Here is a 288358-nt window from a genome sequence, read left to right as displayed (position 1 = left end):
GGGGACCGCCTGTAGTGGTGAATCACAGTGTGGAATTTAAGGGGCCTGGAACCACGACGGTAGCTGTAGAGGCCCTGCAAGAACCCTGAAAAGCGGTGGTACAAGGGCCTCTGGTTAAGACGCAGCAGGTCATAATGATTGTTAGGTACCAAAATGGGTTAAACAATGCAATGTAAATTTTAATCTTACAGCAGTTGTATAGTATTATTTGAGGAAATTCCACATACTGTATATGAGTTGATTATCTTGTAAGTACAGAATACCGTCGCTGTCGGGACAAAACCTATGTGAAATATTTTAGCTTAGAACTTTGGCCGGTAAGATTCTGTCATCTAAGGTGCAATATTGTGTGACAGTTGTCAAGGCATTCTCGCTCTTCATGTATGTGCTGCGGGTCAGTATATCTCCAAAAATATTAACGCACAGGAGGTTTCGTCCCGGCAACGACGATATATTATGAGTAGAGTTTTGTATATAATATAAATTCATTAAGAATGAGCTGTGTTTTTAAAATTGTTAGTGTAAATTGTATAATACTCTATTGTAGGAAAATATATTCTTCTTTTGTCAATTCGAACACGTTCGGCCCCTCGAATCACCATCTTGGAACAACCGATGGTAGCATTAATCTCTGAATATTGGAGTTGGTCATGGTTCGCCTATGCTTTCTAGTTCTGGTTCATTTCTAATAGGGTGCACTGTGCTACGAAAAGGCAGGCGGGGAAGTTCAATATTTCCAACAATTGTAGAAAACTGAGTCGAGTCATGAAATTTAAATAAAATACAGTTATCTGTTACACTATAGAGACCGCAGGGTTTAAATGGGTCAAATATAGTCGGTAATGTACTGTGATAATAATCTTGTTGGCAAACATAGTAAGCACCTCGAAGGAATGGTTCAAAGTAAATGCGTCTTGGTGCGCTTTCATGAAATCAATGAGTGTGTTAAATAATTTGTTACAATACTCTATAACGTCTAGCATGATCGCTAGATTTCCTTACTGGTGTTACCACTATTATATATAATGTAAATTTATTCAGAGAATAAAGAGTTCCCCCATGAGGACAAAGGGAATATTGTAGACATGGTAGTTAGACTATGTTTACGGTTAAACAATGTCTAAGTATGCCTGTCACACGGCAAGGACATTATTTATTACTTAGACGCTGTCTGCAGACGATGTTCAACGGACCATGTTTAAACACTGCCCAGGATATTGTTTAACCTCAAATTTTAGGAGTGAATCACAATTAGAAGTTATGTACTATGAAACATATAATTTGTATTATCATGTTTGGGAGATTCTGGGAAGAGCCTCCTGTGTGTCGTCTGCTACGAAATCGCAGCGATTCATTTGATATGTACGCGGGGGTGCAGTTAAAAATACGATTTCGCTGTTCAAGAAATAATATAAGGACCTTGTTTCATGAGCCTGATACAGGGAACAGTCTGGTAACTGTCAACTTGACTACAATTCATGGCAATCGGTATTTTTTATTCTTACTGGGATAATTCCCTGGAATAATAGATCACATCGACTACATCCATATCAGAATATTTTTTCCGAACGTGAGAGGGCTGTCACAAACAAATGTACATCAACTATTCCATTCTATTATATACATAGGCCTAGTAAGCACACATAATAGTGACACTACCAAGTTTGTTGGATGTGTGGACTTTTTCCTGATACTCTTCTTTCCAATTCAGAAAATATTTCGGCAAATATTATATCGGAAAGAAAAGGACAGGGAAGGAAGAGCCCCGGCTTTAATAACAGCCCCAGTATTTGCCAACTGTAAAAAAGGGAACAATACGAGAAAACCATATTCGGGCCTGCCGATGGTGCGTTTCTAACCAATGATCTCCAGAATGCAAGCTACAACTCATTCTGTTACACAATATTCACCGATGCTATTTAGATTACACTCACCGTAACAACACTACAATCAAAGCTACACTTGCTCGTACGATGGAGTGTCGTTTTACTCGAATATGAGATTTCATTTCAACCGAAAGCGATATTCTTATCTGTGGGGAAAGTCATGCTAATTTTTAGCCATTTTTATGCACTTTGTAGGAAGGCGAAAGCTACTTATGTTTGACGTGCGCGCCGACGAATTTCATTGGTTACGGCAAGCAAAGAGCAAAGGTACTTTTATTTCCATTTTCGAACCAATATTGAAACTTAAGCGACGTCTATCTAATCACTGGATGAACATTGTTTATGCAATGGAACATTATGCATAACTTAGACGTTGTTTAGGCAGACGTTGTCTAAGGTTTAAAATTTGTCATCGTTTCTACAATCGGCCCAGTATACCTACTGATTATATTAAAAACTTCCTAATTAATGTCAGCGAACCTTTCAATGCTTTCGTAACCATATTCATGGTCTACAGTACTGTTAGTTTGAATACTAAGCGGAATTATTTAGAAACCTCGGTTATTGTTCCTCTTGAAACGATCACGAGGCCTATCACATCAATATTACCCGATCTATATTCACATCGTCAGAAGGGGTTAGTTGGCTTGTAAATTCCATTTTTCTACTCGTGTAGTTGACTGTGCTGGTTTCCGTGTGATTCAAACTGAACCATAGGATGAATAATTCCATTGCACCGATGATATTCTTGAAGGCTATCACATCAGTCCTACGGGTACTGCCGTACTCTGACCTTGGACCTACTCGCACACTGTGCAGCCATCAATGGAGCTTGTAAGTCGAAAGGTTTCACCATAGTGACAGTATCCCACAACATGAGAGAGTGTTTCTATCTTGTTGAGGCTATGCCAACAATGGATTTTGGCCTGAGACATACCTGGCACATCTCAACCGGCTGTGATATTAGCGGTAATCTTACAGCATCTCGTCAGTCACTGCAAGTTAGACAATCTTGGTATGATGACCAACTGTTCGCTGAATGTTGTTCTTTAAATAGGATAACACATTTTACCTTTTGAGAAGGCTGGCGCCAGTAAATATCCGTATTTTCTTAGAATCCAAAAGACCTTTCTTAAAATTTAATATTTCACAGGTTGACGTGCAGTTTTCTTTGCAGTTGTTACTCTTGACTGAGAGGTACCTGATTTCCAAAATGTAGGAATTTCTATTTATTCATAAGATACCACTGTCATAAATTTGTTACAGGACAACTTTCCCACTGTGTTAGGAAAAGTTCTGGACTTTCTAACTTCCGGTGTGTGTATATCATACCTTCAGGTGTGTCCGCAGGAAGCTGGAGGAGTCCTTTCAGTGTGAACTTTATCATTTGGTCGCTGTCTTCGATAAATTGTACTGTAATACAGTTTAGTGCCACTATCTGAAATGGAAAAGCTAATGCCGGGAACACGGAAGAATTTATGATGGTGATCTATTGGTCTGCCAAAAGGGGAGGAGATGACAGCGACTCCAGTTTGAGACGTAGATCCTGCATAGTAATGTGTGTGTCAAAGGTCATTTAATTTCCGAAGCTCACTCCAATATATATGATGGTCTCGTCATGCAATACCACTTTTATATCTCCACCGAGACAGAAATTAAGCCAACAGTTAGGTATGTTGATGGACTTGAATGGTGAAGTATTCTCCTATAATTGTATGTGTGCTGTAGAGAGCCATTTCAACTGTTCTTTAAGAGCATTTAGGCCTATATGTAATCAGAAAGTTAATATTATTTCGAATTACAGAGGAGAGAAATTGTTTTCAATGTCACAGATATGAATTGTGCAATTTTTGCCATTGTTTGCTCGCACACAGGGGACTGATTTTGTTCTCTGATTATAATATTGAAATTGTGCCCGCTGATTGGCATATTTTACTTGCATTTTTGCCCTATCTCTTAAGACTTTCTTTTCGAATTTGATAATTTTTCATAATTTCTCTGGATGTATTTAAGCTGTTCTTAATTTTCCTCAAGGCATAAAACTTCCTGGCAGGGTGTTTGGGCACAGAGAAGACATCAGTTGCTTTGTCAAGATTCGGAGAAATCATTTGCTGAATTCGAATTTCATGAACATCAGTCTTGAATGTGTCCAAGTCCATGTCATTTGACATACAGATAGCAGATGGTACATCGTTCAACATATCGCTTGAGGGATAAATGTTATTGAGAGGAATGTTATCCTTCGTCTGCCGATCGACAATCATTTGTCTCTGGAAATCCGGACGCACTTAGGCGCTTTGCTGATCTGTACACCCACATCCCTGGCACTTTTAAAAATGTCCATAATACTTTGATTTCATCTCGATTACTTGGTAGTTTTGTATACGATTCACTGCGGGAATTGTCTTCCGTAGTTGTGCCTTTTTATGAATTGCAGTATTTGGTTCACTCTTAAGTAATAACACCAAAAGGTATGTGTGGAATGTCTGACAGCCGACAAAGGGAGGGAAGGTAACTGTACGTCTCTCAGACACAGTAGATCGTATTACTAGCACATTATGGAGTTGGATAAGATCCTCATTACTCGTCTTCATGAGTCATCATGCAATCGTCAAGTATTCAGGACATTAAGATGTGTGTGGTCTGATGCTGGAATCAGTGGGTACAAAAGGGCACCCACTGGTAATCTTCCAGGAATATTGATGTAGGGAACCATAGGCTACGACTTTTGTTACTTCTGGCTGTGTACTAAGGGACCCTGGTGACTTAGCCGTAACTCAGCGATATCCTGGATCTTCATATGAGATAACATCCTAGTACAGTATTTCAACAAACCCTCGCTCCCCCACACGCGATACATCATGTCGACTTATTCCTGTTGCCAGCAAGCTCTTCAGATCCACCCATGGGCTGGCATGTGTGAGATATGCTCGTTTTCAACTCCAACCGGTCTGAAGATAGCCAGTTACAGCAGTTGCGAGCCGACTAACCTCAGGGAATGATACCACTACTATAAGATTATCTTCCGAACCGAATCGTGACATGAACCCTGACCCGAGTGAGAACTGCATCCTACTGAAATGGAAAAGGACGAATTCTCGCTCTGCCAACCTAATTGTCCATTCGATCTGATATTTGAATCATTGCGAATCAGTCATGAGATCTGTCGACTTGACTGTGTAGGTTTGCAACAACCCCGTTAGTTCTTCAAGGAACTTCATTTCTTTGCCAGTAAGTGTCAGGTGAGGTGATTAAGAACGGTGAATCGCTCGGGAACTTAAGGAAATGGATATGGCAATTTACTTAACAATAGTACGTTTGTACACTCTTGATATTATAAGAGAAGGAAATACTGTTTCATTGCATTTCATTGTGGAATCTAAAGTAGTTGGAAGTGTACGGTGCTTGATATCGTATGAAGTGGCTACAACTTACGCGGTCTAGCGCTCTAGGGCACACTGAGGTCAGAACGTTGTAATTAACTGGGGAACGAAAAACCATGGGGAGCTTTATGGTCGGGTGCGCTGTGGCCATTACAGACGATGTGTATACAGACCTCTAACTGGGGAATAGTTATGACAAATAACATCGGTCTCCTGTACATATCACGCAACTAGTAATTTCAAACGCAATTTAATTCTCGTTTGCGGTCGTGGTTTTAATTACTCTGTTTGTATGCGGAAACTCATTTAGTATACAATGTCAACAAATGTATTGCACATTTGAACTCGTTAAAATTACCTGATTTATAAACTTCCGATAGAACAACTAATACTAGATATTTAACTAAGTTGTTCCTTGAAACGGGAATTCTTAATGCTGAGATTTCATCGCCCACCATCGACCTGCGAAGGTAAGGACAATAATAATTGCACTTCCTAGATTTTAAAACGCTGTCTTTTGATGCTCTTACATAAATTGTTATTTTAGTGTACCTCTGAAGAATAATTCGTAGTCTAAATGGGAAATCCGTAGAATTAAAACTTTAGGATTATTTCTCCATCCCAATGATTTGACATGTGAAACCTTACTCTGATGATTATTGCTAATCGTTTACGAATTTTGTCACATGGGCCATAAAATCTAGCACAGAATATCGTTTAGCAGTGGTAGTAGCAGAAGAAGAAGATGATCTACTTAGACGGCCTCATTTGACGCCAAGAGGCCTAAATTGCGCCTCGTTGGGGTTAGTTTGCTTCTTGATAAATATAACGATACCTCCTACCCTCAAATAACTCAGGACTGAGCACGCACGGAACCAGTAAACCGGTTCTCAAAAAGGCCAGCACTCTAAGTCTGGGTCACTCAGTCCGGTTTGAAGAAATAAGGTTATTTAGAAATGATGGGAGAGCCGAACTCAAGAAAGAATTTCAAATTATGTTGATGCGTAGCGAAGTCACAGTAGGTAAATTTCTCTCTCTCTCTCTCTCTCTCTCTCTCTCTCTCTCTCTCTGACCCGCACACAAAATAGTAGTATATTTTACGAAATGTTGAAAAAAAAATTAATTCTAGTTGCTACCGAGCTCGATAGCTGCAGTCACTTAAGTGCGGCCAGTATCCAGTATTCGGGAGATAGTAGGTTCGAACCCCACTGTCGACAGCCCTGAAAATGGTTTTCCGTGGTTTCCCATTTTCACACCAGGCAAATGCTGGGGCTGTACCTTAATTAAGGCCACGGCCGCTTCCTTCCAACTCCTAACCCTTCCTTGCCCCATCGTCGCCATAAGACCTATCTGTGTCGGTGCGATGTAAAGCAACTAGCAAAAAAAATATATATATATTCTAGTTGCTTACATTTGGTTACTTCAGTTGTTCGATTACTGAATGCTGCTCTTTCTTAGATATTCCCTCATCTTGTTTCAGGAAAATATTGAGATATTATACTAATCGTATATTTCTATAAGTTTCTTCCGTGTACCACAGACTATAATTATTTGTAAAATAACCGTTCTTTATATACCGTATTCACCTCAAAGATGGTTGGGGACCAAAGCTAGAAGAAGACACTCGCCGCAGTATTCGAGCAAGATTCTGCAAATAACCAAATACAAATGAGACCTTAACGTTATCTTAATAGAATGTGTCATTCTTTCTGTTCACTGTCAGTTATTCCTCCTTTATATATCCAGGTGAAATTTCTCTGAAGGCTCTTAAAACTACCTAAATTGAGCATTCAACTATCTGAAGTAACTCATAGCGTAAATATCCTTGAAATTGCATGAAATGTAAGTATAACATTATTCGCATAAATAGTTCTCAAATCACGCTTGAATAGTTTATTTATACCCGGTGTATGCATAAGTACTTTCCGGTTTCACTAAGGGATGGCGCCAGCGAACAGTACGCAGCGTATGAATTTAACACATACGTTAGTTTGTTCGTCTGCCATTTACCTACCGACAAATAAAAGTCGCGTCCGCCAAACACTAGCGTCTGTGTTGTACCGTTCAATAATCATGTCGACGTCTGTGCCTGAAAACAACATTTTCGGTGTGCATTGCCTTTCTTATTTAATCAAAAGGAAAAAGCTGTGATAAGTCATCGTTTGCCGGTAGAAACATACGGTGAACACGCTCCATCGATTAAAGCAAGTGAGACATGCTAGACCACAAAAGTGCGAAGACGAACAATTGCAGGCTTTACTGGATGATGGCCCAACTCAAACACAACAGCATTTGGCACAAGAAACAATCAGCAGACGTTTACGTTTACGAGCAGTGGGGAGGATCAGTAAATGGTAAATGGGTCTCACACGATTTGAATGAGCGCCAAATGGAAATTTTCAAAGTCTCCTGTGAAATGCTGGTTCAATGCCACGAAAGAAAATCATTTCTGAACCAAGTTGTGACGGGGGGACGAAAAACGGATTTATTTTGAAAACCAAAGCGGAGAAAATCGCGGCTGTCACCTGGCGAAGCCGGTACTTCAACACCAAGGCCAAATCGCTTCGACAAGAATGCCATGCTTTGTGTCTGATGAGACCAGAGCGGTATTGTGTATTATGAACTCTTGAAGCCCGGCGAAACCGTTAATGCACAACGCTATCATCAACAAATGATTAATTTAAATCACGCATTGACCGAAATACGACCGGAATGGGCCAGAAGACATGGCAAAATTATTTTCTTACACGACAACTCGCCGTCTCACACAGCAAAACCAGTGAAAGACACCTTGAAATCGCTTGGATGGGACATCCTTCCGCAACCGCCGTACTGCCCCGAACTGGAGCCATCTCACTATCACCTCTTCGTATCAGTGGGGCACGCGCTCGCAGAGCAGCATTTCAGCGATTTCGAGGAAGTTGGAAAATGGCTCGACGAATGGTTTGCTGAAAAATACAAGCAGTTTTACAGCCATTTACCCGAAAGATGAGCGAAGTGTGTAGAACCGGATGGCCAATATTCTGAATAAGCATAAAATAAATTTTCCTAGAAAATTGCGTGTTTTCTTTACCACAAAAACGGCAAAAACTTACACATACATCTGGTAAACGGCATTTTTCCATTTATACTTCTGATATGTTTTAATCGTCTTAGCATGGTTATTTCCCTTGGTACACATCAGGAGCAACTAATGCCAAAAAAGTAGTATTTTTCACGTTTGTAATACAATACACCTTCACCGATTCTTCCATTTGGAGGTGGATTTTACAGGGAGACGGAGTAAACTCACACCGTGCTTACTTATTGTGATGGTGATATTTCTTTGAAGTTTAACCTTCCTTAACATGAATTTAATTGGAATGTGTAGAAGTTCTGAACCCTGAAACAGTACGGGTTTGCTCGGGATAAAGGGCTGTGTTTATGAATTACTTTGAATGAAAGACAATTCAGGCATCAGAAATCGAGTTCAGTCATATTGTAAACTATAAATAATTCAAATAATTGTGAAACAAAGGGGGACCGAAAATGTAAGTAGAAGCATTTCTCGATTCATATTGGCCAAGCCACGTTACATAAAGTACAGTATGGAATCTTTTTAGAACGTACTTCTTGCCGTAGAAACATCTATTTTAAGAACTCTCTGCATTAAAAATGTATGCACTTTCAAAGCAAGAAAAGTATTTTGAATGCTGATATTGACTAGCGTAACTGTGCGAGAACTTTCGCATGTTGAAACCCGACGCCCTCCCCGTTCCCCTTCAACCATATGAAGAGCAAATATATTATTAAAACGGGTCTGTTTAATTATTAATACAAACCTTACTTTCAATTTACTTATAGAATATTAAATAAAAATAAAATTCAATATAATTTGGATATGTACAAAGAAATTTACAGAAAATTAGATGATAAATTATTTATTTTTAACAAACGTTTATTCATTGCTATTTACGAAAGTTCTTGTAGATAACAGTTTAAAACACTTCCTTAAAAATCACTTGGAGTAATGGTAGTGTTCCTTGACAGTTCGTTTTTCGCTTTACGTGACAGATACAAAAATAGGAAACATTTTACTCAAGAGAACGCGGGAACAGGTACTGGACAAGTAGGGCCCTGCTCTTTGCAATGTTTGACGTTTTGATTTATTAACTGCCATAGCATAGGGAATTTTAATGGGAAGAGGAACATATCAATGATGAATAAAATCTGGCAAATTGAGTACAAAAAATGCCTAGAAACTTTCATTGCGACAAATCAACGATAAGTTAGAAATAGTCCCATGGCAAGCGGTGGATGCACAAGTACCTTATCTCCCGGCAAAGATGAAACTAACTTTAGCGAAAATGATATGCGTTTTTCAACAAATCTTTAATACTTATAAAGTGAAAATGCAGTTCGTCACTGCCCCAGAAAATTATATTTTTTGACACCTCATTCGTTAAGATTGCTCGGTTGTGAGAGGTGCAAAAGAGGTCTATAATATATATGAAACATAGCGATACTAGTTTGCAGCGTTGCAAGACAGGTTTCTTGATGTAAAAACTTACCTTCTAATTTACAGACTTTAGTTAATGATAGTACACTGACCTTATTACCAGCAATTCAACAACTGGGCCACACCACAAATAAGTAGAGACTTATGCTGAAAATTAAGTGTTTGAGATGTTTACAACTTAGTACATGTTGACGAACTTGACCATTCGAGGCTGAGTTTTACAGTCAGGCAGAGTGGACTATCAGCGGAACTATTCTTACGGTGATGTTATTTGTCTCGAGGAACAAGTATACAGGCTTATCAACCTTTCTCAGCATTAATTTGAGTGGAAAACACCTTGGAAGGACCAATGTTATTGCCTAAGAGTATAATATTTTTTTCTTAAATTATTTCATGTATGGTGAACATTTACGGGATGTCCTGAGAAACTCGCGACATCCAACGAATTTTTATAGAAACCTCTGTACACAATGCAAACAAAGATTTTACACGACTAATTCTACCGCATACCAGTGTTTTCGTGTGCATTTACCTTGACTTTATTGAGATGCGTTCATAACTAAAGTAAGATGATTAGCGTTTTAATGGCAGAAAACCCTTGAATTACAGTGGGGCACTATAACACATCCACTTTACACAACCCTAACCCATAACTCTTTACAGTGAAATAAGTACCACAATCATCAGCTGATGATGATGATGCTTGTTGTTTTAAGGGTCCTAACATCGCAGGTCATCGGCCCATTCACAATCATCAGCCTTCAACCACAATGGATTTTTTTTATAAAGTTGAGGTCTGGTTTGCAGTATCTTATGATCATCTTCGTTTAATTTCAAAATTCCACGGCTGATTGAACACCCACATAATATGTCTTGGTTTTTTACTCACCAAATTTTAGTCCACCAGATACCTTTCTGCCACAGTCATTGTTTCCAATAATTATGAAAGAAAATATATTTTTCCTTTACGCAGATGGACTAGAAGGAGATAGATGAGCTCTCGTCTCTCGACCGACCAGCAGTGAGAAATGAAGAGCTGGAATATTACGTAGAACCTGCAGAGAAAAGCGGATTATTGAATGGTGTATAGATTATTGAAACCGTCAGAGCGTGACCGTCAGTTAATTAAATAAACTGGACTTACTGATACAAAGACGCGTTAACTGGTTTATATGAACTATTGATCTTCGTCTGCCAGCTGATATCTCCAAATGAGCACGTAGAATGGCAGAACTGTGAAATGACAAACGTTCTCTTCAGGAGAGACTTGATAAAAATTAATTGTTTTGGCGCAGATGTTTTGCATATCGTCTTTGCCGGGACAAAACCTCCTATGTGATAATATTTTTGGAGATATACTGACCCGCAGCACATACATTATGAAGAGCGAGAATGCCTTGATAATATTCACACAATATTGCACCTTAGATGACAGAACGTTAGCAGCCAAAGTTCTAAGCTAAAATATTTCACATAGGAGATTTTGTCCCAGGGGCGATATGATGTTACAAATATGATAGATAATGTGTCTAAAGGAAGGGATAGTTATGATAAGAATGTGATGGGCCCTAAAGATGTATGAAAGAGTGCTACCGGTTGAATAATGTGACGTCATAATTACGAAAGATGGTACTATAGGCTTGCGTGGAAAATTAGAGGCCATGTCCTTTACCGCTGATTTATACACCGAACCGTACTATTAAAATCAGCCTATCTAACCTATTAACATATATGCATGAACTAGTATTCAAAGCTATGCTTTCACACTATCTAGCACAAGGAATTCCTGCATTAGTAATAGTGTCATTAGCACTTCACTTTCTTGTTATCAAAGGCATCGATGAGTCTGAGACAGTTCGTTGAAAGTAAGAAGGTTGTTCTAGCTTATATTAGAGGGTATAGGGCACTTATAAACACAATATTCCACCAGAGATGTGTCCAACGTCTCCATTAATAAATATATTTTCGTATTTCTTCTTTTTTTAAATCGCAGGAAAAAACTGACTTACCACGTTCCAAACTGTATAAACCAACCAAACGAAACATCATCCAATGCCTCAACATTATGACGGTCACTTAAACGTATAATAATTAATTGGCTGAAATTTAACGGTACGATTCGGTAGGACGTTCTCATTAAAAACAATTCCACTACCTTGTAAAATGGGACTAATTGGGACGTATCCATATCTTCAGTAATAATAGTTCCTTCCTTACGGATGCATACTCAATGCTATTACAACGGACAACAAGTTTTCTGTAACTGATTTTCTCCTCATAATAAAAGTGAAATTAAAAGACTCCTCCTCAACCGATAGCCCGTGATGGGGTATGGACGCTTCTCATAGGTCTATACTTTTTAATTGGTCATACCAGTTCCTCGGCAATTAGCAACATCTGGGTAGCCTCATTGGGAGAAATACTTAAATGCGAATTTTTCTGACTACATGCATCGTACATTTTATTTTTCGTAAACTGTAACCTTTCTACTGCAACAGTTATTCAGTAAATAAATACTATTCCCGGACGGGAACTTGAAAACACGTGTTACCCGAAGAATTGCTTGTTTAAATGTATTTCGGTGACGAGACAAAACAGTTTTCTTTACGCTTTTACATCCCACAACAATAAACCTAATAGTTCCTTTGTTCCTTTTAATTATCCTTGCTTAACAAGACATAAACACAAACGCCTAATAAACAATGTATTCTTAGCAGAATTTTCAGGGTTCGTTGATAAATATAATCTAAGAAACACCAGGGTGATAGTGATAATGATAGAGAATCATTTTTCATGTAGAGTATTAAGAAAGTTTGCCTTTATACCTACCTAGGACTTTTCGCACATCTCAACATGCTGTATGTATTGCTGTCTTCTTTTCAGTGAAACCTAGTCCAGATAGTCTCTCGAATTTCAAACACTAGTGACCTACTAAAGATAAAAATATGTTCTGCTGTAATATAGCATTACTGTAAAAGTAAAGGCGAACCTTAAGACATAAATAGTATACTAATCATTTTAAAGATAGCCTTTGCCATAATTTTGTGTTTACATTTTATCCGCTTCCTAAGAATGAGTTAAAAATGAACACTGCACGAGAAAAAACCCGTGATTGACAAGAGAAACACTATAATAATCTAGTGTGGCTATTTCTAGCGGGTGCAGGCCTTGTAAGGCAACCCTCCGATGAGGGTGGGTGGCATCTGCCATGTGTAGGTAACTGCATGTTATTGTGGTGGAGGATAGTGTTGTGTGTGGTGTGTGAGTTGCAGGGATGTTGGGGACAGCACAAACACCCAGCCCCCGAGCCATTGGAATTAACCAATGAGACCTTCTGAGCCGAAGGCCAGTACGCTGACCATTCAGCCACCGAATCGGAAGAGAGCCACTTATGTCACTAAGTATACAACAATACAAATACAAGTACAAAAATACAATAAATTGTATTGGATAGTGGGGTAATGAAATATTCCTTTTTTATACTTAGTGACATAGCTGTTTTCAATACGGAACAAGGATGAGAGTAATGGTTTGTAATAAAGAGAGACACTTGTCAACTATTTCGTCACAGAAAAATCAAAACAGTGTTAAGAGAGTACAAACAGACAATAATACTGCTTCACTAAAAATAGCATTTTATGAGACAATACCACTTATTCCATTCCTCAATGCAGATTGTGTATTTGAAGTAGTTTGTTATATTTACAAAACGAATCTTTGAGATACACGCACTACCCAACAAATTTTCAGAATAAAACTTACTGAAATTATACATAAATACGTATAAGTATCCTCAATTGCTGGCTAGTATCTAATTCAATAAGGATATTAAAATTTTCTGCACGGTCTCAAGGCTAAGATTTTCTCAATTCTACTTGCTAAATTCTGATGACGTTAGATATTTCTTCTTCCATAAAATTTATGTTTTATGTTTGCCCTTTAAAAACGTTAACTTCTTTTTGTCATCTTTATAATTAGTTTTCACTGTTAACGGCTTGTATGCACGATGTTGCCGCTTTGGGGGAAGCATTTTTATCTTCCGTATTCATGACTCTTTGCATATTAAAAGAGCATAGAGAGCGATAAATCTAGAGAATGAGTTGTATACAGAACTAGAGACAACACGTGTAATTTAAAATTAATGTCTTCAGACTGCTACAGGGTTGAGATATAAATATTTTATTCTCCTTTCTCCTACTGCATGCTTCCTACTTGCGCGGTGTGATTTAAAATTTTAATTTCTATCCACTTTCATTTAAAAACATTTTGTTCTCTAAGAGTTCCCCAAACCAGGCATAGGAAGATACTATAGTTCTAAATTAAAGGAATAGTATCATTTGGATTGTTGAATCGAATGCGATCGATAAATGTCGATGACTACCCAGTACAAAATTTTAAGAAAAGAAATCTGAAAAATTTTGATAGAAAAGTTGAATATTAGGAGCCCAGTACAACATCCTAGTGAGACTCCGCTTTGATACCATACTAATCACCACTTGCTTCCAAACTGAGAGCTTCTGAGTGACTGTGAGTGGTCCATGGGTGGGTGGTTGATGGACCATGGATAGTAGGCAGACTATCCTACCCCAGGAGATCTGCGGTACAGACTGAGGTATGTATGGTCCTCTGGTTTAGCTGAGAGCATTGACTGAGGCACTAACGTTCAGGACTGGAGATGCTTTTAAAAGATGATATGGAAATACCCGTAGTGTACTTGTTGGGTATTGTACCTGCATTCATCTGCAGTTAGTGGAGTTAAGAGTGGTCGGGACAGAGTTTTAAACTCACTTGTTTTCTCAGTTGTTTTAGTTGTATCCGAGGATGCTCGATATTCATCTGGGGACAATTCGAAAACCGAACCACCTCTCTACAAGGGAGGATAGTCACCATGCAAACTCCCAGACGACAGCAGCAAACATACTAACTGTACCTCAGCTATGCAGAACAACATGTAAACAATGTATGTATGTTCGATGTTCGGTTTCTTGGCTCAATGACTAACGGAGTAGCCTTCGCTTTAGAGGCACCAAGGTTCGATTCCTGTTTACGCTGGGGATTTCACCCACGTCTGGTAAATTCCTTGACCCTTGGGGACTGCGTGTTCTTCTTTATACACAGGTGTTCATTCATGTACAGTTTCATAATAAACTGTTATGCCTTTTAGCGTTCAGTCTACAATGAGAAGTAACTAAGCGCCTCCACAATCCATTATTGGCAACGAGCTCGGTGGCCTAATTTATTTCCATACCACATACCATTAGAAACCGAGACTTCGACCGTCACCATGGTCTACCCCTACATCTCCTCCCCTCCATGACGGAGACCATTACAGTATCCTCCTGCATTCACCTGAAATAGACCAAGTACGATGCCGGTTCATGTGCACACCTTCATTCATCAAGTATATTTCTTTATACAGTGTGGTCGAGAATAACGTGAACCGACTATACGAGCGTTAGAGGGTTGGTTATACAGTTAAATAATTGGAAAAAAATAATTAGATATCTCGCTCCGTTGTCATTTTATCAGCTGCTGAAGTTAATCAATCAAATCGCTTCGTGGGCGACTTCAGATGGGTTTTACGAGGCGGTGTTGCTAAATTTGCACGTGGCGTAATACCGGTTTGAGAGCACCATTAGAAGAAATAAATTTCCCCAGGAAAGGGACATGAACAAGGACCTCCCTGCTGTTAGGCTCACCGCATAGCAAGCACGCCACGGTGACATTGGCTGAAACCCACGGTGTGTTAGTGTTTGATGTTCACGGCTCTCAAGCCCGACCAAGCCAAGTGCAGATTTAGCAACACCGCCTCATACAGTCCATTTGAATTGGCCCGAGTAGCGATCTGATTGGCTAACTTCAGCAGCTGATAAAATTACAACGGAGCGAGATACCGACGTATTTTTCCAAAATATCAGTACTACCAACCACCTTGCTTCCGACCACCCAGTACACCTTTAACTTCTTGCCCCGTGTATTACTCTGCCATTCATTCACCTGTTTGTACCAGCAATCATTCTCAGCATTTATATATCTGTCACGTCTTACCTATGGATAAGATATCCTCAGTATTGCGAGATTTCACTCATGTACAGCAAGATAGGTCTGAAATTAAAAAAGAACGTTGTGTTGGCAGTTTCGTCCAAGAACTCGCTTTTTTCCTACAAAACATCGCTGATCGCAAGTGATTTAGGTTTGTTGCATATGGCTTCAGTTTCACTCGGCATTATACCACCCGACATTCATGAAAAGATTAATCTGTTCTAGTTCCGTATAGGCGACATGGAATTTAATTCCCTTACATTCCTTTCCTTTAGACATCATTATAGAATTAGAAATGCTAATTTTAAATCATACCCCGTGTGCTACTTTTCCTGCTCGAATGTATTGTTTTACAAGGTTTTTAGCCCAGTCTGCTATTGAGACAATATTTTCGGCATAGACAAAACATTTTACTACATATCCATCCAACGAATCCCTCCCTACCATTTTATACCACTCAGTAAGTAATCCATGTATACTTTAAACAAAAAATTGAAAATCCTTGTAACTACTTTGAACCAAGAACGTATTCTATCCTCATTTCTCACTGCGGCCCAATTGTCAGGCTAAGCAAATAATTGTTACGGAATCTGCCCTTGAGAGACAGCCATAAATGCAGATCACTGATGATATATTTATTGATTGCTTGCTTCCTTGCTTGCTCGCTTGATTGACTGATTTATTTATTTATTTAATTAATTAATTAATTAATTAATTTATTTATTTATTTATTTATTTATTTATTGTTTGATCCCTCCGCATTAGGTTGACGAAAGGAAGGGTATCCGATCGCAAAATTGGATCTAATTCACAACTATGCCACAAGTCACCCCTGAGATCCCACCAGTACACAAGCAAAAGTACACGAGGGTAGAAAACATGTATGTCTGTGTGCATGCTGAGAACTAAACCCAGTGGCCGACTGGGTTCCAATGAATCCCACCATCTGCTATCGTAAAAACCCGAGTGTAACTGAAGTGGTGAACTTAGGAAAGGAAGGGTTAGATAATTTCCGGTAATTTTCCTCAATTTGCCAGTAATAAATAGCATGTTAGTCTGCCAATGTGTCATATCCCTCACCATTCCCATGGAGGACATGGTCGCACCATTCATTCATGAGAGGAGCAATGACGTTACTAGAACAGCGCGTACCAGAGCCATGTTTCAGAATGAGTAATATATTTATTGAAACCAACACCTGAAGATAAAGTGCATTGTAAACACTATATCTCATTCGTAGTGGATGTTATGTTCCGTGATAAAAAGATAAAGAACTCGTAGAAATCACAAAACTTATATCCAGCGTCGTCATGGGTCAGAATTTAGTGGAAGTAGGTATGCTCTTAGAACTGAATACGTGTAATAAGCTAGTAATTATAATGCTAATAATTGTCTTCGCATACTAAGAGGAGTTCATATCTCAAAAACTGAATTCAGAAGGTCAGTAAAGTTGAATCATGGCTGATAAATGATATAATGGATGCAGAAATTTTCTCAAGGAACTGGATTGTGTATCGTAGAGATATGATAGGATTGGTAGGAGGGGAGTATTCATTCTGGTGAAAGAAAAATTTGTAAGCTACGAAAAATTTAAAGATGACAAACATGAAATTCTAGGTGTAAGGCTCATCTCCAAAAATAATAGGCAACTTGATGTCTTTGTAGTGTACAGACCGGGCAAGGGTAGCGCTGACATTGATTCAGAATTATTTGTTAAGATAATCAGCTATGTGGGAAACGATATGGAAAGGAATGTGATTGTAGCGGGTGATCTTAATTTACCAAATGTCAACAGGGAAGGCAATGCGAAGGACAGGAATCATGGAAAACAAATGGTAAATAAGTTAATATGGGGAGGACAGCTGATTCAGAAAGTAATGGAACCAACTAGACGGAAGATTATTCTGGGTGTGGTGCTGGTAAAACCAGATGAGCTCGATACAGTTATATACATAATTAGTGATCACGAAGCTGTTATTTTTTTCGTAGTTAAAATGCATGTGATATAAAGTAAGGTCTTGAAAGTAGAGCTTTAGGCAGTACCGTATGGCTGATAAAGCAGGCATGAGGGACCTTTTAAAAAGAACTATGATTGGTGGAAAACGATAAATGAAAATGTAAAAATCTGGGATGGGTTTAAAGCAACTGTTGAGGAATTTGGAAACAGGTTTCTACCTTTAATTGTGGTAAGGAATGGTAAATATTCACTATATTAAACAGAGAAGTAAAGAGATTAAGAAAGAAGTGCAGGTTGGAAGGAAATAGAGTTAGAAATGTCTGTGGAAGTACGGAGAAACTGAAGGAACTTATTAAGAAATTGAATCTAGCAAAGAAGTCAGCTAAGGATGACATAATGGCAAGCATAATTGGCAGCCATACAAATTTTAATGAACGATGGAAGGGTAACTATAGGTACTTTGAGGCAGAATAAGGTTTCAAGAAAGACATTCCAGGAATCATTAATGAACAAGGGGAGTGTGTATGCGAGGATCTTCAAAAAGCAAGTATTCAATCAGGAGTATGTAAAGATTGTTTTTATAAGGATAATGCCAGAATAGAGGAGGGGAATAATCATAAGGAAGTAATAATATTTACTTATGATAACAACGACATTTACAATAAGATACAAAGTTTGAATAGTAGAAAAGCAGCTGGAATTGATAAGATTTCTGGGGATATAATAAAGACAATGGCTTCGGATACAGTAGCATGTCTGAAGTACATATTTGATTATTGTTTGCATGAAGGAGCTATACCAAATGAATGGTGAGTTGTTATAGTAGCCTCTGTGTGTGAAGGAAAGGGTGATAGACGTAAAGCTGAAAACTACAGGTCAGTCAGTTTTAAATGCATTGCATTTAAGGTTTGGGGAAGCCTTCTCTCTGATTATATTAGACATGTTTGCGAAATTAATAACTGGTTCGATAAAAGAATAATAAATATTACAAGCTTGTGAACAACTGTAAAATGACCTCGATAATATTGTGAAATGGACAGCAGGTAATGGTATAATGATAAACGGGGTTTAAAGTCACGTTGTGCGGTTCACCAATAGGAAAAGTCATCTCAGTTTTAATTAATGCATTGAAGGGGATGGAAGTTCCTTGTGGGTATCAATGTAAGTAACTAGGTGTTAATATAAGGGAAGACCTTCACGGGGGTAATCACATAAATGAGATTGTACATAAAGGGTGCAAATCCCTACACATGGTTATGGGGGTATTTAGGGTTTGTAGTAAGGATGTAAATGAGAGGGCATATAAATCTCTGGTAAGACCCCAACTAGAGTATGGTTCCAGTTTATGGAACCCTCACCAGAATTACTTTATTCAAGAACTGAAACAAATCCAAAGAAAAGCAGCTCGATTTGTTCTGAGTGATTTCCGACAAAAGAGTAGCGTTACGAAAATGTTGCACAATTTGGACTGGGAAGACTTTGGAGAAAGGAGACTAGCCGCTCAACTAGGTGGTATGTTCCGAGCTGTCACCGGACAGATGGCATGGAATGTCATTAGTAGGCTAATAAGTTTAAGTGGTGTCTTTAAAAGTACGAAAGATCACAATATGAAGATAAAGTTGGAATTAAAGGGGGAAAATAGGGGCAAATATTTGTTTATAGGAAGGGAAGTTAATGATTGGAATAACTTACCAAGGGAGATGTTCAATAAATCTCCAATTCCTTTGCAATCATTTAAGAGAAGGCTAGGAGAGCAACAGATAGGGAATCTGCCACCTGGGCGACTGCCCTAAATGCAGATCAGTAGTGATTGATTAAAATTGCTTGTTGCAATCTGTACGTTTCGTTACATTGGAGTTATTAACTATGGAACACCGAAATTCTTTCTGTGCAGACTGTTCAAGTCTATATAAATAAAGTTGTAGGGGCTTCGATGTCGGTAATTTCGTTTGATATGCCAATTTTTCCGATATGTATCCGTTTTAGGTTAACTCGAGACCATATTGGGGTTTTTTATTTTTCGAGTCTCTTTGTTTGTTCCACCATCACGGCAAAACGGCTGGATACATGTCGAGCAAATGCTCATCCCGGGGAAGGTTTTGATATGCAAATGATTTAAATCGATGAATGGATGGGGGTGTATAGGAAAACCAGAACAGTCTTCCTCCATTTTCTCTTATACTATTGATTTTCTGTAAAATCCGTGGACTGTACGTGAAACACCTCTTCATTACAAACAACTTTCCTTATGTTCATAATTTATTGTAGCTTACTCTTCAAATGACGGAGAAAATTACTATTTTCTGCGGGTATCATGCTCTGCATTGAGCGAGCGACACACCGACAACGAACCTACAGTTTACGATGGCAACGTCTCTGACTGCTTGCCAGCCGGGGAGTAAAGTATTGCCATTTTCCTCATCATTCCTGTGAACTCGTGGTTGTTCCTTGGGTAGAAAACAAGAAAGGCGTCAATCAGCCATTCTGCGGGATATCGGCGGAATATCGTTGGAGGTTATAACCGCCCTTGAATAGCTTAAGTAATAACACTCAAAGTCACCTTCTTATCTGTTTACCTAAGAATCCCTGCGCGTAAATTTCTCCCCTGTTACCGCTTTTTTACATTCGCACATCATACCGTCACAATGTATTGAGGTACATTTGATTTCCCAATACATCCACTTGGTATTTACATATTTTTTGTATCCGAATGTCCTCAGTTACAATAAAATTTTCTGTTAATTTCAACGTTCTTAACTGTATTACTTTCTTCCTTAATGGCTCCCTATGTATGCGAGTGCTAATTCCGGACCGTAGACACTCTTTTCTTTGAGAAAAAATTCCAAGCTGTTCAAATGTTCGAATTTTGGCCCCGGAAAATATAATTGGTGGCTAAACGGTAAGTCGAATGACAAAACAGATAGCACATTCACCGTTCTATTTGCACAGATTGTCGTGTCTCGATTGTTGATACGTTAGATAGCGATATTCTCGATCATAGTAAAATCTTTCTAACTTGGTTGTTACTTGCATTAGGAAAAAGGGCCTGTCTGTATAATGAAATTTCTTCATCTCTATTATGATGGCAGTTGCCAAGTGATCTTGCCGTTATAGTAGAAACTCGCGAACTCAATTGTGATTGGCAGTAGTAAATTTGGCCTTCCATTATCCACAAAACATTCCCAATGCCTTCCTTACATCGGAAACAACGTCCTCCCTGTTTTGTTTATAGGATAGCATTAAGGGGCATGCAATTTAATACAATCTTACTGACTGCCTTTGCAGTAATTTACGAAAAAATCCGTATACAATGTAGAATACCGTAGCGAAGCACAGGTACATTTGCTGGTGAGCAATTAAGTGCTCATAAAAGACTACTTGAGGCACATGGGGCCAAACCAACTGGATAAGCCTATCTCAGTACGCGCGTACCGTAATTTCTCACACCGTCATTAACAGTGATCGAGAAATGAAACACCAATATTATTATGCGTATTTTGAAGAAGATTGGTGAGAGACTGAATCATGGAAATAACCCAAGGTCCTAACGATGTTGTAACCGAGATGGTTTCGGTCTGACCTTCTTCGTAAGCAGAACCAGAACCAGATTCTGCTTGTTCCACGAAAAGTCAAGTACTGTAGGTCCGTCGAGAGATAGTTCTCAGCCGAGCTGAGTACCTCAGGTGGTAGAGAGCTAGCCTCCGGAGTCAGGTTTGTAGGTTCGATCCCATCAGTCCAGTGATATCTGAAGGTGTTCAAGTACGTCAACCTTGCCTCAGTAGATTTACTGGCAGGTAAAAGACCATCTGTGGGGCAAAATTCTGGCACTTCGGTGTGTCTGAAAATTGGGTCGTAAAACAAATATTATTATTATTATTATTATTATTATTATTATTATTATTATTATTATTATTATTATTATTATTATTATTATTATTATTATTATTATTATTAGATAGTTATCAGTCTAATGGTATAAAATAGAATAACTCTCCTCTTCCATTCCGTCACTTCTTCACTAGCCCAGAGATTTAATGCTGGATTTAAAACCTGAATGACGATGAACTGAATATTGGGAATCCCCTCGTGGATATCCAGAGTATTTTTAACGTGACAGAACAAGTTTGTAGTTTTTCATGAATGTTGCTATTGTGATCATAGCCAAGAGTTTTATGCGGAATCCAAACCGCGACATAAGCCTTCATTTAAAATGTTCCTCATGGATTGACATTAATTTGACTTTCTTTAGGAAGACTTTAAATCTGCGAACCAGTATACCTGTGTAAGAACCATCTCGGCGCAGTAGTCCAGTCACTTCTGACATAAACCTGATGACCTTGGTTGTATTCTGTTAAATTCTAGCGGTATTACTTACTGACATTTTCACGTGGTAGCAAAAAGTGTCCTTTTAGTTAAATTCGTAAGCTTAGCCTGAGATGTACGCCGGCTCCGCTGAATGTTGGGAACACGACAGATGCCAGATTAATACAGGTATTTTTGAACAAAGCTGTTTATTACGGTGGTTCTACAACAACCCTCTTTTCCGTCTCTAAAGAAAGCCCTACTTTATTGATATCGACATGGGGTGTAAAGTGTTAAAGTTGCGACTAACAGTCTAACCACAGCTTTAAGTAGAAGAATAGTGCCACGAAACTCATTTAAGAAATTTTCTTCTCTCCTTCATTTTCGGAGATTGTGCGTTGAATCCAGGTGGAGCTGCCTTGTATCTAAGGGCGTTTATAATATGACTACTCCGTGGTGTTGATTTAAGTCACGAGAACATTGATGTCTTTTTAAATGTGTAGCATTTGGAAGGATGTTAAACGGATAACAGTATTTCATTAGAATAATATCTTAGGGGAAAGTATACTATAATGCGAGTGGTGGTGGAGGTGATTATTTTTATTTTAAGATGAAGTACAACTAGCAACCATCCTATTCTATAGTGAGAGGCTTCATAATTTACTAATATGATGTAGATGGTACAGGACAATAAATAACAATATAAGGTAGCACATTATTCTTTCACAGGATAACGGTCGAAAAATTAAACAGGATTTTATTTTTCACTTCATCTGTGAAGAGTTTCTCTCATGCATCACTACTTAAACTTGTGATATATCTCGGGATGCTACTTAACTTAGAGGTCACGGTATCTTCTTTGAGAATCCTTGTCCCTATGCATGACCACAGAAATAGCTCAGTTAAATTGCAGAAAGTGTACGTATAAGTAATTATGTAAGTAAATAAATAAAAATTACAACCTGTTACTGAACAAAACCGGCCAAGAAATCTATGCATCATAAACCACAACAGCATGATAGGTTCTAAAAGAGCAATTCACTGATCGATTATTAAATTTTCATATGTAAGAAGGATTTTCAAACTAGACAATCCTTCAGGCAATCTTTGTGAGGTTGAACTGAGTGGTACATTACTTGCAATTTGTCGCTCAAGATTCCTCCCTCCTATTCAATCTTCATTGGTTTACTGTTGTTTTCTTCTAAATCTGGTGGTTTATGTGTTCTAATGAACGTAATTTTACCGCCTTCTAAGAAATTTTCCTTTATTAAATAAATAAAGAATAGGGCAACAGTAGTATAATAGGACAGTTCGGCGGCCTCCTCCTCCTCCCGCGGCGCGGGAAATTTGAATTCTGGCGGGAAATTTGAATTTTGGCGGGAGATTTGAATTTTGGCGGGAGATTTAAATTTGTAAACAAAGCCACGTGCTTTTTCACAGCTGTCATCGACAACAACGCATCGCTAACCTCACTGCTGCCATCTTGACGGGCCTAAACCTCAGTAGTGCCAACTTAACCTAACTAGCGTGAGGTAAACAAAACCACGTGTTTTTTGACAGCCACGTGCTTTTTGACAGACAACAACGCATCGCTAACCTCAGTACTGCCATCTTGACGGGCCTAAATCTCAGTAGTGCCAACTTAACCTAACTAGCGCGAGGTAAACAAAGCCACGTGCTTTTTGACAGCCACGTGCTTTTTTGACAGCTATCACTTAACCTAACTAGTGCGAGGTAAACAAAGCCACGTGTTTTTTGACAGCCACGTGCTTTTTGACAGACAACAACGCATCCCTAACCTCAGTACTGCCATCTTGACGGGCCTAAACCTTAGTGGTACCAACTTAACCTAACTAGCGCGTGGTAAACAAAGCCACGTGCTATTTGACAGCCACGTGCTTTATTGACAGCTGTCAACCGCCATCTTTAAACCACAGAGCACTGTGTTGCCCTCTTTAGATGTAAAATTCGTCACCTGTCATCGGCAGTGCTGCCTTCTTGGCGGGCCTAAACCTTAGTGCTACCAACTTAACCTCACTAGCGTGAGATAAACAAATCCACGTGCAGCTGTCATCCGCCATCTTTAATCACAGTGCTGCCCTCTTTGTGGTGGCGGATAATTTGAAAAATGATTTTTGATAGCAGCCATCTTTGAGCACCGTGCTGCCCTCTATGTGGTGGCGGTAAATTCCACGTGCTTTACAAACCTATATGCTTTTCTGACAGCTGTCATCCGCCATCTTTAATCACAGTGCTGCCCGGTGGCGGCAAGTTCCCCGTGCTCTTGTTTGGAAACAAAGCCATGTGCAGCTGTCATCCGCCATCTTTATTCACCGTGCTGCCCTCTTTAGCTACTTACCTTTGACAGCTGTCATCCGCCACCAGAGAGAACAGTGCTGCCCGGTGGCGGCAAATTCCACGTGCTTTACAAACCTATATGCTTTTCTGACAGCTGTCATCCGCCATCTTTAATCACCGTGCTGCCCTCTTTAGCTACTTACCTTTGACAGCTGTCATCCGCCATCTTTAATCCAGAGAGAACAGTGCTGCCCGGTGGCGGCAAATTCCACGTGCTTTACAAACCTATATGCTTTTTTGACAGCTGTCATCCGCCATATTTAATCACCGTGCTGCCCTCTATGTGGTGGCGGTAAATTCCACGTGCTTTACAAACCCATGCGATTTTCTGACAGCTGTCATCCGCCATCTTTAATCCAGAGAGAACAGTGCTGCCCGGTAGCGGCAAATTCCACGTGCTCTTGTTTGGAAACAAATCAACATGCTTTTTTTTTGACAGCTGTCATCCGCCATCTTTAATCACCGTGCTGCCCTCTATGTGGTGGCGGCAAATTCTACGTGCTCTTGTTTGGAAACAAATCAACATACTTTTTTTGACAGCTGTCAACCGCCATCTTTAATCACCGTGCTGCCCTCTATGTGGTGGCGGTAAATTCTACGTGCTTTACAAACCTATATGCTTTTCTGACAGCTGTCATCCGCCATCTTTAAGCTGTAAATCCCCGATTCTCAAGTTGTAAAAGAGATTCTTAATCCAAGTTCTTTGACGTCAGGAAGGGCAACCGGTCGAAAACAATAGCGTATGATGTAAGAGGCTAGGTAGTGCCAGTTTTGCGTCAGGAACGGCAACTCAACAAATTCTTGCGATTTAAAATCTTAGTTTTGCGTCAGGAAGGGCATCCGGCTGTAAAACAATAGTTCGTGATACAGCGATTTAAAATCTAAGATGGGCATCTAGCTGTAAATCCCCGATTCTCAAGTTGTAAAACAGATTCTTAATCCGAGTTCTTTGACGTCAGGAAGGGCAACCGGTCGAAAACAATAGTGTATGATGTAAGAGGCTAGATACTGCGAGTTTTGCGTCAGGAAGGGCAACTAGTCTTAAAACAAAACAGATTCTTAATCCGAGTTCTTTGACGTCAGGAAGGGCAACCGGTCGAAAACAATAGCGTATGATGTAAGAGGTTAGATACTGCTAGTTTTGCGTCAGGAAGGGTAACTCAACAAATTCTTGCGATTTAAAATCTGTAAAACACATTTTTATTCCCAAGAGAATCGAACCCGAGACTACCGGGTGAGAGGCATGCATACTAAACTAAACTGTAGGCTAAGGGTTTGTTCTACAGTCTTTGAAGTTGTATCGACGCAGTCATTCTGAGCGAGCCGCGGAATGCATGTGTTAGCTGAAATTGTACACGTATCTTCCGGCTGTAGTAGTAACCTTGAACGAAGACACGGTGTGCTGATAAGCGACTTGTAACTCACGAACGTCTTCTTAGCTGAGTAGCATTCAGCCCATGTAAGCTCTTAACATATTATGATTGTACGGAGAGGTTAAAACACAGTACCAATTAAGGTTGTAAAATATTCTGTTCTGTAAAACTGAAATAGTCCTCCTCTGTGGTGTAGTAGTTAGTGTGATTAGCTGCTACCCCCCCGGAGGTCCGAGTTCGATTCCCGGCTCTGCCACGGAATGTGTAGCATTTAGCCTATGTATGACGTCAGGAAGGGCAACCGGTCGAAAACAATAGTGTATGATGTAAGAGGCTAGATACTGCCAGTTTTGCGTCAGGAAGGGCAACTCAACAAATTCTTGCGATTTAAAATCTTAGTTTTGCGTCAGGAAGGGCATCCGGCTGTAAACCAATAGTTCGTGATACGGCGATTTAAAATCTAAGAAGAGCATCTTGCTGTAAACCCCCGATTCTCAAGTTGTCAAACAGATTCTTAATCCGAGTTATTTGACGTCAGGAAGGGCAACCGGTCGAAAACAATAGTGTATGATGTAAGAGCTTAGATACTATCAGTTTTGCGTCAGGAAGGGCAACTCAACAAATTCTTGCGATTTAAAATCTTAGTTTTGCCTCAGGAAGGGCATCCGGCTGTAAAACAATAGTTCGTGATACAGCGAGAAATCGCAGTATACGCGATAAATTTGTTGTAGCGGGTTTTATAACTAGATGTACCGGTACCGGCACATAGCCTACTCCTACCAAAGAAGCCTGCACAAGGCTTATTGCCTCCATCCGACGGATGAATCACCCTCAACGTCTTGTACTCAAAATCATTTTCGAAGGAGTCTGCACAAGGTTTAACGTCCCCATCAACAGCCCTTACTCAATGCTAGCTGTTTTTGCACACCCTGCCTCTTAGATCATACACCATAGTTTTACGACCGGTTACCCTTCCTGACTAGGATTTTAAATCGATAACTTGATGTCCCGGTACCGGCACATAGCCTACTCCTACCGGAGAAGCCTGCACATAGCTTAACGCCTCCATCCGACAAATGAATCACACTCAACACTCTTCAATCATTCTCGCTACTTCGGAAGATAGCGGGTTCGAACTAGAAGCCGTAAAAAATAGCAAATGCTAGGCGAGGAGCCTGCGCGATCGTCATAACGTGATCTAGCTATAGTTTTAGCTCAATACCTTTAAGTGCCTACAGGTAAAGAATACCGCGGATGTAGCTTAGTACCCTCCCGTTTAAGTCGAGAAGTCGAGGATCGCGCGCTAACTTTCCAAGGCTCGATCCGCTGCAGAACTCTTAAATTCTGACACCTCGGCATCAACAGGAGGTTCGATTCCGGCTTAAATACATCAGCCTGCGGGACTTCAGGAGAGCTCTTGTTGCATAAACACTTTGTTCCGACTGTACTGCAGTTGTCAGCGATTTTCACATCCGCTTGGTAACAAGCAGCATATTTACTCGCTGCAGTCTGCGTGAAGTGCTCACAGTTCTCTGTATGCGTTTATCACGCACACATCTCCCGTCTAAGTACTGTCTGCTGTGAATATTATTCTTCAGCCTTTATCTTAAGGTAAGGTAGAACTGTTAGTTACTTTTTGCAAAGCAACTTCTACGCTAGACATCTACATTCATATATGTTTGTTCTTTTTAGGTACCGTTCGAAAGTACGCATTTTATTCATCCGAGTAACAGTCTGTAGCACGTGCATTTTTTTAAAGGTATGTTTTCGAACTTTGAGTTGTAAAGATAACTAGGCTAGCTGATACACCCTACACCACATTCATATATGTTTGTTCTTTTCTTTTTAGATTCGATCAGAATATTATCATTCGAGTTTCAGGCTTGAACGTACGCATTTTATTTATCCGAGTAACAGTCTGCAGCACATTCATTTTTAAAGTATGTTTTCGAACTTTGAGTTGTAAAGATAACTAGGCTAGCTGATACACCCTACACTACATTCATATATGTTTGTTCTTTTCTTTTAGGTACGACCAGAATATTATCATTCGAGTTTCAGGCTTGAACGCACGCATTTTATTCACCCGAGTTACAGTTTGCAGCGCGAAGATTTTAAGGTATGTCTGACCTCTATTCGTTGAAACTTGGTTTCTTCTAAAACATCGTAACTTTAGTCTATTGATAAATAGTCATTTTCTTTAATCCTCATGCTATAGACGAGGTTAAATTTATAATTTCAAACACGCACATAGCTATGTCTGACCTCAGCAGGCTGAAACTTGGTTTCTTCTAAAACATCGTAACTTTAGTCGTTCTCTTCAATCCTCATGCTATAGAGAGGTTAATTTTATAATTTCAAACACACACATAGCTATGTCTGACCTCAGCAGGCTGAAACTTGGTTTCTTCTAAAACATCGTAACTTTAGTCTATTGACAAATAGTTATTTTCTATAATCTGCATGTCATAGAAGAGGTTAATATTATAATTTCAAACTCACAGCAATGTCCGACCTCAGTAGGTTGAAACTTGGTTTCTTCCGAACATTGCAACTTTAGTCTATTGATAAATGGTTATTCTCTTCAATCCTCATGCTATAGAAGAGGTTAAATTTATAATTTCAAACACGCACATAGCTATGTCTGACCTCAGCAGGCTGAAACTTGGTTTCTTCTAAAACATCGTAACTTTAGTCTATTGATAAATAGTCGTTCTCTTCAATCCTCATGCTATAGACGAGGTTAATTTTATAATTTCAAACACACACATAGCTATGTCTGACCTCAGCAGGCTGAAACTTGGTTTCTTCTAAAACATCGTAACTTTAGTCTATTGACAATTAGTTATTTTCTTTAATCTGCATGTCATAGAAGAGGTTAATCTTATAATTTCAAACTCACAGCAATGTCTGACCTCAGCAGGCTGAAACTTGATTTCTTTTAAAACATCGTAACTTATAATTTCAAACTCACAGCAATGTCCGACCTCTATTCGTTGAAACTTGGTTTCTTCCGAACATCGTAACTTTAGTCTATTGATAAATAGTCATTTTATTTAATCCTCATGCTATAGACGAAGTTAAATTTATAATTTCAAACACGCACATAGCTATGTCTGATCTCAACAGGCTGAAACTTGGTTTCTTCTAAAACATCGTAACATTAGTCTATTCATAAATAGTCGTTCTCTTCAATCCTCATGCTATAGACGAGGTTAATTTTATAATTTCAAACACACACATAGCTATGTCTGTCCTCAACAGGCCGAAACTTGGTTTCTTCCAAACATCGTAACTTTAGGCTAATCATCAATAGTTGTTCTCTTCAATTCTCATACTATAGACGAGGTTAATTTTATGTCTGACCTCAACAGGTTGGTTTCTTCTAAAACATCGTAACTTTAGTCTATTGACAAATAGTTATTTTCTTTAATCTGCATGTCATAGAAGAGGTTAATCTTATAATTTCAAACTCACAGCAATGTCCGACCTCTATTCGTTGAAACTTGGTTTCTTCCGAACATCGTAACTTTAGTCTATTGATAAATAGTCATTTTCTTTAATCCTCATGCTATAGACGAGTTTAAATTTATAATTTCAAACACGCACATAGCTATGTCTGACCTCAACAGGCTGAAACTTGGTTTCTTCTAAAACATCGTAACATTAGTCTATTCATAAATAGTCGTTCTCTTCAATCCTCATGCTATAGAAGAGGTTAATCTTATAATTTCAAACTCACAGCCATGTCCGACCTCTATACGTTGAAACTTGGTTTCTTCCGTAACTTTCGCCTAATCTCTATCGGTCGTTCTCTTTTCAGATGTTCCCCCTGATGCGAGGAATGTAATGTAACGTTTACAAGGCGAGATAACTTCATGCGCTATATGAAATCAAAACACCCTAGCATAACATCTGCTTTATGTAAAGTTTGTAGTGTGTATTTCGCTAACGTAGAGCGATACGAGGCTCACTTAGCAGAGGTACATCAAATATCTACTTGCCCTCAGGTAGTAGTAGGGAAAAAGCGTGCAGCTACTGATGTAGCTGTAGAAAGTACTAGTAGTAAAAACCTAGAAAAAATGATGAACTTCAAACTATTCACTGCGAGCACTGTAACACTGATGTACCATCTTCGCATTTTCAGGGACACCTACGGAGTAATACACATAAAAATAATGCGTGTAGAAGTGGTAGTAACGCAAACATCGAGGAAATTAATACAGCATTTAAAAGTAGGATTGCTAGTTACAGAATTCGCACCAGTCAAAAGTTTCAGAGCACTTCAAACTTTTTAAATTGCGTTCAACCGGATGTACAACAGCTTGTTGCTAAATCTTTGTCCAATCATAATTTATTTAAAGTTAATTTTGAACTTTTCACCTTGTACATTAAAAGCACGGATGAATCCGAAATAACGGACATTAAATCATTTAATACGAAGAATTTTGTCATAAGTGAGTCGACTTATTTTGGTGATGTACTTAGGGATGTCTCTAACATTATTTCAACTAAGAGCGAGGAATTTCAGGAAAAGGAATCAGGGTGGGCTTTAGTTGAAATAATGTATCTAGAAGTTAACATCAATAAGTACAATCCTATGCGAGGTTCATCGTACATCGAGCTGCCGACATGGATTCAGCGAAAAGAAGCTGTTGTAAACATCCAAAACAATGACGAAGCATGTTTTGCATGGGCGGTGATGTCGGCTTTAAATCCTGCGAAATCAGACGTAGCTAAGAGAATATCATCCTCCACACTATTCAACGCAGCTAAATTTCGATAGTATAGAATTTCCTGTGCAGATAAAGGATATTAAGCGCTTTGAGGAATTAAATAACATTAGCATTAATGTGTATGGTGTAGAGAAAAAGTCTGTAGTAGGTCCTCTGTATTATACATGTCATAAGAAGAGTACTCATGTTAATTTACTCTATACTGAAAACAGTGAGAATAGCCACTTTTGCTGGATTAAAAATCTGAGTAGACTTGTTGGCAATCAGTTGTCAAAACATGATGGTAAAAAGTGGCTATGTGATGGATGCTTGCAGTATTTTAGAACTGAAGATCAGTTAACGGAGCATTCCAAGAATGACTGCAATCATGTACGTACAGAGATACCTACTCCAGGCAATAATGTTTTAAAATTTACAAATTTTCCCAAGCAGATGTGGGTACCGTTCGTGATTTATGCAGACTTTGAAGCCATCCTCACGCCATGCAACACATGCTCACCTAATCCTGACAACTCTTTCACTAATACTACGCACATGCATGTCCCGTATAGCTTCGCGTATTACATCAAGTGTAGTTACGATAGTACGCTTAACAAGTTAGAGCTGTATCGAGGACATGATGCTGCTAAAGTATTTTTAGAAAGACTTGAAAGTGATGCAGTTCGTCTCGGTCGTATTCTGAATAGTAATATTCCTATGAAGCCACTCACCGAAATTCAGTTAAATGATCATGAACGTGCTACAAAGTGTAGCATTTGTGATGGGGAATTTTCCGAAAATGACCCTAAAGTTTTTGATCATGATCATTTAACTGGTTTCTACAGATGTGCCGCTCATTATAGCTGTAATCTTAAGTATAGAGTTCCTAAATTTATCCCTGTAATTTTTCATAACTTATCTGGTTACGACTCTCATTTCATCATTTCACAATTTGGAGCTTCAGATGAAAAAGTAGATATAATCCCTCAGAATAAAGAGCGGTACATTGCGTTTGCAAAGTCTGTAAAAGTAGATGCTGAGCATTCTATAAAACTGAGATTCCTTGACTCGTTTCGCTTTATGGCGAGTAGTCTCGATAAACTTTCTAGTCATTTACAACCTGAACAATTTACGGAAATTCGACGCGTTTTTCCCGAAGAAGCGCAGTTTAATTTACTTCGGCGTAAGGGTGTTTTTTGTTATGAATATCTCGACTGCTTAGAACGCCTCGAAGAACGTGCCTTACCATCGAAACAATCCTTTTACATCTCGCTGAATTCAGCAGATATTAGTGATGATGACTATTTACATGCACAACATATCTGGGAGCAGTTCCACATTCAAACGCTGGGTGAATACTCCGATTTATATTTAAAGACAGATGTACTTTTGTTAGCTGATGTTTTTGAAAATTTTCGCTGTGTTTGCATGAAAACCTACAGCCTTGACCCATGTCAGTATTTTACTGCGCCTGGGTTAAGTTGGGACGCGATGTTAAAACACACCCAGGTGAATTTGGAACTGCTAACTGATATTGATATGGTGCACTTTATAAAATCATCTATTCGAGGTGGTCTAAGTCAGTGCAGCGGGCGGTATTCGAAGGCGAATAATAAGTACATGCCGAGTTTCGATTCTAGTCAGGAATCTCAGTATATCGTTTACCTCGATGCTAATAATCAGTATGGGTGGGCGATGAGTCAGCATCTACCGGTGAGCGGTTTCCGCTGGCTGACGCAGTGCGAAATTGATGCTTTACAGCTACACGCCCTAGGTGATGAAGCTGATAAAGGTTATTTCCTCGAAGTTGACTTACAGTATCCTAAAGAGTTACACACTTCTCATAATGACCTACTGTTCTGCCCTGAAAATATGAAGCCCCCGTACATCGCATCAACGACGAAAATGCTCATTGCTAATTTGTGCGATAAATCTAAGTATATCATTCATTACCGAAATTTAAAACAGTGTTTGCAGGATGGTTTGAAGTTATCCAAAATTCATCGCGTACTAGAATTTAATGAGTCACCGTGGCTAAAGCCATATATCGATCTGAACAATAATTTAAGAACGAATGCGGTTAACGAGTTTGAAAAAGATTTCTACAAGCTCATGAATAACACTGTGTTTGGTAAGACTATGGAAAATGTTGACAAACGCGTTGATGTAAAATTGATTACAAACTGGGAATATATTAAGAAAAGGTATGGTGCTAACTATTTAATAAGTAAACCAAATTTCCACAGCTGCACCATCATACATGAGAATTTAGTTATTATACAGATGAATCGTGTTAAGGTTAAGTATGACAAACCTACCTACGTCGGCTTTGCAGTACTTGAATTAGCTAAAACACTCATGTATGAATTCCATTACGATTATATGATGAAGAAGTACGCGCATAATGCGCAATTGCTCTAAACAGATACCGATTCGTTTATTTATCAAATCAAAACTGATGACTATTACAATGATATAAATCCGGACTTGGGTAGGTTTGATACAAGTAACTATCCTGCAAATAATCAATATCATCTACCGCTAGTGAACAAAAAGGTTCTAGGTAAAATGAAAGATGAATGTGCTGGGAATATTATCGATTCATTTGTAGGTACTAAATCCAAGTATTATTGCATAAAACTCTTAAACGAATTACAAATAAAGAGATTGAAGGGGGTTAAAAAGAATGTCGTTCAGAATCAGCTAAGTTTTAAAAACTATAACAATTGCATTAAAAGTAATCCATCTGTTTTGCATAAGCAAATGTCTGTCATTAGAAGCAAGAAGCACCAGTTGTACACTCATTTAATTAGTAAGGTAGCCCTTAATAGAGATGATTGTAAACGGTTTGTCATTCCAAATTCTACCAACACGCTAGCCTGGGGGCATAGTAGTATTGATAGGTACTACTTTACATAAAGCAGATGTAAACATTATGCTAGAGGTGTGTACTTACGTTACGCTGTCTTACATCTCAATTCACTGTACATATTGTAGGGAGAGGTACGCTGAGAGAGTAGTACGGCAAGTTTAAACTTGTACATTCAAGAATTGCATCGAGAAGTACGATAACACCACTAGGGTAAAACGATTCGAGATAAAACTTGTACATACAAGATGTAAATAAATAATGTAGAATTGGCATATTCTTTTATTTTAGGTTAGGTATTACCTTCCTCCCGCTCCTTATTTGCAAGATAGAGTTTTTGTTTATTACTCAAAGAAGAAAAGCAAGAAAGAAGGTGTTGAGCAGATTCGTAAGTATGTTATTGTCTAGCTCATGTTCAGAAGAGATTTTTTTTTAAACAGTGCTTGATTGCAATGCAGTGCTAAACAAGAGCACGTGGAATTTGCCGCCACCGGGCAGCACTGTTCTCTCTGGATTAATGATGGCGGATGACAGCTGTCAAAGGTAAGTAGCTAAAGAGGGCAGCACGGTGATTAAAGATGGCGGATGACAGCTGTCAGAAAAGCATATAGGTTTGTAAAGCACGTGGAATTTGCCGCCACCGGGCAGCACTGTTCTCTCTGGTGGCGGATGACAGCTGTCAAAGGTAAGTAGCTAAAGAGGGCAGCACGGTGAATAAAGATGGCGGATGACAGCTGCACATGGCTTTGTTTCCAAACAAGAGCACGTGGAATTTGCCGCCACCGGGCAGCACTGTGATTAAAGATGGCGGATGACAGCTGTCAGAAAAGCATATAGGTTTGTAAAGCACGTGGAATTTACCGCCACCACATAGAGGGCAGCACGGTGCTCAAAGATGGCTGCTATCAAAAAGCATTTTTCAAATTATCCGCCACCACAAAGAGGGCAGCACTGTGATTAAAGATGGCGGATGACAGCTGCACGTGGATTTGTTTATCTCACGCTAGTGAGGTTAAGTTGGTAGCACTAAGGTTTAGGCCCGCCAAGAAGGCAGCACTGCCGATGACAGGTGACGAATTTTACATCTAAAGAGGGCAGCACAGTGCTCTGTGGTTTAAGGATGGCGGATGACAGCTGTCAAAAAAGCATGTGGCTGTCAAAAAGCACGTGGCATTGTTTACCACGCGCTAGTTAGGTTAAGTTGGTACCACTAAGGTTTAGGCCCGTCAAGATGGCAGTACTGAGGTTAGCGATGCGTTGTTGTCTGTCAAAAAGCACGTGGCTGTCAAAAAACACATGGCTTTGTTTACCTCGCACTAGTTAGGTTAAGTGATAGCTGTCAAAAAAGCACGTGGCTGTCAAAAAGCACGTGGCTTTGTTTACCTCGCGCTAGTTAGGTTAAGTTGGCACTACTGAGGTTTAGGCCCGTCAAGATGGCAGTACTGAGGTTAGCGATGCGTTGTTGTCTGTCAAAAAGCACGTGGCTGTCAAAAAACACGTGGCTTTGTTTACCTCACGCTAGTTAGGTTAAGTTGGCACTACTGAGGTTTAGGCCCATCAAGATGGCAGCAGTGAGTTTAGCGATGCGTTGTTGTCGATGACAGCTGTCAAGAAGCACGTGGCTTTGTTTACAAATTTAAATCTCCCGCCAAAATTCAAATCTCCCGTCAAAATTCAAATTTCCCGCCAGAATTCAAATTTCCCGCGCCGCGGGAGGAGGAGGAGGCCGCCGAACTGTCCTATTATACTACTGGCAACACCGGGTGAGGAGCCGCATGTTTTTATTAAGTGCATGCATTTTCTTAGTGAGGGTTTGCGATTGACAACTTCTTGCAGAAAGGAAAGAACAAATTTGAGATTGATTATTTAACGCCTAGTTTGCTATATAAAACTCATATAGGCCCAATATGAACCAAATAATAGAAGGGTGCATAACGGGAGAGTTGCTGCAAGGACGGCTGATATGCCGCACACCCGGGAGAGATGTCCCAATGAGGTAGAAGTTATAAACTATTCATATAAATACGTACCTTTATAACATGTAGTGTGTACAAAACATATCTAAATATCTTACGTACTATTATAGAATGATTAAATATAAATGAAGCATATAATTTAAATTCTAATCGAACTTAATGATTGTACTCAACAACATTGCCCAGTGGACGGAGGCTGTTCAGATGTGAGCACTATAAAATGCAGGAATCTTTTTAATAAATCACTCATACAATAGTTTAGCTCAGGTTATTTTCAAACGTTTAGAGTAGAGACTTGAAATAATGTAGTTTACATTCATTGACTTTATATTTGCCGTGTAGTCTACTAGTGGAAAAGAGACCTTTTGCATTTTATACGGAATGAAAGTGACGTTGTTGTATTTGCATAGGTTGTTTCACGATGCCACAAAAACTAGGATAATCGTTGACTCGGAAACATTGAGCGGGAGAACCTGGAACAATAGTTCAGTGACTCATTTAGCACAACTCCCAGATTAATGGGACGATTAGTTCATGAGAAAGAGGGCGTGTACTCCGGTGGGTTTTTTCGTTCGTTAGTTGCTCCGTGCACCATGCACTTCCATTCATAACGTTATGCGTCCTCTATCACTTCGCTCAGTTCAGTCTGGTTATTATTATTATTATTATTATGATTATTATTATTATTATTATTATTATTATTATTATTATTATTATTATTATTAGATACTTATCAGTCTAATGGTATAAAATAGAATAACTCTCCTCTTCCATCCCGTCACTTCTTCACTAGCCCAGGGATTTAATGCTGGATTTAAAACCTGAATGACGATGAACTGAATATTGGGAATCCCCTCGTGGATATCCAGAGTATTTTTAACGTGACAGAACAAGTTTGTAGTTTTTCATGAATGTTGATATTGTGATCATAGCCAAGAGTTTTATGCGGAATCCAAACCGGGACATGAGCCTTCATTTATTGATTAATTGAAACTTAATTACTTCTCTTTCATTCAAACTGCACCGTGCCATACTTCTGCGCCACGGAATATTGTATTTCAAAATGACAGCTAGTCAAGTAATTAAGAGGCGTTGAAAATATTATAGGAATCTTCACTAGATGATGCCAACATGCATATCAGTGAAAAGATGGTGATTTATATTATTAATAACCTCAAATAAAGGTCGTATACTGAGACATACATCCGATAGAATTCAGAAGAAATTTAAGTCTATATGCCCTCAAGAGGAAAGAGCTCAGACTATTTCAAACTCTTTAGAAACAATAAAGAAACCTCCACGGTGTCAGATAAAATAATAATAAAAATATTATTTTAATTGGCCACGTGGATTTTCCGTTTCCCTTTTGTATATTCAATTGGCATTGTTGAAGTTATAAGTGAAAAATAAAGGAAAATCTACTTCGTACCTTGCGTGACACCCGTGAGAGCACTGCGTCACGTGTCCCAAACCTACGGGACAGATGCCGCACCCTGTTCTCAAGGCTATATTGAAGCAGTAATGGCGAGCTCCCGTGCAGAGCCATCACAATATCCAGTACTGTCTATTAAAACTACTAAATGCAAAATAATTGAGAAAATAAAACAATAATTTAAAGGGTCGCTAAAACTTTGGCAAGAAAAATATTTTACTTCCATGTTCAAAACCAGCAACACATTCAAACTGTACAAGAAATCGTCCATTCAAGTGATAGAAGACTTTGGTACTGACATGACGAATAGAATACCTGGTGTGATCACTCCGCTCTTTTAACATTGTCGTTAGTGGCCGCCGCCAGAGTGTCGCGCTGCAGTCGCAACGAACCAGTTGCAACAACACTTGCGCCAAATTGTCGACGAAGGTAATAGCGTGCGTGAGTGAAGTCATGGTTACAACTTTAACGCCTATCGAGGGAATTTGTTTATTTTGATATTTTCCGAAATTCTGTATTATTATCTATGCAGTACTGTTTGTGTGCAATCAACTAGTTTTCTATTATTTCGAAGAAATGTCGTACTGTTTCGTTCCTGGTTGTAAATCGGGTTACAGAAGGAAGCCTTATGGTAACGACTGTTTTTACCGCCAATACAAAATAATTTGTTTGCGAAGTGGGCAAGAGTTGTTCCGTGGAAAGATAAGCAATTTGCCAGCCAAAAGCAGAATATGTGACCTGCATTTTTCGACAGTTGTAATTATCACATACAGGCGGATTGTTTCGTGCGAACGGTAAAAACGTTCGAGTTCTTCGTGTGAGGTGAAAATTAAAATCAGAAGCGGTGCCTAACATTTTTTTTTCAAATTTACGGAAATACCTATCCACTGAGGTAAATCGCGGAAGGCACCCAGTAGGAAATGGAATGAAGACAGTATCAGGAGTATAAGGAACAAGAATCACGATGCGAGTGAAGCAGTGATATCAACAGTGAGTGGTAAAGTTCCTGGTTAGCCTAGTTGTAGTCAAATTCACGGCCAGTCTAGTTCCCCTACCGATGCCCAATAGTGTCTCTCAAAAGGCGACTAAAGAACGGAACTCGTAATTTAATATGAGCTAAATGTGTCTTTTCTCAGTCAAAATTAGGATAAATTTCCTACCGGGACATATTAAGAAAACAGAATGTTTAGTGTTTTATGTGCTCCTTTTGAAAAGCCCGGTTTTTAAAGTATGTAAAACACAATATTACTTTCGCTTTTCGTAATGTTCCATTTTATCTCGTGTGTTCTCTTATTAAAGTCCAAAGTTATTTCTTCGTGGGGACTGAGGACATTATTTACAACTCTCTGACAGTATTATTTATAACTCTAAACAATTATTGGGTGTTTTATTTGGTTATTTGCGTGTCACTGCGACGTCCACTAAAACAGCTGGCCATGTAGCTTTGGTGATTGGCTCCACTAGCGCCGCTCTGCAGGAGTGCGCTTGAACTCGGTGAGTGATTCGTCATGGTACTGAGCTAACTCTACTACTTTCAGCGCATGTAGTGACATTCAGCACCAAACTTTCAAATTGAAGAGGGTATGGAAAGTATACCGGTGCAGCGCGTTACCCGGTCTTGGCCTACTCATACTACTCCATAGTTCGTACCTCATCCTTCTCCTCGTATTATTGTTGTTAAGAGGGAACGAAAAGCTCACTGTTTTATCCATTAAAACTAAAGAGGTAACGAATCAAACCCATGATAGTACAGTCGCGATGGGCGTTGGCCTACCAAGTGATCGATGCCCAGCACAAAGGCCTGCAGAATACAATATTACGCGTGGTCAGCGTAACGAATCCTCTCTGTCATAGGCATAGCTGTCACCTGGCGTAGGCTGAGTGTTCCCGGAACAAGTCCTCAGAAATCCTTCTCCTGGCCACGAATCGAACTCGGGCCCTCCGAGTAAAAGGCATGCTGGCTACCCTGGGACCAAGTAGCCAGTTCCACAGATTATAGCACCACATATTATTAGACAGGCGTGTAAGTACTTCAGGCCGTTGATCAAGGTATATTTTACCTGTCATTTGAAAGAACAACAATAGAGGCCTACTTCGATAGTGAAATTATTATAATATGCACTGAATTTATTTCAGCGCATTATCATGAAAAACTTAAAGCCTCCTTGGCTCAGGTGGCAGCGCGCCGGCCTCTCACCGCTGGATACCGTGGTTCAAATCTCGGTCACTCTATGTGAGATTTGTGCTGGACAAAGTGGAGGCGGGACAGCTTTTTCTCCGGGTACTCCGGTTTTCCCTGTCACCTTTCATTCCAGCAACACTCTCAATTAACATCTGTCAGTCATTTATCATTGCCCCAGAGGAGTGCGACAGGCTTCGGCAGCGAATCAATACACTTACTACCTTCCGTGCGGAGCATTTCGACAGTCTACAAGGAAAAAGAGGAAGAAGAGACTCTTACAAGTGTGAAGTACTTTCTTTTCTCCTATCCCTCGTTCTGAACTGGGCTCACAATTGATCCTTCAGGAACGTCCGGATTATGACGTGCTTCGCCTCCCTATAAAAGAAGCATTAACCTTCTTTTATGGGCAAGAACTGAACGCGGGGAAGGCATTAAATCTCTACACAGCACAACTGCAAAATCTATAAACTTTTCTCTCCATTCTGCTTCACGATCACGCAGTAGGAAGCACTCAGATTTATTTTTGTTTTGACAAGGAGAATTTCTCTTAACCCAAATGAAAGAGTTTATTTAAAAATTTTGGAGTTATTTCTAGTTATAATTCATGCTTAAATATGTTAAGCCTTATCTGAGCAGATACTTATTCGGTTAGGGACTTACACCCGTCTGATTTCGATCCCGACGAAAATGATCGACCTTTAGCAAAACAGCTTAGACTTTCAGGTCCAGCATCTTAATGGATGTAAGTCCATTTGGGCTCCTAGGTCATAACGCTTCACTCGGAACTGCAGGATGCTCGCTACTGAATTTAGGGGAGGACTGTCCCTTGAAAATTCCGGTTAAAATTTTAAGAAAACTTTCTGGGCTGACAATCTGATTGGACGATGGACTACAAGCCCGGAAAGTTTATTCTGCTTTGAAAATGCTGGCACATTATTAACGAAACCTTTATTGCTTTTATTAGGTGCTGTCTGGCTCCGTAGCTGATAAGGCATTCTCGTGAGTGTGAGGTCGCTAACAGCCATGCGTAGAATTGACTGCTGTTGGTAAGAAAGTTCGAAACTGTAGGTTTCCAACGAGGCTGTGAGACGTAGTTAAACGACACAGTAGATACGTACCTTACAAGAGTACTTGATACTAGCGGACATTGACATTCCATAAGAAAGGAACGCAACACATTTTGCAGAGTGAGAAGTGACACATGACATATTAGCGTGTTTGCAAAATGGGTCAGTGGAATGTGTACTGCCGAATACCCTCGACTACGTGCACACTGCACATTCGAAGTGCATCATGACGATACGGATGAAAGTGATATAGAAATATATATCCAGATATGTAGTTCATCATCCGTACAGGCTCCAGTGAAGCTTAGTAAAAAGAAAAAACTATCTTTACGCAGCAAGCTGGTACAAGGCATAATTACGTATATGAAAGACCATCCACAACCTAGTAAAAAAATTACTAACAGATTTCGAAAATGTCCGCAGCAGTATGGCCGTGTGACGCGTATGAAGATCTTGATTTGTTCAAGGGAGAACAAGATGAACCAGTTAAAATTATTGTTGTTTGCGCGATTCAAGGACGCTTGAGACAAGTTACACGATGTGCATGAAAATTACCTACCACGTTATGGGTATTATATTGTGGAGGACATTAGTTACGGTGATTTCAAGTGGTGTAGTGGATGGTTGTCAGGCTCCATAGCTAAATGGTTAGTGTGCTGGCCTTTGGCCACAGGGGTCCTGGGTTCGATTCCCGGCATGGTCGGGAAATTTAACCATAATTAGTTAATTTCGCTGACACGGGGGCTGGGTGTATGTGTCGTCTTCATCATCATTTCATCCTCTTCATGACGCTCAGGTCGTCTACGGGAGTCAAATCGAAAGACCTGCATCTGGTGAGCCGAACTTGTCCTCGGACACTCCCGGCACTAAAAGCCATACGCTATTTCATTTCATTTTTTCAGTGGATGGTTGCTCAACTTGAAAGGGAGGTACAGCAAACTAAAAGATCGGAGAGAGCATTCGTAGATGAGGTAAAGAAACTTACCCCCATCGTTCAGTAAGGAATTCGTTTTCAACACTGACCAATCGTGATTTGAAGAGGAAATCCTTATGAAAGACACCCTGGCAGTTAGCGGTACCAAGTGAGTTATAACTTGAGCTACGAATATCAAGGCCCTAAGGTATTCGCATACAATTATTCCTGCTGTTATTCTGGATAGTAAACTTGCTGGGAATTTATTCATTCTCCTGCGAGATGTTGGAGGTTTTCTGCCTGCAACGATTCTGTCGGGGACCTAGTAAGGGCAGTAGAGAATGTTCACGTCTCAGAAAGCAAGAGTGGGTAAATGGAATTACCAGAATTGCAACTATTGTATAAACATTGGTTTCGGCCGATATCTGATAAAAAAGAGTCGCTGTTGCTTGACTCGTAGTCCGAATATAAAACTTAAACTGTGTTAGAGAAAACTATCCCTCCCTGATTGCGATTCATAACACCTGGAAATCACAGGACATATTCAACCTTCGGATGTCTGTTTTTCTTGCTTGCTAAACATATTATCGCACCATCTGGAGCTAGGTCATAAAGGGTAGCCAGTTTCACAATAAACTACACGGCAGACTGGTTCGGGTTCGGTTGCATGCCATTACTTGCCATAAGCCTTGTCACCACGTTATATCAACATGATTAATTATGCATTCTTTAAGAGACGATGTCTAGCTGAACGTTCCTAAAGCGTTCGTTCGCCTTTGACCTTCCTGGCGCTAACATTCTTTTACCACTATGTTGGACCGTTTATTTCGGTGCACATGATGCAAGTTAAAAGTTTGATTTGATCATTTCGTATGCGTTGATGAATCCATAGTGTGGAATGTAACACATTCATTCAATAGAAGGTTGATCTCTGCTCCTCTCGGACACTCATCTGTTTGTTACTTGTTGCTTAAAGGGGCCTAACATCTCTTTCATCCGCCCACTTTCATTTATTGTCGCCTACCTATGCACATGGTGACTCATTAGCAGCTAAAATTGTTCCCCGTCCCAATTGTTACTACAGCACTTACAAATGTCCCTTACTAGACATTGCACTTGTGACCTCGCACTCCTGAGGGTCTCTTGTGAGTGGTAGGGTACTAGCATTTCATCCAAATAGTCCTAGTTCCGATCCCGTCATGGTTGGCTCATTCCTATGGAATAGTAAATGGGTATTTGTGCTGTTTCCACTTTGTAATTTCCATAGCTCACAGAAAGTACCTTGAACACATATACAAGTAGTGTCAGTTGCTGCTTTCTACAGCCTTGCTAGGAGGGTCATATAACCCACGCGGGGAGAGAGCAGTCCACCTGCCAGCGTCAGTGTGTCTTCGCTCAGTGCGGAACACATCGTGCTGGAGTGTTGTCGGAATTACAGTTTGTTGCCTGTAAATACTCAGACAATGTTTACCATTTGATCAGTACTACGTATTTTCTAATTTTTCTACCACTTTTCCCACACCCGTGAGGTAGCTGGTGCGAACTCTGTCGCACATGTGGATTTGGTCCTGTTTTACGGCCGGATGTCCTTCCTGCCACCAACTCTATATGGAGGGTTGTAATCACTATTGCGTGTTTCTGTGGCGGTTGGTAGTGTAGTGTATTGTGTGAATATGAAAAGGGAAGTGTTGAGACAAACACAAATACCCAGCCCAAGAGCCAGGAGGATTAACCCGGGACCCTCTGAACTGAAGGCCTCAACGCTGACCATTCAGCCAATGAGTCGAACACTCGCCCTATACCTCTTATATAAAAAAGGAGTTTTGTCTGTACATAGCTCAGAATTAAAAAGAAGGGTACTTTTGTATCGGCATGTTCAAAGTAAGGAGGAAAAGCACTTTTTATTTTTCCGTCATGTCTGTCTGTCTGTCTGTCTGTCTGTCTGTCTGTCTGTCTGTCTGTCTGTCTGTCTGTCTGTCTGTCTGTCTGTCTGTCTGTCTATATGCATGTACGCGTATCACGAATAAATGGCTGAAGAGAATTTGATGAAAATCAGTGTGTAAAGTCGAGGAATAAGTCACTACAATCTAGCCTACAAATAATTTGCTTCACGCTGAGTAAAATGGTAGTTTAGAGGAAGGCTTAAAAATCATTTCTCAAAAATCTATGTTATTAGTGGTCCTATCGAATAATACTATGTAGAATTACATTTCCAATCATTTATGTCTGATGCGTTTTTAATGTACCGGCTAAGTTAACAGATTTATGAATTTCGATTTTTGTTGCTAAGTCCATATCAATGCAGAACCACGAGAAAATCGGTGAACAGAATTTAAAAAATTGGTATGAGAAGTCAGGAAATATGGCACTACAGTTTAGGCTATAAATAACTTGATTCACACTGGATGAAACGGTAGTTTACGGGAAAACTCCTAAAATTTGATTTTTAAATACCCATATACAATTTAATACAATCTTATTCACAACGTCCGCATGATTTCACCTAGATTGTAGAATTCCATAGCAAAGAGCGGGTATACCAGGTAGTATTCCAAACCTTTCGAGAACTAAACGTCTAAAATTCAAGTGGAATATTAGCTCTGACGGTTAATAACCGGAATCTACGTATAGTTAATGTATGTACCTAGGACTTACTAATTCACAATATTCTGTATATATCCTCATTTATGTATAAAAGCAATAATTCCCTAACTCAAGTCCGTTAGATCAAAAACACGGCTGCTGTCCACCCAACTTTCACTCCCGTGAAAAGATCTTCTGGATAACTCTTGTTGTCGTTATAGATCAATTTTGAACCTTTTTTCTCGGCCACGCGGTGTAGGGGTAGCGTGCTTGCCGCTTACCCAGAGGCCTCGGGTTCGATTATCGGCCAGGTTAGGAATTTATCTGGATCTGAGAGCAGGTCTGAGGTCCACTCAGCCTGCGTGAATGCAATTGAGGAGCTATCTGACTGTGAGATTGCGGCCGCGGTCTAGAAATCCAGGAATAACGGCCGAGAGGATTCGTCGTGCTGACCATATGACACCTCATAATCTGCAGGCCTTCGGGCTGAGCAGCGGTCGCTTGGTAGGCTATGGCCCTTCGGGACTCTTGCTCCATGTGCTTTGTTTTGGTTCGGAAATATGTTTGCGCAACATACAGTACACCTAAAGACTTACTGTTGCTTACAATGTTAATTGTCATACATTTAGGATCAACTTGGTCTCTAACTTATGCTATCACCGTAAATAATTCACACCCTACTTAATGAATGATCTTTCTGCATCAACAAATTATTCACTACCTTGCATTCCATCTTCATCAGTCCGTTTTCCATACATTGCAATATTTCTGTCGTTGAAATGAGATTTCTTCCAATAACCTTAGGAATATTATAGTGACAATCTTTCCTACAACTAAATTGAATTGGACAACCGATAGATAAATCAATCCGGATAACACGGACAAATTGGTTTTGCAAGTAGATCACACGAGTCTTCTCCTATTTAACATAGCTGCAATTAATGTTGTGCATTTAGTTGCTAAAAAAAGACGTTAGTTTATATGCATATGCCGATGATATGATAATGGTCTCCACATCATGTGAACAGCTGCATCTAGCTTCCATCGTCTTTAAGATGCTGGTCTCTTTCTTTCTCGGGCATAGCATTCATTAGAATTGGAGAACTTATACAAATATCGTATTTTTTCTTATCATATGTGTAATTTCTTTCCTTGATAATACATTTAATTCCTTCAAAGACGATGATAAATTGAATAGGAAGAACTTTCTGGACTGTAATATTTTCACATATATTGTGACCAACAAGTTTCATGTAGATTTTTCATGTTTCAGAACCTAACGTGAATAAAGCTTGCCCAATTTGGACTGAAGTAAGTCTTCTCCTATGGGACGTTGAATAATGTTAAGCCTTCACCTTCTGGGTAGTCGATGACTTAAAATGTCTTCTGACGTGGCTGATCCAGTCTGTAGTTCAGGTCACCCGCTAATAAGACTGGTCCAGACGTTGATATGTTTCTAAGTACAAAGCTGAATGTGTCTGAAAATTTCGGCAGCTGTGGATTCAGGTTGCAAATATATGATACTGCAAGGTCTAGTCCTGAGGGATGGTATCCTGTCAGATTTGCATGTCGCAGTGAAGGACGATAGTTTGTAACTTGAAACGCATTACATTTTCCCTTTTGGTGTACCCATGGCAGTTCGGGACGCAAAATTCTGAAATTCTTAACACAGAATGTTTAAATTTTATTTACAGCTTTAAAAATGAACATGCACGTATGGTGTACACTATGTAACTACTTATATTCACGGAGAGTGGACATGATTTAATTTACCACCTTTTAAGTGCTATATTATATTTGCGTTATCTTTGTTCCATTTGGCACAATACTCCTTAGCACCCTCGACTATATATTTAATACTAGCTGACGTACCCATGCTTTACAGCAGAAGTCTACGTTGTGTACAGTATTGTACATTGATGTAAGATTTAATCAAAACGGATATATCTTTGCCTTACCTAAGAAACACTCTGAATTTCCAGGCTTATACGTAGCCTAAGTTACGCGTAATGACGTTATCTTACAAATGGTGAAAGGAATTTTAAAATCAGGTCGGCACTTTCTGAGAATACCCGTTACATATAAACAAACTCACAGTCTTTCTTGATATATTAGAATATAATTATAGATAGATACGTAGATATCGTACAGATTTTATTAGAGTTACGAAGAGAATTCATATTTTAAAAATTCTGGTAAATCGAATTTTAAGTACACCTGTTTTACTTCCATGTTTAATAGGACTGACAGTTCAGGCCTCTTAGACACTTTCAGAGGTCCAAGGAGTACGTTTGCCTCTGACTTACTTCACATTTTCTTCCGCTAGGTACTTGGCCATTTTAAGAGACAGTGCGACAGTAAAACACATAAGGGCATCTTTCTCTGGAATACTATTAGAATTACGAAGGAAATGCTTACAAATATTTTTCTAGTAAATGAAATTTTAGGCATACCTGCTGACTCCATTATTTAACAGGACTAATCCTATACAGAGGGTAATCACTTTTAAGGGTCCCAAGCGTACAATTTACAATAACTTCCTTCATATTTTATATATCTGCAGCACCCCCCCTTAGAATCACTCTAATAGCAATTAGTGTACGTATTAACCAAAGGTGTATGCTTGCGAAATATGAGCATGGTACGTCAAGTATATTTTATATGAAAGAAATGAAGACAAAGAGAGAAAGCATGCGCCAAAACACAACAAACCATTCTTTCTCCAAATCTATTACAGATACGATGTCCGGCTCCATGGCTAAATGGTTAGCGTGCTGGCCTTTAATCCAGAGGTCCCGGGTTCGATTCTCGGCCGGGTCTGTAATTTTAACCTTAATTAGCTAATTCCAATGGCTCGGGAGCTGGGTGTGTGTGTGTGTGTGGCGTATTCAGCATTAAAATCATCCTTGGTAGGGCCTTCATCTTCACAGACATGCAGGTCGCCTAATAGACCGTCTAGGAGAAAAAGTCCCCCACCAGGCCTCTCCGGAGGCCATACGCCATTATTATTATTACAGATACGAAGAAAATTTCTATAAATTTTCTCTTAAAAGATATCGTGGTAGTACGTAGCCTGTGTGTTAACCAAATGTATCAGTTATAAGCTCCCCAAGTTCCATCAGTCAAGTACATTTTACGTAAAAACAAAAAACAAAAAAAGCACGGACAGGCAAACACACGAACTTATTGCTGCCATTATTTCCTTAAAACGCGGTTCTCGCGGGAGCTCGTTGATATTCCTGGAGGATAAATAGCCTACTGTATGTTACTTGGAATAGCATTTTCTTGCAAACGATGAAAGGAAATATCAAAATCGGTCCAGCAGTTTCTGAGATTACCCGTTACATAGCCTCAAACTCACAGTCTCTTTTTATATACTGTATTAGATTAGATATCCTTAGAATGTATGTTTCAATGCAGTACCTACCGATAGGATTTTGAACACATATCTCAGACGTTTCTCGTCTTTTGCGCAATACGATATGAGTTTCCTAACTCCGACACCATATAACATAGAATTAGATTATGGTAACAGAGCTATGAAGTGCAGGCTGCGATTATTGTAAGATTGTTTGTGATAACTTCCATAGTTGATGCTGAATAAGGACTGTAAATAGAAACTAAAAATCTCTGGTGATTTCACAGTTATTACGGTTTCCACTATGAAAAATAATTATTACTTAAGTTCAAAAATAAAACAAAATATTCATGTTCGATCACTTTCTACCGGGAAAACTTTCATCTTCAGCAATTGAATTTCGATGTACAGACATTGTAAATGCGATATCAATTATGAGCATTGTGGTTTGAAAGGCAATGGACATCAATGCTAATTAAATGACGAAAACAATAATTTTAAGCACGTGAATCTTTGGATTCATCAGAGAAATGGTCTATGAATCCATTCACATTTAAAATTAAAATGATTATTGCATAACATTTCGAAACTCTGAAATTAATCAATCGTAGTTCTAACCATGTTTACAAAAGGGGAAATCCAGTGACATTAACTGTAAGAAGTTAAATGGAAGGAGAACCTTTGAGGAGGGGCGGGGGGTGTTGAACCTCACTGCATTGTTGGTAGGATTCTCGTGAATATAACGTTACATTCTCCCTGTTTAAGTTCTTCTTCTTGAACTTGGTCTACTGATACTTCCTTTATAATTATGTTTATTTCGTTCAGCTAATCATGTACCCCACAAATTCAAGTAGCTAGTTAGCTGAGTTACGTAATCCACTGCATCTGCCTGTATATCACATGAAAATACTCATTCGTTATACAGAAATTAACTTTTATTTGATGAATACAAGGTAACACTTGAACTCATAACAAGTACATGTTAATAACACGACGTTACAAATCACCATTAAAATCAATCTCTGGTATTTTAGTGTACAGACTGCTTGAACGGTGTTCGGATATTAATACATGCACTTAACCTTCATAATGTACACAACACTTTTGATACATCTTGTCCATCTGACACTCACTAAAACCACTCGCAATGATTAAATTTGAAGTTTCACTTATGTTTATCTCCACGTCAGAGCACGGTAAATCACAACGAATGGGAAGAGAATGAGTATTCGGAAACGCTTGGACGAAGCTTGTGACATTGATGACGATGCACTTTTCATCCTGTTGTTAGCACTGTCATCCGCCATGACACTACTCACCACCGGCACCACTATACCATCACTAGCGGACGCTCCACTGCTACATTCTTGGTGTGTGTCCACCACACCTCCAACCATCATGGTCCTGTTTTCACACCTTGAAGTGTACTCTCCTAGACAGGCGATGTATGCGATGGCGTGAGGGATGTAGCTCTGATCCACAGAGCCTGAGAACAATTTGGTTGCCAGGGGACCTTGCGCGAAGATAGGAACGTCCTCTCCACCATGAGTAGCCCACTGCCGTGGTACAGCGGAAGCGTGGACTGTATTCCTCTGCTCCGTGGTGCTCAGGTTGCTGGGGATCGGACGTGGTTGTGCGTGTCCTGGACCATTGCCGTAGAGCAGCGTGTTATAGGGAAAGCCGTCCACATCAGATACCTTACTGTCAACACCTGAAAATAAGAAACCAATAACATTAGGCCCTTCCATTTGTAAAAACAGATCGTATACGCGGGATGACTTACTCCCCAAAACCGTACACAATAATATATTCATTGTAAGAGGTTGTTTACAGTTTGCACCAATAAATATTGTAAAGAGTTTTATGTTACCCTTTCTCAGTGCAATGTATTTTGAATGATAATAAAGGTATTTTTTTCATGAACAAATATTGGAGTTTTCATTTTGAACTTCATGCTACAAATATTTCATACTTTCCCACTTCATTACGAGTAAATAATAGTACACTATATGAAATCATAAGTTATGTGTATTGGCTCAAACATGAATGAGAGCAAATTATTGTATGTTCCTCGCATCTGTCATATAGTTTCAATAACTATCAAAATAAAATTCATGTTCCATATAGATACAACCCCGTGCACAACCCCAACGAACTTTACAACTATAGGTTCAATTGTTTCTGAAGAAGTTGTACCTGCATGGAAATTACAAAATGTCATGCACTCATTCTTTTCCTTCTTTTTCTTTTGAGCGACTGTACGTTGAGCTTAAACTTTTCTGCAAGTAATTCAATTCTGTGAAACAGGAATATTATACTAAATAATAATTGAAATGTGTTAGGGGTAAGAGGCATTCTTGTTTATCCAACACATGTGAGTTAAGATAAATTCCTGGGATTTTAATGGAATATACGTTACGTAAACATGAGGTCGAATAGTCTAAATAAATAAGAAACGGGCGAGTTGGTTGTGCGTTTAGGGTCACGCAGCTTTGAGCTTGCACTCGGAATATAGTAGGTTCGAGACCCACTGTCGGCAGCCCTGAAGATGGTTTTCTGTGGTTTCCCATTTTCTCAACATGCAAATTCTGGGTCTGTACCTTAATTACGGCCACGGCTGGTTTCTTCCCACTCCCAGGCATTTCCTATCCCGCGTCGCCATAAGACCTATCTGTATCGGTGCGACGTACTATAAAGCAAGTTGTAAAATAATGTTAATAATAATTAACATCAAGGAACTGAAAAATGTCTTTTGATATTTCCTAGCAGTGCCGTGAAATAATTCCTACACTTAATTGGAAACGGAACATAAAGATGATTACATTTATGCATAAGTTTTCTTTTCTATTTTGACAAAACTTGAAGTGAAGGTAAATGCAATTTAAATCAATGTATCATATCGTAATAGCGCCTTCAGATACCGCTATGTGAATATTTCGGCTTAGAACTTTGCCAGGTAAGATTCAATAGTTTGCGAGTATATTCAAACAAACCTCGCTCTTCAGATGTATGTGCTGCGGGTCGGTATTTCTCCACAATATTACCACATAGCGATTTTCGCAGGCGCAACGACGATACCCAATATGAACTTCTAATATATATTCATTTAAAACGTGAATGTAATTAATGTTTATATTGATCACTTTTGAACTACTCCGATGTTCACAACTATCTTCTAAACCCAAAAGCTAAATCACCACGACTATTTAGCTCCTGCCTCCAGTGACGAATTCGGCACGTCAGGAAATTCAACCAATCAACAGCTGCTGTATACCGCTACAGAATTATTTATTTTGAATTATCGCACTTATGTGCACTTGATTTTATAAAGGATCATCAGAATAGTGCACTCAAAAATCTTTATATAAATATACAACTTCTTTGCTAAAATATGATGATTCTGTTGTATTTACAGTAATATTACATTTGCGTAACTATGTTATTCTGCCATTTTTTTCATGACAGCCTTCGCTCAATTCCTCTCCATTGATATTCTGATGATGTAAAAGTGCAAATCTATCCCCCCAGTTTATTTTCTTACACTACTTTCCACATCTACTCCTTAAACAATTTATTCTGTATCGTATTTCCTTCTTTGTTCCTCTGAAATCTCATTTAATTACTCGGATCTAAGACTCGATTCGCTTAATAAAGTATGTACAGCCTGCTACAGCATACAGTACGCTAATATGCTTACAAAGTAAGAAGACGAGTAAAGTTTCCTTGTATTTTATTTGTAAATTGTTCACTACAGTGCTCCTAATGCAATGGTAGAAACCTTCTGTTTTTAAATCAGTCTCTCTAGCAAACCTCTATCTTTAGACAATATGCTGCCTAGAAATTTAAAATATTGACCACTTCGAGAGGATCGTTCCTTACTCTCCGGTCTGCTCTGTTATATATTTACATAACGGAAGTCATGCTTCTTACAACACTTCCAGTTGTACGGCTGAGTCTCCCAGAAGGCACAGCGTTTGCCTTTTGAACCCTAGATGGCGGTTTCGACCCCAGCCCAGTCCGGTGGAATTTGGAAGTGTTAAAATAATCCAGTGCCGTGTCAGTACATAAATGACTCTTCCATGACAAAATTCCGGCTCATGACATTTACGAAAACCACGTAAATAGTTAGTCAATTTTTAACCCAACAATATTATTATTTTCAGGTTGTATTATTCTATTTGCATCTGTAAGAACATCACTCAAAATCACTGTTGTCTACACCAGAAAAGCAACGAAACCTGGTGTATCCTTTCCGCACTATGTACTATCTGAAGTGTTATTTAATACTCTGACAATAGTTTTGAAGGTGTATGCTGTAATCTCATAGAAGTACAGATGCATTATCACTATATCAATAACTCCGATAGCTGCCTCTGTGGATCAGTGGTAGTGTGTCGGCCTCCGGATCCCAAGATAGCGGGTTCAAACCCGGCGGAGGCGGTAGGATTTTTGAAGGGCGGAAGAAAGTCCATTCGACACTCCATGTCGTACGATGTCGGCATGTAAAAGATCTCTGGTGACACATTTGGTGTTTACCCTACAAAATAAATTAAATCTCAGCCATAGACGCCCAAGAGAGTTTCGGTTTACTCGGTCTGCCATCTGGAGGGCTTAGAGTAAAACGGAACGTCGAAATTGACGAGCAGACAGCCAGATGGCGTCAAATTGAAATGTCTGCACACGGTTATTATTATTATTACTATTATTATGATTATTAATAATAATAACTCCAAAAATAGCAAAGTATGTATGCCACTCTCTAACAATTTCTTAATTACGGAGTGCGTTGACAATGTGGTCAGGATCACGTAGCCATCAGCTTGTATTCGGAAAATAGTTGGTTCGAATCCCACAGTCAGCAGCCCTGAAGATGGCTTTCCGTGGTTTCCCATTTTCACACCAGGAAGTTCTGCGGTTGTACCTTAATTAAAGCCACGGACGCTACCTTCCCAATCTTAGACCTTTCCCGTCCTTCCGCCACCCAAAACTTTGCCTATGTTTGTGCGACGTAAACAAGTAGTAAAATATTGTTTACCTAGTTTCTTCTTAAATTATTTATTTCACAGAATTTTCAAAATTTATAGAATATCTCACTTGGTTTATTTATTTATTTATCGTGTGGATTTTAGTACCGGGATTGTCCGACGACTTGTTCGACTTTACTGGTGCAGGTATTCCTACTTGGGGCCCTCGGACCACCTGCAAGCCTGCATGTGGGATGATGGCAGCAATGAAGCAGGGAGAAGGTGGTACCCGGTGATGGCACACAGCTTACTCCTGTCAGATAACTACAAGGTGTCTGTACAAGGCTTATCGTGTCCATCGGACCAACGAATCACCATCAACAGCGTCATAAGCCCTTACTCTACATGAACACCGTAGAGATGTTTGGAATAAAATCCAGACATTTGGCAAGCAATCCAGTTATTATACACTGTAGCCTATATCACCACCTCTACTACTCTGCCGGCCAATATTCTGATGGTGAATGTTTTCACCGGCGGGACTCTTACCGATTAACCACGGTATCAGACCATGTAGACTTGACGCTCTAACGGTTAATGACCATGGCCATGGCCATCAGGCGGGCTATCTCCGTTTCTAAATTACTACAATCCTTAATTTGTCTACTTCCTATAAACATTACCGCAGAAAAAACACGAAGGGAAAATTAATTTTGAAGGAGAGTGTTACTGCCTTAACCTTGGATTCCCGAAAATACTGTACATAGCAACCAGCGTTACGAAGGGTGAGTTAAGAAAAGTAAACCAGCCAAATGAACCGTAGTCTAGAACGGCATTAACTAAATCTACTAATAATGAGGACCTAAAAAAATAATTGTGGAAGAAAATAATCATCAGTAACTATCAGTACTGAAGACACAACATTGTGTGTAGTGTTTTCTGATAACCCCACAAGTAAACACTTACCAAGTATTGGATTTCCTCTTGTGGTGGCAAGTCCGCCCATCGTCAGCACGTGTGAATGATCTGCGGTCAACACTAAGAGCGTCTCTGACAAGTCCACCATCTGCATTGCTGCCAACAGAGCAGCCTCTAATGACAACGTCTCGTCTAGAGCGCGATAGGCATTGTTATAGTGATGGGCGTGATCGATACGGCCACCTGCAATGTGCAACATTTTATAAAGCTAACATTACAACACTATTCATATATGAACAGATTTTTTTGTAGAATTAAATATACATTTCCACCTTTCAGTACTCTTTCATTTAAATTTATACTCTAAAAATTGAAGATTATTGTCATGATTATTTTTTGATTCTCCACGGCTTTGCTCGATTTAAAAATCCATTCTCCGTCTAAGACAATCTAGTCTATTCTACAGCATCTTTTAGCTCACTATAAAAATGATATACTCTTAACGACGAGAATTCTCGTTATTGTTAGCCTTTTAAAGTAGTTAAGAATTGTTTATGAGAACACATCTGCGGCGAAATGTGATGTGTTATTACGTTTTAAACGAAAAATAATTTTAAAATTTTTGCAGCTGAAGAAGGCTTAATAAGATTCGAAGGATTCACAGGTTTCTAATACTAACAATGACAGGTATCTTCAATATTTAAGGTATAAATTGAAAATTAACAGTACTAAAGCTGTAAAAGTCTCTATATTTTCTAAAAACTAAACCATTTACAAGTATTTGTTACTCAGTACGGGACAACCATGGGGTTCATAACTGTTCATATAATGTATGCCTTTTAGGTCATTAGTCTACAGGCTATTTGTATCCTCAAATGGCCCGACCAGAGGTTATGTGGTTACAGAAATCCATAAAAACCTATGTTGGCGCCAAAATGAGGTGAAAAACATTCATAGTATTGTTACGGGGTTACCCGTGGAGCAGAAAGAGGATAAAGAAGGTGCTGGGGTGAATGGGTCTATCTACAATAATAAAAATTAATTTAAAACTTGAACTGGAGATTTTTTTAGAAAACAACAACTTAACAATTTTTATATAGTGAACATAACAACATATCAGATACAAAAGCAATCTTGAAACAAAACTACGAAAATCCAAAATTCTGAACTTTAACAAGTTTTGGCTTCAATACCCTCGTTTACAATGTTACAAATGGAAGTGGTATTATTTATTTAAGGCGAAATCCCCTAATTCAAGAGCACTTGCTCCCAAAATCAAAATATATAGCCTTCCAGGGGCACTCGTTAATCTTACAAAACTTTGAAAGAGAGCAAAACCGGCTCTCAGTACCTTACTGCCCACTCAAGGAAACATTACCTCGAAATTTACAATCTCTGCCTTCTTAAGCCACCATTTACAAATTGAACTTGCTGTTACAGGGGTATTTAATACCCAACCTACTGGGCCTTCATGGAAAAGAATAGTTTAGATAACTGGCCCAAACACAAAATGAATGAAGGCGCACACTGCGCTCCAAAATAATGAAAACTTAAAAACCTACAGGGCTCTAGGCCGATGAAACAGGGGCTGTTTCCAAACTACTGAGATGGCTCGCATAGAAATTACTGTAATCCATTATAAAATGGTTTCAGAATCAAAGACACCTCAAACCAAGGTGAAGGGGAGCTCGAGAGGGTAACTCACTCTCTATCCCCACTTTACAATAAAGATTTTATGAAGTGTTTACACTAGCCGGAAGAGAAAAGTTACATTTTAGAAAAGTAGGTTACATAGATAAAGATTCGGACCTTCCCCTCAGAATAACTTGCGGATACAGCAAGAAAGATGGAATTATGTGGCCATTACCTTGTAGATGTTCTAGCTGCCGAGCAAAGAGGCCGCCCACCTCCTGATTAAATATACACATTCAGTAATACGACGATTGATTGGTAAGGAAACATGAAAAGCCGCAGTTTATAAACCCTGAGGGAAGGTTCGAGATCATTCAAGACTGATCAGGACACACCCACTTAATTTTTGTTGGCTAACACAAAGTGAACAAGAAATGCGGGATTGGTTGAAAATTAATCACAAAAATTCCTGATCGGCTAGATTCAAAACTGGCGGAAAAGAAGGAAGTATTGCTAACCCAAAAATAAATGAACATAGATCAGTTATGGAAAACCTAGGAATACAAAACTTCTTTAAATTATAATTTCTTACACCTTGCACCAGGGTGCATGATCATAGTTTTTTGTTAGTGTCATCTGTGGAAGAATGTCCAGACTTCTTAATGAATGGAAGAACAAAATAAGGAGAAATTCCGTCAGTTTAGGAAAATTCACAACAAAACAAGTACTTAATGTTTCAGTGGTGACATCTTCTGATTAATGTTCTAAGTTCCTGATGTAGTAGTTTCCACTTTTGTTCGATAGAGGAGTTCATTAAGGCGCTTATTTTGAATGCGTGGCGTTGATGTGTACCTCCAGGTAGAGTATAAAAAGAAGGAAGTCATTTTTAGATTGTTATTACTCAGTACCGCCCATATCTCGGCAGCTTCCATAGTTTCAAAGCCATAAATGAGACTGGGACTTTGGTGAAAACTACATTTTTTTTCTGGCGTCTACCAAGAGACGGGTGAAAAGTAACTGCATTCACTGCGTTCATCAAGAAACGGCACTCTAGTCCCGTACTTTCTATTGTGAGTGTCCCACTTGCACTAGTGATGAATGGAATGCCTAACCGCTGATTTACAAAGGAGCGCTACAACGTGCTATATTATTCTGGGATGTGAAAAAACAACAATATTTTAATACGCAGGTTCTGTAACAGGGTGTTTTTTAAATACTGTAAAGATGCAGAAAATATAAAATACCTGATTCATTTGTATACGCACGGACATCTCTATAAAAATTTTCTTTTATGTGTCTTTAGCGATCCATTAGCTCTTCATTAGAACTCAGTTCGGCGATTATGTGTATAGCAAGCAGGCGGCTATTTTAAAACTCTTGTGTATACCAGCTGCGAGGTTCGACTGCATTCCGACCAGATTCTTCATAGATTAAAATTGTGCCTGTGTATTCATCATTGCTGAACACTTCCGCCATTGTCGATATGTCGACAGCAAATTTTGTGCTACTCTACCAAATACCAGCTTACTACTATGCGTTCGAAAACGATGATTACTAATGCAAGGAAGCGCGTTGAACGGGAAGCGCTGAGGAAGATGCAGCGAGCAGCCATCTGGTGCTATCTCATCGTATTCTGACGTAACCTACCTACAGACAGCAGTACTCCTGTACAATCAGTTATTAGGCATCCCATCGAACATTAGTGAGTAAGGAACACTTACAAGTAGGACGTACGGCGCAGGTGGGCCACCTGGTATATACATGATGGCAAGTTCATAACTAAGGTTCTCTAATGTTTTTATAGAGAACTGGTAAATATACGTCAAGATAAAGGGCATTGTTTTATTTCGGCATTATTCCTGTGCTTTCTTACATAATCACCAAAATTATTCGAGCATTAATCATAGCATAAAATCTCTCCTCTCCATGATGATTTAAAGCAGTGTCCTGTTCGCTAAGAACCTAAAGGATTCGGCGTTAGAAGTCTGTTCTCCCGTTTCATTTATTAGTTGCAATAACGAATGCGTCTGACGTTGATCGACAGCTACTCCCATCATTCTAACGTCTTAAACAGTACATTATCACTTCCATACTTCTTGGGCATATGTCACCTTCTTCCGGTATACAGACGCAGTCCTCCAGTGGATAAATTTAACATACAGTATTACTATACATTATCAGTACAAACATACACAATCCCTGATCAAAAGAGAATAATAATAAAATTAACAATTAAATTTCAACCTTTTATGTTTTTAAACTCCATTGAAATTGTTACCTTGCCTGTATTCTTAATCTGAATGGTAACCCTCAATGGAGGACGGACGATTTATTTCGTTAATAAATCTCCCATCCCATCCCAGACGTAAGGTCACCTTCTTCGATGACTCCTGTTTCTACTTCATTAAGTCAGGCGAGGAGCAGCAGAGAATAACGTGGCCTTAATTAAGGTAGAGCCCCAGGATTTGCCTGGTGTGAAAATGAGAAACGATGGAAAACCATTTTCAGGGCTGCCGGCGGTGGGATTCATACCCACCATCTCCTAAATGCAAGCTGACATCTACGCTACCCTAACTGCACGGATAAATCGCTCGGTATATCCAAAAGTGTAACAGTGTGGCAGAGGATTCCAAATACTTCTTTAGTGCCTGATTCTTTGGACTTGAACCCCATTGAGCGTACGAAGGCAGTTTTGTTCATCGTGTTAGTTCGTAGGGTCCTCTGTCATGCACCCTTCCGCATGTGTGGAAAGCAGTGCAGGAACATGAAACCATGCGATAACCTTTCAGTCCCTTTCGCTGTCACCCCTGCCCGTCTAGCTGTTGTTCGTGCTGCAAACGGTGGTTACTCCAAATATTAGACAATGGTCGGAATAATGTAACTCAACTGTGAGTAACCCTATTTACATAGATTGCTTTAGTGTATTTGAACACACACCATCAATTTTCAATAGCATATACAAACAAAGGAAATATCTGTGTTTCTATTAGTAGTGCTTCGCCGGAGCACAGGTTTAAGTTGTTGCACGCATCAATTCCCCCTGAGGAGCATCTAGTCGGACACACGCTGCAAACACGGTTGGTTCTTCGCCGCCTACGTTACACGGAATGGTATTACATCTCAAATGGTGAAAGAAATGTCAAAATCGGATGGGTAGTTTTTGAGATTAATTAACAGATTCTCTTTATATATTAGTATTGATTAAAGTGTTTTAAAACCTGTGTTTACCAGTAATTCCAAGCAGATTAATAAATAAAAACGTGTAGTCACAGGTAAATTCCCACTCCTTCCAAGTTTTTCCTTGACCAACTAACTCCGGAGCGAACTCGTTGAGTTATTTGTGATGGTGTCATCTACCCTGCAAGATAATTCGACCCATATTTTCAGGATCTAAACCCGAATTTCGGCTTTTGATCCCTCATGGCTGGCTTTAACCTCTCGACGGATGCCGGGAGGCAGTAAATATTTTCAGGCCAACTGTTATGAGACTGCAGGTATCCTTTAATTTGATACTCATTTAACAGGGCATTGTCATTATTCACTTGAGTCACAAGGGACTAAAGCGGAAGTTCTTATCGTGCGAGGATATGTACTACCGGGCAAGTTGGCCGTGCGCTTAGGGGCGCGCAGCTGTGAGCTCGCATTGGGAAGATAGTGGGTTCGAATCCCACTGTCGGCAGCCTTGAATATGGTTTTCCGTCTTTTCCCACTTTCACACCAAGCAAACGCTGGGGATGTACCTTAATTAAGGCCAGGGCCGCTTCCTTCCTATTAGTTCTTTCTTGTCCTTCGTCGCCATAAAACCTATCTGTGTCGATGTTATTTGACCTATTCTCACAGTGATATTTCAACCGATTGTATTTTTACACGAGTGTACATACCTCAGAATTAGAAGCGAGTATTATAACAATTGCTAGCATGTTTATATTTAGTAACTATAATCATAAAATTTCGGAGGATTATACACATGTCCTGAAATGAGTCCGTAAGTTGTTCTCTTTCCTCCACTAACTTGTACAGAGACTGTATCGGCTCATATTTAAAGCTACACGAAGAGGATATTATTAACGCCTCTAACTACTCTTGCATGTCGCAGATAGCGGTTTGATGGCCATTAGCAATGCAGAACGGAGGCTATTATTATGGGAGCCCGGAAGCTGCCAGGTGTAAAGTGCTACGATGAGAGTAATAAAACCTCGATCATTAACCTGGTCAAAGGTGTTATCTGAAAGTTTTCTGTGTTGAGTGACGACTGTACTTTGACTGAGCTCTGTTCGCTATGAATACCGGTACATCAGAAGTTACATTCAATTAGTATCTAGTATATACTCACATTCCTCCTTTATTTATCAATCTGCTTGAAATTAGTGGTAAACACAGGTTTTCAAAACACTTCAATCTTTACTAATATATGAAAAGAAACAGTGAGTTAATCTCAGAAACTACTGGTCCGATTTTGATATTTCTTTCACAATTTGAAATATAATACGTAGGTTGAGTAATAAGTCATGGCAACAATTTTTCGTCATGAACACGAGACAACACGGAAAATCTAAGGTATACATTTGGAAACGTACGGTATGCACTTGCGTATCATGCCACTAGAGAGTGTATGTAAACAATAGTGTGGGTCTAGGAATGCCCCCCAAGTTCAGTGTGAGTGAGAGCGTCACAAAATGGAAGTCAACAAGCAGGACCAACGATCGTATATTAAAATAGCAGTTATTCGCGGCAGAAATGCACGCCAATGCCATGGAGAGATGCGGGAATCATTAGATGTGCATGCCATGCCCTATAGAACAGTAGCGAGGTGGGTGGAGACGTTTAAACGGGCTAGAGTATCAACTACCGATTTGCCTCGCCCAGTCCGTCCAGTGTCCATGGACAAAGATGTACAGATAATGGTGATCGATCAGTGTTATTTCGAAGGTCTCTAACCAGTGGAGATCTGTCCTTTGTACGTAGTCTTGTGTAATTGCTGTCTATACCATAATAAAATAATGTTTACCGATGGCCTGTGTTCTGTCACTTTCCTACAAGAATCTCCTGAAGTCAGAATTTGTCTTCAGGCACTATTCATAAGTACGTGCCCTATATTTTAAAATGCATATCTTAGATTTTCCGTGTTGTCTACTGTTCGCGAGAAAAAAATAGTTGCCATGACTTATGACTCGGCCCTCGTATCATTCCGGGTAACAGGCTATATTGTCGCTGTTCCGGCAAAAGATCGTATCTCCCAATGCTCTTCCTATCCATTATTCTTCTTAAGACTAGTCACGCCTCCCAGCCACATACGGATATTTAGTCCATCAGAAAAATATTCGTTGTGTTCATTTTTCTATGCTTACGTTTAAAGGAAAATGAACATACCGTACCGCACTCTAGGAATATATGTTTGCATGACTTATTTAATGCACTCCTACAGTATAATGTACTTGAGGTTCATTTTCCTTTATACGCTAGCGTACGAAAATGAACGCAACGAAAATTATTCAGATGGACTGCATACCCATATGTGTTTGGGAGGTGTGACCAGTCTTGAGGAAAGTAATGGATAGAAAGAGCATTGAGAGATATGACCTTTTGCCCGAAAAGCGACGATATATCATCCCGTAACATAAAAGGGTTCCTCCGAGAACGATGATTTATGGAATAAATGGCAGAAATAATAAGTCTCAAAGTTTGTATGTTTACCGGTATGTGTTTTTTCACGGAAAAAGAACTTGCCTGATGGAGTTCAAATTTCGCACCCTTTAATCTGACACATTTGGTTAACACACAGGCTACTTACTATCGCGATATCTTTTAACCGGGATATGCAGCGAAATACAAGGTGAAGTAAGTCAAAGGAAAACGCACGCTTGGGGCACTTAAAACTGATTATGCTTCTTAATGATTAGTCATATTGCACAATGGAGTGCACAAATTGAAAGTGGGGTTGTGCCGTTCTGCATGAAGCCAAAGCTTGCTCATGACATTCTCAGCGCACGTTCGTAAATACGGTTTTCAAAATCCAAGGAAGCAGCTTCATTGCAAAATATCGGGATGCCATTTACTATAGTTAGTCACCTTAAGAACATTTTATCCGTCGTAAAATATTCACAGAAAGTGAATGGTGGAATCCACAGCAAGCCTATAGTAGTGTCTCGTTCTTATTTCAAGGTTTATCTGTAGTGCAGTACTTTCTCCTATCTCCGCTTTCACCTTATTCTGCAGAATGTTTGTTTTATTTTCCCCGGGCTACGGTGGATGGCAGGAGCATTTAAATGGACAGAGAGTGAGCAGTCCCCAGCACGATGCTAAGCAGCAGGTACTAATTACCACTTAGCAAATAATTGGCAAAATAATAGTGGCTCATTATTTACCCATCTCATGTATGAATTTTGTGTATAGATTCTACAAACTCTCTTTATCCCACATCCTGTGGTTTGTGAATTATGTACTCTCAAATAGAACCATAATTCATCGCTCACAAAAGGAAAATTCGGCTCCACGATACCGTTGTGAACACTATTCATCAGCCAACTGCAAAATTTTATTCTTGGATTAAAATATGCAGATTGTATGTTATACACCGAATTAGACCAATAAGATCGACAATGTAACATTTGCGTGGCACTGCCATCTGACGAAAGTGATCTTTGCCTAATCTCCGAAGCAATTTGAGAGGGCTGAGTTGCTCTCTTGCCTCCACATCGTCTGCCCTTTCCATTGTATAAGAATCGTCCTCCTTCACTGTCTTTTCTTATTAAGCACGGAACTAGTACTACAGTACTTGTGAATAAGTTGATTCGCGAGACGTTTCGATGATACAGACGAACCAGATAAATGACGATGAAAGCTGCGAAGGAATTTTTCTAACTGGTTTATTCTTCTTTCTGAAATATCACTCGACCAAAAATACTTTCTGCTCAAGGACACTTAAATATCAGGATTATGAATCAAAAAATGCATTTTTAACGTCCAACAATTACAAGTAAATTCAACGTTTATTCACTAAAAGGTTAGAATACCGCAATATTATCTACCCATCGATAGTTTCTATTCAGGGGAGCTTATGATTCGACCGAGATGACTGCGGCTCGCATACGGAGAATCTCATGGCCACTCACTTTGTGTCAGTTTTGACAGAACCTACGTAATTTCGAAAGATCTTCGGATTTTTTAAAAGGTGGGAGTATTCCTAATTCCTATTCCTAATATGCACTTCAAGTGTGAGGCAACGGTTGGTGTCTGCAGTAATATGGTGACGTCATCAGCATAGGCTGCAACCGTGAACAGGCTATAGGGGTTGGGAGTAGTGCACATTACAAAGTGGATTGCCCGAATAAAGGGCTCAAGACTTAAACCGAAAAGAGTCTTTGATAGGGTACCGATGTTTTAATTGGAATTGGTCTAGAAAAGTGTCCATTAAGTATAGTGTAGTAAGAGTGTTGAGTTTTCCGTCTGTTACTTGCATTTTCTGCTCCATGTTTCTTAAAGAAGGTTTGAATCGCCGGTTTAACCTTATGCAACCATTTATTACAGTTAAAAGACCCTGTTTGGTTAGACGACTGAGCATATGTGACCACACTCGTTGCAAGTTCTGTTTCATTTGCTCGTCATCTAGCCACGCATTATTTAGTTTGCAATATCCCTTCCCAAATACAGGTATTCTCCTAGTGGTATGAATCTTCAGTAGGGCAGCGTAATGATCACTGAAGGGTATATTTTAACACTGATGTCATGAAAGTTGGATGCTAGGTCTCTGTCTACGTAAAATCTATGAATTCTAGATGCAGATGCCCATCGAAAAAATGTAAATTGTACGAAATTGTAGCGTTTACTTTCCCAGCTGTAAGGCCTGACACATCATTTCAAGCGCTGAAGAAGGGTTGAATTCTCCTCTCTGGTCTTTTTCGTGTAAAACACGAGATATTATAGCTTGGTAGCTGGTCACAAGAGACGACAATAGCCTTAGTGCCTATTAAAGATAGAACTAAAATTTTGGGGTTAGTGTTCACCCTTAATATAGCCCAAAATATTGACAAAAACTTGACATCAATAGTTTCAAGGGTACGCGCCACATTGTCAATCCGTTTGAGTCGACACCGGAACATCATCCAAAAGGTGTGGCATATGAACTTGTCTGCCTTATCTAAATTGTGGTATGTGGCAAAAATTCTACCCATGCCGGTAAAAATAAACCAGCGAGTTGAACTATGTATTAGTTACTATTTATTGCGGGAACATATGTTTCGTGTAGCAAGATCACAAGTGTGGAAATCAGTAGAAAAAGAAGGGATGGGTCTTATAGCAGTCGGTGAAAAAATACCAAGCGCTTTTAATGCGAGGGTTAATGATTGCAAACACGGGAGTAGGAGCTGCTCATCATACTTATTTTGGGAATACAAGTCAGCGAAATCCAAATTATTCAGTGCCGACACGATGTTTTAGGAGAGCGCTGCAAGCAATAGATAGGATACGAGTGACTGTAAACAACGTACCTCCTACATGAGCAATACAATCTACTAGAGAAGAACGAAACACAATCCCAGACCACGTAGAAGTACCCAAATAGGAAATGGAATGAAATCTTGAGAAACTTCAAGGATCCTTACATACCAACTGACTGGAAAGTAATCGCATATAAAGCTAGAAACGAAATTATTCCAACAGAAGGTAAAACATTCCATCACAACGTCAGCCAATCCCCACTCTATAAAACATGTCTGGAGGTGTACACACAGAGGCATAAAATTACTACCTGTGGAAGTGTCAAAGTTGTCTGGAAATGGTTCTGTTCTGTGCTAAGCTTACAGAGCAGCTTTAGAGCAAGATTTCGGTACGCAGCACTTGAAATTTGCGCAAACTTGGCTTGTCATGGGGTATCTCTATTATGCCCAGAAAAACGGACAGTGCTCCCTGAAGACATTCATCCAAATTATAAAAGATGCCAAACAAAAATTATTGAAACGTGTGCCACCGACAGAGAAACATCACGTTAACGAACTCAAGAGTGTTCCATTATAACAGTCGAATGGTCGTGCAGTGAATAGTGCAGTGTTTTTCACGCAATATATTTTGTGCCAATGGCTTTTTTTCTTTTCTTTTTTTCCTATGTTGAAATGACTATTTTCTTGAACAATAGGATCTGAGAGAAAATGTAATTTTTTGTCCTGATTTTCAAGGACAGAAGGACATATGACAAGTGAACATTATACTGTAATAAGAAATTGGGTGATTTGCTTGTTCAGTTACTTTTGCATGTTAATACTTTACCTTGTCATTTGTGAGAAATAAAATAATTATTTAAAACGTGTAGAGTTCCGAAATATCTTGGGGAACATACTTTAAGGCACTTCAAAACCACATTAATCAGTCATATCAAGATAGTATTGCCCTGTTTTAGAATTGCTTCTTTACCTGATTCATGAAGAAAATAACAGAGTTGAACTATAATACTCTCGATAAGATATACGATCCATACTTAGAGTGAATACAGCAGCTGCGGAAACTCTTCCGTAGAAGTGATGTTCTGGGAACTTGCAAGTGGATGTTTATACACAGTATAGCTTCCGGGCACAATGGGTAAATGAGCATTTGCGCAAACGATATGCTAGCCTGTGGCAAGATCATTACGGTAGATCGCGTTACATTGGTTTTAAGTCAGGTAAGGACGATGAGCCATATCGATTTCGGTTAGCCAAACACAGGTATACACTAATTTCGTTAAAATGAACACTTATAAATAACTATAATAATAAACAAAACCGTAAAAAGTAGTCAGTGATATATAAAACTATTATTATTATTATTACTATTGTACCGGGAGGTACACCTCAACGCCACGCATTCATAACTAGTGCCTAAATGAACTCCTCTATTAGTAAAACAGTGAAACTGATACTACACAAACTTGGAACTTTAATCAGAAGACGTCACCACTAAAATGTTGAGTAATTTTGTTATTGTGAAGTTTCCTAAACAGATTGAATTTCTTCTACTTTTGTTTGCTATACATCAAGAAGTTTGGGTACTTATCCACAGATGGCACTACCAAAAACTATGATCACGCACCCTGGTGCTAGGTGAAAGAACTTATAATTTAAAGAAGTTTTGTATTTCTAGGTTTCTGTAACTGATTGATGTTCATTTATTTCTGGGTTGGCAATATTCCTTTTCCTTGCCAGTTTTGAATCTAGCCAATCAATAATTTCTGTAATTAATTTCCAACCTATCACAGGCTTCTTGTTCAATTCTGAGTGTAACTTAGAAATTGACCAATTAAACTGAGAGGGTGCGGCTGGATTAGTCTTGAATGATCTCGAACCTTCCCTGAAGGTTTATAAACTGCGGCTTTCCGCGTTTCTTGGCCAATTGATCGTCGTCTATCTGAGTGTGTGTGTTGAGCAGGAGGCGGGCGGTCTCTTTCGTCGGCAGCAAAACATCTAGAAGGTAATGGCCACATAACTTTATTCTTTCTTGCTACCTCCGCAGTTTAACCCGAGCGAAAGGTCCGACTCTTTAGTGCATAACAACCTTTGCAAAATGTAATCTTGTTCCGGCTAATGTAAAACTTCATAACATATTTAACCTTAAATCAAGGATAGAGAGTGAATTACCCCCTCGGGGTCCCCTTCATCTTGGTTTGAGGTGCCTACGTTTTGTAACTTTTCTTCTGTAAGGTGTTAAAGCAATTCCTATACGAGTCACCTCAGTAGTTTGGGAATAGCCCCTGTTTCTTCGGCCTACAGCCCTTTAGGTTATTAACTGTTCATTATATTGGAATGCCGTGTGCCTCCATTCAACTTGTGTTTGGGTCAGTTATCTAACCTGTTCTTTTTCCATGAAGGCCCGGTAGGTTGGGTATTAAATACCCCTGTAAAAGTAAGTTCAGTTTGTAAATGGTGGTTCGAGAGACCAGAGATTGATGTAATGTTGCCTTGAGTAGGCAGTAAGAAACTGACAGCCTGTTAGCTCTTTTTCTAGTTTTGTAATTGTAACGAGTGCCTCTGGGAGGCTAGATATATTATTTTGGAGAGAAAGTGCTCTTGAATTAGGTGCTTTCTGGCCTTGAATAAATTTGTGCTCTTTTGTAAATTTGAGCTGGGAGCTCAAGAATTGAAAAGCGAGGGGCTTGAAGCCCAGGACCTGTTGAATTCACTATATATATGTATATTCCTTGACTTGTTTCAAAATTGCTAACTGTACCTGTTATATTAATTTTTTATTTGTTGATTTTTGAAATTCTAAAGAAATATAACCTTTGTTAAAGTTTCAAATTAATTTTGAGACTGTAGTTAGATCCATTCCAGGCCGCGCCCTCTTTCATCACCTTTGCGTTTCACAGATACCCCGGAACAAGTGGTAGCAGAGCGTGATTGAATGTGTCTCAAATAAACCCTTTGTCGGCTAAACGTAGAATCCGCATCGAACACTAAGAATTTTCTCGGTCGCTGCAATTTTTTTCCTAAATTTGTAAATTTTCTATCATTATGTGTGGCCCTCGCGAAGTCCTCCATCCCGGCTAATTACGCAAGGAGGAATTGATCTATGAGTTGATCATTAGGAATGTTCAGTCCGGAGACACGGTTGCGGCGGATACCACAAAATTTAAAGAGTCATTAGAATTGCCAATTTGTATTCCAACTTTGGGGGAGAAGGAAATTGATGAGGCCCTCTCCACTATCACCGACAACACCACAGAGCTAGCATCTGCAGTTAGTTTATTTCAAGTGAGTGATCCATCTCCTAATCAGCTCAAGAGAGTACAAGCCAGATTGTTCCAGTTTTATAATAGGGTTAGGGATCTATTTTCTCTCAAGTTAAAAGAAGGCCATGCTAAGGAGGCTAGTAACGTTGTTGAACACCTTTCAGAAATGTCAAATAAAGTTATTCAATTGTTGACTGGAGCAGCTACTGCCAAAACCGACCAAGCCCCTGCGATAAACATTGTAAGTGAGGAGGATCCTTTCAAGGGTGTAGAAGGTAGAAAATCTGTGGCAACTCAACAAATTCTGCCCCATTAGAAAACGAGTCTGATCGCCGTACATCGATTCTACCTTTCTTTTTAAATAATGCCGTGTCTGAAGCTTCTCAAACCCCTAGGCGGTTACCTGTTATGTCACCTGGGTTTAGTAGTTTGCCTCATCCATTGGCTATGTTGCTTAGGGGAATTTCAAAATTTTCTGTAAATTCTACTAACGAGGTCATTTCATTTTTAAGGTTTTTAGTTGAATTTCAAGATCACGCACTAGTTTTTTCCCTATCTCACTCTCAAATTCTTTATTTACCCTTACTCCATAGGTCTTCTCTCGGACAAAGTTGTTACAGCAATAGCTGAGCAAACTTCCATAGAAGACTTCCATGCCCATCTGTTGGATAACTTCATTCCGGCTCGAGCAATGTCATCATTAATCAAAAGTACTATTTCAGAGTACAGCGACTGGTTAAAAATCTTGCAGACTTCATCCAAGATATTAAGTTTTACACCAGGGTATTTGCTCTTCATTTCCCTGAAGATCAAATGGTGCAGACGATTGTTGAAGGGATTTCCCCGCCCTATAGGTCCTATTTGTGTTTCGCGTCGCGTCCTAAAACTTTTGCAGAAGTAGAGGCTATGGCGGTGTCAGCCGAAGGGGTTAGGTATGCCGACACCTTACGAGCCGCTAAGGAACCCCCTTCGTCTTCAAATAGTTTTCGGCCTTCACCTCGCCGAACTTTTACCACGTGTAAAGGCTACGCTTCTGGGTGTACGGATCATCTCCGTAACAAGTCCCTATGATCAAATCCAGTGGGACAAAGAATGGGGCAGGGTAATCTCAAGGATGTTCCAAATGTGGCTCGTTCTATCACTATCATTATCACTACTGATCTGTATTTACGGCAGTCGCCCAGGTGGCAGATTCCCTATCTGTTGTTTTCCTAGCCTTTTCTTAAATGATTGCAAAGAAATTGGAAATTTATTGAACATCTCCCTTGGCAAGTTATTCCAATCCCTAACTCTCCTTCCTATAAAGGAATATTTGCCCCAATTTGTCCTCTTGAATTCCAACTTTATCCTCATATTGTGATCTTTCCTACTTTTAAAGACACCATCCAAACTTATTCGTCTACTGATGTCCACCCACGCCATCTCTACACTGACAGCTCGGAACATACCACTTAGTCGAGCAGCTCGTCTTCTTTCTCCCAAGTCTTCCCAGCCCAAACTTTGCAACATTTTTGTAACGCTACTCTTTTGTCGGAAATCGCCCAGAACAAATCGAGCTGCTTTTCTTTGGACTTTTTTCCAGTTCCTGAATCAAGTAATCCTGGTAAGGGTCGCATACACTGGAACCATACTCAAGTTGAGGTCTCACCAGAAACAAATATGCTCTATCCTTTACATCCTTACTACAACCCCTAAATACACTTATAACCATGTGCAGAGATCTGTACCCTTTATTTACAATCATATTTATGTGATTACCCCAATGAAGATCTTTCCTTATATTTATACCTAGGTATTTACAATGATCCCCAAAGGGAACTTTCTCCCCATCAACGCAGTAATTAAAACTAATAGGACTTTTCCTATTTGTGAAACTCACAACCTGACTTTTATCCCCGTTTATCATCATACCATTGCCTACTGTCCATCTCACAACATTATCGAGGTCATTTTGCAGTTGCTCACAATCTTGTAACTTATTTATTACTCTGTACAGAATAACATCATCTGCGAAAATCCTTATCTCTGATTCCACTTCTTTACACATATCTATATATATAAAAGCAAGTCGGGCTGGAGCGATGTATATATAAATATTTAAAAATGAAAAAAGACGTGAATTAATGAGGCACTTCCATAAATCTCAGAAATTTGAAACTTGGTACGGAGGAAACTGATGACCCCAGGATCCCTAGAAAAATCGGAAATTCTCAAAATTCCGTGAAGGGGGCACGCTGGGGGGGGGCTCAAATTTTGGGCTCAGCATAAGAACACAGTCGTATAGTATATCCAAAACGATAACCTATAGGTTTCGTGGGCTAAAAAATTTTCGAGAATTTCCTCATTTTTATCCCCTATCCCCCCAAATCAAAATGGCGGCACAACCTGCCAGACGAAGTAGACAATTGAAATTTGGTGAAATTATAGCTTTTGGTCCCTAACCGACGGGAAAATTCCAAGATGTTCAAATTTTTCACTTTTTACCCCCCAAAGATATCGAAATATGGAGGCAATTATAATGACTGTGCAGACATTCCTTTTGAGCTATTTTTTGGCTAAACGGTAAGTCGTATAACAAAACGGATGGCACAATGTCCCTTCAATTCGGAGTGATCTACAACTTTGGTCCTGTGACATTTTGTCGTATCTCTCTCCCTTATACGTTAAATTTGGCCGTATTTCTGGATTGTTCGTAAATTTGGTGATTTTTACAAGTATATTTCATTGTTTGACACACTTATAAGAATGATAGGATCATCACGTTGTGTGCGCACATTGGCACGATTAAGGGACATATGTGTACCAAATTTCATGATTCTAGCTTATACATAAGTAGGCAAAAAGGAATGTAAAATGTTAAAAATGCACCCAAATTTCACCCTATTCAAAATTTGATCTCAATTTACCCCCTTAATATGGGAGATACGAGGAAATGGTTTAGAAACAAACATGTAGAGCGATAAATGAGGCGTCTGATGGCGCAAACCGTTTCTTAATATCATAAACCGTTTAGGAGATATGAATCTCGAAGTGGAAGTCTGCACTTTTCAACGTGCTCATGCTTATCTGTCATCTATATATATAAAAGCAAGTCGGGCTGGAGCGATGTATATATAAATATTTAAAAATGAAAAAAGACGTGAATTAATGAGGCACTTCCAGAAATCTCAGAAATTTGAAACTTGGTACGGAGGAAACTGATGACCCCAAGATCCCTAGAGAAATCGGAAATTCTCAAAATTCCGTGAAGGGGTAACGCTGGGGGGGCTCAAATTTTGGGCTCAGCATAAGAACACAGTCGTATAGTATATCCAAAACGATAACCTATAGGTTTCGTGGGCTTAAAAATTTTCGAGAATTCCTCATTTTTATCCCCTATCCCCCCAAATCAAAATGGCGGCACAACCTGCCAGACGAAGTAGACAATTGAAATTTGGTGAAATTATAGCTTTTGGTCCCTAACCGACGGGAAAATTCCAAGATGTTCAAATTTTTCACTTTTTACCCCCCAAAGATATCGAAATATGGAGGCAATTTTAATGACTGTGCAGACATTCCTTTTGAGCTATTTTTTGGCTAAACGGTAAGTCGTATCACAAAACGGATGGCACAATGTCCCTTCAATTCGGAGTGATCTACAACTTTGGTCCTGTGACATTTTGTCGTATCTCTCTCCCTTATACGTTAAATTTGGCCGTATTTCTGGATTGTTCGTAAATTTGGTGATTTTTACAAGTATATTTCATTGTTTGACACACTTATAAGAATGATAGGATCATCACGTTGTGTGCGCACATTGGCACGATTAAGGGACATGTGTGTACCAAATTTCATGATTTTAGCTTATATATAAGTAGGCAAAAAGTAATGTAAAATGTTAAAAATGCACCCAAATTTCACCCTATTCAAAATTTGATCTCAATTTACCCCCTTAATATTGGAGATACGAGGAAATGGTTTAGAAACAAATATGTAGAGCGATAAATGAGGCGTCTGATGGCGTAAGCCGTTTCTTAATATGATAAACCGTTTAGGAGATATGAATCTCGAAGTGGAAGTCTGCACTTTTCAACGTGCTCATGCTTATCCGTCATCTATATATATAAAAGCAAGTCGGGCTGGAGCGATGTATATATAAATATTTAAAAATGAAAAAAGACGTGAATTAATGAGGCACTTCCATAAATCTCAGAAATTTGAAACTTGGTACGGAGGAAACTGATGACCCCAGGATCCCTAGAAAAATCGGAAATTCTCAAAATTCCGTGAAGGGGGCACGCTGGGGGGGCTCAAATTTTGGGCTCAGCATAAGAACACAGTCGTATAGTATATCCAAAACGATAACCTATAGGTTTCGTGGGCTAAAAAATTTTCGAGAATTTCCTCATTTTTATCCCCTATCCACCCAAATCAAAATGGCGGCACAACCTGCCAGACGAAGTAGACAATTGAAATTTGGTGAAATTATAGCTTTTGGTCCCTAACCGACGGGAAAATTCCAAGATGTTCAAATTTTTCACTTTTTACCCCCCAAAGATATCGAAATATGGAGGCAATTATAATGACTGTGCAGACATTCCTTTTGAGCTATTTTTTGGCTAAACGGTAAGTCTTATCACAAAACGGATGGCACAACGTCCCTTCAATTCGGAGTGATCTACGACTTTGGTCCTGTGACATTTTGTCGTATCTCTCACCCTTATACGTTAAATTTGGCCGTATTTCTGGATTGTTCGTAAATTTGGTGATTTTTACAAGTATATTTCATTGTTTGACACACTTATAAGAATGATAGGATCATCACGTTGTGTGCGCACATTGGCACGATTAAGGGACATATGTGTACCAAATTTCATGATTCTAGCTTATACATAAGTAGGCAAAAAGTAATGTAAAATGTTAAAAATGCACCCAAATTTCACCCTATTCAAAATTTGATCTCAATTTAACCCCTTAATATGGGAGATACGAGGAAATGGTTTAGAAACAACCATGTAGAGCGATAAATGAGGCGTCTGATGGTGCAAACCGTTTCTTAATATCATAAACCGTTTAGGAGATATGAATCTCGAAGTGGAAGTCTGCACTTTTCAACGTGCTCATGCTTATCTGTCATCTATCTATATATATAAAATAGCTTGTCCTGACTGACTGACTGATTCATCATCGCCGAGCCAAAACTACTGGACATAATGAAATGAAATTTTGGGGATACATTCATATTAAGATGTAGGTGCTCGCTAAGAGAGCATTTTTGGATATTCCGTCGCTAAGGGGGTGAAAAGGGGGGTGAAATTTTAAAATTAGTGAATCTATATCTCAAAACTTTAAAAGTTTACAAATGTAAAAATTGGTATTTAGAATCTTCTTTAAAAATAAGGAAATACGTATTTTTTTGTTTTCAGAAAATCCCAATAGGAGGGGTGAAAAAGGGTGAAGAAGGGGTTGAATGCCTTTAATCAGGATACCGGTACTTATATCTCAGAAACTGAAGGTATTACAGACCTGAAAATTGGTACTTTTGGTCTCTTTAAAAAAAAAGAAACACGTATTTTTTTGTTTTTGGAAAATCCAATTAATGGGAGTGTGAAAAGGGGGGTGAATTTTTAAAATCAGTGTATCTATATCTCAAAACTTTGAAAGTTTACTGTTGTAAAAATTGGTATTTAGAATCTTCATTCAAAATAAAGAAACAGGTATTTTTGTGTTTTCGGAAAATCCCAATAGGAAAGGTGGAAAGGGGTGAAAAATGGGTTGAATGCATTTAATGAGGATACTTATATCTCAGAAAATGAAGATATTACAGACCTGAAAATTGGTGTTTTGGATCTCCTTTAAAAATAAAGAAACACGTATTTTTTGTTTTTGGAAAATCCAATTAATAGGGGGTGAGAGGGGGTGAATTTTTAAAATGAGTATCTATATCACAAAACTTTTAAAATTTATAGATGTAAAAAGTTAGTATTTAGAATCTCCTTTAAAAATAAAGAAACACGTATATTTTTGTTTTCGAAAAATCCTAATAGGAAGGGTGGAAAAGGGTGAAAATGTGTTGAATGCCTTTAATGAGGCTAATTATATTTCAGAACCTGAAGATATTACAGACCTGAAAATTGGTATTTGGGATCTACTTTAAAATAACAAAGAAACACGTATTTTTCGTTTTTGGAAAATCCAAATAACGGGGAGTGAAAAGGGGAGTGAATTTTTAAAATGAGTGTATCTACATCCTAAAATTTTAAACGTTTACAGATGTGAAAATTGGTATTTTGAATCTCCTCTAAAAATAAAGAAACATGTATTTTTTGTTTTCGAAAAATCCTAATAGGAGGGGTGTAAATGGGTGAATAATTGGTTGAATGCCTTTAATGAGGATACATATATCTCAGAAACTGAAGATATTACAGAACTGAAAATTTGTATACGGGATCTCCTTTAAAAATAAAGAAACACGCCTTCTTTAATTTTTTTGGGTGGGGGGTAAATATACTTAACGGCGGTGGGGTGTAAAAGGAGTTGAGACCAATTGATTTTACTGTTCATAATGTATTTATAAGGAGCCTCCGTTGCTCAGGCAGCAGCGCGGCGGCCTCTCACAGCTGGGTTCCGTGGTTCAAATCCCGGTCTCTCCATGTGACATTCGTGCTGGACAAAATGGAGGTGGGACAGGTTTTTCTCCGGATACTCCGGTTTTCCCTGTCAGCATTCATTCCAGCAACACTGTCCAATATAATTTCATTTCATTTGTCATCCATTAATCATTGCCCCAGAGGAGTGCGACAGGTTTCGGCTGCCGGCACAATTCCTATTGTCGCCGCTAGATGGGGGCTTTATTCATTCCATTCCTGACCCTGTCGAATGACTGGAAACAGGCTGTAGGCTTTCGATGTACTTATTCTGATCATAAACCGATCATTTTTAATCTTTCCTGGGTTCGTTTTCAAGAGCCATCTTTCCCTTCGGAGAACGTTCTTAGATTACAGTACCTTCTCCTGGCATATAAATAAAAATTTAAACACATTTGAAATACACGATAGGAATGAGATTGACCGTCCAGTTTTTCATCTCTATAATAAGGTCAATAATGCACGGAAGTATGTCATTCGTATGGCCAGAAATCCCCCACACGTGCCTACGCGCGACAATGGTGTTGGTCACATTCTAAACAACGACAATGGCAGCAGATGTAATTTACCGCCAAGTAGCGGTCTTGCATCTTGCTGTTGGGTCCAGAACATCTATAATAATAATAATAATAATAATAATAATAATAATAATAATAATAATAATAATAATAATAATAATAATAATAATAATAATAATAATAATAATAATAATAATAATGTTCTGGACCGTCGTCAAATGTGCGGACCGCGCTGGAAACGGGTCCTGGACGGGTAATGACTAAGAATGCAGTCCGGCTGCGGGTTCAGAACCGCCAAGGCACCCAAGACGACACCACGCCGGATCTCCTGAAGGATTTCATCCATATTAAAAATGCTTATAGGGAAAGATGGCAAAGATTTAAGGACGCAACTGACCGGGTGGAATACCTGGACCTAGCCTGGGAAGTACGAAATCGATTGCTGGAAAGAAAGATTGAAAAATGGAGGGAGACTTGCCGTAATCTATTAGAAAACGAGTCAGATCGCGAATTTTGGCGGATTCTCGCAGAAAACGAGTCAGATCGCGAATTTCGGCGGATTATATATCTATAACAATAAGCATTCAATTATAAATTTCAGTATAATACCGTAGCGAAGCACGGGTACCTTGCTAGTCATTGATATATATAAGAAAACATAAAGGTTCAATAATACTGCCTTGAGGAATTCCCCTCTTAATTTTTACAGGGACAGATAAAGCTTCACCTACTCGAATTCTCTGAGTTCTATTTCCTAGAAACAGAGCCAACCATTTAGTCACTCTTTTGTCAGGTCCAATTGCACTCATTTTTGCCAGTAGTGTCCCATTATCTACCTTATCAAATGCCTTAGGTAAGTCAATCGCAATACAGTCCAATTGACCTCCTGAATCCAGGATATCTGCTATATCTTGCTGGAATCCTACAAGTTGGGCTTCAGTGGAATAACCTTTCCTAAACCCAAACTGCCTTCTGTCAAACCATTTATTAATTTTGCAAACATGTCTTATATAATCAGAAAAAATGCTTTCCCAAAGCTTACATACAATGCATGTCAAACTGACTGGCCTGTAATTTTCAGCTTTATGCCTATCACCCTTTCCTTTATATACAGGGGCTACTATAGCAACTCTCCATTCATTTGGTAAAAGTTCCTTCATGCAAACAAATCTGGAAAGGAAAATCCGCGAGGCTATCGAAATCAAGAAACATCTGAACAACATAAATTTAGAAGAAGGATATAAAATCAGTAATTCTTGGATGCCTGTCATTCATAGTTTAAGACATACAGACCACAACATAAACACACGGGCCGCAACCCCATTACATAACAGCGCGGGCAAGCCCCCACTACCTGGCTGTGACATACACTTTCCAGAATACTCACGAGAAAGCCAGGGCTTACGTCAGCCAGAAAGGCTTGGATATAAAAGGCCAAGATCAAGGCCACTCTAGTAGTGTAATTTCTGCCTGGGAGACTGATTACCTCGGATCGAGTAGGGGTATTTCAGTCGCCTTGACAAAGAATACTGCAATGTATTCGAAACGTCGGCAAACTGTACGTGATGTGCGTACAAGTACAACACGGTTCAACCCGGTAATTAAATTAAATAATTCTTCACACCGTGGAAGCTTCACTTCTAAGATACGAAACCTTTACGGGGAGGATATTCTCAAAGCTACTAGGCAGTTCGACAACCTTCGAAAGAAAACGAGTAACTACCTGGCTCGACTCGCCTTTCTGAAACGCTGCAGGGACAACTGCATTATACCAGCATGTGTGAGACTGAAATATCACACCAAGAACCGACGGACAGATCGTATTCTTCACGAAACCTGCATAAAACTCCTCAGAGAACGGATCAGTGACACAAGACAGACTCTGGACCACCTCAACAATAAATTATTTCATCTCCACCTGCAACTTGCCAGCACTTTGTCTCTCAATGACTGGACCACGTTAGACAGCATTAGCAACATACAATCCAAGCGTACACTGGAACTAGCCACTGCCAAGCAAAACAAGAAATTCAACCCCTCTTACAAAAACAGAAACCGAAACCACCTGCTCCACTGCAGAAGAATGTAATAGTTAACCTCACAGACAAGCCACTCAGTGAACCTACTACCTCGGTCTTGAGGATTGGACTCAACTACGCGGTAGCTCCGACTAGTATACCGGTGGAAGAAATAATTAGCAAAGTTGAAATTGCTATCCGACACCTTCCTACCGAATCTGCAGAGGAGATCAGACAGGATATATCATGTCTACTGAGAACCGCAAAGCCGCCACCATCCAATTTGAATAAAGAAGAAATTCATGCCCTAAAAACACTACGTCAAGATACGGAAACAATTATCCTGCCCGCAGATAAAGGCAACGCTACAGTGATAATGACACGCACAAACTACACTCGGAAAATAGAACAATTACTCACCGATTCTACATACAGAAAAATAAGGAACCCTACCAACCGCATTAAGAACAAACTCCACACACTAGTAAAAAGTTCCAGTATCCCAGCCGAAATACAGAAGAAGCTGATATCCTCGGACCCGATACCTCCTAAATTGTATGGCCTTCCTAAAATCCATAAAGAAGGCGTACCTCTGCGACCTATCGTGAGCGCTATAGGATCTCTTACGCACGATATCGCACGTTACTTAGCTGGAATACTTCGGCAACATACAGAACACACTGAAACCTACGTGAAGGACTACCGACATTTCATCCAGCTCCTTAAGGACCAATCAATTGAAAGTACGGACCTATTAGTAAGCTTTGACGTCACGTCACTTTTCACCAAGGTGCCGCTAACAGAAGTATTTCCGCTATTAGACCAGAAACTTCCAGAAGACCTGTCAACACTAGCTAAAGAATGCCTTAGCGCCACTTATTTCTATTTCAACGGGGAGTTCTACGAACAGGCAGAAGGGGCCGCGATGGGGTCGCACTCTCCCCAATAATAGCAAACTTGTATATGGAACACTTCGAAAAGAAATCCTTAGCTACATCTGCCCTGAAACCGAAATGTTTTCTCCGTTTTGTGGACGACACATTCGTAATCTGGCCTCACGGGAGTAATAACCTACAGCTATTTCTCGACCATCTCAACTCCATACACGTAAATATTCAGTTCACCATGGAAATAGAAGTAGACGGAAAACTACCGTTCCTGAATGTGCTAATAATACGCAACTCCAATAGGACGCTGGGTCACGCAGTATACAGGAAACCCACTCACACAGACAGGTACCTATACGCCTTGTCTCATCATCACCCATCACAAAAGCGGGCTGTCCTAACATTACTGGTGAACAGGGCCATAGCGATATCTGACGCAGAGCACCTCGAGGAAGAGAAAGAACACCTCACGAGAACTCTCACCAAAAATGGCTACTCGCTCAATAACATCCGACGAGTCCTTAAAAAATCAGAAGAGAACAAAGAAAAGGCCGCCGCAGGAGAAAACAACGGGAAAGAAGATCTGACCCGCCCGAAAACAGCGATACTGCCATACATCAAAAGCACTACAGACAGGATCGGCAAGATACTGGACAAATACAACATAAGGACTATCTATAAACCTCACCGGAAGCTAGCCCGTTATCTACCACCAGTAAAAGACACAATAGATTACAGGCCCCTGGAGTATATTACATTGAATGCAGCTGTGGAGCTTGTTATGGAGGTGAGACAAAACGTGTGATCTCCACCCGCCTAAAAGAACACATCCGTCACACCAAGAACCAAAACACAGATATTTCAGCGGTAGCCAAGCATTCCTACGAAACTAGGCACGGAATAGCATTTGACAAGACCAAGATCCTAGCAGCTATCCCTTAGAATCCGGAAAGGAAAATCCGCCAGGCTATCGAAATCAAGAAACATCCGAACAACATAAATTTAGAAGAAGGATATAAAATCGGTAATTCCTGAATGCCTATCATTCAGAGTTTAAGACATACAGACCACAACATAAACACACGGGCCGCAACCCCATTACATAACAGCGCGGGCAAGCCCCCACTACCTGGCTGTGACACACACTTTCCAGAATACTCGCGAGACAGTCAGGGCTTACGTCAGCCAGAAAGCTAGGATATAAAAGGCCAAGATCAGGGCCACTCTAGTAGTGTAATTTCTGCCTGGGAGACTGATTACCTCGGATCGAGTAGGGGTATTTCAGTCGCCTTGACAAAGAATACTGCAATGTATTCGAAACGTCGGCAAACTGTACGTGATGTGCAGACAAGTACAACACGGTTCAACCCGGAAATTAAATAATTAAAGAAAAATCAAACAAGTACTTAAGATATGGTACTATATCCCAACCCATTGTCTTTAGTATATCCCCCGAAACCTTATCAATTCCAGCTGCTTTTCTAGTTTTCAACTTTTTTATCTTACTGTAAATGTCATTGCTGTCATAGGTAAATTTTAATACTTCTTTAGTATTAGTCACCTCCTCTATCTGGACATTATCCTTGTAACCAACAATTTTTACATACTGCTAACTGAATACTTATGCCTTTTGAAGATCCACGCATACACACTCCCCTTGTTCATTAATTATTCCTGGCATGTCCTTCTTGGAACCTGTTTCTGCCTTAAAGTACCTATACATACTCTTCCATTTTTCACTAAAATTAATGTGGCCACCAATTATGCTTGCCATCATGTTATCCTTAGCTGACTTCTTTGCTAGATTCAATTTCCTAGTAAGTTCCTTCAATTTCTCCTTACTTCCACAGCCATTTCTAACTATATTTCGTTCCAACCTGCACCTTCTTCTTAGTCTCTTTACTTCCCTGTTATAATATAGTGAATCTTTACCATTTCTTACCACCATTAAAGGTACAAACCTATTTTCACATCCTCAACAATTGCTTCAAACCAATCCCGGAGTTTGTTTACATTTTTATTTACCGTTTTCCACCGATCATAGTTGCTTATTAAAAACTCACTCATGCCTGTTTCATCAGCCATATGGTACTGCCTAACAGTCCTAATGTTAATCTCTTCCTTTCTTTCACATTTATTTTTAATTACCACAAAAACAGCTTCGTGATCACTAATACCATCAATTACTTCGGTTTCTCTATAGAGCTCATCTGGTTTTACCAGCACCACATCCAGAATATTCTTTCCCTCTAGTTGGTTCCATCACTTTCTGAATCAGGTGCCCTTCCCATATTAACTTATTTGTCATTTATTGGTCATGCTTCTTGTCGTTCGCATTACCTTCCCCATTGACGTTTGGTAAATTGAGAACACCCGCTACGATCACGTTCCATTCCTTATCGTTTCCCACATAGCTGATTATCTTATCAAATAAATCTGAATCAGCATCTGCGCTACCCTTTCCTGGTCTGAACACTCCAAAGACATCTAGTTTACTCACCTCGCAAAAAATTGCGCTAATGCCAATAGCACCCCCTCCTGCTCAACTTCTTCTGCAACCTCCCCGAATTCTAATAATCGAAAGTGACTAGTGTCATCGGCTGAGTCGGCAAGTTCATCTTCCCAAGGCTCAGCCCCCGTTAAACGCACCCGAAGCTCGGAACAGGGTAGAAGTTCTTCCAACCCCGCATTTGAATGCCCTAAAGAATGCCTCAGAACTGCGGTGGAGTCCCCCGCACTCGTACCATTTCTTAAGGTTGAGTTGAATAGTGAACCCGTTACCGCTCTCTTAGATTCTGGGAGTGTTTGTTCTGTTATTTCGGCCGAATGGTATTCCAAATTAAAGTCTCTCTGTAAGTTTCCTGATTATTGTTTGTCTTTGGTACAATGCGTTTAGGCTAATTCCTCTCCTTTAGAAATTTTAGGTTTCATCCTTGACAAAATTCGCATTTCTAAATTCACTTGGAAAATAAAATTGTTTGTGGCTAAGCACTTGTCTTGCCCCGTAATATTGGGAGCGGATTTCATGTCCTCTACTGGTCTAGTGCTCGACATTCAGAACAAGTCGTGCACTTTCAAATTTGCTAATAATTGTAAAATTAATTTGCTAAAATATAATTCTGTGTCATGTTCATCTGTTTCGCCTACCCAGGATGAGATGTTGTTAGACCTTAGACATCTACCTGAGGGGCAGGCTGATAGCATTCGTAAATTGTGTCAGTCGTTTCCTAATGTGTTTTCTGACACTCTTGGTGTTACTGACCTCATTGAATACAGTTAGGTTTCCACCTTATATTCTATCTCCACCTAAAATGAAGGTCATCGACCAGATGTTAAAGGGCAGTATTATTCGACCTTCTATGTCGACGTATTCATCGCCCATTTTTCTGGTGTCGAAACCCCAAGGCGGCTTCAGGTCTGTGATTGACTATAGGGCGTTAAATCGGAATGTGGTGTTACAATCTTTGCCTATTCCCGACCTTCACTCTTGTTTTTAATGGTTTCGGAAAGCTAAGTTCTTCATCATCTTAGACCTTAATCAGGGGCACAACCAGATCCCTCTAGCTGAAGAATCGAAACATCTAACTGCCTTTGCCACGGATTGGAAAGTGTATGAGTACAACCGCGTGCATTTCGTGCTCCCCGCTGGGGCGGCCGTGCTCACTAGACTGCTAGATAGGGTCTTATCCGACATCAAATTTGAATACATGTATCATTATCTTGATGATGTCGTCGTATTTTATGAGACCTTTGAAGAACACCTACATTATCTGAAGAAAGAACTCAATCGCTTTCGTAAGGCCGGGTTGAATGTGAAGTTATCTAAGGTAGCTTTTTCTAAACCACTACGGTCTGGGCATACCTTAGTTGTATGAAAGTCTCGTCTCACGCACGTTCTTAAATCTTCCTCTTTCTAAACAATCTGGTACCAAGAGCACAACGTCGACACAAAATATATCTGGAACACTCACCATGGTGTACGGTGTGTGGTCAAACGGATACAGCGATACACCGACTAACAACATGCAGAACTGCAGTCCACACATGGTGATGGTGTAAACGACAGGTGTTTCGCCTCATGAACATTGCCCTGGGAGACATCGACGACAGGAAGCGGATTCGCCTGTCCGTGACGGCCTTACCCCAGATAAAACAGCAAGCGATTGTGTGGATAATAGGACAATACATTCTTTACAAGTTGGAGAGTGTTAATGGTGTTATACTTCCGGCTCTCTTGTACCACATGAAGAAAGAGCATTGGAAAATCAGTGAAAGTGGACAGCTGGAAGATAGGTGTGGCCCCTATTTGAAATGAATTGAATTTTAACAATGTTCCTTGTGTATCCTTTTTGTTATTGTGATCCTCACAGTTCTTAGGCTCAGTTGTTTCCTTCGCAGGTGTAAGAATACATCATTTTTATTTTTATCTAATATTATGTGAGAGGATATGTGAAACTGCCTAGAACTACTTAAACTATCATATGTACTGGTTCTTTGGTTCACATTTATTACATGTGTGCAATGTAAATGTCGAAACATAGAATAAACGACTTAAAGATCGCTTAAGGGCCGGAGCACAAGGTGTGTGAATATCGGCAGCGTAGTGGTTCGAATCCAGCATAAGGGAGTTTTTTTGAACGACAGAGGTGCTCCATTTTAGCGGGGGTACAATGACAATAAGTTTTCCTATTCGTTTTAACGGTTGCGCTCTGATTTGGCGTCTTTCCCTTGAGGATGGGTGGACGAAGTATTGGGAAGGAAATCGGTGTGTTACTAAGGTGCCATCCCGTCATTTGCCTGGTGGTGAAAATGGTAAACCTAGGAAAACCATTTTCAGGACGGCCAACAAGGGATTCTAATACCAAACCTCCCGAGTTCAACACACACAAATAATAATCCACACCTACGAGGTCACATCACAGCACTTATTCATTTACTCAGGACGTATTCCTATGAAGAGTGCGTTAGTTGTTGCTAATTTATGGAGAAAGTAAGGTCGAATTAGTATGTATGTCACGACCTTCATAATGGTAAAAAGATAGATGAACACTGTAAAGCATTATTGAAGACTTTGATACGGATATTAACTTTCAGTGTAGAACGGCCATACTTAAGTAATAATCATTTAGCGAGCGTCTTGTATTTTGTATTTGTGGCTGAGTGGGTTACCGGCCGGTGACACAAGCTGTCGGAATACCGGCAATGCAGTGGTCCCATTCGAACGTCATGCAGTTTTTTTATTTTAGTCCCATTTTACGGACACACACTGTTTATGCACACTTACCAGGTCACATCACAGCACGTATCCATTCACTCACGATGTATTCTAGTAACGAGTACGTTGATATGTTGCTCATTTACGGTGAAACAAGGCAGAACGCAGTCCAGTCGCAACGTCCATATCACGAGCGTTTTCCCGAGAGAAGACTACCGACTACCAATACGTTCAGAAAACTTGAACTAAGTTGCCATCAACTGGAACGCTTAGGAGGGTAACTTCCATTAGAAATGCTCCTAATGCTCCTGTAACGTTTGATCCAAATGAAGAGGTTATTTTGGACGCTGTCCATAATAACCCTTATGTTAGTACTCGGACACTTGCACAACAGAGCCGGTCATCAGTCATGCCTACACTGCCTAACAATAAATTTCAGCCTTACTATCTGTACACCAGCAACTCCACGGATGTTATTTCGATGCTAGAGTAAATTTTTGTCAATGATCATTACGCAGGGTGACCAATAATGCAGCCATTTTTTTTGCCAAGGGCCCTGTTTTCAGAAAAATCACGATTTCACTACAATGGTGTCGTGAATCTGCACAATATTCACTATTGGAGCCCGGAGAATCCCCATTGGGTAAGACAAGGCCCATTTCAAGTGCAGTGGGGAGTAAATTTCTGGTGTGGGATCTTGGGTGCCTATCTCATCGGAGCATATTTCTTCCACGGATATCTAACGGGAGCACGCTACCTTCATTTTCTTCTAAATGAACTCTCACACTTGCTCGTGAACGTGCCACTCCGCGAGTCATTACGAACGTTGTTTCAGCAGGATCAGTAGTCATCCAGAACCACCTTTATGTTTCATATCCAAATAAATGGATAGAATGGGGCGGACCCATTCACTGGCTCGCCAGATCACCCGATCTATCGTCACTTGACTTCTTCCTGTGGAATCACAAGCTCGATAGCTGCAGTCGCTTAAGTGCGGCCAGTATCCAGTATTCGGGAGGTAGTAGGTTCGAACCCCACTGTCGGCAGCCCTGAAGATGGTTTTCCGTGGTTTCCCAATTTCACACCAGGCAAATGCTGGGGCTGTACCTTAATTAAGGCCATGGCCGCTTCCTTCTCACTCCTAGCCCATCCCTGTCCCATCATCGCCATAAGACCTGTCTGTGTCGATGCGACGTAAAGCAACCATCAAAAAATAAAAACTTCCTGTGGGATCACTTAAAGCTGGTAGTGTATGCACAGGAGGCTGAAGATCCTGGTTACCTTCGGCAACTGATCACCGAGGCCATGCTGTTACACCTGACATGTTACCACGTGCAATAATGTCTTTAAAACGTCGTGGTGAAATCTGGATAAACCAAGGTGGTCACCATTTCGAACACTAGTTACACTGAATTAGCAGTTTACCCTACTTCCTACCTACAAACCATCATGTCGTAGTCCAACTTGGCTACGTAACATCGGATAAAAATGGTCCGTTTCAGGACCAAATAAAAATTCACGCTTTAGAACAGGACGAAGTTTGGCCACATTACGATCACTGCAAACAGCGTTAATTGAAAAAATGTACACCAGCCTGGGAATCGAACCCACTACCAGAAAAACGTTGTGGTCCTTACAGACACTTCCTATCCAAACGTGAGATAGTGTTATTCGCAGCTGTGATCGTTTGGCACATCCATTAGAGTTTAAATAATGAAAAAAACACTGCCTCTAATGATTTCTACCATATTCGCGAGCATTATATAACCGGTATAGTTGCACTAAGGCCATAAATGAACAGGTACTAATGTTTTCCTACGACTATGATAAACGCGTTAGTTGGGTTACCTACGTCTGAAAAGAATAAGGGGCTGGCGAACTACCCGGTATTTCGTAAAGCTAGAGAAGGCATATAACAGGGTACCGAGGGAAAAGTTGATAGCCATACTGAGAGAGCTATGAGATTAAGGTTAGACTGTTAAAAGCGATCAAATTCATCTATGTCGACAATTGGGCTGCAGAGAAAATTGATGGTAGTGGGAATGCTTAATTTAAGGTCTCACAGGGGTTAGACTTCATCTATTTCTGCTTAATCGGTTTACCTTCCAGGGTTAGTTTTTCCCTCGGACTCCGCGAGGGCTCTACCGCCTGGAGGACACTGTCCTGCAACGTGAGACATTGGGTCGGGGATAACACTGGGGAGGATGACCAGTACCTCGCCCAGGCGACCTCACCTGCTATGCTGAACAGGGGCTTTTCGGGGGATGGGAAGATTGGAAGGTATCGGCAAGGAGGAGGGAAGGAAGCGGCCGTGGCCTTAAGTTAGGTACCATCCCGGCATTTACCTGGGGGAGAAGTGGGAAACCACGGAAAACCTCTTCCGGGTTGGCTGTGGTGGGAATCGAACCCACCTCTACTCAGTTGACCTGCCGAGTCTGAGTGGACCCCGTTCCAGACCTCATACCACTTTTAAAATTTCGTAGCAGAGCCGGGAATAGAACCCGGGCCTCCGGGATTGGCAGCTAATCACACTAACCACTACACCACAGAGGCGGACCAGGGGTTAGACAAGGCTGAAATATTTCACTTTTGTAGTTCATAATTTACATGGATCACCTACTGATGGGTACAATGCAGCAGGGAGGGATTCAGTTAGGTGGAAATATGCATTTAGCAAGCAGTTTGGCCCATGCTGACGACTTGGTCTTAATGGAAGTTTGTTCTGAAAACTTCCAATCTAATATCCTAGAACTTGAAAGTAGCTCCAATGGATACAAATTAGCCTTTCGAAGACTAAAGTGATGTCAGTAGGTAAGAAACCTAAGAGAATTGAATGTTAGGTTGGGAATACGAAACTGGAACAGTTACGTTTCTCAGGTATTTCGGATGTGTATTCTTTCCTTGAGATCGAATCTACAGTAGGAGCAGCAAAGCAAATACAGTGAGCTTGCCGTTGCAATCAACAGTATTCTGTAAGAAAGAAGTCAGCTCCTGGACGAAAGTATCTTTACACTGGCCTGTTTTCAGACCAACCTTGTTTTAGGGAAGTTAAAAAGGGGTGGACTCAGGATATCTAATTCTGAAGTCAGAAATAACGACATGAAAGCAGCGAATGATCGTTGGTACAAACCGGTAGGAATAGTGGCAGAAGGGTACCCGGAATGAGAATATGACATCTAAGTAGGAATTAACTCGATTAATGAAGCTGTACGCATTAACCACCTTCAGTGATGGGATCATGTAAGTCGAATGGAGGAGGACGTCACCTACTAGAATAACGGACTCGGTCGTGGAGGATAAGAGAATTAGAGTGAGAGCGGCAATGGTTAGACACAGTTTTTAATGATTTAAAGATAAGAGATATAGAACTAAATGAGGCCACAGAGATAGTTACGAATAGAGGATTATGAGGGCGTTTAATAAATTCTAAGAAGCTTTCAGACTGATCGCTGAAGGCCACAACACAGTTTATAATGAAGATGTATGTTTGTGTGTATGCGTGTATGTATATTTCAGGCTAAATGGATCAGGAATATTATAATCATTAACAATACATTTCACAAACTAAAAATCATCATTAAATTGCACCAGGTTTTATTTTATTTTCACACGGCTTCGGTGCGTGGTTCGCACATACTTTTAATTAGGTAGACCAGCTGTCTTGCAACTTGAAAATATCTGCAATGGGTATTATATTAAAAATAGCCTTTTCAAGACTAAAGTGATGTCAGTAAGTGAAGTAAGTAGCTTGTACCATTGAACATAAATCTAATGCCTTCCTGTAATCGATGAAGCAAAATAGTATTGGTGTGTAACGTTCAGAGGAATATCTCCAGAAATTCTCATGTAATTGATTTCTGATTTCTTGCGCTTCTCTTTTTCTCTCGTACTTGTCCTGCTCCAGGTAACTTTGCAGCTTCTTATCTAGAAATAATCAAAGACTTACTTTGTATGAATGATGTAGTGCTACACTTCTTTGTAGGACCACTGTTACTGATATGAGTGAAGAATAAATGTGTCCAGTCATCTGGTCTGTTTCCCATCTTTCAAATCTTGCTGCATTATCAACCAGTATGTCAACTTCAGAGTCAACCAATGCTTGAATCGTTTTGGCAGTAATATTAGTATAGCCGGGCACTTTGTTTGCTTTCACGTACTGCATTGAACTTTCAGTTTCAGATCTCACTCAATCTGGCTCATTCTCACGGTTTAACAAGTCTAAGGTCCATCCTGGTAAGTGCCATCATGTTTAAGCCAAGGACATTTTAGTTTCCTATGCTATGTTCCATTGATAATCTTAGATTGACTAACCCCTAGGTTAAAATGTCTGAATGCGCTAATTTCAATGAAAAAATTATAGGTTAAATGGTCATTGTGATTTATTCTATGGCTATGTAACACAGCTGTGTGTTCATTACCCATGATCAATACATTTGTAGACTTTTTCCGTAGATTCCCTTTCAAATGTTGGGAACAGTGAGGAGTTAAAATTTTGGCTGCTTCTCATTGCACTGCCATCGCAAATCTATCTTGGTCAAAGCAACGTTAAACATCGAATTAATTCAACTTTATTTTTGTCTTGAATTCTTAATTACAGTCGCACTAAATTTCAGTTTGGAAAGAATCATAACAAAACAACATTATGTTATGAAATCCACACTGAGAATCTTATTTATCAATTACTGGGCCTCATTTCACAACGTCATTTCTTATTAAATTGATAATTGACTGCAGTTATAGAAGTATCAAAAGATGGATTGCTAGAAAACACTCTTATGATTAATATAAATGAGGCCTGATACGTTCATTGGCTTAGCTGCTTGATTTCAATCTAAGGGACTGAATTTCGAATACCGTTCGATTCTGGATTGAGATTTTTATCTCAAAAATCACGTGGCATCAGGAAAGACGTCTGAACTTAAACCCGCGACTAGAACGAAAATGAGCCTGGGTTGTTCCAGCACCCATGAAATATCTGTTATAAGCTGAAGAAACTCTTTTACAGGATGTATCATAACTATACCGACAAAAAAGTAATCATGGATGATCTTCGTGTTAAGATTGGTGGAAAAAAATTTATTTTAGAGAAAATGAGGTGCGTGATTAAAGTTGACGAACCTGCCACATTTTCAATGCCAGCGAGGCAGGCACTGTCTGTTCCTGTGCATAAGAGGAAGGACGAGAAGAGAGGGGAAGTGGGAAGTGGGAGACAGAGGAAATTATCTACGAAGAGGAAGAAACTCTTTTCGTTTCGATGTAAAACTATGTGTGCAGCGAATGTCATATCAGCAAGGGATGGATCAGCAGTTGGACTGAGATCAAGTTCAGCTTCATAGTCCAGGTGAGAGTAAGCGAACCTTATAGAGTAAGGTCACTACTACACCGTTTTCACGACGCGAAGATCGCCTACAGGAGTCGAATCAAAAGACCTGCATCTGGCGAGCCGAACTTGTCCTCGAACACTTCCGTCACTAAAACACCTACGCCATTTCATTTTTGTACACCGTTGTGGACTGTGCATTGGAGTAGGAACGGGTCATATTGAACATCTACTGTAGTTAAACCATTAGGCGTATTGTCTCATTCATTCGATATTTCACTCCATTTACAATGTTGTTGTCAACTGTGTAGAGGGCAGGACGTGTCGTTCCAGGGAGGGTGGCCTCTTTCTTTCCTCACCAGGAGGGAACGGCACGGCCGGTCAGTGAGGTAGTTATAAGGGAGGCGCTCCCCTGCGGATAGGTTTCCCACCCATGTGAACGTCCACATAGTAGATTTAGTTTATTTTTACGTTTTACGGGTGGCGCATGCACGTGGTGCGGTTTTCCGCCCATGTGAGCGTCTACATAGTAGACTTAGTTCATATTTTTTATTGTTTTCTCTTTGTAACGGGAACATGTATTTGGGCCGAAATACTGTAATGTTCTTCAGTAAATATCAATATCATACCATTTACAATGTTGTGAGTGAAGGAATACACAATCGTGAGACGGCAGTGTTGCATCTTCAAGCATGTTAAATAATGCAGAACGTTACTGCGACCAACAGAAGAGAGGAGAAATGATCTGGTGTATTCCTTAACTGACGATTGTTTCTTAACTACAGTGTGTTCTTGTACTGTGTGTGCAGTTACGGCTGTTTAATGAATGAACTGTGGATATTGCCCGTAAGATACAAGAACAATCCTGTGCGAGTCGAACGAAGAAACTTGTGCTTACACACGGAGCATTATCTGTTCTTCGTCATGCGCCCCACTTCTCATCCCTCCCCTTCACTTTCCTGACGCATGGCAGCGGATTGTGCTCTGGCACAGCAAATACTTTGTTAATTTGAATCGCACGCCCGGAGATAACAAAGTGACCTCATTTCCTTCTCGGAAATAAAAACGTTCTCAGCCAATTCGATTGCACCATCCCTCTAAACATAACCCGAAGAGTATCCTTTTTTTCCTTTATCTGTATAGTTATAGTATGCCCTGTATATATGTATAAATACAGTATAAAAATGCGATTTTAGCAACAGAAAAGGAATATGATGCTTCATTTCAAATTAGGATTGAAACTGCGAAAATCAGAACTAGATACTCACCCTCTACGAAGAGGAAGAAACCCTTAGGGTTCCTAAGTAGAACTTTGAGTGCAGCGACTGTCATATTAGCAAGGGACGGATCGCCAGTTGGACTGGGATCACGATCAGCTTCGAAGTCCAGGTGAGAGTAAGCGAACAGACCTACGGGTGAAAGGAGAACATAACCACCATGGTAGCTGTAAGTACATAATCAAATTCAATCAAGTGGTTCAGGTTAGAATTCACGAACTAGCCTGTAAGTGAAAATTAAAATGACTACTATTTCAGCTCGGGGGGAAGGGGAAGTATTTAAATTCTATCGTTGAATTTAGAATTCAAGAACAGGTAGTTATTACCTGAACAAACAAAATATAACCACCAAGATATCTGTTGGTATATACGTAATTTCACTTTAGAATTCATTGAATTCAAGAACAGGTAGTTATTACTTGAACAAACAAAATATAACCACCAAGATATCTGTTGGTATATAAGTAATTTCACTTTAGAGTTCATTGAATTCAAGAACAGGTAGTTATTACCTGAACAAACAAAATATAACCACCAAGATATATGTTGGGAGGTAATCATGTTCAGTTCGTAATTTCACTTGAGAATTCATGAACGGAACTGCGAATATAATCTCGGTGTTTTGACGCCAACACGCGAACTTTCCAGACCTGAAATAAATATTAATTCCTAAGAGTTAGCGCAGAAATCCAACGTGAACTTTACACATCAATAGACACTTGAGTCCGAGATTCCGGCGCACGCAACCCGCAGAGCGCATTAAGGTTTGGACAAAGCAGCAGTAGCTCCTGGCCTCTGAGCACGTACTGCAGAAAATGTATCCCTTATCTACTTTCTGATTTCATACTGTTATTTTAAATACTCTCATTTGACGGATGTATTATTAAAACAGTTCAGTATGTTCCATCCAATCATTGTTTCTTTATTGAATGGTATTGTTATTATTATTAACATAATCATTCTTAGCATCAGCAGTAGTAACAGCGACTGCCGTGGTAGCAGCGGACGACGAACACTTGAATGCACAAGATCACCCCTCTCTCTACAGCTGTAGCCTACTTGGAGTACGAAGTTTCAACCCTGCAAAATCCCGGACTTGATTTCCGAGCTAGCACAAATTTTGACGTAGAATACTTTCCTCCCTGCAGTCACTACAGAAAAATACATGTCCCCATTTCATGAAACATTTCAAATGCTAATGACATTGCCGATATAATTTGCACACACACACCACGCACACCTTTTCTTTTACTCCAACATGCTCTTTCATTTGAGATTACTCTCACTCTCCTGTGACGTCATTCACGCTCGGTAATGTGCAATCGATGTCAAAATGGCCGTGATCCGCACCTGGAAATTATCACAACTTCGGCTCTCGTTGCACGAGGACGCTTTTCTTGGTGTAAGCCATTCAGCTGGATTAGACATGTCTTTTAAAATCAAAATCATGGAATACCGGATTTGCAAAATATCGCAACAAATTTCTTAACCATTCAAGATGAGCCACAACATGGGTAAGAAATACCTCCGAAAGGTTTAAATACAACAGCAGGAAATATATCAACTCGTAATGCATCCAAAGCGCTGTCAGTAACTGCTGCAGAGTAGAAACGAGCCTGAACGAGAATGAGTCCTAATTTGGCATTCTGAACAAGTCCCGAATATTTCTTAAGTTCACGAACTCCGCGGTGCGTAGTGAAGCGTAGAGAAGTATGTATATTGTTTGGTAATCGTAGAGAGCCGTGAGATGAAAAGTGACGTTCGCTTATAAGTTACCGTAGTTCCGAAAGAGCTGCCATCGCATGGAAAATCGAGCCGGAGTTTGATTGTTGTTCGTGGTATCTGAGTTAATTGTCTTTGAACAGCTACTCCCATAACATTATTTACGCTGAAAATAATCAACGGAAGTAACAACAATGAAAACAAACTGGAGTAATTATACAGTCAAGGTAACTGAAAATGAAAACCTACAACCTGTTTTCCAGTCATTGACCGGGTCAGGGATGTGATGAATGAAACGTATATAGGCTGTTATTACAATGGGGTCACCACTCCCAAGGTGATTTTATTAATGAGTGATAAATGCTATGAAATGATAATGGAGAGCGTTTCTGGAATGAAAGATGATAGGGAAAACCGGAGTACCCGGAGAAAAACCTGTCCTGCCTCCGCTTTGTCCAGCACAAATCTCACATGGAGCGACCGGGATTTGAACCACGGTATCCAGCGGTGAGAGGCCGACGCGCAGCCGTCTGAGCCACGGAGGCTCTAGTCAAGATAACTATACTGGTGAAATTGTAAATTATTAGATAAGGTTACAAGGGTTACGAGGCGAACGGGCACTTGAGGTTCAATTTCTTGACTCTGTGATAGCATAGCCTCCTTGACTAGGACAGTTTACAAACTAAAGAGACAAAAATATGATGTTGATCCTTATTAAAAGGAACTCATGCAATCCCCGAGTTTATTTGACGAAGAATAGGTCTTTCGTTCCTTTCGTGTACCGTGCCCCACGCAGAATTTCGAGCTTCATGCGAAAAGGTATACCATTATCACTTTCTTAACTTTGCAACTACAAATGATATCTAAGTGGTTAATATACAGTTATAAAAAACAAGGATGAAAACATTCTTTGAAATTGCAGCAACTGGGTAACGTCGTGGTGAGTTATTTGGGCATTCGTCATTGTGTGTTGAAATCGACATTGTTGCGATGCAGTAAAAGTACTACAGTTCAACACTCCGTAGTGCAAGAGTGCTGTAAGTGGTGTAGTTTAATTTGACTCGTAGAATGCTACCGTAATAGCTACCATTGGTCACCATTACGTCCATAACATCGTGAACATATCAGTGAAATATCGAAAATTGTGTCCAGTATGCAAAATGTCTAAACATCACTAGTATAAATGGATCAGAAACTAGCGCGTACGCATTCAGGATGTGGAAGGAAATCTAATGAATGGATTAATCCCAAGAAGTCTGCTTCAGAACGTGCCGGAGATCAGCAGTGTAAGTAACGACATCCATTCGTGCATGAAGATATACAACCCAGTACATCTGCTACGCCTGGGGAACCTGTTCACTGGGAGTAGGTGTAGATGACGAAGCAGTCATACGGACCTTTCACAGACAATCTTTTACCACCAGCAGCTCGTGGAGGATGATCAGGCCGGAGTGACGGAGGCGAGTCGGACTGTGAGTTTGACAGTATTTGATAAGCTGTCACTTATCACCTTGGAATTGTGATGTAGAGAAATATTGTTACTACTTCATTTCTGTCAGTAGGAGGTTTTCTAGGTCATAAAACTTGCAGCCGAGTCTCCAACAAACTCAGTCCGGTTGTTTAAACATGGCTTTTCTAGAAGTCACCACAAGCGCAAGCGCGTCTTCTCCCTTATTTGGATGTAACACAATGAATCTGAAAACCAACATGTGTCATAAAACAGTACCGTGCAGGGCATGACCAAAAACAAATTCTATCTCTTTCATAACCATACGAAAGCACATGCCACAAATCAATTATTCAAATATTGAAATGTGAATTTCAAACCACTAAACTGAAACTAAAACAACGAGAACTGAAAAACAAAACAAAAATAGATTACATTTACCGTAGATACACACGTAGTGGAGAAAGTGAACAGGGTATAATAACAGTGCATCAATATAATTTTTTGTAACTTATACTATTTTGAACATCAGTGGCGTGCGGTGAACATGTTCGTTAGCCCAGACGCAAAATAATTAACCAATACCAGCCCTACCACATTACCATGTACAAACTGGAATTCATGGCACCGTCATAACAGAAGCTACAGCAGATTTTAAACAATGTATTTACACTTTCACCAAGTGTAATTACTAGGGAGCGGATTTTTATGTAATTACATACTTTTTTTGCGTAAGTTTTAACGCAAGTTACGAAGTTCATTATTCCTATTGTGCATCCCCAAGTGTAAAAACTGAATCTTATTTCACATAAAAACACATATTTTCACATTTTTATGTAAATACATATTTTAAGAAAATCTATAATAAGCACATAAATCGCCAACATTTGTTGATCAATAAAATTTAAAATGCTTTTGTGATATAAAACAATGCTCATATTTTCATTTTACGATTACGGTATTGTTTTTAACAGTGTATTTAACATAATGTATCTGAATGTTTCGGTTATTTATGGACTTCCCTCCATAAGTTCTAAAACTTGCTGGTCACTGGCTACGTCGTTACATTTAGACAGCGATTTGATTTGCTGCACAAGATGTTTCCTTGCATGATGTCATTCCAACTCTTTATGAGTCAGCCCTCTCGGGTTTTTTTATAGAATATCAGCGAAAGGCAATCACGGAGAGATAAGGTGACATAATTCCGTTACGACATGGGAGACTCGGAAGAATATTGCCCCACCATTAGGTAGTGGAATTTCATCACTCCTAAGAGTAAGTTTAGCTGTTCGGGTCCATATATCATTCCCGTGGTCGTGTGATTTTGTATGGATTTATAATAAATAGTTCCTTCAGTGTCCGCTGCTATTCTTTTTTATTGAAACAGTGATTCACCGTAAATGCGTGTGTCGTAACCTGCAAAACAATTCCAAAAGAGAAGTCAAGTACAAGATCGCGTCTTCAACAATATGTAGTGGAATTTAAAAGCATTTTCACTACCGATGGAAAAGTATTATATTGCCAACCGTGCGGTAAAACAGTACGTGCAGATCAACGTTCTCAAGTAACCCAGCATTTGTCTGGAAATAAGCATACTGCGGCTGCTTCGCGTGTGCGTTCGCGACAATTACTAATAGCTGAACCAGCTACTTCAAATGCAGTCCCATTTAAATATTCCCAGTATTATTTAGATGTGTGCAGAGCATTTGTTTGCGCCGACATTCCTCTTGGTAAAATAAATAATCCGGGACTGAGAAATTTCCTAACAAAGTACATTAATTTTGAGCCTCAAGACGAATCCACATTAAGGAAAAACTATCTCCCAAAATGTTACGAAGAAACTTTACAGAGAATTAGGGCAGTATGTGATAGCGAAAAACTGTGGGTGAGCATTGACGAAACCACTGATTCAAGTGGCAGAAAAGTAGAAAATGTTGTAGTTGGTGTGTTGAAGAATGACAAAACTGCTTGCGAACATTCTCATTTGCTAGCGTGTAAAGAAATGCTTGCTGCAAACCATGTCACTGTAGCTAGGTTATTCAATGAAGCCATGCACTTACTTTGGCCAAAAGGTATAAAATACGACCATGTATTGCTTTTCCTTACTGACAGTGCAGCTTACATGAAAAAGGCAGCCGAAGGCCTTTCTGTGAGTTTTCCGAAAATGATACACGTAACTTGCGTTGTTCATGCTCTACACAGGTTATGTGAAACTGTGCGGGCTCAGTATCCTCAAGTGGATAAATTAGTGTCTAATGGCAAAAAAGTCTTCGTAAAAGCACCCTCAAGAATCGATCTCTTTAAAGAGAAAGACTGGGATCTTGCACTTCCTCCTCTGTCTATTGTTACGCGGTGGGGTACTTGGTTTAGCGCTGTGGTATACTACGCAGACAATTTCGAAAGTTTTGCATCCGTTGTGAACGTGCTAGATAAAAAGGACGCGTCGTCAATTGAGATTCTTCAAAAGATACTAAAAGACAGCTCTTTTAAAAGTGATTTGGCGTTTATATCTGCCAATCTAAGCTCCTTGTGTAAAACTATAGACATACTTGAAAATCCACTAACCTGTTGTCCGAAACAGTGAAGGAAGTGCGCGCTGTTGAAAATAAATTAGATTCACTCCCCGCTTCGCAGGTACATGGACTGTTAAAGGTCAAATATCAAAATTTGTTCAGGAAAAACAGAGGATTTCAAACAATGTGCCAAATTTGTAATGTATTAGAGGGTGCTCATGTTGGCGAAATTGATGGCGTTATTGTTGGTCACATTCCTCTCTTTAACTATGCTCGTCTGACTTCCTGTGATGTGGAGCGATCGTTTTCGCAGTATAAGGCGTTCTTTAGAAATAATCGGCATGCATTTGTGATGGACAGTTTGGAGATGACCTTTGTTGTTCACTGCAATTCTGAGACTACTTCTAGCAACTAACATTCCAGCGTGTGATGGGTGAGTACGAACTGGTACTATTTTTTCAAAGATGATAGGTTGCTTTTGCCATATTTAAATAAAACATTACCTTAACAAATAACCATTCATATTATCTACTCTGGCATATCAAAAATTAATATACCATACAGCACGTTTCCATACACAGACACCATTTTGCCTTAAGGAGCACGTTTGGTAGTACCATATTCTAATACAAAACATTATACTTATTTACTTCTTGAGCGCGAGTAGTTATGTGATATTTAAAGGAAAATAATTTCAATTTTTATCACATATTTTAAAGTTTTTCAGCACATAAAAATAAATATTTTTCACATTTTAGCACATAAAAGTCCGCTCCCTAGTAATTACACATTCATGATTTTCACTTTTAAATAACCTAACCTAAACTGTTTGAGCAAATTTCGCTGTAGACTTTTTCATTCGCTTTCTGCTTGTGCATAAAGTGAAAACACATGTGCGAAAATATTCCTCAACTAAATCAACAATAATAAAAATAAACTGGAGTTATTAAACATTCAATGTAACTGTACTGGTGAAATAATAAATTGCAGAGGAAAGAGAAAATAATTTCCGAGTCCTTACGGCAACCTATGATTTTCAGCATGATCGACAATCTACAGTGTCATTATGAAGAAATCATGAGACATGAGGGTTCACATTTTAAACACAGCCCGTACCGACGTAGTTAGATACGTGTTGCGATCGTCACCTGGCTTGTTATAATGACGTATCTTGATGTTCAGAGCATGTTTGCAATTTAAGTACTGTTTGTTTTTCCACATACTGTATTTACTTGAAATATTCAAGGTTATGAAAGGTAATTTTGTTTATTTCAGTATCTACTCTGAACACATAATTAAAGAAATTGTTAATATTAATGATATGCTTTGAATGTATGGGGCGTGACATAGGGAAGCTTTAGGGAAAAATGACATATTATAATACGTTTTTGATTGTTTGAAAATGTTGTCAAGTTCAAGAGGAGGGGAGGTCTGTGACATAGAGAATGCCTCTTCCTAGAGCTAGGCATCATTTTAATCATCTGGCATTACAGACCTCTTGTGGTGAAACGTTGGACTCTACCTAGTTAGCAGTCCTGTAACCTACCTATAGGTGACGCTTTCGTGTTATTGGTGGCTGCCTAGGAGCCTCTCTTGGAACTTCGCTTTAATTAAGAAAGAATTTTAACAGTTAGGGGTTGTAACCTGCATTCATTTCTCTGTTTTTGGTTGCCACTACTGTTTCCTTTGCACCCAGTCAGGGGACAGCCAACTATAATAGGAGGGGCTCGCAGCTGCCTGCAAAGTTTGTCTGGTTCTGATTGTCGGCTGAAGTTCGACCTCAGTTAAAGTGACTGGCGTGCTGGGGCAACCCTAAAGATTGGCTACTACAACGTAAGCATGTGACACGAGAAACATCGAGTGGTAGAAGAAGATACCAACGAATTTTAGTGTGAAAACTTTAGGGTGATCCCGTTTCCTGGTCCGTTTTGATGTAGGGTCTCCTTCAACTTAATTATTCCTATATTATATAGCATTTCTAGTACCTTCGAGCAAGGAATATAGCAGCCCTAATGGGTCTAATATTATAGAAAGGAAGCAAGAGTGTACCTCGTTTAACTTTTTCAAATACTTCTCATGTCGCTAGGATTTTCTAAATTTAATATTGTCTTTCCTATTTCGGCTGTAAGTTACCAATTTCTTTGTCGCAATGTAGCATCGGGTTATCCCCTGTTTCACTGGGCCTCGTGCTGCATTAGGGTTTATTGTAATGCATTGTCCTGGAATCGCTTGTTATGTTTCAGCATCCCCTTTGTCTTTTGCCGACCGATTTTATAAATTTCATTTCCGATCTCCTTTTCGGAATTCTGTTATTTCTTGGCCTATGTGCAGGATGAACTTAGCTCCTGTTTACTTTGATATCCTGTCCCTGTCGTATGTTGTGTTTTCGTTGCTTTCCTTTACGAGGAATAGGGCAGCGAGAGTTTGACTGTGTTTCACTCTGGTACCTGAAGGCGTGTGAACTCAAGTTATCCCTTATTAATAAGGCTCTCAGAGAACTCGACCTGTTGTAAAGTTTACAGATCATATAAATTGTATATATCATTACCAGTTGATATTCAGAGTGGTCGATCACCCATGATTGTCGTTGTTTCGTGTAAAGGAAAAATAATCCAAGAGAGACAAAAGGGAGAAAAACAGGTATTTTTTTAAATTGGCTTTACGTCGCACCGGCACAGATAGGTCTAATGGCGACGATGGGATAGGAAATTCCTAGGAATGGGAAGAAAGCGGACATGGCTTTAATTAAGGTACAGCTCCAGCATTTGCCTGGTGTGAAAATGGGAAACCACGGAAATCCATCTTCAGGGCTGCCGACAGTGGGGCTCGAAGCCACTCTCTCCCGGATGCAGGCTGAATGCAGCGCGCCCCTAACCCCATGGCTAAATCGCCCGGTGAAAGAGAGAACAATATAGATCCTAAATAAACTATATTAGAGTTTTGCCTCTATGTGGTCATTTTACTCATCGAACCAAACGACCCTGCAATATCTTCTTCTATCCACTGTGGATTGCCGTAACAGATTTGATATTATTATTATTATTATTATTATTATTATTATTATTATTATTATTATTATTATTATTATTAATATTATTATTATTATTATTATTATTATTATTATTATTATTATTATTATTATTATTATTATTATTATTATTATTATTATTATTATTATTATTATTATTTCGTTTGGAGCATCATTCCTAAGTATTTGAACGATGGTACGATTTCCAAAGCCATGTATGAAATACCAATGTTCCGGCATTTATCAATAGATACCGCAATGACTCTATTCAAACTTAATATTGCACCAGTAGTAACGTATGATATCAAGTTAATATGGTGAAAATTGACTGCTCCAAACTTCGGAAGATTGGAAAATATGAAAGCCATATTTCTGAAACAAATGTTTCATGTTTCAAAATATACAGACAACCGATTCACATATGCAATGGCTAATGAATCATTTTATGGAGGACATGGAGTCTATATTTAGACTCCAGGATACAGTTACATCGATCGAGCTACTACAAGAAGGACGAAAGAAGCGCAACAAATACCAGCAGAGTTCTTCAACATGGAAGTAGCAAAGACTGTTGTCTGGAGAGGGCCAAACTACAAATTACGCCACATATACACGCGCTTTGGCAATCACAGGTTCCATGGTAAGATATGTCTGATAATGGATTTTACACCCCAAGTGATGACTGTGCCTGCCGACTTAGTGACATGCTCTGTTCTCGTTATCCCAATCTCTCAGTGCATATACTAAAGACTGGTGAAAGAATTGTGAATGATGTACATGATCCACTATATATCTATGGATATTACATTAAGTTTGTAATCTTGTGAAGATTTCACATTATATTATATAGGCACATTGTGCTTGACAAATATTAAATAAAAATTAGTATTACTAGAGGACTCGCGCTGCTCGCCACCCCGCAAAAAATACTCGAAGTCGGCGTGCCTGATAAATAGGTCAGTTAACTTGCCCTGATATGCCTGTCGAAGTCATACTGTTTTGTCTGCCCTTTTCCATGGCTTCATGCAGATTTAATAAAAAGCGCATTATGGTATGCCGCAGTCCGTGGTCAGAATTCGTCGACTCTGATGTCATCATGCTGTTTGTTTGGTAAACATATATCCATATATTCGATTTTCTATTCTGCAGTCCTCAATGTAAAGATTGGCATTGCGTCGTAGAAGGCAATGGTATTTTTAATCGAAGTTTCTCTATATCGAACGGTTGTCTTGTCAGTCATAGGTTTGTCTCAAAGGAGCGTTTCTTGTCAGGCAGAGAACCGCTTTTAAGATGCTTAGCCTTCACTCTTTCCAGTGTAGCTAAGTTATCCTTCGTGTTCTCAGATAATGTCTAAGGCGTATGTCGTGATGGGGTCCGTTTGTACGTAGACTTTATTCTCTTAGCGGCATGTAAGTTATTTCGAACGCTCTGCCATCTGTTGAATATATTTGGAAGCTGGGAAAGGTTAGAGAATCAAAGAGTATCTAGCAGGGAATAGCATTCTTCCTTGATCAGAGGAAGTGTATACTCTGTGGCTTGACAGGTAGTAATCAAACATGGCTGCATGCAATGACATTACTAAGGATGCAAATCACATATCAGAATATTAATGAAAATGTTAGTCTATTAGCAACATGCTATGTACAAAATGTATTGCGGGTTAGGGTAAGCCTCCGCCTGTAATTATTGGAGTGGTCATTTAATTACTTGATTTTACGATTGCTTAAAGTTGGCTGAACTTAGAGACCTATCACTGTCTCATGATTCACCGGCATGTAATTCCGGAGAGAATAAAACCAGAATGAAGCAAATCGGTCCAGTAGAACGGTCAGACAGATTTGTCAATACTGTTTTCAGTAACCTCTTTTTTATATAGATTATTATTATTATTATTATTATTATTATTGTTGTTGTTGTTGTTGTTGTTGTTGTTGTTACGGAGTTATCCGTGGAAGGCAGAGGTGAAAAAAGGTACGGCCAGGAATGGGTCTAACTACAAGGCCGAAAGATTAATTAAACTTTAAATAAAGGTTATATTTTCAATAGACAACAAGATTTAACAAATTTTCACCAGGTGAAATAACAATTTAAAAAACACAGGTACACTGATAACTTTACAAACGAAAGCACAAGTTTCGGGGTCTTTACAAGTTCCTCGAGCCTCAGTTACACAACCGTTGAGCTACTAGCCCAACATTACCAAGATACACTCAATTAATCAAAGGGCAGAAAACCCCTTCATTCAAGGAGCACTTGCTCCCAACTCTTAACCTCAAGCCTCCCAAGGGCACTTTTGAAACCCAAGAAAGAGCTGAACCGCTCTCAATTTTTCAAGCCTATTAAGGTCAATACCAGACTTTACAAAAACTTGCCATCGAGGCACAACATACAAGAATTAAACAGGGGTATCTCGTACCCGGCCTACAGGGCCTTAAAAGAAAAATAATAGGTAAATTAAATGGCCCAAATACCAAGATGAGTGAAGGCGTTGCTTGCACTCCTACATGAAACCTTATAAAACCTAAGGGGCACTAGATGACACAGGGGCTATTCCCAAACTAGGGAGGTGACACGTATAAGAAATTTTTTTAATACATTAAGAGTAGCAAATCGGTTATGAGAACATAGTCACCTCAAATCAAAATGAAGGGGAGCTCGAGAGGGGAAAGCACTCTCTATCCCCGATTTACAGTTAAAGTAATAAGAAACTTTTACATAAGCCGGCACTAGGTTACATTGAAAATGTTTCGGACCTTCCCCGAGGGCTAAACTGCTGAGCTAGCAAGAAATAAAGATGTTAAAAGGCCATTACCTTGTATAAGAGCTGCTGGCGGATGAAAGAGGCGCTTCCCGCCTCCTGCTATACTTCCATACACTAAGCTAGATGTTGTACGAGTGGCCGAGAGCCAGGAAAATCAGCAGTTTTTATACTCTCGGGGAAGATTCGAGACCTTTCATGAATGATTAAGACACACCCACAGTCGTTTATTGGGTAGTTTACAGTTACACATCAACATTGGGGAAGAAAGACGCCATTGGCTGAAAATTACTGACAGAAACTTACGATTGGCTAATTTCAAAACTGACGAAAAGAAAGATTAATATTGCCAACCCACAAATGAAAGAACAACATTTAGTAAAGAACATACTTATGAATACAAAATATCTTCAAGAAAAGTTCCTTCACTTCGCACCACGGTGCATGATCATAGTTTTTGGTAGAGACATCCACACTTCTTGATAATTAGTAAACAAAAACAATTCGAAATTAACACAGTGACATCTTCTGATAAACGGTTGAATTAATTCAGTTCAGAGTTTCAGCTGTAGAGGAGTACTTTAAGGCGGAAAATTCAAATGTGCGGCGTATAGGTGTACCAACCGGTACAATTATTATTATTATTATTATTATTATTATTATTATTATTATTATTATTATTATTATTATTATTATTATTATTATTATTATTATTATTATTATTATTATATCTAATACCTCGGAGCTTGGAAAAAGATGCGTCGGGTATGATGAATAGTAATGTACTATGTGAAAATGAATCAAACTGGAGCAAATCTATTGCAGTGAACTCGTATTTGAGATGAAAGGTATATTGTAAGAATGAATTCAATACTTGGACGAAACTATCTTTACAGTCCAGGAGTGAACGCTGGTAGCTGAAGGTTATCTTATTTATTCATAATTGAGAACTAACATATGTATTATTAGCGTATGGTAACGTACACAAAAACAATACAAAGATTAAATATAAATGAACAGTAAGCACAAACCATTATATACATAATTATAAGATATACACATAACATTGAAAACAATCATGCAAGCAAAAGGGTTCAAATATTTAGATCCAAATTCTCTAGCCATTGTATGGCCTCAGCAGAAGCCACCACAAAGTCCTGGCTAGATCGAGCGAATGCCCTTCCAATGCATTCGGTGACGATATGGTCGTTAGTCTGTTTAACTGCACCACAGTCACAGGCTGGGGAAGATCTCATACCCCATTTAAACATCATTGAACCACATCTCCCGTGGTTAGTACGGACTCTGTTGAAGGCTACCCATGTCTTGCGGGGTAAATCAAAGCCAGCTGGAAGATTCTTATAATTGAACAATGCCCGCCATTGAGTCGGAGCTACGCTGTTCCACTCTTGTTGCCAATCTGCTTTTGGATTGAAATCCCTTCTAACAAGTTCCTGTGCTGTTTGAATAGGAGGAGATCTTGATTTGAGGCGGCTGAATCTGACGTTAGCATCTTCATGGATGGGGAGATCAGGATTGGTTAATATCTTGCTGTATTATCTAAACAAGTTGTTCAATCTTCTAATTCTAGGAGGTTCTATGTGGCTGAGCACTGGCAACCAGAAAAGAGGAGTAGATTTTACTGTGCCACTTATGACACGCATTGTTTCATTCAGGACCGTGTCCACCTTTTTAGCATGAGAGCTGTTGATCCATACGGAAGAACAGTACTCAGCTGTGGAAAGCACCAGCGCCATCGCTGAAGTACGCAAAGTAGATGCAGAGGCTCCCCATGTGGAGCCAGCAAGTTTGTGAATGATGTTGTTGCGTGACCTTAATTTGGCTGCTAGGTTGGTTAGATGTTTCCTGTATGATAGCGTTCGGTCGAGAGTAACTCCAAGATATTTGGGGTTGGCATTGTGAGGGAGAAGACTTCCATTAAGTGACACATGTGATAGTAGTGAAAAACAGAAGGGAAACAATGGAGAGCGGTATTCGGAATGAGGGGATAAAAATTAAAATTCAGCCACGGACAAATTCGATGAACGAAACACAGTTTCGATGGTGACTTCATGTGAGGTGAATGGAGGAGGGTATATTATTTTCGATAACAATAGGATTCATTCATGCATGGCGAGAGAAGTTGAGAGAGAGAGGGACCAAGATATCGGTTGTTAGACGCATATTTTTAATTATAGAAGATGTTACATGGTCACAGCGCTAGCTTCAAATAGATTATTGTGAAGGCATTCAATCAGAGCAGCGACTGGGAATAAGAATTGGGGGGGGGGGCATAGGGCACAAAATTGTTTAGACTACAAAGAGTACCCGGGTCCAAGGGATATATATCAAGATTGAAAAAATATGCCATGAAATGTTAAGTTTTTTATGCTCTCTGAGCGAATTTCAATAGAGACGTAAAGGTTGACAATCGACCATCTTAAGTGCGTGTTTCAAAATATACAGAAAACCGATTCTCATATGCAACTGCTAATGAATCTATTTTAGAAGACATTAAGTCTATATTTAGACTGATGGATTTACGCATGTATTAAAATCAAATATAGGTACGGCATGATTGTACAATTAAAAAGGCATTTAGTATTTGAATACACACTAACTAACAGACGCTAGATAGAACTGCGCAGACACATTCACTGAGTGCGACTGACAGACTGACGAATGCGCGTGGTAAGTGGGTGACATTAGCAAAAGAAAAAAAAATGATACCACTCCTACCCTTCGTACATTGCTCTGTGAGTCTCCACTACTTGCCGTAGCGCTGTACAGTTTGGCTAGCCACGACGAACGACATTGTGTGCGTGTTTCCGCTAAGTATTTTTCTTAATAATTAAATAAAACAAAGGAAGGTATTAGCTGAAAAGAAAACAGGCTTTATAAAAAATAATTTCCAGTTTCCGGCAGGTTAATTCCACAAAGTGAAATGGAGGCTTCTAAAGAAGAGCAAAGGGGGGTGTAGAGCGTTTCCTGACAGCAAGAGTGGGGGGAACGAAAATTCATCGAAGAATGGCACAAGTGTACGGAGAACAATGCATGTCCGCTGCAAGTGTCAAGACGTGGCACAGGCGATTCAGGCAAGGACTAATGTCGTTGGTCAATGATGCACGGTCTGAAACGCCACGCCGCATTACTGATGCCATTGTCCACGTAGTGGGTGCCCTCATTAAGCAAGACCGGCGAGTTACGATAGCAGCCATTGCCGCAGAGTTCGGAGTGACGTCAGAAGGGTTCACGCCATAATTATGGACGGATTGAAATTTCGCTAAAAGTGCCTCATAGAATTCAACCAGCACACAAAACATGTCAAATGGGCCTCTCTCTTGAACATCCGCTGCGCTGTGCCGAAGAAGGGGATGAATTCCTGTCACAAGTGATCGCTTGAGACGAGACATGGTGTCATCACTTCGAACCCTAGTCAAAACGACAAAGTATCCAGTAGAAACTTGCAGGGTTACCACGACCAAAAGAATCCAAGGTGAGATAAAGAAGGCTCTGAGAGTAAAACGATTTACCTCGGACGACGACGCCAAGCAGTATGTTCGGAAATGGTTCACAAAGCAGCCCCAGGAACTTTACAAGACGACCATTCACCACCTTGTGACTCAACAGTGCTCGGCAATACTTTGGAAATAACGGTACAGGTTTCCATTTCATAGCCTGCGGCTCGTTTCTTTCTGAATGGCCTTTATATTAATATCTAAACATCCGGGCACTAATTAAAATAAAATGTAGTCTCTAGATAAAAAGCTCTGAATTACTCAAACTATATTTCATAATGTTTACCATTTACCTATAAATGCATTACGCATACTTTTAGGCAAATTTAATTTTGAATAAGTTCATTATACTGAGGGAAACAAATACATTCATGTTTCCTTTAATGCATTTTGTCATTTTTTCAGATGTCAGAGACAACAATACAACACTTTCCATTTCTCTTTAGTCACGTAAGTCCTTTTCCGATTTCAACTTTAGTCCAAACGTATCATTCAGGATACCATATTTCTCGTAAACCAGCTGCTGTTCTGTGAAATAAGACTATTCACTCACCTAGTAAGTGGTCTATCCTCGCTGGATCCACGTCTTCCAACTGACTCCTGTTCCAGACGTACTGGCACCGCAGACCTCTTCTTTTCTTATCCCGCACCCAGTCGTCTATTAAGTTCCTCCCATCCAGACGACGTCCTTCTTCGTTAACTAATTCTGGATCGCGCGCCACTTTTGGCATCCAGTGACGTCTGCCTCCACCCAACAACACCTGCAATGAACGTAACACGGACTGTTTGTTATTGTAATCGCTACTGCTATGAGAACTGCTCCAATTGAACATTGGGGGGGGGGGGGGCGGGGGGTCTGAGATTGTTAGTGACCCCTATATAGTCTAATAGAAATCAACCCCAACAAAAGAAGGTGGCTAAAAATAGGAAGTTCAAGGAGCAAATGGGTGCACACAGACAGTATAACAAACACATCTGAAAGTCATTTGTTATAGAATCAAAGAAACAGAGTTGATTGCAGAAAGGAAATTTTGTGAGATGTGACAAGTTTCCAGGACACTTGCAATGAATAAATCACTCAAACATGCAAAATATTCAACAACATAAACACTTCGATGAACAGACGATACTAAGGAAAAATTGAAAAAGGGAATCTGGAGGAATTGCCGGGTTACTATATAATCGATGGTTCGTAAAGCACCCAGAATAAAGCTACGAATATTTAAATGGTGGGTTACGACATATCGTGACATTCATTACGAGACATTATGGATATAAACTTAAGAGATAAAAGGGCCTAAAATTCTATGTGCGTTCAGATATAGCCTACTTTCCTCTGAAGTTGCTGAAAAATAACAACTGCTCATTTTTATGTGGCGGCGAAGCTTACATATCCAACTGCGTTCTTCTCTTAACTGCTGACTGTGTACAAGGAATATGTTTACAAGTCGAAAAATAGGATGAGAGAGAAAGACAGAAAGAGGGAATTACAGAAGGCAACATCCCCCCTACAAGAAGTGAAAACTGAGGCTCTGAGAAAAATTAGGACAATTACACGAAAAGATCACATTATAATGATTGAGGTCCTTGGGATGGAAAGACGAGAAGCTGCCCACCACATCACTACCACTATCTGGAAGCTATACAGAACTCCTTACATGATAAAGGAACCAATTTGAAAGAATAAATTTGGAAGAATTACCAGGTCACTAGGTTCTGGATAGTTCCTAAAAGACCCAGAATAATGCAATTAAGATTTCAAAAATGGTGGCAGACCACACTATATATTAGCTTTCCGGAGACAATCTGAAGACAAACTTAAATTATAATCGGAACTTGGGAAACGCCAGCATGAGGCATTTCACTTTTTGCATTAGTGAGGAAACGTCACTCCAGAGTCTTTGGAACATACATACTACAACAAACAAGGTTATGATTTACACTATGTAGACTTAACAAGCGATAATCTCGGAAGTAGCCTATATCCGGAGCTTATGGCATTGAATACGTACTAACCACCATTACAAGAGAAAAAGTGCAAATAGCCATAGATTAGTATAAAGTTATACGAAGTATCCATTGCAACGCCGAGTTAATAATAATAATAATAATAATAATAATAATAATAATAATAATAATCGTACACCCTCAGCTACCGTGTGCAGACATTTTAATTTGACGCCATCTGTCAGTCTGCTCGTAAATTTCAACGTTCCGTTTTATTCTAGGCGTACTAGATGGCAGATAGGGTAAACCGAATCTCTCTTGGACGTCTTTGTCTGAGATTTAATTAATTTTGTCGGGTAAACACCAAATGTGTCACCAGAGACCTTTCACCTGCCGACATCGTACTATGTGGCGTGCCGAATGGACTTTTTTCCTGCCCTTCAAAGGTCCGACTGCATCTGCCGGGATTGAATCAGCTATCTTGGGATCCGGAAGTCGACACTCTGCCACTGTTCCTCAGAAATTCTTGACATTTGACCCGTATGTAAGTTACTCATGAACGTAATAATAATAATGTTAATGTTTTTACGTCCCAGTAACTACTTTTGACGGTTATCAGAGACGCCGAGGTGCTGGAATTTTGTCCCGCAGGAGTTCTTTTACGCGCCAGTAGATCTACCGATACGAGGCTGACGTAGTTAAGCACCTACAAATACCACCGGGTCGAGCCAGGATCGAATCTGAGAAGTTGGGGTCAGAAGACCAGCGCCTCATTCATGAACGAGATGCGAATTGTTAGTAATAGCTTTTTAAAATGTTACTGCTACATTTTTTACAACTTCAAAAGTGAAGCTAAAGTGAGTAATTATTTATCTTCTTTCGAAAACAGAGGTTCTCTCTGAAAGTACAAACCAACATGACACTAACAGGTACATTTATGTAGCGTTGGTAAGGTTTCGCTTGTGACCCCTTCACATTTTAAAATGCGATCATTTTGGCTCATCCTGGAAAATAGCTATATCTGAAGAACTCAGCAAAATATTAATGAATTTAGTTATGAAATGAGAGGTAAAAAATTATTTGATTCTTTGTTTATACTTTAACCAAGAGAAGAAATAATACAAATTAAAAAACAAAACTCACGCAAGTTAAAGAGCAGTGTTGTGCTCATATGGCACGCCCACTATTCTCACTGTAGTCGACAGCAAAGTCCTGAACGATTATTCATGGTGAACCGTGTCGACACGACGGGCCAACGTCAGTACCATAGCAACAGCCCAAGCCAGCCCGCAGCTCTCACTGCATGACGTCACTTCAAAGCGACCCTTTTTAATAATAATAATAATAATAATAATAATAATAATAATAATAATAATAATAATAATAATAATAATAATAATAATAATAATAATAATAATAATAATAATATTATTATTTGTTTTACGTCCCACTAACTACTTTTTATGGTTTTCGGAGACGCGGAGGTGCCGGAATTTTGCTCCGCAGGAGTTCTTTTACGTGCCAGTAAATCTACCGACACGAGGATGAGGTATTTGAGAACCGGACTGAGCCAGGATCGAACCTGCCAAGTTGGGATCAGAAGGCCAGCGCCTCAACCATCTGAGCCACACAGCCCGGCTGATCCTTTTTAAGCTAAAAGCATCAGAGGGTTTTGTATGACTGAAATTGGATGTAGGAGAACTTGTTCTTTTTCTTTTTGCAGGTAATAAATTTATAATACTATTATGTCTGCATTGACTTTTTTAAATGGTTACATTAGATTCCATGCCCGTTCGGGTTCTGTGGATTAAGACATTTTTAGGCAACTTACACGTTCAGATTTTCTTAATTGCCCAACGGATTAAGTAGTGTTTTCATCTTAGTGTTTTCGCAGGAATAAAAGTCAAATTTCAAGAGAAAAAACTGCGGAGGTAAGGTAAGGGTGTATTCTGCCCGAAGGCAGGTCCGAAACTCCGCAGATGTGTGCCTGAGCCGGAGTTTACGTGCGGTAGGGTAGCTAGTTCTTTTCCGCTCCTCCATTCCATTACCCCACACCAACAGCGCGTGGCAACCCATCCAAATCTTGTACACGCCCAATCTTGCTTAACTTCGGAGATCACACGGGATCCGGTGTTTCAACACGGCTATGGCCGTTGACTTAATAGCGTTCAAGGACAATTGAAACGCACAAAGTACAGATGCATGTGCGTGTGAAGTATTCAGTCCGAAGACTGGTTTGATCCTCTACAGCTCCACCATCAACTGGCGTAGATGGCATACGGGTTACTGAAGAGGTATTCTAGGGAAATGAGGAGTGAGGTAGTTTCCCGTTGCTTTCCTCACCGAGCCGAAATGTGCTATTACATATCAGTCTACCAAGCCAACTGAAATTGGCTATTTCAGCTATCGTGTGCAGGCTTTTCGACCTGCCGTCATCCGGGCTACCTGCGCGTCAATATCTACATTTTTTATACTTAACCAGATATTAGAATATACCAGTTCCCTTTTGGGCGATTTATGACGTACCGATATCGTACGATATTGTGTGTGAAATGGATATACGGATGTGTCATTATTATGTATGTACAAGATTACCTTATCCAGGTTCTCTGAACCGAATATAAAGATAATAAAAATTATCTAGAAAACTTGAATGAGCTGTAGCATTTGAAGAATTTTGAAACTAGTTGAAGAATGGCATTTGTCAAGGCCAGTAAAGAAGCCGACTAGTGCGACGGATCAATTCTGCCGTGCTAATGCTGAGTTAATATTTCAGATGGATACAAGAGTGTTCCATTAGATATTTTCTTACAACTTGCTTTACGTCGCACCGACCTGGGAGTGGGAAGTACTCGGCTGTGGCCTTAATTAAGGTACAGCCCCAGCATTTGCCTGGTGTGAAAATGGGAAACCACGGAAAACCATATTCAGGACTGCCGACAGTGGGGCTCGAACCCACTATCTCCCGGTTGCAAACCCACAGCTGCGCGCCCCTAACAGCATGGCCAACTCACCCGATGTGTTGGATTAGAAATCCCCGATCAACGACATTTCTTTTTGTGACTGGTGTACAAAGATAATAGCTTCTTCTGTAATAGATTACCTCGGCGTGGATTTGCTAAGATTTGAGAGAGTGAACTGAGTGCGTGAAAGAGATATTACGAAGTTCCAAAGATTCTCGGAAACGCGAGAGGAAGTCTTTTCTATTTATCTCCCTAGTCGATCTTGAGAGCACATACAGTGGCTATTCAAAGTGTCAGTCGATTTCTGGGAGGTAATAGGTTCCCGATAGCCTTATGTGAGGCTATCAGGATATAAACGTTTGAGTTGGCATGGGACTGCTCCTCGCCAGTGCGGTCAGCTCTTTATCGTCTAATTCTTAGAAATAGTAACTGTCGTAAGCCTAAGATAACTTAGGAGCAAGCTTATAAAACTGGTATGAAGGGGGCTACAAAGAAACGAAATATCAAACAAAGGCGTACGTAGGTGTGAATGTTATTGGAGTCAATAAAATATTTGCAATAATTGAACCTCACTTTTTAAAAGAATGTAATGGGTTTTTCTTTGCGTCCCACTAATTACTTTTGAAAATTTTTTCGGAGACGCCGAGGGGCCGGAATTGTTTCTCAGGAGATCATTCACGTACCAGTAAATCTAGCGACATAAAATATGTTCTTTTAAATTCTTCTTAATTCATTTACTCACAACGTCCATGAAATAAGAATCATCTCCAGAATTTCATCTCGGGTATTGCTTCCGTACTTTAAATATGAATAGTTGTATTATAAGTTACGTTAGTAAGATCAATGGAATATAATTTCGTTGAAAAAAGTTTTGATTTGTTATTTGACATAGTCATGCGGTAATATGAAATTCTCGAACTCCATTGTAGCGGGAAAGTCACGACTTTAGATTTGTGGATTCAAAGAGGTCTCCTCGTATAAATTATCTTCCTGTTGTCAGTTCTGTAGAGAAATAGCAAGATTTAGTAAGACGGATGGAAGGCAGCTTCTCGTGGAGAAGCGTGGGTCACGTGAAGTAGCACGGAAACCATCCTGGGAGTTACTTCGGTACAGAAACCTGACATATATTGTACTAAGCTCAGCTGTGGATTATTAATGCTTCCAAGCTAGTTGGCCTTCCGTATGTGTTTCGTGATTGGTAAACTAGGTAAGTAAAGAAATCTCTATCTTATGAACAACGTCCAAGAATAGAATAACTCAATCATAAATTTATTATTAATAAATTATCATTATTTCACTAAGAAATTGAATGCATTACTAACATAGTTGTGAAATATTATTATTAGTTATTTACTCTCAAAGTGTTTTACTTTCTTATAAAGATGGAGTAGAGTATTGCCCGAGTGTATTTAACAGCTGAACAGCTGATCTCTGTGTGTACCATAACAACACTCACGCTCTCTGTAGATTTACATTCAAAATTGCGAATTAGTGAGTTCTTCGCTGTGGTAGATTCTGCTGACATGTAAAAAATCAAAACAAAGTACTTTTTGTTTGTATTGCCTGCCCCATATGATTCTCTTAAATGGCTTAACGATTACTTTATACCAAACCTGTTCAGTACCTTGCATTTAAATATTTCTGATAATACATGTTTCCTTGTCCACTCTCGGATAATCTTGAATTTTTGTCCACTTCTTAACTCGTTTAGCATGGATCACTTATATTTTATGGAACTCCCTTCAAAGGAAATTTTCTCCTCGATAAATGTGTTATTTTAATGAATGTACACACTTTCCTTTCACACCATGATAAGCGGCATGTTGTATTGTATTGTACCCTACACAGAAGGACCACATGTACCCAGTTTATTCAATATGCAGAATTCCAGAGGGTTTCTTCCTTTCTTCTTTCCTTCCTTTCTTTCTTTCTTTCTTTCTTTATTTCTTTCTTTTACTACCGTTTTTCCCACACCCGTGGAGTCGCGGGTGGGTACTGTGTCGCACATGTGGATTTGGCCCTGTTTTACGGCCGGATGCCTTCATTACACAAACCCTATATGGAGGGATGTAATCACTATGGTGTGTTTCTGTGGTGGTTGGTAGTGTAGTGTGTTGTGTGAATATGAAGGGGAAAGTGTTGAGACAAACACAAATACCCAGTCCCCGGGCCTGAAGAATTAATCAGAGGCGATTCAAATCCCCGAACCAGCCAGGAATCGAACCCGGGCCCTCTGAACCGAAGGCTCAATATCGCTGACAATTCAGCCAATGAGTCGGATAATTCCATAAGTGTCTATGAATCACAATCTCCGTTGAAAGAGCCAACATCTCGCCATGTTCTAAGAAAGAACAGCACAATTTGGTTCCAGGAGAGAGTTTTGTCAAATTCGTTGTTTTATGTACTTATGTACATCTCACATCTCTTCTTGTGTCTGCAAAGTTAAGGGACCCTTCCGCAGATTAAGGTTATTTTTCTGGGTTTCTTAGTACTTCCAAACTTGCAATTAAGATACATAAACAACCTATTATTGATTTTGAGTAATTGCAACTATATTCTTTGGATCGTTACAAATGTTAGTGGTAATTTAAAGGTATATTTTATAGAGGCCAAATAATAGAATGCAACGATTGACTGGCGTAGTATTGTTGGGGACTCAACAAAATAGTGTCAGTCTGGCAAGATGTAGGGAAATAATGAATGCTGATGGCGAAAACCTGCCATGAGGGATTTTTAAGTGTTACTGTATTATAAATATTACAATTACAGTGACAAACTTATCGAATCTTACTTACTCATCAAATGGCTTTTAGTACCGTAGCCTATGTGTCCAAGGACATGTTCGGCTCGCCTGGCTCAGGTCTTTCTATTTGACGGCCATGGTCAACCTGCACTTTGATGTGGGAGGGGGGATGATGATAATGAGGCAGGGATAGGGTGAAACCCGGTGTTGGCACATAGCCTACTCCTGTCGAATATCACCAAGGGGTCTACTCAAAGCTACGTCTCCATCCGAAAGACAAATCACCATCAACAGCGCCATATACCCTTGCTCCATATGGAAACTGTGCAGATGTTTCGAATTGAATCCAGGGTTTTCGCACACAATATAGTGATAAGAAATTGTATACCACCACCTCTTCTACTCTGCCAGCCAACATTCTGATATCGTAAACACAAAATGAGCCAGTAGCCTATGACCTCAAAGTACCGGGATAATGCTGAAGAAAGATCTGTCAAACTGTCAGAATTAATATTATCAATTTTATCATAAAATTGTGTTCACACTTTTGTGGACAATGGAGTCTAATCGTGCTACATGATATGAGGATTCTAGGATCAAACCCTGCGTCTGTGGAGACAGTAAGGACATTCTGCCTTAACCAAATCAGAACCAAATGAAAGATTAACTTTTGTAAACGTTGTCCTTCGAAATTATATTCTTCCGGCCGGCTGAGGTTGAAATCCCGGTGAATCTCACGGGGGACTTTTTCTGCACAATAATGTAACGAGGAGTGTTGATAATACAATTTGGCGTTGTGCCAAATCAGGAGGAAGTGAGCGTAAGTTATCCACGATAAACTGCACAGGTGCTGTGAGTAGTATCCAAAATTGTTAAGGAGTTCATCATAACATCACTTTACGAGATTTTTAAATCAATCTTTATTTATTTATAGATTCAAACACAATCTAAATACACAGCTTTTAACCGTTGAATAACACATGGCAAACTCTATTTCACTTCGTAGAAAATTCTGAAATCGTTGAAAATTCTTGATACGTAGAGATACACATGAAAATTTCACAGCTAAGAACTGCAGTGACATGAAACGTATCTATCGACACTCCTGCATGATGCAAGATAGATTGAAATTGCAATTTAACGGAATCACTAGGTGATGCAAACTCAGATGATCGTAAATTGAAAAACAATTATTTAATTTAATTATTTAATAATTGTAGAACTGAAAAACTTTCAATTAATAATCTGATTTCAACTATATTTTGAAAAGTTTTTCAAAATTTCAGAAATATGAAAATAATTTATCCATCAGTTTTCAGTCATTACTGCTGCCCTAATTGTTAGTGATGCTGAAATTTAGTGGTTGAATGTGGGAGTAACTTTATGGTCAACTAATGGGTACACCTACACAGATTCTGCCCTTAGCCTCTTCATAAGCTCAAAATTACCTGATCTACCAGCAGAATCAATGAGCTTAAGTTAATTTAGTGACATTGTGCCACAAAATGGTCGTCTAGTCCTACAAACTCGTAGACTGAAATTGAACTCAAAAACACAATTTTCGTGAGTTATTTTAATTCTATGTTCAAGCATTTTCTATTTGAATTAAGCTCAAAACATGTGCAGTTTGTCCTTTTACTTTCCGTTGTGTTTAGTAATGAAAATGTTGTCGATTTGAAGATGTATCAGATGAGAACTATATAGTCAATAAATGTAACATATTTCACGTTAGTTGTCACATTCATACTTTTTCAGAGATAATACACTGTTTTAACTAGTACATCGTTAAGATTTAGCTCCCGTTGAAGATCTGTGGCAGTAGCAGCCTCCAGATCCCACGATCAATGCGTTCAAACGGAACTATGGGAGACAACTCCCGTTAGATAGGTTACATCTACTACATCGCTTTTGAGTTAGTACGAAAGAACACATTTCAATTATAAAAATAATTAATATTGTACTTTATCACATTTCATAATAGATAATCGAAATATCTTCAAGCTGTAGGTATGAGACGATGATATGTACCATATAAAGTTAAGGATCTAAAAGACTCATCGCCTTAACTGTAATCTCCATTTTATCCCTACCAACCGCCTGTATTTCACCATTTCAGGTCTAAATTCATCTATCCGTGATTCTTGTTGACAATGTAGCTCATTCATCATTCTTTCCGGTTCATGGAGTGTAATTTCATTGCTTTCTTCGTTCTCCTCACTATGAACTCCATTGTTCGGGACTTCAACAAAATATTTCCTTTTACTCTCATTACTCCAAATATTGATCAATTTTGAGGGCATCGCCTGCGTGTTCTAATGAGTCTGGAGGCCTACGTTAGGTTTTGGAGAATGGGTAGTTGGTAAGATACCCTGGTGTTTAAACGCTAGGCTGTCTCAGCGAAAGGTAGAGGAATACATTTTCAGGTGAACGGATGGAAAGCACGCTGTCACCCGGCGTAGAACTACTCGGTTCCGACCGTTGTTTTCTCCCATAAAGCAGTAATCACCACCAACACCACCATCTGTTCTTTCCTGCGAGCCGTATCATGTAGCACGATTAGACTCCTTTGTCTATGAAAGTGTGGACACAATGTTATGATAAAAGTGATAATACTAATAATTTCTAACGGTTTGACCTTCAGCATTATCCAGTTTTCTTTGAGGTCATAGGATACACTGTGGCTTATTTTTCGTTTAGACTAAGGATTTCATTCACAATACCCCTCATTACATTATTTTGCAGAAAAGTTCCCCCCACAAGATTCACCGGGATTTCAACCTCTGCTGGCCAGGAGAGAAGAGCTTCAAAGGGCAACAATTATAAATACATAGATACATACATACTGTACATCTTCACTGCATACTGCTTTGCCTTTCAACATTCAGTCTGCAAGCCTCTGTCAATTTACTAATCGCCGCCACAATCCTCTATTTGAAACTAGTTCTGTGGCCTCATTTAGTTCTATACATCTTTAAATCGTTGGAATCTGAGTCTAACCATCGTCGTCTTCGTCCGTCTACCTATCTTACCTTCAATAACAAGAGTCCGTTATTTTCCTACGTGACCTATCCTCCTACATTCCTTCACATGACCCAACCATCGAAACAGCTTCAAAGAACCCCCGAGTTGGGAGTTGAATGGCAAGACCACTTGCAAGTGTATTTCCTGACCCTTGCGTCTCCCGAATATTACAATAAAGTCATGCTCAAAATCTTATATAATGTTTTCCCAGATAAGGACATATAGTCATTTTAAATCAGCATTTGGTTAATCCGACAGTGCCCGTATTTGGTATCTAGGCCCCAGTATCTTACATCCAGATCCTACCTAATGTTCTCTATATGAAGACAGAGTAGAGAAACAGATATTTCCGCTGCTATGTTTAGAATGTATCGTATATACCTACCACAAATATTCCATCACTCTGATCAGCAAGAGCGGATTGCTTTCTCTCAGCTGGCATAACTCACATAATTTACGAGATCCGGAAAACCATGTTTCCACTTCACGATAATACAGGAGGATGGTGACAGCAGTCGATAGTCAAGGGTAGGGAAAATAATATGAGGACGGTGGTTCGCTAGCAGATTGTTTACTGTGGTACGTAACTCAGTCGACCGTAACGCGCAGGTAAGGTGGTAGCGATTAGAAGCGGTTTCGATTCCTACGAGTATTCATTTTTGAAATGGGAATCAACACGTTTTCTAAAATTTAAGTACCAGTCGTTAGGCCAAATTTGGCCACGCATTTACTTTAGTACAAGGGAAACAGGACTGCCGTATCACGGCAACGACAAATCTATCAATTTTATATCCCTATATTTGTGATTTTGATGCAGTTACAATTTTGAAACTCTTAAAGTATATTTTAGCGGTTTTTAAGGATTTAGGATGTACATTATCCCGCATGATAGTACAATAATTGAAACTAGATCTAGGTGCAGCGATGTTAGCGAAGTGACCTCGCAGTTACGATCAGGGGTATTCTGTAAGAAAGAAGTCAGCTCGCGGAAAATAATCTTATAATTACATTGAATTTTTAATACCATCTTTGCATTACATAAGTAATCCCACAGCCGGTCCCAAAGTGTATGGGTAGCGTGACTGTCTCTTACCCGGAGGCCTTAGGTTCGATTCCCGGCCAGGTCAGGGATTTTTACTTAGATATGCGGGCTGTTTCGTGGTCCTGAAGAGCTATCAGATGGTAAAACTGCGGCCCCAGGCTAAAAAGCCAAGAATAACGGCTTAAATTATTCGTCGTGCTGACCACACGACACCTCATAATCTGCAGGCCTTCGGGGTTAGCAGTGATTGCTTGGTAGGCTAAGCCTCTTCAGAGTTGTTGCGCCATTTGAATTGGGTTTAAGGAACTCCACAAAAGCTCACATGATGTAGTGAGTACGATTGTTGCTACCAAAAGGAGGGAACAGTATCGGGAAGCTGTTCGGAATGTGGATATAGGCTGTACGCATAAACCAGCTTCGATGGTGGGGTCAGATGAGGCGAATGTAGGACGATAAGTACGTAGAAGAATGATGGACTCAGCCACGGAGGGTAAGAGAAGTAGAAGGAGTTGAAGGCAATGACGGTTAGACTCCGTTTTTAATTACTTAAAGGCGCTGCCACAAAATTACAGTAGTTTCAAATAGAGAATTTTGGAGGTTTAGTTAATTCACTGACTTCTTCAGGTTGAACGCTGAAAGGCATAGTGATGATCTAAGTTACAGTATTTAGGCAAGTTAATTAACTGACTTGTGCAATTTAGAATTTAATTGAAATTAACGTTGGATTTTCTACCTTAAGTAATATTTAATGACAATATTTTGTAGGTGGGTGTAATCCAATAAATATTTTATATGAATTTAATGATATTGTTTCACTTAATTGTTTTATAACTTACATATACATTTAAATATTATTATTTTGAGATATAGGTACACATTATATTCAAAATGTCAAATAATTTAAGATGAGAACTCAAGCAATCAAACGCTGAATTTCAATCCAAATACAAAACTCTATTCAGCCATATTTTCAAGGGTGGTGCCACTAGAGGAAACAACGAAGTTTCCAACACAAATAAATGTAAACCAAAACCTTCCATGTCAACGCAGTGAGTTAGAAGTGGAGTCATTTTGAATTAACAATGGCTTTTAAAAATCATAGTCCGTGAACAAATTCCTTAAAAAATAATACACCAATCTAATCAGGAAATTATAAAATTATTTTGTGGTATGAAAATTTATAAATTTAAGTGCTTTTAAGCTCTCAAACTTACACTGAAGCGGACTTGTTGCTATAAACTGTAGGTCTATGCGAATTCCGAGATATCTTTAGTTAAAATTTAAATGTTATGTGGGAATTGTTGCTGGTGATACTGCCTGAAAATGGTATATGATCCTACCCTTACAGAGATGCAAAACTTTTACGATAGTCATCATATAGAAATCACAAATTTATTAGTGTGTAGATGGTGTGATGGGTAGTACTGGTTGTAATTAATAGAGAGTGGGAACACCGTAGCGATAGAGGCATATCAGAAGATTCGAAAGTGGTCGCGTTATCGGCTTAAGAGACCACAATGTATTTTGCAGAGAAATTCAATGTGCATGGCGTGGTGTGCCAAATGTAATTAGAATCAGCAGGCATCTAGTCATCAGAATCCGTCAACACCGAGTGAAGGTCATTATCCCAGGAAGATGGCCTCCGCCGATCGGGAGCAACGTGAACGGTGTTAGTGGGACAGTGGTGCAATATCGTACATTCCCACACGTAGGCTGTTACAGTACGTCGTCTTCTATGTTTTCTTTCTGGACAGTGTACGCATTCACTCCTCCCCAAGGTACTATCTGGTAACTCAGCACATGTCTACTAACCTCCAGTGGGACATTGAAAAACACGAACATCTTGAACGACGATAGGGAGGACGCCCGTCCGGGAGAATGAATTCCTACCATGCATACTGAATCAATATACCAACGTCTGCTCCAGGGTAACATGTGTTTTTTTCATTATAGTGTGATTTTAAAAATCATCAAATAAAAGGACACACTGAGAGCATTATATGACAAACGGCAAAGCCTTGTGGAAGATATATACACTGAAAGATCTACTTCCACCCGTCATCTTGAAAAACTGATAGCTTAGCCTATAGCTTGTTCAAAGAATTCTTTCACTATTAGTGAACAGATCTACGTTCTTGTAATATACAATGGCGGAAAATAAAATTTCTACACCAAGAATACATTAGTGGAATAAAATTTAGGCTAACCAATTGTCTAGGTAACATATTTATTTGATTAAAGTTTCCAGGTCACAGGCTCAAGTATGTGCGAGAAGACCTGTCACATGGTGGAATATTAACAATCGTTGTAGCCGCCATGATTTTTAGAAAGCCTGAAAAACGTGCATGCATTTTGTCGTACAAATGCCGTATGCCGTTTTCTGGGAGAGGGTACATCGCCTGTTGTAATTGTTCAGTCAAAACAGTAACGGTTAATGCTGGTATTGGATGGTGCTTACTTTGTCGTCCCTAATTCCCCATACGTGCTCAATGACAGAAAGGTCTGGTGATCTTGTAGACCAAGGCAACTGATTGACACTCTGTAGATCACGTTGAGTGACAGCACCGGTATGAGGTTGAGCGTTACCTGCTGTAAAAGATCCCCTTGAATACTGCGATTGAATGGCAGCACAACCGGTTAAATCGCCAGTCTGACGTACAATTTCGCTGTCAAATTTCTTGGAGTGTTCCAACTGCCAAGGAAAATCACTCCCCGGACCATAACTCTTGCTGTAGGTCCAGTTTGTCGACGCCGCCGACAGCTTCTTGGTTCCAAGCATTCACCCGGCATCCTTCCTACCAAACTACGGCCATCGCTGGCACCAAGGCAGGAACGGCACTCATCTGAGAACAGAAGAGTCCCCACCACCATCCAATGAGCTCTAGCTTGACATCACTGAAGTTGCAGATGGCAGTGACACGGAGTTATTTCCATGAACGCTATAGGACGTCTGGCTTGGAGCTGTTCCTCAAGTAGGCCTAATCGGTTTGTTACAGCTCTCTGTGTCACTCTGGTACCAACTGAAGCTGTAATGGCTGCTACAGATGTAATACGATCCACCACAGCCATCCAGCGAATACGGCGGTCTTTCCTCTCCATAATGGCCCGTGTGCGGCCGGACCCCAGTCTTCTTGACCCTAGTACCTTCCCGTGACCATTGTTGCACACACAAAAGCACTGTGGATATATCCCTGCCAAGTCTTTCTGCAATATTGCGGAAAGAACATTCACCTTACCGTAACCCTATTACACGGCCTCGATCAAACTTAGTAAGCTGCTGACACTGTCTCCCTCATCTACTTAAAGGTGTGTTTGATCTACCTCACAACGTCAACATCGGACAATAACAAAAGCTGACGAAGTGTAGGCCTACAACGCGTATCTAAAGCAAACTTGCTTCGCAAGATCATATTGGCGCTACATGCACCACTGTTCCTCAACCAGCGCGTAAATATGAATAGGCGTCATTTTTCAGATATGTTGGAATTCCATTTTCCGCCAGTGTAAAATAGAAATAAGTTTTGTATGAAGCATATCTAAATGAGACTAACCGATTTCTGAACATCAGCAAGAAACTATTTCCTGTAATATCTAAGCCTCCATTACCCCTTCGAATATCGTAACTCAGTTAGACGAGCCGTACGTTAATACAGGCGGAGTTTCACAATGGTATGCGTTGTTGTTTTTCACGTGATAATTATTATAATGTAATGTTATATCCTTCACTTTATTTGCTATACCCCGCCAGGGTCTAGGGAGGGGTGAGCTAGCTTGGCCTTACCTAAGCAGTCGATGTCCCTACATATGCATTAGCTCGACCCCTCTTGCTCACGTGGCCAACCAATCAGGACGAAGAAAGGAATGCAAGGCCTGCCGCTCTCTGACGTCTCTCCCTCTCATCTCTCTGGATGCCTCTGGCCACTACTAGAAACATGTAGAGGATTAGGATCCTAGAGTGTTCTGAATGTATCCAGCTTCTGGATTGTTCGCGAGCTGCTTCAGTGCCTATATAAGCCGGACGGACGACCGATGAGCTGCCCGGTCTGAAGCTCCGTTCAGTGTGTTGGGGGTTCAGTGTCTCATTAGTGTGTATATACTGCCGTGGAGTTATGATTACTTAGTGCGTACCGCCATGGATTACTGTGCGGAGTACTGTGTGTACTGCCGTGGAGTACTGTATGTGTATTGCCGTCGAGTATTGAGTACTGTTTATGTACTGCCGTGAGCACCGTGCATTCTCTCTCTCTCTCTCTCTGTGTGTGTGTGTGTGTGTGTGTGTGTGAGAGAGAGAGAGAGAGAGATTGCTGTGGAGTTCAGTTCAGTGAGTAGTCTACGGAGTTGAGTTGAGTTGGTGGACTGTTCCAGTTGTGAGTTTCTATTTTTCGTGGTTTTCAGTTCTGTTCTGCTGTGGAGTTCATTCCGTCTTCGGTGTTGTCAGGAGTGTCTTGCGGCATTATATCGTGTCAGTGCAGAGATTACGAAGACTGCTGAAGCGTTCGACCAAAGAACTTGTGTCAGAGACTTCTTGTGACGGATAGTGCATGAGTGCATAATTGGAAACTGTGTGGTACATGATCGGAACTAGTGTAGTTGTGTTAACTTGTAAGTAATAGAGTGAACAACCGGTGTGACTGAGTTAGCGTGAGTAGATAGAGCGTACTAGTGTGTAAGTAATAGTGGATAATAAATCTTAGTCGTAAACTTAAGCTCTACCATTTTTGTGCTTATATATCACCCCCGGCACGTTATGTTACATACATACATATGAAGGCATTAATTAAGGACCATTTGCCAATAAAATCAAAACTACTAGACCTACACATTATTAGTTAATTCCACGTTTTATTCCCTTCTTTCTGTGTAACTCCACCTACTTTTCTACGAATTTCCCATGTTTCTTCAAACGTTATTTTCCGTAACTTGCAGAAGTCTACGTCGATCCTTGTCGTAGAAGCCTGTCGTCTGTGAGGCGAACCATTTCTGAATCGCCTTTTTTACTTTAATGTTGGTCAGCAGAGAGTAACGGGCCACTTACTGTATGACAGTCGGAACAGACAGCAGATGATGTTGTGCTCCTTACGTCATTGTACATCCAGTCAGTGCTCAGATCTGCGGTCACATGACCGAACGTATGCCAACTTTTTGGGATGAATGGAGCAGCTGTGAGGCCACATTGAGATTTCTCCCCTTCTTTGACAGTGTTGGAAGGAGGTTGTGTTTTGTATAATGTGGCGAAATTTTGATACACTGTTATCTATGATAGATATTGTTACTGGAGACCAGAAAGCTACTGATAGTGAAGGCAGTGTAGGTGGTGTGAGCCATGCAATATTTACTTGTCTGGATTAAGTTCTTGGAGATATGGCCAGAATTTCAAGACCAAAATCACGAGGATTTTGGGTTGAGAAAATGTTAAACAACTAAGTGGTATTTTCTATGGAACTTCCTCAACCACAAAATTTATCGCCATTGGAATTGGCCACGTTTAATTATTTTCTTGCCCGATCACGTCATGGGAGTTTTAAGGGATATTCTCTCAAATTAGAATTACCCTGACACAAGCGAGGTATAAATTTCCACCACAAATTCTAAAAAATACATAATATCGTCGCTGCAGGGACAAAACCTCTTATGTGAAATATTTTAGCTTAGATCTTTGGCCGGTAAGGTTTTGTCATGTAAGGTGCAATATTGTGTGAATGTGGTCAAGGCATTCTCGCTCTTCATAATGTATGTGTTGCGGGTCACTGTATCTGGAAAAATATTATCACATAGGAGGTTTTGTCCTGGCAACGACGATATTCAACTATATTTTAGGTGGAGAGTAAATACTTTCAGACCGGGCGAGTTGGCCGTGAGCGTAGAGGCGCACGGCTGTGAGCTTGCATCCGGGAGATCGTGGGTTCGAGCCCCACTGTCGGCAGCCCTGAAGATGGTTTTCCGTGGTTTCCCATTTTCACACAAGGCAAATGCTGGGGCTGTACCTTAATTAAGGCGACGGCCGCTTCCTTCGATCTCCTAGGCCTTTCCTATCCCATCGACGCAGTAAGACCTATCTGTGTCGGTGCGACGTAAAGCAACTAGCAAAAAAACTTTCAGGAGTTTCAAAACAGCTTTATTCTCAGAACTTAGAGCAATTAAAAAACTAGCATTTCGAAATACAGTAATAGCTACATGTTAGAATGTTTAGTAGGTAATTTAAATTGTAAATATTGTTTTTTTAAGTTGTTAATACAAGTACATACACATTTTGATAGTGCCTATTTAAACTGCCTCAAAGAGTATTTTAATGCCTAACATGTGCTATGTGTAGTCATGTCAGATTGTTGAAATGAGCCAAGTCTGAATGGCATAGCCTGGTTGCCAGTAACCTAGGAAATGACCCATTGCTCGTAATCAACATCGCACTGAATTACTCCTGTTAGTTGATGTGCGCTTTGTCTCTTCTCCTGCCATTCATATCCACTAAATATCATCACTGCTACAATTCTACAAAGACAGTGTGACACGTACAAGAGCTTGTATGAAATTAGACCTAGGATTAGTAAGGAAGAGGATGTAGTCTGTATAATGGAAACTATTCCGGCATTTACGCAGATTTTATGTGGGAAACCACGTAAAGGGCCAGTATTGTAACTGTTGAGAGAGTTAGTTTAACCCACGCCACCTGAATAGTTTATCGCATGAGCCGTTCCTTTCCCTCAAAGTAGTTTTTTGCAAGCTCCTTTACGTCGCACCAACACAGATAGGTCTTATGGCGGCGATGTGACAGGAAAGTGCTAGGAGAGGGATGAAAGCGACCGTGGCCTTAATTAAGGCAGCCCCAGCATTTGCCTGGTGTTAAAATGGGAAACCACGGAAAACCATCTTTAGGGCTGCCGACAGTGGGGTTCGAACCTACTATCTCCCGAATACTGGATACTGGCCGCACTTAAGCGACTGCTGCTATCGAACTCAGTGCCTCAAAATACACCCTGAAATGGAACGCTTGCCGTGGTAACACTCAGCTCCGTTGATGAAGTGGTGAATTCAACCGTCATTAATAGGTCAAGTACGAGAGTCAATCAGCACAAATCCACACAATAGTAGAACATGTGTCTGTAAACTGGCTCCAAGCTCTAAAGAGGAAGGTGAATGTGCTCTTGGCCCATTTGTGCCAACAGTGGGCCAGTGGAGATCGTGTTGACTGGCTGGTGAAAGATGAAAATGGAAATCGCTTGTTTCGTACGGAAGGCGTTCAGGTCTAGTGAGGCTTCTAAACACAATAACATTACACTGATCTTCAATAGAAAAAAATCAGGCTAAATAACGACTTATACTTGAAATAATTTTCCCGAGCACAGTAGCCAAGCTGTGCATTCGGGACACAATTGGGTTCAGTACTCACCGCCGGCTGTCCTGAGAGTGGTTTGCTGTGGTTTCACATTTTCACTTCCAGGCAAATGCTGGAACAGTTCCTATCCTTAGGTCACAGCAGATTCCTTCCACCTCCTCACCGGGTTTCATTCAATCCTTTCATATGCATTAGCTCCCCAACTGAGGTTGGAGACAGGAAGGGCACCCGGCCTTAAATACATGCCATATAATTTTAATATCACCTCATCTACGACCCTGCATCAAGAAACAGGATTAAGCGGTGGGCATATTTTAAATAATTGATTTGTCTAGGGTACCCTTTTAAAGAAATTAGTTGCAAACGAACTTACACGAACAAAAATATATATTTCTTTCAAATTCACCTTCTGGCGTTGCAAAATATTAAATTAATAGGTTGGAGAAAATATGTTAAATGATTCCACACAGTAAGTTAACATTATAGATAGATGTAGGCTTACTTCTGTATTTATGCTAGCAATGAGGGCTCCTACTCTTTTCCTTACAGCAAGCCAGATCCCAATATTCTCCTCTTTGCGACGCATTTAACACCGTAATACTGACGACTGCTATCTATCCAAACAGCTTTCAGGTACTTGGGTGTTACATAGCCTATGTGACGGCATACTTAGTATTGTTATTTGACTTTATTGACCAAGACCTCTGCCTTTCGTGTCATGCAGCTCGTCGGTTAGTCTCATGAGGTTGAATTTCTTCGTTCCCACCCTCGTTCAAGAATTAAATCCCTAGACTAGGCGGGAACAGAATGTGAGGCCTCCAGGTAACAGAGCTGGATGTTAACAATAACATAAATGAGGATACACTATGTCCGCCTCTGTGGTGTAGTGGTTAGCGTGATTAGCTGCCACCCCCGGAGGTCCGGGTTCGATTCCCGGCTCTGCCACGAAAATTTGAAAAATGGTACGAGGGCTGGAACGGGGTCCACTCAGCCTCGGGAGGTCGACTGAGTAGGGGTGGGTTCGATTCCCACCTCAGCCATTCTCGAAGTGGTTTTCCGTGGTTTCCCACTTCTCCTCCAGGTGAATGCCGGGAAGGTACCTAACTTAAGGCGACGGCCGCTTCCTTCCCTCTTCCTTGTCTATCCCTTCCACTCTTCCCATCCCTTCACAAGGCCCCTGTTCAGCATAGCAGGTGAGGCCGCCTGGGCGAGCTCCAGGACACTGCCCTTGAGGCGGTATGAGGTGGGATCCCTCGCTGAGTCCGAGGGAAAAGCCGAACCTGGAGGGTAAACAGATGATGATGATGAGAATACACTATTCGTTATGCTTGAATTTCATCGATGTTTTGCTTCGCTTCCATTCCAGTCTCGTTATAAATTCATCTGAAATGCATTTCATGCTAGAAAATCTGCACGTAAAGAGGAATTGCAAGCAAGAGTATGCAATGTAAATTATCTTCTTCTTCTTCTACCGCTTATCACATCTTGCGTGTGCGAACTGTACTGCACATGTGGATTTGGCCCTGTTTTACGGCCGGAAGCCCTTCCTGACGCCAACCCTATGGGGAGGGATGTAATTACTATCGAGTGTTTCTGTGTTTGTTGGTAGTGTAGTGTGTTGTCTCAATATGAAGAGGAGAATGTGGGACAAACACGAATAACCAGTTCCCGAGCCAGAAGAATTAATCACACGCGAATAAAATCCCCAATTCTGCTGGAAATCGAGAGGCCTGAACTGAAGGCCTCAACGCTGATCATTCAGCCATTGAGTCGGACATGGAACGTAAATTATCATACGTTATTGAATATAGGATACAGTACCTTAAGAGCTTAATCGACTGATTGTGACACTACCTGGGAGGTTCGAGTGTTTAGTTTCCTGACATATTCCTGCTATGGGGGATTTATACAAGGTGAAACGAAATTCGCGCACTCGGGCGTCGCAACGCAACTCCTCACAAACCAGTAATAAAAATGTCTCTCACAAACTTTCGTCCTGCGAGTATATCCGTCAGAAGAGGAACGTTGAAGACTGGCAATCTGGCAACACCGTAACCACATGAAGGGTAAGTACCTCTGTCAGCAAACATTAGCCCTGCTGTACAGTTGGTGTAGTGGAACGAGTTTTGGATTAGCATGCAGGAGGTCGAATGGTCCACTCTGTGTTGAGGCGTATGTTTTTGATTTTGTAAATGTAGTCCACGTGGTATATTATCTAGCATCTTAATCGTCAACAGCGATTGCAGCGGGTCCTCTACAAACCATTTGCACTTACTTACTACGATCCTAGAAGTGGACGAGCGTAGAGGCGCGCGGCTGTGGGCTTGCATCCGGGAGATAGTAGGTTCGAATCCCACTATCGGCAGCCCTGAAAATGGTTTTCCGTGGTTTCCCACTTTCACACCAGGCAAATGCTGGGGATGTACCTTAATTAAGGCCACGGCTGCTTCCTTCCAACTCCTAGGTCTTTCCTATCCCATCGTCGCCATAAGACCTATCTGTGTCGGTGCGACGTAAAGCCCCTAGCAAAAAAAAAAAAGAAATGGACGAACAATCGTTTTCATTGGTTAGCTTTGAAAGACGCCCTTTCCACGTCGTGGGCGTAAATTTATTCGCACCACTCATCTACTAGATGTGAAACCTGTTTTCTTTGTCCCCTCCTTCAGTGGTCTCATAGGTTAGTTCGTTCGTTCGTAATCGGTTTTCCCTCCAGGATCGGACTCAGCGAGGAATCCCACCTCTACCGCCTCAAGGGCAGTGTCCTGGAGCTTCAGGCTCTGGGTCTGGGGATACAGCTGAGGAGGATGACCAGTACCTCGCCCAGGCGGCCTCACCTGTTATACTGAGCAGGGGCCTTGTGGGGGGATGGGAAGTTTGGAACGGATAGACAAAACCACTTCCAGGATGGCTGAGGTGGGAATCGAACAACCCACCTCTACTCAATTGACCTCCCGAGGCTGAGTGGACCCCGTTCCAGCCCACGTACCACCTTTCAAATTTTCGTGGCAGAGCCGGGAATCGAACCCGGGCCTCCGGGGTTGGCAGCTAATCACACTAACCACTACACCACAGAGGCGGACGCAGTCATTAATATGAACCGTATTATTACTAATGTGCTACATCTGAGCGCTCATAACAATTGCATGTAGTGTGTAAATGGCAAGTAGATGTTTTGTTATTGTACTGTGCTATCATTTTTAGCATCTCGAAAGTGATATTGTTTGTATAATTATTCTGTCGTATGACAGGTCATTTGTTTCAACTGTCTGTATCTTATTTGTCTAACCACGTATTTGTTGTGTTCAGAGTTACAAAATGTTGTAAATGTAGGATACATGTGACCTAAGATACGGTGTCTTACTGTGTTACAGTATGTAATGCCCGATGAAAATTAGCAAATAAAAAAAATTGCCCCTCAACTCAGGATCGAACCCTCGACCTCCTGCATGCTAACCCAAAACTCTGTCCACTGCACCAACTGTACAGCAAAACTAGCATGTGTTGACAGAGATAGTTACGCTAAATGTGGTTACAGTGTTGCCTGATTGCCACTCTTCAACGTCCTTTTTCTGTCTGATATACTCGCAGGACGAACTTGTTGTCAGAGACATTATTGCTGGCATGTGAGAAGTCGCGCTCCGACGCCCGAGTGCACGAATTTCGCTTCATCCTGTATACACTAAAAGCTTTAGCTGTGAGAATTAGACTCTTTTAGAAATAAGTATATCTCTGCATTCCTCACAGAAGCATTATTTTACACGCAGAAAATTATGTTTTGATAGCATAACTTTTCCTCTTTCATCTGTATTACCTGTTCTTGTACGCGTTTCCTTGAGCGATATCTGTATGATTTAAATTAGTGTCCTAGCTCGATAGCTGCAGTCGCTTAAGTGCGACCAGTATCCAGTAATCGGGAGATAGTGGGTTCGAGCCCCACTGTCGGTAGCCCTGAAGATGGTTTTCCGTGGTTTCCCATTTTCACACCAGGAAAATGCTGGGGCTTTACCTCAATTAAGGCCACGGCCGCTTCGTTCCAATTCCTAGGCTTTTCCTCTCCCATGTCGCCATAAGACTCATCTGTGTCGGTGCGACGTAAAGCAAATAACACACAAAAAAAAAATCGTGTCCTAGCCCAAAGGTGGTGCAGTTCATTGAGGCTCACCCACAATGGAGGTGAGCTGTATGCACCGGTACCTATTGAACCACAGTCCTCCGAGGATGACAGCTAATAGTGCTGACCGTTACGTCAAGGAGGTGGACGTGCTTGTGATGATCTTATACAACACCTAAAGACTGAAACTTGAAATAATATCATTTCCACAGGCCTGTAAAACAGCCCTAAATTCTGATCCAACACTGAACAGTCCATCGATCGGTAACCAGGACAATCTCAAACGATTAAAGAACCTCTGTATTGTGCGTGAATGGCGTCAATGATAGTCAAGAAAATGGCAAAAGGTAGCTTTAGCTATTTCAAAAGCAGCATGAGATTGTGCGAAATAGCAACAATTAATGAAAAATATAGAATTAGTATGATACAGAAATGGCTTAGAGTTTGCAATTGGTAGCTCTGACAACATCGAATAAATATGAAATTAAAAAAAATATTTAGTATAATCTCAGTTCTACGAAGTTTCTTTCAAACTTGGAAATAACTTTAATAGTTACACTTGATACAGTATGGAAATGGACTCTCACATTGTCAACTAGTAGGAGTGATTAGGTTATACATAACATGAAGTGCTTAAGAGATATTATTATTCGTTAGATCGGAAAAGAAGAGCTGAAGAAAGATTTCATTTCTAATCTCTTTGTAGTGTCCGCCTCTGTGGTGTAGTGGTTAGCGTGATTAGCTGCCACCCCCGGAGGCCCGGGTTCGATTCCCGGCTCTGCCACGATATTTGAAAAGTGGTACGAGGGCTGGAACGGGGTCCACTCAGCCTCGGGAGGTCAACTGAGTAGAGGTGGGTTCGATTCCCACCTCAGCCATCCTGGAAGTGGTTTTCCGTGGTTTCCCACTTCTCCTCCAGGCGAATGCCGGGATGGTACCTAACTTAAGGCCACGGCCGCTTCCTTCCCTCTTCCTTGCCTATCCCTTCCAATCTTCCCATCCCTCAACAAGGCCCCTGTTAAGCATGCAGGTGAGGCCGCCTGGGCGAGGTACTGGTCATACTCCCCAGTTGTATCCCCCGACGAAGAGTCTGAAGCTCCAGGACACTGCCCTTGAGACGGTAGAGGTGGGATCCCTCGCTAAGTCCGAGGGAAAAACCGAACCTGGAGGGTAAACAGATGATGATGATGATGATCTCTTTGTAGTTAGAAGAACTGAAATCAAATAATCGATCGAATGTGAAGAATTATCAAAAACAATCGCACAAGTTCTGGTTATAACTGAAAACGCCCAATGTTTAGCACTCTGGAATCTTACATTATTAGCAGTCGGCAGTACTGACATTTCCGGAAGTGTCACGAATGGGTTACGATTGATATTAACAATATAACTTCAAGTCTGGAAGAAGTATAGTTCGTTCGTTCGTAATCTGTTTACCCTCCAGGGTCGGTTTTCCCTCGGACTCAGCGAGGGATCCCACCTCTACCGCCTCAAGGGCAGTGTCCTGGAGCGTGAGACATTGGGTCGCGGATACAACTGGGGAGAATGACCAGTAACTCGCCCAGGCGGCCTCACCTGCTATGCTGAACAGTGGCCTAGTGGAGGGATGGGAAGTTTGGATGGGACAGGCAAGGAAGAGGGAAGGAAGCGGCCGTGGCCTTCAGTTAGGTACCATCCCGGCATTTGCCTGGAGGAGACGTGGGAAACCACGGACAACCACTTCCAGGATGGCTGAGGTGGGAATCGAACCCACCTCTACTCATTTGACCTCCCGAGGCTGAGTGGACCCCGTTCCAGTCCTCGTACCACTTTTCAAATTTCGTGACAGAGCCGGGAATCGAACCCGGACCTCTGGGGGTGGCAGCTAATCACGCTAACCACTACACCACAGAGGCGGACAGAAGTATAGTTATCTATCTTATTGCACTGGATAAATAGACGGAAACTTCATATTTCATTTTATTTGAAATCAACACAACTAGTGGTACGAGGGCTGGAACGGGGTCCACTCAGCCTCGGGAGGTCAACTGAGTAGAGGTGGGTTCCATTCCCACCTCAGCCATCCTGGAAGTGGTTTTCCGTGGTTTCCCACTTCTCCTCCAGGCAAATGCCGGGATGGTACCTCACTTAAGGCCACGGCCGCTTCCTTCCCTCTTCCTTGTCTATCCCTTCCAATCTTCCCATCCCTCCACCAGGCCCCTGTTCAGCATAGCAGGTGAGGCCGCCTGGGCGAGGTACTGGTCATTCTCCCCAGTTTTATCCCGGACCCAAAGTCTGAAACTCCAGGCCACTGCCCTTGAGGCGGTAGGGGTGGGATCCCTCGCCGAGTCCGAGGGAAAAGCCAACCCTGGAGGGTAAAACAGATTAAGATAAAAGAAAAAGAAGATCAATACAACTTAAAATACTGACCAAATATGAAATGTAAATACTCATGATCGGTGTTTAAATCGAACAAAGTTTCGTTATAATATGAAGTACAAAAAAAAATAGCTACACATGATGGAATGCGAACAATGAACCTCATGATATTGACAACACTGAAAAAACAAAAGTTACGCGAATGAGTGATAATAAGTAGTCCCTACACAATTTCAAGTAACGACGAGTAGGGTTAGCCCTAATCTTGCAATGGAAATATTCGTGAAGAATCTCGGTTATTTACAGTTGCATACGGTAGAAATGCGCTGTGTCTCAGCTGCCACATATGCATGTGACAAATAAAGAATTATGTGACAACTGTACCCGAATTTCACCCTATTCAAAGTTTCTAACTCAATTTAACGCATAAATATTGGAAATAGGAGAAAATGCCATAGGATCAACGATACAGACCACTGAAAATAGGCGTCTGATGGCGCAATCCGCTTGTCAATATGACGTACCGTTTAGCAGCAGTTAATTTCAAAATGAAGGTCTGCAAATATAAACGTGCATATATTTTCGTATATCTATACGTGTCTGTCTGTTAGGTCAGGTCATCAGCCCAGAGGCTGGTTGGATCCTCAAATAGCACCACCAATGGTTATGCGGTTATAAGGAAACCATAAAAACCAATGGCAGCACCAAAATGAGGCGTACTAGGCAAGACGAGGAGTGAGGTAGTTTGCCATTGCTTTCCTCACTGGGTCAGAAAGTGCTATTGCAGCACGACTGACCCTATGAGCAACACCTTTCATAACACTCAGATGCACTAGTCGTGTTCTGAATGTCATTACTCAGCACCACCCAGCAGCTTCCATATTGTCACAGCCATGGATGAGACTGGGACTTCAGTGGAAGCTACACTTTACTCTGGCCTGTGCCAAGAGATGGATACAAAAATATAAACTAAACTCAATTTCTAGCGATTTATAAGGGGTGATGCCATTTTAATTAAAACTCCCAAAATCTATAGTGACCGTCAGTAGGAGACTGGTCTGAAATTGTAATCAAAACTCCCCTCATCCACTGCAGCTGGCTGTAGAAATTGGGCCTTGCCATTATAACGGAAACTTCCCAACTCCATTGCAACTGGCATTAGTAAAGGTGGACTGGCACTGTGATGTAAAATCCCCTTCTCGATTTGACTTGCGCTAGGCAAGGGAGCCTACAATTTTGGTCAAAACTCCCTTAATCGATTGTATCTGGCAGTAGTTACAAATTGCTCTACGTCGCACCGACACAGATAAGCAACAATGGAATTGGAAAGGAGTAGGAGTGAGAAGAAAGCGGCCAGCATTTGCCTTGTGTAAAACTGGAAAAACACGGAAAGCCATCTTCAGGGCTGTCGACAGTGGAGTTCGAACCTACTATCTCCCGAACGCAACCTCACTTTTGCGCACCCCTAAAAATACAGCGAACTCTCTCGGTATCCAGCAGTAGCCAAGATTTCCCGCCTTTATAGACAAAATTTCCTCTACAGTGTAACTGGTAGTAGGCAATGTGGCCTGCTATTATAATCGAAACTCCCCAACTCGAATGTGTCTGGCAGTAGGAAAGATACCTTCCGATTTAATGAGTACTCCCCTGCTCGCCTGTGACTGGCCGTAGGAAAGTGTGCGTCTCATTATAATGAAGAAACCCCAACTGTATAGAATCTGGTAATATGCAAGGAGGCCTGCTATTATAATGAAAGCACCCCAACTCGATTGTGGCTGGCAGTAACAAGGAGGCCAGCCATTTGTATTAAAACACCCAACCTCAATTGTGAATGGCAGTAGGCAATGGGTAATGAAAACTCGAATCGAATGGCACTAGGCAAGTGAGCCTGCCGTTATAGTAGATACTCCAGAGCTCGATTACGAATGTCAGTAGGAAACGTGGCCTGCCATTGTCTTCAAAACTCCCCAACGCGCACCTTGCGTAGGACACAACGTATGCGACCTATCTGTAGTGGTTTTGGATAACACTGAAAGACATAAAATTTAATAAAAACTCACACACATCGTGTACAGTAGTTTACGTAGAAATCCGTGTACAACGCAGAATACCGTAGCGAAGCACATATACATTTGCTGGTTCCATATAAAACTAGAGTCCACTAGGTATGATTATATTATTAATTGATATAAAATTTTATATGCTATTTATTTATTTATTTATTTATTTATTTATTTATTTATTTATTTATTTATTTATTTATTTATTTATTTATTTATTTGATAACTTGCTTAACGTCCCCCAAACAAATACACGTTTTCGGAGGCGTTGGAAATGGTAAAGGCTAGGACTATGGAAGTAGTGGCTGTTGTCTTAATAATGTTTCAGCCTCAAGATTTGTCTGATGTGAACGCGGGAAACCTCCTGATTTAAAGGTACGTGAGTCGTACCACTTTACGAACTCTGTCACGTCAATAGTTTGGCGTTAAACCACAACATTTCTTTCTTAATTGTTAGCAGTATCGTCATCATATTTCATATTCAAATACGAGAACACATGTACCATGCACCATGTACCATGAGAATACATGGTAGGATGGTGACGTTTCGTAATGGAAAGAAATTATGCCCAAAAGTGAAGTTAATATTTCTTACACTTCGATAAAAGCTAGCGGCTTTACGTCGCACCGACACAGATAGGTCTTATGGCGACGATGGGATAGGAAAGGCCTAGGAGTTGGAAGGAAGCGGCCGTGGCCTTAATTAAGGTACAGCCCCAGCATTTGCCTGGTGTGAAAATGGGAAACCACGGAAAACCATCTTCAGGGCTGCCGATAGTGGGATTCGAACCTACTATCTCCCGGATGCAAGCTCACAGCCGCACGCCTCTACGCGCACGGCCAACTCGCCCGGTCTTCGATAAAAGAGAACAATAGTAATCGAGAGTAAGGATTTTAGACGATGTTACAAGTACAAGCTGTCTTAAAATGTTAGGGAACCGGGTGAGTTGGCTGCGCGGTTAGGGGCGCGCAGCTGTCAGCTTGCATCCGCGAGATAGTGGGTTCGAACGCCACTGTCGGCAGTCCTGAAGATAGTTTTCCGTGGTTTCCCATTTTCACACCAGGCAAATTCAGGGGCTGTACCTCAATTAAGGTCACGGCCGATTCCTTCCACTCACTGACCTTTACGGTCCCATCGTCACCATAACACCTATCTGTGTCGGTGCGACGTAAAACAAATTATATATCTTTTTAAATAGTGAAAGACCGGGCGAGTTGGCCGTGCGCGTAGAGGCGCGCGGCTGTTACCTTGCATCCGGGAGATAGTAGGTTCGAATCCCACTATCGGCAGCCTTGAAAATGGTTTTCCGTGGTTTCCCATTTCCACACCAGGCAAATGCTGGGGCTGTGCCTTAATTAAGGCCACGGCCGCTTCCTTCCAACTCCTAGGCCTTCCCTATCCCATCGTCGCCATAAGACCTATCGCAGATATTATATTCATTTGATTGTATTGAGTTCCTCTCCTTCATATTTTCTGATGTTAATAGTGATAAACTCATGCTTCTTTTCTATAGCGCACCGTTCGTTGTGTGAACGTTGGGAAGTTGTTCACTTTCAACAAGGCGAAGAAACTAAATTGTTTTCGTACGTGTCTGATAATGTTATGACAATAGGGCGGGATCTCTATTATTAGGTGGAATCGCAGTAACATGTCTTTATTATTCAAACCAGCTGCATTGTCGAGAAAGTGATAAAAATATATCTGAATATGTGGATAACAATACTCACATTGATCTATGAAATTCTCACTATTGCTATTATCATCTCACCTTCAGCTTTGTGCATTAAGAGACTCGCTTTAACATAGGATCCAGGCATAATTAAAAGGCTGTTCTTCCGTCGGCTCTTGGTTCTTAAGTCAGTAATTGAGTTTCGAGGTAAGCAGTGTCTAACTCTCTTCTTCTCCCCATCCCGTATCTCTCATGTTACACAATGGGAACTCATGCATTATTCATTCTTACCGTTCTTATTCATCGTACTGGAGATTATCTGAGGATTTAAACGAGCGCCGTCACCTCACAAGCTTGTGTATTATACTGGGAATATATTTGACCCTTATTTACCGCTATACACTAAAATCTGTATTGAATTTAATTCTAAACAGTGCAGATGAAATTTAATCTCAGTAATTATATTTGAGGCTTTTATAGGATATATACCATTGCAACAGATTCATACATCTGTATATTTTCCTCCCTCCTTCCAGATGATTACATTATTTTCGAGGTTATTTCACAGTATTCCATTAATGAATATGCTATTTTGTATTAAGGACGAATAATTCTGCAATCTCTCTTCGTTTTCACGCTGTTAACGGTATGAAAATAATTCCGGATTTGGAATAATTCTATTAGGTAATGAAGCTTCTCATATTCTGCCTGAATTAAAAGGAATGCTACTGTGTTTTTAGGAATAACTTTCATTTTTCAAAGGTCATCCAAATAAATAGATTAAGGAGAAATTAGTCTCGGAAGTTATTTTGCTAGGGGCTTTACGTCGCACCGACACCGATAGGTCTTATGGCGACGATGGGATAGGAAAGGCCTAGGAGTTGGAAGGAAGCGGCCGTGGCCTTAATTAAGGTACAGCTCCAGCATTTGCCTGGTGTGAAAATGGGAAACCACGGAAAAACATCTTCAGGGCTGCCGATAGTGGGGTTCGAACCTACTATCTCCCGGATGCAAGCTCACAGCCGCACGCCTCTACGCGCACGGCCAACTCGCCCGGTATCTCGGAAGTTAGATAGCTTGTCCAGTTTTACAGGATGTTTCCGTAAGAGGGTGCAAAAATTTAACGGGAGATAGAGGATGCTCCACTGAACAATTTGAGGTAGGGAACCTGGGGTCGGAGAAGCCAGCTTAAGGAGATAATCGATCAATCAATCAATCAATCAATCAATCAATACGATCTGCATTTAGGGCAGTCGCCCAGGTGGCAGATTCCCTATCTGTTGCTTTCCTAGCCTTTTCCTAAATGATTTCAAAGAAATTGGAAATTTATTGAACATCTCCCTTGGTAAGTTATTCCAATCCCTAACTCCCCTCCTATAAATGAATATTTGCCCCAGTTTGTCCTCTTGAATTCCAACTTTATCTTCATATTGTGATCTTTCCTACTTTTATAAATGCCATTCAAACCTATTCGTCTACTAATGTAATTCCACGCCATCTCTCCGCTGACAGCTCGGAACATACCACTTAGTCGAGCAGCTCGTCTTCTTTCTCTCAATTCTTCCCAACCCAAACATTGCAACATTTTTGTAACGCTACTCTTTTGTCGGAAATCACCCAGAACAAATCGAGCTGCTTTTCTTTGGATTTTTTCCAGTTCTTGAATCAGGTAATGCTGGTGAGGGTCCCATACACTGGAACCATACTCTAGTTGGGGTCTTACCAGAGACTTATATGCACTCTCCTTTACATCCTTACTACAACCCCCAAACACCCTCATAACCATGTGCAGAGATCGGTACCCTTTATTTACAATCCCATTTATGTGATTACCCCAGTGAAGATCTTTCCTTATATTAACACCTAGATACTTACAATGATCCCCAAAAGGAACTTTCACCCCATCAATGCAGTAATTAAAACTGAGAGGACTTTTCCTATTTGTGAAACTCACAACCTGACTTTTAGCCCCGTTTATCAACATACCATTGCCTGCTGTCCATCTCACAATATTTTCGAGGTCACGTTGCAGTTGCTCACAATCTTGTAACTTATTTATCACTCTATAGAGAATAACATCATCCGCAAAAAGCCTTACCTCCGATTCCACTCCTTTACTCATATCATCACATTACAATCACAATCACATTACTGTGCACTTTTTTATTCTCGTTAGCTACAGTTAACTGCAAATGACACAATGAAAGTACCATTTGCACTGTATCTTACAATATGTGCTGAAACTGACGGCCATCATCCTCAATGCAAGCATGACATCGCCGAACAAGATTCTGCCTCACCCTGACAAATACCCCTGGTGTGTTTCGAATCACATGACAAGCTGCTACAATTCTGGCAACTATTTCCATTTCCGTATCCACTGGGTTTCATACTCAAGTGACTTTAGATATCTCCATAGATAATAATCAAGGGGATTCAGGTTAGGTGACTTCGCAGGCCATGGAATAGGACCTCATTTTCCAATCCAGCGACCAGGAAATACAACATTGAGATGGTTGCGGAGATCCACACCGAAGTGTGGCGATGCACCGTCATGTTACATCTACATCCTCGCACGAATAGCCAAGGGTACGTCCTCCAACAACTCAGGTAGAACTCTTTGCATGAACCTCAAGTACACGTGACCATTCAGACAGCCAGTTAGAAGATATGGCCCAATGAGATTGTCGCCTACAATGCCGGCCCAGATATTCACAGCAAAACGTACTTGATGGTGTGACTACTACAGCGTGAAGGTTTTCCACACCTCACACATGGCTATTCCTGCTGATCGAAATACCATCACCATCAAATGAGGTCTCGTCAGTAAACAGCACGATCTGGAGGAAATCTGGTCGCTCAATCCATTCTTGAAGCAACCACTGACACAATGCGATACTTGGTACAAAGTCAGTCAGAAGAATTGCATGGAGGCGTTGTGCCTGATATGGGTGTAATTGTTCTTCGTGGAGTACTCGCCACATGTTAGTATGTGCAGCACACATTTCACTTGCAATACGACGAGTATTTGTAGTGGGGTCCACTGCAGCACCTTCCTGCACCTCCTCTTCAAAATCGACTGTCCGAGTGATCCTCATGTTGCCACGTACCTCGTTTCTTCTTTCCAATGAGCCAGTCTCCCGTAATCGTCGATCGAGAGAAATAAACACTCGTCGTGAAGGATGATGCCTGTTAGAAAATCGTTTCCTGTACAGCCTTTCAGCAGCGAGTGCATTGCAACGTTCTTCTCCACACACAAAATGCAGTTCTGCGAAACATAATTTTAGAGTTCATCCATAAACAGTACACCTGGAGTCCATCGTCGATGTTTTAAATAGCGTAAGCCAATAAATAATTCCTTTCATTTTCATACTGAAATTTTTACAAACACTTCATCTATACTTAAATGATCCTGTTTAGTTATTTGTCCATTTTCTTAACCCCATATGTACATTTAATAATAAAGCTAAAACAGTACTTAAATGTCAACCACATGGTGTTTAATCCAGATAGGTTCTCAGAACTCTTTAGTTCACTTCACCTAGAAACAGGGGAAGACTTGGCTGCTTCACTTATATTCTTTAGTTTTCAAATAAACTAGCAGTTTACCGCTGGCTCCGCCCGCAATGTGCAAAGTATGGTGTTGTTCGTTACCCTCCTCACGGATGCATTTGCAAAGTTCCGACTTAAAGCACATGATCTGCTGCGGTAATAGAATATAATATTATGTCAACAAAACACTTGAAAATACAAGAAATTGAATTAAACGTTCCTTGGAACAACACTACGCGCTGAATTGTTGAAAAGTCCTTAAAAGATCTTCGTCATGGAGACAAATGTACTCATAACTTTTCTCAGAATCTAGCAATTTAAGTGGTTATTGCCTCAAAAGAAAGCGCTTGATCCACTGAGTGTTTTTAGACCAAAGCGAACTGCATACCTCGATTAGAACGAACGATTTAATTGCTTCAATGAGAAAAAATGTTGAAGAAATGGGACGTCAAATGGAATGTGCACTCATACCTTTCTTCAGAATCAACCAATTTGAATATTTAAAAGCTAAAATGAAAGCTCTTGATCCACTGAGTATTCTTAGGTCAAAACAAACTCCGTATCTCAATTAGAGCCAAAGATATGATAGCTTCAAACAGACAAAAAATTGTAAAATCAAATAATTTGAGGAAGGCGAAAGTTCAGTGATTTATAGTGCCTGATCACAAATCTGTACATGAATACCTTTCAGTTAAAAAATTAAGGAAATCGACCGGATAGAATGGCCATTCTGACTGACTTTAGTTATCATCATTTTTTTTTCTTGCTAGGGGCTTTACGTCGCACCGACACAGATAGGTCTTATGGCGACGATGGGTTAGGAAAGGCCTAGGAGTTGGAAGGAAGCGGCCGTGGCCTTAATTAAGGTACAGCCCAAGCATTTGCCTGATGTGAAAATGGGAAACCACGGAAACCATCTTCAGGGCTGCCGATAGTGGGATTCGAATCTACTATCTCCCGGATGCAAGCTCACAGCCGCGCGCCTCTACGCGCACGACCAACTCGCCCGGTAGTCAATTTTTTTTCATATATAGATAGTCTAGATAAGTAGTAACAATCTGTGGGTGAATTAAGTTTTTTATTGTCCCCAACTAGACAAAATTGAAATTTTGTATTTATTAAATGAAAATATGATAGTCATCTCATAAGGTGCAAATTCTGATAGAAGTAAACATAAATTTACGATATTAGTAGTTATACTATGTACCTGTAATGCATAAAGCTGGTATAAGTGCTATGCTGATTTAAAAATATACATCCACATTACTACGAAGGAACTTCAAATCCAAATCACGGAAATTTCTATAAACCAAAGCTCTCGTTCCGATTCCTTAAAATAATGAGAACTATTAATCTAATGTCTCATCTACAGAACGAAATAGAGTAGAATTTGTTTTGAAAATCTGCATACTAAAAACTTCCTTAGCTTATGCTGGTACTTTTTGAGGTCACTAGAGCCGCCACCTACGTTCATTTTGGACTTGGCTCAGGGTTTAAGGCTGAATGCACTTCTGATGCAACGTGACTTTTAAGATGAAAATCTCAACGCAGGATCGAACGGAATTCGAACCTAAACTATCTGGGAGGGAAGCCAGAAGCTAAGCCACTGAGCTAATCACGCCTCTTTTGGAACTTTAACTGTAAAAGAAAATTAGTTGTATCCTTTTCCTGTACATCAAAACTTGCTGATCTAGATAATTCTAACTGCTCACAAGAAACGTATCACCACTTTGGCATGAACTAGCATACAAACATGCTGTTCCACATCCATGGTGCTCTGCAGTTTTGTTTTGTTTATCCCTTGGTGACATTAATGTGGTGGAATATTAAAGTCTTGTACATAACTCTCCAGTCGTAGTAGTTATCTTTGTGACCGCAGTCCAAACAGGAGTGGTTCATGACGTACGCCATGGTCTGTCAGTGCTGTGTGAGCTGTCGTATTGGTAAGCAGTACAGGCAGGATAGAGCACAAGACATAGAAAGGCATTTACCATCAGGAAAAGTCATGCGTGCAGTAACCCTCCAGCAAGGACGCATCAGCGTTACGTGGCAGAGCGGCTCGGAGTGTCTCAACCAGTCATCTGATGGTTGTGGCAGCGATATCAATAGCTACACCATGTCAAACGGTGACCTGAGAAAACGGAAACCAACGCCAGCTGAGGACCGATATCTTCGTTTACAGAACCTCCGAAATCGCCACAGTACAGCCAAGAACCTATGAGGTGAATTAATTAATGCACACGGGACTGTCATTAGTATACAGACAGTCGGCAATAGACTAAAGGAAGGTCAGCTCAATTCCCGGGGACCACATAAAGTGGCCCGAAGATGCCGTCCGCAGTTTTCACAACAGAATGTCAACCGGCAGCTCCGACACTGTATTCCAGTATTCTTTGCCGATGAAACCAGATTCCAGTTTTCTGGGTCAAATGGTCGTATTCGAGTCTGGCGACGTCAAGGAGAACGAAATTCGCCTAGCAACGTGCAGAAAGCAGTCTCTTACAGTGGCGGATCAGTGACGGTTTGGGGATGAATTTCTTTGAACAATAAAAGTGATCTCGTAGTCATTCAAGGGCGATTGTCAGCTGTGCGCTACATTGAGGAGGATCTGGAAAACCATGTACTACCAATCCCAGATAATATTGGGCAAACTTTCACATAGTGCATGATGGAGCCACCGCACATTCTGCTAGAGCAGGGCCATCCAAACACCGCTCCTCGAGCGTTAGCGCTCTGGCCGTGCTCCAAGCTACTGCTCCCAGCGCTTTGGGAGAAGGTAGTTTTAGTAGTGGTGGGAGGAACGTGGCTGGCTGAGCGAGCAGCCGATCCATCAGTCGCTACTCTAGCCCAATGCGCTTTGTTAAAGGAGTGTAACGAAATCAGTTTCGTAGCTGTCATAAAAATGAAATGAAATTGCGTATGGCTTTTAGTGCCGTTAGTGTCCGAGGACAAGTTTGGCTCGCCAGATTTATTTATTTATTTATTTATTTATTTATTAGATACAGCCTATGGAGGGCCATTTTACACGAATAATAATAATAATAATAATAATAATAATAATAATAATAATAATAATAATAATTTTAAATCAGTATTAAAGATAACAAAGGTATAAACAACAATATTAAGTAACAACAATAATTAACCATTTTAACAGTAACAATGTAACAACAATGACAACGGTAACTGGCAAGTGTCGGTTTCAGAAATTAGGAAGAAGAAAGGTCAAGGGTTGGAGGGACGGAAGAAAGTGAAAACCTGGAGAGGACTTCAAAGGAATCTTTTCATTTTTTGTTTGAAGGATGCGAAAGGTGTGAATATGTCGATATCGGGTAGTGAATTACCAAGAGTAGGGAGACGGTGGAAGATAGAGCGTTGTTGTACAGTTAGGCGCGGATGGGACACATGATGGGTGCGCCGGTTGCGTGTAGGGCGGGGAGGAACGTGTATAGGGAAGTACGCTGGAAGAGAATTACATTTGGTGTAGCCATTGATTATTTTGTGAAGGTAACATAGATCAGAGAACTGTAAACGGCTTCTCAGGTCAAGTATACCCAGGTAGTTCAAAATGTCAGATTTAGTTTTGTTCTTAAAAACAGGATTGCGAGTCTTAACAATGAAAGTGAAAAAGTTAAAAATACTATTTAGTTGAGATATGTTTGTGATAGCAAATGAGGAACAAATAGGGGAACAAAAGTCAATAATGGGGAGAACATACGAGGCAAAGTAGAATTTTAAGGCGTTAATATCATTAATTTCAGTAAACCTGTAAAGAATGCCTAGAGTACGCATAGCACGGGATTTTATGGAGTGAATGTGAGCAGAGAAGGTTAGTTTACAGTCTATTATAACACCTAGGTCTCTTACCTGACAAGCCGATTGCAATGTATTTCCGTGGATGGTATATGCAGTGTTCATTCTTTGCTTTAGCAATGAAAAGGAGATTGTATTGCACTTCTTAAAATTGGGAGAAAGATTCCATTTCTTAAACCAGTCACCACACGAATTGAGAACAGTCTGTAATTCGTCACAGTCATCAGGCGTAGACACTTCTCTTAGGATTTTCAGGTCGTCGGCGTACAAGAGGAGGGAACACTGACTATTTCGGGTGCAAAAAAATATGTCATCGATATAGAGAACAAAGAGTAGGGGTCCCAGAATACTGCCCTGAGATACTCCTGATAACACAGATAACCATGATGAGGCAGATTCAGGGAGTACCACTCTTTGTTTTCTGCCGGAGAGGAAACTTGTTATCAATGACAAGACGGGGCCATGGATATTAAATCTGGTAGCGAGCTTATGAAGAAGAAGTGCATGATCCACTGAGTCGAATGCCTTGGCCAGATCTATATAGATTGCATCTAACTGAGATTTATTTTCCATTGCTGAAATGATGTGGTGATTGAGAACAGTGAGGTTAATGAGGCATGATTTTCCGGGAGTGAATCCGTGTTGTTCTTCAGATATGTACGGCTGTGTGAAAAAGAGGAGTCGGCGGTGGATTATTCTTTCGAGGACAGAGGATAGTATTGGAACGATAGATATTGGGCGGTATGATGAGATATCATATTTGTTGCCAGATTTGAAAATAGGTGTGATATCAGCTTGTTTCCAGCTGTCGGGGAATGTACCAGTAGCCATACACAGGTTTAAAATTGTAGATAACGGTGCACAGAGAGATGCAGAAGTATTTTTGAGGAATATAGTGCTAATATCATTGGGCCCGGTGGAGCGGTTTGTTGGGAGACTATTGAGAGTATTTTGTACTTCGTTAGGGGTCGTTGATATTTGTGACAGTGAGTAACTGCAAACACTATTGATCTGTGGTAGTTCTGTGATAGGTGCAGGAGGGCTAAAGGTAGAGTGAAAGTACTCATTGAATTTTTGAGACCTTAATTCAGTTGGGACATCATCACTATGTAGTTTAAGATTCAGTGGTATCCGGGGTGACTTCCTGCGTGACGAAATTAGGGTCCAGAACTTTTTAGGGTTGTTTTTAAGGTTTCCCGTTATAGAAGTGATGTGCCGGTTGTAGTCATTTTTAGATGCGATTTTGAGATTTTCCTGAGGTGTTTAAAAGTATTATACGTGTGTGAATTGGGGATAGACTTCAGAGTGACCACGCACGGGTTTTGTTCTTTAGTAGCAATTTAGTTTCGGCACTCAGCCAGGGGGGATATTTGTGTGTTCTGGGTTTGGAGAAAGGTACATGCTGTTTAATGGTAGATGTAGGTCTTTCGATTTGCCTCCCGTAGGCGACCTGCATGTCGGGATAAGGATGAAATGATGATGAAGACGACACATTAACCCAGTCCCACTGCCAGCGAAATTAACCAATTATGGTTAAAATTCCAGACCATGCCGGGAATCGAATCCGGGACCCCTGTGACCAAAGGTCAGCACGCTAACCATTTAGCCATGGAGCCGAACGCAGCTGTCATGACTGAACATCATAAAGCAAAATGGGAAATTTCATTTTTCTGTACAGCTTATAAACTGCATGCCAAATGTTTAGTGTGCCACCGAGATTTACTGTGTTTAAGATAAATACAATTTGGAATGGCACTACAATGCCAACCACAGGGATGATTATGGTCATTTGACAGACACCAGTCGCTAATCGAAGTTGGAAGAATTGAAAGAAAATTTCAAGCAGCATTATTCCATAAGTATTATTTTAAAATGATTGTTTCCAAACGGGAATGAAGAAATGTTTGAATTATCTGAAGAACTCTAAAATTGTGACTTGCCCTATTTTTTGGAGAGGAGATTGAAGAGAGTGAGTTTGGTGACACATTTTACGAACAAGCATTAAATGTTCGTTGCTAATTTCCAAAGCTGGGGAACCCTTCCCAGAAGAGAATTTAATCTAGGAGTGCCTAATGGACGCGGCAGCATGTATTTGTCCTGTGGAGCTAGTTGAGAAATTTGACAAAATCTCTCTCCTAAAACTGTGGCTCGCAGAATAGACAATATGGCCGTTGACATGGAACAGCAATTAATGGAGAAGGCAGCAAATTTTGTAATATTTTTCATCGCCCTCGACGAATCAACCGACAATGCAGACACAGCTCAGCTCATTATTTTCATTCGAGAGGTGGATGACGTCTTCGGGTCACCAAGGATTTCCTAGACTAGGTAGCTCTCAAAGACACCACTACCGGCTTCGAAATTTTCCAAGCTGTGGAGGGTGTTTTTGAGTCAATGGGATTAAAATGGGAGCTCCTGCTTTACGTGGTCTACGCTCGGGGGTTACTCAGCTATGTAAATAAAAATTGCTGAGAGTGGCAGTACCCTAATGGCGGCGATGCATTGCTTGATACAGCAGGAGGCAATATGTGCAAATGTCGCCAAGTTTAAAGACGTAATGGAAACAGTTGTGCGAATGGTAAATTTTCTTCGCACCCATGGACTCACGCACCGTCAATTCAAAGAGTTCTTGGATGACATCGAAGTGGAGTATCCGGATATCCCGTACCAAGCAGAAGTAAGATATCTGAGCAAGGCGAAGGTGCTTCATCGTGCTTTTTGCTTGCGGAACGCAATAGATACCTTTTGTGACATGAAAGGGCGGCCCGAAGTTCTTTGGCGTGATCCTAAGTGCGTGGCAGATTTGACACCTTTAAGTGGCATTACTGCCCATCTGAATACTTTGAACACTTCGCTTCAGGGCGAAAAGCACAATATCTGCGATTTGGTGGAAAGAATTCAAACGTCCAAAAGAAAATTGATTTTGTGGGAAAACCAGATGCGTGCAAGGAACACAGGACATTTTCTATAGCTTGAAACAGTGAAAGAAGGTGTCAACTTTGATGAGTACTTGCAGGTATTTCGCTAATTACAAAAAGAGTTAGAAAAAAGATTTTCAGACTTATCAGAACTCCAAGTGGTGTTAGACGTATTTGTTCGACCATTTTCTCTTAGAGAAGACAGTGCTCCACAGTTAAGAGTTGATTGAACTGCAGTGCAATGTTCGTCTTAAAGACCGCTTTGTAATGTCACGAAGTTTAGAAGAATTTTAAACAGCGGCTTTCGTTTCCTGCATATTCCATAATTGGAGTACCTTTCGATTTATATATGCGGTAGATGGCAAAACAGCCCTATCAGTACGATGTCAACAAACCCACAAAGCCGTCGGCCGCACGACTGTACGTACGTATGTAGTCAGCACGCTCCGAACATCGTCCGTCTGTCCCAGGTCTCCTCGCTGCCACACTGTAGTGGTGGTAGGGGAACGAGCGCTAGTCTGACTGCCCAGTGCTCCCCGAGCGCGGGCGCGCTCTCGGAGCGGCCCTGTGCTAGAGCCACAAGGGACTTCCTTGCAGCTGCTGGAATTCAAGTAATGGATTGGCCCGCATATATCCCCGACCTCAATTATATCGAGCATCTGTGGGATCAACTTGGTAGGCGTATCCAGAATCGCCCAGAGCAACCCCGCACACTCCAGGAGCTGACAGCAGCATAATTTGAAAATGAGGAGCCATCCCCCAGGATCTAATCCGGAGGCTTATCAGAAGCATACCACGCTGGTGTGCTGCTGTGCTACGAGTCAGAGGTGGGAACACAAGACTACTGAAAAGTATCAACTGTAAGTTTCGGTTTGCTTTTAGTTGCATTCAAGTGCAGTAACTTTCGGTTTTGGATTACTGTGTCTGTTTAGGAAAATCAATCCTAAAGGTGTGTGTATTTTTTGTTAAACGTTTGTTGCTATACAAATAAATGAACATGTTTTGGTTCTGTATAATCTACGTCTGTAAAAAGAAAGGCACACAAAATATTACAGCCAACCAAAATTTGATACGTTCTTTTTTGTGAGCAGTATATATGTTATTAGAAGTTAACTCTTCACATGCATTTATTCTGTCACTATTTCAAGTAATACGTGTTTAATTTCGTTGTCAACTTTTTAAACACGTCATTTGCTCAAATCCTATCTCCCAGGCTTTATTGTCAGCGTACTAGTCTTCGGTTTAGAGGGTCTGGTTTTAACTCCCGATTGGGCTGAAGATTTTAAATGCGTTTGGTTGATTCCATGGAGGAAGAGCATCCCTGCTTCTCAGTTGCAGAAGCGGAAGGAACACTCTCGAAAAATCAGAAAAGCCGGGCTGAGTGGCTCAGATGTTTTAGGCGCTGGACTTCTAACCCCAACATGGCATGTTCGATCCTGGCTCAGTCCGGTGGTATTTGAAGGTGCTCAAATACGACAGCCCCGTGTCGGTAGATTTACTGACACGTAAAAGAACTCCTGTGGGACTAAATTCTGGCACCTCGGCGTCTCCGAAGACCTTAAAAAGTAGTTAGTGGGACGTAAAGCAAATAACATTATTATTATTATTATTATTATTATTTAAAGATCAGAAATTCCGACACAGAGTGGTACTCGGAAGTACACATGTTGCGCGGCTCATATACGGCAAGGTTAAAGGGTAAAATAAGTAGTAGTGTAATTCCGGGGTGATTGTTTTCGTCTTAATATACATCCTCGTATCTTCCTACAAAATTACTACAGAAACGTGCAATAGTAAATACTTTTCTTCACATAGGGTTGGAGGCAGAAATGGTAACCGGCCATAAACTGGGCGAAATTGACATCAAGTGTCGACCTCAGTACAGTGGGAACAAAGTCAGGAATAATCATCATCTTCAATGTCCGACTCGTTGGCTGAATGGTCAGCGTACTGGCCTTCGGTTCAGAGGGTCCCGGGTTCGATTCCCGGCCGGGTCGGGGATTTTAACCTTAATTGGTTAATTCCAATGGCCTGGGGGCTGGGTATTTGTGCTGTCCCCAACATCCCTGCAACTCACACACCACACATAACACTATCCTTCACCACAATAACACGCAGTTACCTACACATGGCAGATGCCGCCCACCCTCATCGGAGGGTCTGCCTTACAAGGGCTGCACCCGGCTAGAAATAGCCACACGAAATTATTATTATCATCTTCAATTTCATTTTGAAGTGTATCGCTTATCGACTGTCTAAAACACCCGAGTTATATTACGGTATTACCTCTAACTAGGTAAAGTTGAAGTTTGAGATATCTAAACAGAAATATCAGCGTAACAACAGCCACTGAAACCCCTTGCTGATATTACAGAAATTAATTACTTCTTCTGATCGGCAGGCAATTCCTATTGGATACATTAGTTACAATATAATTCCATACTAAGTAAGAACTCGCCTCCTTTCATAATATTCCCTGTTAGGAAATGAATGTCAGCAAGAAATTAAACGTTAATTAATATTATTTAAACATTAAAATACATTTCTGCTTGATGATGAAATTATATGTCTAACTCAAGAGGGTATTTATAGAATGTGATGTTATTTCGGTGACTACAAAATCGAGTTAAATGTACAAGGAACTTGGCAGTACATTCCCACATATCAGTATGACGTTTCACCCTCCTTTAGATTGGATGCATGCACCGATTAGGTTGGAAAGGGTGCCATAAAGCCGTTATAACCTCTCCTCAGGCAAACTGGCTCACAACTGTTATAACTACTGGTCCTTGATATCTTGGACTCTGGCAATGGGACGGCGATGTCGTCCACACTGGTACCACACACGTTCGATCGGGGATAGATCTGGGGATGTTACTGGCGACGGAAGTACCACAACAACACGTAGACAGTACATACAGACAGGTGACGTTTGTGGACGAGCATTCTTCTGTTGAAAAATGGCACCACGATACTATCGAATGGGAGGTAACACATGAGGACGCAGGATGTCCTTGACATGCCATTGTCCCGTTAGAGTTCCCTCAATCACTACCAGTCGTCACCTGTGGTCATGCCTGACGGCTCCCCACACCATGACGCCAGGAGTAACACCAATGTCCCTCTCCAAAACATTGGAAGAATGGGACCTCTCCCCAGGTCACCGTTAGACTCGCAGACGATGGTCATTCGGAGTAGTGCAGAACCACGATTCATCGCTGAGCACAATGCGACAACATTCATCAGCAGTCCATGCTTCCCAGTCATGGCACTGCGCAAAACACACCCGTTTGTGTTGTATTAACGGCAGCCTACGCACGGGACGGTAATTTCCTAGTCTAGCTGCTGCTAGTCTCCGACCAATGGTGCGGGATGACACAGAATATTGCAGGGAGTCCATTACTTGTTCTCGGATGGCAGACGCAGATGTTAAGGGGTTACGGTGTGGTTGGTGCACAATACGGCGATCCTCTCTTGTGGTGGTCAGACGTGATCGACCGGAACCTTGACGACGAGTATGCCTGCCCTCATGTTCCTACGCAATCCAATATAGGGCCATTGTCACATGAATATGAGACATACTCGTGTCCTTCACAGTGACCACTTGACATCTGAATCTGTTCACCCCTCCCCCCCCCCCCTTATACACCCCAGCAGGTCTGATAACAATAATAAAAACTAACAAAACTCATGCATTCTGGCGACCGTTCTACCTGTCACAGAAAATTGCAACTCTTATCATCTACACATCCACCGATGTTGTGTACGTGCACCAAGGTACATTGACATCCGATCATTTTTTCTAGGTGTTTCAATTTTTTTTCAGCCAAAAGGCACCATCGCAATACAATGAAGCTGGACACAGTAACAAGACCTAATGATATAAGGAATTTGTTTCAATTCCTGACGTCAAGAACCGAAATAGACATAGTAAGGTATCATAATGTTACTAACATGGAGATATGCGGCAATGTGGAACTTAGAAACGTCTGATATGCTCTTCAGGAGCAGTCATTACACCCACGCTCCAGATTCCTTGTATTTGATGTTGGTCAAAGTTGCTTACCAACTGCTTGTCCGTTAAGCCCGGATACTGGTTGGTTTCTCAAATTTCACCACGAAAGGCTATGCTTTTAAAGGAAACCCGCAAAAACCTGTGATAGGGCCATAATGAGACCTACATGCCAGGGTGTCATTGCTTTCCTCATTGAGCCCTAAAATATTATTGTGTCATTTCTGGACGTATGAGTAGCACATTTTATAACATCCAGAAGCACTAGTTGTGCTCCGAAAGTCATTATTCAGCATCACTCATACATCAGTAGCGTCTATACTCTCAAACCACTCAATGAAACTGAGACTTCAGTAGAAGATATATTTTGTTCTGGCTAGGAAAAAGATTCAGTGATACAGTACTGGATCCCTCACTAAATAGCAATAGCTAGATTTTCAAATAATGCTGTACAAAATTGGGGACAATGCCGGTAAAGGATGTATGTCGACACATATACAATACGTGGGCGTTCATTATTATTTTAGGATATGTTGTTTTCAATGTGGTTTTATAACAAGGAAAACCTCTCCTGTGAAACATGTGACCTTCCCGTGACGGGCAGGCTTGCGTGTCCCAATGAAGCAAGTAGCCGAGCCATAGGTGCAGCCATAACAGACGGGTATCTGTCGAGAGATCAGAATAACTAATGGTTCATCGAAGGAGGGGTAGCAGCCTTTCGGAAGTTACAGGGGCAGCAGTATAGATGATTGACTGATATGGCCTTGTAACATCACTTAACGTGGCTTAGCCATGTTGACACTGCTACACGGCTAAAAGCAACGGGAAACTACAGACGTAATTAAATCCTGAGGACATGCAGCTCTCTCTGTATGAATGATGTGCTGATGATGGCTTCCTACCGGGTAAAATATTCCGCAGGTAAACTAGTCCCCCATTCTGATCTCCGGGTGGGGACTACACGAGATGGAGCAATCTTCAGGAAGATGGATACTGACATTCTGGGAGTTGGATCGTGGAATGTTAGAAGTTTGAATCGTTGTGGTATGTTATAGAATCTGAAAAGGGAGATGGATAGACTAAAGTTGGATGTAGTTGGTATAAGTGAAATACGTTGGCAGGAAGAGCAGGATTTTTGATCAGGCGACTAGGGAATTATCAGCACAAAATCAAACAGGGGAAATGCAGGAGTTGGTCTAATAATTAATAAGAAAAGAGGGCAGCGGGTAAGCTACTACCACCAGCATAGTGAAAGGATTATTGTTGTCAATGCCCACTACAACAGTGCAGGTCTCTAAGCATACTAGTTAAGCGGATGATGAAGAAATCGAAAGAATGTACAAAGAGATAGAAGATTTAATACAGTATGTAAAAGGCGACGAGAATATTATTGTGATAGAAGGCTGGAATGCAGTGGTAGGCCAAGGAAGAGAAGGTAGCATAGTAGGAGAATTCGGATTGAAACAAATGAATGAAAGAGGAAGCCGGCTGGTTGAATTCTTCACGGATCGTAATTTAGTTCTTGCTAACACTTGGTTCAAACAACACAAACGACGGCTGTATACATGGACAAGACCTGGAGACACAACAAAGTATCAAATTGACTTCATTATGAATAGGCAGAGATTCAAAAACCAGGTGTTGGATTGCAAAACTTTCCGAGGATCATATGTGGACTCTGATCACAACCTGTTCGTCATGAAATGCCATCTGAAATTGAAGAAATTGAAGGAAGGAAGGAAGGAAGGAAGGAAGGAAGGAAGGAAGGAAGGAAGGAAGGAAGGAAGGCAAGGAGATGAGATTTAGACAAATTGAAAGAAAATATTGTTAGGGATTGTTTCAAGGAACACGTAACACAAGGACTAAATGATAAGGCTGAAGGAAACACAATAGACGAAGAATGGACAGTCACGAATGATTAGATCAGTAAGGCTGCTGAGGAAAAGTGAGGAAGGAAGGAAAGATAAACTATGAAATAGTGGATAGCTGAAGAGATATTAGACCTGATTAACGAACGACGAAAGTACAAGAATTCAAAAATGAGTAGGGAAGAAGAGAATACAGGCGAATAAAGAATAAAGTAGATGGAAAGTGCAGGACAGCTAAGGAAGAATGGCTAAAAGAGAATGTTGTATGGTCGTAGGAAAGGTAGATGCTGCATACAGGAAAATCAAGGAAACCTTTGGAGAAAGGAAAACTAGGTGTACGAATATTAAAAGCTCAGATGGAAAACCACTTCTAGGGAAGGAAGAAAAGTCAGAAAGATGGCAGGAACATATCCAACAGTTGTATAAAAGTAAAGAATTAGATGATAGTGTTCTGGAACAAGAAGAGGCTGTTGATGCTGATAACATGGTAGACCCAATTTTGAGGTCAGAATTCGACAGAGCTTTGACAGACCTAAGTAAGAACAAAGCACCAGGAATTGATGACATTCACTCAGAATTACTAACTGCCTTAGGAGAAACCAGCATAGGGAGATTATTCCGTTTAGTGTGTAAGATGCATGATACAGAAGAAGTACCATCCGATTTTCGGCAGAGTATTGTTATACCTATTCCCAAGAAAGCCGGTGCTGACAAGTGTGAAAACTACCGCACCATTAGATCAGTATCTCACGCCTGTGAAATTTTACCACGTATTATTTACTGAAGAATGGAAAGACAATTTTAAACTGAATTGGAAAAAGATCAATTTGGATTTAGAAGAAATGTGGGAACACGTGAAGCAATCCGGACTTTGCGTATGATCCTAGCGGACCGAATTAAGAAAGACAAGCATACATGCATCGCTTTCGTAGATCTAGAAAAACATTCGATAATGTTGATTGGACCAAGCCGTTTGAGAATCTGAAGGTGATCTGGATCAGATACCGAGAAAGGAGAATTATATACAATCTTTACAAAAATAAGTCTGCAGTGATAACAATCGAGGGCTTTGAAAAAGAGGCAGCAATCCATAAAGGAGTGAGGCAAGGCAGCATATTTTCCCCTCTCCTTTTCAATGTTTACATAGAACAAGCGATAAAGAAAATCGAAGGTGAATTTGGAAAGGGAATCAAAGTCCAATGAGAGGAAATCAAAACCCTGAGATTTGCCGATGATATTGTTATTTTATCTGACTCTGCAAGATATCTGGAGGAACTGCTGAATGGTATGGACAGAATCTTTGAGGAGGAATACAAGATGAAAATAATTCAGTCCAAAACAAAAGTAGTGGAGTGCGGTCGAACACAGTCAGGTGATGCAGGAAATATTAGATTAGGAAATGAAGTCTTAAAGGAAGTAGATGAATATTGTTACTTTGGTAGTAAAATAACTAATGATGGTAGAAGAAAGGAGGACATAAAATGTAGACTAGCACAAGCAAGGAAGGCCTTCCTTAAGAAAAGAAATTTGTTCACCTCTAACATTGATATAGGAATTAGAAGTATGTTTTTGAAGACTTTCGTCTGGAGCGTGGCATTGTATGGAAGTGAAACATGGATGATAACTTGCTCAGAAAGAAAGAGAATAGAAACTTTTGAAATGTGGTGTTGCAGAAGAATACTGAAGATGAGATTGGTAGAGAGAATCACGAATGAAGAGATAAAGAATGGAATTGGTGAGAGGATATCGATTTGGCTAAATTTGACGAGAAGAAGAGATAGATAGTAGGGCACATCTTAAGACACTCAAGACTTGTACAGTTGGCTTTTGAGGGAAGTGTAGGTGGTAAGTACAGTAGGGGTGGACCAAGATGAGAATACGGCACGCATATTAGTGCAGATGTGGGATGCAATAGTTATGTTGAAATGAAAAGGATAGCACAGGATAGAGTGGCATGGAGGGCTGTATCAAACCAGTCTATGAATAATGCACGAACCGTTTCTTGAGTCCTAGTTCCCATTCAGCACTATGGAGCTCAGGGCTCAAGAAAAGCTTCGCGTACTATACTGACGACTCAAACAACACAGTAAGGAAAACCAAATGCTTTATTTGGGCGTACTGATGCACTGTCTATATTACATCGATGATTAACACAGGAGAATTATAGGCAATGGAACATCACTGTATGTTTTCACTTGTTCTTATTTTATGACTCTTCTCATTGCACCTTGAAGTTTCAGTGCTTGGATTCGGTGGTCATCCGTATTTAGAATTAACTAAACACAACTCGTCACCATCCCTCAGGGCGGCGATGCCACCCTCTCATGACAGAAGCAGAAAATATCCCCATTGCTGTAGGATATGTTACTGCTCTTAGATTGGTTACTTCATCGCAAATGTCTTCCAGACAATTTCGGAGGCATGAGTGTTCCATGACGTTTGACGTACTTCTGCAGGTGTTGCATAAAGTGGCCAAACTGGTGATCAGTTCACCGAAATAACAGGCTTCTTTAGTTTAGTCCAAAGATTAAACCTCTTTTAGTGGTTAACAGAGTTACTGAATGCATCTTGCAGTATGTTGCGTGCTTACCCACCTTCTCTTTGTGTGTTTATTTGACAGGACTGTCTTCGTGAGAGTATCGTGACCGCGTAAGTATCGGAGGGATTCTAACGCTCTGGTAGAGCTTCCCAATACAAGCGATCATAGTGCCTGCCAATTTTTATTTTAACTGCGCCATCTATTCTAGGTTCACAATTCAGTTTTTCAAGTGAATACATTTAGACCGAGTGTGAAACATTGTAGTGTAATAGAGAATGCTGTTGTGGGTCACAGAGGCATGACAAGTTTGTGTGGATGGCTTGCAAACTGCAGAAGTTACGAAACTTAGTCAGTGCATTCATTACGCTGTTATTACGTACAAAAGCGATGGGAAGTTTAGAATCACAAAATATATACTCACGTTGATGTTCCTTCCAGGATCATCCTCCATGAGCTGTCTGGCGAGATCTTTGCAGGTCTTCCTCGAAGCCGGTGGCACTTTGCTGTCGTCCTCCCAGTACCTGCTGGGCGAGTGAGCGTACAGCGCTGCCGGGGTGGCATGGGTGATTCTCGTTGTCGTTACGATCCCCGTCGCTTTGCCTGGAACAAGTAAACAATACTTCCATTGTGAATTCAAACATAATATCTTATCTTAGTAGTATAACGTTGGACACTGGATCGCTAGTTTCTGGGTTCTGGCCTTGAAGTAAAAACCGGATATTTATAGTCAGATAAATTCCATAGAACCCCAAGTTATAAGGTGTATGGATCTTAAGGATTTTAGCGACATATTAATTTGAAGTCAACAATAGGCTGTCCAACAATGTCAAATTACCTTCATGCAGTCTTTATGTCAGTTGAATTATCATCCTGAAAATTGATTGGATCTCGAACAGATCCCCCATCAGCTACCATAGATAAATAATCTATGTGTCATTGAAGAGTACACGTTCATATCAGGAAGTTGGGTACTTGCAAAAATTGAAAACTACAATATTGGGTTATAATATTAATGATGGGTGCTTGCCCCTGATAACATGATAATGTCACTCTCGGCAAGCATTAAAACACTGCGACTTTTGTATTTATAAAAATGAGGTCACATTAAAACATTCAAAAATCGAGTAGCGGAAACCTTATTCATCACGATATTTATATGATAATATTACAGCATCAAGAAGAATTAATGCAATATTTTTCCACAATTGTATCATCAGATTGCGTATCAAAGGGCAAATGGTAAAAATAATTGTAACTGCTCTTCAGCCCACGTCCTGTTATAACAAAAGACTGTTAATGATTACATCGAATTTGGTTGTTGATGTTTTCGACTATTTAATCCTCTATGAGTCATTTATAGTTTTAAAATATTAGTAGTCACGCGAGGCGTTGACAACACCCAAAATTTTATTTCGTTCCGCGATGAAAATTCATCGTATTTTATCGAAATGATTTGATTACATTATTAGAAAACTTTACTATACGATAACGTAACAAATAAATTTTTGTTTTCTGCATTTTGATACGAATAAATCAAATCAGTAACATGAAGAAAGTAGGGAAAGTTTCACATACCTAAAAGTTAATTATTACAGATAAAAATCTATAACTTTACCCGTCCATGACGTACGCAGTGGAAAAGGAGTCTTGGAAGAAATTCACAGCAATCACAAAACTGTTTCGTATTTTGCAGACCCATTACCCTGAATAACTGAAGACAGAATTATTTTTATATATATCTTGGTATCATTTGCACATTAAACAGCAACCTTACTCCAGTGCCTGTTCTATGTTAATGGCATGATTTGGAGCTTCAAGGCAAGGTTTTTAATGCTACCTTCACACGAATATTCATAGTGGTGGGATGGTCTGCCGTACAAGGGCTTCACTAAATTAGCAATAGCCTCATGAAATTATTTTCTACGTGCCGTCCTACCTCATGTCCAACAGTCTGCTCAAACCGTCCTTCATCGGGTTATTAGCAGAGAATATAGCCTGTGCTAAATGACGTGCACCGTTACGAATGATGGACCAGATGAAGAACTTGACCAGGATGAGCTTACAGCAAGTAAAAGTAAGTCACCATGCCCAAAGCAGAGACTCCTGGAGGAAGATCACCAAAAGAATTGTCGCGTGATGCCACTACACCCTTACGAAGGGTTGAACGAAGAGATACAGCCTGTGGATTCATTCCTGCAGTATCAAAAATCCTGAGGCATAAACAGAGCAGCCACCTAATACATGTTCGTGAAGTTGAATACGTAGTAATCATTTGATCTACTTTGTCAACTCCTGGGTTTGTCTCCATGTACGAAGTCATCATCTCCGGTTTTATGACTGCAAGAGTGCTTGGATAGGTTGGATCATCAAAATGTATTGCGGAGAGAAAATGCATACATTTCACTTCCTTTGTAAAATAGGAGACGATAGTCATATTACCTTGTAAATACAAAAACCTGCTTTGCCCTTACCTGTTATTCACCGTTACAAACTCCACCGGGAGCTCTCTTTTGTAAAGCAAATTTTAAAACATCATTAACTTTCTTAGTTGGAGTTTCTTGGTAAGTGGAATGCAGCAGAACAAATTAGTAATAGTTATGTTTCGGTCAGTTATTTCTAAAGGCCGGAACTACGTCTTAACTGCTTATCTTTGAGAACTACTAAACTGATATGGCTCGTCCGGATGATTCCAACATACATCGTCATTTTCTGATTATACCGTACTTTAATATCGCAAATCGTCAAGATCTTCAAATCATATTTAGTCAGTTTAGTTAGTGTATATCAAAAATTTACATCTCACTTTCAAAGGTATATTTATTTCCTCAGCTACGGTTTATACAATAATCGTGTACATTTTTTCACTATTAGAGAGACAAAGTTCGACAATCAGAGCTAATGGATCGATTCCTTCGGAATTGAGATTTTGTCAAAGTACATCTCTTCAAGTAACTTACTTCCGCTAGTCTTGTTTAACGTATACAGCACATTTTTATACCGAACAAATCACTCAACAGAGAGCAAAGCGTTATTTTGAAGAACCAAGTAGTAACATTAACAACTTACACTTAAGGTAGTATCCCGACGGGAGTTGGCAACACTCAAGGCATTAAGAAAGCTCTTTATTAGCTGTAACAATGGATCTATTCACACACAGTCACACTCGCTGCTAGAATGTCACGGAAGGCTAGCCAAGCATCATCGCTAACACACGCTGGTAAAAGGTACATGGAAGTTTATCAATAAACCGTGTGACTTCGCAAGGGTTTTAAAACTACATTGACTACAGTGACACAGTTTCAAGCGTGCAAAGCCCAGCTTCAATGAAGTTTCAATTTCAATTGGAAGGAAGTGAATATTATAAGAGAAAGAATAATTATTACATTGGTAGAATAAACTAACGAAGTCTATTCCGTAGAACAGGAAAACAACATGTTTGGAAGTGGTATACTAAGATATTAAACTTCTCTGATATCATTATCTGTTAATTCCTTAGCTTTTTGGTTTGTAAACGAAGCTTCGCTCGTACCAAGAAACTACTCTCTTAAGCAATACTTCTTCATTTGTAAAACTAGTATTGTAGGCAAATGCTTTTTAATCCTACATTTTCATGAGGCAAGATTAGCATCAATACAAGTTAAGTACATATTTGACGTTTGGCCAACGGCCGTAGCCGTGTTGAAACACCGGATCCAGTGAGATCTCCGAAGTTAAGCAACACTGGGGCGTGGTCAGAAGTTGGGTGGGTTGCCACGCGCTCTTGGTGGGGGTAAGGGAATGGAGGAGCGGAAAGGAACTGACCACCCTACCGCACGTAAACTCCGGCTCAGGAACACCTCTGCGGAGGTTATGACCTGCCTTCGCGCAGAATAACCCTTACCCTACCTACCATTTGATGTTTGAAGAAAACATTATCTACTTAAAAAGGTTTGATTTTAATTAAAGCAGACCTGAAAGCAGTAATAAAGAAATTTAAATCTGAACAGGAAATTTCCTAAATGTTCTATTCCGTACCTTTTGTATCCTTATAATATTTTTCCCAGTGATCCAACTATTCTTCACGTGGGGGTTATTTGTCGTTGGTTACAACATTGAGAAGAATGATCCAGATTATTTAATTTTTTTTAATTATAAAGAATTTTAGGAATAAGCTGCATATACTTGAAATGTATTTTTCCTTCACATAACTTAAAAACAAGTGCGAATTATACAAATGTGTGACTATCAATATAATCGAACGTTCACTTACCTTGCTGCTGCGCCCAATCCACGAGGGAAGGCACCTTGGACGAGAAACTGGAGAAACAGTGCTCAAAGCGCCCTCTCGCGTCCAAACCTACAGTCTCCAGATTCGCCTTCACACCACACAGTAGCGCTGTAGCACAAGCAGAGGATTCTCCAACTTGGGCATCGGCGTTGTACGTCTGGAACAAAATAATCAATCATTGCCGTTGAATACCGAGTACATTTTGTGCATTCATTTCGCGAATGCTTCCTCTGATTGAAAGTACAGAACCCAGTACCCTTTATACCGAATTTTGGCAGAGCACGTCCTTGTAAATGAGAAAGGTGACAACTACTACTACTAATTGTTTTAATTTCTCTACTGAAGGGGGAGGGGGGCCTTGTATATGGTGACACCGTCTCTCAGGCCAGGAGATTTGTATCGGAGAATATGTGCGGAAAAAGTGAGAGGGTTGACGGCCAATTTTTCATCATTCATTACTGCAGGGATAAAAGGTAATAGTAAGATAATGAGAGAGAGAGAGAGACAACATTATTTTGAATGTAAACAAAAAGCAAATTTGTTCCACGGAGGAGATGCTATTGTACACAGTAGAATGATCAGTTAGAAAGTATAACAATAATGTAATTATTACTTTAATAATTGCATGCTCTCGGCTATTGAATTTCATAAAGTAGTGCCATCTAGGTGGTCTGCCTATAAAGTTTCGAACTTCTGATTGAGCTGCTACCTAGCAACGTAAGGATATTTCTTCTTTGATGAATATCACGACTGACCAGGGATTTTTAACATGCCATCAAGAATAATGAAAATGAAAATCCAAAGCCTGTTTCCAGTCTTTTGACCGTGTCAGGAATAGAATGAATGAAGCTCCATCTGGCGGCGAGGATAGGAATTGTGCCGGCTACCGAAGCCTGTCGCACTCCTCTGGGGCAATGATTAATGACTGACAAATGAAATGAAACGATAATGCAGACTGTTGCTGGAATGAGAGATGGCAGGGAAAATCGGTGTACCCGGAGAAAACCCTGTTCTGCCTCCGCTTTGTCCAGCACAAATCTCACATGAAGTGACCGGGATTTGAACTACGGAACCCAAAGGTGAGTGGCCGACGCCTTGCCGCCTGAGCCACAGCGGCTCCCATCGGGAATAATATGGAGAGCAAAATATTTGACCGTCTTTAAATAATTGACTACCTCTGCCGGAATCCATCCACCGATCATGGGATTAAGAGTTCGAGACTCTGCCGCTACGTAGAAACATAAGTTACATTATGATATTTTGCTAAAATCATCCATTTTTGAAAAATTGATAAGGAGAACTCTTTCCCAGCTGACTTGCACACAGTTGCAGTTAAGAAGATACAAATGTAGCCTTTCTACCCCTCTCGTCCAACTATTGTTTCTCCACAACTCATGGAAATTATTATTGTTGACGCTGACAGTTCCGTAATACCATAGATCATAAGTTTTAACAGTTTTTATGTAGTTAAACAAATAATTTCCTTCGATTTTCTGTGCTGTCTAATCTCGGATTATAAGAGAAAATTTCAACTGAAGTGTTCCGAAATTTTCACGAAATTTTGACAGAGTAGTTAACTTTTACTACGTACTCATTGGAAGATTCTCTGTTAGACAGCAATAAGTACTTCAATTGCTTTTTGTAAGATCCATATCAATCAGAACCCTTTGGATATCCGATGAACTCCTCAGTATAATCCAAGAGGAAGAAACAGTGGAAGTCACGGTAGTACACGATGGTACACGATGTTTCGTGTTACAAGGTAGAGTATTATGTACGTTCAACAAATATGGCTCGCTAAGTTAGACTATAAAATCTTACTGCAGTCAGTCTTATTCACTCACTAGATGATAAGAAATACACAGTAGGTTCTACAGCAATAAAAACAATCTCGTTTCTGTGTTACAAAACATACAAAAATGAGCGTGTTAATCATCGATGTACTCTCCCTCTCTCTCTCTCTCTCTCTCTCTCTCTCTCTCTCTCTCTCTACCGATTATATTCGCCTACAGCATCGACTCTTGTTTATATATACCGAGCGAGTTGGCCGTGCGCTTAAGGGTGCGCAGCTGTGAGTTTGCATTCGGGAGATAGTGGGTTTGAACCTCACTGTCGGCAGTCACGAAGATGGTTTTCCGTGGTTTCCCACTTCGTCACCAGGCAAATGCAGGGTCTGTACCTTAATTAAGGCCACGACCGCTTCCTACCCACTCCTAGCCATTTCCTATTCATCGTCGCCGTAAGACCTACTTGTGTCGGCGCGGCGTAAAGCCAATTGTAAAATGTTAACATAACAAACAATGAATACCGTCAGAACCACCCCCTGGAATTTTCAGTTTGAGTGAGTTTCAGATCGGTAGGTAGTAGCCCAAATCAGAACAAAAACCTTCGCTCCCCTACCGCTATATTTCCTCCGCTGCATACTACCATGGATATGTTTTTGGACTTAGAAGGTGAGAGAGAGAGTACAGTTTTTCTTTGGTAGTTTCCCTCCTAGTAGCCTCTTACAACATGCAGGGGTACCGATAATGCATCGTGGTGTAGAGGTAGCGCGCCCATCTCTTATTCCAAAGCTCTGCTCTGGTGTCATTTTTAGGCCAATTCAAGGTTTCTAATCCCGGACTGAGGATACTAGATTTTCTCAGGCTTTTACTTACAGGAAGAAGACACACACGACGCTACTGACCAAGTGTTACATAGAGGAACACTGGTTGCCATGGATACCTTGGTTTCGGGAAATTGATGACGCTAATTCCACATATATCCCCCATCCCAAAAACATATCCAACTGTCTCTTCTTCATTACAGCAGTGGACATGAAAGTAAACAATATTTGTTATTCCAAAATCTCAGTAACGAAATATAAAAACACTTGGAGATCACGTATTCAACAAAAGTAAGAAATGTACGTGGAATTTGCTTACCCCTAACTGGTCCAAGAGCTCTATGGACTGTTGGTTCCATTTCTCGCAAAGAACAGTAAGTAAATCATGAATAATCCTTGGTGCAGGTTGGTATAACGTTCTATAATGTAGGCATCGCGTAATACATACGATTCATTCCTAGAGACCTTGCTGGGCAGTGCATGCGTTCAAGAAATTTGTCCACCAGGTTGGCAATGTGCCCACGTGCAGTCTCTTCCATGAACTTTTTATCTGAGAATTTGCACTTCGTCTCTGTACCTCTGCGCAGAAAGTGTGGTACTTCCAGCGAAGATATGCAGCGCCGCACGCCTATAGAACGTGATACGTGTCCTCATCAGTATTCCACAACAACAAAAGCTGATTTCCTTCCACACTCTTCCTGGGATTAAATCATGTTCCAGGTTCTTCCCAAACTAATGTGTGATGGGAATAATCTTATCAACTGAATGTGGATTATTTTCCTACATTCATTCAGGGTTCAGTTTCATTGGTGCTAATTCTATTGTAAACGGACCCTTACACGCACTGGACCGAGCAGGACACTCACTGCAGGCAGTCTGACAGCCTTCTTGAAACTCCAGTTCATAGTTTGCTGAGTAACTTTACACTGTGGTGGCTGCAAGCCCTGAGAATGGCTGTCTTAATGGTATCGCCCAGTGTTGTCATACATTTAATACCAAATATTGACCCTATTTTGGAAATGAACTGAAATGGCGTATGGCTTTTAGTGCCGGGAGTGTCCGAGTACAAGTTCGGCTCGGCAGATGCAGTTCTTTTGATTTGACTCCCGTAGACGACCTGCGCGTCGTATTGCGGATGAAATGATGATGATACACCCATCCCCCGTACCAGCGAATTTAACCAATTAAAGTTAAAATTCCCGATCCTGCCGGGAATCGAACCCTGGACCCCTGTGACCAAAGGCCAGCACGCTACCCATTTAGCATTGGAGCCAGACATTGTGGAAATGTTACTCTTCGACGACCTTGTACTGGTCTACGATGAACATCTCCTGTGTCTCGGTCCCGTCAGCAAAATTTTGAAACTACTGGGCTTTCAGGCGTACGATAATTTTTACCCTTACAAAACGCTTCCACCTGACGCCCTTTTTGTTGTTTATGTTCTCATTGTGGAATGCACACTTTATCATGATATTATCTTAAGATCACAAACGAAAGAAAGTACACAATTAGACACTTTTGATTTGATTTTCGGTGTTGTGTTTACCATTCGATCACTATTCAATTTGACGCTTACGATACACCTGCCCATGCAAATAAGGTTTTATATAATATGCAACATACACGAGTATATCATAATAGTAAGTCCAGAAGCATTTCAAGGAGACATGCGAGAAAGCAATAATTTCCAAAATACTATACTAAATGTCCCGAGCTACTGGAGCCATCTCATTCAAGTTAGTTATGTCTCTGGAAGCCATACAAATTTGTAGAGATTTGTGACGAAAAACATTAATTATTTCTGTATACCTGTCATTATTTACCATCAGAAAGTTAACTTCCGAGCTATGTTGATTTATTTAGTCTTTTGCGCTTTGTTGGTATTTTTGGGTCTTCTTGTACATAAAGAAACGATGTAGACTGGACCCATTGCATTTTCATTTATGACATTTTTAAATATCATCTTCATAAGCAGTCTCATAAGAAGCAGTTCAAGCCGAGGGTAGCATGGAAAACGACATTTATTAATAATTAATCACTATGTTACAGAAAATCTGAACGTAGGAATGGATCTTTAGGTATTTTCAGCCACATTATATTCACCCACGAGGTCCTCGTCTATACTTCTTTAGAGAGAGGATGTGATGGTTCCGATGAGTTTCAGGCAAAGGAAGTTACTGTTCCAATCTAATCATATGATAGTATTGATGGGTAAAGTTATGGTCCTCTTTATCGGAGTCCATGTTGACCTGAAGATCCAAGCAAGTCTTCCCACTCCTTCCATTCCATCAACGACAAATGACTTCCTCGAATTCGGCGTGCACTAACCCTACACTTTATTATTCTCATCAATACGAAAAGCCACTCTTTCTGAGAATATCTACGAAATAAAAATTAAGAACAAATGAATAAGAGTATAATTTTGTTATAATCTGCGCTTCTGACTGAAATATATCCCTGAGTAGTCTCATTGAGCGTCACATCTTCACAAGAAAACCTTGTAATGTTCTTGTATTCAATCTTGCAGTACTTTTGCACAAGGTAGTGATCCATATAAAATGCCCATACACAGTTTATAACGTTTCGTGTATGCTTGAAACATCTCTAGGTTTGTTGTAATTCTGTGAGATGTACTGCATTAGCATCATGAATACTGACAATCGTAAACGCTGGGGAGGAGGAAAGTAAATTAGCATGTAGGGTGAGACAAATGTCAGGATAACATTTTTATTCACTATTACTTTTATTCAATCAAACGGATAGTAATCAGCTATAATGGAAGTATGTGCAAGTAGCGTTATCCTTTGGTAAGAGGGGTAAGCTGTAGTGTGAATACGCTGATAGTAGCTTGCATCCTGGCTACATCAAATACCAGGCGGCCTGCGAGTGCCGTACTTTCTACTTACAAATATCCCGCGTACACTATTGATGCATGGGATGCCTAATTATTTGTTTTTGAAGGAGCACTACAACGTATTGAACAAATAGCAGTCATTGTACTGCACACGTTCATAACCGGGTGCAGTTGTAAATACGCTAAATATGTAGAAACGAAAATTTAAAAGTTAATTTATACACGTGTAGACATTCCACTCTTTAAAACAGTTGTTGTATGAAACAAAAAGTAATACTGTTTGGCGAAATGCGTGTGTAGAAGGAAGACGTCCGTTTGAAAACTCCTTTGCATACCCTGTACGAACTTTTGCTGCATTCCGACCAGATTCTTAATTAAGGCCACGGCCGCTTCCTTCCAACTCCTAGGCCCTTCCTATCCCATAGTCGCCATAAGATCTATCCGTGTCGACGCGACGTAAAGCAAACTCTAAAAATAATAAGGTATAGCCTGGAGTGAAAATGGGAAGCTACTGAAAATCATCTTCAGGGCGGCCAATAGTGGGGTGTGAACCCACTATCTGCCGGATGCAAGCTCACAGCTGCGCGCCCCTAACCGCACGGCGAACTCTCCCGGTCTCCACAGATGAACATGATGTCTGTGTATTGGTCGTTGCTGAACACAGTAGCCACTGGCGATATTCAGACGGCAGATGTAGTGCTGCTGTACTATACATCAGCTTAGTACTACGCGGTCGAAAATGAGGTTTACTAATGCAAAGGTTTGCATTAGATGCGTAGCGCTCAGGAACATGTTGCGGGCGACCGTCCGCTTGTTATCTCTTAATACTCTGACGTAACATGTCTGCTGGTATGAGTGCCCCTGTGAAAATCGGTTAGTAGATATCCCATTCACCATTAGTGCATGCGGGACATTTACAAGCAGGCCACCTGGCGTATGTCATTATGCTAGGGTATGATCGTGCAATGCTAAAACAGAATGAGTAATACAGTGATGAATACAGAACAAGACATACACTATATCGCATTCTTGTTCACCTATTTCTGACTCACATTGAGAATATATATATACCGAAGATTCTGTCTAAGATATCCTTAAAGTGGAGCTTGTTCTCTTTGGACATAGAACAAGACGCTTGCTATCCATTACTATAGTCATCATAGGAATACACTATCCTCCTCCATTGCTAAATGGTTAGCGTGCTGGCCTTTGGTCACAGGGGTTCTGGGTTAGATTCCCGGTAGGGTCGAGAATTTTAACCATGGCACGGGGACTGGGTGAATGTGTCATCCTCATCATCATTTCATGGACATCACGAAGCGCAGGTCGCCTACGGGAGTCAAAAGACCTGCACCAGGCCTCTCCGGAGGCCACACTATATTACATGGGAATTCACTTAGTGTCCAGTAAACTGATTTGCTTCGATGTGCAGCACTGTTACCCAGAAAACTGAACAGATAGATAATAGAGCTAAAAGCATTCATCTAATGCTTGACCAATCTAAGAAATCCTTGTGTTTTGAGATCCTGGCGATACTAATCATTCATAAAATAACATGGAATAAAGTTTTGGTGAACGACACTGGTTATAACACTACGCATTTTAAGATGATTATCCTATCATGCAGTTTTCACATACTTCTGGGCGAATTGTTTAAACGGTTTGGTGCTGTACGTATATTTCGCTGCCGAAACTTTGACGAACTGCAGTCGGCGAGCGATACATTTATATCAGGCTTCTTACAAATCACCTTTGCTGTAACGTTAATGGGTCAGCCATTATGTAACCTAAAATAACAGTACACACATGGTAAGTCAACTTAAAGAGATGAACAATAGAAATATTAAAAACGACTAATAACGTAGAAAATGATAAACAAAAGTCGTTAATTGATAACGAGAATAATATAATATATTATCCTATTCATAACATAACGTATTGATACCATTGATTGTGTGTGTGTGTGTGTGCGTGTGCGTGTGTGTGTATGTGTGTGCAGAATCTTGGGCTTGTGGGAGCAGTAACGAAGTTTCCACCTATTATTCACCAAACTGTTGAATGTATTCATTTCAGACTTCATATACTTCTAGGACACATGACCTTTTCACGGAATCCCATTAAGTCAGCCAACAGCAAATATGAAGCCCCTGAAGTTCTCGCCAGGAGTTCAATAACTTACAGCTATGTCTTGGAGCAACACAAGTGTTTATGAACAGGCGGAGCACTGAAATGAAAGTAATTCATTGCCATCTCGTCACCGTTCCTAACGTCTAGAGCGGACCAAATTAATTTATATAATTTCTAAGTCAATTAGACACATTTACCAATTAAGAAAACTGTACATAATAACGTAGAAACAACAAAAACACGCTATAATATCTTCTTCAGCAGTGCCAGTCTGAGCCCGTATGGAAATTGTTTCTCCATCTACCTTCTCACTGTACTGAAATGAAGGAGAGTTGACTTCTGCCAGCAGCTCTCCGTAAATGTCCTCCAAACTAAAGAATTTAGATTAGGCAGAAACTACGGAGTTTGTATTCTTAGGGGCCTCTAATATTTGTATTAAATTGTGACGTAAATAATAGTAATAATAATAATAATAATAATAATAATAATAATAATAATAATAATAATAACAATCATCGGGCCACCACTTATGTGAATTTAAGGCTGTCGCCCAGGTGGCAAATTCTCAACCATTTTTTTTTTTATCTACTACGTTCTTAAATGATTCCAAACACGTTGGAAATTTACTGAACATCTTATTTATTAAATTATTACAATCCCTAATTCCGCTCCCTATAAACGAATGATTGACCAGACATGTCCTCCTGAAATCCAACTTATCTTCATATCATAATACTTCCTACTTTTAAAAGCACTACTCCATCTCTTTCGTCTACTAACGTCATTCCAGGCCCTTTCTTCAATGGCAGCCTCGAACATACCGCTTAGTCGAACAACTCGTTCCTTTACTCCTAAGCCTTCCTCTGTGTTTATTGCCATCACTACTGTTTTGGTTTCGCTGATCTTGAGACTGAATTCCTGGAACAAACTTCCATTCATTGAGTCTCAGATGTAGCTGTTCCTCAGTATATCCCCGTATCATAACGTCATCAGTGAAAGCCAATGCATTTATTTCACCAAAATTTCTTGATGTTCCTATTATTATGTCACCCATGATGGTGATAAACAATAATGGGGATAGTGCACTGCCTAGCTGGACTGCAATTTCGGTCTGGATGAATGTCCTTCACCTCATCGAACACACTGGTACAGTGTTCATACAGCATCTGAACTTTCCTCACCAGTCCTCCAGCACATTTTTCCTCAGGCATTCCCATATCTTCTTTCTTGCAATGCTGTCACATGCCTCCTCAATATCAAGGAAAACCATAAACAGATCTTTGCCTTTTTCCCAATATTTATCCATTAACATACGGACACTTAAGACTAAAACTGTTGTGGACCTATTAGGCCGGAAGCCACACTGTCCCTGTTCTAAGTGTGGCTGTAAGATCACCCGCAATCTACTCTCTAATATTTCCTCATGAGTCTTAAGCCCACGAGAAAGGAATGTTGTTTCCCGGTAGTTGGAACATTTTCGGCTATTTCCTTTCTTAAACAGGGAGATAAAGACATTCTTGCTCCAAGCAGTAGGTATCTTGCTATCCTTCCAGACTGCATTGAGCACCCTGTGCAGCCACTATAAACCCTCGACTCTAGCTGCCTCAATCATGTCCGTGCTGACTTCATCGATTCATGGAGATTTCCTTTGCGGAATCTTCTTAAGGGCTGCTTCTGTTTCTGCCCATGTTGTGGGAGGTTTGTTTGTGTATATTTCAGCAGGTGGTGGTTTTGTCGTCTGATTTGCTTCTATCCCGTTCAACAGGTGATCAGAATGATTCTTCAGAACCTCTCCGATGTCCTATTCTTTCCTGACCAGGTTTCCATTGTGATTCTCCATTGCTTTGATGGTTTCAACTGAATTCCTTTTGCTTCTGATCACCCTGAACAATAGTTTAATATTATCTCTGCTGTTTTCATCCAGTTCTTGAGTAAATTTCTGCTCCCTTTTAACTCTCTGTTTCTTGTCCCCGTAAACTTTTTCGAGGTCTCTGACCTTCCCCTCGTCCCTTACCTCCTCTGGTTTGGATTCTCTCCATCTTGTTATTTTTGTGCTATGTTCCTTTCCTTTACTGAGGATCTCGCTCTTTCACTCCAGCAGGGTGTGTTTTTAATTTTTGGCAATTTTCTTTACGTCGCACCGACTAAGGTAGGTCTTATGGCCACATTTTAATAGAAAAGGGCTGGGAGTGCGAAGGAAGCGGCCGTGAATTTAATTAAGGTATATCACCAGCACGAGCCTGGTATAAAAATGGGAAACCACAGAAAGATATCTTCAGGGCTCCCGACAGTGGTGTTCGAACCCACTATCTACCGAGTGCAAGCTGATAGCCAGGGTGTCTCTTGGCACCTAACGGGGAAAAATTAGTAAGTATTCAACTGTAGATCGCTCAACAGAGTTTAGGCTTACTCTGCTATCTTCTACAGTAGTAAGGCACGTTAAAACTGGCACAGAGGCTGTTTAAATGGTGTCAAATACCTGCACACGTTAACTGAGGCTATTTTATTATTATTATTATTATTATTATTATTATTATTATTATTATTATTATTATTATTAACTTCAGTTAAACACGTTATCGGTACTTTTCGTCTAATTATCTATTTTTGCTGTTTTTGGAGAAGGCAACCTTCCGGAATTGTGTCCCGAAGGAGTTCTTTGGCATTCTGTTAAATCTGCCCACACTGAGCTCGATAGCTGCAGTCGCTTAAGTGCGGCCAGTATCCAGTATTCGGGAGATAGTAGGTTCGAACCCTACTGTCAGCAGCCCTGAAAATGGTTTTCCGTGGTTGCCCATTTTCACACCAGGCAAATGCTGGGGTTGTACCTTAATTAAGGCCACGGCCGCTTCCTTCCCACTCCTAGCCCTTTCCCGTCCCATCGTCGCCATAAGACCTATCTGTATCGGTGCGACGTAAAACAACTAGCAAAAAAAAAAAAAATCTGCCCACATGAGGCTGGTGTATTTTAGTACGTTAAAATACCATCTCACTGACCATAGAATCCGTCAATTTGGGCTCAGAAGGGCAGCGAGCGCTCTATCACCTGAGTCACTCAGCAGGACCATGTCCATTTCAAGCACTGTTTTAACAATAACAAATGAGTCATTATTTTACTCGTACTTCGCATGTGCACGTGCCAGACCCGTGGAGAAGGGGTAGCAGGTCCGCCTCTTACCCTCAAGGGCCGTTTGCTGTTTCTGGACTGTTAAGGAATTTCAGGTCTAGCCAAAGGGCTGGTCAGGAGTTCTCTCACTGGAATAGTCTCTGCCCTCTCGCCAAAATGACTGTAGTTCGAATTAGTGCATGTAAAAGTGTTGAAATACAAAGACATGTTCGACCATGATAAAAGTCACGTGAGGCAACAAGGTTGCTTGGTTTTCCATAATTAACTACATCTGATGGTCAATCATGTCAATAAGAAGTTTCATTTATACAATGTATATTGCACATTTTCTACACGTATTGTAATAAAATAATATCTCTTTCTTTGTACCTGTTTGATTATGGTAATGCACAGAGGAGCTCTAATATTGTTACTCAACGAACACTAGTTTACATAATACAATAGCCTCAAAAACTGAAACGAATGTTTCTGTGTATTCGAGTTTATAACTGACGTACTGACGCGGTCAACCGGTATCAACATACAGTATCATAGAAGAGGATGAAGGTCATAGATAAATCAAATATTCTTGTTAGTACACGTCACAGTTCTCAGCTTTAATATTAGCCTATATAGTTAGAGCACACCTAACTGCAAACGAAACCATCACCCATTGTGCGTTAACAGAGCAATCTAAAAATAATCCGGACATTTTAACACTCTGAAAATGTTCACAGTGGGTATTGTCTGTACACCGGACATTGCTATGAAATATGAAGCTATTGGACACCTTATTCTTGTCTGATGCTTAACAGATGTTCTTGGAAGTCAACATTACCTAAAAATGGCAAAAAATCTACGTGAAAGATTGCACCATCGTAACAAGTGTGAATCGGATAGTTGAGGGTGCTTAAATAGCCAGCCTAGCGTTGCTAGATTTACTAGCACACGAACAAACTTCTGCCGAACAAAATTCCGTAAACTAGTAAATGTAATTAGTGGTGTTTAGAGTTAATGGTATTACGATCATTGAAAAAATGAAATGGCGTATGGCTTTTAGTGCCGGAGGATCGCAGGACGGGTTCGGCTGGCCAGGTGCAGGTCTTTTGATTTGACTCCCGTGAGGCGACCTGCGCGTCGTGATGAGGATGAAATGATGATGAAGACAACACATACACCCAGCCCCATGCCAGGGAAATTAACCAATGATGGTTAAAATTCCCGACCCTGCCGGGAATAGAACTCGGGACCTCTGTGACCAAAGGCCAGCACGCTAACCATTTAGCTATGGAGCCGGACATTACAATCATTGATTAATACTGACTGTATCCTTTCTGTCAACTTACTAAATACCATTATCGAGGTGTAGGCCTACTTCACCTGTCTTCTGAGAGATGTCTTTTTTCTTACGATTTGCTTTGTGTCACACTGACACAGCTAGGTACGTACTATGGCAAAAGTAGTACAGAAAAGGGAATAAACTGTGGAAAATTATGGAGATTTAAAAGCAGAAATAGTAAACGAAGTGCAGGTAGCTTTGACGAACTGGAAAAACATATCGGGTTCGCTCTGTGACAAACGGTGCTAAAACAACCGACCACTAAACACAAGGGAATAACATATATACCAGTAATTAGATCTACAATGCCATACGAATCAGAGATGTTAGCAATTAGTAAATCTGATGAGAAGATACTGGACGTGGCAGAGATGAATTTACTTAGGTTAATACGTTGGGTTAAGGGGATGGACTGGATAAGGGGCGAAGAAGTCAGAGGATGTATAACGGTGATAGAAATATACACATAAGCGGGGGAAATATGGCAAGGCAGTTGCATTGGTATGGGCACATACTGAGATGGGATAAACTTTGTACTGGTAGTAAAGTGTATGAAACGAATGTGGATGGGATGGAAGAAGAGGAAGGCCTAGGAGGTGGTTGTTGGATATTGTGAGAGAGAGATGTGACCAAAAAGATTGACTGAAGATAACGTTTGAACTCAAAGAAAGTGGAAAAGTCTCACCGGAAACGCTCCCTCTGTATGAATGGGAAAATATGGCGTAAGAAAATAATTATAAGAAGAAGGAGGATAGAAAGAATAAGAAGAAGAAATGCTCAGATCCATACATCTGGAAATGCACTAGGATCACCTGTATCACCTTGCTGTTTACAGCTGTTACATCAGATGAAATTCCAGCCCTGAAATGTTCAATTGACTTCAAGGTTCATTCTTTCTATCAAATTCAAGGCGGGATTCCTTTATGTCTGTAACATTTTGATTTTCATCTCACGGTGAATCAATGAAGCGATGTCAGCAGAAAGAAGAGTAATGTAGTTGGAAGATCCCTGGCATCATATTACGAGAGAGTAAACTATGAATCACAATTCGTCATCGACCTCTATGTGTCATCCTGCCGCTCAAGCCAAAGTAACTTTCCTGTTGACTGACCACCTGCAGCTAACCCGTCCGCCGACAGATCATTAGTCTCACTTGTCACTGTGTAAAATGTGACACGCGCCTATTCTTATATGATAGCAACGTAAAGGGATTCTACTGTTCAGACATCTGAACACATCTCTGAATACTGCCGGTCCATGAACTACTGTCATTTAGGCTTAAGAAAGTGTTATTTAATGGAAAGTTAAAGAATAGTATTATTTCTTCCTTACTAATCATTTTGAATTAACCATCAACTACTGTTCCACGAAACAGTATATGTTATCATTTAAGAACCACATGCATCATTTTACCTACAGATTGTTCTACCATTTTCAACGTAATCCCCATTACTTTTAACATAGTTTTCCTAACATTCGGCAAGTTAAAAATACCCTTGGGGCAAAACTCTGTTGTAGCAGTCCTCAAAAATTAACGTAGTGCATCCACTATGTCCTCTGTCGTCAAGTAGCATTGCTCTCGCATCTCTTCCTTCAAAACACCGACAAGGTGATCGTTACAGGGAACAATAGGCTGAGTATGGCGGAACTTCAAGCCCATTTTCTCAATTATTGTATCCCTGCGGAAATGAGCAAAGATGGGCCGTGTTGAATGGTATCTTTCTTTCCAAGGTGTTTATCACACAATGCACGACAGAGCTTATGATGTGTTTGGATATAATGGAGAGCATTTGTAGTTATTCCAAGATCAAAATATTCTACTATAATTTGGCACTCTATATCCCCGAATACGATGCCCTCTGCCCTTAACTCACCGGGCAGACTGTGCTTTCTTTGATTTCAACTTTGTCAGCGAATTCAAGCGGTACCAATCCCTGATCTGGCGTCATGTTTCCTATTCACAATGACGGAACCAGCTTTCATCATCTATTCCAATACTCAATGAAACATTACTGCCAGCCATTTCTGTGCTCGTGTGATCGAAGCTAATTACGTCACAATTATATCTACACGTTGTCTGAAATCTGTAGATTGCGATGATGCGTCCGGCAGAAACTACCTATCACTTTCAACTGCTGGTAGTCCGATTCGTTGGCTGAATGGTCAGCATACTGGCCTTCGGTTCAGAGGGTCCCGGGTTCGATTCCCGGCCGGATCGGGGATTTTAACCTTAATTGGTTAACTCCAATGGCCCGGGGGCTGGGTGTTTGTGCTGTCCCCAACATCCCTTCAACTCATACACCACACAAAACACTATCCTCCACTACAATAACACGCAGTTACCTACAAATGGCAGATGCCGCCCACCCTCATCGGAGGGTCTGCCTTACAAGGGCTGCACTCGGCTAGAAATAGCCACACGAAATTAAACTGCTGGTGTTGCTTACTGGCATGATGTAGCCTACCAAGAAAGACACCATTTAGTAAAAATGGAACTTCGTACCTCTTTGCATCGAGCTTTTGTGCCAAATTCTCCGATTTCACAGTCTGCTATTTCTTTCTGTGGGGGCAGGTCAAGAGCGAAGTGTTTGAAACACGCATCCAACTTTGAAAGGACGCATCAGGAAAGAGGCCAAAGTTGTTTCACCTGAAATTATAGATTCGTTCCTCGATTTTTTAATGCATCTCACGGAAAGGTGGCTACCTAAGTGGCGTGATTTTCAGAACATAACACGACTTGCGTAGTATAATTTTTGTGTGATAAAATGGCATTATGTTGACTATTAGTTACAACCCTAGTGATTTATATTCGCTGTGTAGGGTTACTGTGCACATACATTAAAAAGTTGCTTCTTAAATTCGGGGTGACCGTCAGAATATATATTCCGAGTCGTAGACGTCCTTGTGTTCAGACGGCTAGGACAATATACCGCTTCAATTTAGACATCTGCAGTTCCACCGTTTGTTTGAGTTTAGATAAGTGCATGAACAAGGCACAAGGGCAATCGCATAAATCATCGGAGACGGTACTTCTCTTACGGTCAAATGTACGTGTGTTGGAAAGACAAACACACTACACATCTGAGCTCTAAATGGAAGGACAATAAACATAGTTTATCTGCAAGCTCCCTTATATTGTTTTATTAGTATTTGTGCCACCCACCAACCAGGTACGTCTTAAGCATTGGAGGTAACAATATTTTAAACAATAATAATGTAATTAATGCATTTTAGACAAAAACGTTGTGTGTTAGTACATATTTTCAACTTTTTTACTTATATAAATGGTTTAAGACATCTAGCTGTTAAATTATTAAACGGGGGTGAAGCAGCGAGTACATGCTATTAGTAAGATAAGATAGATAGACGACAGATAGGCATGGGCACGTTTATGAGTGCAGACCTTCATTTCGAGATTTACTGCTCCTAAACGGCACGTCATATCGGCAAACGGATTGCGCCATCAGACGCCACATTTATTGTTCTACATGGTTGGTGCTACAACATGTTCTCGTATATCCCACATTCATGGGTTAGATTGAGTTAGAGACTTTGAAAAGGGTGAAATTTGGGTACATACTTTATATTATTTTGTGCATACTCATTTGGAAGCTAGAATCATGAAATTTGTCCCGCATATGTATACATCGGTTGTGTGAATGTGCATGCCAAATTTCATCATTCTATCTTTCCTATAAGTGTGTCAAACTATGAAATATACGTGTAGAAAGCACAGAATTTACGTACAATCGAGAAATACAGCCCTATCAAAAGTACAAGGGAGAGAGAGGTACGACAAAAAGTCATAGGACCAAAGTTGTACATCACAACAAATTGAACAGAGATTTTGCCATCCATTTTGTGATACGACTTACCGTTTAGCCACCAAATATCTCGAAGGGAAGGTCTGCGCCGTCATTACAATTGCCTTCATATTTCGATATTTTCCCGTGTAAAAATGATAAATATTTACATCTCGTAATTTTTCCATCAGTTACAGACTAGAAGCTATAATTTTGCCAAATTTCAATTTTCTAGCTCATCTGGCAGATTGTGCCGCCGTCTTAATTTGGAAAAAGTGTTTAAAAATTAGAACTTTCCGAAAAATTTAAATCCCATGTAATCTATAGGTTATCGTTTTAGATAAATATATCCGACTGCGATCTTATGCTGAGCCCCAAATTTCAAACTCCCAGCGTGGCCCCCTCAGGGAATTTTGAGAATTTTCTATCTTTCTCGGGATTGCGAAGTCATCAGCTCCTCTGGTATCAAGTCCTAAGTTTCTAAGATGCCTGGAAGTGCCTCATTACTTCATGTATATTTTCATTTGTATACCTTAAAAATACCGGCCCCTTATTTTTTCACAGGTAGGTAACCCAAATAATGCGTATATCTTAGTCATCCGAAAAAACATTAGTACGTGCTTCTTTATGGCCTTAGTACCACTACACAGATTATATAATGCTCGCGAATATGGTAGAAATCATTAGGGGCAGTATTATTTCTATTATTTAAACTATAATAAATGTGTAAAACTGTCACACCAGCGAATTGCTCAATCTTACATTTGGACAGGAAGTACCTCTAAGGACTACAACGTGCTAACTAGTCACCAGGGCTCGCGTAGTTAAGTTGGCTAAACCACGCATTGCGACTATTGTATCAGCCAAGCTGTCGGGTAGTAGGTTCGATTCAAAGGCTGGTACACATTTTTGTATCGATTAACGCCGTTTACAATTACTGTAATATGGCCACGTGTCATCCTGTTCCAAAGAGTGAATTGTTATTTGGTCCTGAAAAGGACCGTTCTTAACAGATGTTTCGTTGGAATTCGACATGATGGTCTGTAAGTAGGAAGTAGGATACCTCGCATATTCAGTGTAACAAGTTCGAAATGTTGATCACCTTCTTTTATGCAGATTTCAGATCGACGATTTAAAGACCTGCTTGCATGTTGTAACATGTCATGTGAAACAGCTTTGCATGCCTCGGTGATCAGTTGCCGAAGGTGACCAGGATCTTCAGGCTCCTGTGCATACACTACCTGCTTTATAGTGACCCCACAGGAAGATGTCAAGTGGTGTTAGATCGGGTGATCTGGCAGGCCAGTGAAGGGGTCCGCACCTTCCTATCTATTTATTTGGATCTGAAGCATGAAGGTGGTTCACAACGACTACTGGTCCGTGAGGTGGAACCCCGTCCTGTTGAAACCACATTCGTAATCGCTCGCGCAGAGGAACGTTCTCCGGCAAAGGTGGGAGTTCATTTTGAAGAAAATGAAGGTAGCGTGCTCCCGTTAGATGTCCGTCGAAGAAATACGGTCCGATGAGATAGTCACCCAAGATACCACACCAGACATTTACTCCCCACTGCACTTGAAATGGGCCCTGTCTTACCCAATGGGAAATCTCCGAGCTCCAATTCATGACGCCATTGTTATGAAATCGTGATTCGTTTGAAAAGAGGACTCTTGACAAAGAGGCTGCATTATTGGTAACCCTGCGTAATGTCCATTAACAAAATGTTACTCTAGCATTGAAATCACGTTCGTGGAGCTGCTGGTGTAACTGCGAATGATCTTGCTGAAATTCATTGTTAGGCCTATGCAGTACACGCATGACTGATGACCGGCTGATGTTAGTCTATTGTGCAAGTGTCCGAGTACTAATCTGTTATTATGGACAGCATCCAAAACAGACTCTTCATTTGAACCAAACGTTATAGGAGTATCTCTAACGGTAGTTACCCTTCCAAGCGTCCCAGTTGACCGCAATCTTCGCTCAACGTTTCAGAACGTATTGATAGTCGGTAGTATTCTATCAGTAAAACGCTCGTGATAGAGACGTTGAGACTGCACTGTGTTCTACCGTGTTTTCCCATAAATGAGCAGCATATCAACGCACTTGTCATTGAAATGCATCGTGAGTGAATGAATACGTGCTGTGATGTGACCTAGTAAGTGTGCATAAAAATTGTATGTCCGTTAAAGTGGTGTACGATGTCTCGGTCAAAAAAGTGTATAAGGTTGTAATCTAACCACAGCATTACCGGTATTCAGACACCTTGCTTCACCGGCTCTTAACCGAATCAGTCACAAATAAAACATACAAGAGGCTCACTTAAGGATTATTACTTAAGTATGGCCGTTCGACATCGAAAGTTAATGTCCGTGTCAAAGTTTTCAATAATGCTTTACAAAGCTCATTTAACTTTTAATCATTACGGATCACATGGCATACATATTAATTCGACAGCACTTTCTCCATACGGTAGATCAACAACAACGCTCAACGCACTTCTCATAGAAATACGTCGTGAGGAAATGAATAAGTGCTGTGATGTGACCTCGTAGGTACTTTGCTTAATCTGTTTACCCTCCTAACCTAACCTAACCTAACCCCATGACACTAGAGCCCTGAAGTGCCTTGGCCTACAAAGCGACTTACGAGGTGTCATGTGGTTAGCACGACGGATCCTCTCGGCCGTTATTCTTGGCCTTATAAACTGGGGCCTCTATCTCACCGTCAGATAACTCCTCAGTTCTAATCACGTAGGCTGAGTAGATCTCGAACCAGCCCTCAGATCCAGGTAAAAATCCTTGACCTGGCCGGGAATCGAACCCGGTCTCCCCGGATAAGAGGCAGGCACGCTACACCTACACCACGGGGCCGACCTGTTTACTCTCCGGGGTTGGATTTTCCCTTGGACTCAGCTAGAGATCCCACCTCTACCACCTCAAGGGCAGTGTCCTGGAGGGTGAGACTTGGGTCGAGGGATATAAGTGGGCAGAGGACCAGTACCTTTCCAGGCGGCCTCACCTTCTATGCCTAACAGGGGCTTTGTGGGGGCATGGAAAGATTGGAAGGGAGAGACAAGGAAGAGGGAAGAAAGCGGTCGTAATCTTACATTAAGTACCATCCCGTCATTTGCCTGGAGCAGAAGTGGAAAACCACGGAAAACCACTTCAAGGATGGCTGAGGTGGGAATCGAACCCATCTATACTCAGCTGTCCTCCCGAGGCTGGGTGGAACCCGTTTCAGCCCTCGTACCACATTTCAAATTTCGCCGCACAGCCGGGAATCGAACTCGGACCTCCAGTGGTGGTAGCAGCTAATCACGCTAACCACTACCTGGAATGTGTGGATTATTATTTGTATGCGTACGGCTCGGGAGATTGTGGACTCGAACCCCATGCTGGCCGTTCTGCAAACTGATTTCCTCGGTTTCCCATTTTCACCACAAATGCCGGGACGGTATCTTGTTAAAAGACCAAGGACGATTTCTTTCCCAATCCTTCCCCTACCCATTCTTAAGGGAAAGACGCCAAATCAGAGCGCATCCTCTAAAACCAATAGGAAAAATATATTGATTATTATTGTATCCCCACTAAAATGTCATTCAAGAAGTTCGCCTTACGCTGGATTCGAACCACAACGCTGCAGATTCTCGCACACTTCCTGCTCCAGTCCTGAGCCGCTTCGGCCACGAAGTCTACATGTATGACTCCTGCCAGAATTTTAGTACTTGAGTATGCCCGTTCCACCTCGAAAGTTAATATCGGTGTCCAAGATTTACAGTATTCATTTAACTTCTTTACATTACAGAACAGGTGGGATAACCTATTAATTCGATCGTATTACCGGTACCTGTTTTATTTCAAGGCGCACAAAATCACATGTTTGCAGAATGGTCCTTATTATTTGGACCGGGCGAGTTGGCCGTGCGGTTAGGGGTGCGCGGCTGTGAGCCTGCATCCGGGAGATAGCGGGTTCGAATCCCACTGTCGGCAGCCCTGAAGATGGTTTTCCGTGGTTTCCCATTTTCACACCAGGCAAATGCTGTGGCTGTATCTTAATTGGGGCCATGGCCGCTTCCTTCCAACTCTTAGGCCCTTCCTACCCCATCGTCGCCATAAGACCTATCTGTGTCGGTGCGACGTAAAGCCACTAGCAAAAGAAGTATTTGGGGAGGAATTGTGCATAGTAGGTTTTCCTTTGTTAGGTCCATGGATCAATTTACAGTGATGACACACTGGTAACGGAGAGACTCATCGACCATTAGGAGAACTTTCAAGTTATTTGGTGTACATAAAACTAAATTATAAGGATATTTAGATTACACACGTTATTTGGGTTGCCTATCTCCGAAAAAATAAGCGGCTGGTAAACCACCGGTACAGTGCAGTATACTGTATATAGATTATATTTCACCCCCTTCCCTAGGTGTTCTAGAGGCGTCTTGACCCCGCAGCATTTTTTTCGGATTGTAGGTAATATTTGTGTCCGCCTCTGTGGTGTATTGGTTAGTGTGATTAGCTGCCAACCCCCCCCCCCCCCCCGGAGGCAAATTTAGGAGATGCAACATTTACACACACAGATATATCCACTTTTATATATATAGTAAGATAAGTAGTAAAAGAGTCAAGAGAAACTAATGCTAATGTTGTCGTTCCATGACTGTTCTGTAGCTGTTGTACATAAAAGGTATTTCCAGCTTATTTGAACCATTGTCGAAACATTCAGAAAAATCTGGCATGGGACATGCATAATTTTGAAAAGAATTTGGGAGTGGAAAGGTTAATTTTCTAGTTTATACAATGTAATCTTCAGCCTACAAAAACAACACAAAATCACTCTAAGTATCTGTTATATAACATGCGTACATAATCGATGGATCTACTCTTACAAACTAAGGTAGGCTACATTAAAATGTCAAATGTTCTGCAGTGTGAAGGATTGTGGTCAGCACAAGCTACTGACAAAGGAAAACTGGACGGCGAAAGGAAACTAATGGGTGAAACTACATAGTTTATTAGTCATAGAACGATCAAGTAAGAAAGTTGTTCTTTTATACACGTTTGTTAGTTTCAAGACACTTTTGTACTGCTATTTTATTTCTGAAGAATTGAATATGGAGCTTTTGGTTTCCATATGAAGAATTTTGCGATGTTGACCTGTATGATTGTTTGTTATAACGTGTTTGGCGAACTGAGTCTCTGTGGGTTTATGTAATTTCCATTAACTTGTATGTTCTTTCGTCTTGTCTGTCCGTAAACGTAGTTGCAGTCACTGGACTGTCTTTTACATACAGCACTGATAATTTATTTACTGATGGTATCATTTGTTTTCGGTAATATTCATAAAAACAGAATTACATTTAAACTATGCATAATAACTTTTCCTTTGTAGAAGGGTTCCTACTTTATCTAATATTAGACATATGAAGTCAGTACTCATGATCTATGAAGAAAACTTAGCATGTTGTTCTTTTCAAATTGTAGGCTGAGGATGACTTGGAATCGAGTCAAAATTGAAGTCTCTGAATTGAGAGTAATTTGTGGTAAAATCTACGTTACATTATTTATTAAAGCTGCTATAACAGTAAATATTTCATATATATAAATGATTGTTATCGTACATTTTATTATTTGCTGAAAAGCTTCCTTAGACTTCTTTTTCATGTCGTAGACTTACTGCCTTGAAAGCCGCGACCCTAAATTTCAGTCGGCCTTCAGCAAAATTGATTACGAGGTTAATTCCCGAAGCAAAGATGGCTAGCCGAAGCAAAAACCACTCTATCCAATTTAATGCTGAAGGTAGGTGTAAGGAAAGCCTTTAACTCCCACTCTTGATGAGGCATCCATGACCTTTATAGATAATGCTACCTACTTCTAAAAAAAATTAAGCATGTAAAGAAAAACTTAAGAAGTTTAGATATGGTTTTTTAAACATATTCTTACACGAATCGTTTGTCGGGCTAGTTGCCAGAGTTGTCAGCGTAACGTAGCTGTTTAGAGTTCAGAGAGTCGTTGGTTTGGTTATCGGTTGAACTTGGGAGCTTATCCGCGTCTGGATAATTCCTCTGGTTCGGGAGTTGGGCATTTGCTTTAGTCTTGATACACACTCCTTCTTCACACTCAACACACCACATTACAGGCATTGATCACATCATTTTACATAGTTTTGGCGTGAAGAAAGGCACCTGGCCGTAGAATATCATAGGAAAAGGCGAAAAAGGCCAGAGGGAAGTGGAATAATATTGCAGTATCGTGCTAGTTAATACCGTACCATACTTCAGATATTTCAAATTTCCATAATGATGATGATGATGATGGTGGTGAAGAAGAAAAATGCCGTCATAGAATGACGATAAACAAACCACTTTTCCCTTTGTGAAGATCAAATGACCATAAATATATCTCCCGGTTATGGCTATTAATCAATGGCTGCTAATTTCAGATGGCAACCAGCCATAAGACTTAGCCTGCATGGTTGCTAGGTAACATTGTCTGACCATCCATTCATACTTATAATCACTGACTGTACAGTTGCTATGGTTACACATTCATTACGCATTTTGTCGTGTCACGTTACACAAACTTTCGTATGACCCAAGGCCATAAGATATATTTAAATAAAAAACATCATCATTGAAAAGGGTGGTAGAGTACTTACCCTGGCTAAAGCCACCGCCGGGAACTTGTCCCAGGCGAGCTCATGTTCCTCCCCAGCTCGACCCTGTCTCTGACCACCAAGGATACGAGCAGCAGTAACTGTAGCTACTCCCATGCCATCGCCAACCAGCAGGATCACATTCTTTGCGCGGTATTGCTCGTCTCTGCTGCCGGCGGAGTCTTGTAGACGGCGGCGTATCGCTGAACGGGCTGCTTCGTACCAGAACTCACGATCTATAAGGAGGACAGAACATTCTTAACGTATGAGGACGAACATTTCAAGGAACTGAATAAGTTTCTGTTCTTATAACTATAACTAGCAAATGTACCCGTGCTTCGCTACGGTATTCTACATTGTATACGGATATCGACGTAAATACTGTGCGTGCAGCAAATGAGATTGTTTTAAAATTGCATGTCTCATAGCCTTATCCGAGAAATAGCATGGGGAGGTCCACATACGTTGTTTCCAATGTAAAGTGAGCGTTGCGGAGTTGTGATGATAACGCCAGGCTCACTTGCCTACTGCCATTCACAATCGAGTTGGCAAGTTTACATTATAATTGCAGGCCCCAACGCCTACTGCGCGGTCACAATCGATTTGGGGAGTTTTAGTTACAATGGCAGACCCATTTCCTACTTTCAGACAGGTTACAGTTGAGGAGTTTTTATTATAATACCAGGCAACTTCCCTACCACCAGTCAAAATTGAGTTGTGCAATTATCATTATAATGACAGTCCCTTTTTACTGCTGCTAGCCAGCTTACTGCTAGTCACACGGAATTAGTGAGTTTCCATGAAAATAGCAGGCCACTATGCCTAATGCTAGTCAAATTTTATATTGGAACATTTGTTTATAATGGCGGGCACCCTGGCCTAGAGCCAAACACAATAGAGTAGGGGACTTTCGAACAAAACTGCATGATCCCTTGCCTTCTGCAAGACAAATCGAAAAGTGAATTATTCATTAAAATGGTAGGCCCTCCTTACTAATGCCAGTTACACAGGAGTTGGAGAAGGACCCCATTCCTACTGCCAGCAGTCAAAGTCGGTGTAGGGAGTACTGATTACAATAGCAGACACATCCTTTCTCGATCGCTACAAATCGACATCAATGAATATATACAGATGGACATACGAAAGTATATGAATGTTTACAATATTGCAGACCTTCATTTACAGATTAACTGCTGCTAAACGGTACGTCATATCGACAAAGGATTGTACCGTAAGGCGCAGTATTTAGCGATCTAAATGGCTGGTCCTGTGATATTTTCTCGCATCTAATCTATTCATGGGTCAGATTGAATCAGAAACGTTGAATAGGTTGAAATTTGTGTAAGATTATCTTACATTGCATTACTTTTCGGATAATTATGTGACATAGCATTTGGCTCACATATGGGTACTGGGTGGGCCAATGTTCGTGTAGAGTTTGATCATACTATCTTTCCTGTAAGTGATTGAAATGATGCTCATGAGAAGAAAAGGTTTAGAAATTAATTTCCATTAAGGCAGGTAGATTTCCATTGAGTTTGGTTGTGTATATTTTGAGGGAGTGCAAAATCACGGTTTCGGTTTCGTATAAACCCCCAATTAGTTCAGGGATTTAGAAACAATATTTGCCCTAAAACCTCCCCAAAGGATAGGTGGATTCTAAATATGAAGTTTGGTGGAAATATATCCAGTAGTTTTCAAGTTAGAGAAAGACAAACAGACCAAACAAACAAACAAACAAACAAACAAAGAAACAAACAAACAAACTAACTAACTAACAGACACCAAGGAAACCTACCGTTGGACAGATGGATGCTATATATAAAATTTGGTTCAAATATCTTGTTAGTTTTCAAGTTGTAAGAAGTACGCTTTACACGCACCCGCTCTTGCGTTAAGTCCGCTGGGATTTGTACCGAAAAACGGTCCGTTAATGATATCTCCCTTACTAAATCCTGTTATCGAAATGATGCACATGAGAAACAAAGGTTTAGAAATTAATTTTCATTAAGGCAGGTTGATTTCCATTAAGTTCGGTTGTGTATACTTTGAGGGAGTGCAAAATCACGGTTTCGGTTTCGTAAAAATCCCCACTCAGTTCAGGCATTTAGAAACGATATTTGCGCTAAAACCTACCCAAGGAGAGGTGGATTCTAAATATGAAGTTTGGTGGAAATATATATTTAGTAGTTTTCAAGTAATAGAAGGACAGACAAACAGACAAACAGACAAAGAGACTAACAGACAAACAAACAGACAAACAGACACCAAAGCTAAAAATGATGCAGATGGTCATTATTACACCTGAAACGGATAACTGTACGGTAATTTCGCCAAAATAATCAGTGTACAGACACACAGTTTGCGCTAAAACCTACCCAAGGACAGGTGGATTCTAAATATGAAGTTTGGTGGAAATATATCCAGTAGTTTTCAAGTTATAGAAGGACAGACAAACAGACAAACAGACAAACAAACAGACAAACAGACACCAAAGCTAAAAATGATGCAGATGGTCATTATTACACCTGAAACGGATAACTGTACCGAAATTTCGCCAAAATAATCAATGTACAGACACACGGTCGTTACGATTTTATTTATATAGATGACGGATAAGCATGAGCACGTTGAAAAGTGCAGACTTCCACTTCGAGATTCATATCTCCTAAACGGTTTACGATATTAAGAAACGGTTTGCGCCATTAGACGCCCCATTTATCGCTCTATATGTTTGCTTCTAAACCATTTCCTCGTATCTCCCATATTAAGGGGGTAAATTGAGTTCAAATTTTGAATAGGGTGAAATTTGGGTGCATTTTTAACATTTTACATTACATTTTGCCTACTTATGTATAAGCTAGAATCATGAAATTTGGTACACATATGTCCCTTAATCGTGCCAATGTGCGCACACAACGTGATTATCCTATCATTCTTATAAGTGTGTCAAACAATAAAATATACTTGTAAAAATCACCAAATTTACGAACAATCCAGAAATACGGCCAAATTTAACGTATAATGGAGAGAGATACGACAAAATGTCACAGGACCAAAGTTGTAGATCACTCCGAATTGAAGAGACATTGTGCCATCCGTTTTGTGATACGACTTACCGTTTAGCCAAAAAATAGCTCGAAAGGAATGTCTGCACAGTCATTAAAATTGCCTCCATATTTCGATATCCTTGGGGGTAAAAAGTGAAAAATTTGAACATCTTGGAATTTTCCCGTCGGTTAGAGACCAAGAGCTATAATTTCACCAAATTTCAATTGTCTACCTCGTCTCGCAGGTTGTGCCGCCATCTTGATTTGGGGGGATGGGGGATAAAAATGAGGAAATTCCCGACAATTTTTAAGCCCACGAAACCTATAGGTTATCGTTTTGGATATACTATACGACTGTGTTCTTATACTGAGCCCAAAATTTGAGGCCCCCCCAGCGTGCCCCCTTCAGGGAATTTTGAGAATTTCCGATTTTTCTAGGGATCCTGGGGTCATCAGTTTCCCTCGTACCAAGTTTCAAATTTCTGAGATTTCTGGAAGTGCCTCATTAATTCACGTCTTTTTTCATTTTTAAATATTTATATATACATCGCTCCAGCCCGACTTGCTTTTATATATATAGATTTAAGTCATGAGACGAACAGTTAAGTAAGGTTATAAAAACTCTGCTGTGCAGATAACACACAAAGGTTGAAGCAAGGGAATGAAAATGTTTTCCGTCAGCTCTTGCGCTGTCCGTTCAGATGAAGTTCATGAGAAGAGCCAAATGAGGTATGTAAGAGTGTGCTCTTACAGCCTAGTCATCGCAGCAAGTTTCAAAGATGTTCTGAGTCAAAAACTGAATTACCTTCTCCCTTCATTACCATGGCAACTCTGTGAAGAATCCTGAGGAGCAATCTGCTTGACATCAAAGAGACACAAAAATGGACTTCATTACAGAAACTCCTGGTTCATTACTATTAACTGTACGTTAGAAGTATTTCAGAAGAGTGTCGTAGGCAGATAAACTAATTAGTTCTTGTGACATTTGGTGTGGGAACTTGGGAGATTAAAATTTGAGTTTTAAACGTTTCCCTTAATCCCTTTTCACTTTCAAATTTTACAATGGATGAAATAGGTACATTTCTTCTATTTACAAATATTTAAAAAGTTGCATGTCACGTAACTGTGAGCTTGCATTCGGGAAATTGTCAGTTCGAATCACATCATTCGTAGCCCTGAAAATGATTTTCAGTGATTTCTCATTATCTCACTTTCATTAACGCCACCGCCAATACCTTCCCCACCCAAGCCCATTCTCACCCTTGCGTGACCGAAAGCCTTAGTGCGACGTCAAACCAGTAGCATGAAAGCAACGTTACACGACATTGACGTTAAGAACACGTTACACGTATTGTGGATAATTTCCTTTCCATGGCTAAATGCTTAGCGTGCTGGCCTTTGGTCACAGGGGTCCCGGGTTCCATTCCCGGCAGGGTCGGAAATTTTAACCATAATTGGTTAATTTCGCTGGCACAGGGGCTGGGTGTATGTGTCGTCTTCACCATAATTTCATCCTCATCGTGACGCGCAGGTCGCCTACGGGAGTCAAATAAAAACCCTGCACCTGGCGAGCCGAATATGTCCTCGGACACTCCCGGCACTAAAAGCCATACGCCATTTAATTTCCTCTTCTACGAGCCTTTGTAGTGATTAATGATATTAGACCGACGTTCTAAACGGTTAGGGACTATTAAGGCTTGAAAAATGTAGTACGTTTTGTTTTGTTTCTTGTTTATTTTTTTTATTTTTTTTTTTGTCATTTTTCTAAGAAGGAAACCAAATATTATCGTTATCGACTCAGTTAATAGAACTTTAATGTTTTTCTGTCTGTCCAAACACTAATAATTAAAACACACATAAAACATATCTGAAAAATATAATTACGTTGAGGTATTTTAGTTTATTTTACTAACCTTAAAAATATGCACCTGTCAGTAGTAATATTACAACTACGCTTCACACGCCTATATTCCGCTGTTACTGTACTACCACGAATATTTCAAACACCTGCACAAAAGCCAGTTATGTTATCGATTTAGTTGTCGCCTTAGAGTGTTTTTGGTTCTTTTGCAACCAATAAATTTCGTTATCATTCGTTACTAATTGGTAGTGATTCCTTGTGATTTGTTTTAAGCACGTGCCCTCAGCTGGTTCTTACAAATCCGTTGATGATTTGAATTAATTTCGAGTGATCGACTTGTTTATCTGAAATAAAACGTTTTCTTCAGCTTTTTATAGGTATTTCTTGAGTTGCAGGAGCTACCTGGTTCGTTTTGAGTTTCTTTTTTTTTTTTTGCTATTGGCTTTACGTCGCACCGTCACAGATATATCCTATGGCGACGAAAGGACAGGAAAGGGCTAGGACTGGGAAGGAAGCCCCAGCATTTGCCTGGTGTGAAAATGGGAAACCACGGAAAACCATCTTCAGGGCTGCCGACAGTGGAGTTCGAACCTACTATCTCCCGTATACTGGATACTGGCTGCACTTAAGCGACTGCAGCTATCGAGCCGTTTTGAGTTTTGGCCAGGGATTTAAGATCGGATGCCTTTCCTGAAACAACGTGATTTTGCAGGTGAAAATTCCAACCTGGGATGATTCGGCAATGAAACCTCATCCTTCAGAGCTGAAAAGCAACAATTAGCTTTACGTCGCACCGACTCAAATGGGGCTTATGGCGACGGTGGCATAGGAAAGAGCTAGGAGTGGGAGGAAGTGGCTGTGGCCTTACTTACGTTACAGCCCCAGAATTTTCCTGCTGTGAAAATGGGAAATCACGGAAAACCGTCTTCAGGGCTACCGAAAGTAGGTTTCAACCCACTATCTCCGGGATGCAAGCTCACAGCTGCGCGCTTCCAACAGCACGGCTAACTAACCCGGTCAGAGCAGAAAGACAGCAGCTAAGCCAACACGCTCGGGGTAACGGCCCCCACTTTTTTATAATATCTAAGTTATATAAAATTATATATTTATGTAAAAACTGGGAAACTCTGATTACTTTTCTGTGAGTGTAAATAACCCCGTGCACAGAGGACTTGCACTACACTAAATAGTCCGAGCACATAGTCATCCTCTAATTTATTTATCATTTACTGCAAATAAATTTCGGCTATCATGGTAAATTTAGAATACATTGGAGAGTAGAAAAATTAATAGTCTTAAAAATGTATGAATGATGAAATACAATTCCCATATATGTCTTTTCCCATGTACTGCCACTGCTGAAATTATTTATCCTGCATGACCAATAGATGAATAAACTATCAATTTTCGTTGTGAACTTTCAGTTAATCCTCCAAGGGAGCCAATTAAGAGAGAAAAGATTATAAGCGCAAGAAAATAATTCTGACATGACTAATTTATCGGAACAAAACAACGGATTCATCACTGCAAACTCATTTGGACGTACTCAAATACGTCGGCCTATTGTCGGTAGATTTACCAGCACGTGGAGGAATTCCTTCTGTACAAAATTCCGCCACTTCGGCATTTTCGAAAACACTTAAAACGTGTTTAGTGAGACGTAAAATAAATAATATTATTTACCCATTTCTGACAACGACAGTGACTGTCCGCAAGTGTGGTTTAAAGTAAAATTTCTTCTTCTATCACTCTTTTTTTTCAGATTAATGCAGGTGAAGCATTCCCCGTTTCCTTCTAAGTGTTAAGGTTCTGAATCTTGGATTTTTCTCAATCTGGTTTAATGATTGCTACTTGTACCTGTAATATTGGCATGAAATAAATTTTTAAGTTTAAGGTTCTGAAAACCAATTAAAACCACAAAGACCGCCCAGGCATTGCAACCACACTGGCCTGCAGTCATTTTCACACACACCACGGACACGGTGTCATACATCGATTAAGGAAAATAACAACATGAAATGTGATCGATATTTGAATTAATTAATTTAGCTGAAATATTAGTTACCATATTTTAAATTACATTGTTTGCAAAGTACTACAATATGACGCCAGTTTTTCCGATGTATGTAATTCCAAATTCTCTTAAATAGGCCGACAATTGTCATTAGTCCTTTGGAACACACTTAATTTCAATCGAACTGTCCTAACATCAGCAGGGGCTGCCGGAATAACAGACTAAACATTTAGGTGCATAGTGGGAAAACAGTTCATAAGAATAATTATTATTGTTACGGGGTTTCCCGTGGAACGCAGAGGTGAAAGAAGGTGCCGAAGTGAATGGGTCTAACTACAATGTCAAGAATATAATTTAAAACTTAAACTGAAGGTTATATTTTCAGAACCTTAAACTTAACAATTTATTTCATGCCAATATTACAGGTACAAGTAGCAATCATTAAACCAGATTGGGAAAAATCCAAGACTCAGAACCTTAACACTTTCCTGAGCTACAAGCTCAAATTTACACAGAGTACAAATTTATTCAAGGGCAGAAATCCCCTAATTAATGGAGCACTTGCTCCTAAAATACAATATCTAGCCTTCCAGAAGCACTCGTCACAATCACAAAATTTGAAAGAGAGCTAACAGGCTCTCAGTTTCTTACTGCCTACTCAAGGCAACACTCCATCACTCTCTGGTCTCTCAAACCACCATTTACAAAATTGAACTTACTTTTACAGGGGTATTAAAAACCCAGCCTACTGGGCCTTCGTGGAATAACAATAACAGGTTAAATTAATAGCCCGAACACAAAATTAATGAAGGCGTATACTTGCACTCCTAGATATGAACACAAAAAACGAAGGGGCTCTAGGCCGATGAAACAGGGGCTATTCCCAAACTACTGAGGTGACTCGTGTAGAAATTACATTAACGCATTACAGTAGGAAAAACAGTTGGAGAAAAACGTAGTCACCTCAAACCAAGAGGGTAATTCACTCTCTATTCCCGATTTACAGTTAAAGATGTTATGAAGTTTACATTTGCCGGCAGAAAGTTACATTTTTAGAAGAAAAGGTTACATAGTTAAAGATTCGGACCTTTCCCTCGGGTTAAACTGAGGAGTTAGCAAGAAACAAAGATGTTATGTGGCCATTACCTTGTAGATGTACTGCTGACCGATGAAAGAGGCCGTCCGCCTCCTGCTTTGACACACACACACACTTAGAAACGTGAAAAGCCGCAGTTTATAAACCCTCAGTGAAGGTTGGAAATCATTCAAGACTAAACCAGCCACATCCTCTCAATTTTATTGGTAGATTTCAAAAGTAACATTCAGAATCGAACAAGAAACCTGTGATAGGTGGAAAATTAATTACAGAAATTTTTGATTGGCTAGATTCAAAACTGGCGGGAAGAAAAAGGAAATATTGCCAACCCAAAAATAAATGAACATCAATCAGATACAAAAACCTAGAAATACAAAACTTCACTAAATTATAAGTTCCTTAATTTTCAACCAAAGTGCATGATTATAGTTTTTAGTGGTGTCATCTGTGGAAAAATGTCCAAACTTCTTGATGAATGGCAAACAAACAAGGAGAAATTTGCTCAGGTTAGGAAACTGCACAATAACAAAATTACATAATATTTCGGTGATGACACCTTCAGATTAAAGTTCTAAGTTCCTGTTGTAGTAGTTTCCACTTTTGTTCGATAGAGGAGTTCATTAAGGCGCTGAATTTGAATGCGCGGCGTTGAGGTGTAGCTCCCGGTACAATTAGAATGACATACTCTTACTGAAATTAGCCTATTTGTAAGAAATATGGTGCTATGTTTCGAGCAAAGTACACCGAATCAACCAAACAAATATCACAGTTAATTACTTCAACCACTGTAAAGAAAAATCGTAATGTACACGATAATAACAGGCCTCATTCAGTTGAAAATTGTGCCCATAAATTTCTCCGAGGCTACAATTGGCAGGTATAGGAATATCTTGTCATGATCTAATGTCGATTGATATCCATTATTTTGGGTTATTGTAGATGTATCCATGTAGGAAATAATTAACAACCTATGCTGAAATTCACTGAGACGTCATGTTTTAATATAAGAAACTTGTCTTCCAGTTCTCCTCTCTAAAGGTATGTAATTTTATTACAAACAGAGTCATTGGAAGCATATTGAGATTTTGTGTAAAAATAACATCCACAGAGTTCATACAAGGTATATTGAATTTACATAGGATGTGCTTAGTTTACAACGTTGGAGTACTTGTTACCTGATTTGATGACTTACTGTCGTACTTTAACCATTTCTTCCTAAAGTAAAGAACATGTAAAGAGTTAGTTTGTGAAAATATGTATCAATCTATAACGATTATAACCATAAAACACCGCAGAGTAATTTTGTTCTGTATCAGTCTTAGTAGGAACCTCGTGTGACGAGTCAGCAGTTTCTTTCCCAAGATTAATGTTATGACATTCATCTCAATTACTTCTTCGCTGTAGTCGAATTTTAATGACATAATCCTTTGGCGTACAGCGTTCGAATTATTCCAAGCAAGACCTATGGTAGTAACTGTTGTCGACATTGTCATAGCGAGATGGTAATCTCCCCCTCACATCTTAGGTCTCTACATACAATATGAAACTCAAATTAATGCCAGAGATCACAGCATTCATCCCGTCATCAGCATGAGCTTGAAATATCCCGGCATGGTTGTCCGTGAAAAAGTTGACGGCAACTCTACTACTGACAGCACTCGTCGTATAGATAAAGCAATAATTGCTATCGACGGACAAACACAAAGTTCGTATCGACGTCTATATTTCTAGCTCTTAATTCAGCCCATCTGCTTTTAGGCACAGTAATAGTTACTGAAACTTCAAGATTGTCTTATTAATCCTATGTGCCAGCCCCGCGGTCTAGTATTATTGAGCCTTCCTCTTACCTGGAGGCTCTGGGTTCGATTCTCGGTCAGGACACAGATTTTACCTGATCTAAGGACTGTTCGAGGTCCAGTCAGCTTACGTGAGAACATATGAGGAGGTACTTGACGGTGAGGTAGTGGTGACGGCCTTGAAAACCAAGAACAACGGCTGAGAGCATTCGTCGCGCTGCCCACACGTCATCTCGTAATCTCCAGACCTTGGGGGTGAACAGCGGTCACTTGGTAGACCAAAGCTCTTCAGGGCTATTGAGATGTGGGTTTCGTGTTTTTTTTTGTTTGTTTATTAATGTTATAAGCCACAAACTTTGGTATTTTTTATTCTTGTAGTCACCTGAAATTCCAGACAGACGAAAATATCTTACAAGTATATATAACTTCAAAAATACCTTGAATTTGTGACACTTATGGTCGTAGCCAGAGGAACTACTATATCTTTCCTTTCAACGGACTCGAAATCTGCAGAGAAATTACCCATGCCGGTGCCCTCAAAGCATTTAAAGGATTCATCTTGATATCAAGTCATCATTCTCATGTTATCGCACTCACTACACCACAGATAACTTATTAGCTATTTAAATTCCCTTTCTTAATAACTGCTCTGAGCAGTCGTGGTATTCTGAATCCTTGTGGCCACATGTAAATTTAGGCAGAGTAATAAAAGCCACCTCCCTGAAATATTGTTCTGTAGTATTTATACATTTTTGAAGATATTTAGGAATTCAAGTATTCGTTTCCGAAGCCCGTCTGGTAATCATGATCGCTAAGGTGCGAAGTCTATATGATCGTTGATCGAAAAAGAATGTCACCATCAGAATGTTGGCCGACAGTGGTGATGGTGGTGGCGGTGCCAGTAATAATTGTTTTAAGATGAAGTACAACTAGGTCAACCATCCTCTGTTAACTCGTCAGAAAGAAAACATAGAAGGGGTCCGATACTTCGAAAAAAGAAGGTATCGGCCAAAGAAAGACAAGGGCCATGAAGGGCTTGAAGATGAAAGACTCCGTAGGCCTCCATACGAAATACCGTCCGGGTCGGAAAAGAATAAGAGTTGACCAAAGGAGGTCAGATACAATAGATGAAAGAGAGGAGCCTGATGAAAGTAAGTGGAAGCAATTCCAGGACTCAGCTACGGGCCCTGTGGTCGCCAACCCACGCTACCAAGTTAGGAGCCCTTGGGGCCCCTTTTAGTCACCTCTTACGACAGGCAGGGGATACCGTGGATGTAATCTACCGCCCCCAGCTACAGGGAGTTGGCCAGCAGGTAATTACTAGATTGCGTGCAAAAAGCCTGGATTCACTTCCAAACCTCTTCGCATTGTCCACATGGAGTGTGTGATTCGGCCGTCGGATGGGGACGTACAGTCTTGAGCAGGCTCTTTGGTGTTATTCGATAGGAGTATGCTACATGCTGGCACCGGGTTTCACCATCTTCCTTCCTGCTATCATATACCACCTCATTCATTTCGTCTCATTAATTGGTCTGGTGAGTTTGACGTCAGGAAGAGCATCCGGTCGTAAAGTTCATTCATATTCGACCACGTAGAGAAACGGAACAACGGTTCTACATGCATATAATAATCCGTTTCCAAGGAATTAATTTTTATATTTTGAAAAATATACCTTTACTAGCTGATGTACCCGTGCTTCGCTACGGGATTCTCAGAAAGACTGACTTTGTGGTTTTCCTAACTGAAATCAACATAGGTCATTACAAGAAATGTAAGTATTAATGTAGCGATTAAAAGCAATTCTATCATAAAATACTCGATCAAATGGAAAACCGCACGTTTTATCACTTTTAACGAACAGTGCTGCGGTTAGATTGCGGTGCCAATCTAATAGTCCAAAGTTCCAGAGCTGGGATGACCAGACCGCAGATTGCCATGAACACTCATCTGCCATTCTTCCGCTAAATATGCACACTGTTCATTCCAATCAGTGCCTCAGAGTAGGGATTGAATAGTCCGAATGCTATGATGATCCAGTGTGTTACGTACCAGTAGTATCAGAAAATTTATAAACCAGGGGAATGGCATGCTAAAGAAGAAAGTTATCTAACTCCCCAGCTACTTCCATCAATATTCAGGCAGGCTGTTACACTCTGTACGACTGGGCAAGTTGACCGTGTGGTTAGCGGTGCGCAGCTGTGAGCTTGTATCCGAGAGATAGTGGATTCGAACCCCATTGTCGACAGCGCTGAAGATGGTATTCCGTGGTTTCCCACTTTTACACCAGTCAAATGCTGTGCCTGTACCTTAATTAAGGCCTAAGGCACTCCTAGCCCTTTCCTATCCCATCGTCGCCATAAAACCTATCTATGTCGGTGCGACGCAAATCAAATAAAAATACTCTGTACGCAGCAGTAATCCTATCTACCGGAGATGAGGGGCAACAGAAGACACAAAGCACATCACGACAAACAATGGTCAATGTAATGTTATTGTTGATCAGTGTTATGAGCTTTCTATATTGTAGGCCTTCACATTTAGTTTTCTTTCGACTCTGTGATTTGTAAAATATTTTATACCATAAACTGTAGTTTCTTATTCTCCGACTTTACATACCGATTTTAATTAAATACTGTTTACCCATTTTCTCGTTACTCGGCGCTGATATGGACTTAGTAACAAAAATACAAATTAATGAATATCTTTGAGATCATAGCCAGCACGGTAACAATGTATAAGACATGAATAATAGGAAATTTAATACTTAATACTATATAACCTTAGTTATGTAGCATTCATCGATTACACCTCTAAGAAATATTTGAGAATTACATTTTAGGCCTTCCCCTAAACTACCATTTCACTCAGCGTGAATGAAATAATTTACAGCCTAGACTATAGCGACTTATTTTTTGACTTTGCATACCGATTTTCATCAAGATAGGACTACTAATAACAACAATATTTGAGAATTAAATTTTAGGTCTTCCCCTAAACTACCATTTTTCTCAGCGTGAATACAAATATTGATAGCCTATATTGTAGCAACTTATTCCCCAAATTTTCATACCCATTTTCTTTAAAATACGTCTACTAATAACATAAATAGTTGAGAATTCATCTTTAGGCCTTCCCCTAAACTACCATTTCACTCAGCCTGAGTAAAATGATTTATAGCCTAAATTGTAGAGGCTCATCCCCCGACTTCACATACCGATTTTCATTAGACCACTAACAACATAAATAGTTGAGAATTCAATTTTAGGATTTCCCCTAAACTACCATTTCACTCAGCGTGAGTAAAATGATTTATAGCCTAGATTGTAGAGGCTCATCCCCCGACTTCACATACCGATTTTCATTAAATTCTCATCAACCGTTTTCTCGTGATGCGTGTACATACAGACAGACAGACAGACAGACAGACAGACAGACAGACAGACAGAAATTACGGAAAAGTAAAAAGTGCATTTTCTTGTTACTATGGACATGACTGATACAGAAATACCATTATTTTCAAATTCTGAGCAATGTACAGACAAAACTCTTATTTTATATATATAGATTATTACGAAAAAATATTTCAATAAAATATAATTCAGGTACATGCAGTTTATCAGATTCTCCTTAAGAAATCAATTCAGGCAGGTATGCGATGAGGAAGTGATGGTGAAACTCCCAGGAAAACTTTTGATAACATGAGTTTTCCCAATTCACAAACAAAGACAAAGTCACCTCCGCACAGGCCATAAAGGCCCTTGGAGGAGTGGAAGGTAAAGGCTTCCACCATTGGTAACCGCGGCACGTGATGGGGTAGAGTGGTTAGCTCTACGCCCGGCCGCCTTTTCCCCCAGGAATTAACTCGGTACTCATTTTTGGTGTAGGCTGAGTGAACCTCAGGGCCATATGCACCTCCGGAAGTGGAAATCTCGTTTCTTAAATTTAACGACTTTCGACGGGGATTCGAACCCACGTCCTTCCGGTTTCCCCAATTCATACATTTGCTTAAACTTAAGTAATAAGTAAGTAATGTTTAAATAAGTTTACATAAGAATAAAAACATATCATTTGGTGCTCAGAAATATCATTCAGATAATTTAGTATACCGAAATACTTAATATTCCTATCAGTTAAAGAAAAATCAGCTCTGAAACGCTAGGTATACTAAAGTCAGAAAATCCCGATGTTTTCCTTGCTGTAAAAATTCACAGCTGTAATTTCCAAGCAGTAGACTCTGCAGACTAATAACTGTTACATTCTTGACACACACAGACTTTTAATATTTAAACCTCAAATACTGCCAACTATCAGAGAAAAAGTTCCAAGTTAATTAAGAAAACTCTTCCGGATGTATATTAGGATAACTTGGATAATTCAGTTTATATCCTCTGAACAATGAAGGATTTCTCCACTTCTCAGCAATATTAAAAGAGTTTAATTCAGAAGTTCTCACAATTTATCAGCAGTCCTAAACAAGTTCTTCTAAACTGTAGCAAAATGTACATTTCGTATTCTGCTCGCGATGTGAACTTATTTTTTCCTCCGTTACGATCCGAGAGTGCGGCGCGTACTTCAGTCTTTTAACAGCCAACAGACACAAAATAGGAGCACTTCGTTCAAAGTTGTGTGTTCGAAGAAGCCAATTTAGGGGTAAGCTGCTACAGTAAAGACTATTTCAAACTAATTTCATGGCTTGCTGTAAGCGCTGAAAAGCCTCTTACGAGAGTGGCATTTTCTCGTTTCAAATGGCTGTGGCTCTTCTTTCTTCGTGTGGAAAAGGGAGCGGCGCTTCTTCTTCTTCTTATTATTATTATTATTATTATTATTTGTATAGGTGGATTTCGGTTTATTTGTAAGTTTACGAATGGGAAAGGTGGTTTGAGAATTGAAGCCAAGCACGGAGTGCCAGGTGTATGCATAAGTTTTGACGGTTTTATGGTAAAGAAACCATGTCATTTTCAAGGGAAATTCATTTTCTTTTGTTTATTCGAAATATTGGCCATCGGCTTCTACACACTTCGCCTATCTTTCAAGAAAGTTACGAATACCATGCCAGAAAAACTGCTTGTCTTTTGCGACAAACCACTCGTCGAGCTATTTTCCAACTACCTCGAAATTGCTGAAGTGCTGGTCTGCGAGCGCGTGCCCCATTAATGCGAAGAGGTTATAGTCAGATGGCGCCAGGTCGGGGCAGTAAGGCGGGTGCGGACGATGTCCCATCCAAGCTATTACAAGGTGACTTTCACTGGTTTTATCGTGTAACAAAATCACTTTGCCATGTCTTCTGGCCCAGTTTTGTCGTCTTTCTATCAATTCGTGATTTAAATTAATCATTTGTTGGCGACAGAGTTGTGCATTAACAGTTTCACCGGGCTTCAAGAGTCCATGATACACATTACCGCTACCAGAGCGCGCAATGCTTTTCACACTGAAATCATCACGTTTAAATTAGCGAAACTACGTTTCACATGTTCTAATCGATGGGGCGTGTTCACCATATGTTTTTCCCAGCAAACGATGACTTTCGACGGCCTTTCTATTTTGATTCAATAATAAAATCAATGTGTGGCGCAAATGTTCTTCTTAAGGCACAAACATCTACATGGTCAGTGAACGATACAACAGACGGTAGTGGTTGGCGGACTCAACTTGTATATGTTGGTAGGTTAATGTTAGACGAACAAACTGACGTATGTATCAAATTCATAAGCTGTGTACTGTTCGCTGGCGCCATCTCTTAGTGAAACCGGAAAAGATGCATACACCTGGTATGTGACATGAGAAGAGAGATAAGTTACATGAAGAAACTGGATATATAAATTGTAGCATAACTCAATGTTGTATGTCAGACCCGACATATTACCTTTGAGTCAAAATATCGTCGTTGCCGGGACAAAACCTCCTATGTGATAATATTTTTGAAGATATACTGACCCACAGCACATACATTATGAAGAGCGAGAATGCTTTGACGTTATTCACACAATATTGCACCTTAGATGACAGAACCTTACCGGCCAGAATCATCATCATCATCATCATCTGTTTACCCTCCAGGTTCGGCTTTTCCCTCGGACTCAGCGAGGGATCCCACCTCTACCGCCTCAAGGGCAGTGTCCTGGAGCTTCAGACTCTTGGTCGGGGGATACAACTGGGGAGAATGACCAGTACCTCGCCCAGGCGGCCTCACCTGCTAAGCTGAACAGGGGCCTTGTGGAGGGATGGGAAGATTGGAAGGGATAGGCAAGGAGGAGGGAAGGAAGCGGCCGTGGCCTTAAGTTAGGTACCATCCCGGCATTCGCCTGGAGGAGAAGTGGGAAACCACGGAAAACCACTTCCAGGATGGCTGAGGAGGGAATCGAACCCACCTCTACTCAGTTGACCGCACGAGGCTGAGTGGACCCCGTTCCAGCCCTCGTACCACTTTTCAAATTTCATGGCAGACCCGGGAATCGAACCCGGACCTCCGGGGTGGCAGCTAATCACGCTAACCACTACACCACAGAGGCGGCTACCGGCCAGAATTCTAAGCTAAAATATTTCACATAGGAGGTTTTGTCCCGGCAGCGACGATATGGTATCTTTGTGCATTAATTACTAAAATTAATACCATCAAGGATATTGTTTCACGAACACCGGAACCCTAATTTCAATGTAAGACATACCAGAATAAATAAGATTCAAACGATGAGTGTTCCAAAATATTTGTGCGGTCTGTTGTGGTATCAATGTAAGTACTGTACATTTTTGACCCTCATTGTTCTTTGTACTAGTATTTTATAAGGAATCCAAACTCATGGAAACTCAAGGGCCGACGTTTGTTCCTCTAAGACCGCGACCAGCATCAAAACATTTAAGGTGGATCCTTGAGGAGGCAAACATGCAATAGGACTTCGCATGGAATTGCATCGTCACTGTGTGCAATGACAGAGCTGTCGAGGATGGTTGTCTAGTTGTACTTCCTCTTAAAACAATAATCACCACCACCCACACTGACAGAGCTGTCAAACTCTCAAATATACACACATAGCCTAATCATCATCATCAGTGAACGATACAACAGACGGTAGTGGTTGGCGGACTCAACTTCTATGTGTTGGTAGGTTAATGTTAGACGAACAAACTGACATAGGCGAAGTGTGTAGAAGCCGATGGCCAATATTTCGAATAAACAAAAGAAAATGAATTTCCCTTGAAAATGACATGGTTTCCTTACCATAAAACCGTCAAAACTTATGCATACACCTGGCACTCCGTGCTTGGCTTCAATTCTCAAACCACCTTTCCCATTCGTAAACTTACAAATAAACCGAAATCCACCTATACAAATAATAATAATAATAATAATAAGAAGAAGCGCCGCTCCCTTTTCCACACGAAGAAAGAAGAGCCACATCCATTTGAAACGAGAAACTGCCACTCTCGTAAGAGGCTTTTCAGCGCTAACAGCATGCCATGAAATTAGTTTGAAATAGTCTTTACTGTAGCAGCTTACCCCTAAATTGGCTTCTTCGAACACACAACTTTGAACGAAGTGCTCCTATTTTGTGTCTGTTGGCTGTTGGTTCCGAGTTCGATTCCCGGCCGGGTCGGGAATTTTAACCTTCATTGCTTAATTCCGAAGGCTCAGGGGCTGGGTGTATGTGCCGTCTTCATCATTAGAATTTATAACAGGTACGGCCCCATCCCACAGACACGCAGGTCGCGTTTACGGAGTCAACTCAAAAGACCTGCACCAGGCCTCTTCGGAGGCCACACGCCAAAATAAAAAAAAAAATAGAAAACATCATCATTAGCGACATTTTCAATCTTGAGCCTACAAATTGTGGCCACATATATGCTGGTCTCGCGCCTGCACTCCCGCTGCAGGCGCTTCCTATCTGTCGCAGTTACCAATTGTTTTACTCATTACAAGAGAAACTTGCAAAAACTGCAACTCGCAGTGCAAAATGTAACTTACTGCATTCTGAAGAATTATAATAGATACAAGCATTTCGAAAACACTACCTGTCATGCCAACATGTTTAAGAAATTTGAGACGACACAAATATGAAAGAAATAATAGCAATTTTATTATAAACGAATATTCTATCAAAATTGACAATACTTTGACCCAAGTTAGTGATATTTCAAGTCACTCGGTTTTTCATAGTACTTCGTAACATTTCAGGAGAAACGTCTGGCAATTGGGTAGACCATGCCTTAACGCCTCAGCAGGGCTTGAGGCTTGTCGCGCAAGATTGGGAATTCTACAAGTTTTCGAACGTAATTTAAAAAACGAGCACTCGTATTCCTAATATAGATACGCAATAAAGCTTAGTTCCTGGAACATCCCATATTACGTGTTGGTTTACCAATTAGACAGGTTATTTCAAAAATAAAATTTTAGATTGTCCGAGTGTTTGGAATAATAGTTTTCCTACACTTTGTCCTGTCAAAAACACACAACCACACCCGCATACACACACACACACGCGCGCGCGCGCGCGCGCGCGCGCAAGTATTTATTGCCCATTTCGTTATTTTAACTACACTTGTGTCCTAATCGTCTCCCCTCTGAATCAGCAATGCTTTGTCTCCTTCCTATGCTGGGATGGTCGCTTCGAAGGGGAGATAAATATTCAATTATAACTACAACAAAGGAAGTTATTATTTATTCCCTCCAGTGTGGTCAGGCAGTCCAATCTAATTGGAATAGTCGTACGGTTAATAAAATACTTGTCATCAAGGCAGAAGTATGTAATCATTTAACTTAATAACCTGGTTTATATTCTAGCGAGTTAAGAGATTTTATTTAAACCACCACGATGCTTAAACCTTAGTTTATTTTCGGCACAGAGGTACAGTGTTTTTGGCTGGAGAGAAAATTTACAGTAGTGGTTAAATAATAATAATAATAATAATAATAATAATAATAATAATAATAATAATAATAATAATAATAATAATAATAATAATAATAATACATATGAATGATGTAGTTTATCACATACAAAATTAGGTTTAAGTTATAGTTATAAGTAGCTTAACCTTCGATTGACTGAGTCATCTCCAAAGTAACTTGATAATAATAATTGCATTGTATAGCCTAATAATGGGACTGCTCGTGACATTTTTTCACCATTTAAAATACAAGCATCATAACTACCAGTTGAATTACTTTTATTTCCTTAAATTGATCGTAACCATTTCAGTATGGTGACCACGTGAATATCTTGATCAATATATCAATAAAGCACTATGCATTACTCAGATTTCCTAAGTACTGTAATTTATCATATAGGTAGAATATATGAAGTAAATACCCTAGTCTGACCCCACTTTATGGAATTATAATCTGTTTTACTAATTTTAGTGAACAAGCGAGTTTTCGCAAATAACTCGTAAGATGATAGTATAATAAATGAAATCAATAGGAAGCCCTGCAAAGCTTATGCTGTGAGGTCACAGTATGGCTCCCTTGGTTTTCTATCATGCACTTTCTTTAGATCTGCTGGCAGTTAATTTTTGGATTCTTCATTCGTTTGTTTTGCTCTATTCCTTTAAAGTGTATACAACTTGCTAGACGTCCCGACTTCGCACTGGAGCAGTTATGAATGTAAAATGACAGGTTACCTTTAATAAAGAACTAATAAGATTTATTTTTATACGACATTAGTAATGTATACATAAACATATTATTTCGGTGTAACACGCGAAAGGGACACATAAAGCTGTCCATGAGAGAAACATACTTCACTGAGATCAAGTCGAGTCAGGCCAAGTGCCTGAACCCTCTGTTTCGTTTATTGCCATGCTAAAGTAGAATCTTACCGAGAATTTGACTCCTTTGAAATCAAAAGACAAATCTGAAGGAATCATAGGGACCGTCAGTATTAAGACCGCTCCTCCTGTGTCACAGTCACTTAAATTAGTAGCTTTAATCAAACATTTTCTTCAAAATTTTCACCACAAATCGCGTCCCATTGCATAACATTGGCGGATAAAGATTACGCAACTATATAATAGGCACCCCCACTTTAAAAATCAGCTTGTGTGTTGGCAAGACGGAAGGATGTAAAGAGTTTAGAAATTCTTTAGGGTTACGAATAGCTTCTTCACTATCGACTGCTGTGTTTACTGAGTAATATACTTGAATCTGGGCAGTGTATTTGGAGAAAGATGACTCCTTTGGCACTGTGAAGTCATTGATTCTCTGTCCTATATTCACCTATATTCACTTTCCGCCTTAGCATGATGGGTTATCATAGATTCTATAAAGACAGCAAAACACTGGAAAACTTTTAATTATTGTATCGTAGCATGTTCAACGAATGCTGGCCTAAGTCGTAGACAGCTTGCGCGCTGCCTCGCGATCTATTCAGTCGCTCTGAAGCTGGTCATTTACATTTTCAAATTTCAGAATGGAAATTGCGCAAAAAATATAAAAAAGACATTTTGATAAGTATTAAGTAATTAATTTCAAAAGTTGTTGTTAAAATCGGCCTTTGTTACTGCAATGTGTGACATAAAGTATATGCTGTAACGGACATTTTGTAGAACTTATAGTGAGCAATTCCTACACTGATAGTATAGATATACCTTTAACGGCTTAGCGACTGTAGGGAAGTGAGACCTAAAAAGTGACCAAAGAGATTACCACAAGGTGTTTGCAGATCTTTATAAATCATTGTTTGAGGTACATTATGAGAATATGATTACCAAAAACCATCTCAAACAAAATCGTTTGGGAGATCACAAGCCAAAGTCCCATACAGCAACAGATAATGAGAAGAAAATGAGATGGACTGGGCACACCCTGAGGAAATCATAAGAAACTATCGCAAGGCAGGCATTGAACTGCAATCCACAAGGTAGTCGCAGGCAAGGCAGACCGAGGATTACCTGGACGAGAACCATAGATAGGGTGATACCTGGAGTCAAAAAAACATGGAGAGAGGTGAAAACATTGGCGGCAGCTGGAGAAATGTTGTCGAGTTCCCACGTTCCACATCGGAATTAAAGGAAATAAGTCAACGTAAGCTAAAAAGGGATTCGGACGACTTGCTTCACTTAACTCGTTACCGTAACAACAACAAAAAATTACAGTGGCTGTGTATTAGAGATAGCTATATGCTGTCACTGCTTATTATTGAACGTTTTATGGTGAACAATTCTTACCTGTGTAGTATAGATGTAGGCCCTAACATTAACGGTTTAGCCAGCGTAAGGTAAAATTGCGCACGGACCATTGTGTTTTCTTCCACTTGCTTCATTTAAATCGTTACTGGAACATCATAAAAACTCTTATAGTGGAGTGTGGGTTAAGGATAGATATATTTTTCAGAACATTTTATGCTGAATAATTCTTACCCACATAATATAGATGTACCTTTAACGGTGAAGTCAGCGTAAGCTAAAACGCACCGGACGAGTTGGCCGTGCGGTTAGGAGCGCGCAACTGTGAGCCCCACTTTCGGCAGCCCTGAAGATGGTTTTCCGTGGTTTGCTATTTTCACACCAGGCAAATGCTGGGGCTGTACCTTAATTAAGACCACGGACGCTTCTTTCCTATTCCTAGGCCTTTCCTCTCCCATCGCCGCCATAAGACCTATCTGTGTCGGTGTGACATAAAATAAAAAACAATAACTCCGCATGAACAGCCTTTTTTTCTACGTCTTGCTCCACTGAAATCATTACTGCTGGGCTTCCTTTGGTCATAGGTGAATGTTTCTGCACATAAACCTTCCTCTAGAAATTCTTAATATAGAATGGCGAAAACTGCATCATCGAGGACTTTATTTAGAACTAAGTATACATTAGTAGCAGAAACATCACAAAATGAAATGGCGTATGGCTTTTAGTGCCGGGAGATCCCAGGACGGGTTCTACTTGCCAGGTGCAGGTCTTTTGATTTGACATCCGTAAGCTACCTGCACGTCATGATGAGGATGAAATGATGATGAGGACAACACATACACCCAGCCCCCGTGCCAGGGTAATTAACCAATGATGGTTAAAATTTCCGACCCTGCCGGGAATCGAACCCGGATACCTGTGACCAATGGCCAGCACGCTAACCGTTTAGCCATAGAGCCGGGCAGAAACCTCACAGATAATTTACAATGCAGAAAACATTGAGTACCAAATGGACATATTTTCATCCTTCAGATAGCCTAAGTACTTTCTTAAACCTTCCTTCCACTCAGCCCAGGTATTTCTCATTCCCGGGCTGAGTGGCCCCAACTTGGCAGGTTCGATCCTGGCTCAGTTCGATGTAATTTGAAGGTGCTCGAATACGTCAGCGTCGTGTCGGTAGATTTAGTGACACGTAAAAGAACTCCTGTAGGACTCAATTCCGGCACCTCGGAGACTCCGAAAACCGTAAAGGTAGTTGGTGGGACGTAAAGCAAATAACATTAATATGATTATTGTAATTATAATTATAATTATTATTATTATTATTATTATTATTATTATTATTATTATTATTCATCATCTGTTTACCCTCCAGGTTCGGCTTTTCCCTCGGACTCAGCGAGGGATCCCACCTCTACCGCCTCAAGGGCAGTGTCCTGGAGCTTCAGACTCTTGATCGGGGATACAACTGGGGAGTATGATCAGTACCTCGCCCAGGCGGCCTCACTTGCTATGCTGAACAGGGGCCTTGGTGGAGGATGGGAAGATTGGGAAGGATAGGCAAGGAAGAGGGAAGGATCCGGCCGTGGCCTTAAGTTAGGTACCATCCCGGCATTTGCCTGGAGCAGAAGTGGGAAACCACGGAAACCACTTCCAGGTTGGCTGAGGTGGGAAACGAACCCAACTCTACTCAGTTGACCTCTCGAGGCTGAGTGGACCCCGTTCCAGCCCTCGTACCACTTTTCAAATTTCGTGGCAGAGCCGGGAATCGAACCCGGGCCTTTGGGGGTGGCAGCTAATCACACTAACCACTACACCACAGAGGCGGACGATGGGTGTATGTACTGTATGAAAACGACATATTTTTGACATTCTAATGCATATATTCCGAGGTGTGACATACAAATAGTTCAATTTTCAGAAGTGTGCGAGAAGGGTCGTGTATTTAATTTTACTGAAAGCATACGGTAATGAATCATAAGCGACATCAATCTGTTTCTGTGGACAATACAGAATAGACCAAGCACTCAGTGAAATGAAATGTTCTCCCTATTATTAATTAGGTACGGTAAGGTATATATCACCGGTCCGTCACTGAAGCATTTTCGTCACCGTAGGTGACCCGAATGTTACCACTGCTACCATTGCTTCATACTACATAAAGTCCGACCGTTTGTCTGAATGGTCAGCGCCTTTGGTTCAGAGCGTCTCGGGTTCGATTCCCAGTCTGGTCGGGGATTTTAACCTTAATTGGTTAATTCCAATGGCTCGGGGGCTGGGGAGGTGTGGCATATTCAACATTAGAAATCATCCTAGGTAGGGCCCTCATCTTCATAGACATGCAGGTCGCCTAATAGGCCATCTACTAGAAAAAGACCTGCCTAGGCCTCTCCGGAGGCCATACGCCATTATTATTATACTATATAAACACAGTACAAAAATTTATTAGTATGAACCAATTAAACGCAAGTTATAGGTTTTAATAAAGAAATTACTTGCACCGTTTGAAGGGTAATTTATGTAGACTGTACACTGCACCATTCAGAGTTGTGAAGCTTGATTATCCGTAACTTTAGGACAAAAAGTCACATAAAATTCTTTACTTATTTATTTATTTATTTATTTATTTATTTAATCATCGTTTAAATATAGATGCTAGAAATGTGAAGATGAGTATTTCGTAAACTAAAAATTCAAATCATTACAGAAAGTTCAAGAAGTGTAATCCAACACAATAATTCAAGAAGATAGAATTTAAATGGGTACAAACAGAATAGAAACTTAAAGTACCTGAAGCACAATGAACCATGGAATATAGATTAGGGTATTCCGAGCAAAGGGAAGTTAGTAAAGCAGTATAAACGTACACAATCCATTGAATTATAGGAATAGAAATTGAATTAGTAAGAATGAGTAATACCGTATGCCACAAAACAAGCGACACTGGAGCGTTATTAACGTGGACTTATGTTCCTCGAAAAAGGGTACAAGGATAAAATAATGTTAAGCCGCTTTTATTCTTTTCTGAAAACGAGTAGAACGCGTATATCACCGAGAGTATTCAACAGTGGAAGCTACCTGTCGTAAAAAAGTGAAAAGAAAAAATGATTGAAAACCTAAAACGTAGTTTTCATGAAATAGCGCTTCTAAATATGTGCCGTCACACGCATACTCTGTTACAACATGGCGCTGTGCGCTCAGTTAGATTATGCATACAATAATTTTCCTTTACTACTAATAATAAGTAAGTCCACGAAACCTTCAAAACCCTGCGGCCGTTAAAATTGTGACCGCCTACCGCCATTCTTTTTAATTGCGTAGGTGCGAATCTCCTTGAATTCCACAAAGACAGAAGCGAAGATATTTTCACTCAGACCATACACCGCTCCACCGTCTCTTATGCTCTGCAATAACAGACTAACCTGGCTACCTCGTGACACCGCAGTCAAATATAACCAGTCAGCTTGTGGAATCCTGGCCCAGCCGCTTGATTTGCAGTGCTCATATTAACGACTAACAACATTGGCATACCGTCGTTTACATAAATGATATCCTATTCTAAATAGTAAAACCTCGCTTGGAATTGGATGCTCATGATTGTTGTACAGAACACTTTTCCGACCAGTAACCACCTATGCAGGTCCAATTTGGGGAGGAGCTTTCAGCAATAATCTCAAAAAACTGCAATTTTTAAAAAAAAATATTGGTGTTCTCTTCGACGCTCGAGCGCATGCAGAATGTGTTCAAAATGTTCACCATCACGTGCCACACATTGTTCATGACGTTTCTCAAGATTATTGAACACGTTGATGAACAAAAGTTGCTGTAAGATCACAAGAAATTGCATAATATTTTCACGTAGTTCGGGAATACCTGTACGAGGGTAATCGGTTTTGTAAACTGAATATTTCAACGTGCCCCATAGCCAGGAAACTACAGGCATGAGGTCCTGGAAGCAGGAATGGTTCGAGAATGTAGTTCCACGAGAAAATGGGCGATCTCCAAAGTGTCGCTTGAGATTTTTTTTTTTAATTTGTTGACCGATCAACATTTGTGCCATACAGATCAGAGTGTATAGGAGATAATCATAGACTCATTATAATCACACACATTAAAAAGAAGAAAAAACAGAAGTAATTGATACTGCCAAACACTCAAGAATAGTCTGAGGTGGGCCATGTTGGCTCTTCTAACTCATTGAACACTGAGAAGAAAGCAGAACGTAAGTTCACACAGGATAGAGTTACTAGTTCCTAATTTGAACAATGTGCTGATAGGTTTAATTTGAAACCTGCTGAGTTACTGAGAAGTAAATCTTGTGGTAATCGTCGTTTTAAGCGGTTTGGCTGACGTGACTTCACACCGATGTTGTAGTACACAGTGCCTGAGACTGCATCAATTCATCTGAAGAATTTTCTGGCTATCGTTTTTATAAATTGTCGGAGAGGTAGAATTCCCATTTCGTTTCGGAGTTGCTTGTCGCGCAGGTACCAGGGAGCGTTACTGATCACACGGAGCGCTCTGTGACTGGTACACCGAGGTCGGATATTGGAGACATTTGTGACATCTTTTGGCATTTTCCGGAAACATTTCTGATTGAAATCTGTTCTTGGTGTCTTAAAGTGTCATCAGAGTACTCTAGTATGCTAAGGCATCTAGTGCTGTTCTGTCCGTGCGGTAAATGAGGTGACCAGGAATTTTAAAATTTTCATACCATTTGGAAGAAGACGAGTTTCAGTAACACAAGCAACTTCAACCTTATGCCTTGGAAGGAAAGCAATATTGAGTGTTTTTGACGAATACCGTTTGCATTCCTGTTTACAAGTATTAATTGACAAACTATCTAAGTTACGTTCCTCCATGCTGAAGAGTAGACGACAGGCAATGGAGGATAAATTCGCGGATTTGTGATTTTAAGAGACTGAGAAGCTGAGAGAAAAAGTAATTGTAAGGAGATTGGTTAGGAGGTGTTGTCATGGTTTCTTGTTGAGGCTGTCGTTGTCGTTGAGAGGGAGATGCAGATCCCATGGCTGAAACGTACTTCTTAGTACCAAATAGCTTATAAAGATAATAGTGGAAACTCCGCCGTAAAAGCATGCGCTCGCCGGGAGACAGCGATCACAGTGCCATCTCTCGGTGCGAGTTGACAGCATCACTCTCCTTGCCGCTCACAGCTAGCACCGACCGAAATTGCATTGTGATGTTAACATATGTCTTGGCTTGATATTTAGGCAGCAAATGATTTAAAGAGTAGGGTTAAAGGAAACAAAAGATACTTGGTTCTATACCATTTATTTAGAATTTGAAAAATGCAGCAGATAATTCATGACATGGTATTGGTGTGGGTTACTGAAGTCTGGATATGCCCATATATTTAAAATCATCTCGTAAGCATTTACACTTATTAATGTGTTACTTTTCGTAATGTAGCACTACAGGTAACTATATTTGCATACGCTACAGAGGAATCATTTGTCATATACACAAACGCCTTTATAAAAACTGCAAAATATCTGCTAGTCAACAACATACTCCCTCCGGTATGGCACATTCACTCGTAAGTAAACTAATCATCTTGTTTTGACCCCACGGGTGCTTTCAATCAAAAATTGATAAAAGTTACATCTGAATATTTCTGACATTTTGTTTGATAGATCTTGAGCACACTCATTAGGGAAAAGTATTTTGCTTAATTCGTACTTTTTCATTAATGTCAGGTAATGATCTGTGTCTATGTTTGCACCCATTCTGACTTGATTATTCATAATTTCTCTGTGGTTTGGGTAAGAGATTGCTACATGCTGAATGTAGAATTCACCGATGAGTGTGTTCGGTGATCTCCATATCATTCGTTTCAATGGTACCTTTTTGAAGTGTGTTGGCATGATTGTACTATTATTATTATTATTATTATTATTATTATTATTATTATTATTATTATTATTATTATTATTATTATTATTACTGTACCGGGAGGTACACCCCAACGCCGCGCATTTAAATCTAGCGCCTAAAAGAACTCCTCTAGTGGAGAAACAGTAAAATTGAAACTAGACTAACTTATAAATTTACTCAGAAGATGTCACCACAGAAATCAAATGTAATGTTATTGTGACGTTGCCTGAACTGACTGTATTTCTACTTGTTCGTTTGCCATTCATCAAGAAGTTTGGACTTTCTTCCATAGATGTCACTACAAAAAACTATGTCATGCACCCTGGTGTGAAGTGAAAGAACTTTTGATTTAAAGAAGTTTTGTATTCATAAGTTTTTTGTTACTAATTGATGTTCATTTATTCTTGGGTTGGCAATATTTAACTTTTCTTTCCGCCAGTTTTGAATCCAGCCAATCCCTAATTTCTGTAATTAATTTTCTACCAATCATAATCTTCTTCTTCGATTTTCAGTGTAACTTTTAAATGAACCAATAAAATTGAGAGGGTGTGGCTAGTTAATCTTGAATGGTCTCGAACTTTCCCTGAGGGTTTTTAAACTGCGCATTTTCTCGTCTCTTGGCCAATTGATCGTCATCTGAACTAGTGTGTGTGTCAAAGCAGGAGGTGGGCGGTGCCTCTTTCATCAGGCAGCAGTACACCGACAAGGTAATGGCCACATAACATCTTTATTTCTTGCCAGCTCCGCAGTTTAACCCGAGGGAAAGGTTCGAATCTTTAACTATGTAACCAACTTTTCTAAACTGTAAATCTTCTTTCGCCTAATGAAAACTTCATAAAACCTTTAACCGTAAATCGGGGATAGAGAGTGAAGTACCCTCTCGAGCTCCCATTCATTTTGGTCTGAGGTGCCTCGTTGTTGTAATCTTTCGTTTCTGCAATGTATTAAAGTTATTTCCATGCGCGCAACCTCAGTAGTTTTGGGAATAGCCCCTGTTTCGTCGACCCAGCGCCCTATAGGTTTTAGGAGCTCAGTCTTCGACTCCATTCAAATTGTACTCGGGCCGTTTATTTAACCTGTTCTTTTTCACTAAGGCCCTGTAGGTTGGGTACTACATACCTCTGTGTAATAAGATATCTATGTGTAAATAATGCCTCGTAAAGCCAGAGATTATCAGATTTTCATGCAATGTTGCCTTGAGTAGGCTTGCGAAACTGAGAGCCTGTTAGCTCTTTTTCAAAGTTTTGTATGATTAATGTATGCCTCTGGAAGGCTAGATGTTGTAATTTTGGGAGCAAGTGCTCTTTGAATTAGGGGATTTCTGCCCTTGTATAAATTTGTGCTCTTTGGTAAATTTGAGCTAGTAGCTCAGGAAATGTAAAGCTAGGGGCTTAAAGCCCAAAGTGTTAAGATTTTGTATCTTGGATTTTTCCCAATCTTGTTTAATGTTTGTTACTTGTACCTGCAATAATGTCATAAAATATTGTCAGTGTGAACTTCTGAAAATATAACCTTCAGTTTAAGTTTTAGATTAAATTCTCGACATTGTAGTTAGACCCATTCACCCCGTCATCTTCTTTCACCTCTGCGTTCCACGGGTAACCCCGTAACAATTATGATTATTATTATTATTATTATTATTATTATTATTATTATTATTATTACGAGGTTTCCGTGGTTTAGACAGGTGTAAAAAGCGGCTGGGGTGAATGGCTGGACAAGGAATTAACTAAAGCATAATTTAACACAATGAAATTCGAAATTATATATATATTTCCATTTTTAATTTAAATTTTGATAAATATAAGATTAAACAATAACAATATTATAATGAGCTTGTCAGCTCCAACAACAATGACTTGAAGTCCAAAAATCAGGTACAACTTGAGATAATTAAAAATACAAATTTCCACAGAAAAGAGCTGGACTGCCCTTGGCAGGTACGAAATGTTGTAAGAACTAGAAAGCTCCAGGAAAATAATCTTTGTGGGAGTCTGCGCTGCAACTATATCATCATCCAGCCTCTCAGAGGCAGCAGTTCCTAATTGCGTACTACCAACCTGTCGGTTGCTCTTGATTAAAGAATTTACAAAAGTTAGTCTCGAGGTGGGTTTGTTTATTGCTCAACAGTTTATAACTTTCTGTCCCTCATGCAAACTACACAGTAGACTTCTTTCTACACATCTCAATCAATTTACAGGGGTAAGAGAGCTCATGCTAAGTGGCCTTAATGTAAAAGGAAAAGGTTGTTTGAAATCGGCCACAAACAAAATGCAAAGGAAACGAAACTCTTTCATTCCTTCTAGAAATATCTAAAACCGTAGGTGGGCTTATGGCCCAAGGATACAGAGGCAAAGCCTATTCTATACCGGAGTGACTAAATGAGAAACATTAAATACCAAGAGTGTTAAGAATTTGAGAGGTTTAAATCTTTAGTCACCCCATACCAAGTTGAATGGGAATCAACAGAGGGTATTCACTCTTTGTTCCCCTGGATTACATATTTCCCAGTAGAGAATAGAACAGAGTCCTCAGACTGGCCGAAAATTCTAACTGCATGATCTATCACATATTTAAAAAATTCTGCCATTACCTTGTGTTGCTGGGCCTTCCCGAACGCCGGCCGCGGCACCTGCCCCCTTAGTACACGCGCTACTAATAAACTCGAGAACTGGGCGAGATGGCCGTGAGGTTACAGGTGCGAAGCAGTGAGCTTGCATCCGGGAAGTAGAGGGTTCAAATCCCACTGTCGGCAGCCCTGAACATGGTTCTCCGTCGTTTCCCATTTTCACACCAGGCAAATGCTGGGGCTGTACCTTAATTGAGGCCACGGTCGCTTCATCCTCACTGCTATCCCTTTCCTATCCCATCGTCACCATAAGAGCTATCTGTGTCGGTGCGACCTAAAGCAAACTCTAAAAAAAAAAAACTGGAGGAAGAAGAAGCCAATACTGCCCTGGAGCGCCCGGCTTTTATAGTACTTTTGAGAGGAATATTCCAGAACTCTTTACTGATCGGCTGGATTCCTGTACACATCCCCGATCATAATTGGCCAGAGAAAACGTTTACAAGATTCCGATAGGCTGATTGATATTGGAGAAGGAACCAGCAGAAGTGTTGAGAGCTTTGATTCATGAACGAAAGAATCTTCAAAATCTGAGGTTAGCCAACTGTGAAAATACGCATTTCTTAATAAATTAGAGTTCGACCCAGTAGGAGGAGCAATTAAACTGATGATAGAGACATCCAACGGTTGAAAACCCAATTATCTTACTGTACATTACGTCAGTTCAAATTAGATTACATAGATTGCCTCATAGGAGGCGCGCAGTTTAACTGGCCGGAGAAGGTGTATCCCTGGTACAATTTTTTTTCCTCATTATTATTATTATTATTATTATTATTATTATTATTATTATTATTATTATTATTATTATTATTATTATTATTATTATATAATTCGCTGGGGCCATCAAGGACCGCGTTAAGTCTTGTTGCATTTGACACTGAACTTGGCCTTCTTTAGAGCCCAAATTTCCCTCATTCTTTGTGAGTGGGCCTGCTTACGCTCCTCTGTCCAAGGGGCACCGTGTCTTCTCTTCGGTTGCTCGTCTCGGTTTAGCCCGTTCGTTAATATTTTCTTGCGGAAGAGATCTCTGTTAAGGGCGTCTTTAGCTGAGATATGTAGCATTTGCAGGTCTTCTTTGGTATTTCTAAACCAGGGAATTGTGGTTTTGGGGTTTGAATAATAAAAGTGAAATATTCCTTTAGTTAACTTTCTTTCGTCCATTCTTTTCAGATGACCGTAAAATCGTGCCCGTCTTTTTCTGATTGTGTCGGTAATTTTCTCTATTTTGCTGTAGACTTCCTTGTTGGATCTCTTATGGTGGATTCCATTTCTGTACTTTGATCCCAAGATTCCTCTCACAATTTTGCGTTCTCTTTTCTCCAGTTCTTCAAGGAGTCCTTTGTTGGCATTTAGAGACAGAGTTTCAGCTGCATATAGAACTACTGGCTTCAGAACTGTTTCATAGTGACGTATTTTGGTGTTTTGGGAAAAGCATTTTTTGTTGTAGATTGTGCGGGATGTTTGGTAGGCTATTTCCAGTTTGCGTACTCGCTCCTGAAGTGCTTCTTTGTCCAGTCCATTTTTCATGATGATCTCACCCAGGTATTTGAATTTGTCTACTCGGGTGATGTCCCCGTATTTTGTATGGAGTTTTGGTGGAGCCTCTTTGATGTTAGTCATTACTTCTGTTTTCTCAAACGATATCTGCAAACCAGTTTGTTCGGCAATTTCCTTTAAAATTTCAACTTGAGCTCTAGCGGTTTCTATGTCATTTGAGAGAACAGCAATATCATCGGCAAATGCTAAGCAGTCTGTTGCGATCCCCTTGGATTTGGTTCCTATTCTCAATGGACTGTAGTTGGTTTCCTGTAATCTCACCCGCCAGGTTTAATGATCTTTTCAAGAACACAGTTGAAGAGTCTCGAGGATAACCCATCAACTTGTCGAACTCCTGTTTTGATGTCAAAGGAATGCGAGAGACATCCGTGGAACTTCACCTTGGATTTTGTATCGGTCAGGGTGGCTCTAATTAATGCCAGTAGTTTCAAATCAATTCCAAATTCATTTAATATGTTTAGCAGGACTTCCCGGTCAATGGAGTCGTACGTTTTCCTAAAGTCCACAAAGACAGACACATACTGCTTGGACCTTAGTGTACAATATCTGATGATCGTTTTCAGATTTTGGATCTGTTCAGCTGTTGAGCGACCTTTTCTGAACCCACCTTGGTATTCACCTATTTGATGTTCGACTTGTGCTACCAAACGCTCCAGGATGGTATGTGATAGAATTTTGTAAGTCACGGGTAACAAAGATATTCCTCTGTAGTTGTTGATGTTCTTCATGTTGCCTTTTTTGTGTAGTGGATGGATCAAAGCTATTTTCCAATCTTCGGGTAGGGTCTCCTTGTTAAAAATTTCTTCTATTTGCTTTTGCAAGATATCAAGTGATTCCTCTGGGGCATATTTCCATAGTTCTGCTACTACTGAGTCTTCCCCCGGCGCTTTGTTATTTTTGAGACGGGCAATGTGGTGCTATCTCTGTCGGGTGGTCTCGAATCTGGGTACCTGAGTAAGTGTTCCTTGGTCTCGATGGGGCTTTGCAGTTAAGAGCAGTTAAGTAAATTCTTGAAGTAATCTGCCAGAATGCTGCAATTTTCTTCATTTGACGTCGCCAGTGTGCCGTCCTTTCGCTCAAAGCATAGAGATGGTGGTTTATAGCCAGCGAGTTTGCGTTTGAAGGCTCTGTAGTACTCTCTGCTTTCATTCTTCCTAAAGTTTTGTTCTATCTTTTCAATGAGAGATTTTTTGTATTTACGTTTCTCAGTTCTGAACACCCTAGCTGCTTGGGCACGTTGGGTTTTGTAGGTTTCCCAATCATTTTCTGATTTCGTAGAGTAGTACTGTTTCCACGCATTGAGTCTTTCTTGGAGGACTGATTCGCAGGTACTATTCCACCAGGCATGCTTTTTGCTTCTCTTGATTTCTGCAACGTCTTTGGCGGCTTCAACAAGGAGACTTTTGGCGTTGTTAAAGTCACAGTCATTTGGTCTAGCCTTCTCCTGAAACTCCTCGACCCTTTGCCGAAGTTTATCATTGTCGAAGCGTGTGATCTGTTTGGTTGTCTTCCTTGTGTTTGCGGGAATTGGTTTGAATTTGATAAGAGACATATAATGATCTGAGGTCACATTGATGCCTTTCTTTACCTTGACATTCATAATCTCAGGGCTGTTTCTCCTGGAGATTGCAACATGATCAATTTGGAACTCTCGGAGAGCTTGGACGGGAGAACGCCAAGTCATTTGCTTTCTGGGCAGATGGCGAAAGTGGGTCGACATGACCTGCAGGTTGTGATTTTCGCAAATGGACACCAGTCTTTTGCCGTGGGGTTGGTTCTTTTGTGGGCAGGGTAATTTCCTATAACTTTCTTGTACTTCTGTTCACGACCTAGTTGGGCATTGAAGTCACCCAAAAGAAGCTTGATATGGTGTTTGGGGATTTTGTTTAATTTTTCATCCAGTAGGTCCCAGAAATTATCAACTTCGTCTGGATCAGACTTGTTCTTATCGTTTGTAGGAGCATGTGCGTTAACTAGCGCGTAGGTTTTGTTCGCGCATTTAATTGTGAGTATAGACAATCTGACATTCACAGGTTCGAAATTTGCAACCGATTTAAGGATCTTGGTTCTAACAGCAAACGCGGTTCCAAGCATCACAGCTCCATTGAGGATTCCTCTTTGCGCTTTGCTCTTGAAAAATCGGTAGCCTTCGGATTCAAAAATCTCTTCATCTGGGTACCTTGTTTCCTGCAGGGCCATTATGGATATCTGATTTTCGTGAAGGGTTTTCAGCTTGCCAGTTTGTGTAAGTGAATTTATGTTGAAAGTTGCTAGAAAGGTTTTAGATTTTGGCCTGAGTTTTTGACTCTTCGGGGTACACCGAGACGCTCCGACTCGTCTCTTGCATGATGTCGAGTCTCCCCCAGAATCCGAACGAGACTCGTGCGCCGTGGCGTTCACGACGAGGGATTTATCCGAAGATTTACCCCCTGGGGTATGTTTCTTGAAATGTTGTGCCATCATGCTTTTTGACTTGACTTTGCTTTGGACGGGTACCCATCCTTTTACAACTAGGGTTGTTAGCCCTAGAGGTTGCCTCAAGATGTTTTCTGGCTTCTGGTCATTTACCAGTCTTCGCCGTAACCCTGGCAAGGGATCAGTTTTTTTCCACGGTGGTATTTTATTTCTCTACTACCTTCTGGCTCTGCTGGCAGCAGAGCCAGCGAGCTTCCCCAATTCCAATGGGACGCGCCCGATGGAGGTAACTGGTAAATCCCAACACGGGTATTATTATTATTATTATTATCAATTTAGGAAGGCTCGGCTTGTGCCGGTAACATAATGGGCTGACTCGGCCTAACCAAGGAGTCACCCTCTTGATTATGAAACTACAGGTACATATATGTACAAATATTTACAACAGAAATAATTACAACATATACATTTATACAGTAAATACAAACAACTTCTTATGTCCCCGTTTTGGGAATCTGTTCTTCAGTATTACTGGAACTGCGACCTGGAACTTCATGCTGTTTGGCGTGAGTCAGAGGAAAAGTCGTTCCTAGGAACTTTCTCACAATGTGGCAGGTGCTCAGGAGGGTGGCTTTCTGTAGTTCTACGTATGTGTGATGATGCAGGTTTAATGCGGCCAGAGAGCTGTGCAAGCATTTTGGAATAACACCGGTACATGATATTACTATTGGAACTGTGGTGACTGATTCTAGTTTCCACAGGCGTTGTATTTCTATTGCCAGTTCTGTGTATTTTGATATCTTTGTGGCTATTGTTGTTTGCAGATTGGAGGTATTTGGACAAGCAATTTCTATAAGGGATGCGGATCTTTTTGATTTATCGATTAGAATAATATCTGGCCTATTGTTGCTGAGCGTGACATCGGTTATGACTTCTCGGTCCCATAGTAGTTTATATGAAGAGTTTTCGAGAATGGGTGGAGGTGTATATTTCCAATATGCAGTTGATGACTGAAGAAATCCACATTTTACAGAAAGTTTCAGGTGAATGATTTTTGCTACTTGATCATGTCGGTGCTTATAATCGGTGTTGGCCAAGTGTGGGCAACCAGAGATGACGTGCTGTATGCTCTCCGTAGTTCTGGAACAGCGGCGGCAGTTGTCTGAGACAACTGTTGGATCCTTCATGATAAATCTACGGTAGTTCCGTGTAGCAATTACTTGATCTTGGATGGCCAGAACAAATCCTTCTGTTTCTGGGAAAAAACCGGAGTAGGTCAACCAAGCGTGCGACGCAGATTTGTCGATATGAGGTTATTATTAATATTATTATTATTATTATTATTATTATTATTATTATTATTATTATTATTATTTTCCTAGATAGCTGCTCTTTATCCCTTTGTGTCAGATATCTAATTCATCCAAAAGATCCATAAGCTTGTGTTTATTTGATTTGTCTGATGCGGTGTCATTGTTTGGAAGACTTAATTCAGAGTTCTGTTTCAAGTTCGAACCAAAATGTGATATTGGCCTATAAATTGACATAGGGTTGCACCAGACACATGATGACAAATAAGTAGAGCCTATGCAAACCTAAGGTTAAGAGGTGAAGGTTGTTTTCCATTAGGTATATATTATTCATAATTTTTAGGGCATGAGGCAGCAGAACTTCAACCTACTGTAGCATTATAGATTCACTCTGCTCACCCATTTCCAGGCAAGTGGAAATGTCCACATTCTCCGAAACGTCATCCAGGAATCTGACGTTTAGACTCGCCCTCATTGACTGGTAATGATTCAGATACGCTGGGGTACTGGTCTCTTATCCCAGAGCAGTAACACTGTTAACTGGAATCCTTCTAGGCTGGGATCGTACTTTTAATTCGAGAATACCGAAGTGAATAGATCACCAATAGAGCTGTTCAGCTAGACTGTCTTTTCAAGAGATTGCGTTGGTATTCTTCGTATCTTCAGTAGGGCTCACGTGTTTTCTGCTAAAGTTAAACGCGAATCAATCAATCAGTCATTCAATAAAAGATCAGGTAATGGTAAGTTCATCTAGCATTCAGGAACATAAAAAAATACCATGATAAAAAATGAGCCATTATATTTAACATTAATTCTCTAAATCTATGATTATCAATAGAATACCTGATAGAAAACTCTGACCTTTATACATGTGCATTTAAGGCTTTACAAAAGTGTACCAATGATTGTCAATGCAAAACACACCTGTTACACAAGTAGCTTATGCCCTTTGATGTACCTAAAGGGCTTAAATGTCGGTGTTTTTGTTATTGCCTTCTCATTCGCTTCCCACGGGGCCTTGGAACATTTGAGCTCTTACTTTTATGTGTGAAATTTATCTGAGTATATTAATGTGATATTTGTGGATTCTAATTTCAGTGTGATTGGTTTTACATCCTTTTAACTATATTTTTTTGAGAAACCACGGTACCGAAAATTTCTCCCGCAGAGTTCATTTACGTGTCGGTAAATCTATCGACAATAGCCTGATATGTCTGAGCACCTTCAAATGTCACCGGACTGAGCTCGAATCGAATCCTATAACTAGGCCTCTTCCGTCTGAGCCACTTAGCCTGGCGCATACTAATTTGTTTTTTGTCGCCAGTCACGGATTCCGGCCAGCGCTTTAATTCAACTACCTGCTATAACTGGTGTAGAAAACAATGTTATCTCTCAGAATATCACAGCGTTCTCTTAAGGGCATTTTGACTACACATGCTCCCAGAAATCCATATCTACTAGACTTAAGAAGTTAACTCCTAAACCCCGACGTACTCCATCATACTTTTGAAGTTTATAAGCCTTCTAGTATCTGTTACAGACAACTTCAAGCTTTAACAATAAAGGGTATTATCCCTTGGAGCATACCTCAGCCATTTTCATGCGAACAAAGCTCACACAATTCTTGAACTCCGTGCTGTATAGCTCATGTAATATGGCTTCATCCCCTCAGAGAGAAACCTCTTATGTAATGCAAACTAGAACGTGGCAAAATGGATCAAAATACACTTACCTCTGAAAATTCTAGTGCCCATATTTTAAATGATATTCATTTATTTTAATATTTAATTGATTTGCATTGTTTTACTTGGCATAGTAAAGGCTATGAAGCTTTCACTTACGTTAATCCAAGATTAACATGAAAATAACTCACCTTCAACTTGCTAGGATATTTTAAAATAATATATTAAATAATGTTCAGGCTGCTTGGCTGCATAGTCAGAGTAGAAGCCTTTGGATCAAAGGGACCTGGGCTCGATTCCAGGCCAATCTGAAAATTTATAAACGTATCTTGTTAATTCCTTTATCTCGGTGGCGGAGTGTGTGTCTTCATACACTATTCATTAAAATAACACGCATTATAAACCACCTTAGAAACATACAATCATAAATATATTTCCCAACCTAGAATTGGCGATCATCCAGCCGTACAACTAAGCTAAATCAACACAAAAGAACCGACCCCAGATAACTGAGAAAAAGTCAGAAGAAGAAAGTATAAAATATTGATGACAACTGTGGCTCATTTGAACGGGAAAGTGATCGAACACTACACGATAAACTACACTCCTAAAAGTAAGTAATTGGTTTCATTTTGTTCAGTGTTGCAATAAACGTAACGAAAAATAATTGAAACTATAGACCAAGAAGGGACTGCCTGGCCGTGGCGGTAAAGGCGTACTCGGTTCGCCAGGAAGGATGTGGGTTCGAATCCCCGTCAGGAAGTCGTAAAATTTAAGAAATGAGATTTCCACTTCCGGAGGTGCATATGGCCCTGAGGTGCACTCACCCTACACCAAAAATGAGTACCAGGTTAATTCCTGGGGGCAAAGGCGGCCGGGCGTATAGCTAACCACTCTACCCCATCAAGTGCCGAGGTTACGAATAGTGGAAGTCTTTACCTTCCACTACTCCCAGGGCTTTCATGGCCTGTACGGAGATGACCTTGCTTTGCTTTATAGACCAAGAGCCTTGAGTCTGCCAGAATTATTGCAGTATCACATGGTACACTTTGTCAGGTAACTGCCTCTCACATCAGAGAGCTCCACGTTTGACTTCAGAACGGCAGTGCTTTTGGTCAGCTTCATTCATGGCCACCTGCTCCCAAAGATTTAACGTGGTACTAATTTTTGGTGTTCCTCAGTCTTATCCTTCTCCAGAAGTTGAAACCTTTTTTCCTAAATGTGTCGGCTTCCTGACAGGCAATCGAGTCTACGTCTACCGATCAAGTTGTCCATGCGGTTAGGGGCGCACAGCTATGAGCTTGCATTTGGGAAATAGTGGGTTCGAACCCCGTTGTCGGCAGCCTTGGAGATAGTTTTACTTGGTTTCCCATTTCACACCAGGCAAATGATGGAGCTGTACTTTAATTAAGGCCACGGTCGCTTTCTTCCCACTCTGAACCCTTTTCTATCCCATCGTCGCCATAAGACCTATCTGTGTCGGTGTGACAAAAAGCCAATTGTTAAAAAAGTCCACGTCTTCTTGGTGAACAGACTATGCTTTCACCGCCAAGGATCAGCAGCCGATTTAGTATATAATTATATTTAATTTGATTTACACTGGCGGAAAATTAAATCCCAACACCAAGGTGACATTAGTTCAGATGGATGCAATTTAGGCTAAGCAATATTTTAAGTAAAGTTCTAGGTCACAGGTTCAAGTATGCGCGGGAAGACATGTGACATGTGGTACATTAATAATCTCTGTAGTCTCTACGATTTTGATTGCAAGCATTTTAATAAAACAAGTGCACAAATTCTGCTATTTATGATCAGTTATTACCAATGACAACAGATGCACTGTGGAAATAAACAGAAGAATTTCCCTGTGTAAGAAATCCTTTGAGAAGAAGAATCAGCTCTTAATTAATAAATCCTTATATACTGAACAAAAGAAGATGTTTATCAAAACATTCATTTGGAGTGTGCTGCTATATGGATGTGAAGGATGGACTCTCTTGAAGGAGGACGTAAACGACTAGAGGCATTGGAAATATGCTATGGAGGAAGATGACAAGAACTAGCTGGATTGAGGAGAAAAGTAATGAAGCACTGCTTAGAGAAATAAACACCCAGAGCCATTTAACAACAATAATAAAAAGGAGAAAAGCGTCAGTTTTTGGTCACATTCTCCGGCATAGTGACTTCATAAAGAACTTGTTCGAAGGCAAGGTGATGGGAAAGAAAGGCAGAGAAAAACCACGGAATAAGATCATTGAAGAGGTTGTTGAGATGATGAGATGCCACGATTATGGAGAGATGAAAAGAATCGCATGGAGAAGAGATCAATGGTTGCAGCGACAGGACAAAGCCTTTAGATAATGATTATGCAAACGTGCATACATTGTGTCGTAGAGGTGCCGTATGTGTTTTTGTGGAATGGAGTTCCATGCCTGTTGCACTTGGTCAGTCGAATCAGCAACGTTAAATACTGTTAGTGGATGATGCTGGATTCTTCGTGGCATAACGTCCCACAAGTGCTCAATAGGCGAAAGGTGTGGTGATCCCGCAGGCCAAGGCAAGTGGTCAACACTATGTAGAGTACGTTTGGTGTCAGCAATGGTATGAGGACAAACGTTATCTTATTGGTAAACATGCCTTTAATACTGCTATTGAATGGCAGCACATCCGGTTCAATCGCCCGTCTGACGTACAAATCCGTTGTCAAGTTTCTTGGAATAACGATGAATGCGCTCCTGCTCTCAAACAAATCGCTCCCCAGACCACAACTCCTGGTGTAGGTCCAGTGTGTCGACGCCGCAGACAGCTTGGTTCTTAGTGCTAATCTGCCCTTACCAAACTACGGCCATCAGCGGCACCAAGACGGAAACGGTTCTCATCTGAGAAGACAACATACCTCCTCTCCGCCCTCCAGTGAGCTGTAGCTTGACACCACTGAAGACGCATATGACAGCGATTCGTATTTAGTGGCACGAACGATACAGGATGACTGACTCGGAGCTTTCCCTCAAGTAATCGATCTGTTACAGTTCACTGTGTCACTCTGGTGCCAACTAAAGAATGGCTGCTGCAGATGCTGTACGATCCACCACATCCATGCGGCGAATATGGCGATCTTCACTCCCCATAATGGCCTGTGCGACCGGACCCCGGTCTTCTAGAGGTAGTGCCTTCCCGTGACCATTGTTGCCAACACCGATGCACTGCGAATACATCGTGTCAAGTATCTCTGCAATATTGCGGAAAGAACATCCACCTTCTTGTAGCCCTATTGCACGGCCTCGTTCAAGCTCAGTAAGCTCCTGATACCGCCTTAAAGGCATACTGGACTCAGCACCTGCCTCACAACGTCAACACAGGATGATTACTAACGCTCACGAGATGTACAGCGCGTATTTGAAGCAAACTTCCTTTACAAGGTCATAGTGGTGCTGCTACCACCATTCTTCGCCGACGGCAACGCGTAGATTTGATTGAATAGGCGTTATCTTTCGCATGTGCAAACATACCTCACTAATTTCGTTTATCTAGCACAACTCATTCCTTTTTTGGATTTCATTTTCAGCCAATGTAATCATAGTGTCAACCCGATCAATTGAATTTAGTGTACGTACGTCTTATCCAGAGTACCTGTGCTCGATTCCAGGCTCGACTTAAATAGATAGCACGAATGAAGCTCATTTAGTTGCATCCCTGCCTTCCCCACAACTTCAAATTTCAAGACGTTCGTGGAAATCATACAGCTCAGCTGAACGTGAAATTACATTGTCAGGTTCCCGCCTTCCTACCTGACCTCCGTTAGTCGACGATTGGTCCTCTGATCCCGTAGTATAAGATTCATCATGGGGTCAAGGAGATAGCTGCTAAGTAAAATAGAAATTGAAACATACTACTTTCATCCTTTGACACTCTAATGGGGTCGTGGGTGTGATCTGTGTCCAGTTTCACAGCCGAATGCCCTTCCTGATTACAAACCAAGGAGAAAGGATGTAATCTGTGCCTGTGTTGACTGTATGTGGTGCCTTCGGTGTAGATGAAGAGGTATTAAGACAAACAAAAACGTGAACCATACACAGCTAGGTCCCCACTATGGGCAGGAATCAAACCTAGGACCCTTCGAACCGAAGGCCACTACGCCGATCATTGTCAGAAAGTCATGCAATTAATACACGAACGACTATATGATAAAAAGAATGTGGCTCAGTTAAACGTAATTACAGGATGGTTCCCTTCAAAACTGGCATATACTGTACAGCATTTGAAGGAATTACAGATGGGTAGGATTTGATCATTCATTCCTCTCCCTACTTTAAATATCCCAAACAAGATTTCCTTGGACACATTCGTGTTTACCAATAAATGAACAAGATCCTATAAATACAATTCATAAAGTTAAACCGAAAATGAATTCCTACTATTTCTTCCTTATAAAACAATCGCAGTGAATTAAGAGGTGTAGTGAAAGCCAGGTCAAATATCCCCTTCCAAAAGCTCACGGTAAAATTGTGGATTCATGAACTAAACGTAAGTAATTAATCAACAGGTAAAGGTGGTCGTATATAGGCCAGAAATATTGATTACGACATAATTCGGTAACCTAAGTATGAGAAGTCAGTGTGATATTTGTTGGATCATCAGTCCATAGATTAGTCAACTACTTCAGCATAAATCCACTTTAATCTGTTAATCAAATTAATGTCTTGAATTCACATATCATGCATTCTTACCCTCTACACTTAACCCGAAAGCCTACTGTACAAGCCACGATTGTCGCCCATCAGTCCATTTATCTTGTGAACAAATTTCGCCAGGTCGTTCTCCTATCACCAACTTGCGTAAGTATCTTTACATTAGTCATCCAATGTACGCACCTAACCTTCAACATACTTTCGTAACATCATATTTCAGAGGTTTGTGTTCTACTTCTTCCTGCAATCAGAATTATTTGCTACATTCCCATGAAATGCCACGTTCCATACCAAAATCCTCAGCAGCCAGCATCTTCCTGATATGCATATCTATGTGGCAAGCAACCATAATTCTTCTCATAAGAATGTGGCCAACATGTTATGTCCTCCTTACATTAGCCTTCGCTGATTATTCTACTGTCTTATACCTCTTCTTCTTGTTATTCTCTTATAATACCCTGGTCCTGTTGCGGGTACTAGCTTGGCTCTGATTCACTACCGGGTGCCCTTCTTGACTCCAAAGTTTGGCATTTATTATTGCTTAGTGGCTGATTGTGCGTCTTATTATATACTGAAAGAAACCAAAAACACCCAGTCCCTGAGCCACTGGAATTAACCAGATAGGTGAAAATAACGTTCCCGGTAGGTAATGGAAGCTGGGGCCTATGAACCTAAGGTTCTGACGCTGACTGTTCAGCCAAGGAGCCAGACTTTTAATTATACTACCTGTTTAAAAGTGTTGTTTCATTTAAGACATTTTACCTAATCAGATCTTTCCTACATTGTCTGAATTTATACAACTGCATTCGACAAATTTTGTTTTGCATTAATTACTTTCATCTTATTATAATGCCATTGGTCAATTCCTACACATTCTCTGTATACTCGGACAAACAACATCATCCGCAAATCTTCAGATATAAATTTATTTAAAAATCTGTCTTTGATTTTCATTATCCATGATCCCTACCAATCAGAGGCATTTAAAGTAAGATAGACTCACACGCGGCGCTAGTTTTTGGCCCTCGAATTGAAGCGGAGACAATTGTATATGGTTTGTGCTTTGTTACTACGAAAAGTAAGAGAAAGGGAGACCGTGAGTGTTCGTCGTGAATCACACTCAAATGTATGTGACTGTCTTTGATTTAAATAGTGCATCTTCCACAATTTTGTGGATTATTTTATTCGGTCAAAGTAAGGCGATCACATTCCAACCCTGAAAAGTATACATCAAAACACAGAAAAGCATTCTTTGCTCGCAAATTATTAGAGTTGGGAAGAAAATTCATAATTATACACTTTTTATTCTGGCATATCGAACTTTAAGTACGCCTTCTCTTCTCCAATGTTTAATAGAACTAACCACCGAGGCAGGTTATTCGCTTTTAATCGTCTCAGGCGTACGTTTTCTACGAACTTGCTTCACGTTTCCTTTACCTCTTCCTTACGTAGTCCACTTTAAAGATAGCGTGATAGTACGTAGTCTATGAGTTAACCGAAGGTATCAGCAATAATCTTGCCAAATTTTAGCTACATCTGTCAAGTAGTTTTTACTGTAAAAACCACAGACGGGCAAACATACTATATTTCAGATTTATTATAGCTGTCATTTTCTTCTTCAATCACGGCTGTTGATGGAACGCTTTGATAATACGGGATAATTCACAGCCTATGTTACCCGTAGTTGTGTTATCTTTCAAATGGTGCAATAAATTTCAAAATTGGTACCCTAGGTTCTAAAATTACCGTTAGGTACAAACAAACTGACTCTCTTTATATATTAGTACGAATAACATTCAAACTCATTAGTATGTTAGCGTATGTTTGACAGGCGAAATTATTACGTGAAAAGTAATTATGTTATTTTTCGACTCCCTGTATTCTTTACGGATGCACTTTGGTATTTTAACCTTGTACGGATTGCAAGTGGTTCCTCTGATGACGGTCAAGAGAGTACTTGAACAAATAGGAGCTTAAGTGGTGTATAGAGTAAGTCGGGATGGCGCACATTTTGTAATGATCGTGCAGCAAGTCTTCGCCAACATTTCGATTAGCTTATTTTTATGCTAGACGTCTTTTCTTTTATCTCTCCTCACTGCCTTTTAAAGGAAGTGGTCTTAATGTAAGTAGATTACAGAGAGGGATCGTTTATTTGAAAGTGTGTCACCTGCACCATCTCTCCCGTAGTGTCGGGGTGAGATGGTGTTATGTCCGTGATATGCTAAGGAGGGAAGAAATTAAGAAGTAAACTATGATTACAGGTTTAATACATTTGTTTACCTTATTTACATTCACTTGTCTATTATTCCTTGGTCATTAATGAATCAATTAATTATTTAAACTTCTCAAGGTTTATCCCTCAGTCCTTTTTGGATGTGTTTTTCCTTACTCTCTCTCGTTCACTATCGTTACACAAGTGCTTATACACTGAACACAATTCATGCAGCCACTTGTTGCAGACGGTGCACTTAATCCAATCATCCTCCTTTTTTGTCAAACAATAGTTCTGCCAGCATTCCACACACTTGTTGCAATCATTAGATATTGCATTATGTTGCCCATCTTGAATCATTTTGGCTGCTTGATTGTATTGAGGTTTTTATTCATTCCTACTCTTTCCCGTTGTGGCAGTGGTTGCAATTTTTCTTTGCACTTTGTTATTTTGGTTCACTGAGATTTCTCTTTTCATGGAGATATTACGCTTTAAAGTTGCATTAAAGGCATGTACCACAAACTTCGATCAGGCTGTAGCTGCTTCCTCTTCTCCACAATTAGTATAATTTTTCACAGAATTAACAAAAATACATATAGGCAATATAATTAATTTTATATTTTATTACCAAACTGATCGGAGAATGGAAACACATTTTACACCTAAATGGAAATTCAAAGAATGCCGTGCCATCTCACCCGACATTTGGGGAGAGATGGCGCACCCCTGCCCCAGGGACTGCGTTGGCCCAACATGGCGTATATCACACCAGCATAGTCGTTGACTAACCTAGTCACCCGCCTGTGCCAACGCAAAGTTAATTTAGCTTGAACAACCCAGTCAGTGGGCTTTTATATCATGCCGTAGAAAAACTTTGAAGGTAGAGAAGACGTACTTGCCAGAAATATCCAGGATTTCAGGCGAAATCACTCGCACTATGTGACATCCAACAGATAGCTTTTGTTCTCACGTACACACTGTACACACGAGAAGCAGTGGTCGAGCGATCTAGCGGGCGATTGTCGCACTGGCCTACCCTGCGCCATCTCACCCGGTGCGCCATCTCTCCCGGAATCACTATAAGGGGCTTATCAAAACTTATGAGGCTATATTCAACTAGCCCATTACCAACGCTGATCTTGACCATGACTTTGATATTGAAGAATAATTTTAAAATCTACAAAATCATACCCTGAAGGTAGAATATTAATCACTGCAACAAAAGCAAAATCTTGTTCAGGTTAATAGTACTTATGGAATATTTAATCTTGTGTCATGAGATATTGCGGCCCCACTACCAATACTGTGCTTCGTTGTTAGTCTCATAATGTTGGAGAACTTTAACATGTTGTCAAGGGACGCATAAAGTTCCACTGTATTGTAGCTATCGTGTTCATTTTTTCACAATTCACACGTTATGGTAAAACTATTAATTACACGTAATCAAAGGCTAAAACTAATTTTAACAGCTTTTTTGTTCTTAAATCCACTTTGAAATCCTAACTCGGCTGTATCCAACACGGAAATATTGTGGGTAACGTGCAGACTTAGTCCCAATATGGCGGCTCCATAAGTAACATGAATATAGTATGCATGAATATAGTTAGCAAATTTACTGAAAACATAAATGGAAATATTAATTTTGGTAGGTTACGGTATACGAATTGTTTGCTTTTTATATTCTTAACCTGCGTGTCCTGACCTGTGTATATAGACCTTGACATGCAACGTAGCGCAACTCCGATGCGGGTATACACAGACATGGACAAAAGTATTCATACCCCTACCCATCCAATACAAAATGCTTTATTGATTGTTCAATACGGAGTACAGGTCAAAATTACAAAACCAAACGTATACCTTGTAGAGTAGTGTACATTAAAAAGCACAAAATGAACTGGAAGTAAATAACAGTACAGAACAAAGCAACAAATTCGTACTCCATGACACTACTTGTGTGGACATAAGTATTCATACCGTATCCCAGAAGAGTTCACAACTCAATAAAGAAACAGATATTACCAACTCGATCAGTAGCGCGCTTGTTTGCCTTTCCTATATATTATTTCTTTTAAGCTGCTGGGCACTGAGAACACCAGTTTCCGTGTTAGTTCAGATGAATGTTCCCCCCATTCTTGTTGTAGTAACTGTTTCAAGTGTGCTCTACTTGTTATGTGGTATTTTCTTTGTCTGGACTCCAATTCTCTCCATAGATGTTCGATGGGTTTGAAATCGTGCGATTGGGGAGGTGTTTTTAGTGTGTGCGGCGTGTTGTAGAATACCCACAAACGAACAATTTCCGCCGTATTTTTGAGGTCATTGTCATGTTGGAAGTAAAACTCATTGGAAATCCCTAGCTATTTGGCGCTTTTGCGGAAGTTTTCTTTCAGGATATTCAGATATTGAAATCTGTCCATGGTTTCCTCGATAAATACCAACTCCCCAACACCTGAAGCGGCCATTGAGCCCCACACCATAACCCCACCCACGCCGTGCTTCACAGTGGTAACGAGGTTCTGCTCATCGAGCTCTGTGTTGGAGCGTCTCCACACTAAAATGCGTATATCACTTCGGAAAATACAGTATTAAATTTTTTCTCATCTGTGAACATCACTGACGACCAAAACGCATTATCTTTTGCCACATGTTATTTTGCAAATTGTAGTCTCTTCCGTCGATTCACTTTCGTTGTGTGCGATTTGGGACCCTAGATCGATACCCAGGGAGTGAAGGACCCTTCTTACTGTTTTGTGTTACACTGCATGATGGAAATATTCTGCCAGCTGCGATACTATTGCCGAAGATGTAGTGTGTGGTTGTTTTTTAATTGTGGTTACTATGAACCTTTCTTCTCGTGCGGTCAGTTTCTTCTGACGTCCACTTATTTTCTTCCTTATAAGAACATACTCTTCTTTTAACCTTTGTATGATGCTTTGCACAGTTGGTTTACTTCTTCCTATGATGTTTCCGATCTCAGAATGTGATTTTCCTTTCTGCTGAAGGCGTAGAATAAGTCGTCCCTCTTCAAGAGACGTTTCCCTAGGTTTCCTCGCCATTGGGATAGTACCGTCTCTGACCAGCTGATCAGTCCGTCTCTATCTGCATCTACTACACAACTAATGCCACGGAACAACACAGGTTTCTGCTTACTCGTTCAAGCCCCATTTTTGCACGTAAGGTATAAATACTTATGTCCAGACAAGTTGTGCCATGGAGTACGCATTTGTTACTTCGTTATGTACTGTTATTTATTTCTACTTTATTTTGTGCTTTGTAATTACCACTGTTGTATAAGGTATACGTTTGGGTTTGCAATTTTGACCTGTACTCCGTATTGCAGTCGTCCTTGAGTCAGCAAGGAGTGCGGATGTGCTGAGTGGAGCGCGGAGCCGCGGAGCAATGGGTAATACGTTGACACAGTACAGTATAGCGATTGGTAGATGGAACTGTATAAAGGGAAGAAAAATCGAGACAAGAATGGAGCTGAAAGGTGAAAAAAGGAGGATGGTGGCTACTCTACTGGTGGCGGCGGTGGTGATGGTGCTGTTGATAATAGGAGGAGTGGAAGTTAATCCAGGCCCAGGTCCAGTGGGTTCGATTGGATGGGAAGAGTTTGAAGCGATAAGAGAGATGATAAGAGAGGCTTGTCAGACGGAGCAAATAAAGTAAATGTTTCGAGAGCTATCCAAGGACTTTATGGACCTAAAGTTGAGTATTAAGGAAGACGTAAAGCAGATATTAGAAGAGGAAGGATGTAATAAAGATGAGTTGGACCTGTTGAAACAGAAAGTAAGAAGTTTGGAGCGGAACCTGAGAGAAACTAAGAGACTAGTAGAGAGGAGTGTGCAAGATAGTGTGAGAAAGAATATTTTTATATATGGTGTCCAAGAAGAAGAAAAAGAGACAAAAGTGGAACTAGTATACAAAGTGGTGGAAGTGGCACAGAATATGTTGAATATCAACTTTAGTGAAGTTGATATAGACGATGTGCATCGTGTGGGGAAAGTTAAGGGAAAAAGGCCCATCAGAATGAAATTATTATCCACGCTGATGGCTGACATTGTGATAAGAAATTCGAGCAATTTAAAAGGAGAGAAAGTGTGGATAAGAAGGGAGATAAACAGGGAAGCCATCGAGAAGAACAGGATCCTGAATAGGCACTTAAAAGACGCAAGAAACAAGGCTTTAAAGCATATATTAGAGGGCAACAGTTGGTGGTTGGAGACGGCAGATGGAATCGTATATGGGGGGTAAGCCGGCTTAAAAAACTTGATGAGGAACACCAACAACAGCAGAAGGAGTCCTTGACGGCAGGGGAAGTAGCAAGGTAGGGCATAAGTAGAAGTGGCAGTGACGTAGAGGAGAGTGATATTACGGAAGTGAGCGTAGTCCACATCATAGCAGGTGCAGAAAGTAGAGAACTGCTGAACAGCAGAGCCAGCAACCAGATGGTCGGGACTGCAGAGACCTTGAAGATTCAGCGCAGCGTAGAGGTGGAGGAAGCAAGTAATGTATCACAAGTGGTGCAGAGTGAAGTGAAAAGTGCAACTGAAGACAACAGGAAACAGGGTAAGGATTAATCCTCCCCGAATAAAAGGAATACCGAAAATAAAATGGAGAGAAGACAGGTACTAAATTAGGAAAGATCATTAAGTTTGAAGGATTTATGGGGAAAGAAAAAAGGCGTAGGCGCGGAGAAAGGGAAGGAGGACGAGAGGAAGGAAGAAGAGGAGAGAGATGGAGAAGACCTGCAAGGAAGAGTGACAAGGAGTAGGGTTGGAAGTGGAGGAGCACAGAAGCAGAGAGGGGGAGGGAATAAATAACTAGATATGACGATAGGGTTGTGGAATATTGAGGGGTTGATGGGGAAGCTAGGGAATAAAGAAATAGAGAAATTAGTCAAAGAGTTTGAGTTCATTGCCCTAGTAAAGACTTGGTTAGGGAAAGGGATAGAAATTTAATGGGATGGGTATAGAGTAGTCAACGTTACAAAGAAAAAATAGGGAGGATGGGAAGGAACCCTGGAGGGATAACAGTTTTAATAAAAAATGACATTTTAGGGAGAGTAGATAGAATACAGAATGAGGTAGAAGGGGTGGTGTGGTATAAAGTTAAAGTAAGAAGTGAAGAGAAGAAGGCAATTTGTCTAGCTCTATTGTACAATCACCCTAAAGATTCAGTTTATGCAAATAAAAATGTTTTTGGAGAGCCGATTGAAGAAAAAAATAAAATTGAAGGTACATATGTGGAAGATGGAATGATATTAATAGGAGATTGGAATGCAAGAGTGAGTAATAGGGTACCAACTTACGGGAGGGAGGATACCGAAGTGAGAGGGTACAGAAGAAGCAGTAAAGACAAAGATATAAATAGTAATAGTGTAAAGTTGCTAGAGCTATGTGCTATAGAAAAATTATATATTTTAAATGGATGGATGAAGGGAGACAGTATGGGAGAATTGGCATTCATTACATCTAAGGGAGGGAGTGTGGTAGATATAGGAGTAAGCTCGGAAACAGCTTTAAGGAAAATATTTTTGAGGTGGTAGAATGTGGGACAACAGATCACATGCCCATTAAGATAAAATTAAGAGAATATAATGGTGAAGTGAAGAGAGGGTTAGGAAAAAGGGTGAGGTATAAGGAGGGATGGAAGTATATTTGGAATGAAACTACGAATGAGAAATTGAGATTGGAGCTAAGTGAGAGGGGAGATAGTATAAGGGTAGAAGCTGAAAGGATGCTGGAAGAAAAAGACATAGAAAAAGTTTTTAAAAATAATAGAACGCCCTGTATGGGAGGTGGTAAAGAAAGTGGAGATAAGAGAAGAGGGAGACAAAAACAGAGCCACGGGGTGGTTTGATGAAGACTGTAAGAGAGAATGCGAGGTAGTTATGTCAGCACTAGCAGAGTTTAAGAATGGAGGGAAACAAGAAAAAAGAGAGGAATATTGTAAATTAAGAAGAGAATACAAGAAGTTACTGAACGAGAAAAAGGAATGCTGGAAAGAGACGGAAGCGGAAAGAGTGAACAGATATTGCAAAGAGAAAAGATTTGAGATATGGGAAACTATAAATAAACTAAAGAGAACTAGGCGTACGGGGAAGGGAAAAAGCATAGAGGAAAATGAGTGGGTAGGATATTTTACAGGTCTTTTGAGTGGGAGAGGGAAATAAGCAGGACATATATCCTAAGAGATTTACAAGTAGGAGTACAGTTACTAGATGGGGAGGTAACAAAACAGGAAGTAATTAGTGTGTTAAGTGAAACAAAAACGAAAGCCGCGGGTGGGGCGAATGGTATTACTAACAGAGTATGGAAGGAAGTAGGGACAAATGAATCGATGTTGAAGGTGATGGTTAAATTTTTTAACAAGATACGGAAAACGGCGGAATTTCCTAGCGAATGGAGAAAAGGAGTATTATGCCCTATATATTAAGAATAAGGTGAGTCGAAGTGATCCTAATAATTATAGAGGAATAACACTTCTTGATTCGCTGTCGAAGGTGTATACAGGAATTTTAGCCAATAGGATTAGAAATTGGGCAGAGAAGTATGGAAGGATATCGGAGTATCAAAATTGGTTTCGAAAACAAAGAAATACTGTGGATAATGTATGGGTTTTGGAAACCTTAATTACGAAGTATGTCAAGATAGCAGGGATGAGATTATGTATAGCAGCAATAGATTTGGAGAAAGCCTTCGATGCAGTGAATAGGGAGGCGTTGTTTACTAGATTAAGAGATACTGGGTTATCGAAGAAAATGAGGATGGCAATAGAAGGAATATATGAGGAAGTAATGGTGATGATTAAATTACAAGGGGGTGAATTGAGTAAGTGTATTGAATCGAAGAGGGGTGTGAGACAAGACTGTAAGCTGTCACCGATATTATTTTTATTGTTTATAAACAATATATTAGACAGACATGGAGGCGAGGGCTGGCAATGTCCTTGGATAAGGAAACGGGAGATACCGGGACTGCTATTTGCGGACCATTTATTGATTTTTGCACTAACAGCAAGGGGGTTGGAAAAAGGGCTAGAAAAGGCGGTGGAATATACTAGAAGATGGGCACTTAGAATAAATGTACAGAAGACGCAGATAATGCTATGTAGGAAAAGGAAAGACAAGAAATAAAAGAAATTTTGGATAGTAGAACAGGAAGAAATCAGACCAAAGAAAAAATTGAGTATTTAGGAGTAATAATTAGTAGCAACGGAACATGAAAGGAACAGACCAAAAGAGCTAAACTTAAAGGGAGGGGAGCACTTGCAGTAGTGGGGGTATTAGAGAATAAATTCCCGGATATTAATACAGAATTCAGAGAATGGTGCTCCAATCAATGGTTAAAGGGAAAATGTTATATGGGGTAGAAATGTGGGGATTGGAGGAGAATAGAAATGAATTAAACCGGGTGGTGGCAAAATTTAGTAAGATTATGATGGGGTTCCTAACTGTACTGCTAATGTGGGGACTAGATTAGTATGTAAAGAATCGATAGATATTACTATAGCAAAGAGGGTAATGAAGTTTTGGATGAGATTGGAAGAAGGAGAGGGAGGGGATTTATTACAAGAGGAGTATAGGTTCCAGAAAAGTGTGGAGAACGAAGAGTACTGGGTGAATAAGTGCAAAATAAATTACGAAAGCTAGGGTTAGGAGATCAATGGTGTGAAAGATGGGGAGAGAGGAAAGAATGGGTATGGAGAAGGGTGGAAAAGAGAGTAGCTGATATAGAAAGACAGAGTTTAATAATTGAATGTAGGTAAAGAGACTCACTATCAGTATTAAACAAATTAGTAGAAACTACGAACCCGAGAACCGAATTTGAGGGAAGGAGGGGTAAAAGAGGATTATACTGTTGGGTTATGGGAGTTCCAAAAAATATAGGATAGACAGGTCGCGAAAATAAGGATAGATGTATTTTATGTGGAGAGGGATGGTCGGATATGCATATATTTTCTAAATGTAGTGAATTAGAAGAGATGAAAAAGAAAGTGTTGAATAAGAAAGAGAGAGAAAAGTAGAAAAGGGTCATAAAATGACGGCATGGCTATGCAGAGAATGGGAAAGAGGAAAAAATATATCAAAATATTTAAATTTGGTTAGAGCTAGGTTTTTAAAGAAATTAAGTGAATAATTGGAAGGTGTTATGTTCCAGTTAATGAGTGACAGAATGAAAGGATTGTAGATATTAGTATTAAGAAGAGAGATGAAATAGTAGATAAGGACGAGGATGAGTTGGAAAATTGTTAAAAGATAGAAAATCTAAACATAATAGAAGAAGCATGTAAATATGAGTAGAAGATTATAATAAGTGAGGAGCAGGTAATTGCTAGATAAGGTGAGGCAGGAAAACCTTGTTACAAAGAATATAGATAGACAAAGGTAAATGAAGAGAGAACTTGTAAAGAGATGATATAATAATCGAAGTGGCAATGCAAAGAAATGTGCGATTAGTGAGAGATTTTTAAGGCCAAGATACGTAAATAAGATGAATGAACTGTAAGAGTAAGGGAAATGTAGAACTGTGGGTAAGTTAATTCACGAGCGAGAAATAGCAAGATAAGGGAGGATGAGAGGATAAATGTGCTATAGTATAGATATTATAGGAACAATAAAAAAGAAGACTGGAAGTATTGGAAGACTCTATCAAGTGACGAGCAGAGAATTGCTTATAAGGGTGAGGTGAGGTAGGAATTTATTGCTACAAAGAAATTAAAAAGGTAAAAGTAAGTGGAGAGAGGACCGGTAAAGAAATCGTATAATAATAGAGTTGGAAATGTAAAGAATGTATAATTAGTGAGTGGTATTTAGACTAAGAGACGCAGATAAGGATGGAAGAATTGTGACTAATAAGGAAACTGATGAATTGTTAGCAAGTACGGTGTTGTTAAAATTAATATTATAAGATAGATGTAGGAAGATGAAAGTGAAACAGAGAGAATGAAAAACATGGGATAGGGAGTGGGAGGTTTTAACAGGTGGAAGGGAGGGATGGGACTGACCCATCCCAGAGAAAAAAAGAGTAAAAGCATGTCCGCACGGGATGGAACACGAGAGTCAAGATGGCGGCAGGCAAGTTAAAGGTAGACGATTCGAGTACAATAGGCGGGGCAGTAGATAGAGCGTGACGGATCGCATGATGGACTGGTTTCCGCCTCATGTTGATTCGCCACGCAAGGAAGGGAGGGAAGCAAAGTGCAACTGGGTGTAGGTGGGGATGACACCTGACCCACGGGGAGTGGCTGGAGTAGTATCGTGGGTTGGGCGGAAAGCTTCCTTGCCAGACTGGCTAGTTTTTTCTGTTAAGTAGTTGTAGGTAGTAAAATAGTTAGCAGGTTAGAGTTGATGTAGGGGGTACCCTAACATGTGGTTAGGATTCCTCCCATGTTAGAAGCACCTCAGTAGATTTAGTGAAGTAGTGAATAGTTTTTCTTTCTTTTCTCTTTCTTCCTTTTGCTGAGAGATAGAATAGATTTTGTTTTTTTATGTAGTGGGTGCCCTAACATATGGTCAGGATATCCGCCTTTGTTAGGGTCAGCTCAGTAGATTTAGTGATGTAGTTAGGTAGTTTTAAGAGAGTTATAGTAGATATTGTATGTTTGCCTTTGTGTTTTTGTTTTTGTGTTCCTTCTTTTTGATTCACTCTGTATTTATTGCCTGTAAGCCGAAGGTGTAAACTAGGGTGGGCAATAAAGAAATGTTCTACTCCGTATTGGTCCAGCAATAAAGCATTTTGTATTAGACGGGTAGGGGTATGAATACTTTTGTCCATATCTGTCAGTACGGACATGTAGGCAAAGGGGATCTGTGTGGCAGCCATGTCGAGCCAACATACTTGCGTTAAATGCGGCCACGTAAACTATGGCGAAATTATTACCAAATGTGTCCAAACAGGACCAACCATCTGTTATTCTGTTCTTGGCTGCCAAAGGACAAACACCGGTGGACATCCATCGCAGAATGTAGACTGTGTATGGCGCAGCATGTCTGTAGAAAACCACCGTTGTGGAATGGTGCACCAAGTCTCCTACGCCGGTCGATCTGGGAGGCTAGGCTCATCCATTACGGACAACAACAAGCGGGCGGTGGATGAAGCCTATAGCCCTGATCCCTCCATGCGATTATTACGCCTTCGGTCCCCTGTAAAAGGCCTTGAAAGGTCGATGCTTCCTGTCGGACGAGGATGTGCAGCAGGCGGTTACGGACTTCTTCACGTAGCAAGGCACGGTGTTTTACCGCACGGAGATATTCAACCTGGTAAGCGGCTGGATGAGTGTCCCAATGCTCAAGGCGATTTTGCCTGATTGGCATACAGATTCACGACTGTACGGCCGTCGAAAAGAAACTTTTTGATTGCACCTTATATACGAGTCTGAATATTCGTAAGTTTTGTGGAGTTTTTTCGGAACAATTTAATAGAACATCACCATTTTCAAGTGATAGTTCAGAAAAGATCATGGAGGGTACAAGTAACAATAAATTCTTAATTAACAAAAAATTAATTTTACCCCACAACTTAATTTATTGTACTGGTAATTATTTACAAAATTAACTCTTAATACATTCAATTATTATTATTGTTATTATTATCGTTCCGGGGTTGGTGGATCAGCAGAGGTGAAAGAAGGTGCCGGGGTGAATGGGTCTAACTACAACATCAAAGTTAATTTAAAACTATAACAAAGGTTATATTGTATTTCTCTTTTAAAACAAAACCAACAAGTAACAATGTCACAGATACCGGTAGCAAAACAAGTCTAGTAAAGACAAGATTGGTGGTATAAACAGAACTTGGGCTTCAAGTCCTCACTTAACACTGCCTGAACTACACACTTAGCTTTACAAAGATCACCATTTTATGCAAGGGCAGAACACCCCTCAATACATGGAGCACTTGCTCCCAACTTTTAACATCAAGCCTCGCAGAGGCACTTTTACAACACTAGAAAAGCTGACACGCTCTCAGTTTTTCAAGCTTATTCAAGGCAATATCAGAACCTTACAATTACTTGCCATCAAGGCACAACTTAAAAAAATGAACCAGGGGTATATCGTACCCAACCTACAGGGCCTTCGTGTAAAAGAAATAACTGTTAAATAAATGGCCCGAGCACAAAATGAAAGGAGCGAATGCTTGCACTCCTCGATGTGACTTCTTAAAACTTAAGGGGCACTAGGCCGATGACACCCGGGGCTATTCCCAAACTATGGAGGTGACTCGTATGAGAATAATTTAAGACATTACGGAAAGGAAGAAAACCAGTTACAAAACGTAATCACCTCAAACCAATATGAAGGGGAGCTCGAGAGGGTAAATCACTCTCTATCCCCGAATTACAGTTACACATTTTAGGAAATTTTCACATTAGCAGGCAGAACTTACATTTTAGAGTAGCAGGTTACATATTAAAGTTTCGGACCTATCCCTCGGGTTAAACTGCGGAGCTAGCAAGAAATAAAGATGTTAAACGGCCATTACCTGCTGAAGACCTGCGACCTGAAGAAAGAGGCACCTCCCGCCTCCTGCTTGATACACAAACTAAGTTAGATGTTGATCAAATGGCCAAGAGCCGTGAAAATCCGCAGTTTATAAACCCTCGGGGAAAGTTCGAGACCTTTCATGATTAATCAAGCCACACCCTCTTACTTTTATTGGCTAGCATAAAGTTACACTCCAAATCGAAGAAGAAGCCTGTGATAGGCCAAAAATTAATTACAGAAATTAGGGATTGACTGAATTCAAAACTGGAGGAAAGAAAATATCAATATTGCCATCCCAAAATTGAATGAACATAATTTAGTAAGGAACAAACTTAGGCATACAAAACTTCTTCAAAAATGGTTCTTTCACTTCGCACCAGGGTGCATAATCATAGTTTTCCTTTGGCAGTGACATCTATGAGAGAATGTCCACTCTTCTTGATCAATGGTAAACAAAACACGTAGAATTTCATACAGTACATGAAACGTCAAATTACAGTAGTGTCATCTTCTGAGTACACGTTTACGTAGGTCTAGTTTAAAGTTCACTGTTCCTCCTGTAGAGGAGTTCTTTCAGGGGCAAGATTTAAATGTGCGGCGTAGAGGTGTATTTCCCGGTACAATTATTATTATTAATATTATTATTATTGTTATTATTATTATTCTCATTTACTTGAATACTATAAGCAGTTTCATGTTCCAACTATTTGTTTCTAGAAGCGCAGAGTATATTAACTTTACATACTGTATATTAAAACAGCAAGTATTTCTTATGTTGGTGAGATTTCCAAACTATAAATAAGTACCCCACATGAATTTATGTGGAATGACTATTAGTGGGAGTAATTTAAAGTCAAAATTTGATAGGGATATTAAACCATACATTTTTTCTTTTGTGATACATAACTACTCTATTCTATATGAATTCTATTCAACCCGATTTACAGCTACAGTCCATAATACATAGTGTGTGACTGACGATGCTTACACACGCCAATACTTCCATCATCGGATTAAAAGTGCATAACAACGAGTGCAGTGCGGCATTGTTTACTCGTTTCGAAACAAATGAGAAGAATTTAATTATTATTTGATGTTTTGTATCTTATCTCACCTGTTGCTTCCAATAAGTCAAATGTATTGACCAAACTGCTTGCTGAATGATTTCAAGAGCATATCCGTATGCTATATAAGTAGTCATCGGTAAGCTTTCTAGGGTCCGTTGCCTGTGGAATAGAAAGTTTATAGTCATCGTAGTCTAACAGTTCCAGTTTGATCGCAAAATTGTACGTATTTCACTGTACTGAAATCTTGGTGAATGGGAATGACATTCATTATTCCTTAGGGGGGAGTTTTGTGGTGGAGTATCTAACTCCCTCCGATTTAAAAGTGAACTTGACAAATTTAAACAGCATATGCGGGTTTTGAAATAGCCTACAATGAATTCGAAGTGTTATAAAAACAAGCATTTGAAAAATAAACAACTTATTTTTACCTATAGAAGCTGTGCCATCTTTAAATATTTCTGCATGAATATAAATGGAAAACATAAATGGAAATATTACTTTTGGTAGCTTATGGTATACGGATTGTTTACCTTGTATGTTCTTAATACCTTTTGGACCATGAAAATCAATTTCAATAAACATATATAAATATCGTCTTGTTATCAAGGCGCTAGGGGATTTAGAAAGAAACTGAACTACCTCTAAATATTGGTAATACTTATAGTGAAACATATTATTACCCTCATTTTTAAAGAAATGACACAAACCTTAGTGTACGCACATGTTAAAGCGTGTTCTGCCCACCAGACCGCTATGAATTTACCTTTCTACTTCACCCATTGAGTTATAGCAGATACTGCTCTAAAACTATTTCAAACTTTTCTTTGCGTAAAATTTATTCTAAAGTACAAGATATTTGTTGCTATAGTTTTTTGTTTTCGGAACCCCCCTAAAAATACTAACCTCCTTGGAAAACATTCCTGGGTACGGCCTTGATTACTTCATTCGTCTTCTGGTTTACTGCTAATATTCTTACGATTTAAAAAATTAAGAGGTCATGTAATTCTAAACATGGAAGATTTAAAAGAACATATTACCATCCCTTAATAAACAAACAATATGATTTATAAAGAAGTATGATTTTTACTAGTGAAGTTTTAAAAGCAAATGTTTCAAGTAATTTATGCAGAAAACGTCATTAATTATATTGACCTTGATATCACAAATATATGGTTGCATAGAGTAAAGCAATTCAGTATTTGGATAGGTGGGCTTTTATTTTTAATTACTTCAATGGAAATTTCCAGCATTGGACATTTTCAATACACTGTATACTTGTATCAGAATATAAGCGGCTGGTAATGGGTAAGTTCAATGGAATAATTACTATTACTTATACTTAATATGAAGTAAAAACAAAGGTTGGATTTTCTAAGATGCTTGTCCTTAAACAGTTGTCATAAAATAATACTCTACCACAATATTACGTGTAAGTCCGTTTGTGCATAAAATAGTTATAACCGATTATCCATAATTCTTTTGATGCGATTTACACTGATCCTTTAGTACAAAAATTTTACAGTGAAGAGTTTGAGACATGCTAAGTGAATTTTATATTTGGGGCTGATGAAGGGTATGGCCCATTATTTTCAAGCAAGATTTCCCGCTTTCATTGTTTTAAAATGGAGATTGCCAACTAATTTGATTCACATGGATGAAGACCTGGAAAAATGTAGCTATTTATTTGAGGACTCGCTTATACACATGTTGTATCGTGGAATTTGTTATAAAACATATTCAACTGAATAATTCCTACACACACAATGTGAGGATATTGTAATGGGTACAGCGTCCGCCATGCTAAGTATCTCCACTCCGAGCTCGTCACCCATCGCCCCCACCCCCTTAGACTCGAGCGCGCCAATAGCGAGCAACATTTACGTGCTGGGCGGGCCCTTCTCTCTTCTGTCCGTGGTCGTGCCGCGTGGGACGACAGAAATGACTCCGCGATTAATCTGGAATGTTCCATCTCGCGATGTTCCTGGACCCTTCCAGCATCCGGACGATTCTAGAAGAACCAGCGCAGGTATATAAGAGAGGAACGACCTGCCTGCAGTCAGTGAGAACTGGAGAGTGAGAGTTAGTGAGTGAATGGAGCGAGAATGAGTTCGCAGTCAGTGATAGCCTGGGCTGAGATGTCAGCCTGATGTGATAGCCTGGGAGAGTGCAGCCTGATCGAGTATCTGTCTGTCGGAGCCGAGGACTCGTTCCTGTTTTCCTGATGTCGTGTGTGTGTGTGTGTGTGTGTGTTGTCCCTTGAGGCTGGCTGCTGGAGGAGAACCTGGAGTGTTCTGGAACGGCGAAGAAGGGAACACTAGGAGACGACGTGTGAAGACTGCGGAGTTCAGCAGACTTAAGTGAACAGCGGATACTATCCCGACCTGCGAGGCCGACGCGTAGGCTGTGGACCGTGACAGCGCTAACGAATGTGACTGAGTGGCTGAGAGAGTGTACTGTAAATAATCGATGACTCTGTGTATGTGTGGGTGTGTTACTGTAGATGGAACCTAAGAGAATCTAAGAGAGAGAGCGCGAACTGTCTGTAAGTGTGTGACCGTGTACGTGTGTAACTTGTGGCTCGGCTATCGTCTGTATGTGTGTAAATCTGTAGTTGTAGTGCTTAGTTAATAAATCTTAGAAATAGGTTGCTACCAGGTGCTGTACTCATTTATTCATTTATCTACCCCGCCAACACGTTACAATTTCTTTGAAGGTTTAAGCAGCGTTAAGCCCAGTCTCAAAAGTATTCTCCCCAGAGTTTCTACTATTAATAAATATGAAAGCTGTTATTGTGGGAGAAGTTGTAAAGCTAGGAATCAGCCCCTCCGGACATATTTAGAAGTTTTACAAATTTTTATTCATGTAGTTTGTATATCTCATGAAAAGTTTAGGCAAGCTCACTCGAGAAGTTTGCCGTGTGCCGTCAGTTTACTCGAGTGGCTTCGCATGTATTGTTCCTGATGGGTTTCATTTCAACACGCTTCAATATAAAATACATGGAAACCTTCCTCGCGTGATCTTCTAGACAAAAGCCAAAAACCGGACAAAGATACCTCTTACGGGTTCTGGAGTTGTAGAGTGCTCTTCTTGTACCTAAAGAAAGATTTCTACCGTTAACAAGCATGAAACCTGTAACTGAATGAGTGGTTTTGAAAAGGGCTTAATTCCGTGAATTGTAACTTCGGGAGGATGAAAAAGACTGTTTTTTGTCATGATGTTGTTAACTTGAGAGGTGTAATTTTTATCCCTTGTTACTTATTGTCAAAATATATATTCTACCATTTCTTTACATTCAATGTGAGTTTGTAAAAAAATAAATTAAGGGAATAAAGTGAGGAAATGTAAAAATGGCAGAACATACGTGATAAAGCAAAATGATTTTATACGTTGTATATTATTACCAAAATACAACAGAACGGCAATGTTTGAGACATATTAAAGCCAAAATATTTATGTTGAAAACTGAAATAGAGAATTGAATATTTATTCGGCTTCTTGTACATCCTTTGTTGGCCACTCGCATATCTCAGCGCAGTTTGATATCACCTATTTGTTTAGGGTTAATTGGAAATTCATACTTGTACGTCTTCTCAGCAGAAAAATGTATGGTTTTACAATTAGCCAGCTTAAAACTATGGGACCTCAATCTCTCAATAAATTCGTAGAAATACAACACTCCCTTGTTGTTCTTGTCACATAAAAATATGTAATGGTTTGAAATGGTATGATTTCTCATTTTGTCTGTTTAAAACTATGGGACATCAATCCGTCAATAAATTCGTAGAATTTCAACACTTCCTTGTTGTTCTTGTCACATAAAAACATGTAATAGTTTGAAATGCTAAACTAATCTTTTTATTCTTTTAGGAACATTCCTCCCTAAAACATCTACAGATAAAACTTGTTTCTTATAAAACTCCTGCCACTTTTAAATTCAGTTGAAAATATTTCCTTGCATAACACACTTATAAGCTTGCAGCTTGAACTAGCCTCCAGCAACATTTTTGCATTTTCAGTCCTGAACTGATGCCCCTTTCAAAACACACAGTACTTTCAAACCATTTCAGTTACCACAATATGCATTGGCCTGGTGCCCTTTTCAATTATAAAGGTGGATCTAATCCTAATGAACACAATGTAACTCTAATGTGATTTTCTTAAAATGCACGACTGATGCCCTTTTCAAAGCCATTGATTCAAATGTGGAACCCAGGATTTTTGGTAGAAAGTTTTATGGTCTACAATCCACATATTCACAATTTGTGAAGTTATTTAATGGTTTAGGCAGCACAAGCCGATAAATTTGTGGCCTGACCGTAATTTTTGGAGTTGTTTCCCAGATTTTTTAACTGCTCGGCTTCCTTTCATCGCAGTACAATATTTCATACACGGAAGGCTTCCTCGAGAGATTTTCTAGACAACAGTGAAAACAGCATTAAAATCTCCTTAGCAGTTCTCGAGTTATAGAATAATATTCATGTATCTAGAGCAGGATTTCTAGTGTTAACAAACAAACTGTAACTGTGGTTGAATATGTAGGGATAGATATGGCTACATGGGAAGATTCTGTAGAAGATGTTTTGCTCTATATTTCTTACCCATGCAGTTTGTCGATACCATTAACTGTTTAGGCTACGTAAGCTGACATGTAGTTCGTGTGACGCCAGAATTGCTTTTTCGAATTCTATCACACAACCGTTACTGCTCGGCTTCCTTGCATTACAGTTCAATATTTAATACAAGGAAACCTGCGCCGGAAGGTCATCTAGGCAACAGTGAATCCGTATAAAAATATGTCAGTTCTTCTCAAATTATAATGGTTCTGGCACTGCTATGCCAAGCCTCGCAAATATTTTTTCTGTGCTGTGAACAGGGCTTTTACTCATAAAAGACATATCAGCTGTTATTGTAAGCAACCTTTTAAATATATGTATGCCGTCCCCAGTACTATTTTGGGGAATATTTTATTCTTTCAGTCCTTACACATCTAGTTCGTGGTCTCCAAAACCAGTAAAAGTAGTTAGTGGGACGTAAAGCCAATAAAATTATTTCTAGTTTGTTGATAACTTCAACGGGTTAGGAAGCATATGCGGAAAAATTGTCCGCATGGTCAGTTATCATCTACTCGTTCCGCAGAAACCGTTGTTGTTGCTCGGTTTTAACACAAGAATACTAATACTAATATTAATACTTAATGCACGGAAACTTTCCCCGGGAGATTTTCTAGGAAACAACGAAAACCCCATAAAAATATCTTAGGCGGTTTTAGAGTGTTGAGGTGCTATTCCTGTAACTAGCACATGTTTTCTATTGTTAAACTATACGCATACGAAATGTAGAGCATAAAAAGTACTACCGTACAATCGTCCGGGAGACCATTTACCTATCTTTAAAATGTCGGCCACAATAACCATTGTTCCACAATAATGATTACTCCTTGGTTTCCTTTCCTCACAGTTCAATACTTTATGCAAAAAACGATTCCTCTAAAAATCCTCTTGGTAGCCTTATGTCATGGTGGATTCCTCTTTCTTCCAGATGTTCTTCCCATACTCGTATTATGGTTTCTAATACACAGTCAAAAATAATCGGGGACAATCCGTTCCCCTGTCTCACACCAGTGTCAATTATAAATTCCCCTGAGATCTCTCCCGTGAACTTCACTTTAGAGTTTGTGTCCGTGAGAGTACCACCGATTACATTGATTGACTTTGAATCTACTCCTAATTCCTCCAAAATGTGAAATAAGGAAGTTCTATCCATTGAATCGTAAGCTTTTATGAAATCCACGAAGATTATGACGTTGTTCTTGCTCCTTAACATTCTGTCCCGTATTAATTTTTTCAGATTAAATATCTGCTCCATGCACGAACTGCCTTTCCTGAATCCTCCCTCATATTTACTTATTTGTTTAGCCAAATTTAGTTTCGGAAAACATTTTATAAGATCTTACATGTGACTAATACAAGGAAGATTCCTCTGTAATTGTTGATATCTTTCTTGTGTGGTGGGCGTATTAATGCATTCTCCCAATCTTCTGGAATTCTTTCTCTCTGCCGAATGTCTCTCAGTATGTCTCTCATTCCCTCCCTTGTTCGATTACTATATTCCTTCCATAAGTCTTCCACTATCAAATCTTCTCCAAATTATTAGGTGTTGAATGATGACTTCTATTTCTATCTCATCAGGTGGTTCCGGGGCTCCACTTTTAATTTGTAGTTGGTTCAATGCAAGGCTTTCTCCAGGTCCTTACCAGTTCAGAAGCTTTTCAAAATAGCTGCCTAAATTATTATTATTATTATTATTATTATTATTATTATTATTATTACTATTATTATTTACCAGATAAACTAGGAAAGTAAGATGGTGTATAATAACTAATTGATAGCGCTAATGGTAAATATGTCTTAATATGGAAATCAATTACAACTTACAAAACTATTTTAAATAACTGAGCAACCCTTCAGTTAAGCTACCATTCTAATGTTTTGCTATAGCTTTGGTGTGCAGTTTGCTTGCACTTCTGATTTTCCATTTTCTAAAAGTGGTATATGTTTAAATAACAACTAATTTAGTTATTTCCCTGTTTCATTTGGCCAAAAGCTCTTTTGAATAACCCGTCACACACACGTTTATCTTTAATTTGTCATTGAGTGAGTATGAAACCTAATTCTGTTGCAACTGCAACCCTGATCTGGAGAGGCCTGGAGCAGGTCTTTCGAGATGACATCTTACAGGCGACCCACTGTACAGTAATGTGGTTAAGTTAAGAAAGGACCTTGAGTCCCAAATTTGCCATTGGTTGTGTTTGAGTCATCAGTCCATAGAATGGTTTGATGCAGCTCTCCATTGGTATAGACAAGTAAATAAAATACCGAGCAAGCGGCTGTGAGGTTTGAGTCATGTAACTGTGAGCTTGCATTCGGGAGGTTGTGGGCTCGAACATCAATGTCGGCAACCCTAAAAATGGTTTTCCGTCGTTTCCCATTTTCACACCAGACACATACTGGGGCTGTACCTTAATTGAGGCCACGGCCGCTTCCTATCAACTGCTATCCATTTCCTATACAATCTTCGCCATAAGAGCTACCCTATTTGTTTCAGTGCGACGTAAAGCAAATTGTAAAAAAATCATACTACATACATACATTATCATTATAGACTGTTATGCCTTCAGCGTTCAGCCTGCAAGCCTCCGTGAATTTACTAAACGTCGCCACAATCCTCGATTTGCATCTAGTGTTGTGGCCTCATTTATTTCTATACCTCTTACCATTAAATCCTTAGAAGCTGAGTCTAACCATCGTCGTCTTGGTCTACCTCTACTTCTCTTACCCTCCATAACAGAGTCCATTATTCTCCTAGGTAACCTATCCTCCTCCATTCGCCTCACATGACCCCACCACCGAAGCCGGTTTATGCGTACAGCTTCATCCATCGAGTTCATTCCTAAATTAGTCTTTATCTCCTCATTCCGAGTACCCTCTTGCCATTGTTCCCACCTGTTTGTACCAGCAATCACTCTTGCTACTTTCATGTCTGTTACTTCTAACTTATGAATAAGATATCCTGAGTCCACCCAGCTTTCGCTCCCGTAAAGCAAAGTTGATCTGAAAACAGACCGATGTTAAGATAGTTTCGTCTGGGAGCTGACTTCCTTCTTAGAGAATACTGTTGATCGTAACTGCAAGCTCACTGCATTAGCTTTACGACACCTTGATTCAATCTCACTTACTATATTACCATCCTGGGAGAACACACAACCTAAATACTTGAAATTATCGACCTGAAAATAAATCAATATATTACAAAGAAAGTAGAGTGATTCATCTAATTTCTCATATTTGAACTAACTCGTTGGCAAATCACATTTCAATAATCATCTGTTAATAAACTGTTGGTCCACAAAGACTTGGAATTGTGTGTAAATTGTACTTTTAACCCTTGCCAAGCGGATAAATTTTAGCTTGTGAGCGTAATTATTTTTTGTAAAAATATGTTTTATTCATAACACGCATGAAAATGTAAACATATAAGTGCTAAATGGTTCATTAAGTCATTCATGCATGATTCCAAGAGGCCAGATTGTAGGTATCCATATAATCTTGAAAAAATAAATCCATAACTGCTGGTTTTAGTACAAAAATGGCACAAGCTACAGCATAAAGTAGTCTCGATTTAGATCACTAAACCACTGAGCTGTAATTCACTTTCTACTCTACTTCAGAATTCACTATGACTATTGCTATAAGTATTGAACTGGCAAATCCACTAATAAACATGTACAGTAAACTCTAACTAGTATTTATGATACAATTTTATGCATATGATGTTGATTCTTCCTTGACAGTTTAGAAACTTTCACTTGTGTGATACATTTCAAAGCATGTATCAGGGTGTATAATGGTTTTTCTGTTCAAGTTTTACAATAATAAACAGTATCTTTTCTTACATTCAGTACTACATCACCAAAGAACAAAGAAAAATATTCTATCGGCTCAGTTGCACTATCGAAATGAGAATGCAAATTGAAAATGTTATTTACATTATAAACTGGACTTGATTGTGGCCCGTGATCCTGATTAGTCACCTCATGATACTGCGCATCACTATCACCCTCAATTCCTATCAAATCATGTTGATTCACCTCACAGGTGAGAACTACATGCTCATCGTCTGTATTTGCTCTGTCACTTAGGTTATTTTTGCACTCACTTGCAACGATTTCACTTTCCTCGCTTTCCCACTCATTAGCACTCATTTCCGGGTATTCAGCATCACAATTATGTGACTCTATTGCACTATCGTTTTGAATATATTTTCGTGACATAACGTCTAGAAAAGGCAAAACACGAACTTGAACAATGTCAACAAAATGAAGTACACCAACATGGAAACCGCGCTTCGGAACAAACACCTTCTTTTTCAAATTCCAAATCCCTGTATTTATACTAAATAAAGGCCCTGTCTATACGCTCCTGGCATATATCGGCTAATATTTCAATCGTAAGGGAAAACATACGGTCGCAAACGGGCGTAAATACAAATTCCGGATAAACACGTCTATCGCTCGCGCGGGAGTAGACGGATTCCTGATAACCATGGAGTGGTCTACGAGACCCGGGCGGACATACTTAGTGGTGTTCCTCTTGTTGGAATGTACTGAACGCTTCAGCATCACTGGTACCTTCTTGGCTCCCGACCTTCAACCGAACACAGTAGCCCACTTTCAGTTGCCTTGGAAACTTCGCATGTACAGGCTGTTCAGGGTCTCGCAGACCCGGTGCGACTGTTAACGTTGGTCTTTTTTGTCAAACTTCGCATTGTTAGTTTAGTACACTTTTTCTTCTGTGTAACAATGGATGAAACTAATTCTGGGTATAACTACCCTGTGCAAGCACCTGCCATAGAAGTTCCCAGGAAAAGAAAGAGATGTCATTTCTGCACAACAAACAAAGACAGGAAGACATCCTTCGTCTTCCCCAAGTGCCAAAATTTCATTTGCACAGAACATGGACAACTAGGCTGCAGAATGTGCATATAAATTGATCAAAGTGATGTTTTTTGTACTTGGATGCGTTTCTAAAACTAACTTGATTTTTATTTTATGAATTATGACACATAATTCACACATACCTAAAGAAATCCATATTTTTGTACCGATAGTTCAAGTGTGAAATTCTAAAAAATATGTTTTATTAATACTGTGTAGAATATAGATGAAAGTGTTGTTTTGTGCATGTAAATGCAGGAAAAACTGAAAAAAAAAATTTAAATTACATTTTACTGTTACCATGTTTTACCTTTCACAAGTTAACAGAAAACAATCAGTTTTTCAGTGTAATTATAAAAATACACATTTTGGTTAAGAAACAGGATAGTTAAATATTGTAGTCGTGTAAACTGCATTCAAATAAACTAAATAATGTCCTATAATACTGTAATTGGAAATAATGTATAAAAGTCTAATAGTAAAACACTGAGAAAAAATGGGTCTGAGAGACCCGATGCGACCATTAATATTGACAAAACCCATGCGACCACTCCAGGGATAAAGACGTGTAACGCTTGGCTAAGGTTAAATAGGTTTCATCGTTATTCCTGTAGGTTTATTCACACGGTATTTAAAGATTATATTAAAATTATATAAATTTATGTACAGTACACAGGATAATGAGATTGTACCTTTATGTGCTTTCGAGCGTTGCTTCCCTAATCCAGGAAGAGTAAAGGAAAAAATAAAATTGTATTTCGTTGGAGCAGAAAAGGACATCTTATGGATTTTTGGTATACTGTACGTTCAAACTTAGGCTTTGTTTGCAGTGTTTCTTCTCAGGAAATAAAAGAAGTTAATCAGAGAATGTTAAGTTTTGTGACGGCCTGTCCAGTCTTGCACAGCAGAAGTGTAAGACACTGTCATGTCTAATGATTAAGTATGAGCTTTATTATCAGCTTAGCAGAAAATAACTGATGTCGATATTTCGTATGTACATTTCAGTAAGTCAGATGTACTACAATATTATCTACTGTAACTTAACTTCTCTGAGCGAAAAGCCTCACATACAAACGTAATATCTCACAGCGTTTAGAAAGTTTCATGTAAAGGGGTTTAATATCGGTATCATTTGATAGACAAGATAAAATGAAACCTCTCCTTTGGCTATGTAACTTTCTGCCGCCTAACAGGAGTGAAAGTTCATATCAAACTGTGTTTAACGTACTGTTCATCGCATTGAAAATGTAGAATTATCAACTTTTGTTTCTCAATGTGAAGACTGTCACTTTATGTGTCGTACTGCTGGAAGATATAATACGTTGTCATGCCGCATACTAAAGGTTACCAGATGTAATTGGTGATGGGTGATAGTCGATAGTACTATCGATATAGTTTTCATTTGTACTAGTGAAACTATCGAAGGTCAAACTCTCATTGTAAATATCGATATTTTTGTCTACTACTAGTGGACTAAATATTATCGAATACTAGCTTTAGTATCAGTTCTTCGTACGGATTTATGAGCAGGGATTATAGCGATTAAAGATGCAAAATGCTCAGAGTTAATAAAAAAATGCATCTGACGTTTCATGTAGAAAATTCAGTTTCATGGCCATGTAGTACACTTCATTTTTCAATCGGGGCAATCATTTATCCGTTATTTTAGTTGATATAGGACAAGCATTGCTCAAATTTAGAATATACCCCTGTAAAGTCCCCTACTATTTCGAAACGGTGATATATATCAAAATCAAAAGTATCCCTAGCCTGATTCGGGATTTCAAGCCATATTCTTACCAAATTTCAGCTCAGTCGGTACATTAGAGGTCGATCCTACAAACTAGCAGCCAGAAACCATCTTATTTTTACTAATAATATAGATATATGTTATGTAAATATGGCTTTATCAAATCATAGCAATACAACAGCAGTGTCTTGTCAAAATTTTCCAAGAATATTGAAGAGAGTAAAAGGGTTCAATGCAAAATACGTCTGGAAATTTACAAGGCAAGTGAGAATCATTACTGTTGTCAGAGAAAACAGTGTTCGCGCCATTCGTGCCGGTATGTTTCAGACAAATGTATATGTACAAAGTACATTAAGTAAGCATTTATGAAGCCCAAACAACTAGATACGAGTAGCACCGAATATCTAAAGTGCCTGCCTGGTAGCACTGCTGTTCGCGATTCTCAGTGATGGCCTTTCGTAAAATACTGTGCAATCAAAAGGGTATTTGAACTTAACAAAAACCACAAAACCCAGATTCACCGTCTCAAGGAGGAAAACTATTTGTAGCCTCGTTGACAAGAAATATGCTAATATGATGTTGTGTATTTTACAAGTACTATTGGAAGTGCAGAATATTAAACTGCGACAACAGACATTTGGACTGAACGCTAAATACCCGATCCTCCCTTGGTATTAATACACATTTTACCAATGTTGAAAAATCCAGTCCCTAGTAATTGTTGTGCGAGCTCTCAGTACGACTCACATCACTGACTCACTGAATGATGGCACTTCCATTATCGTTAACGCGGTTACCGATGAATTTGGCAAACAGTAGAATTATCCATTGTTTTGCACGTGTTCTCAATATTTAAGCCAAAGGATCCATTAAAGCATCAGATGTTTACGAGGAGAAGTTAGATCCAGTAAGAAGGATTGTTTCATATTTTAAGAATACCGGCGGTCTAAAACCCGCTGGCCAGCTGCATCAAGACCAAAATGCTAAACAACATTGCATAAAATTTCTGAAGCTAAAAGACGATATAGTTACAAGATGGAAATCAGAATTTTTAATTTTTAATGCAGTGAAGATTCGTTGAGCTCTATCGTTATATTGTGGTAGATGGAGCTGATCTGTATGGCTGGCTACCAGTGGTCGGAAGAAAAGGAAAAGACGAATTGAAAGAAGGACTGCTGTTATTAGGATCCTTAAAACGAACAACAGATGAAGAGTCAGGGGAAAGTAGATTACAATACTGAAAGTAGGTTTTATATTTTCGTTCATTGTATGACTAACAGTGTGGAGGAGGTTCATATTTCCACGTCCGTGGCCCTTTATCTAAACCAAGAATTATGTGCCAGTTGAAAAATAATCCATTGAGCAACATAAATTGTTGGTGGCAGCAAGTATCTTGGATCAACGTTTCAATCTGCTGCCCTTTTCCAGCCCAGTGACTTTCATTTTTGTACTAACTTCATTAAACAATGAACTGAAAGTACTACGATCATAAATATTGCTAGGCATGACTGAAATCGACAAGGAACAGCAGCCACCAGTTAAACAGTGTGCCTTCAGTAAGACCATCTATGTAAACAAACTTGAACTGGTGTACTACAAGATACCTTCAAATGTCTTCAACTGTTAGATGTCTCTATCATCGGTTTAATTGTTCCCTCTAGCGGAATCAACTCTCATTCATAAAGGAGAGTTTAATTTTTGTAGTCGACAAACCTTAGGTTGTGAAGATTGTTTTGTTTATGTACCCAAGTTTTCAACACTTCAGCTGCTCTTTCTTCAATTGCAATCAACCTATCAGAAACTTTTAAATATTTTCTCTTGCCAAAAGTTGGGGGTGTGTACAGGAATTCAGCCTATCAGTAAGGAGTTCTGGAAGCTTCCACTTAAAAATAAACGCAGGGTGCTGGGGGGTCGTACTTTCTGAATTGCTCCAGCGTGAAGAGGGTGAATTGACGTGAACCAGGAGGCAGGGGCGCAGCCTGCGTGAGAAAGGCCTAGCGACTCGAGGTGATGGCAGAATTTTCATAGATATGTGATAGCTCCTGCTGATAGTTTGAGGGGAAGGTTTCAACCTCTTTAATGTAAATTTCTAAATTTAGTGGTTTAAATGTAGTATTTGGGCAAGTCTGAGGACCCTGTTCTATTCCCTTCTGGAAAATGTGTAATGTAGGGGAACAGAGAGTGATTACATTCTGTTGGTTCCCATTCTACTTAAGTTTCTAAATCTCTAAATTTCTTAATACTTATTTGGCTTAAACGTTTCTCATTTAGTCACTCCGTTGTAGTATAGGACTAGCCTCTGTATATTTCCGCCTCAAGCCCACTTAGGATGTTAACTATTTCTAGAAGGAGTGCAGGTGTTTCGCCTCTTGCATTTTGTTTGTGGTCAGGTACAACAAAACTTTTTCGTTTGTCGTTAAGGCCCTTTAGTATGGGCAACTATGCCCCTGTTTATCGGTAAGTATTTCTGGAGTTAGTTCCCTTTGGGAGCAGTGATTTATATAATTGTTGAACAATAGATAAGCCCACATCTGAGCAACTGTATGTAAATACTGCAATGGAGGACAACCTGTAGGTTTCCAGTTGGAACTTAACGTGCGCCATATGAAACTGATGCCTCTGTGAGGCTGCACTATATTTGGAGCGAGACTCCCCTGTAGTGTAAATGATAGGAGTAAATCGTGCAATTGTGAGTTTAGTACCTGCCAAGAGCAATTCAGCCCTTTTCTGTGTGAATTCACATTTGTAATTCTCTCAAGTTTTGTATCTGATGGTCGGACTTCTAAGTCCACTATATTGTTAGAGCTTACGAGCTTATTATATGGTTGTTATTCATTCAGATTTTTTGTTTCTCCAATTTTAAAATCAGGAATAAAAGTAAAGAAATAAAATTTCAAAATGTGTTGTGTGAAGTTCTGCTCTAGTTAATTCCTTGTCCACCCATTTAACCCAGGCGCTCATTAACCCTTTCTGATCCACAAAAATCTCGGAACAATGCCAATATTTACAGTCACCACACCTGCAAATTGAAGAAAATCCTTTCAAGTACTGGCGCGATTCTTCTACTATTCTGCGAAAGCTGACCGATTTGATTAAGAAATACCCGTATTCACCGTGATTGTCACTTCCGTCGGAAAGATTGTTCTCCACAGTTGGAAACGTAATAAATGAAAATCGAAACCGCTTGTACGCGAAGAAAGTGGAGATGCTTATTTTAATGGGCAATTCTGGATGCCAGATGTACACTGTTATAAGTGACATTTCACTAACTTTACAGGTGAAAAGAAAGAAGCTGCTAAGGCTGCTACCTTTGAGGCAGGTCGAATCAACAGTCCTGGCCGTGCTGAACTACGTAGAGCCAATAGGATAAGGAGTGTGGCCGATGGCATAATGTTGAACTGTTATGATTTAAGGTGCCTGCAGCAGGCTCTTAACAGCTGGATGTGGATGATTGGACTTAAGGCTCGCGAATATTCTGTTCTATGCCTTAACCTATACGACTCCGGCTTTACTATGAGTTCAAAAATCGTCCCACGTAACATACGCCAAGAATTAATATTTACGTCTTCACATACCAATGCCTACATTTTAAAGTCAAGAACAAATCTGGTTCACTTCAAGAAGAAGTTACGTCATCGCCGCGTCATATGACCCCCAGAAGACATTTTCAACTGACATGAACTTGTCATTTTGGCCTCAAAATAGTTTTAGCTTAATGTTTTGCTCTGATAACTTTTGTTTTTACTTTTAAAATTTCAAGTTTTAGCTCATGATGTCCAATATTCTAGGATGAAACATGTAATAATCAGTGTAAATAAACTGAAGAAACTTGTATTGTGTAGGTCGGAACTTTGTGACTCTCTTTAAGGCCTATCTTCTCTGTCTTCAATGCGTCCCGTGGTGCCAGGATCTGGTCTACGTGATGTACGATCTGCACCTATCCACGTCTGCATACAAAATGTCATAATGGTGACTTCATGACTAATATGATAGTCTATAAGGCGATCCGACCATTCGCCTTCGTGCATTCCAACAATACGAAACATCAAGTGGGTCATCGTGATCATGTTTGACTCGAGAACAAACCGTAGTATGCTTCTCTGGTATGTAAAACGCACACATGTCCAACTTTTGAGCCTATTATATCGTCCATTTAAAAACACTGGGCAGCTATTACTACTTCTCCTTATATCACGTGATGTAGTGACGTTCTAGATCTTATCTTTAATCATTTACATTTCAAAATGCGTGCTTGAGCTTATTATAAATGAGTGACATGGTGTAGAAATATCTTAATCGGTGTGTTTTGAACAGGAAAGTGAACAGCTTCGCAAATAATCGCACTGTCTAAAGTGAAAGAGGTTCATGTAATTGTTCAACAATATGAAGCTTCAGCTACATAACTGTTTAAAATCTGGACTGTTAAAGTTTATGCAACATGTTAATGTTGTTTTTTTTTTTTTCAAATTGTTACTAAAAGCAGCTTCTATTTGATTTTCTCAGGATCAGAGTTCTTTAATGATGATTCCCATATACTGAAATGTTGTTTCCCGAACTTATAAGATCAAACTGTGCTTCACCTATGGCTAAGGGTGTTAGATATCTGAAACACGTGAGATATGCATAATAGATAAATAACTTGCTTCACTTCATCAACGCAAACGACTTGCTGGTATTCTTGCTCCACCCGCAGAGTAATGTATACAATAATTACTTTCTCTCTCATTAGATATCACAGGACTAATGGCTCCTTAAAATTTCGTTGTTGTGTACTGCCATTCTATTTCTGTGAACAGGAAATAAGAATCCTACAATCATCCAACAATAGATTATGGACCGGATATAAGTCCATCGAACAAGTACGTAAAATATATGCAGCAAAATGCCTTTTACCAGGTATAGAATTTGCAGTATCCCTCTGTTTTCAGGTAACAGATGTTAGTTTTTGAACAGCCGGATGAAATAAAAAAGAATAATTAAAATTAAAACATTTATGTTTTGCTAGTGGCTTTACGTCGCACCGGCACAGATAGGTCTTATGGCTACGATGGGATAGGAAAGGCCTAGGAGTTGGAAGGAAGAAGCCGTGGCCTTAATTAAGGTACAACCCCCAGCATCTGCCTCGTGTGAAAATGTGAAACCACGGAAAACCATCTTCAGGGCTGTCGACAGTGGGATTCGAACCCAAGGTCTCCCGGATGCAAGCTCACAGCCGCGCGCCCGTAACCCCACGGCCAACTCGCCCGGTAAAACATTTATAATGCTAACGTTGTGGCTGAGTCCCCACCTACTTTGGAGACGAGTCTAAGGACTCTATCAAAACGCTGCAAGTACACTTTATTACTTAAGGTTTACCTTGTATATGATAGGCTTCTTTCTACAACAATTATTAGGAATGCCAATGATACCGACATAAGAACCGAAAGCTAGGACAACAATGACTGAGGGTGCTTTCTTCTTGTCATGTAGACAAATTGAATCCCGGTTAATTAGAATCCTTGTGCCTTCAAGAAGCAGAGGAATTTATTTTAACTCTCTTTAACTCTGCAAGTACCGTCCTTGTTCGTAAGAGAACAATCATTTTCTTTAAGTCAAGCTCTTCTTGTTCACATCCATCTCGCCTTGTTAGAGTAGTAACAATTTCTCTCGAGTAATCTTGCTGCTGTACAATTGTTCCTTGCTGTAATTACTGGAATTCACAGCAGACTGCATTCAGAGTTGATACTGGTTCTCTCGAGTCGAGTGTTTTATCTTTAACTTCTAGTTCTTCTCCCGGCTAAGAGGTTACCGCTTTCCTTCTCTCTTGTGTCTGTCCTTCTTAAACTTCTCGTGTTAATATGCTTACAAGATGGACAATAAGAAGATAATATATTTCAGATGACAACATTTCACTCCCTATTATGAAACTGAATATTAAACATTGTGGAATTTACTTCGTATTGATAAGTCGTTCTATTTCTCACCATTTTCACCGAGTTGATGGTGATATTTACAATTTTAAGGGAATTTGGAAAGCACTAACTGTTCAATTTTAAAATATTGCCCATTTACCCTTACGCCACAGATTGCATATATACCTTTTCTTCCAAGTCCACATTCCACGTAATAAAATATACTTTTAGTAATACCTTGAGCTAAAATTTCTGAACACATCACATTGATTATATAGCATAGCTTTTATTGTAGCCTCCATGGCTCAGGTGGCAGCGCCGGCCTCTAACCACTGGGTTCCTTGGTTTTCACTCCATGTGAGAAATTTGTTGTTGTTATTTTTTTTTTCATAACTATTATGCTCTTCAGTCTGCTGAAGCTAACTTTGAGTAAATAAATGTATAAAGTACCTGAAAGAAAAAACGTATGGTAACAGTATTACACCTGCAAAAGAACCTACTTAATTAAAGAATTTAATTAATTTCATTATTTTGCGAGTTTTACAGAATGTAATTAAATTGGTCCTTTTACAGATGTAATACTGTTACCACGTGTTTCCTCTTGAAGGTAGTTTACAAATGTATTTACTGACTGTTATTTTCAGCAGAGCGAAACTCCTAACAGTCGTAAATTGAGTCGAAACTCAAAAGAAATGGCTTCAGATATTACAAAATGCGAGATTTGTGCTAGACAAAGCGCAGGCGGGACAGGTCTTTGCCCCGCTACTCCATTTTTTCCTGTCATATGTCATTCCACCAACGCTCTCCAATATCATTTCTCAGTCATTAAATATCGCTCCAGAGAAGTGCGACAGACCTCGGTGGATGACACAGTTCCTATCCTCGCCGATAGATGACGTCTTTATTCATTCCATGACCCGATGAAACTGGGAAAAGGCTGTGGATTTTCATTCATATTACTTATATTCTAAGTTCAGTGAACCGAAATTAAGTGAACATTATTGTTTGAATAACGTCAGTGACCCCCCCCCCCTGCGAGTCATGTGAGCTTGCCGCGCTGGGGAAGCTTGCGTGTCTCAGGGAAGCAGATAGCCGAGCCGAAGGTGCAATCAAATCGGATGGGCATCTATCGAGAGACAAAACTAGCGAATGATTCATCGAAAGAGCGGTAGCAAACTTTCCAAGTTGCAAGGGCGGCAGTCTACATGATAATACTCAACATGGCTTAACTGTGTTGATACTGTTACACGGCCGAAAGCAACGGGAAACTACAGCCGTAACTAACTCCCGAGGACATGCAGCTCTCTCTGCATGAAATGTACTGATTATGGCTTCCTCCTATGTAAAGTAATACTCCGGAGGTAAAATAGTCCCACATTCGGATCTCCGGAATGGGAACTACACGAGAGGGGCAATCATCTGGAAGATGGATACTGACATGCTGGGAGTCGGAGCATGGAATGCTAAAAGTTTGAATCGTTGCTGTAGGTTAGAGAATCTGCAAAGGGAGATGGATAGACTAAAGTCAGATGTAGTTGGTATAAGTGAAGTACGTTGGCGGGAAGACCAGGATTTTTTGGTCAACTGACTTAACACAAAATCAAACAGGGGAGAATACTTGTATAAAAGGAGACGAGAATTGAATTGTGATGGGAGATTGGAATGCAGTGGTAGGCCAAGGAAGAGAAGGTAATTCTAGGATAATTCGGATGGGGACAAAGGAATGAAAGAGGTAGTCGGCTGGTTGAATTCTGCACCAATCATAATTTAGTCCTTGCTAATACTTGGTTCGATCACCAGAGACGACGCCTGTATACGTGGATGAGACCTGGAGACACTGATAGGTATCAAATGGTCTTTATTATGATTAGGCAGAGGTTCAGAAATCAGGTGTTGGATAGAAAACTTTCCCAGGATTAAACGTGGACTCTGACCACAACTTGTTGGTCATGAAATGCCATCTGAAGTTGAAGAAATTGCAGAGAGGAAGGGATGGAAGAAGGTAGGATCTAGACAAGTTTAAAGAGTGCGAGGGATTATTTAAAGGAACATGTTGCAGAAGGACTAAATGAAAAGGCTGGAGGAAACACAATAGATGAAGAATGGACAGTGGTGGAATGAGGTCTCTAGGGCTGCTGAATAAACGTTAGGAATAAAGGAAAGATCAACTAAGAATCAATGGATAACTCAGGAGATACTAGACCTGATTGATGAACGATTACAAGAATGCAAAAACGGCAGAAAGAATACTGGCGATTAAAAATGAAATGGACAGGAAGTGCAGGACAGCTAAGGAAGAATGGATGAAGGAGAAGTGCAAGGATGTTGAAGGTTGTGTGGTCCTAGGAAAGGTAGATGCTGCATACAGGAAAATAAAGGAAATTTTTAGAGAAAGGAATATTAGGTGTATGAATATTAAGAGATCATCTGGAAAACCACTTCTAACGATAGACGACAAGGCAGAAAGATGGCCGAAACGTATCCAACAGTTGTATCAAGGTAAAGAAATGAATGAGATGTTTCTGGAACAAGAAGAGGTTGTTCATCCTGATGAAATGGGAGACCCTATTTCGACGTCAGAATTTGACAGAGCTTTGAGAGACCTAAATAGAAAGAAGGCACCGGGAATTGATGACATTCCCTCTGAATTACTGACTGCCTTAGGAGAAACCAGCATTGCGAGGTTATTCCATTTAGTGTGTAAGATATATGAGACAGGAGAAGTGCCATCCGATTTTCGGCAGAATGTAGTTATACCTATTCCAAAGAAAGCCGATGCTGACAAGTGCGAAAACTACCGCACGACTAGTCTGGTATCTCATGCCTGCAACATTATAGCACGTAAAATTTACAGAAGAATGGAAAGACAATTTTAAACTGAGTTGCGAGGAGATCCATTTGGCTTCATAAGAAATGTAAGAACACGTGAAGCAATCATGACCTTAAGTCTGACCTTAGAGGATCGAATTAAGAAGGGCAAGCCTACATACATAGCGTTCGTTGATCTTTAAAAGGCATTTGATAATGTTGGTTGGACCAAGCTATTTGAGATTCTATAGGTGATCGGTATCAGGTACCGAGAACAAAGAATTATCTACAATCTGTATAAGAATCAGTCTGCAGTTATAAGAATCGATGACTTTGAAAAAGAAACAGCAATCCAGAAAGGAGTGAGCCAAATTTGCAGTTTTCCCCCCTACTTTTAAATTTGTATGTATAACAAGCAGTAAAGGAAATCAAAGACAAATTTGGGAAGGGAATTACAATTCAAGGAGAGGAAATCAAAACCCTGAGATTTGCTGATGATGATGTTATTTTATCTCAGAATACAGAATGTCTGGAGAATGGTTTGAACACAGTCTTGGGTAAGGAGTCAAAATGAAAATAAGTCCAAAAAAAAAAGCAATGGAGTGCAGTCGACAGAAGTCCGTTGATGCAGGTAGTATTAAATTAGGAACTGAAGTCTTAAAGGAAGAATATGAATATAGTTACTTGGGTAGTAAAATAACTAGCGATGGAAGAAGTAAGGAAGACATAAGATGCAGACTAACACAAGCAAGGAAGGCCTTTCTTAGGACAAGAAATCTGTTCACTTCCAACATTGGTATAGGAAATAGAAAGAAGCTTTAGAAGACTTTCGTCTGGAGCGTGGCATTGTATGGGAGTAAAATATGGACGATAACATGCTCAGAAAGAAAGGAGATAGAATCCTTTGAAATGTGGTGTTACAGAAGAATACTGCAGGTGAATGAAGAGATACTGAATCGAATTGGCGAGAGGAGAACGATTCGGCTAAATTTGACAAGAAGAAGAGACAAAATGATAGGACACGTCTTAAGACACCCAAGATTTGTGCAGTTATTTTTTGAGGGAACTATAGGCGGTAGAAACGTTGGAGGTAGACCACGGTATGGATATGCCAAGCAGAATAGAGCAGATGTAGGATGCAGCAGTTATGTAAAAATGAAAAGTTTAGCACAGGATAGGGTGGCGTGGAGAGCTTCATCAAACCAGTCTATGGACTGATGACTCAAGCAACAACAACGTCAGTGATTTCCTTTTTTCTGATAACCGCTTCGTCAGAAGAAGGTGTATTATATAAATAGTCCAATTCATGTACTAAGAACTATTTTGCAACGATTTCAGTTTAATAGCTTAATATAATTAACTTTGCGTTTTCGAAAACTTGATATTATCCCTTCAGTAGTTTGTGTGACAGAGGTTCACAATGTCAGATAGGCGCTAGTCTACTATATACTATTCCCAAATTACATTCACCACAAGCAAACTCTCGCCTATAAACCAAATACCACATTCTAAGCAGTCGTATTTGTTATGACAATACCACCATCGCATATTAATTAAACATTCTTTACCAATTCGTCGAAACTAGAGAATTCAATATCGACTAGATTTGGAAATGCATGGAAATCATGTAAAAAGTGTATTTGTATTTAACTATTAACCGTTCCCGTAGATCCTTCCACGTTAAAGTTAGACTTATTTAGACGTGTGCGCTGTTGGTAACAATAGTGAATGGTGAAAATTAACTTACAATTGAACACCTCTCTGTCATATTTCATCTCTCCCGTCGGCCACTACTTCATAACGGAAGTCTGTAGACACCATCTTTGAGGTTGGGACCAAGAATTTTTCGCATAATCCTCCTTTCCTTAATTGCCAGTTTCTCAAGCAGTCTATGTGTTCGAAGTGTTACACATTCTGCTGCATTTAATGCTTCAGGTCTAATTACAGTTTGATAATGTCTAACTTCTGCATTTCGAGAGATAGACTTTTTATTAGATATGTTTTGAGTGAGTCGGGAGGCTGTTTCAAGCTTGTTGGCACATGTTAAAAATGCGAACATCTCAGAATTGTAGATTATTATTATTATTATTACTATTATTATCATTATTATTATCATTGTTAAATCGAAGAGATATGGTCACGTGGTAATGGCATTGAATATGTTAAGTGGCGTAAAAAAATCTACAAGACAGACCCTACACCAAAGGAGATATACTAAGCAGAGCCGGGTTGAGTTGCTCAGATGGTTGAAGCGCTGGTTCGTCGGTTCGATCCGGGCTCAGTCTGGTGGTATTTGAAGGTGCTCAAATATGTCAGCCTCGTGTCTGTAGATTTACTGGCACGTAAAAGAACTCCTGTGGAACTAAATTCCGGCACCTCGGCGTTTTCGAAATCCTTAAAAGTAGTTAGTGAGGCATAATGCAAATAACATTATTATTACTCTAAGCAGGAGAAGACTATTACATTTTTATTGATGTATGTCGTCGTTGCGCCGAGAAATAATGCTATGTTACAATGTTGAGGGGATAAATACTGACCCGCAGCACATGTGTCTCCTAGAACGAAAATTCGTTGATATAGCTCATGCAGTACTGAAACTTAGATGACAGAAGTTTTCTGGTCAGCGTTCTAAGCTGAAATATTATCACATGGCTTTACCTCTAGGCTCAACGAGGACGTCTTAATTGCGTAACATGTAAATAATTCTTCATGTACAGCTTGTTAACCACTCCAAGTAACAATCAGGTAATCTATAATTATTTGACAACATGAATGGATCGTTAATTACCTAGACTATTTGGTAATAGGGATCAGTTAGAAATAAACATGTCTCATTTAAACATAAGAATCGGGTAATCTAGAATTATTTGATAACATGAATGAATCATTACTTACCTGGACTATTTGTTAGTAGGGATCTATTAGAAATAAGCATTAACGTGAACACTCATTTTTTGTTGTAAGTGTTTAGAGAGCACAAAAGGATGGAGTTTTACATTGAACTCGAAGATTTTCTAATTTTATTACACCTCTTCGTAGAGGCAGTGTTTGGTTCCCCTACTTTAGTACGATAAATCTGAAGAACCTGGATCGTCGGAGTTACGATGCAATTTACCTGCCTATAAAATATGTACCAGACGTACTTTACGACTGGCTACTGAGCACAGTAAAGAGGTCGAAGATATAAAATTCCTTCACAGACAGTCATCTAGAGCCATTAAATTCTTCAGTCTTTTATGGTACAGAGTAACTCAATATGCCTATAGATTCAAGGAGTGGAAGAATTCACGGTGTTATCCATGAAATACTTAAAAACTGAGGAATACCTTTGTCAATTTACGCTATTAATAATTGATGACATTTTTGTTTGAAGGGTCTCAATAGACAGCAAGGAAATCTGTCGTCTTCAAATAATACCTTTTACGCTACTGGAGTATTTTATGGCCGGCCACGTGGTGTAGGGGTAGCGTACCTGCCTCTTACCCGGAGGCTCCGGGTTCGATTCCCGGCCAGGTCAGGGATTTTACCTGCATCTGAGGGCTGATTCGAGGTCCACTCAGATTACGTGATTATAATTGAGGAGCTATCTGACGGTGGGATGGCGGCCCCGGTCTAGAAAGTCAAGAATTAACGGCCTAGAGGATCCGTCGTGCTGACCACACGTCACCTCATAATGTGCAGGCTTTCTGGCTGAGCAGCGGTCGCTTGGTAGACCATGGCCCTTCGGGGCTGTTGAGCCATGTTGTTTGGTTTGGTTTGGTAGTATTTTATACGTTACGGATAACTATTCATAACCATAAAATCTATTGGAGATGCCTATCCAAGGTAAAGAAAGACTTCTCGGCTCACTGGAAAGAACATGGATTTGATTCCCCGTCAGGAAGTCTAAATTTGGACCCCCTCTGGAATGATATATGGCCCCAGGATTCACTCCGCTTACACCTCAAATGAGTGTTAATTCCCGAATTCAAAGGTGACCAAGCGTAGAGATATTACACTTAGTGCCGAGTTTGCAAACGGTGAAAGAAGCATTTACGTTGCTTTCTTCAGAGGACCTTCATGATTTTCTCTTTTAAGATTTTTTTTTTTTTTTACTAGCGTTTTAACGTCACACTAACACATTGAAGTACTGATGTTTAAATGGGAAAACAATCTTCGAGTCTATCGACGGTGGGATTCGAACTCGCCATCTCACGAATGAAAGCTTACAGCTACACAACCCTAACTGCGCGGCCAACTCGCTCAATAAAAGTTTTTCTTGTGTTGCCTTTACACTAACAATATTTTACAATTATGTGCAGCGGAAACCCAGTGATACCGATAACCTACCCTTGAAGTTGTATTTCGTGATACTGAAATCAAGAAGAAATAGCAATAATGTTTTATCTCAGAGATAACAGTCGGATTCAACCTGACCTTGAACTCTATTGCAAATTCTACCAGGGCAATGGTTAAATGACATATACCTAAACCATGGAGAAAACATACGCGACCGAGCAACTGGCCGTATGGTTAGGGTAGCGCAGCTTTGAGCTTGTATTCGGGAGATGGTGGGTTCGAACCCTACTGTCGGCAGCTCTGAAGATGGTTTCCCGTGGTTTCCCATTTTACACCAGGCAAATGCTGGGGCTATACCTTAATTAAGGCCACGGCCGCTTCCTTCCCACTCCTACTCCTTTCCTATCCCATCGTCGCCATGAGACTTATCTGTGTCGGTGCGACGTAAACCACATTGTAAAAAAAAACGAGCTACTGACGGCAATGTTCCTGACAAGCCCTTCTTAATGGCATGGACGGTTAGTCGCCGTTCTTGTTCTCTACATAAGGAATTCGAGATTACCACTGGCTGAAGGATGAACATTCGAGCTGCGGGGAAAACTGAAAGTAAATTCGAGTTCTTTCACCCGCTTTACTTACAAATATTAGACTGGTGTGATTAAACAAGTCTTGGAGCTACTCTCTCAGTTATTGGATCTAGGATTACTTAGACACCACTCAGGTAATTAGAGTTCTTACATTGAAATTCACAGAATACTGTAGATAACTACGTATATCTTTGTTGTTGAATTACAACAATAAAACTATCTAACTTCCTGGAACCGATACTAAGGCCTATTGCTACATGACTGATGAACAGTACGGTAATGTACGTACAGAACACAGTTTCATTCGTTCACACACTACTTTAAATATCACCAGGTTATTTTCATATTTTATATTGACATCAAATCACATAACGAAGTACAGAGAGGTACTCCCGCGTGCTACGTGACTCTCGCTTTACGAAATAGTTTCAAGGTTGTGGATCCATCCTATTAACCCCAGTAACGTAATACTGACCAAAGTTAGTCGATAACTACATGACTCAGGTAAATGTCGACCTTAAAGTCAGTTTCATGTACAGATTATTATCATTGTTCCGGAGATTTCGACGAACGCAGAGGTGTAAGAAAATTATGGGGTGAATGGTTGGACAGGGAAAGGACCAGAGCATAAGTTAAAGCACTAAATTTAGAAATGTTATTTCTTTCCTTCTTTTTTTCATCTTAAAGTTTTGTAGTTATAAAACCTGAATAAACAACAACAAATAACAGTTAAATAGAATAACAATGAGCTCGTTATCTCTGATGACAACAGCGGACTATCAGTCCAATTCAACAGAATAACAATGAGCTCGTCATCTCTGATGACACCAGCGGACTATCAGTCCAATTCAACAAAATAACAATGAGCTCGTCATCTCTGATGACAACAACGGACTATCAGTCCAATTCAATAGAATAACAACGAGCTCGTCATCTCTGATGACAACGGACTATCAGTCCAATTCAATAGAATAACAATGAGCTCGTCATCTCTGATGACAACAACGGACTATCAGTCCAATTCAATAGAATAACAACGAGCTCGTCATCTCTGATGACAACGGACTATCAGTCCAATTCAATAGAATAACAATGAGCTCGTCATCTCTGATGACAACGGACTATCAGTCCAATTCAATAGAATAACAATGAGCTCGTCATCTCTGACGACAACAACGGACTATCAGTCCAAAAATCAGGTACAATAGCGAAAATTTTTGACACAATAATTTATAAGGGTTGAGCAATATAGCTCTAAACAGGTACACTTTTACAAGAGCATGTTTGCCCCATTCATTTGCATTCCGCGAGACTGAGCTCCAAAAGTTGCTAGAGTGTAGGTTCTCAGAGGCACATGCTTCTTACAAAATTACGTCTGATAAACTTCAAAAACTGTGTTTACAGTCACTGCTGACATACATACATTTACACATTCATCTATCAGTAATTACACTTTAAACGGGGGCCATGAGTGCCCATACTAAATGGCCGTAATGCAGAAGAAATTTTTTTTACACGAACGGCCATGAACAAAAGACTACGAGGCGAAACTCTTGCACCTCTTTTAGGAAAAAATCCTAAATTGCTTTATGGCTCGAAGTTGTAGAGGCTAAGCCTATACCACAGAGGGGTGACTAGAGGTGAAATATTAAGTAGCAAAGCAGTGCGAAGAATTTAGAAGTTTATAAAATCAGTCACTCATACCAAGTTGAAGTGCAATCAACAGAGAGTGAACAATCTTTATTCCCTTTATTTACATATTTCTCAGCAGGGATTAGAACAGAGTCCTCAGACTTGCCGAACATTTACATTTAAACAGTGACTTTAGAAATGTACATTAATAAAATAAGTTTGAAACCTTCCACTCAAGTTATCTGCCTGGAGCTATCACACGTTAAGAAATTTCCGCCATTGCCTTGAGTATTTGGACCTTCCGATGTTGGCAGGCATCCCCTGTCCCCTTATAACGCCGCACACTCACTAGATCGGAGCTATAAAGATGACAATACGGCCTAAAGTGCCCAGCTTTTATAGCATCTCAGAGGAGAAAGTTCCAGAACTCTCTTGAGATAGGCAGAATGGCTGTACACACCTCCAATTTTAATTGGCTTAGAGAAATATATACAAAATTCCTGATTGGTTAATAACTTAAGGAATATGGAAACCGTAGGAGTGTTGACTACATAGCTACATCAAAAAGCAATCCGCAAAACTAAGGTTAAGAAGCTTTCAAAATAGAAATTTATTCGAGAATTAATTATCCTTAATCCCGTTGGAGGGGGCACATAGACCGATGGCAGAGACATCTCAAGGTTAAAGGTCCAAGTGTCTTGAGCGACATTAGTTCTGGATTCACGACACACATGGCCTTTTAGAAGGAGCGCCGTTCAACTGAACGGAGAAGGTGTACCCCCAGTACAGTCATAAACAGAAATATAAATATTTTCTGTTTATTTTATGCTATTTTATACTGCTGCATTTCTCAACGATTCAGTATTCAACCTGCAGATTTCAACAGGTTTATATTGTACCGGGAAATAATTATGGGGCCAGAGCATGGGAAGGATCTCAGGTAGTGTGCGGTTACTTATTGGAGCAGGTACAGAGAAGGGTATTTCCGCAGGACGAATAAATATGGTAAAATCTTTTTGACAATATTTTTTGAAATTTTCATGTAAATCACCCTGCAGTTGAATTGTCAAAATTAAATTTTCAGTCAATCTTTTAAAATGCAAAATGAAATATCAGCGCTCTTATATTCTGAGATATTCACTTGATGTTAAAAATGTCCGAAAGGAGTACCAATTTTCTGAGATCATCTAGGATCTCTTACATAGCTTTAAATTCCAAAATAACACTTTGCACATCGTACTTCATTTAACCAAATTGCATAAAACCCAAGTCCATCACTTGTGATGCAAACCTACAGGTTTTCTAAGATTTTTAAAAATAATATTAACATACACTTCCATTAATAATCTGATAGTTCAAGTAAAAGTATTCAGTCACTTGCTGTATACTCCTACAGTTCATCTAAATCGATTTTATAAGAAAAGAAAATAGTGCACTTGCTTTATGGCAAACCCTATAGTTCGTCTAAGTGAAATTACTTCAATTTATAAAAGATTTTAAAGAGAAATCTTCAGTCCAAAACAAGACATGGAGTCTTCTTGAATTATTAGGAATAATAAAATTCACACGAAGCACTTTTCTGTTAACGAATGTAGCACTATAAATGATTGAGTGCTTTGTTAAAAGTCAGTTAGTGCTCTAGCGCCACTGCTATTCTTACTGTACTTAAATAAGCTACCAGAACATATAAAAACGTGTAAATACCATTTCTACGCAGATGACATTCAACTTTATATACATACAAACCCGAAAGACATCCTAGACATTAACAAACTAGACGATGACCTGGAAAATATAAAAGACTGGAGTAAAAATAATTCTCTTAAAGTCAATCCACTCAAATCGCTCAATGGTATGGACAGGTAGGAACAATGGCAGAAGGGTACTCAAAATGAGTAGATGCAGATCAAGAACGGCATAATCTCGATAGATGAATCCAATTGTGTAAAATGTTTCCGGTGGTGGGAACATGGGATGCGAATGGAGGAGCAGTATAATGGATTCGGCCATGAAGGTTAAGAGAAGTAGAGGGATACCAAGGTGACGATGATTATGTGCCGTTCTTAATGATTTAAAAATAAGATGTGCGGAACTAAATAAGGACGGAAAGCTTGTTTTGAACAAGGAATTGTAGAGTCGATGGGTTAAATGAGAGAGGGACTTGCAGACTGAACACTGAAGGGACTATATGTCTATAATGAAGTTGTGTTTAATAATAATAATAATAATAATAATAATAATAATAATAATAATAATAATAATAATAATAATAATAATGCAAGAAGAAGAATTATTCTATATTATTATAGATTGTAATCTACAATCTGTATAAAATCAGTCTGCAGTTATAAGGATCGAGAGCTTCGGTAAAGAAACAGCAATCCAGAAAGGACTGAGGAAAAGCTACAGATTGCAATGTTTATATAGTACAGGCGGTAAAGAAAATGAAAGAGGAATTTGCAAAAGGAATCATAATCCAAGGAAAGGATATCAAAACTCTGAGTTTTGCCCATGACATTTTATCCGAGTTAGCAGAAGATCTGGGGAAATTGCTGAATGGTATGGACAGAGTCTTGGGAACGGAGACAAGATGAAAATATATAAGTCCAAAACAAAGGTAATGCAGTGAAATGGAACGAAATCAAGTGATGCAGGAAATATTAGGTTAGGAAATGAAGTCTTAAAGGAAGCAGATGGATATTGTTACTCGGGTAGTAGAATAACTCACGACCGAGCGCTGTAGCTGCGGTCACTTAAGTATCCAGTATTCGGGAGATAATGGGTTTGAACCCTACTGTTAACAGCCCTGAGGATGGTTTTCCCTGGTTTCCCATTTTTCATACCAGACAACTGTTGGGGTTGTACCTTAATTGAGGCCACGGCTGCTTCCTTCCCACTCCTAGCCCTTTCCTATCCTATCGTCGCCCTAAGACCTATCTGTGTCGGTGCGACGTAAAATAACTTAAAAATAAAAAATTTCTAACGATGGTAGAAGTAAGGAGGACATAAAATGATGACTAGCAAAAGCACGGAAGACCATTCTTCAAACAGGAAATTTTCTCACTTCGAACATTGATGTAGGTGCTAGAAGGATGTTTTTGAAGACTTTCGTCTGGAGCATGGTAATGTGTGGAAGTGAAACATGGACGATAACTGGCTCAGCAAGAAAGAAGGAGAATAATAACTTAAAAAATTTGGTGTTACAAGAGAAATCTGAAAGTGAGATGGGTATATTGAAACACGAAGGAAGACATACTGAATCGAATTGATGAGAGAAGATCGATTTAGCTAAATTTTACGAGAAGAAGGTATAGAATAATACGACATATCTTAAGACATTCCGGATTTGTTCAGTTGGTTTTTGAGGAAAGTGCAGGCTGTAATAAAGGCAGAGGTAGACTACGGTATGAATATGACAAAAGAATTAGTGTAGATGTAGGATGCAATATTTACGTAAAAATGAAAAGGTTACCACAAGATTGGGTGACATGGAGGGCTGCATCAAACCAGTCTGTGGACTGATGACTCAAACAACAACAATACACTAATAATAATAATAATAATAATAATAATAATAATGATAATAATAACAATAATTCAGCGCATGATGGGCTTCGTTCCTCATCCGTACTAAAGTCGAAGTTGTTTGTACTTAGAAAAACAATCGGAAAAGTTTTGATAAATATTATGGACAATCACTTCACGTACTGAAATATAATTAATGTAAATATTTCTTTAAGACCTGGACTGCCTCCAATGTCAATGCACTGGCCTTCTGAGTTCAAGGTATGGAGTACGATCTGAGCCCAGTCTGGTGTTATTTTAAGAAACTCATTTAAAGGCAAGTAATATAACTCCTGAGGAACAAAACCGTGGCACCTTACAAATGATTAGTGAGACGTAAAACCAGTAAGTTATATTATTATTATTATTATTATTATTATTATTATTATTATTATTATTATTATTATTATTATTATTATTATTATTATTATTAAGATATAAGGTGGACAAACGCCAGTAACATTCACCGAGTACGTTCTGTGGTTTTCAATAAACAAGCAAAAACATATTCCTTAAAAAAGGTTACTTTCATACAAATGAGTTTTAAAAGCTTCCTCTTTGGATCAGTGGCAGTCTCCGAATCTCTCACGCTCAAACGTTACAGACATTGTCGAATTTTCAGGACAGGGAAAAATCCATTCAGCGCCCCATGTCGTACGATGTCGTGATATAAAAGATCTCTCGTGATACATTCAACGTTCTAAATGACAATCAGTCGTAGATTGCTCAACAGTGTTCCGGTTCCTCGAGAATAAAATAAAACTTTGAAAGCGAGTTTGTTAAATAGGCAGAACAAATGGTGTGGATTTTATGAACGCAGTAGCTGAGAGTTTTGTACTATTAATGTAGGTCTACCCCTTGGTTTCGTTTCCTAATAATAATAATAATAATAATAATAATAATAATAATAATAATAATAATAATAATAATAATAATAATAACAATAATGTTTAATGCTTTACGTCCCACCAAGACGCCGAGGTACCAGAATTTAGTCTCGCACGAGTTCTTTTACGTGCCAGTAAATTTACCGACGTGAGGCTGACGTATTTTAGCACCTTCAAATACCATCGGACTGAGCTAGGATCGAACCTGCCAAGTTGGGGTTCAGAAGACGAGCGCCTCAACTGTCTGAGCCACTCAGTCCGGCAATTTTGATTCCCTATACGGATAGGGAATGAAGTGAGGTAACATTTTAAGGAATATTTTTACGGGAGAATTCCATTCCAGACATTAACCTCAGTTGAGGAGCTAATGAAAACCTATTGAATGAAACTGGATAACGAGGTGGAAGGAATCAGCTGTTTCCTGTGAATAGGAACTCTCCAGGCATTTACTTGGAAGTGAAATGGGAAACCAGAGAAAACCATTCTCAGGACAGTCGACGGTCATATCCGCGCGCACTCGTCTCCCGAATGCAGAGTTTGTCTCTATAACCGTAAACTTTCTGTAAACTCTCTTCAGCTTACCCATTTATTTCTAGAGTCGTGCGAGCCACCTAGGCTCATTGTGGTGGTAGCTTGGGGCTTAGGGCCGGTTGCCCTTCCTGAAACCACGTGAATTTTGAAAATCTCAGGCCAGGATCGACTGGGATTCGAAACTCAGCTTTCTGAGTGGGAATACAGGAGCTAAGCCACTGAGTTAATTACGTCACTGTATTATTGCCATTATTATTATTATTATTAATATTCATGTATTTATTTCCTTATTGAAATGTCGTATGGCTTTTAGTGCCGGAATATCCCAGGGCGGGTTCGGCTCGCCAGGTGCAGGTCTTTCTATATGACTCCCGTAGGTGACCTGCGCGTCGTGATGAGGCTGAAATGAGAATGAAGACAACACATACACCCAGCCCCGTGCCGTAGGAATTAACCAATTAAGGTTAAAATCCCCGATCCGGCCAGGAATCGAACCCAGGACCTTCTGAACCTAAGGCCAGTACGCTGACCGTTCAGCCAACGAGTCGGACATTTCTTTATTTATTTCATCGAATAGCACTTTTACAGAGCATCTTAAATCAATACTTCAATTCTTGCTACATTCCTTCCGCCTTCGTCTGTTTCATTCGTTCTGATCTCAGTTTCCGCAGCTGTTCTATGTTACGTGGCTGCTTTCTTTTTCTTTCTTGTTCATCCCTGAAGGTCGCTTTTTGAATTTTGTCCCTGAATAACTTCCTATTATGTGTATCTTTAATGTCAATGTTTGCTTCTTTGAGGTCATTTAATGTCCATGTAAACCGTTCTGGTTTTTATGATTTTATTAAAAATTAGTTTTTTCAGTCTGTTATTATTCTTAATTCTGTTCAAATATCCGAAAAACGACAGTCTTCTTTTACGCATGGTGTGTGCTATATTCTTCACCAGTACGTGTCCTGTTATATTCTGCTTCTGTTTACCTTGGACCAAGAATGCTTCTAACCACTCTTCATTCTATGTTCATAATTTGGTTTATTTCACCTCTCCGCATTTTTTTTTAGTGTTTCGGCTCAATAGCCTCAGACCGCACAATGGTATTGCAATGTTTAATTTTGGTGTCCTATGACAATGCCTTCTTTATTTCTAGTGATCTGGAAAGATACGTACATCTTCTTTGCTGTTACCTCTAAACTGTGTTTTTCGTTGCTGTTGATATTATTATTATTATTATTATTATTATTATTATTATTATTATTATTATTATTATTATTATTATTATTATTATTATTATTATTATTATTATATTTTAGGAGTATTATTCTTGGAGGTCGTAGGTATTCAGACTGCTTTAGGAACATTTCGCATCAAAATGCGGTTTTATATTTTTCAACCGTGATCAGTAACCCCGTTAGTTTCATGGCCTATATCAAACAGGTTAAATTGCTAAATAGTTTGTTCAACAAGCTGCGATGAAAATCCGCGCTATAAAGCTGAATCATCACGCATTCCAAACATAAATGTGAATGCTAAATACATACAATATACACAGAGATCACGTTCAGTGTTTGCTTATGAACCATGGAGTAAATCTTGCTGGCGTCGATGGAATTTGCCTTATACGACTTAAATTAAATAATACAAAACTTTCAGAATGAACATTATGAATGTGTTATCAGAAATTTCAGTTTTAGCATATTTCAACGTACAAAGCATCGAAGCGTCTTTAATCCACAAGGGGAAGATGCCATTTCAATACTGACCCGCAGCACATCTATCACACGAACGAGACTTCTTGCCAAGTCGCAGCGTACTTAACCCTAGATTACAAAGCTTTACCCGACAAAGTTTCAAGGTGAAATATTTCATGTAGGGGTTTTCTCTGACACAGCGATGAAATATTACTTTTTATACTATGGTCTGTCAATAACGTTAGCACTAAGTACTAACTATCTGCTCCTATAGTACTGTTACACTAATGATGTGCACAGTATCTAAATAAACGAGTTACACTCGTTACGCTCAAAAATATGTATTTGTCTATAATTGCACGCATGGAAGGTAATTTTTTACTGACAAAGTATGTTTGCCTTAAGTAATACTGTGCCATTTACAGTTATAAATACCACACTCTTGTAGAATTTAACCTGAGGTTGTACACATACTCACACTATAACAAACACGCATGAAACCTATCTAACAGATTTTATATAAAACAAAATTCTCATTGACACGGTATAAAGCGTTATTTTTGTCTGGCTTTTCATATTACATTCCCAAAAGGATAAATATGATATGCATTCCAACAAGATCAGTTCATGTGCATATGGGGCTCACCTATTATTTGATAAACCTTCCAAATTGCTGTTGTCAAAATTGTGGTAAATAAATAATAACAATAGAAATACTAAACTCCCCTCATGGACGTATAATTATTGACCCTACAGAAATCAGGCTTCGCAATCCCAAACACCAGACCAAGGGATGTTCATAAAGAAAAGTGCAACGCCTATGAGACCGCAATTCCACAGAGTAAGGAACAGTTAACATTTACAGAAGCAGTGGGTCTTGTGGGTGGAGATCGTGGCGCAATAACAACACATTTACACAGTACTGTAAGCTGTTCAGATTGGATAACAAATTCACCAACAGAGTGACTTCGGTGCCTGTAAAGGTTTCAACCGCATCTCAGATGAACCAATTCTTTAAAAGTTATGAGTGGCATGCCGAGCAGCAAATCTTTCTCACCATCTAGATCAGGGGTTCTTAAACTGCTGTATGCGTACCCCTAGTTGTACGTCTGAGATCATTAGTGGGGTACACGAGCAGCTTTCAGGGAAGAAAATTAAGGAAAATTGAAATTTAAAAATAAGTAAGAAGAAAGTTAAATATGTATATATGGAGCAGCCACGGTTCGCTTGATAGTTTCGTCTGAACTACGACACATCAGAACAGCGTCACGCCATGCAGGAACAAGGGTCCTATTGAAATTTTAATGGTTCGCAATGTCTGAGTTCCAGAATTAAGATCGAAATCCTTATTTATTAATTTGATATCGAGATTAAAATCCAGCGTTTTTTAAAACTGCCGCACAAACACGCTATCGTGTGTTACTTTCTTATCATTGTATTATACCTGATACATACACAAACTCTTAAACTTCTTGTGATGTTTTATAAAAATGTATTTAATTTCACAATCTCGACTTATTCATTACGTGTATTTAAAAGAATGGTTTACAAGCAATTAAAATGCCTTAATAATTAGCTAGGTAATCATGTTTTTTTTTTAGTATACTTTAGGGAATTTTTGTGAGGGTAGATTGAATTTTTTGCCATGAGTTAGGGGTACAATTTCATAACAGTTTGGGAACCTCTGATATAGATTATAAAGACACAAATGTTTGGAATTATTTGTGTTGTGATAAGCCCCTAGTAGGAGGAAGCTGAATGCCACTTGCTGTTTAAAGTAATAATTAGTATCCTGAGCAGAGTATATAAACACTATCAACAAATTAACAGTTTTTAAAATTTCATGCAAGTTCTCTGATAGACAAAAATTGTCTTTAGAGATATATGAGGAAAACCACATTTTCAAGCTAATATTTCCATTTTCGTCTTGGCAGTTACAAATGAGGTTTCTTTTACCTACTGTGAATATGACATCTGCAAAAAAATGATGTTTCAATTTAAATACATATCATAATTTTTTAAAATATAAAATAGTTATAAAATATCATTCACATCCTACCTTGGACGGTTGCAATGACAATCGACTCCTTAACGAGAAGTGCGACGAGCAAGAAGAAACGGAGACATTTCCTGAAGATCATTGTAAGTACCCAGTGACAATGACGTTCTGTTAGGACACTCAGTTACTAAGATATAATGTACACATATTCTCAAAAGGAGTTCAACTCAACAAATAGAATAAACGTTCATGAATATCATTCATGTACACGCAAGAATATTTTACCACACTGTTCACTATCTCAGTGATCACGAGCTCCGGATATTTTATTAAATGTGTATATTTTATTCAATGTGTATTCACCAACTGAACAGACTAATTATCGTCTTGTTATTTATGTTTTTCCGTAGAATTGAGTTTTGGGCTTCAGTACAATTACTTTGTAAACAATAGTCTGTTTGTCTACCACGAGAGATAGAAGCACAAAATGCACACAAGACAGTACTCCTTCAAAGTCATTATTCATCAAACTATAGTATTTCCGTCTTAATGGAAACAAAAATGTATAGACAACAGATTTACTTCACCTAGGTATTATCTCCAAAATCTCAGTATTTACATTCCGAGAGGTTGTCAGTTAGTCAGAGTTGTCATATATGTTTCAAAAACATTTTTATTAGGCGTAAATAATTTCGACAGCACTGAAGTGGAAAACGTTTAAATGTAACTATCTAATCGACACTACTACGTGCTTAACGTAAGTAAAAATATCGAGTTTTCTCGAGGCAATATGCTAAACACGACACAGAATTTAGTCAGTGGTCAGTAATTTATAACGACTAGTAAGTGAAAATATTACATCACCACATTCAATTTTAATTCTTTACTTCTTAATGCAGGAAAATGTGCATGTTCTTATATACAATTATAAGAGAGGGGACATCCAATATCTCTTTCCAGGAAGTCGTCACACTTTCTTCCACTTACAATTAACGTCAAAGCTTATATTGAGTAGCACAGTGTTTTGCCGAGTTCGACGTCTCTCGTAGACGACATACGACTATGAACAGACAGAGAACGCTACGCGGCCGGCGCGAGCAGACGTCGGCTACCGACTGAGCAGAAACCGATAGTGGAGGCGCTTCTTGTGTTAGCGCCGAGGCGTTGTGTATCTGCGCACTGATACCAAACTGCTGTCGCTTCATGCGTTGCAAGTCGCTAACCGGAGGTGTCAGTATCCGCCAGTCAAACTGCAAAATATGGTTAATTTTAAAACTTCCAATTCATATACAGGCAGAAAGACTTCGATTTTCACACAGAAGCAGAAATGAGCATCGGTTCACTTAACTTGAAGATTCCCTTTAAGTAGGCTTAACTGTTTAGTGCCTGGTATGTTTTGAGTACACAGAAGAGATAAAAATGGAAGCAAGTTTTTCGCAACTGTTGATATTGTGTTCATAGCCATGGCAACTTCAGCTTAATTTGTAATCCAAACCACTGGCAGAAATAAAATATATGGTACTCCCCTGAAATTGGAATAAGCAGAATGAAATAATTCGGTCCAATAAACGGCAAATCCTGGAAAACTCTCAAACGTTACTCTTTTGAACTATGAAATTCAGCCACCTTAATGTATACTAGTCTCAGTTATATACATAGAGGGGAAATCCAGGTGCAATTGTCTATTTATTTCATCTAAGTAAGCTTCATACAGGTAAATGAATGAATAAATAAATACTTGAATGGACCCAGCTATATTCTGCACAATTTTTATTTCACGTCATATTGGCTGCCTACGTATGAATTTTGATAATCTGTCTTTATTTTATCTTCGACATGGCGGAGGCGTCTACTGCTGAGTTTTAATTTCTTCAGGTGAATGTGTCAACTCGGATCTGATACATGCCGACATCGTGAGATCCTTAAATATGAACATTGAGATACATTTCCCTTTATACATAATGAAAACATTCTTAGTAATGAAACTTCACTAATCATTTTTATATATGTTGTCTGCTAGCAGTTGTTTAAATATATTTCATATTATCTGGATGACTGAATTATTCCTGTGAGACCTCAATAAATCTTGAATCCTGGAGACCATGAAAGTAACTTATTTAGTGGGACGTAAAACCTATAACATTTAGATTATAAACCTTGTAAAAAATGAATGATTTACCTACACATAGTTTGATACATGAACAACTTACGTGACTCATCTTCATCATTGGTACTAAAAATGATAAGGCAACTAATATATTTTCGACAGTATAATTCATTGATCCCAATAAATTTTATTTTTACGTGGTAATAAAGTCATCCATTGATGATTACATTAAAGGTGACGACTATGTCTACATAAATCATAATAAATTATTAATATAGCACTGACAGATATTAGTTCAAACCATTTGTGGTCTAACGAATGGCCCAATAGTTCGACGTCTGGGTTTTATTGCGATTTGGCCGTGTGGTTAGGCTCACAGCTGTGAATTTTTTTCTATTGCCTATCAATAAAGTTAGCACTTATCCACAGTTAAAGTGTAGCAAGGAGAACTATTACTTCGCATTCAATCGTTTTAGTACTTCTGATGTTCTAATCGTTTCCTCTGTTTGACAAAACATTATAATAAATTCAAATGGATCCGATTTGCTTTCTTCAAATGTGGTTGCACTGATAAACATCCAGGATCATTTCAGACACCTTCTGAATACTGTCTCGAGAGTGGTTTGGAAGAAGAATGTTTCAAAGGTGACCGTGTTCAGCTTACCTTCAATCGATGTGTTCAGTGTCACCACGGATTACTTATAGTCTTTCATGTCTGCTGAACTTGAACTTCCAGGGATGCGTAATTTATTTTACTTACAGCATTTAAACGCTTCTGAATTCATTTGTTCGCCCATATACAATATTCAGCCGCGTTTGAACTAATCTGCACGAGGATTGCTGTCCTTATGTGTACTCATAGTCTATATTTGGCACCTCGTAGCTCCTATGTTTCTTGCCCATAGCAGCTGTAACTTGCATGGCATGCATATTTCTATATTTCGTATTCAACACACTATATAGATTCAAAATGTGCCGGACAACAGTTGGGTACCCTTCCTTGTAAGTATTGTTTGTTTATATGTTTACATATCATTCACTCGAGCTCTACCTACTGTAGGTGATATTTTTTTCTCTATTTGACAAAACATAAGAAATAACAACGTCATGTTTGTGAATAGATTAGCAAAAAGTTCCACCTTCTGATATTCCATAAAACCGCCCATTGATCGCCATATTAGATTAACTTCAGTGTTTGTCCATCCCTTGTCCCCTGCTCTACGGGGTTGGGTGTTAGGGGAGATGAATCTGTCGTGGCGGATTTTTATGACCAGATGCCTTCCTGACGTCAACCTCATCAGAGGAGTTACTGAGATGAACTGAATGACGTGATATATTTTAGTAGGAAGGGAGAGGGTGAAACCCGGTGTCGTCACATAGCCTACTCCTCTCGAATAGCACCAAGGGGTCTGCTCAAGGCTTAACGTCACCGTCCGACGGACTAATCACCATCAACAGCGTCATATGCCCTCACTCCATATGAGCACTGCCTAGAGGTTTGGAATTTAATCCAGGCTTTTGGCACGCAATCTAGTGGTTAGAAATTGTATACCACCACCTCTCCTAACCTGCCGGCCAAATTCTGATGGACCGAGCTCGATAGCTGCAGTCGCTTAAGTGCGGCCAGTATCCAGTATTCGGGAGATAGTAGGTTCGAATCCCACTGTCGGCAGCCCTGAAAATGGTTTTCCATGGTTTCCCATTTTCACACCAGGCAAATGCTGGGGCTGTACCTTAATTAAGGCCACGGCCGCTTCCTTCCCACTCCTAACCCCTTCCTGTCTCATCGTCGCCATAAGACATATCTGTGTCTGTGCGACGTAAAACAACTAGAAAAAATTCTGATGGTGACAATTTTTTGACCAACGGGACTCGAACCGGCTTATCTCAGCGTCAGAACGTTTAGACTTCAACGCCTTAACGATCATGACCACCAGTCGGGAATTAGATTAACTTCAGTATCAGTATCCACTTCTTGATTATAGAATGCCTTTCATCATCAGGAGTGAAGAGGATAGATCACATTCACACTGAATGTTTGGAATGCAATCGACTATGGTCAGTGATAACATGATATTAAATGGTAAGTTCAAAGCTAATCGTGAATGGAATTCGTCTTAAACTCAAGCGTGTAAATTCCTTTGCGGTTTAACAACTCGGAAGAATAGTAGCAATTAGATTAGCGGATTCCTGTCCTATCGACTGAAACACATTCCATGAGAGGAGGTAATACCACTGAGACAAAGAGAGAGGATTGTGGGAGAATAATTTAGCACATATTGATTCTTAAACGTACCTAGACCACGACATATGACCACGTTTCACCTGCAAATATGATATAAAATCAGAATATAAAGCTTCAAATTAACCAAATAACTTTCTTTAAATGATTCATAAATAACTTAGAAATGAATTTGGGACTGTCTTTTAACCGGTGTGGGAAGAAGGATAGCATTTGTGGAGAACAAAGGTCATTGTTACCGTCCAGTTATACTATCCTTCATCATCAACGAATATACAATTAACGTGTGATAAATGGATCTCTGTGGTCATAAGATAGTTCACGAACCATGGATGATAGTCGAACGTCGATTAAAAGGTTCTAAAAGTCAATTTGCCTGTACTGTCGGTATTTAAGGTTCTCATAGCAGTCAGATGACAATGACTCACCATTTGGAGGCTACGAAAACGACAAAGCTTAGGCCTACATAAAAAGTTGATTGACAACTGCGAGGGTCGTGTAAAATATGCCTATAAATGATTGGTGTATCTATTACTTAATAAAAATCGTATCAATCAATAATTTTGAAACCCATGAGGAACCCCTTATTGACAAACGCTTTGCAACGAATTCAAGAGAAATTTAAAAAAACTTCAAGCTTATGTGAGTGACGTAGTTCCTTTTCATGTGTCTGTTCAGCAAATTCTTAGAAACGAGTCGGCAAATAGTGCTAAGTTCATCTACGTAACATTAAATTTCCTACAGTCCTCTTGTTCGCTATTTAATATATCTTTGTTAAATAATGTGAAGTAATGTATCCAAGTCCAATACAAATCTTAATTCATCTGTTCTCAGTAATAATATCAATGTTTTGTACACTGACTGACAGAGCAAATGCAACACCAAGAAGGAGTGGTCAGAACTTTATGCCAATTGCAGGGTAGACTGACGTCACTGAGGTATGCTCATGATGTGAAATGCGCCGCTGTGCTGCGCACGTAGCGAACGATAAATGGGACACGGCGTTGGCGAATGGCCCACTTCGTACCGTGATTTCTCAGCCGACAGTCATTGTAGAACGTGTTGTCGTGTGCCACAGGACACGTGTATAGCTAAGAATGCCAGGCCGCCGTCAACGGAGGCATTTCCAGCAGACAGACGACTTTACGAGAGGTATGGTGATCGGGCTGAGAAGGACAGGTTGGTCGCTTCGTCAAATCGCAGCCGATACCCATAGGGATGTGTCCACGGTGCAGCGCCTGTGGCGAAGATGGTTGGCGCAGGGACATGTGGCACGTGCGAGGGGTCCAGGCGCAGCCCGAGTGACGTCAGCACGCGAGGATCGGCGCATCCGCCGCCAAGCGGTGGCAGCCCCGCACGCCACGTCAACCGCCATTATTCAGCATGTGCAAGACACCCTGGCTGTTCCAATATCGACCAGAACAATTTCCCGTCGATTGGTTGAAGGAGGCCTGCACTCCCGGGGTCCGCTCAGAAGACTACCATTGACTCCACAGCATAGACGTGCACGCCTGGCATGGTGCCGGGCTAGAGCGACTTGGATGAGGGAATGGCGGAACGTCGTGTTCTCCGATGAGTCACGCTTCTGTTCTGTCAGTGATAGTCACCGCAGACGAGTGTGGCGTCGGCGTGGAGAAAGGTCAAATCCGGCAGTAAATGTGGAGCGCCCTACCGCTAGACAACTCGGCATCATGGTTTGGGGCGCTATTGCGTATGATTCCACGTCACCTCTAGTGCGTATTCAAGGCACGTTAAATGCCCACCGCTACGTGCAGCATGTGCTGCGGCCGGTGGCACTCCCGTACCGTCAGGGGCTGCCCAATGCTCTGTTTCAGCAGGATAATGCCCGCCCACACACTGCTCGCATCTCCCAACAGGCTCTACGAGGTGTACAGATGCTTCCGTGGCCAGCGTACTCTCCGGATCTCTCACCAATCGAACACGTGTGGGATCTCATTGGACGCCGTTTGCAAACTCTGCCCCAGCCTCGTACGGACGACCAACTGTGGCAAATGGTTGACAGAGAATGGAGAACCATCCCTCAGGACACCATCCGCACTCTTATTGACTCTGTACCTCGACGTGTTTCTGCGTGCATCGCCGCTCGCGGTGGTCCTACATCCTACTGAGTCGATGCCGTGCGCATTGTGTAACCTGCATATCGGTTTGAAATAAACATCAATTATTCATCCGTGCCGTCTCTGTTTTTTTCCCAACTTTCATCCCTTTCGAACCACTCCTCCTTGGTGTTGCATTGTCAGTGTCAGTCAGTGTAAATATCACCATAGGTTTTCATTGAAACCTTCTTTATATGCGTTGGTTCCCACATCCTATTAGCAGAATGGCCCCTTACGGTGAATTCGCAAAGTTTGCTTTTCTAAATTCAAACCACAATAAGAACATGTATGCTATAGTGATAGCACAAACTGAGCGAAAAGTGGAAATATCACCTTCGGAGTCCTTACAACAGATCACCTATAACATACAACACAACTAAGCATTGAACACTTAAACGTGCACACATAAAAGTCGCTTGAAACTTTCTGATTAAGGCTACTTATAACTAAAACTTCCAGGTGCTTTCTCATCTGATCCACACGATTGTGCGCGTTAGTAAACGAAAATCTGGCCCGCTAACGAGTCGCTTTCACAACGTCAACCCGGACTGTGCAATGGTTGTGCTAATCTCGTAAAGTTTGTTTCTATTGTTTCTGTTGATCGATCAGAGGTAACAGACCTAGTATTTGTCCATGTATTAGTAGAACTAAAACTTACGGTATAAAGTGCGATGTATGCTTATGCCTCTCAAAGGAAACAAATGTTTTAAAATGTTCCACACACCTGCATAATGTTCAGAAATGACCCGCCAGAAACAGATTAAATGGAGAATGTGACCGAATGTTTGTCATATAAATTGCTTTATGTTAAATATTGCGAGCAGTATAAACCGTCGTAATTGTTTGTTATTCCCTTCCTAAATAATTAGTTACGATCAAGCAATATACAGTACTTTAGTTTTGTCATTCCATTGTCTCAAAGAATGGAAAAACTTGCTGAATAAACCTTAGCAGTACAATGTTTTAAAATTGTTACTTCCAGACCTTGTACCCATTACAAAACCATATTTTTAAAGACAAAATTTCAACTAAACTGTTCGGGTGGAAAAGGGCGAAATACCTTGGAGGACTTCTTAAGCCGTATATAGGTAATGGGGCATCCATTGCGGTTTATTGGCATTTTATCCAAACTGCGTGTCTCTCTTGGTGATATTCCAGTCAGTTTTGATGCTGTGTCTCAGTTCATTAGGGTTCCAATCATGGATACGTTGTGCCTGATGGAAAAATCCTTCCTGGTGATATAGTTAATCTGTTTCACTTTGTCCTTACCAACACGTATTTCAGTTTCCATGGTAAAAATATGAACAAATGGGTGGTGTTGCCATGGGATCACCATAGGCACAAGTCATCGCTAATTTCTACACTGCCTGACAAAACAATTGAAGCACCCAGAAAAATGGTGGAATGTCAATGTAACTTTGTACACGTACACTAAATAATAATAATGTTATTTGTTTTACGTCCCACTAACTACTTTTTAAGGTCTTCGGAGACGCCGAGGTGCCGGAATTTAGTCCCGCAGGAGTTCTTTTACGTGCCAGTAAATCTACCGACACCGAGCTGTCGTATTTGAGCACCTTCAAATACCACCGGACTGAGCCAGGATCGAACCTGCCAAGTAAACGTACACACCATCGGCGGGTATGTGGGTCCTAAATGATTAGAGTCGCAATTCTCTCTGACAAGTAGAACGGCCACCAGAATCCATTAATATTGTTCGCGTTTATTTTTGTTACCAGGCTCGGTAGAGTATACAAGGGGTGTGAACAACGTCAGATATTGAGGGTTCACCGTAAAGGACACAGAGATGCCTCGTACTCGTAGCGTTTTCAGTACCTGAAAGAGATTCAAAGGGGCATAACTCCATTTAGCCGGCTGGTCCAATCGTGCAATACCCAGACTTGTGCGGCATCCGGATGTGACAGTGGCCCTATGTTGGAATGCATGGACACATGGACTGCCGATGAATGGCCAGGGCAGGTATACTTGTCATCAAGTATTCGGTCGAACACGTCTGACCACTACGAGGGAGGATCGCAGTATTGTGCACCAAAAACATCGTAACCTCTTCACATCTGCGCCTTCCATCCGAGAATAAGTAATGAGCTCCCTGCAACATTTTGTGTCATCCCGCACCTTTGGTCGGAGACTAATAGCCGCCGGACTAGGGAATCACCGTGCCATGTGTCCTCACGCCGTTACGCCACAATATAAACGGCCTTGGAGCAGTGCCGTGACCGGGAAACATGGACTAGTGTTTCGGAGAGGCACAGCGGTGTTACTCCTGACGTCATGGTATGAGGGTCCATCAGCTTTAACTTCAGGCAAATACAGTAGAGACAATACGCGACACTGAGCGAGATATCGAGGGACAGCTATTGGAGCTCACTCTAGCGGATAGACCTGAACAGTACTGATTCTCTCATAAGGGCACGTGTATTTTTGTGTGAAGTTCTTGGAGTTATTTATGCGTTTTCAGTAAGTTGACATAATTAAATAGTAGCGTGTGTCATTCCTTGATATCTCCTTTCAACATGAGGGGAAAGGTATGTGCTGTGTTTGGCTGCAGTAATTACGAAGTGGAGAAAAATGCGCGGCCGTTCTTCAGGATCCCTCGTGACAAGAACATGTAAGTAATATTGTGTTTGCATATATATTTTTCCAGTGACAGAGATTTTTATAGTACTTCATAATCTTCTGACCTGCTCGACCCATATTTTAACTGGCATAAAATGTAATACGCATACTGTGATCCGTGGGTTTTGAAATGTTACAGAAGTGATTTGGATAAGGTGTACAAGAAAGAAGGGACGTTACGCTTATATAAAAATTATAAGATCTGTTCAGATCATTTCCAGGCCAGCGACTTTAAAAATTCTCGACTATACAGCCAAGGGTATGTTACATTTTGACTCTAATTGTACGTAAATATTCCTCAAGGCAACACTATCGACAACATTTTCACACTTTTCTTTCTTTAATCCCTCTTCTCAGATTAAAGCCGGAATTTTATAGATTTTCTTTTTGTTAGTAGGCTTCATGTTAAGAGGAAAATTGTCTAGCTTTTAAGTGTTAATTCATTGCATCATGTGTGTACGGAATGTGGCGATATTTTTATTGAGAAGTGTCTTAATGTGATCATACAATGTTTTTAATGAGAAAAAAGACAAATACAACCGTAAAAGTTCAGGCAGGAATGCTAAAGCTAAAAAAGTAATGCATAAATGGAAGATCAAGCCATTTCACAGCAGCCCATTTCATATCTTGTTTATGTGTCTAGTTTCAGTCTTTGAATAATAACCTTTTAAATAATTCTTCATTCATTTATCCAGAATTGCTTTAGCAACTTCGAAGTTAATATCTCAATACCACTTTCTTTCTAGACGTAATTTATTTATCCATTTTCGTATATACATTTCCATTGATATTTGAATTTAGCGCGATTTTTTCAGGTCAAGTCACTTGGAGCGCCACCGTCGAATTGTCTCCCATTTTAGCAAGGGGAAATCCGTAAGTGTCGCGTATTGTCTCTACTGTATTTGCTTCAGGTCACGGCTGGTAGTGATTGTGGGAACTTTGATGACACAACGGTACGTCACAGACATAATGTGTACTCGTGTGTTACGTCTCATGTGACAGTAGCGTGGTGCCATTTTTCAACAGGATGATGTTCGTCCACACATGACACGTGTCTCTGTGAGCTGTCTGCGTGATGTTAAGGTACTCCCATGGCCAGCAAGATATCCAGATCTGTCACCGATAGAACATAAGTGGGATCAGTTCGCACGTCAAATCAGCCCCGGTGCTAGTATCCAGGATATCAAGGACCAGTTACAACAGTTGTTGGCCAGAAATCGTAATATTTTACAATAACCTAGTGCTCAGAGTTAATAATATCAGTAACAGGAACCTATACATATTATAAAATAAAGTCCCTGTAGAATTCTGTCCTTTTGCTGTGCGCGTTAATCTCGAGAACAGCCGGGCTGAGTGGCTCAGACGGTTAAGGCGCTGGCCTTCTGACCCCAACTTGGCAGGTTCGATCCTGGCTCAGTCCGGTGGTATTTGAAGGTGCTCAAATACGTCAGCCTCGTATCGGCAGATTTACTGGCACGTAAAAAAACTCCTGCGGGACTAAATTCCGGCACCTCAGCGTCTCCGAAAATCGTAAAATTGTAGTTAGTGGGACGTAAAACAAATGACATTATTATTATTAATCTCAAGAACCATCTAAGTGATATCTACGCATTGTCCATTATTGTGTAGTATGACGTTTATCGGAGAAGGTTTCTGTGTATGAGACATTAAATTATGAACAAAGGGAGCAGAGTAGAAGTGATTTTAGTGAGGAAAGTCAATAAGAAATACTGTCCTTCATTCGCTTTCTTGATTTACTCTGCTTAGACCGTCAAGGAAAAATCCCCACTAATGTGTAAAAGAATTATTGATTATAAGGGATTCTACTAAAATAATATAAAATCCAGGACAGTATATTCCTACCTGTAAACGATATCATAAGCAAAACTTATTGTGTTTTATCTTGCAGTAAGTAATCAACCTTAAAATTTTAAACCATTTTTTCAGTCTATATAAAAAAAACACTTGTTATTCAACTCAATAAGTTTTTTTTTTAACTTTTACAGAATGTAATTTGCATATATGATTTACGAGTAGCGTAATTTAAGCGAAAGTGCAGGAATGGTCTGGGAAGAAAGGAGCCAGCCAACAGGCAGGTGGCCGAAAATAAGTTGGAATGACGCCACACTAAGAAATATACAGTAACAGGGACGAAAAGTAAAACTAAATTCGTCTACAAGAATATCTCGTAAGTTCTATCACTGCAAATCCAAATTGCCCCTGTGAAAACATGAGTCGGGTCGCCATTACTGTTGTAATATTACAGTACAATATAGCTGGAAATAACGAATATGGAAACAGAAACAGAGTGGTATTAAGAGACGAACAGTCGAAGGAGTGGATAACCAAAGGCGAGTTGTGGATCGAAGGAAGGTAGAGCAAGCTGGAAGAGGTCTTTGATCAAAGAAGAGATTTAATTGCCTGTATGACAACGACGACGACGATGGTTATTATGATATTTAATACTAATTTTCATTCTTAAAGATTCGTATGAAGAACATCGGACATTAGATATCTTGCATCTTGCATCTTAAACGTGCACTAATAACCAATGCAGTTATCTCATGAGGCTTTCGGCGTTCGTAATATGGTTTTACCGGTAAATGTTATTACGTGGACGGAAAAAGTGAGCAATTTAGAGGTGATAAACAGGGCAATAAAGTCTCAACATGGCTATCTGTCAGGGGATGGAAGCTTGAACTGGTGACGCTAGGAAAAATATAAGGATATCGGTGATGTGATCGACGAAGAATATTTTGCCTTAGGAACCTAAAGGACTGGTGCCAGAATAACACAAAAGAACATTTACGTACGGAAATGTCCAGAGTAAACTTAGCTGTCATCGTTACCAATTTTCGAGAGAAGACAGCAGTCGAAGAAGAAGAAGAAGAAGAATGCGATTTGTATGTAAGATATATTGTAAATTTGGATTACAATGTACAAATACCCACACGCTACTTCGTTGTTACTTGAAACTTGGAGAGGCTGGTATTATGTGGTATTCTATATTCTACATTCTAATTCCCCACGTCTCTTGTACGAAAAATATCTCCTTCATTTATTGTAAAGCTGGCTGTGATTGGTGACAAATGTTACTCTCGACGGTATTCTTATCGCAGCATCAAGCACATCGTGTGTCTTCCACAGATCGTAAGTGGTTTGGGCTGACTTCACAAAGCCTCAATATTTTTCATGTGCTTTCTTTTATTTTTCAGATTTCCCTCTCTCACAGCTCCACATTTGTTACCGGCCACTATTTCCCCCTCGGATGTCACGTTGAGAGCTGAAATCCTTTCCGCGTAATCTGACATTCAAAGAAGAGAGAAGATGCCAGTAGATTTAGAGCTCACATATAATGGAATAAACACTTCACCACAGGCGGCAATAAACGCATTTGTTGATCGGAGCGATTACATTTCAACATTATATTTTATTCTCTTTAAGGGTGGTAGCCAGTAATTTTAGATTTAAGGGCTACATTTTATTCAACACTGGCGGTCTAGATGGAAACGTACAGACTAGTAAGGAAATACTGTAACATTTACGTCGATGATTGAAAGTTTTAATGTTCTTTATCTAAGAAATAAAAGTCATCGTATGTATTATGTTCCACATCTGTTCCTAAATTACTGGAGCAAATTCAACCAAACTTAGTGTACGAATGGCTTACTATCTGGATAAAAATTCTGTATGGGTAAGATATGGCTAACACTCCTTGGGTTGGGGGGCGGGACAAGTGAAAATAATCGAAAGTGGTGTTGAATCCAGAGTTTTCGGTGTTGCTGAGATGAATAGTGACGCTGCGAATGTCGTTTAAGTTCTAGTTCAACCCCCAGTTGCATTGGGTGTTGCGATGGGGTGAAAAATGTCTAAGATGACAGAGATAATGGATGTAAGTTATGTGCGTGTTCCAGCATAGCTCTCAACCAAACTTGGTACAAATATGACTCATTATCTGGAGGATAATACTATGGAGTAAAACACCCCTATAACCTTCAGGCGTGAAAAGAAAAAACCGGAAACGACCGATATTAGTGTTGAATCCATAGTTTTGGTGGTCGTTGAGATGAATCTGATATTTTGGATGCTGTTTAAGCCATAGTTCATACCCAAATGGGATTGAGGATTGAGAAGGGATGAAAACGAATGATCCAAAATGACTAAGATTGTACCTATGGGTCTGTTTCGGAATGTTTCAGTATACCTCTTAACCAAACTTAGGTTAGGAGGAGGGACGTATAAAGATAGTGCCGAACCCATAGCTTTCGGGGTTACTCGAATAGTGACTCTCTGGATGTCCTCCAAGTTCACGTTCAGCACCATCGGCAAGTGGATAAGAAGGCGGTAAAAGAAAAGAAGGAAATGTCTAAAATGACCGAGATTACGAATGTGCACGTGTATCCTCTAGTATAGCTCTCAACCAAACTTGGTACACATTCGACTATCAGAAAGAAAGATACTGTGGGATTAAGACAACCCTAGCACCCGTAGGAGAGGGGGGTAAAATGTACAAGTAACCGAGAATGATAGATTTCAGTGTCGAATCCATAGACTTGTGGTTGTTGGCATGAACTGTGACACTTTCGACACCGTTTAAGTCAATTATCAGCCCCAGAGCCAATGGAGTGAAGAACGAATGACCAAGATGGTCGATATTATGGATGTATGTATGTTCCAGCAGAGCTCCCAGCCAAGCTTGGTACACATGTATGTATGTATGTATGTTGGGTATTCAGTCCGAAGGCTGGTTTGATCCTCTGCAGCTCCGCCAACAGCTGTCATAAATAGCCTAGGCGTCACTGAAGAGGCGTACTACGGAAATGAGGAGTGAGGTAGTTTCCCGTTGCTTTCCTCACGGAGCCAGCCGTTGCTATTACATATCAGTCTGCCAAGCCCACTGAAATGCGAGCACCAGCCGACCCTATGAGCAATATTTTCACACCATTCATAACAGGGACTGGCTGCATAAGGAATGGTATTACTAGCATCGCTCATACCTCAGTCACTTTCATATTGTCAAAGCCAAGGATGAGACTGAGACAGGTCAATGAAAGTAACAAATTCGATATAGTCCATACCAGAAGACATATACACTGTAAACACTACATCTCGCCAGCAAAGGCATTTGGTACACATGTGAGTATCAGGAAAGAATATACTGTGGGGAGGAGGTGACATGAAAAATGTATCGAAAATGACTGATATTAGTGTCGAATCTTTAGTTTTCGGGGTCGCTGACATGAAGTGTGACACGAAGTTTAACGCAAAATTAAATAATCTGAAACTAAAAATAAAAAAGTAACACATAACAATAACTTTAAATCTACACAAGAGTTTGTGCAATATCAATCAACTTCACAATAACTAAATATTAAAAAATTACTTCAAGCAGGTAATAAAAATCCGGAAAATAAACAGAAAAAAATGTATCCGAGCAGAGCCGATTGTTACAGCTAGTAAGAAAATAAAAGGGCAGTAATTGCATGGCTATCTGTAACATCAAGGCAAGTAAACGGATACCGGTTATACGTGGTAAGTACGGCGTACATACGGCACACCAATATATCAACTACCCCAGAAATACACAACATTCAACACAACCGACCACATAATGTTGGCATCGGGAAGGGCATCTGGCCACAAAACTAATTGAAGTACACATGTGTATCATACATCGCAACCCTCGACCGTATGAGAACGGGGAAAATATCAGCTGAAGGAGAAGGTAGTCTTGTACTGGCAGTGGAAGGAAACACCACATTCTTACATCCTAGTCCTGATAAAAATGTAAATGTTCAATAAGCAGTGTCTCTTGCCTAGCGATACACCAAACATTGGTATTAGCTCCAATGTTGTTAAAATGAATAACTGCAAGTAAATTAATTTCCTCTGGTTGCTCGAAACTTCTCTCCGGTAATTGAGTTTTCATAAACACGCGAGCACGCCGCTTGTGTCTGTTATACCAGAATTCAATAGTTCATAACCATAAAACAGTATTAAACTGCACTGGAAATTACTGTAAGCGTAATATTGTGATTTGAACAAAATTAATCCTGCTGCTCTAGACGATCTATGAAATGGAATATTTGGAGCACATGATCTCCCATAGTTAATTATCAGGTAGTAATCAGAACCTCATAATTCTACTTTACTGTCGTACATCATCACAGAATACGGGAATGAATTCATATTATGGCAAAACTAATCGCGAGCGCATATCAGGAAGGTACATAAATGAGAAAGTTTATCATAAGTAGTTAACATGGCACGTAAAATGCAAGTAAAGATGAAAAGGAAGGTGCAATAAGGCACATCGTTGCTCTGTGCACTGCTGTAGATGTAGAACTTCAAAATGTCGGGAGGAATATTATTCTGAGTGATGTGTCAGCAGTACTTTTGCGATCAAGATGGAGAATCAAGCTAAAGCAAAAAACTACCGGGCAAGTTGGCCGTGCGGTCAGGGACGCGCGGCTGCGAGCTTGCAACCGGGAGATAGTGGGTTCCAATCCAACTGTCGGCAGCCCTGAAGATGGTTTTTCGTGGTTTCCCCCTTTTCACACCAGGCAAATTCTGGGGCTGTACTTTAATTAAGGCCAAGGCCGCTTCCTTCCAGCTCCTAGGCATTTCCTATCCCATCGTCGCCATAAGACCTATCTGTGTCGGTGCGAAGTAAAGCCACTAGCAAAAAAAGAAGCTTGAACTCTTCATTATACATTATTTTCAGTTAAATTTTGTTACGCAACCGCACCTGACAGTTACAAATTTCACCTAGAAAACTTCGTGAATTCGTGGGGTTAATTTTCCCATCAAAATATTTGACATAATTTTCCTCAGTTAGGGTGTACTTATAAAACTCTTTGCAAGTACAGTTCTGCCAGTTGATATTAGTTGAGGAATATGATATTTTTCATTCATCTGTTGGTACCAACCAGATCAGTATGTAACTTTTTCTTAAGTCCCAATATCATTTATGGCTGTGACAGTATAGAACTGGTAAGTAACGAGTGGTACTGAGTAACGTCATCAATATGTCTGGATGGTGGATACTGTGAACGGCGTTGCTCATACGTTGAGTCGTGCTACAATAGCAATTTGTTGCTGAATGGAAATAGAAGTGGCAAATTATATCACTCATAATCTTGCCTGATACGCTTCAGTATGCCTCCGCCATGGTTCATTACAATTTCCGTTTAGCCTCGTGAAATTCCGAAGTGGTGTTTGAGGATCTAACCGACCTTCCGGATAATGAATAGGCAGAAGTATAGTGGTACAGTAATATCCAATTGCTGAATTCCTTCCTTAGATTTCTTTCTGAAAGTGACTGAAGATTATTTTATTTTACGGGTATAATTAACAGGAACATTAAATGGTCATTATAATTAAACTTTCAGAATAACATCGTATTGGAATTTATGCGCTTGTAAGTGTCTCCAATTTTCAATCACTTTTCTCCCAACTTTCTTCCAACAGCGTAAATTTCAACTTTATATTATCTGTGAAATCGAGTCAGTGCCATCATAAACCCGTTGTTACGTTATTACACTCATGTCCATAAGTTAAGGGATCTTCGAGATCCACGAGCAATCATCGTGCCATGGCGATGATATTCGGACTAAACTGTGACTGGACAAGACAAAACCAAGTGACAAACCTGGCTGATCGGTACGAGACCGATTACTGTGCCTGAAACTGTCCGTGCAGCGGTTCTGACTGCGTGTTGGTAGAGAGTATTTGAGTCATAGGGAAGCAAAATGATACAGAAAACATATTTGGATGATATTACGCTTACCGGGCGAGTTGGCCGTGCGCGTAGAGGCGCGCGGCTGTGAGCTTGCATCCGGGAGATAGTAGGTTCGAATCCCACTATCGGCAGCCCTGAAGATGGTTTTCCGTGGTTTCCCATTTTCATACCAGGCAAATGCTGGGGCTGTACCTTAATTAAGGCCACAGCCGCTTCTTTCCAACTCCTAGGCCTTTCCCATCCCATCGTCGCCATAAGACCTATCTGTGTCGGTGCGACGTAAAGCCCCTAGCAAAAAAAAAAAAAAGATATTACGCTTGGTCGAATCATCGGCAGAAAGAAGCCTTGGGTCAAGAAGTAATGAATGTCACACATAGCGTCCTTTCATGGCTGTGAAGGATATTCCAGGAGGGAGGAAACATTCATCGGCAGTAGAGAAAATGTTGACCACGTGCTATAACCTAACATCAGGTTCATTATATTGCCTTAAGTGTCCGCAGACATGCAACAGCACAACACCTGTACTGGCTAGAGACCGCGCAGCATCCTCTGGCTCACACATTTCCTGTCAGACTGTGTATCGTCGGATTCAAAAGGTTTCTCTGTATGTTCGGTGACCTACCAGATGCATTTCCCTCACACAATGGCACCGCGTTGCTCGTCAAATGTGGTGACTTGCCCATCGTAATTGGGCCGAGGAATATTGGGGTAGTGTACTCTTCACCTATGAGTCGCGGTTTACCCTAGAGGGTAATACTCATCGTCTGTTCATATGGCACGCCCCTGGGACAACTTTACAAGACTCCCAATATTGTGGAAAGGGGCCGATATGGTGGGGACGGTATTCTTGTCTGGGGCGGCATCATGTTAGGAGCACGTACAACTTTGCATGCGGAGAGTACTATCTATAGGAATGACATCATACAACAGTGTACGCGGCTTTTTCGTAGTGCATATGAACCTGGGTGCTATCTCATGGACAATAATACTCACTCACACAGGGATGGCCTGGTGAATAAGTGCCTGCAACAAGAAGAAATCACACGTCTGGATTGGCCTCCTCGCTCTCCGTACCTAAATACAGTTGAACAAGCATGGACGCTCTAGACCGAAGGATTGCAAGCCTCAAACTACCACCACGAACCATTGTTGATATCCAAAGGTGTTTGACCAGCAATAGGATGCGTTACCGTGTGCCATGCTGTATGGCCTGATCCACAGTACGGAGAGGCGTTATGCACCCTACATTCCCGTGCGAGGTCATCACACACCATATTGACGTTATGTATGCCACCGACGGAGGGACACCTGACATAGTCAGTGATACCCACTGTCCGTGTCCGGTTTTCCTGTACCCCTTGCATAAGTATCACTATGTGACGGGTCGTATCGCTGCCAGGATTCCTTTTAGTGTACACTTTATCACCGTGCCCCATGATTTTCCGTGGATCTAGAAGATCCCTTAAGTTATGGGCATAAGTGTACAATTTGAAAGAGGCTAACGAGAGAAGAATGGATAAACGTATTCTTATCACACACTTTTGCTATAACTGGAATCCGTACTGATGTTTTAGAGATATGATATTAACCCTACGTTGCAAAATTACTTAGCTCGAGGAATAGAGTGTTTACGATGGGAATAAAATATTTTATCACAGCATTATGGGTTGTCGCATTCTAACAAGAATGATCGATATACAGGGTGTTAGGTGTATACGTGCAGATATTAAGCTAGTCGGCAAAGAAAAAGACATCTCACAATATATGCTATGTACTTTTTATCTTGTCCTATTAGTTTGCCCATAACTGAGCCAAATATTTCAGGACCTAATGTGTTTTGAACGGCCGTAGCAGGATATGCCGGTTACGTCATTCTGTCCACGCGTAGTGGAAGTACAGTAGCAGAGTCTAGGGCTTGTTGAACCTGTTTCTTATCGCAGGCCAACACATGTTGTTGTGCACTTCCCCTAAAGGCTTGGCAATAGGAGAGGATGACTCACGTGCCAGGCCACTTGCTGTACTCGAAAACCGGTCTAGGGTACTCTGTGTGAAATGTACACAGGATCCTTACAGTGACCTCGAAGATACGCACCAGCACATACGTGCGAATAAAGTATTGTGTAGTTGTGTGTGATTTATAAGACGTCAATGGCACTACTCAGTGATCCAAGCTGACAAAATGAAAGGAAATAGTTAATAAGTAAATGAAAAATGAGCGCAACATTTCTGTGCTGTTATTGCGACAGTCTACGATGAATTTCTGACAATAGACAATGCGAGTTGTCTATGCTTATTCATAAACTTGTCAGGTCAATGAAAGGACGGTGGACACTGAAAGAAAAGGCTGTAAGTATTCAGTCATATTGTTATTAATGAGACAGATTTCAAAAACCGTAGTTGCAACCATGCGTGAACATTGCTCGAAGGAAAAATAGCTACTGTGGATTTCTTTTGCTAGATGCTTTACGTCGCACCGACACAAATAGGTCTTATGGCGACGATGGGACAGGAAAGGGCTAGGAGTGGGAAGGAGGCGGCCGTGGCCTTAATTAAGGTACAGTCCAAGCATTTGCCTGGTGTGAAAATGGGAAACCACGGAAAATCATCTTCAGGGCCGCTGACAGTGGGGTTCGAACCTGCTATCTCCCGAATACTGGATACTGGCCGCAGTTAAGCGACTGCAGCTATCGAGCTCGGTCTACTGTGGAATTGCCGCCGGGCATTTCTAATAGAAGGCTTATTTTTTCTTTTTCCTAATCTGTTTACCTTCCAGGGTTGGTTTTCCCTCGGACTCAGCGAGGGATCCCACCTCTACCGCCTGAAGGGCAGTGTCCTGGAGCGTGAGACATTGGGTCGGGGATACAACTGGGGAGAATGGCCAG

At 40.0% G+C, this 288358-nt stretch overlaps 1 protein-coding gene across 1 annotated transcript; it reads right to left on the bottom strand.

The window, feature by feature from the left end:
- Positions 1 to 47832: 47832 nt before the first annotated feature.
- LOC136874758 (alkaline phosphatase) lies at positions 47833 to 268791 on the bottom strand. The gene is made up of 8 exons (XM_067148428.2): positions 268693 to 268791; positions 177653 to 177885; positions 155150 to 155324; positions 151322 to 151500; positions 103504 to 103711; positions 87956 to 88096; positions 52825 to 53019; positions 47833 to 48605 (listed from the first exon to the last, which is right to left on the bottom strand). The coding sequence occupies exons 1-8, from the start codon at positions 268772 to 268774 to the stop codon at positions 48070 to 48072; spliced, it is 1749 nt and encodes a 582-aa protein (XP_067004529.1). The 5' UTR covers positions 268775 to 268791; the 3' UTR covers positions 47833 to 48069.
- Positions 268792 to 288358: the final 19567 nt, after the last annotated feature.

This window comes from Anabrus simplex, chromosome 5 (assembly GCF_040414725.1).
Source record: "Anabrus simplex isolate iqAnaSimp1 chromosome 5, ASM4041472v1, whole genome shotgun sequence".
Lineage (NCBI taxonomy): Eukaryota > Metazoa > Arthropoda > Insecta > Orthoptera > Tettigoniidae > Anabrus > Anabrus simplex.
Note: the sequence above shows the minus strand (reverse complement) of the source record. Positions and strands in the feature narration are given on the sequence as shown.

What these genes read in the sequence shown, in the direction of transcription:
- LOC136874758 (XM_067148428.2), bottom strand. Translation starts at nt 268,774, where the DNA reads ATGATCTTCAGGAAATGTCTCCGTTTCTTCTTGCTCGTCGCACTTCTC. An exon ending in GAGGATAGACCACTTACTAG is followed by an intron (nt 88,097 to 103,503) that starts GTGAGTGAATAG and finishes TTTCACCCGTAG; the next exon opens with GTCTGTTCGCTTACTCTCAC. An exon ending in TTTCTTCCTCTTCGTAGAGG is followed by an intron (nt 53,020 to 87,955) that starts GTGAGTATCTAG and finishes TGCACATTGCAG; the next exon opens with GTGGCCGTATCGATCACGCC.